At 43.6% G+C, this 244,369-nt stretch overlaps 5 protein-coding genes across 10 annotated transcripts; 2 read left to right on the top strand and 3 right to left on the bottom strand.

Annotated features, from left to right (window-relative positions):
• Positions 1–6,803: 6,803 nt before the first annotated feature.
• Positions 6,804–56,538, bottom strand: SUGP2 (SURP and G-patch domain containing 2). Of its 4 annotated transcripts, none has more exons than XM_070944131.1 (11): positions 56,179–56,538; positions 51,107–51,243; positions 45,961–47,466; positions 45,090–45,207; positions 42,067–42,515; positions 36,043–36,154; positions 34,591–35,084; positions 27,297–27,361; positions 21,859–22,001; positions 9,685–9,802; positions 6,804–7,059 (listed from the first exon to the last, which is right to left on the bottom strand). In XM_070944131.1, exons 2-10 carry the CDS (start codon positions 51,228–51,230, stop codon positions 9,685–9,687), a joined length of 3,129 nt encoding a protein of 1,042 aa, XP_070800232.1. In that variant the 5' UTR covers positions 51,231–51,243; positions 56,179–56,538; the 3' UTR covers positions 6,804–7,059. The 4 variants fall into 4 exon arrangements, with proteins under 4 accessions (XP_070800232.1, XP_070800242.1, XP_070800249.1 ...); XM_070944141.1 differs by having other exon boundaries at positions 21,859–21,995; XM_070944148.1 differs by having other exon boundaries at positions 51,119–51,243.
• Positions 56,320–76,392, top strand: ARMC6 (armadillo repeat containing 6). Of its 3 annotated transcripts, XM_070944167.1 has the most exons (9): positions 56,389–56,402; positions 57,212–57,253; positions 64,366–64,492; positions 65,062–65,144; positions 65,916–66,486; positions 68,157–68,302; positions 69,654–69,785; positions 70,843–70,980; positions 75,110–76,392. In XM_070944167.1, the coding sequence occupies exons 3-9, from the start codon at positions 64,372–64,374 to the stop codon at positions 75,320–75,322; spliced, it is 1,404 nt and encodes a 467-aa protein (XP_070800268.1). In that variant the 5' UTR covers positions 56,389–56,402; positions 57,212–57,253; positions 64,366–64,371; the 3' UTR covers positions 75,323–76,392. The 3 variants fall into 3 exon arrangements, with proteins under 3 accessions (XP_070800286.1, XP_070800268.1, XP_070800279.1); XM_070944185.1 differs by lacking the exon at positions 57,212–57,253 and having other exon boundaries at positions 56,320–56,402; XM_070944178.1 differs by lacking the exon at positions 56,389–56,402 and having other exon boundaries at positions 57,174–57,245.
• Positions 76,393–82,234: 5,842 nt separating this feature from the next.
• LOC139311994 (uncharacterized) lies at positions 82,235–101,877 on the bottom strand. The gene is made up of 7 exons (XM_070936513.1): positions 101,820–101,877; positions 97,888–97,969; positions 95,366–95,530; positions 91,035–91,190; positions 88,588–88,761; positions 87,454–88,257; positions 82,235–82,534 (listed from the first exon to the last, which is right to left on the bottom strand). Exons 5-7 carry the CDS (start codon positions 88,708–88,710, stop codon positions 82,235–82,237), a joined length of 1,227 nt encoding a protein of 408 aa, XP_070792614.1. The 5' UTR covers positions 88,711–88,761; positions 91,035–91,190; positions 95,366–95,530; positions 97,888–97,969; positions 101,820–101,877.
• Positions 101,878–103,680: 1,803 nt separating this feature from the next.
• Positions 103,681–148,524, top strand: SLC25A42 (solute carrier family 25 member 42). The gene is made up of 9 exons (XM_070931827.1): positions 103,681–103,730; positions 126,661–126,862; positions 131,766–131,891; positions 135,551–135,662; positions 139,433–139,458; positions 141,668–141,834; positions 142,508–142,624; positions 145,486–145,637; positions 147,540–148,524. Exons 3-9 carry the CDS (start codon positions 131,805–131,807, stop codon positions 147,863–147,865), a joined length of 987 nt encoding a protein of 328 aa, XP_070787928.1. The 5' UTR covers positions 103,681–103,730; positions 126,661–126,862; positions 131,766–131,804; the 3' UTR covers positions 147,866–148,524.
• A 2,987-nt stretch (positions 148,525–151,511) lies between these two features.
• TMEM161A (transmembrane protein 161A) lies at positions 151,512–175,186 on the bottom strand. The gene is made up of 12 exons (XM_070944119.1): positions 175,079–175,186; positions 171,096–171,199; positions 168,755–168,835; positions 165,988–166,088; positions 164,243–164,399; positions 163,320–163,471; positions 163,157–163,217; positions 161,991–162,134; positions 159,348–159,461; positions 158,184–158,358; positions 155,541–155,637; positions 151,512–152,860 (listed from the first exon to the last, which is right to left on the bottom strand). Exons 1-12 carry the CDS (start codon positions 175,079–175,081, stop codon positions 152,583–152,585), a joined length of 1,467 nt encoding a protein of 488 aa, XP_070800220.1. The 5' UTR covers positions 175,082–175,186; the 3' UTR covers positions 151,512–152,582.
• Between the last annotated feature and the right edge of the window lie 69,183 nt (positions 175,187–244,369).

Here is a 244,369-nt window from a genome sequence, read left to right as displayed (position 1 = left end):
ATGCACTTCAGAGGACACACACACACGGCACTTATTTCGCCCCCTGTCAAACGTCAACCTCTCTCTGCCTTCCTCTGCCCGGTTATAGCACCCCAGAAGACCCCCACCCCCGGCGTTTATTTCTCCCCCGTCAGACACCAACTTTCCCTCAGCCTCCTTTCTCGCGCACCCTGCTACCCTCAAAAGAGACCGTTGAGGCGAGGGTTTAAATACCTCCGCAGGCCCCTCCCCTTTATTTTAGCCACGCCCACCCAGCGTCTTGTCGGCGCAGAGAAGGGGGTTCTCCCGAAGAACCACGTGACCTTCCTTCTCTGAGCAAGAGGTCTTCAAACTTGGCCGCTTTAAGACTTGTGGACTTCAACTCCCAGAATTCTCCAGCCAGCTATGCTCGCTGGAGAATTCTGGGAGTTGAAGTCCACAAGTCTTAAAGCGGCCAAGTTTGAGGACCCTTTGGCTTTTTTTTCTTCACGAAGAGCGAGCGAGAGTTTTCTGCCTCTGTTGCTGTTTAACGACCGCCAGGATTTTTGCAACCCGGATCAGGTGGCCCAAAACCCATAAAATAACCTAGTTGACGACTACGAGGAAGTAATGTGGGTTTTTTAAAAAAATAAATAAAGAGGGTTATTTTATTTGGGTGCCCCCCCCCCCATCACTGGAGGCTTTTAAAGAGACTGGACGGCCACCTGTCTGAAATGGTAGAGGATCTCCGGCTTGAGCAGGGGGTTGGACTAGAAGACCTCCAAGGTCCCTTCCAGCTCTGTGATTTTGTTCACATTCAACAAGTGTTTTCAACAAGTTCAAAGGCATCCTGCAAGAGATGCTGCAACCAGCATCACCGTTAATCAGTGGAACGACTTGCCTCCAGAAGTTGTAAATGCTCCAACACTGGAAGTTTTTAAGAAGAGATTGGATAACCGTTTGTCCGAAATGGTATAGGGTTTCCTGCCTAAGCAGGGGGTTGGACTAGAAGACCTCCAAGGTCCCTTCCAACTCTGTTATTCTATTCTATTCCAAATGGAAGAAAACCCCTACTGTCCTTTGGGTTCTGTTGTTTTGAAATGTAAAATGCGAGTAGTAAAGAATGTGCAGGAATCAACTTTTTTTAAAAAAAATCCCGATCATGATTCTTTTCATATATAAATATTGAGATTATATTGTACAGAATAGCACACAAGTGTATTTTCAAGTACTTCTGGATTAATGGATAAGATCTGTAAACGCCTGAAATTTTCCTCTTTTCATTATTAAGAATGACATAAGCACTTTATTGTTTATATAAATTATATCAAAAAGGGAAGAATTATGGATGGGAAGAATTTCCCTTAGCAAATATTTAAGGATTGTATGGATGATAATACCATAAATCCCTTAAATATTTTGCAAAAGGAAATGATGGTGACAATAAAATAAATATACATAACTGCAAGTGTGGCATTGCCTCTCTTCAATTATTTTGGAAAAAGAAATCCTTTGCTGAAACAGACTAAAACTAGATTAAATATTGAAGTGTCTAGCTTCTAGATCTTATTTAAAAGACAGTTGTACCATGGAAAGTAATTTGTTGTTGTTGTTGTGGGCTTCTCTCCAGCAATGTTGCTTCACAGAGAGACCTGGCGGCACATAATCACTAATGTATTTGAGATCTTTGGACAAATATGCCATTAATGAGGGGAAAGCTTTTGGGATTTGTATGTTCTTCAGTTCTGAACTGAGGTAAAACAATGTTCTATAAAGTTCCTTGATGAAGGATATCCAGTGGCTGTTCCCTTGCTTGGGTTGAACAAAAGGCCTGTGGGATGATTGAACTATTAAGTTTAGGACCTGGTTATTTACGGGACCGCCTACTACCACAAACAGCCTCCCACCGGCCGGTACGCTCTCATAGAGAGGGGGTCCTCCGGGTGCCGTCAGCCAAGCAGTGTCGACTGGCGGCCTCCAGGGGGAGGGCCTTCTCTGTGGGGGCACCCACTATCTGGAACGAGCTCCCCCCGGAGATACGGAGGATCCCAGATCTGCGCACTTTCCGCCGTGCTCTTAAGACCCTCTTATTCCAGCAAGCCGGCCTGGCCTAATTTTTCTCCCCTTCCTTTTAAATTTTTAAACTGAAATTTTAATTTGTTTTAAATTATTGGGATTTTAATTGTCGTGGGCTAAATTATTTAATTTGGTTTTAAATTGTTTCTAACTTTTGTATTTCTGTATTTTATCCTGTGCCTGTTCACCACCCTGAGTCCTTCGGGAGTAGGGCGATATACAAATTTAATAAAACAAACAAACAAACAAGCTCAAGGAATATAAATCAAATATGTGTGGCTGTCAGGCTGCGAGAGCCATCCATGGATCCTTATCCAGACACACACTGGGGTCACTCAGCTGCACCCACAAATGTCCTGGCTGATGAGAAATGCTTTGTATTAGGGAAGAAGAGTGACGCCTTCATATATAAAACCAGCGTAATCTTAGCTTCATAGAAAGGTGGTGGACATGAGTGGCAACCAGTTTGACCACTGTCTGTTCTCATATCCGCATTTTGAAACTTTCCCTCATACTAGGACATATTTTCTATAAGGAAAAGCTATATTTGATATTTTTTCTCAACCAGGAAGGTAAATGGGGGAGAGGACTATGAACCGTATAGGATTACTTCCAGATATCTTCTGCCTGAATCAGAGCAGAATGGGGCCATGCCTCATCTTCCCTGCCACCCCTCAAGGAATACGGTGTGCAAAGCTAAGATGTGATTGAACACCCAAGGCAGGGGAAGACCTTCTCTTCCATGTCTGCTGCTGGAGCGACGGCTTCTCAGTGATATATAGCATTCTGCAGTTTGTCAAAAGTCAACCGACCCTGGTGGAACACCATGGGGCCACCTAAAAGAGGTCAACTCAAGGAAAAACATCCTTCACGGGGTATGAAATTGCTATGGAACCCACTTTGGCAACAAGATTGTCACAATTTAGACATTTCAAAATAGAATCAGTGAAATCACAGCAACGATAGATTAGTTGAACTGTATCTCATCTCTGAGTTTCATTTGTTGGGGAACATGAATGAGATTCTGCGCTTGTTTTGACTTACATCTTAGCTTTATTTTGATCAACACAAAATCCGGTATACACAGTACTGCTCCTTGTATTTTCCCTACAACCACAGCCCTGTGAGATGGGTTGGGCTAGAAGAGTGATGGTTCTCAGGGAAAGTAAAGAACTATATGGAGCTTTATTATTGCATAACAATAGCACTTAAGACTTATATACTGCTCCATAGTGCTTTGCAGCACTCTAGACCGCTTACAATGTCATCATATTGCCCCCAACATCTGGGTCTTCGTTTTATCGACTTCGGAAGGATGGAAGGCTGAATTAACCTCATCAGGATCAAACTTCAGGCTGTGACCAGAGTTACCTTGCAATACTGCATTCTAACCACTGCACCACGAGGGCTCATTACATTTCATCTGCGTTAGGTGGAATTCAGATTCATGTCTTGTTGGACTGCATCAATTGGGCTTTGAGGTGAACAACCAAGGCCAGAGTCATGGTTCATCCACATATAATAGCGTCTTCTGAGTGTATATAACAAGTCAAGCAATTATTGATTTTCAACTGTCTGGATATTTGGGAAAGCAGCAGCTCTTTGGATTTGAAATGTTTGTTACTTGTCTTTGGTCAAAATATAATATTTATAGGGAACATCTTGCTCCTAATGACTGAACCCACACAGGTATCTGCCCCTCTTACACAGAAAAACCCACTGACAGGAAACATCCATTCATTCGTTCATTCCCCACCTTTATTATTTTTACAAATAACTCCAGGCTGTGAACATGAGAGCCTCAATGGCACAGTGGTTAGAGTGCAATACCGCTGACCGCCAGCTGCCTGCAATTTGGCAGTTCGAATCTCACCAGGCTCAAGGTTGACTCAGCCTTCCATCCTTCCGAGGTCGGTAAAATGAGGACCCAAATTGTCGGGGGCAATAGGCTGACTCTGTAAACCGCTTAGAGAGAGCTGTACAGCAGTATATAAGTCTAAGTGCTATTGCTATAGCCAATACTTCCTCTTCTTTTCCCCCCACATATTCCAAGTTTCCATAGCAGAAGTAACTGAAAAGATGTAGAAAGTGAAATCAGTTTGCAAAATTGTCCACTGACCTGGAAGAGGTTCTGAGGCAGATGATGATGGGGAGGATGGTCCCTTGATGGTTACCTTCTGGGAGCTTAGATTAGGTCACGGCACCCTTAGAACCCACAGTTCTGAGACTTACTGTTGTATGTGATGAGCAAGTTCCAGTATTAAACCAGGGAACTCTAAGGCCCATTTTCAAAATTTCACCTTGCATGACATACATACGTTGGAAAAGTAATTTTGTTCAGAAGACCATTTAAGAAACCAAAGTCATATTATCAATAATTAAGGAATTTGTTCCACTTTTAAGTAATCAGAAAAAGGCAGTTGTTTAAAAGAATGTGGCAATTTCTGTCTTTTTTCCTTGACTGGAAGCACATTGGTTCTAAAACATTGTGCACCTGTACTTCTAGCAACATGCTGCAGTCAGTTCTCATGTGTATCAGATGGCACATATAATGCAGTAGACGTGCTGGATATGCTGAATTTAAAACACACAAGTGAACACTCTGTTCCAAGGTGACTCCGATTAAGCACATAAATCTTAGCTTGTCTCAGCAGGCCTTTCTTAATCTAGGAGAGCAGTATTTCACAGAAAGGCCCAAAACAAGAACATAAAGGCAGTGGTCAAGATAGAAATATATAACATCTCCGTGCTTCTGCTATACGTCCTTGTCTTATTCTTACAACCCTATTAATCTATATATGAACTTCATGTTGCAAGAGAAACAAACCAAGCTCCCAAGTTCAGATGATCCCCTAAGAAGATAGATAGATAGATAGATAGATAGATAGATAGATAGATAGATAGATAGATAGATAGATAATTTTATTTCTATACCGTCCCTCTCCTGAAGGACTCGGGGCGGTGCACAGCCAAGTAAAAAACACAATACAAATCCCAATTAAATTTAAAAATTATTAAAATTATTACATTTACGGCCAAGATTCGTTAAAACCCAAAAATTTAAATCTCCGAATTTAAGGGTCTTGAGGGTACAGCGAAAAACTCGGAGGTCAGAGATTGTGCGTATTTCCGGGGGCAGTTTGTTCCAAAGGGCAGGAGCTCCCACAGAGAAGGCTCTCCCCTGGGTGTCGCCAGCCAACATAGTTTGGCCGACGGTACCCTGAGGAGTCCCTCTCTGAGGGAGCGAACCGGTCGGTGGGAGGCTATCGGTGGCAGAAGGCGGTCTCGTAAGTACCCAGGTCCTGAGCCATGGAGCGCTTTAAAGGTGGTAACCAACACCTTGAATCGCACCCGGAAGACCACTGGGAGCCAGTGCAGCTCGCGCAGGAGAGGTGTTACATGAGCGCAACGAGTTGCACCCAAGAAGTCACCTTGAGCCACTTAACATGCTAGTTGTATGTGAGATGAATACGCTTAACCACGGTTAGGATTAACCCAGTTGACACTGAGTCACAAATTAAGTACCCAGATAATGTAGTGTGTTATTGAGTTTAAGGACCGAGCTGTTCAGGTTGTTCGCTGCACCCCCAGCCCACTAGACACAATTAGAGCAGCCTCTAACAGCAGCAGTGATATATGAGTGTACCATGTAGGTTTACAAATCTAATCCTCCAGTGTCATTAATTACTGCGTTTAATCATCTGCCTCCTATGCATGGCATTTATAAGATTGGTTGTGCTAACCGGTTCTCTAAGAAACTTTATGAACTAATCCATCAAAGTAATAAATGTGAGGTTTTTTTGAGGAGAGCCACACGAGTGTGAACTACTCAATCTATTTGTTTAGCTACTATCAATTTTAATAGAGTATGAGCGAAGTCTGAAATAGATATCCAGAAAGGAAGAAAAGCTGCATGATTAGTATATTCCTTCTCTGGAAGAAGGATCGGAGACATGCTCTTCAAAGACATCCTTAGTACCATACAAGGTCAGATCAGCTTCATCTAAGAAACCCCACCAGATACATCTTGTTGCTGCTCTGTCTTCTTAAATAGTAAATGTGACCCACTTTTTCCCCAAACATACCTTCCCTTCATAAGAAAAGCACTTACCGTATAAGACACACTTCCCCCCCCCCAAAAAAGGGTGAAAATTTGGGTGCCTCTTACACACCAAATGTAGCCAAAAACGTGAGGCACGGAAGAGGCATGGTCTATGGCAATCCCTGCAGCCTGGAACAGGGGTATTCCAGAAGGCCCATCCACCGGCCAATCAGCTGCTCGTGCTGAATCAGGCTGCAATATTGTGCTGAAGCTGACCTGGCTGTTCACTATTTGCTGCAAGGACTATTTGTCAGAGTTTCAGCAGCAAGCAAAACACAAGCAGAGGAGAGGAGTTTCAGTTTCAGTTTTAGTTTCAGAGATCAGCACAGCATGCAGCTTTAGAACAATTGACCTAAGCCACATCCAGGCTCCTTGCTGTCTCCTTCCTTGTTACTCACACAGCAAATACTGTTTCAGTTTCCAAACAGTCTCACACACTGACAGGACGCTAGCCAGATGAATACCGATGGATGCTGGTAGGCAGAGGCAGAATTTTTTTTCTCTTATTTTCCTCCCCCAAAACTAAGATGCATCTTATACTCCGGAGCGTCTTATACTCCAAAAAATACGGTATTTGCAGTAACTATCCCACATTTGTAGAATAAATCAAGACGCAAGAATTGAAACAAAGCTGGCTTTTTCTACTGATTTTTTTTTTATTGTAGACCTTGATAAAAGGATTACATGCCATTAAGATATTTGAAAAGAAATGTTAAGATCAATTGTTGGCTAACAATTTGCTATTCATTACCGGTCAATACTGATAAGTTTCACAAAGAAGAAAAGAAAAAAATATCTGACCGAGGACTTCAAAAATGCAACATTCCAAACATAAATTGACACAGAAGAGAGACACCCCCGAGTGACGGGAGTGAAAAAGGTTCTTGGATGCTTCTGATCTTCGTATCAGAGAGCCTGGAAAACTAGAATAATAGAAAAGGTAGTGAACTGACACAGATCGAAACTGAATTTTTTTTTAACTGTTTTTATTTTTTTGCAAATGCATTCAAGTGTTTTGCTGGTAGATGTTGCCTGCTAAAAAGCAGGTTTGAAAACAGATAAACAAAAAAAACAAAAAACAAAAAAACGAAGCTTTGTAAGAAACCCAAATATCCAACATAGGATCGATTGAAAAGCAACACTTTAGAAGCACCAGTGCTGCTGCTGTATCGTTTTTGTCCCATATCAAATCTTCATACAAGGAAGACTGATTAGAATCGCAATAATCTGGGAGGGTTGGAGGTAAATGTTTTCCTCCTTGTCGCCAACCCAAGTAAGAGAGTTCATATTTTAAAATGTTCAAGCCTTCATTATATACTCGGGCAGCTCTGAAGCAAGCTGAAATCAGCAGGGTCACCCCCATCAAAACTGAGTTCAAAGAAACCATCATTTTCCCTGTCTGGAGATTTTATAAAGCCTTCAGTTGATGCCCCCCCAAGAAATGACAGTTCAGTTTTGGCCCACAAAGGGCATAGAAAAACTGGATTGAGAAAGTGCCCCCCCGCCCAAGTGTAAATTCATCTCAATGGTGGCAAATTCTGAAGTTGAGAGAGAAAATGCTTCTAAGCAACTTGAAAGAATAGGAAAGTTGACCATTAAACAAAACATAATTTTTTAAAAAAATATGATGGTTTAGCCCAATAGAAGTTGCACATCTAGAGTATTTCAAGCTTGCAGATCAAACTAGTTGTTTTGATAGTAGGCAAACATAGGCAATGATCTGCTATGTACAGGAAAGAGAAACCAACAGCCCTAAAAATAAGGAGCTAGAACAGAAAAAAGATATCAGGATGGTGTCTAGGCTTCAAAGCAGTGTCCATTTGATAGGGTTGGATCCCAAAAGCCTGAAGGATGGGAATTACTTAGAATTCTTCAAGAATTCAAATGCACTTGCAAATCTTTTGATTCAAGCAACAAAGCAGCTGGTTTGTATCAATGGCTTCTGAACATCTTAGAAAGTGATGAAACAGGTGATTAGTTGCTTGCTAGCATGATCTTCAAAGCTTTTATTCTGCGCCATGATTTTATTTGGCATTTCCTGGAGCTCTAAAGCTTGTCTCAAGAAAGCAGCTAGGAGAATACCAAACAAGGTACCGCAATATATGCTATCACAAGTTTTTTTTAAATGAAAACAGGTGTGGGGGAATCATGCATATTTCAAACCCCACCCCAAAATGGAATGTGGTGGGAAAAGAAACTTCCATGGCTCTGAGAATTGAAATACAAAAAAACAAAAAAAAAAAGTAATACCAACAAGATGAAGACATCTTCTGGAGACAATCATAGAAAAACTGAAAGACTGGACAAATTTGATGGCAAACATGCTACCTGGAACTCCAGGTGATATGAATTAAGAGGTATGATTAATCTGCAAGAATTCTAAATTCTAATCAGGATGCTGTGGATAATCAGTTTTTAAGCTGGATTTTACACAGAAGAGTCTTTATGGTACAAGATGTTATTTGATTAAATAACATAAAGTCTTTGTCATATTTATGGCTGCTTTGGTAGACTCAAGGAAAAAAGATGTTACCTTGAAGAGGTCCAATCGCCACCTTCAACAAACTGTAATCATATTTATTTAACAGGATATAAAATAGACAAGCAAATTCCAAACAGTTTTATCTCCTAACATACAAAGAGAACTTCCTGAGAATACCCAGGTACCATCATGAAAGTTAAGAAAAGACAATCCAAGAATGTGAACAAAAGACATTCAGGCTGGCTTAAATACTACACATATTTGGGGAGGAGGGCTGAGACACAGATTGTTGGTAAAGGTCCCCAAAACGAAATTTATGCTAAGATAATGGTTTGGTCTGCCATTGAATTTTTCATAAGCAACTTCCCGGACCCCAGAACTGATGAAAACAGCACAATTTGCCAAATTTAATTTTACTCCCAGAGGCAATGCATTACCAGGAGTTCATATTAAAAATGGTGAAATTGTTATGCTGACCTTGAGGGGAAAAAAATGGAGGGATTTCACCTATTCAGACTAGGTTTAATCCAGTCTACTTTGTTCAAAATAAATATAGTGGGCTTCTCCTACTAGGTCCCAATAGGAAGTATTGGCCCACAATTCTGACCATAAATTAGCCAGCGGGGACATTATCTATGCCAATTGAGGTTGCTAGGAATTACAGCTTCAAACGTTTGAAGGGGATTTGATTGGGGAGATCGTTCTAAATTGTTGCTTAGCCATAGGTGATTTTTGATGAAAAGGAGAACTGCTTCTGCTTCTGAAGACCAGGTATCTTCTCTTAGGATACTGGAGGTGTTTAATTTGACAACTTTTTACATGCTGGGAGGGAACCGGGAAAGATCCAAAATTGAAAGCAATTTCTTGCAAGACCAAACAGCAATAAAGGCATCCTAGCCATCAGAACATAATATCAGTAATGTCACTCTGGATTTTCAATATGAACCAACAATGTGAAAAGTAGACAATCTCTGTGGATTATTATTATTATTATTATTATTATTATTATTATTGACTCTTGCAACAATTTCAAATGAAAACAGCTGGCTCCATTTTACACACCTACCTATTTATTGGCTCTTTTCATATAGTACATCTGGATCATTCTCTGACGGAACGTAGCAAAGGTATCTTCTTTGTTCTTCCCTGCAACACCCAGGCCCTCCCCTGCTGAGGTAGAGCCCCTATGGGAGGCAAAAAACAAAATTAAAGTAAATATAGAGATAGCTCAATTTCTTTACTGTCCACTCCAATGACAAAGTGCAGGATGAATAAAGTGTGTGTGTGTGTGTGTGTGTGTGTGTGTGTGTGTGTGTGTGTGAGAAACCTAGCTGCCAAACTTTCAAAAAGATAATCAAGTTTGAAGTTGTTGATCTGTGAGTTATTGGGAGCCTAAAATCAACTGCGGTGTCAAATCTCAGAGGCTTGCAAAAAGTACCCGATCACCTTCCCAAAGGAACTGAGCCTGCTATAGTTATTTAGAAGACCTGTTAGAAGGCATTAACTTTCACTAGTTAAGCAGTATCCCGGATTGCTAATCTGTAAGACTTTCGTTCCCAGAAAAATAATCTCCTGTCCTCCTCTTTCTCCCCAAGGAGCCGAGTGACGCGAATAAGATTCTCAAGGAAGGTTTAGCAAAGAAAGAAGCTAGAGAATCCTCCAGTAAACTTCGTGATCAAACAGGGATTAGAACTTGGCGGCTCTTCCCGAGGTCTAAAGCAACCACTTATCCGCTACCAAGCAAACAGAAGATATTCATGGTTACAAAAAACAGAAGGAGCTGCCACGAAGGCCAGGAAAAAGGAATGGCCTTCCCGGCTTGTTTCCATGGGCGTCACTCAGTGGAATTAAAGGTCTTCTACCATTGAAAATAATGAACCTCAAAGATGTAGATAACTCTTTTAACGATGATCAGCAATATGCTCTCTTCATTTTCCTTTTATTCTTCCGCCTTCTCCAAAATGAGCAGCAAATGCACTGTTAAGGCTCTGGTGCAAAGCAATTTGCTGGATGCCTGTTTTTATAAAGCAGTATATGAACCTCGGCAAAAGATTTTTTGAATGCGATGCTTTTTTTAGGTTTGCAACTTGGAAAAAAATGTTCTGAGTTACATGCAAAATATATAAACAAATGAGTAAAATTAATTTGGAATAGAAGCAATGAGAGTGATGCCTTTTTAAAAAAACAACAACAGTCCTGTATAAGCTATGTAGAAGGAGAAGAGAAGACCAAAGTCAAATTGGTTGAGATATAAATGAGATATAAAGAGTAAGGGTTTCCTCTCAATACCCTTGAGATTAACTTTTCTCTTAGAACAATATTTCCAAATGTGTAGATCATGGTGAAATAAACGGCCAACTTGTAAAAGCAAGATTCAAGGCTTTTATATTAATTATTCTGATATGGGAAGGCCAGATCCTGAAGATGAAACTCAAAATACTGTGGCCACCTAATGAGAAGGAAGGACTCACTGGAGAAGAGCCTAATGCTGAAAGATGGAGGGCAAAAGAAGAATGGGACGGCAGAGAACGAGGTGGCTGGATGGAGTCACTGAAGCAGTCGGCGTGAGGTTAAATGGATTCTGGGGGATGGTAGAGGACAGAAAGGCCTGGAGGAACGTTGTCCATGGGGTCACGATGGGTCGGACACGACTTTGCAACTAACAACAACAATAATCCTCATATGGAAAAATCATTTGGATCTATTTTGGCTCTGTCATCAAATATTAATCAACCATGTATCTAATAAGGCACCTAATAAGGCACCTTCCAATAGGGGAAGCCTATTATAATTGATGGGAAGGGGGCAGGAAGATATAGGTGTTGTATTCTTATTAAGAATTCCCAGTGGCATCTTCTGGGCCAACTGTAGAGATTTTATCAATCCAGAGATATTTTTAAATTATACGCTGCCCAGAGTTCCCCCCCCCCGTTCCAAAATACAATAAATAAATACAGGTAGTCCTCGATTTACAACAGTTCATTTAGTGACTGTTCGAAGTTACAACGGCACTGAAAAAAGCGATTTATGACCATTGCAGCATCCTCATGGTCACGTGATTTACATTCAGATGCTTGACAACTGATTCACATTTATGACAGCGGAGTCATGTGATCCCCTTTTGCAACCTTCTGACAAGCAAAGTCAATGGGGAAGCTAGATTCACTTAACAACCATGTTACTAATTTAAGAACTGCAGCGATTCACTTAACAAATGTGGTGAGAAAAAGTCGTAAAATGGGGCAAAACTCACTTAACAGATTTCTCATTTAGCAATTTTGGGCTCCATTGTGGTCGTATGTTGAAGACTACTTGTATTGGGTGTGAACAGTAACAGACTATTTGGGGGTCATTTTGTCTTTGCAATATTCAATTCGGCATTATTATTATTTTTTGGTACTGCTATAAAGCTCTGGGATTCTGACCTGTGTCTTACGCATGGTTGGCGGTTACATAAAGGGATCAGTTCACATGGATGAATGGTCCATTAGGATTGAAGCAGTTTTGATATTTAAAGGACTCGCAGAGTAGGAGGACAAAATAGAAAAGCTCAGGTACATGATCTGACCTTCAGAAAGCTGAAACAATCCTAGTCCACTTATTGAGAAACAACTGTGCCAAATTTCATATGGGAAGAGGTAAGCACTGCACAAATCAAAGAGAGATTTCAGATAAACTAATTCTTATCATCACGAGCCTTTTGGATTGTGAGATAGAAGGTCTGCTGCCTATAGACTGTTCTTCTACTCAGTCCTATCTCCATCTTTGATGCAATCCAAGCAGATGGAAAACGAAGAATTAGAAGCTCCTGACTGATTAGATTTCCCGAACGCCATCACTCTGCTAAACAAATAATTCCCTCAACACTGTCAAACTAATTACTACGTCTGCATTACTATTAAATCTTCTCATCGTTCCTATCACCCATCTCCTCCTATCTGACTGTATGACTGTAACCTTGTGCTGGTATCCTTAAGATTTACATTGACTGTTTCCTAATATGATTTGACAGCTTATTTGTTCCCTATGACTACCATTAAGTATTGTACCTTATGATTCTTGACAAATGTATCTTTTCTTTTATGTACGCCATGAGCATATGTACCAAAGACAATCACATTTGGCCAATAAAGAATTCAATTCAATTCAATTCTGCACTGGCTCCCGGTGGTCTTCCGGGTGCGCTTCAAGGTTTTGGTTACCACCTTTAGAGTGCTCCATGGCTTAGGACCTGGCTACTTACGGGACCGCCTACTACCACAAACAGCCTCCCACCGGCCGCTACGCTCTCATAGAGAGGGGCTCCTCCAGGTGCCGTCAGCCAAACAATGTCAAATGGCGGCCCCTAGGGGGAGGGCCTTCTCTGTGAGGGCACCTACTATCTGGAACGAGCTCCCCCCGGAGATACGGAGGATCCCGGATCTGCGCACTTTCCGCCGTGCTTTGAAGACACTCCTATTCCAGCAGGCCGGTCTGGCCTAATTTTTTTCCTCTTCTTTTAAATTTTTAAACTCAAATTTTAATTCGTTTTAAATTATTGGGAGTTTTAAATTGTCTTGGGCAAAAATTATTTAATTGGGTTTTAATCATGTTTTAACTTTTGTATTTATGTGTTTTATTTTGTGCCTGTTCACCGCCCTGAGTCCTTCGGTAGTAGGGCGGTATACAAATTTAATAAAATGAAAATAAAATGAAAAATGAAATGAAATTCAATTCAATTCTCTCTGGTCAAGAGAGAGCAAGAATAAAAAATGGTTCGATCTGGTTTGAATAAAAAAAAGCCAGAGCAGCATAGGAAGATATGGAATACTTCCAAATCATTTTGAGAAAGCTGCTCAGAAAGGATGCATTGAAGTAGGTCAGCATCTTAAGAAACAGAAAACATGCAATTGATTCCTTGTGTTGAGCACTGCCATCCTGAGACCACGGCTGCAATGCAATTTTTTCCTAGACACCCCTAATGGCGAAGAACATGAAAACTGGCCTCATTTAACTAGTGGCTGAGGCTCCCTGCTCTAACTTATAATATAGAAATTAATAAAACGTTGCCAATATTTGGGTGGTGGTGATTAATGCAATGTGGGATCAAAGGTGTTTTTTCAAGAGGCAACTGGACCTTCTGGTTTTTCTTTGAAGACGTTTCGCTTCTCATCCAAAGAAGCTTCTTCCGTTCTAAGTATCTCTCCTTCCATTTTCTCCTTCCACATCCTTCCATTCCCCACCATCCAGTCAAAGCTGAAGAAGCTTCTTGGATGAGAAGCGAAATGTCTTCAAAGAAAAACTAGAAAGTCTTCAAAAAAGCATCTTTGGGACAACGGTGACCTGGATAACTGAGAATCTCCATAGACATGGGATCAAAAGGCAGCTCAGATGAAAGCAAAAGGTATCCAGATTTAAAACTATGGTGTTCTGTGCCTTGGGAATGATGGTAAATTGGAAAAGATTCAGCAGCGATTAGTCCTCCTGACTCTCTGTACTGGAAGATTACTAAAGTAGGAGACAAAAGGGAAAAATACAAAAGGGAAATGGGCAATTCTGCCATGGAACAAAACAACCCAGCTCCTCTGTCTAGTGCTCAATTATCGCATCATGGCATACAATAGCAATACTTTCTTTTACAGAGATTATTTAGAAGGCACTGAACCCACTTCAGCACAAAGAGAAAGACTGGTAGGGAAGTCAGACATGGTTCAGAAAGTTTTGTCAGTGATCTTGTTGCTGAGGGATCTTGGGGTTACTGTAATCTGAAGGACAGAGTTTGTAAACAACTAGTTTCTGACAATAACAGGCACTGCCTCTGCTCTAGAATCTGGGAAAACAGGGAAGGAGATGAATTAAATCTAGCAACTTTTTGCATTCAGAATAGATTACTGCAGTATGGCTGGCTGGGGAATTCTGGGAGTTGAAGTCCACAAGTCTTAAAGTTGCTAAGGTTGGAGACGGCCTACTCTACTGTATAGTTGTGGATGCCCAGTTAAACCTACTCAATTACCACACACCAATACAGATACTGTATTTTTCAGAGTATAAGACGCACTGGACTATAAAATGTACCTAAATTTAGAAGAGGAAAACAACAACAAAATTTTTGGCCTACCATTTTTTTGGGCCTTTTTCAGTCTTTTTTTGGCCTGTTTCTGGGGCTTTTTTTGGCCCATTTTCGAGGCTTTTTTGGCCCTTTTGGGGGGCTTTTTTCAGCCAATTTTTGAGGCTTTTGGGGCCCATTTTAGGGGCTTTTTTGGCCTGTTTTTGAGGCTTTTTTTCAGCCCATTTTTTCAGAAAAAACAGGCCAAAAACAGGCAGAAAAGCCACCAAAACAGGCCAAAAAAAAAGCCTAAAAAATGGGCCAAAAAAGGCCTGAAAAAGTCTGAAAAAAGGCCCGAAAACAAGGCATGTGGAGGCCAAAAAATGGCTGGTGGGTGGGCGGGGCTTCAGCAATATTCGGTCTATAAGAAGCACAGACATTTTTGCCCCCTTTTGGGAGGCAAAAAAGTGTGTCTTTTAGTCTGAAAAATACGGTAGTCCTTCACTTATAACAGTTCGTTTAGTGACAGTTACAAGTTACAAGTTAAGACCGTATTTCACAGTTAAGACCGTTACAGTGATCAAAATTCAGACCCTGGGCAACTGACTCATATTTGTGACAGTTGCAGTGTACCGGGGTCATATGATCCCCTTTTGCAAACTTCTGACAAAGAAAGTCAATGAGGAAGCCTGATTCACTTAACAACCGTGTTCCTAATTTAACAACTGCAGCGATTCACTTAATAACTGTGGCAAGAAAGGTTGTAAAAGTTACTTGACAAATGTCTCTCTTAACAACAGCAATTGTGGACGTAAATCGAGGACTACCTGTACATCCTTAATTCATCCAGCCCAACAATGTCCTGACAGGCTGACAGCAGTTTTTCTGGATGTCTTTTTAACCACTCTTGATATTTTTTAAACTGGAATATAAGAATTCAGGCCTGTGTGTGGAAAGCAGAGGCAATCTATTAATGCCCTGATGAGCTTATGGTCATCTACTTCTCATTGAAAATCCCTATCTCAATCCTTAGCATTTCCAGAAATAAACTGTAAAGGCTCTGAGAAAGCAAGATTTACAGATGTTTAATCAGAAAGGCTGAGCGCCAAAGAATTGAGGCCTTTGAACTATGGTGCTGGAGAAAACTCCTGCGAGTCTCTTGAACTGCAAAGCGATCAAACCGGTCAGTCTTAGAGGAGATCAACCCTGACTGCTCTTTCGAAGGCCAGATCCTGAAGATGAAACTCAAATACTTTGGCCACCTAATGAGAAGGAAGGACTCACTGGAGAAAAGCCTAATGCTGGGAACTATTAAGGGCAAAAGAAGAAGGGGACGGCAGAGAATGAGGGGGCTGGATGGAGTCACTGAAGCAGTAAATGGTGAAGTGAGCTTAAATGGACTCCAGAGGATGGTAGAGGACAGAAAGGCCTGGAGGAACGTTGTCCATGGGGTCGTGATGGGTCGGACATGACTTCACAACTAACAATCACTAGTTGTTGCTGGGTTCTAAATCCAGGCCAAGATTACACCAGAAATAATAGAAATTAAGAGTCCATCATCATCTGGAGAGATACAGGACCTCTCATCTTTCCAATAAACAACTAGTTAGATGAACCAATGCTCTAATGTGTTGTAAGGCAGTTATTTATATTTCAGTTACAAATTCTTGCTATAAAATTGGAAGTTACTGTGGGCTGACACCGAGACTTTGTATGTGGTGAGCAGAAGCTACAGTATACGGCTCGGGATTAAATTACTATTTTCAAAAGGATTGAAGGAAGGAGGAGGAGTCAGATACTTCTTTCTCATTTATTCGGAAGACAGATTAAAAATGCTTTCAAGGTAATGGAAAGTTAAAGAAAAACCCAAGAACATATTAGCATCAGGTAAGGCAAGGGAAAAGATGGCAGGAATCGGATACATTATGAAGGAAGACTGGGCAACTTCAAAGACACTCTTATGAGAGTTGAGGAACTGCAATCCTTCAGATCAGGGGTGGGGTTCAAAATTTTTAGCAAGGGGTTCTCTGCCTGGTTGCTGGGTGAGCATGGCCATGGTGGGCGTGGCCTAGTTGGCCTCCTGCACCACAGTGGCGGGGGGGGGGGCGGGCATTTTTATCCTCCCCGGGCTCCAGAGGCTTTCCTCTAGCCTCCGGGAGGACGAATATGGCCTCCCCAGGCTCCAGAGACCCTCTGGAGGCCGGAAACTTTCCTGAACTTCCAGTAGGCCTGTTTTTCGCCCTCCCCAAGCCTCCACGCGCGCCCTGCACTTACCTGCATCCAAAACGGGCCCCGTGGGGACTCCTGGGAGGGGCAGGTGGATGGGCGGGGCCAGCCAGGAGTGGGATTTGGGGGTTCTTCAAACTGCACAGAATCTTAGGTAGAGGTTCTCCCAAACCCCTGCGAACCCCCAGCAGCCCACCCCTGCTTCAGATACCAAATACAACATCCTTTACCATGGAGATACTGTACTTGAGCTAGAGTACAATAATATTCAACCCAAGGACATTAGATTGGCTTCAAGAGCATACGGGAGAGAGAAAATGGGGAATTACAGAAATGCTTCTTCACAAAACGACCAGCACTGAGGCAATAAATGCCACTTTCACCTCAAGCACATTTCCAAAGGAAGTAAACCCTTGAGTTTAGCGCAAGTACATTATTACCATGACCTCTAGAGTTCATGCTGATGTAATAAGAATCACATTGTTAAAATAGACCAGAAAGCCTATAATCTAATCTCCTATTCAAATAATGACTATTTGATGATGCAAATGGAACAAGAGTACAATAGGACCTTGGATTTCTGGGAAATGGTTCTCAGAAGACTGCGGCCTCTGATAGTTCCCAAGTCAAGCGTGTGCTATGGTTTTCTCAGTTTGTTTTAAAGAATCAGAGGCAGAGACCAATAACCCAGAAAAAGCTATCTTGCTACTTGCTAATCTCAACACACGTGCACATACAAAGGTAATGTGTTCAGACAGGGATGTGAACCTGTGTCTATATATAAAATATATAATTCAATAATTTATGTACGCTAACCAGAATGTTTGAAGATGGTTCCTGGGATAGACAGTTTAGCTTGGCCAGTTTAGAGGGAAAACGCTAGGAACGCTCAGGCACATAACTAAACACTGTTGTTTAGTTATGTGCCTGAGGATTTTGCTTTGTAGTAGCGGACTGTTAGACCAAGAGGGAAAACTGGGAAGACCTACAAGGATGAAAGTGCTAAGTGGTGATGTTTGTGCTGGAAAAATGTCTTGGGGGGGAGGGGCAGGATGTTGGGAGTAAATGGACGGCTCAGATTGGTAGGAACAGACCAAGGCATGGCTGGCTGGGGAATTCTGGGAGTTGAAATACACACATCCTAAAAGTTGCCAAGGTTGGGAAACTCAGCAATAGACAATGATGGAGATCTGTCAAAGAGCTGAAACAGGAGTTGCCGGAATCCTTGTTTGTGGTGTTTTTTTAGGCAGAGGGCTGCAAAAGATCAGTAACGAACACGATGGCCAGAGCATGTGGAAACAAGTGAGGCAACAGTCTATGAAGTTCAGGTCTGTGCTCATGAACTCATGGTCTCTGGCCAGGTATGTGAAAGAAATGGCAACAGAACCAGAGATCTGAGAAGGGAGGGAAGGAGTGGCTTGCCCAGGCTAATGGCTGAGAAAATGATAAAAGCCATGCTGAACAATCTCTGGAGAATAGATCAAGGTCGCTAGAAGCCATGGTGGAGCTGAAGGGTCTGGAAGAATCAGAATCAGATTGCCAAGGATTTATGGATCTTGTTCATAAGGTAAGAAATATGTCTTTGAGCCCTCAGCAGTTAGCACTCATTAGCTTGGGAAGGGCCTTTGGGAGATGGTGGATGTGGTAGATAGATAAGAATAGGGATCCTGAATTTAGTTAGAAAGTGGGGGGGGGGGGTTCCTTCGGTGCTCTTTGAGCTGCTTTGTTTTCTTCCAGACGTTTCATTACCCAACTAGGTAACATCATCAGTTACACAAAGGAGTGGGGGCTGGCTTCCATTATATATACTAGCGGCTTGCCCTGTCAGTGTGGGTGGGAGTGGTCTTAGCGGTTCCTTATTAGGAAGTGGATTTCGTATACTGTATACTAATTTATGTGTGAAAGGTGAGATTGACTGGCCAGCAGGTATAAACTGGAGTGTTTGATGTCCAGCTAGAGATGCAGGAATGCCCCGTGCATAGTGGCGGACGCTGGCAAGAGGTGCATATGGCAAGGATAGGTAGAAAATGGGTTCATATTCGCTCTCTGGGAGTGAGGTTGAAGCAGAGAAGATACAGCAGTGGCATGGAGGAGGTTAATGCACAAGAAGGAGAACCTCCACACCAGCGCAGGTCCTTCTAGGCCAGCTGTCCCAGCCCTGGGTGGCTGAATAGTCACGTTCCTTGTCTCAATCATCAGGTCTGTGTGTGGAATAAGACTTGACACGGAATTAGATGAACGGAGTTTGGAGTTACAAACCTGGCACATATGATTGAGATTTGGGTGGGCACCGTGGGGAGCCCTGTGGGACATCTATCCCTTTGGGTTTCAGTAGCGCAGCAGCCATGATGTACAGCTTGGGAAGGAAGGGTGGGCATTACTGTACGCAAAACCATTGGAATTACTGGGAAATGCTGGAGGCAGGCTGTTGCAGATGCCGGTGCATAAAATTAAAAATATCAGCTGGGGCTACGGAGTCCCCACGGGCTTGTCTGAAGTACAGCGGTCCTGACATACATAAGAGGGCACACACTGGATCAGTGACTTTGCTGATGTTGATTGACATCCTGGTCATTACTATTGCAGAGTACTGCATGCTCAGTGTGTGGCTACCTTTGAAGATAAAGTGCTGATTGTTATCTATAAAGCCCTATATCTGTGATGGCGAACATGCGAGCCGACGCCCAGGTCAGCTCCACCGCGCATGCCTGCACGCCTCCCGCCAGCCAGCTGGTTTTCAGGTCTCTGCCGGGAGACGTGCACACATCTTCGTGAGAAGGGCGGTATATAAATCCAAATAAACCTTAAACATGCACAGGGGTGGGGCTGCGGCGCCCCCTGTGCACCCCATTTTTGGTTCTAGGCGGCTTCAGGGAGGCCTGCTAGCATCAAAAGGGTGTGTGTGTGTGGGGGGGGGGTGCGGCACCCCTCCTATACCCTGTATTTGGGTCCAGGAGGCTTCAGGGAGGCGTGCCAGCACCAAAATGGGGATTGTGTGCGCATGTGTGTGTGTGTGGGGGGTCGCACGCACATACCCGAGGTGGGGGGGGAGCACGGTGGGGGGAGTCACACGCGCATGCGCGGGGCCTGTGGGTGGGCATTGCATTATGGGTGTCGGCGTGCATCCACGCTTTCGGCACCCAAGGGGAAAAAGGTTTGTCATCACTGCCCTATATGATGCAACATGGGGATGTATCAGAAACTACCTCATCAAACATGATTCTGCCCATCCAACTTGATCATCTAGAAGTCTGCCGAGGGTGCTACTTCAAGTGTGGTAAGAGGCTACATGAATAAGAACTGGATATCTAACAGGTCTACCTTTTCTAGGTAAACTCTGTTCATTCAGCAAGGTCAAGCTGGAGGGCTTGCTGCAAAGTCCTGACACCCCCCCCCCCCCCGAGAGCAGTAACTTCCCTACTAGCATTTTGGAAGTCTACTAAAACTAGATCTTCCAGAGATCCTTTAGGGGTATGGACTGTCTTCTGAGGATACAGATAATAAATATAGCTCCAAGGTTTGGTGGAGATACATTGCGATGTTGGTTGGGATGCATTTACTTTTATTATCGTTGTATTTGTCGCCTTGCTTTTTTTTTTTTTTAACTGAACCGTGGGACGTTCATTACTCCGAGTCTTACAGATTGGCGCAATAGGCACACAAAAATAAAAATCGGCTGGTCTGGATGGCAGATCTTTTCAGCAATAGTTTCCATACTGTGGAATGCACCACCGCAAGACGTATTTGTCCTAAACCCTCATTCCAGAAGGCCATTAAGGACTTATTCCAATCTATCATTGGCCTTTAATAAAATTGAAGATGGCCACTGGTTTAGCGGAATAAATGTTTTACCAGTAGCAGGATATGTTTTTTTTATTTCCTCCTGTGCTTAAGGCGATGTGCAAATATTTAAAATAAAGGAATAAGTAAATAAATAATCTTATTCTACATTCAAAGAGTTGTGATTCAGGCAAAATAGCCTCTGGCCCAGTGATGCGAACCTTTTAGACACTGAGTGCCCAAACTGCGCGCACGCTAAAACTGAAAGGTGAGCAAGCGCATGCACGGACATGTACAAATGAGCGTGGACACGCGTGCATGTGTGGACATGCGTGCATGCGCAGCAGAGACCCGTAGACCAGCTTGCCAGTGGGAGGCAGGGCATCCCAATACCGGTAGCATGGCAAGAGATAAGATCTTTTTCTTTCATGAGCTTCTGTTTCATTGTTTGCAGGGAAACAACCTCACAAAAGAGACGCCACAGAGATCTGATCTGAGGCGATGGTGCACATGCCAGGAGAAAGGGCTCTGCGTGCTACCTCTGGCACGTGTGCCACAGGTTCGCCATCACAGCTCTGGCCTATCCTTCTATGCACACAAAACAAGCATTTTTGCCGTTGTTGTTTTAATGTGTTGGGTTTTATAGTTTAAATGTTGTTAGAGCCACCCAGAGTAGATCAGAAGATGGGAAATGATATAAATGTAGTAAGTAAGTAAATATTTTCTGAGCTGAAATAAATCAATCCCTTTGGAACATTCTAGATGTTGCACTGTATAGAACAACAGGGATGCAAAATAAATCTTTGTTTTCTCCTTTTTTGCATTAGGCTACAGTACACAAATAGAAGGGTGGTATTCCATGCTTGGTGCTATCCTATCACCAATCACAGAAAAATTGGATAAGGGGATGATATATATATATTTTAAATTGTACAGGCAGATAGCAAAATATATATTCAGTTCCTTCCACTATTTGTGGGTGGAAATTTAATTAAGACAATCAAAATTCCCTTTATCCTGAGCTTGGGAGAGAAACTCCAAAGAAGCCTGGAATTTGTTGCATCTCGAGTTACAATAGCCATTGAAGCAGCAACAAATGTAAAAGCTTAAAATTAATACTAGGGAATAAGTGGAAACTGGGCATTTGGAAAAGAGTCAAATCCAAATGCGTGAGTGCTTAAATGCTTCTCTTGCCCCCTTTATACATACACGTCGACAGGTTCCTGGATGCCTTTGCCATGTAACCCGAGGCCACGCCCTTCTTGCCAACCCATTTTTTGAAGTATTTGGAAGCCAATGTTCTTCTCATTTAGTCTCTTATTATAGAATTCCAAATCCTTTGTTTTCTGTTGCTGACAAATAAAAATAAGATTCAACAGAGGGGAACATAATAAGGAGATGTTAAACACAACCATAAGCAGAGATCCCCAATGTTTGGGGGAGGGGGGAAATTGGGACATTTTAAAATCATATGACAGATGGCGAGACAAGATGGCTGACGTGATCTTTACATATTCATCAAATCGGCCACCAATGGTTGTAGTCCATCCTAAAACATAAACTTACCTCAGGATAAATCTGCAATGATGCTCTTTACATCCTTTCCCTTTAGCCTCCCTAGAAACTCACCGTACAGGTACTCCTCGACTTACGACCAGTCACTTAGCGACCATTCAAATTTACAACTGATCTCTCCAAGGCTACTTATCAAAGTTTTTGATGGCCCATCCTGCATGGTCACGTGATCACATTTTTGGCACTCAGCAACAGGCCTGCATTTATAGCCACTTGCAATGACTTGCGGTCGTGTTACCATGATTTACAATGTTTTTTTGCTGGAAACCAGTGTTTACTTTTGATGACCGGCAAAAAACAAACAAACCCCTATTGCAGACAATGGATTCACTTAACTGTAATGATTCACTTAGTGGCCACCGCAAAAAAGGTCGTAAAATCACACGGTGATCTGCTTAACGACCAGCATGACTTGCAACTGTAATTCCAGGCTCAATTACCGTCATAAATCGAGGACGACCTGTACACAAGTTCCAGATTTTCTGTCTATTTTGGGGGCAGGTGGGCATATTTAGAAACAAAGCTCCAAAATTCCAGCCATTCTTCATTTTTTTAATCTTCTAAAAAAATAAATCTTAAGAACAATGTAGGGATGTACAAAATTCTGAAACTGACCATTCTGGAGAATAAGGAATGGACCAATATTCCACTTGATCAAGATGAACTTTGGTTTTAGGGTTCAGAGAATTTACTTTTGCAAAACTACTCAAACCACTCCCAAAATCGAGGGAAATAGAAAATTCCCTGGAACATTCCATTTCCTGATCAATGAATTTTCTACATCTTTAGGAACAACTCTAGGATATGCTTGGAAATCATGATTATTCTACAAGTTAGTGCTTTGTGCTGTAACAGCTTCTTTTTGTTTAAATTTTCTTTAAAAAATAGATTTGGAGGGCCATGTCAGTGGTCAGAGGAGGCAATTAGAAATTGCTGCTTGGAACGAGAGGGTAAAGATGACCCTGGGTTGAAGTATATACCTCTGCAAACTCTTTGCTTGTGGATTCCAGCGACACACACCTACACCCCAGGTTCTCCAAGGGATCTCTAAATGACAAAGAGGCAGAAGAGATGCAAAGAGCATCACTGAGGCAGACGAAAAGCAACTTTGACCAGCACAGGAAAGAGCCTGCCTTAAGGACTACCTTGTGTCAATAACATTGATGAAATGTTAACTAAAATTTCTCCGCTTTTATTGTGTTTGCTGAATGCTAGCTGGTGGCCTTGTTCAGGGTGATGTAGTCCCTCTGAGGGCAAGAAAAAGCCAGGAGAGCATCTGGAGAGGTGCTGTGAGGAGTACTTTCAGCATCTGGCAGATAAAGTGGCTTGGATTCACTCCGAGTTGAATTCCGGCTATGTACGTCCTAGGGGGTCGAGTGAGACACAGGCTTATTTGGTTACCCACCATGAGTTAGAGACAGTCCTAAAGAAGTGGACAAGGTCCTTGGGGATGTCAATGCGATCACCCATCCTCGAGATCTATGCTACTCCGAGCCGATTAGGTCCTCCAAGGAGTGGTTGTGGGAGTGGTAAGTGCCTCCTTGAGAGAGGGGTTGGTTCTGCCGATTCTAAAGAAGTGATCTGCCTTCCCCCTCAGGAGGTCATCACTGGATCCAAAAGAGCTGGGCAATTTTCATCCTGTCTCCAACCTTCCTTTTTAGGAAAGGCTGTTGAGAAAGCCTGTAGCTCCAGAAGGAACGTTCAAGCCGGGCTACAGTATTGAGAAGATATTGGTTGCACATTGATGACAAGCTTGGGAGGCATCCATCCTGGCCCTCCTTCCTCTCTCAATGGCTTTCAACCCCTTTGACCGCAGTATTCTTCTGCACTACCTCAGGGACCTGGAAGTCAGACTCAGGTGCTGCAGAGTTTTCTCCTTCTCTCTCCAGGTCCATTCTAAAGGACAGGGGGTAGCCAGGAAAGCCTTTGTACAATATCAGCTTATGCATCTGCAGTGCCTGTGCCTGGATCAGCCTTTCAGAACTTAAGCCACCGATTGGCTGAACTGTTCCAATACACGCCACATGTGGCTGCTTGAAGAAGCCTTTATGGCATGGGTCCAGGGAGTCATCTTGCCCCAGTGGGATTAACTCACCACCCCTTGCTCCAGTGGGAGGGGCTTTCTGCAGACCCCATTGGTTAAGAAATTTCGGCTGGCGGGGTTGATGACAAGAGCCTTTTCTGTTGTGGCCCCCACCTTGTGGAACGTTCTACTATCGGGGGCGAGATCTGCTCCCACCATGGCCTCTCGGAGAGGCCTTAAACCTGGTTTTGTTGGTTGGCTTGGGGGTCCCAATGAGGGCACTCCTTGCTGGAGATGGTGGATGGATAAGATGATGACCTCACCCCTGTGCAATTCATCTCCTTGGTCAGCTCTTATGTAATTTAAGCCACCTTAGTGGTGAGGTAGGCGACATATAAATTTAATAAACAAGTAAGAATATTCAGAAACTGTCATTTGACTAGAATGCAGAGGTACAGGTAGTTATTGGTACGCTATAGTAGTAGGCTCATGTAACATGACTTCATAAGCTGCATTAGCTTTCGATAAGCTTCTGGAAAAAATTCAGTATTTTTATTTACAAAGGTCTACTTAGCATAGGTAGTCCTCGACTTACGATCACAAATGGGGCTCAAGAATTTCTGTTGTTAAGCAAAGCAATTGGTAAGTGAGTTGTGTCTGATTTTACGACCTTTTTTTACTATGGTTGTTAAGCGAGTCACCGTAGTTGTTGAGGTGAATCGCATGGTCATTAAACAGATCCAGCTTCCCCCATTGACTTTGCTTGTTAGAAGCAGTCTGGGAAGGTTGCAAGTGGTGATCACACGATTCCAGGGAATGTTGCAATCGTCGTAAATAAAGGCCGGTTGCCAAGCAGCCGGATTTCTATCACACGCCCAAGGGGATGCTGCAGCAGTCATTAAGCATGAGGACCAGTTGCAAGTAACTTTTTTTCATTGCTATTGTAACTTCGAATGGTCACTAAATGAATAGCTGTAAATTGAAGACTGGATTATCTCTGGTCCCTTCCCCGAAACAATGTTGTCTGATGGAATTTCAGAGGGATGCCTTCTCTGCTGCCGTGTCTCTATTGAGCTTCTCCTTGAAGTTTGGCTGGTCTTAACCTGGTTAGTTTTTAGAAAGCTTCAAAAACTTGGCTTTCTCCCAGGTGTGAGGGTTAGGAAGTGAAGAAAATGTCTGATGGCCCTCAACTATATGCTATGCTATTTTATTTTATTTTTTTGCTTTGCTCCTGCTGATACTGTTTACTTTTAATTGTAATATGTTGTGGCCCATCAGCAGCCTGTGCAGTTAGTAGCTGATTCCGACAGCGAGGAGGCTGGTGTGGTGCTGCGCCAGCAGCCTGTGCAGCAGGCGCTCGAGTCAGACAATGAAGAGGCTGGAGAAGATGTGGTGCCAGAGGTGGGGATTCAGCCAGGGCCTTCAGAACCTCCCATAAGTGAAGAGGAAGAGCCTCTTCTTGCTGCATGAGCGCGCAGAGCTATTAAAAGGCAGGAGTGGCACCTCAGGAGGAGGTCTCCGCGAGAGTAAGGCTTAGGGCTAATTGGTCACTCCCCTAGCCTATTTAAGGAAGGACAACAACTGATGCAATTTGCAGGAAACAACTTCGTTCATATTCCTTCGCGTCTTGATTCCAGAAACGTTTGATTCGGCTCATTTCTCTCTTGTCAGTTTTCCTACAAATTGCTTCTGGGCATTCTGCCAACCACAGTAAGATTACGGTTATCTGAAATACTGTGCCTCAGAATTGAGTTATTATTCTTTGGATTCTTGTCGGCTTTAATGAAGTTAAATTAACAGCCCTTGTTCAGAAAAGACTGATTTAAATTGTACTTATGTTCGACAACTACTAAGAAAGCTCATTAGTAGTCCTTAATTAGTAAACTAAGATTTGTACAGACTTTGTGTGTGCTGCGTTCTTTGGGGTGCGTAGCTGGGGCAGAACATAATGTGGGTTTTCCTTTGATTTTATTGATGTATGCTACCCAGAGTTGCTATTGCATGAATTGGGCAATCATATAAATCTTAACTAAACGAATTAAAGAGATAACTAAGTTCCCCATCTTAGTGCTCGTGACTTAATACTCCCGGGTTGGATTACTGTAATGCTCTCTACATGGGGCAACCCTTGTAGCTACAACTGGTATAAATTGCAGTGGTATGGACAGTTCTATAGTTCTGTAGACCCCTCGGGTGGCACATGTGATGCCACTGTTACGGGAGCTGCACTGGTTGCCAGTTTGCTTCTGGGTCCAATTCAAAGTGTTGGTCATTATCATTAAAACCCTTTGTTGAACAGGTCCTGGGTATCTGAGGAACTGCCTTATCCTGATAGGACTAACCTGCCCTACTCATTCCAGCGGAAAGTGCCTATTTCAGATCCCGTCAAGCCAAAGAATTTCGGCTGGCAGAGCCTTTGAAAAGAGCCTTTCCTGTTATGGCCCCCGCTCTCTGGAATATTCTCCCATCGGAGGTGAGATCCGCCTCCACTTTCCAGCCCCTTATCATGGGGATGCTGCAAAAGTCATCACTGTGAAAAAAAGTCATAACTTTTTTCAGTGTTGTTGTAACTTTGAACAATGAACCTGTTGTAAGTCGGAGACTACCTGTAGACTTATAACCACTTGTTTAGCACCTGTTCAAGGTTACAACGGCATTGTAACTGGGATGCTGTGATAGTTGTAAGTGCAAGCATTGGTTGCATGTCACTTTTTTCAGTGCCATTGTAACTGCATTGTGGTACGAATAAATGGATTCGCTTAAGAACCATGGGTGTGTCTCATTTAACAACTGTCCTGCTTAGCAAAAGAAATTCTGGTCCCAACTGCAGTCGTAAGTCAAGGACTACTTCTATGCAGAAGACATTCCAGCATGCAAATTCTAATTTGTGACCCAATACGGTACTGTGTAGACAGCTGAAGTTAAATACAAGCACAGGTGACAGAGTAGCAACAAAGATTAAAAAGAAGAATATTCTGTTTTGCATTACTTGGAGAAAAGTTATGATATAAAAACCTCAAGTCTTAAAAGAGAATCATTTTTGCCTCACCTTCTTATTTTTATATGCAGGATAGCCACGAGGTCGGTCATAAGAGATACGCACCGGATCATGTACTAAAAAGCAAAATTAGAGGCTAAAATCAATCCTAGTTCAAATAAATACTGTCACGTAATTGCACTTTGGGGCTTTACAGCAGGAATCCATATAGATCAGTACTGCAGCGTCCGGAGAGATGCTTTCAGGAAGCCCAGGCAGACTATGATGGAAACAGTTCTCCCTGGTCTCCAGCATCAGAGGCGGATGGCCTCCAAACAAGGTATCATTAGATTAACAATAGGAAGTGCTGAAGCACTGGATCAGCCTCAATTTACAATGTAATTGAGGATCCTGTTTTTCGTCACTGAAATATAATTCTGCTTTCAGGAACCCTAGGAAGAGGATGGAAGCCAGGAGGACGGGGAAGTTCCTGTCTCGGAAATCTGCTCGTGTTTCATATTTGATACCAGCCGCGTTCTTTGGACAGGGGAGGGGAGGGGAGGTTTCTGTGGCTTGGTTACCGGCAAGACTCTGTTGCCATTAAGCAGTGCTACCCTGCGGAAGAGGTAGTTGAGCTGGCTGCAGGGTGGCATCCCTGCCCTCAGTCTGATTGCTGAGGTGGTGCAGGACTTCAAACAACCCAGAAAAATGGCTGCGACAGCCACCAGAAATTTACCTCAGCCGAGAGCCTAACACATTTGAGAGATCACTTACTACAAGGGTGTCAAACTCGATTTCGTTGAGGGCCGCATCAGGGTTGTGTTTGACCTCGGGGGGGGGGGCATGGCCGGGGTAAGCGTGTCGGGGGCACCTGTGTTGGCCAAGTGCTAAGGCAGGACTTCCCTCAGACCCTTCCTCGCTCTCATTATAATCTTCCTTCTCTTCTTTTTCCTTCCTTCTTCATTCTCCTTTCATCTTCCTTCCCCTCTTTCCTTCTTTTTTTTTTGTCTTTCCTCTTTCCCTTTCTCCTTTCCTATCCCTTCTTGGATGCTCAAATGCAAAAGGGGAAATATTTCTCCTTTTGTTTTGTTTTTAGTTTATTTTGCTAGCTCTCTGCCAATGAAAACAGGACTCGGGGTGGGGAGGGCACACACACGGCCCTCCCAAGCCCCATTTTCGCTGGCAGAGGCACTGCGGGCCAATCCTTTGCTGTTTCCAGGGCAGCCCCGCGGACCAGATGTGGCCGGCGGGCTTTGAGTTTGACACTTACTAGATCTGTTTTTCTTCTTGGGACAGAGGCAACATGACCTGAAAGGGCAGCACGTATTAGTCTGAAGTGACTATATGCAATGTGGACTCCAATAAAGGAGAATACAGATAGTCCTCGACTTACGACCATAATTGAACCCATCATGCCTGTTGCTAACCAAGACATTTGTTAAGTGAGTTTTGCCCCATTCTATGACTTTTCTTGCCACAGTTGTTAAGTGGATCAGTGAAGTTGTTAACATAGTAACACAATGGTTAAATGGATCTGGCTTCCCCACTGACTTTGCTTGTCAGAAGGTCTCAAAAGGGGATCACATGACCTTGGGACACTGCAGCCGTCATAAATATGAGTCAGCTGCCAAGCCTCTGAATTTTGATCACGTGACCATGGGGAGGCTGCAACAGTTGTAAGCACGAAAAACAGTCATAAGTCAGTTTTTTTAAAGTGCCGCTGTAACTTTGGAACGGTCACTAAATGAACCGCTGTAAGTCGAGGACTACCTGTATTTGTAGTTCAGGGATGAAATGAGGGGTCCTTGGTGCTCTCAGAGCTTGGTTGTTTTCTTGCAGGCGTTTCATTACCCAAACTAGCGTCAAGTACCAGGGAAATCAGGAAATCCAGGCAGTTCAAATGTGTATAAAGATTTATTGTAAGCTTAAGCTCTCTACAAGAATCTGAACCACTAACGGTCAAGGGAAATTAGCGGGAGAACAGAAAGGAATTCAAGGTGGGCTGAATTTAGAACTCTTGTGGGTGCGAAGGGACTCACGACTGATGACACTTTTGACCCCTCCCTTGGGCTCAGCCCTGTCATCTCCTATAACCAGGTTATATCACTAGCACTGATGAGGTTATCTAGTTTGGGTAGTGAAATTTCTGCAAGGAAACAACCAAGCTCAGAGAGCAAAAACCAAGGACCCCTCAATGTGGGCTTCCTGGTGCTAAGTCAGCTAAAGTTTCGCAATCATCACAAATCAATATGGTGAAGACTCACAGGCAACACATACCCTCAAATAAGGCTGGATCCATATATAAATATTACCAGATCGGCTATAATGGCTACATTTGCAGGACATACTATGTTTGATTATTTTTTTAAATATAGCATTTAAACATATATTTTTTTGCCTTCGCTATTTTTGCAAATCCAAAGCCTATTTGGACAATTCGGTGAATTTAATGGATTGCGTTTGCTCAATTAGCTGTGTTGTGCAAAACCAGTCTGAATATAGCACAAAATCAGTCAGAACTGCCAACTGCAATTAACTGCACCATTTGCTAGCTGTTTTCCAATGCTTCTGACACCTGTCTCATCTTCAACAAGAGAGATGGAGGCTAAGCGCAGCCCTGCAAAAAATATGTGGAAAAATGTTTTATAAGCCCTGAGATTTGGAGAGAAGGGCACATTTTACTGCAGAACCGAACCAATGGATGAACAAGCAATACGCTGTTAGGAACCTCACTGTACAAATTTCCTGTCTCTCACACCCATGTCGCAATTAGGAATTCCAGAAGAATTTCAAGGATTTTCCTCTTTCTTCTGCCTGACACCAGCACGGACTGGTACGTTCGCAATGAAATTAGAAAGCATGCAGCTCATGATTTAAAAGAAACTGGGTTTACACACTGAGTGTCAGCACTTCAACCTGCATTTACTCTAGTGCTGACATAAGAAGGAGAAGAGGGGGCAGCTGGCAAGAGGACGCTTGACTTCTCACCTACTTATTTTCCCTGAAGATAATATCCCCTAGGAGATGAGATGGGAGGGGGGACATTCCTGGGAGCTGAAATAGTAGATATGGGGAGAGTGATTTGGAAGATGGCCAATGAGACGCAGAGAATTGGGGAACGGAAAGGGAAGGTTTGGGGTCAGGAAGTCAGTGTTGGCTATGCCACAATCGGGGACAGATTGTCATGCTTAATAAAATGAAAGATTTCGTCAAAGACTATTCATTTGGAAATGCAATTTATTTTATTTGAGATGACATCGAAACCTGACACTGAGTAAGCCACAAAATTGGTTGCTAAGTTTAGACCGTGGGCCCAAAGGCCCAAACCATTCGCAAGGCACCAGTATAAGAGAATATTTGTGAGCCCAGGGTTGAACGGTGGCATCCTTGGTGATCTCTGAGCTTGATTTTTTTCTTTCAGACGTTTCATTATCCGATTAGGTAACGTTGTTGGTGCTAGCAAACCCTGCCTCCCCCAACTTCTTAGCACTGATCATGTTGTCTAGCTAGTGTCAGGGTTCCAAGTACCGTACTTTATGGAGTATAAGACACACTTTTTCACCCCCTAAAAGAGGGTGGAAATGTTGGTGCATCTTATACACCGAATACAGCCATTTTTAGGCTCCTGAAATCCCACCCCGCACGTCCCGTTTTAGCCAAATCAGGCCCATTTTTCGCAAAAACGGGATGCACAGAGGGTTTGGGAGGTCTGCAGAGTGCTCCTGCGGGCTGGGGAGGGCAAAAGCATGACGCGTGGGAGGTTTGGGAAGCCAAAATGGGGTCTGTTTTCCGCAAAAAAGGGATGCGCAGAAGGTTTGGGAGGCCTGCAGAGTCCTCCTGGGGGCTGGGGAAGGCAAAAAGTTTTTTTTTTCTTGTTTACCTCTTCAAAATGTTGGTGCGTCTTATACTACACTGTGTTTTATAGTCTGAAAAATATGGTAATAACCCAGTGGTGGGTTACTCCCGGTTTGCACCGGTTTGGGAGAACTGGTAGTAAAAAATTTTTGTCGGTCGCAGAACTGGTAGTAATGGCTGGCTGGCCACGCCCCCGAACCGGTCCTCCGGTTGCCGCTCACTCGCCCCATCCGCCCCATCCGCCATGTTCGTTGGCGCCTTGTTCTTCCCGCATACGCATCCCACTGCTTTGCAAGTCCAATGGGATGCGCATGCGCGAAGAACATGGGGGCGACAGCAGCAGCTTTTCCCATGGCTGCAAAGCTTGCCAGCTCGGGCGGCCCGCTTCCCGCCTGCCAACAGCTCCTGAATCCACCACCATTGCAGCTGCGGTGTGGGGGGGATGGGGCGTTCAACTTGCTGGGCCGCTGGCTCCACCCTCCCAGCCGCCACTGCCCTCTCCTGCCGAGGCTGCCGCTACCGTCTCCTGCCGCCACTGCCTTTCTTCCGGAGGCGCGTGGAAGATCTAGAAGGTAAGGTCGATGCTGGCGGCAGAGGGAGGGAGACCCACTGTGCTCGGCTGAAGATCCACCTCGGGGGGATATAGTGAGGCTCACTCACCTTTTGGGCCTGCCGTGCTCAGCTTCAGGAGATGTCACGTGGCTACAAATGGGGGCAGCCTGGTAAGCTTCACAGCAGCCGCATGCTACAAAGCTTGCTGGGCTGGGCTGGGCAGCCCCCTTTTCGCTTGCCAGCGATTCCTGAAGCAGCCCCTTTTGCAGCAGTGGTGGGGACGGTGTGGGGGCAGCTTCGCCCTCTCCGCCGCCACTGCCCTCTCCTGCCGAGGCCGTCGCTACCGTCTCCTGCCACCACCGCCTTTCCTCCAGAGGCGTGTGGAAGATCTAGAAGATAAGGTTGATGCTGGCGACAGAGGGAGGGAGACCCGCTGTGCTCGGCCGAAGAGCCGCCTCAGGGGGACATAGTGAGGTTCACTCGCCTTTTGGGCCTGCCGCACTCGGCTTCGGGGGACGTCACGTGGCTACAAAGCTTTCCGGGCTGGGCAGCCCCCTTTTCGCTGGCCAGCGGCTCCTGAAGCAGCCCCTTTTGCAGCAGCGGTGGGGGTGAGATGGGATGGGGGCAGCCTGGTAAGCTTCACAGCAGCCGCATGCTACAAAGCTTGCTGGGCTGGACAGACCCCTTTTAGGGTCCTGAAGCAGCCCCTTTTGCAGCAGCGGTGGGGACGGTGTGGAGGCAGCTTCGCCCTCCCTGCCGCCATTGAGGCGGCCGCTACCATCTCCTGCCGCCACTGCCTTTCCTCCAGAGGCGCGTGGAAGATCTAAAAGTTAAGGTCGATGCTGGCGGCAGGAGGAGGGAGACCCGCTGTGCTCGGCCGAAGAGCCGCCTCAGGAGGACATAGTGAGGGCTCACTTGCCTTTTGGCCCTGCTGCGCTCGGCTTCAGGGGATGTCACGTGGCTACAAAGCTTGCCGGGCTGGGCAGCCCTCTTTTTGCTGGCTAGTGGCTCCTGAAGCAGCTCCTTTTGCAGCAGCGGTGGGGGTGGGACGGGATGGGAGCAGCCCGGTAAGCTTCACAGCAGCCACATGCTACAAGCTTGCTGGGCTGGCCAGCACTCTTTTTGCTGGCCAGCGGCTTCTGAAGCAGCCCCTTTTGCAGCAGCGGTGGGGACGGGGGAGCAGTTTCGCCCTCCCCGCCATTATTGTCTCCTGCTGAGGCCGCTGCTACCGTCTCCTGCTGCCACCGCCACCACTGCCCCTCAGCCCTAGTTCAGTGGCTGCAGCATCTCCCCAAAGGGCCCGCCACTTTCCGCCTTTCCTTAGGAAGCGCATGGAAGATCTACCTTGCCCACATTGGCGGCGGAGGGAGGGAGACCCGCTGTGCTCAGCCGAAAAGCCAAGGGGACATGGCGAGGGTCACTCGCCTTTTGGGCCTCGCGGCCTCAGCCTTGGGCGTCGCAACACTTTCTTCCTTCTCCCGCCGCTGCTGCTCCTCTGGAGCTCGCCAGATCACTTCGTCCCAGACTAGGTGTCTGTTTGAGAGATGTTTGTGTGTGTGTATGTGTGTGTGTGTGAGAGAGAGAGAGAGAGAGAAGAAAGAAAAAGACAAAGGAAGAGAAAGAAAGAGGAAGGGGTGTGTGTGAGAGAGAGAGAAAAGAGAGAGATACAAGAAAGAAAGAAAGAAAGAAAGGAAGGAAGGAAGAAAGAGAGAGAGAGAGGGAGAGAGAGAGATGAAAAAGAAAAAGAAAGGAAGGAAGGGAGAGAGAGAGAGAGAAAACTGTGCTATTATTTTTAATTGTCCCATTATTTATCATGTGTTAATATTTTACACTATCCCTGTAGGGAATAAGGTAATTCAAAAATAAAATAGTAATGAAGGAAATAGTAATAAACTTGTTATTCTATTGTATAATATATGTTATGCTGCTATAAAAGTATTTTCCTTTTAAGCATTTATTTGTTAAGCATTTATAATACATGTACCTATGTAAAACATATGTATGAAATAAATTGTATCCTTCCTGCATTAAGATCTAAATCCTTCATAAATCCTTTTTCTTTCTTAAATGCCACCCCCTTTCCCCAGGAATTCCCCAGGAACTCAAACTATAAGAACAATCCACACACCTTTTGTGCAGTTAATAGGGGACCAATCAGTGGCCAATTAGGAAGACAAAAGGAAGGAATTTGTCTGTTGCAGCGGGATGTAGATCTAAGTTAGGGTATATTACTGAGTTTTACAATGTAGTTAGATTATATGCTTTGTGGAAATTTCTTTCCATGCCTATGGTGATATGCTTGGAGAAGAACATGTGGGTATTAATTGTCTTGTTCTTTGGCATAGGAGAGGGGCCTGCTGAGGGTGCACGGAGACATTCCTTAAAACTGAGAGAAACTTGTTTTGCCTTCTGGTGCTTCGGAAAATACATTGCCCCCCTCCCTTCTTTCTGGCAGCTCCTTAAAAGCCTGTTGCCTATCACACTCTTGGGCAAAGCACGTGAGCCATTTCCTCCTTTCAGTGGTCTATGAAAGTGCATCTACAGTATGTAGATAATAAAGTTGAAAAAAGGGGAACAACATTTTTACAGAACTATAGATACCTTGAGGCTGGGTGTGACAAGGAATGGCTGGGAGGGGAGGGGCCAGGTGAGGCACTCCTTAACATGAGTGACATTGAGTTGGCCACGCCCACCGTCACATGACCACCAAGCCACGCCCACAGTCACATGACCACCAAGCCACGCCAACCAACCAAGCCACGCCCACAGAACCGGTAGTAAAAAAATTTGGAACCCACCGCTGTAATAACCCCAGCTGGATAATGATACGTCTGTATGAACCGAGCTCATAACCCTAACCCTAACCAAGGACCTCACACTTACAGTTTGGCACAATATGGGAACAAGGTCAAAGACACTATAGCCTAGCAGTAGCACACAAAACACTTTCCCAGCTCACCTGTTGGTTCATCGATGAGACACACTCTCTTTGATGCTGGGATCAAGCCCACTTTCAGGGATTTGCTACTCATTCTCTTGCGCCCGAAGGGGGCGCCGTGCGTGGTTGCCTGTGCCGGTCCCTCTGAAAGGGCACCCGCGGCTGTGCTGCTGGTCTCTCCTTCTTCTTCAGCTGCCTCTAAATGCTCTATTTTCATAAGCCCCTCTTCCAACATGGCTTCTTCTGGCTCCTCGGTTGGCCCTGTAGCTTCCTCCTCTTCATCTCCCTCTTCATCTTCCATTTCAGCTTGGGGAGCGTCTTCTTCCTCGTCCTCTTCCTCGTCTTCTTCCTCCTCCTCCTCTTCCTCCAGGTTTCCCCATTCGCTTTCCTTTGGTTCCGACCTTTCATGGAGGTCACCAGATTCCTGCCCACCACTGAAGCTGATAGAGGGGCATAATTCATGGACTTTCATGCGATAAAACTTGAAGGCAGAACTCTCTGGATCCTGCAGAAATCTGTTGGGGGAGGGGGGGAGGGTTAGGACAGTGTTATTTATTATTAGAAGTTCATTTCACTTTTCCTCCAAGAAAAATGGAATGAACTTGGGGGGGAAGGCAGACAAAGCAGCCTTCTTCCTCATAGAATTTTCTTCTTAAAACTCTTAAATTAGGCTTGATAAAGCGTGCTAAATCTGCAGTTTGCAGGTATATGAGGCCCTCGATTCTAATCTGCAGCCCCCAGATGGGGTGGAAACCAAGCAGCCAAATTTCAGCAAATCGTCTACTGCAAGCTGTTGCCCTGTCTGCACCAAACTGATCAGCTTTGCAAAAAATTGTTTCAGCTTCCTCCCTCGAGTAACTTATGACCCAACGGTTTAAAAATGGATGGCCTCATATCAAAGAGAATTGTATTTACTACTTTTGTAAATACAGGGAGCAGTGGTGGCGCAGTGGTTAGAATGCAGAATTGCAGGCTAAATCTGCCCACTGCCAGCTGCCTGCAGTTTGGCAGTTTGAATCTCACCAGGCTCAAGGTTGACTCAGCCTTCCATCCTTCCGAGATGGGTAAAATGAGGATCCAGATTGTTGGGGGCAATAGGCTGACTCTGTAAACCGCTTAGAGAGGGCTGTAAAGCACTGTGAAGTAGTATATAAGTCTAAGTGCTATTGCTATAGTGTGGTGGCAATACAACTGATCAGCAAATTAAATCCCACCTCTATGTTCATCAAATAAGAAGTGGTCCTAGGCAAACGACTTGCTCTCCACCTCAGTTTCCCCTTCCCAGTCTGAAAAATGAGACAGCGATCAATCCTTTTGCAAGTGTCTTGCAAAGGATTTCAGCAAAAACAGCAAGTACCTCTGGATTCTCTAAACTATTATTGAATAATTTCAAAGTATTTCTCTTACCCATTTGCATTTTTCATTGACAAGCAAGACGGAGGGGGAGGGGGGGATAAACAACGAAGGACTCACAATAGGTCTGGATTATCGGCACTGTTATCAATGCTGAACTGCTCGATTTCCGGTCCAACTTCAGCAACAAATTCAGCCAGCTTCTGAGCGGTTACCATGACTTTAGGGTCCACTGAAAGGCAAGAGAAAGAAACCATCCAGAAAAGTTTTTCTTTGCAAGAAAACAGTACATGTAGAGGCACTGTCAACAGTGTCTTATTTTGAATGTCAGCAAAAGGCAAAATGAATAAATCACATTCATCTGTTTTTAATCGTTACTCCCTGATATAAAAAATGCCAAAGACTGAGTTTGAGAAAACCTGCGTAAAGAACCTCTGCTGTACTACTCAGCTGTGACTCTTCCTTCATCAGGATCTTGTCCTCGTGGTGCAACCGAAACAATCTGGAACTGAACACACTCAAAACACCACCAAAGAAATGGTGGTGGACTTTAGGAGAAACCCTCCCATACTACCACCTCTTACAATACTAGACAGCACAGTATCAACAGTAGAACCTAGAACCTTTCTAGGTTCTATCATATCGCAAGATCTAAAATGGACACCTAACATCAAAAACCTCATCAAAAAAGCACAAGAAAGAATGTTCTTTCTGCGCCAACCTGGAAAGCTCAAACTGCCCAAGGAACTGCTGATCCAGTTCTACAGAGGAATTATTGAGTCTGTCATCTGCACCTCGATAACTGTCTGCTTTGGCTCTGCAACCCAACAAGACAGACCCAGACTTCAGAGGATAATTAGAACGGCAGAAAAAACAATCAATACCAACCAACCTGCCTTCCACTGAGGACCTGTATACTGCAGGAGTCAAAAAGAGGGCTGTGAAAGTATTTACAGATCCCTCGCATCCTGGACATAAACTGTTTCAACTCCTACTCTCAAAACAATGCTATAGAGCCCTGCACACCAGAACAACTAGACACAAGAACAGTTTTTTCCCGAACGCCATCACTCTGCTAAACAAATAATTCCCTCAACACTGTCAAACTAGTTATTAAGTCTGCATTACTATTAATCTTCTCATCGTTCCTATCACCCATCTCCTCCAACTTATGACTGTATGACTGTAACTTTGTTGCTTGTATCCTTATGATTTATATTGTTTCCTAGTATGATTTGATTGTTTATTTGTACCCTATGACTATCATTGTTGTGCCTTATGATTCTTGACGAATGTATCTTGTCCTTTTATGTACGCTGAGAGCATATACATCAAAGACAAATTCCTTGTGTGTCCAATCACGCTTGGGCAATAAAGAATTCAATTCAATTCAATTCAATTCAATTCCATTCCATTCCATTCCATTCCATCCCATTCCTATTCCGCACTTAGTGCAAGGCTATTGGGGGAAAAATATTTCTCCGAGATTCAGTGGCTCCCCATTTCCACAATATGTGGAGAAATGTGATTCAAATGGTGCACCAATAATGTAAATGTAAATTTCTAAAGAACAGATTAACAATTATGTTGAGATGATTGAGAATGAGAGCCAATTAGAATCTAATGGTTCTAAAAAAAAATTATGTTAAATGCACAGCTGCACCAGAAAACGTGGACTGCATTTCCACCAGACACCAAGCTGTGAAGGGGTTTGGTATGCAGTACCACTGTAGTCTATTTATTACCCGATCAATCAAACCGTAATCTTAACTACAATCTATTACTATGGCTATCATCCCTTCAGTATGTTTTGGTACATCATTCAAACCCTGATCTACCATCTGATTGCTTACTGCAGCCAGATGTGTTTTGGACAAAAAGGGCAAACAGCTGATCATCTGCAATTGTGATCGCCACACTTCCTACTCTTTTTTGCATCTTCTGTGGGCATGTAGTGGGTTAATCACAATCATGAAAGTGGAGGAGATTCATCTGTCACTCACTCTATGCCTGGCAACTTCAGCCTGACTGGTTTTGTCTCAATTTCTTCAAGTTGAAAGGAAAAAAAAATGGAGGTACATAACACAACTGTGTACAAGTGGTCCATGACTTATGACTGTAAGTGAGCCCGGAGTTATCATTGTAAATCACTGCAGTTGTTAAAGCATTTCACCATGTGACCCGACCTGATTTTACGACATAGTTTGTGGCAGTCATTAAGGGAATCCCTTTTACCAAATGGATGTTTGTGCCGGAAGCTGCAAGTAAACCAGCAAAACCAGCAAAAAATGGAAAAAAAATCAGTCAGATGATCATGGGATGCTGCAAAGGTGAGCTGGTTGCCAAGCCCTCAAAATGTGATTGCATGACTGTGACATGTGTGTGTGTGTGTGTGTGTGTGTGTGTGTGTGTGTGTGTGTAGGAGGTATCCTAACTTGAAATCAGGTTGTAATAGCGTTTTGGGGGGTCCATTGTCACTTTGAATAGTCACTGACTGACTGGTCACGAGTCAAGGACAGTTAGAAATTTCCTGACAGTTCGAACAATTAACCAGTGGAACAACTTGCCTCCAGAAGTTGTGAATGCTCCAACACTGGAGGTTTTTAAGAAGAGATTGGATAACCATTTGTCTGAAGTGGTGTAGGGTTTCCTGCCTAAGCAGGGGGTTGGACTAGAAGACCTCCAAGGTCCCTTCCAACTCTGCTATTCTATTCTATTCTCTTCTCTTCTCTTCTCTTCTCTTCTCTTCTCTTCTCTTCTATGCTATTCTATTCTATGCTATGCTATGCTATGCTATGCTATGCTATGCTATGCTATGCTATGCTATGCTATGCTATGCTATGCTATGCTATTCTATTCTATTCTATTCTATTCTATTCTATTCTGTGTTTACTAGAAGAAAATGTGGGCATAACATGATCATCTGAAGCGGAGTCAGCAGGCAGTCAGCAGGCTATTCTCTTGAGCACAGTCAATCCTGAAAGAAGCTCCGTGACATGGAACAAGTGAGCAAAGTCACTGCAGAGTGATTCAACTGACAGCAGTAGGAAGTATGAAAATTAATTAGACACGACATTAACATTTCTACTTCAGATGAATAGTGGAGTAGCGATTTAGGAAATGTTCTGTATAATTGGTTTTGAAGATATATTATTATTTGTGGATTATCAGTTGACAGGAAAAAAAGTACAGAATGCTGGCTGGCCTTTAGCCACTCCCTTCATTGGTTCAGACCTGGCCTACCTGATGATTTCCTGAAAGCATTCTTAGTAACTTAAGAACACTGGCAGCTTCACTCTTACATTTAGTACCGCTGGATATTCCACCTCGCTCTTGTGCTCTTGTGAACATTGTGGATTTTTTTTTTTTATATTTTTAACATTTTATATTTTAAATTACTAACATTACAAACAACATATACAATATTTCACCCTGTGCTATACATAAGAAAGGAAGATTTGGTTCTTCGGATATATCCTCATGATCGCCAAAATCCACGTTCTCGGGGTACAGGTACCAAAGCATCCAATTTTCCCAGCGCATAGTCCACAAATGGTTTCCAAATTTTCCAGAAAATATCTTCTTTATAGTCACCATTTCTAATTTTAATATCACATGTCATTTTATCATTTAAAGCTAATTTCCACATTTCACAATACCATTCTTTATTCTAAAATTCACATCTAATTTCCAATATCTGGCTATTATAATTCTACCCATTATAATCATAATTCTAATCAATTCTTTCTCATATTTTGTTGGTTCTATTTCCTTAATTATCAACAGTAATATAGTTTCTGGTCTCAATATTATTGCTTTCCCCATCATTTCAAATATCATTTCCTCCAACTGTTGCCAATACTCTGGTTTCTCTTCAGATCATATAAATCTTTCGCCTTTAACATTGTGGATTTTCAATATTGGAGTCACCTATGTGTGAGTTGGGTGGCCATATGTTTAATAAATAATAAATAAATACGGCCCTTTTTTAGTGGGCAAGTTAATTTTATGTGACCTGGTATCAGGGTGGATAAAAATCAATGGTTTTTAAAAAATCAGATGTTTTAAATTTTAAATAGGATTTTTTTTTTAATTTAAATCAAATTTGTTTTAATATAATGCTTTTGGAGTAAAAATCTAACTAAAGATAGTTTTCTATTTAAGATGCATTAATAATTTAGTTTATTCAGCATGAAATGGAACTTAGTTATGTAGCATGAGGCTGTATATTCTGCAATATTTATGTTTTTTGTAAGCTCATTCAATGAATCCAAGCTCTGCAAGCTGAGATAACATGCACTGCGCTGATGCATTCACTCAATTTCACAGTAACCATGAGATAAATCATAAAACAAAGTTCAGGAATATTCCTTTATCTTATTGTTTTGCAAATCTATGTACACTACAAACTGTGTGATTGTTTGAAGAGAAATGCATCTGTACCACCAGGCTCTAAATTGAGGAGGAAGGGCAAGCAGTAAAAATGAAAGTGAAAACTTCTAAGCAGCTTATAAATATAATATTAGCACTAATACCTAGCTGGATGTGTTTCCTCTTGGGAAGAGATCACTGGCTGAACATTATAACGTACAATATTATCATAATTTATCATTCAAGCCGTAGGTGAATGATATCTTAACAACCATGCTACTAACGTAGCAACTGCAATGATTCACTTAACAACTGTGGCAATGAAAGGTCGTAAAATGGGGCAAAATGTCTCATTTAGCAACAAATAATTGGGGCTCCACTGAGGTCATAAATTGAGGGCTACCTGTATTTCACTATCAGAGCAATAGTGAACTGCTATGCTGAATGCATTTGCCCTACTGGCTCTGTAGGCATTCTTCAAAGGGCTCTACTTACCGTGTTTCCCCGAAAATAAGACCCTGTCTTATATTTTTTTGAACCCTGAAATAAGCGCTTGGCCTTATTGCCATGTGCTCAAAAGCCCGATTGGGCTTATTATCAGTGGATGTCTTATTTTGGGGGAAACAGGGTAACTATGCTGTCCTTTTACCCAGTGGAGCTGTAGATGCTGCCCAAGAAAGCTGTGCAAACCTTTGCTGAGGCAATAAAACACTTGACCAACAGCCCAGCACTTCACACCACCTTAAGTGGAGAATCCACACAGGAGCAAATGTTCCAGCCGTGTTCCCTTGGGTTGCTCTGCTTTGCAGGGTCAGTGAGAGGCACGATTTCCCTCCACTGCCTGTCAAGAGGACACATCAAACTGCTGGAGCACAAGCCTGATACGGGATCCTTGAATGGCTTGAGAGGGAAGCCATTGATTTATTTTATATGCATTCACTATTTAAGAGGCCCACTCAGCATGTGACCTCAAGCCATGAAATGCAAGCAAAATTAATATCAGCAACAACGACGACGACGATAAAAAGGCATCCTACTAAGGCACATCCCCTCGAAAAACAAGCTCCCTAAACATCCCAGCCTGCAAAACAGCGGACGTTTCCAATTCCTCATGGGAGGCCATCGCCATTGATGTTAAGCGGGATTTCTAGGGTTATGTTCTACAAAGCAGGGGTCCCCAACCTTGGCAACTTTAAGACTTGTGGACTTCAACTATCAGCTATCATGAAAATACTTCTGTTGACAGAACTACCATCAGCTGGAGGAGAATGAAGATGGTCTAGGCCAGGAGTCTTATGAAGTGAATGCTGCAGTCATTAAATGAACATATTTTCTTCAGTGGGTGTTTTTTTGCTGGAAACTGGAAGGAAATGTGGGAAACCGGTTAAAAAACACTGACAATTTTTAGCCATGTGACCATGGAAAGTCGCAAATGGCCATTAATGCAAGAATTCTATTTCATAATTTTCTCACATTAAAGATGACAATTTGTAAGAACTTCCGAAGGCCTTGGGATCACGCTGAAAGCTGCTGGCAACTACACATAACCCTGAGACCCCTGTATGCACTAGACAGAAAAATCACTTAAATCAGTGTTTCTCAACCTTGGCCGCATGAAGATGTGTGGCCTTCAAATCCCAGAATTCTTAGCTGGCTGGGGGAATTCTGGGATTTGAAGTCCACACATCTTCAAGCAGCCAAGATGTGAGAAACATTGACTGAAATTGTTTGTGGCATTTCTTAAGAGCATTGCTCCTCTTTGGTTTCACCTACCATCAGGGAATTGGCTCATCAAAGACGGGGAATTTTCGGAAAGCCCCAGCAAGTCCGTTTCTCTTGAAGTTTCTTTTAGAGACAGCGCCTCTGCCTCATCACCACTGGATTTGTCACTTTTGGGACTGGACATCGGTGTGCATGTTGTCTGCTGCTTCAGCACCGACCCGGCAGATAAGAGTGTCTGGGTCCCAGTTGTGGATTTCTTGCCTCTTCTACCCCTCGTAGCCCTTTGCAGGATCCCTGGCCTTCTCCTCTGAAAGAGCTTCTTCTTGATCCTTGCTACTTTCCTCCTGTACAAAAGAATCCTCACAGCTTCTGAGATTTGCCGCTCGGAGGTCTTCTTCTCTTTGGTTTCTTCTTCCTTGGCTGCAGACATCAGCCTCTCTGTCTCATTCAGCTTCAGCTTGTAATACTTGTATTCGAGGCTTTCCTCCTCAAGGAGAAACCTGTTTTATGAGATGATGGAAAAATACTCAAACAAAGCTGCAAAATCTTCTCCAAATTCCCACCCCGCCAACCGGACCTTTTGCCTCTCCTTTCTGCCCCCTTCCCCTTCTGTCCCTCCTGTTGCAAACACTTTCCCTCATTGCTCTTTGCTGTTCCTGCTTCCCTCACTTATATATGGAAAGAAAACTCTCACCGGTCCTCCAAAGGCTCATCCAGCAATAGCACTTAGATTTATATACCGCTTGAGCGCTTTACAGCCCTCTCAATGGTTTAGAGCAGTGATGGCTAACCTTTTTGCCATCACGTGCCAGGAGAGAGGTGGCGGGGGAGGGTCACGCATGCACGTGCCCATGCACATGAGCACACAACCCCACCCACCCCCGCTCCTGGCACATGATGGCCTGGTAGGCCCATTTTTCTTTCTTACCTGGTTCCACATCCTCTCTCTGCATCTGGGAAGGGCGAAAACAGCCTTTCCCACTCCCTTGGAGGCCCTACGGAGGCCGAAAGGGCCCATTTCCCGACTCCCGGTGGGACAGGAAGTGACATTTTTTGCTGTCTCCAGCCTCCAGAACCTCTCTAGGAGTCTCTGGAGGCTGGAGACAGGAAAAAAATGTCACTTCCTGTCCCACCGGGAGTCGGGAAATGGGCCCTTTCAGCCTCCGTAGGGCCTCCAAGGGAGTGGGAAAGGCTGTTTTCGCCCTTCCCAGATGCAGAGAGAGGATTTGGAGCCAGGTAAGAAAAAAAAAAAACGGGCCTCCCTCCCCCGGCCCTCCAGAGGCAGGAAACACCCTGTTTCCCTACTTCTGGTGGGCCCAGAAGGCCCGAAAATCAGCTGGCCGGCGCACGCATGCACCCCAGAGCTGAGCTGACGTGCCCACTAATATGGCTCCGCGTGCCACCTGTGGCACGTGTGCCATAGGTTCGCCATCACGGGTTTAGAGTGTCACCCTATTGCACCCAACAATCTGGGTCCTCATTTTACCAACTTCGGAAGGATGGAAGGCTGAGTCAACCTTGAGCTGGTCAGAATCAAAACTGCTGGCAGTGTACAGTGAGTTAACTTGCAATACTGCATTCTAAGCACTGCGCCACCACAACTTTTTCATCTAAGGCAGGGGTGTCAAACTCAAAGCCTGTGGGCCGGATCCACGGGGCTGGCCTGAAAACAGCAAAGGACCGGCCTGCGGTGCCTCTGGTGGCAAAAATGGAGCTGGGGGGGGGGGTTGTGTGCTCCTGCAGCTCTCTGCTAGCAAAAATGGGATGTGGGGGGGGGGAAAGGAAGGAAGGAAGGGAGGGAGGGAGATTATGAGAGTGAAGGAGGGTCTCAGGGAAGTCCTACATTAGCACTTGACCACCACAGGTGCCCCTGACATGAGTCCCATGTCACGCCCACCATGGCCATGCCACCCCCGGCCATGGGCACCCCCCACCCCTCCAAGGTCAAACACAACCCTGATGCGGCCCTCAATGAAATCGAGTTTGACACCCCTGATCTAAGGGTCTTCATAATCAAGCATGGACTCCTCTGCTATCTCAAAACTGTGGAGTCCTTGGTGCTCTCTGAGCTGGATTGTTTTCTTACAGATGTTTTATAACAAACTAGGTAACACCAACAGTTACCTCGCACAAAAGTAGCTGAGATACCATGAAAACAAATTGGTTCTATCTGAAACCTACTGAGAATGCCCCATTTCTTGCAAGGCACATGGGCATGAATAAAACCTATTTTGCGGTAGCCTCCATTTTAAGGAGCTCCCTCTCCTTGGAGATATCAGTGGCTTCAATTCTTCTTACTTTTCACAAACAAGGGAAAACAGTATAATTCACAATTCCAATCAGAATTTGTAACTTCCCAAAAGAGAAATTTGCCACTTGAGACAGAGAACAACTCCTTCAACTACTCGGGTCTGTAGACACATCAACTAGCCTTCCCCAAGAGGACACTTTTTTTTTTTTTAAGAAATCACCCTTGGTGATCAGGGACTTCATCTCCCTGAAGCCAGTTTCCTTAACAGTGCAGGCAGCACCCAGAATAAGAACGTTAGACTTAAGAAAGAGAAACAACCTATGCACAACATGCTGACCCATACTGTGTAAAAGGGTAAACCACCAGTTGTGGCTTAGCATTTGTCTGAATGCAGATGAGTAGTTAACAGCGATTAATCCTCCAAGAAAATGCTATCAGATGTAGACATGGTCACAAAGCAGAGTCATTCTTCAGCAATGACTTCATTGTTCCCCAACTACAGCATTTTCATTGGGTGACTACAAAAATCAGTGTTTCTCAACCTTGGCCAACTTTTAAGATCTATGTACTTCACATCCTATAATTTCCCAATCAGCAAGTTGAAAACTACGCCTTCGGGTTCTAAGTTCCAGCTCTATTTATTTGCTTATTTAAGCATACTCACATATCAGTGGGTTCCTGAATAGAACAGGGCATCTTAAACCAGCCATTTATTTTCTAACTTACCTTGTAGAATACCACAAAGACATGATAAAATTGGAGCTAGATATTGCCTCCAAGCACTTTGAAGGGTCCAAAGACAAGAAACAAGTGAGATAAATACCAATACTCCGGGTTGTGTTTCAGTTCAGCCTTCTCTTTCCCTGTTAACACGCCAGAGACCATCGCATTCACTAGCTTTTCAATCGCCTCAACGACTTTCCTATCAGCACGTTGTGGGGCTATGCAAACAAAAAACAAGTTCCAAACAAGGAAGGAAGAAAAAAATAAATAAAAGTTACAATAACGATTTGAAATGGCAACTTGATTGTCTTCCTGCTAATAAAATGTGCTCATTGCGATTCTCAATGGTAAGCGAGCAAGGCTGTTTTTATGTATTCCATTTAATTCTGTATCATAAAATGGGTGGGTTATGAGTGCACAGAAGAGTTTGACTTTGTGCCACAGGTCATAGCCTCAATATATATAATGCTTATCATTTGTACTTACAGAGACTCAAAAAACTTTACTTAGAATGTTCCCTGACTAATCTTTTTAGTCTTTTTAAAAAAAATAATCCAGCTATTTATACATTCTTCAGTACAGACTCCTGGATAGCACAGTACGTTTAAGTAAGTTAAGAGAAGTCTCCATGTAATCATATTTGGAACTGGGGGGGGGGAGGATATTCCTCAACAATAAGTTTATTTTGTCACATTTTTTTAGACCTCCCCTTATGTTTACTCAGCTAACCTACTTCCCAGTACACCGAGATTATCAGCTACTTCCCAGCACACAGTGGTAGTGTATTTCTGAGGTTTTCTGAGAAGATGAGTTTTAATTTCCACTCATTCTGAAATAGGCTTTGTTCCTCAACCTACTGTATTTTCACAGAGATAAAATTAAAGGCAGAACATCATTCCTAATTGCTCATATACCAAAAAGATCTCCTTAACACTAAATTTTAAGTGTGATTTACATGACATTTCACTGACCCTGAGCTGGAGGAATGACAGCTGGTCTCTTTAACTGCATCTGGCAGCCACTTTTCTCCAACCAATTTTGCAAGGTTTCTATATATTCTTTCCCAAACAAGGCAGAGGTATCAAAATTGGGAAACAAGGTAGGAGGAGGGGCCGAATCTTGGACGCTGAGGGCCTCAAGGATTTTTTCCTGCCTGAAAGCAGAGGCCAGAGCGAATGTTTGCCCCAGGAGGGCCAAGGATTTTCGGCAGAGGGACATCGTAGTCTGAAAAGCGGTGGCCATCTTCCCTGAATTACTGAAGCTGTTAGTTTTGATTCTGAGCTCATAGGCATTACAGGCCATCAGCAGAGGCGTAGTGCTCCTGAGCAGGTAGTCCTGGAGCCGCATCATATACCGGTCGAAAGGCTTAATGACCTCAAAAAAACTATTCTTGGTCACCATCACCCTTTTCTCCAACAGCAGATTCAGAAACTGGCTGTCCACTTTAGGGGTTCTCAGAGCTGGGTGTTGCAGCGTCTTGACGCTGTTCATACAGAAATCTTGGTGCTCGGTTTTCAGCAAGCACTTAAACGAGGCCAGCATTTTGGCACAGGTCTCCGTCTCTAACGTGAAGAGCAAACGGAAAAGTTCTGCGTACTCCGGGTCGTTCTTAATTTCATAGAACCCAGCCCATTTGATTATTTCAACCCCAAAATTTGCAAAAATATCAGAAGAATCTAGAAGGCCCAAGTCTGGCTCTTTGATCCGGATGTACCCTGTAGGTTTCAGAGTTCCCTCTTGCAGCAGTAGTCCCTTCGGAGTGGCCAGAGCCGGCCTTTGGCTTTGCTGGGGGTGAGGAGAAGTTATCGTTCTTTGCTTGGTGAGACCTAGAGGATTTAACAGAAGATCATCTGCTGGGGACAAAGCTTTAGTGGCCCATTTCTTGAGATGAGCAGCCAACTCCTCCTTACTTCTGACCAGGCCTCTAGTTGCCATCCCATGTTTCACTTGGAGAGCTCTTCCCCTCCCAGCATTCAAAGTGGAGCTGAATTCTCCCTCGGTCTCGAGACCCTGATCCAGATCATAATTCTGACTACATGCAGTCCTATAATTCTCTTCCAGAAGCCGTGCTGATCTGAAGTCCCCTAACAGTTCTGATGAATCATAGTCAGTCTCACGGCGTCTGGAAGTGTCTCGAATAGGAGTGTGGCTATATTTTTGTTCCCGTGAGGCAGCCTTATCATAGTCCCGATCTCGGGAAGATGGACCAGCATAATCTCTTTCCACGGCAGACGGATTTCTATAGTCTTGTTCGTATGAAGACAGCTGGCTGTAGTCCTGAGTCCGTGAGGAGAGTTTGGTGCTACTTTTGGAAAAGTAATCCTCCTCCTCCGTGATGTGGGTGCTGGACCTATAGGAAGGCAGCGAATATTCATTTCTAGTATCTTTCCTCCAGTCACCCCGCATGAACTTCCCACCATCTTGAAATTCTTCCTCCTCCTCGTTGTACTGGGTCCGTGTGACTGGCCGCGAGTGAACTGCATGAAGAAACAAAAGACAGCCGCTGTTCACAGAGTTACTGAACTTTAATACAACCACCCTATTTGGAAGAGTTGAAAAAGGATGAGCCACCACATCATGCAGCTCTGTATTCTACTGGAACATTAAATATTACCCAATGAAGGTAAAACCACCTGTTTAATAAATCAGGATACTTTATGACTAAGCAAAAAAGTCTACTCAGATCTATGTCTTCCGTAACAGCTGCGGGTGGCTGAAATTGAACATTTTTTGTTGTTTTCACTTTCACACATTTCACTGATGAGCCTTTTTGACAAATGGAAAGAGTTATTACACCAAAGTCTCACTGAATTCCATAGAGTTACCTGGAGTCACATTCAATTCCTGGGAACCTCAGGGACTATTCCATATAGCTTTGCTGGCAACAATAAATATTACTTAGGCTGCCACTTGCTAAAGTCACTGCTTAAATTATCCTTAATTGGTTCCTTGTCTGCTTCTAAATTCTGTGCAAATGTTGGTTTTCTTTCAATGCCTTTCATCACCTTTCCTCTTCCATAAGGTTCAAAAGCAGTGTTTCTCAAACCATGGCAACTTTAAGATGCATGGACTTCAACTCCCAAAATTCCCCAGCCAGCATACTGGCTGGATCATTCTGGGAGTTGAAATCCACATCTTAAAAGGTTACACTGGTCTAGACTGATCCCCAGTTGCCTAACTCTGTCATCTCATATTCCCCAAAGTTCTTATTTATTAAATTTATATGCCACCCATCTCCCTTCCAAGGTGACTCTGAGAGGCTTACAAGTTATAAAGCAAGTAAAAAAATAATTAAAATATGGAAACATTAACTACACAGATTACAATATCATTAAAAACTGTACTAAAACTGAAACTAAGAAGCCAAGAGACTGACGGGAACGGGGAAGAGGTCTTCTTACCCCATCAGCCACCTTGGGTGCTGAGCGTCCCCTCAGGCTCCCAGACTAACCAGCAAAGCTGATTTTAATACCCTTCTGGAAAGCAAAAACGAAGGGGGCAGTTCTCATCTCCACTGGCAGAGTGTTCCACATGGATGGGGTTCTTATAGGGGTGGTTTGTCACTGCTTTTTTCCTAGGGTGATTTTTTTTTTCTTTCCTAACTAGCCCCATTCTACCACTAACCAAGCCCAAGCGCCTTCTCTGAGTCTTTTGCATCTGAAATTGCCTCCAAAATACCTCCACCCAACACTTCCCCTTATTTCTCAAAATGCATGCTTTCTTTAAAAAATGTGGGCATGTTTCCCAATTACCAAAAAAAATCAGATTAGGCTATTGCACACATGCTTCCATCTCCCCCTTCTTGTTGTTTCCATGAAGCCTCTTGAGGTAAATATCTTCGGAATTTATATTTTCTTGGGGGGGGGGTAATTAAAATAGGAAACACACTGAGGAAGAGGTTTTTTAAAAAATTCTACAGTAGGCTATGTTGAATGGCTTCAAAGGGAGATAACAGATTAAAAGACAGATCCTTCTTCACAGTCCTTACTCAACTTCGGAAAATGACAGCTGGCTTGAAGTTATTTTGTATATATACAACAGCTAAGCAGAGTTTAAGGAAGGTTTAAAAAAAAAGGGCAAAAGAACAGCAAAGAAAAGCCACAGTAAAAGCCACAATCTGAGTTGAGATTGAGTTGCATACAATGTAAGTAAGCATCACCATTGCATGACAGTGAAACAGTGCTATACAAAAACGTAAAAGCAGCATCACTTCATCAGATAAAAAAAACCTGAATTCCGTTGCTACTGGGGAATAATCATTTCACAAAGCCTTGAAGACATGGTTTTGTCAACAGGGGACATGGGAGTGTGGGTGGAGCCAGTGCAGCGGCTGTGCTGATTGTCTTGGTGAATGAGATTACCGCTGTATTATGTAATTACCTGTGTTTCCCCGAAAATAAGACCGTCTTATATATTTTTTTGAACCTTGAAATAAGCTCTTGGCCTTATTGCCATGCACTCAAAAGCTCAATTGGGCTTATTATCAGGGGATGTCTTATTTTGGGGGAAACAGGGTACTATTTTTAATACAGCTTTCTAGTTCTTAAATTGTTGAATTTATTTTGTTTGTAAACTGGCCAGAGTCTCTTTCTCTCATACGCACATTTTTCTCTCTCTTTCTGTATTTGTGCATGTAAGATCGACAGCTGTATAAATCTGAATAAATAAGATGCCTATGAAAATGCACAATCAGGAGGAGAGCAAGATCACACTTTTACTCAAAGTCCCAAATACGTGGCAATAGTTGATTTATAAAGATTGGAAAGGTCTACTTCCAATCCCATCAGTCAAAGAACTCCAACTATCAGGACCCAGAAGAAGAGCCTTCTCTGCTGCAATGCTCACCCCTTGGAATATCTTACCTCTAAGGCAGGGGTGTCAAACTCAAGGCCCTGGGGGCCGAATCTGGCCCATAGGGCCTCCCTGGAAACAGCAAGGACCGGCCTGTGGCGCTTCTGCCAGCGAAAATGCATGCGCCCCGCCCGAGCTCTGGTTTCGCTGGCAGAGGGTTGCAGGAGGCCAAGGCAGCCGAAAACGGAGCTCGGGAGCCCACTTCTGCCGGCAAGCACTCAGGCCACCACAGGCGCCCCCGACACGAGTGATGTCGAGCTGGCCACGCCCATCCTGGCCACACCCACACCAGCCCTCCGAGGTCAAACAAAACCCTGATGCGGCCTTCAATGAAAATCGAGTTTGACACCCCTGCTCTAAGGTAAAACCTGCCCCCACCCTCCTATCTTTCCACAAGAGCCTAAAAGACCTGACTCTGCCAGTTGGCCTGGAGACCAGATGAAGGAATTCTATACTGGAGGTGGCTGTTAAATTGGTGGCAGACTCCGCCTCCCTCCCCCTTGCGCTCTGCTCTCCACCTCTTCCATCTTTTTGGTTTTTGTAAAAAAAATATTTTTATTATTTACATATAAGTATATCAAACAGTGTGACCATCCTGGTGTTTCATCTGCCATGAAAATCAAAATAAAAGACAAATAACATATATGTTACTTACACAGTGCTAGTCTTGTACAATTATTTTTGACCAACGTATTCATTCTAATACATATGTAATATCTCATTCCGGGTCTACTTAGCCTAATTTTTTCGTGTTTCAACTCCCACTTCGTGCTTCCAGGCATTGATAAAATCTGTTCCATGTGTCATAATATTCTTTGTTTTTTAATTCTAACGTTAATCTATCCATCACTGCGCATACTAGTATTTCCTTATTATCTCCTTTTCTGAAAGGGTGTTTTCACATTTCCATTGCTGTGCATATACCATTCTTGCTGCCGTCAGGATGTATAGTATTAGGTATATTGACCCTTTGCTATAGCCACCTGTTATAATGCCTAATAGAAATAATTCTGGCTTAAATTCTATTTTGTCCTCCCTTCCTTGCTTTTGGAGATTTTATATTTTACACGTGTCCATTTTTTTGGTTATCATATCAATGTGTTCTCATTGTGTTCCTTTTTCATTATTTATTTTATGGTTGTATTATTTTACTTCGGTTCTGTTTCCACTCCTTTTATTTTCTTCCTTTTTATTATTGTAAGCCCTCTAGAGTAGTCCCATGAGGAGTTAGGCGGCAAATAAATTTAGCAAATAAATAATTTGTACCATCAGTGCTACCTCTAAGTTGATGAAGCGCCTCATCGATTGGATCACTTCGGTCCAGATATCGTTTTGCCTTGACCTGCATGATTGCATCGAAAGACTCCCGTGTCAACCGTTGGGAGGCCATCTTGACTCTGGAACTAAAAGTGAGGAAAGTTAAGAATATGCGTTCACCAGTGACATCTCTTTATCCTATAGCTTTCACAAAAGACAGATCTAAGTAAGATTTCTAAATCATCAGCCATTCAAGTTCAGACTTGCTTAAATTCAGCAGAGCTGTTTTTTATGTGGGAAGAATCAACCACATGGAATAAAAAGTAAGAGTTGTAGGAGCTCTGGTTTACACTGAATAAACAATCTAGCTTAGAGCGAACTCTAAATCTAAATTCAGTAACATTGCTCTTGACTGCATCAAGATCATTAGAGGAAGATTAGAGGAAGAAAACATGTAGAAAGGCATTTAATTTCCCCCCCAAAATCCCAGTGCAACCAAATTAATTATTTTCTCACAAGAATTGTGAATATATGTTATACATGTGGTTCTGTGGGAAGCCTCAGTTTTTAACCCACCTCGATCATGCTAAATATAACGTCATTGTCGTATGATTGATGATGCCATTATATGTAGCATGATCAATGTGGGTTACAAACTGAGGCTTCCCACAGAACCAATTCTGTCAGGACCATAACACTACAGGATATTAAACAAGCATATAAATTGCAGAAATCCAAAATAATAACCCATCAATAACATTAATATTTGAATATGTGACCATCAAATAATAAATGGTTAAACATTTAGCACATTTAATTCAATCAGAAACAGACACATAAAACAAGTTCAGAGAAGTGGGAACATATCAAGAACCAATTTACTTTACACGATGTTTCATTACAGGCAAGACAGAAAGAGGAAAGAGATTCTTGCCACTACAAAGAAAGGGAGGAAAAATGAGGCTTCTTGCCACAGCAAAGGAGAGAAATTTCTAATGTGCAGATCAACTCAATGTACTTCTTGGCTTTCTGAAATCATGATTCTTCCATGATTTCGTCCCCAGTTCTTGGGGACTCAGACCAAGTCAAAGAAGAACCACTGGCACTCTGCTCCTTTTTCTGATTTTGAGCCCGGATGATCAACTAAGAACCACCTTGGTGTAGTGATGAAGGCACCAGGCTAGAAACTGGGAGACTGTGAGTTCTAGCCCTGCCTTAGGCACAAAGCCAGCTGGGTGACCTGGGGCCAGTACTTCTCTCAGTACCTCAGCATTGAAAAGAGAGGATATATCATACCCTCATGTATGAAAACAATGACTAACAATGACTAACAAAGAGGGTCAAATGTCATATTATTTTCAAGGATATAAATAATAAGAGTTCAATTATTAATTAATGGCTTTTCCTATGGCCATGAACAAGGTATTCCAACTAAAAATGACATTTACCATTACTTTTAACAGACACGCTATATATCATATATATCATGGGTATTTTGAATCTTTGATTAGTTTAGGTGTCAGATTAGCAATTACAATTATATTGTATTTTGAATCCTGACCATGCAAAAGTCATTTGTGAATGTGGACGTTTTCATGCAGCCCCTTTTGAGAGTCCTAGGTCACCACATCATTTTCTTGCATCCTTTCTTTCAGTATTTCAGAAAGGCGTTTTTATTTAGACTTGAGTACAATGCCGTTGAAATTTAATCGATCCACAGAAGTACCGGCTTTTGTCAAAATTCAGAGAAAGTGAACAGGGAAAGTGAGATTTCTCATTTTTTTGCAATTTCAAGTTCATTCCCTTTGCTAAAAAAAATATTCTCACCGGCAAAGTTACCCCCACAACAAATGTTAGGTCTCTTTTCAGAGAAAGTGCACAGGGACTGAGGACAAGTCCCTTCCAGGCAAACTGTTCAAAAACAGTTTACATGGAGGGGACAGTCCTCCATGTAAACTGTCTAATTTAGAATCTTGTTCAAAAAGATTCTAAATTAGTCTTCAGCAATGTTACCAAGAAACTAAAGAAGAAATTTAAGAAAGAATGAATAAGCATGCTAGAAGTGATGAGGGTTATATACGGTACATCCAACCGATGCTAGGTTGGAGGGGAGGAGCATCTGCAATATAATAGAAAGCTTTCTTTAAAAAGCCATATCCTTAAACATTTTCCTCTCAGATCGACACCCGTGTTAGGTCCAATGGTGAGAGGAAAACATTGGCGGGCGCTGAGAAGAACCACAAAGCCAGACAAATGTTAAATACAAATAGTCCTCAACTTACAACCACAACTGAGGCCAAAATTTCTGTGGTTAAGTGAGACATTTGTTAAGTGAGAAGTATGCCCCATTTTACCACCTTTCACGCCGCCGTTAAGTGAATCGCTAGAGTTGATAAAGTTAGCAACCCGGTTGTTAAGTGAATCCGGCTTCCCCACTGACTTTGTTTGTGAGAAGGTCGCAAAAGGGGGATCACACGATCGGTCGTAAATATGAACCAGTTGCCAAGTGTCTGCATTTTGATTACTTGACCCATGGGGATGCTGCAAAGGTGGTTAAGCATGAAACGCGGTCATAAGTCCTATTTTTTTTCCAGTGCCTTTGTAGCTTTGAACAGTCACTAAACGAATGGCTGCAAGCTGAGGACTTCCTGTGTAGGATAATTTTCGGCCCCTTTAAGAACAACTGAATTCCCCACGAACAGACTCTACCTTTTTTAAAAAAAAAAATATTTATCCTTCCAAACTAACCACCGACTGAAAGACTTGTAAAAGAGCATTTTCTGAAAAATCCTCCCAAAGGCAGAGAGAGGAGCAGAAGGCCAGGCCAGGCTGGGTTTTCTTTTGTTTTTTCTTCTTGGTCGGTTGATAATCCTGTATGAGGAGATACCATTTCCTCACCCTCCCTGTAGCACTTTAAGTCGATATTTATTAAGAAGCAGGGTTCCTAGAAAAGAGGCTTTTCCCTTAAACAGATTTTATTGAGTCCCATCTGAAATTTAAAATTGATTAAACTTTATAATTATAACATCAATGCCAGGAATTCTTTTTTCCCAAAGCTATAAAATTCAGCAATGTAGAGAATATACAAGACAATGACAGTTAGGTTCAAATCCCACCGCATCCCAAATTCTACATTAAATGCCATTACTTTAAATTTTACAGTAAATTTCTTCAGTTTAATTATTAAAGTAAAAAAAAAAAGCATTCTGGGACTGATAATGCTGCTAATAATAATGTCACTTCAGACAGAGGAAAAAATGATTTTTAAAACTTACAATTGTCTTTTAAGATTCAAAATGGAGGAGGAAACTGTGAAAGAAACAATGGGCCAAAAATTTTGGATATAATAGATTTGGAATATTGGGAAAAAATATGGGAGAAAAATTATAAATTAACGATGTCGGCATCATATAAAGAGAATATTCATAAAATGTTTTATCATTGGCAAGGTTAGCCAAAATAGATCGCCAAAGTGTTGGCGATGTAACCACCAACAAGGGACATTCTATCACATGTGGTGAACCTGCTGGAAAGCCCAGAAATATTGGATGAAAATTAAAAAATGGTTAGAAGAAATCACACAATAAAAAATTGAGATGAAGCCAGATTTGTTCTTATTGGGTATTATATAAAAGGAAATGTAAACAAAAGGGCTCAATATATTATATTCCATATGACAACAGCAGCAAGAATCTTATTTGCCCAGAATTGGAAACAAAAAAACATGCCAACAAACACAATGATAATTAAAAAAAAAAGTCCTCGATTGTGAGGAAATGGATAAATTAACCATGGAGCTTAAAGACAGAGAGGAATCACAGTGTATTACAAGAGTTGGAATATGTGGCTTGAAACGAGATGTAAAATTGATGCATAAAGATGAGACAGAAAGCACGTTACATTGAAAATTATATATATATATATTTATAAATGGAAGGTTGACTCAGCCTTCCATCCTTCCGAGATAAGTAAAATGGGGACCCAGATTGTGGGGGCAATAAACTGACTTTGTATAAAAAAGAACACCGCTGGGGGGGGGGGCGAAAGCCCTACTAAACAGGTATATACAAAAGTATGAAGGCTATTGCTTAACGCAATGTAAGCCGCCCTGAGTCTCTGGAGAAGGGCGGCATATAAATCGAATCAATCAATAAATAAATACGATAAAACCTGTTAAAGGATAAAAGGAATATGTAAATACATATAGATATACGAAATAATACGAATACGAATAATCCCAGATCTTCGCACTTTACGTGCCCTGAAGACCTTTCTGTTTCAACAAGCAGGGCTAGCATAAACATCTAAATTCTATGCCAAGGTCTCAGCAGATACACTAAGTTGACTCAATTTATTATTTACTGTTTATTAAAAAAAATTATTATATGTATATAATAATATAAATCTTATTCTGTTCACCGCCCTGAGTCCTTCAGGAGAAGGGCGGTATAGAAATTCAATAAATAATAATAATAATAATAATAATAATAATAATAATAATAATAATAATAATAATAATATACTACATATATGAAGAATAGATTAAATTGTTGTTAATGGAGAACAAAAATATAGTAAAAGATACTATATATTTAGAATTGGATTTTTTTATTGGCCAAGTGTGATTGGACACACAAGGAATTTGTCTTTGGTGCATATGCTCTCAGTGTACATAAAAGAAAAGATACGTTCGTCAAGAATCAGAAGGTACAACACTTAATGATAGTCATAGAGGTACAAATAAGCAATCCGGGAATTGCTCTCTATAGATTTAAAGATGTACATAATGTATAAAACGATAGGCCATAGATTGGAATTGTGAGATTTGGAATTGTTGCCGATGGCTGAAAGCTGTAAAGATAGAAATTGTGCTTTTAAAACTAAAAAAAGGTTGAATAAAGAACTAATTTCTGAGAATTAATTTCAGAATTTAAAGATAAGAGATCTCCAATGGGGTTCTTTGGAAAGGGGGGGGTGGGGGTGGGGGGGAGAAAAATAAGAAGGCTTTTTCTGCCATTTCCTCCTCAAAGCTCCGATTTCAGCTGTTGCTTTAAACCGCCCCCCCCCCCCCAACAGCTTACCAAGCGACGGGGAAGTAGAGAAGCAGCCTCGTCTAACCTCCGTCTAGCATAAAGCAACCTCCATTAACCAGCCGCCGGTTCCTTCTGCGCACGCGCCGAGCGCCCTCTACCCTCGCGCGGCCTGGCCTCCTCCTCCTCCTCCTCGCGCGCCGGAGCTGCTTCTTCTCTGCTGCGGCGTCGGGTTTGCACTTTCTCTTTTGCACGCGGAGATAGCATCGATCAAGGTTTGTTCTAACTCGCCCGGGCCCTTTTTTATTTTAAAAAAATATAAAAATAAACTCCCCCTTCCTTCTTCAATTCAGGCTCGACTTCGTGCGCACGCGCGAAACAAGAGGCGCTCGTTAATGGCTGCGAAGTGACGCTCTCTCTCTCTCTCTCCAATAAACGCATGCGCAAAAAAGGCTTCGAGAGTTAAGACGCCGCTCCCATGCGCATGCGCCAAAGCACTGACCGGAGGGGAAAATTTTTTGTTCCGAGAAACTCCGTGGGTGGGAAAAATAAGGTAATCTTTCATTAAAAAAAAAAATCAAGTCATCTTCCTCAGCCCGTTTTAAAAAAGAAATTGGAGCCGATGCTTTCCAACGTGCAAACACAGTTATTTCGTCAATTTTAACAACTTTAAGCCCATCATATCTGGCTTGCAAAAATTGGGACAACCACTAGGTGGCAGCAAAGAGAAAGAGAGAGATGCTCGCTGTCTCCTAAAGGTCCACCGGTTTGGGGTTTTTTTTATTATTATTTTTTACAGTTCAGTTCTGAGAGGCCTCCATTAACGTCCGTCCCCACCTTCCTTTAAAATCCCTGGGGGTGTGGTGTGGAAGGAAACGTGCTGAGCGTACGCATGCGTAGTTCAAATTCCCCTTTCCCTGCGCTGCCATTGGCGAAATCGCTTTTTTTTTCCTTGCACCACGTGGCCTAAATTGTACGGTGGCGAGCTGCGGCCAAAAAGAACGCGCCTCCGCAATTGCTGCACTTAACGCGTCTTTTTTTTTTTCCCCCCCCGGACCGGTGGCTTTTGGTTCCCTGGCATCAGCGCCGGGTTTGTGGCGAGCAAGGACGAGGGGCAGGTAAGCAGGTAAGCGAGGCTGGAGGATGAGGGGTCTCCTTTGCTATTCCTCCGAGAGAACCCTAACGGGAAGGAATACCGTAACGTTTGCAGGCGTGCTTGGGCAGGGTTCTTTATTCCAGTCGGAATGGTGATAAGCCACAGGCTTAACGTCAAAAAACGAGGAAAGGGTGGATGCTGTTTGCATGCCTTGTATTATTTCGCTTCTTCTTTTTCCCTACCAGCCTCGAGGGCGGCTGACCTTGAGGTACCATACCACATCTACAGTAGGTGGTCCTCGATTTACGACCCCAAGGGAGCCCACCCCACACCCCCCAATTTAGCCACCCTGAGTCTTCGGAGACGGGCGGCATATAAATCGAATTAATTAAATTGAACTGAATTAATTAAATTAATATACTAAGTGAGAAATGGGTTAAGTGAGTTTTTGCCTCACTTTGCGACCTTTCTGGTCCTGGTTGTTAAGTGAATCACTTGCGGTTGTTAAGTTAGTAACGCAGTTTTGGTTTTTTTTATTTGATTTATATGCCGCCCTTCTCCGGAGACTCAGAGCGGCTTACAATGTGTTAAGCAATAGCCTTCATACTTTTGTATATTTATACAAAGTCAGCTTATTGCCCCCACAAACTGGGTCCTCATTTTACCTACCTTAGAAAGGATGGAAGGCTGAGTCAACCTTGAGTTGTTAAGTGAATCCAGCTATCCCATTGACTAGGTCACAAAGGGGAGGGGGAATCACATGACCTGCGGGACACTGCAACCGTCATTATTATTATTATTATTATTATTATTATTATTATTATTATTTAAATTTCAATTTAAATTTATATACCGCCCTACTCCTGAAGGACTCAGGGCGGTGAACAGCCAAGAGATAAAATACACATAGTACAAACGTTAAAAAACCATTTAAAAATACATTAAATACTTTGGCCCACAAACAAATTTAAAACACCCCAATTTATAAAACAAATTTAAAACAATTTAAAAGGGAGGTTAGGCCAGACCAGCCTGCTGGAATAAGAATGTTTTGAGGGCACGGCGGAAAGTGCGCAAATCCGGGATCCTCCGTATCTCCGGATGTGAACCGGTTGTCATCCAAATGTAAATCGCGTCACCGAAAGGGATGCTGCAACGGTTGTAAGTGTGAAAAATGGTTGTGAGTCACTTTTTTCAATGCCGCTGTAACTTTGAACTGTCACTAAATGAATTGTTCTAAGTCGAGGGCTACCTGTACATCCCTTTTTTATTTTTGAAAACCTAATTCGGCTCCTTCCCATCCCTCCTTATCTTCCCTAACAACCTCAGAGTCTTCTATGTTTTGAACCCTCCACTGAATCTTAAAAAAGATCCTGGGCCACAGAGTGATTTGTAGTGTATGTAAACTTCATAATTTGATTTTTGTAAGCCTGTGTGGTCAAGGATTAATCAGCATTGTATGTGAGATTTCTGACAGCTAGCAGTAGGATGAAAATAAAAGTATCGTTCGTTTACCAACACAACGTTTGGATTAGGGGAAAAAAAACACTACAGCTATTTAGGCAAATCATGGAGAGAACCTGTGTTGGTTGCTAAAAGTCGATACCGACTTGATGGTACATGATCAGTTTAGATTAAACATTCCTTTGGAGGCGATACAAATCTAAATTCTAACAAATAGGAGACCACAAACTTTTATTGCTTAGTAATTATCTTTGGAATCAAATCTTCACTCAGATAAGACTTAGGAAGGGTCTCAGTAGCAATATTAGAAGATGTGATGCTTGCTTTTCCTCTAGCAAAAACATTTGCCTAACGTTCAGGAAATTAACAGCTGGGATGTATATTTTTGCAGTTTCCCATTCATTCCTGCATTTTGTTGTATTTTAAATATTGCAAGGAACCACAGTGGTTTCATTTAATAAGCAGAGGCTAATATTTCAAATATGTGCCCCCATTATTGCAAAGTAGGTATTTTTATGACATTATGACATTCCATAGCATATCTCCAGTTCTAGAGGCTCGCCAACACTCTGCAACAGTCTTTTCTGGAGCTGCAGTGAGGAGTGAGAAGTAAGGTGAACCTGAGCTGATTTGCAAAGCCACGATCAAACACAATACCTACTTTTTAGAATATCTGTTTTTCATGTTACATTTACTTAATATCAGAATAACAGTTGGAAGGGATCTTGGAGGTATTCTAGTCTAATTTCCTGCTCAAGTAGGGAATGGTTATCTAATCTCTTCTTAAAAACTGTATAAAATAAATATCCAGTACACAGAGGAGAACTGAGTGTGAACACAACAAGAGCAGTTTTAAAAAATAATGTCAGGGTGGTATATTGACAGCTTGTCATTTAGCTACTATATTCTGAGGGATGACCTTGTCTTTCTGAGCATGTCAGTGGCGCACAGTGAATTTCAGAAGCATTTAATTCCATTCATGAAGGTTGATTCCCAAATATTTATAAGTAGCTTAATTTATCTGGGTCATCTTTGCAAATAGATAAATGTGGATTGCTGTGATCTGTAAAAAAAATAAGCATATATCTTTGGGGCAAATGTCTTATGAGGATTACAGCCTAGCTTATCAGATACATGAAATGTCTTGCTATAAGTGTGTATGTGTGAATGGAAAAAAGAATAATAAAAAGTGAGGTCAGAGAAATGAAATGCAGTAAGGCAAACAATAATAGCTGCATTATTAATAGTGGCTATTTGCAAAGGCAGGCGATGGTGGTAATGCTTACATCCTTGCGTGAGTAGACTACAGCATTTCCCATAGCTTATAGTAAAAATGTAAAGAATAACACATGTAATATTGGTTTCTGTGGTATGTGACTGCTTTTCCTTAAAGCATATGTATGCAACAAGATCAGGACAGAAGTACTTAATTCACAGTATTCATAAGTGCAATGCAGATCTGAAGTCCAGAAAATGTGTGGGGGCAGCAAAATTAGAAGTGAATCATAAAGGTCTTGTTTGGTATTTCTTCAGCATTACAGCAAGCAGTATACATTTGAACAGCAGCCTATGGATGGATTACAATTTTTCATTGTAATCTGTAGTATAAACGGATGTCTTTCCTTGACTGTGTTATAAATCATGGTTGCGCTGAAATACAGATCATTTAGCGATGCTAGTAGCATAGTGGATGTTAAGCCATATTTGGGGAGGAAATTTCCAGGATGGTCCTTCTCACAGGGATAACCACCTTGGGCATTCTGCCAAACCCACTTTTGGCATAGCTTAGCCTGTTTCTCTTGCACCTTCTTTTTTTTTGTGGGGAGGCTATTCTGGAGAAAAGCATCTTTGTGTTTCCGCGAAAGAAAATCCATTCCCTGTTGCCAGAGGTCAGCGTTGAAATGCAGAGGTGCTTTGCTTCCTTGCATCAGCTGAGATCAGTGCTCTCCCAAGCATGATCCTGTCTCCTCCGTTCAAATGAAAGATCAGCTGCTCTGGGCTTTCTCCTTCTCAGCCTTTTTCCCAACTAGCAGCCATTAAATCAAACTGCAGCAAAAAGATAAGGTGAGGAACCCAAACTTGTTTCCTTTCCAGCTCTTCCATTGTATTATTATTTTTTATTTTATTTTGAATTTGATTTATATGCCGCCCTTCTCTGGAGACTCAGGGCGGCTTACAGTGCGTTAAGCAACAGCCTTCATATTTTTGTATATTTATACAAAGCCCCCACAAACCGGGTCCTCAATTTACCTACCTTAGAAAGGATGGAAGGCTGAGTCAACCTTGAGCCTGGTGAGATTCGAACTTACAGTAATTGCAGACAGCTGGTGTTAATCACAATGCTATCAGTCTGCTGAGCCACCATTTAACTTTCAGAAGTGTTTATTTTATATTTCTCTGTCCCCAGCCCCTTTTTACTGAGCTCGTGTCTTCTTTTTTTTCCAGATTGAAAACCAGTGGGAAAAAAAAAATCAATTTTTTATTGATCATACGCTGGGCCTTCGCTGCTTCTAGAACTGTCTTCTTCAAGTAGAATCTGCCTATCCTGTACACACGGCTGGAAAGGCATATTTTGATCCCCTGCCCAGAGGTTTAAGACTAGATGGGGTTGAGGATGATGTCATGTTCTCTCCCTTTCTCTCTCCCCCCTCATCCCTCTTATGGAAATCACCTCTATAGAAGGTGTTATCGTTGTGCCCATGTAACACCTCTCCTGCGTGAGCTGCACTGGCTCCCGGTGGTCTTCCAGGTGCGATTCAAGGTGTTAGTCACCTTTAAAGCGCTCCATGGCTTAGGACCTGAGTACCTACGAGACCGTCTTTTGCCACCAGTAGGCTCCCACCGACCAGTTCGTTCTCACAGAGAGGGACTACTCAGGGTACCGTCAGTCAAATTATGCCGACTGGCGACTCCCAGGGGGAGGGCCTTCTCTGTGGGGGCTCCAACCCTTTGGAATGAACTGCCCCCGGAGATACGGAATATCCCTGATCTCCGTGCTTTCCGCCGTGCCCTCAAGACCCTGATGTTCCAACAGGCGGGGCTAAACATATAAACATGTGAATGATTTTTTAAAATGTTATCTAATTCTGGGTTTTATTTAATTGGCCAAACTAAGTAATAATTTTAATTAGCAATTTTATGATGTTTGTGTGTCTATATTTTTCTTGGCCTTGAGTCCTACGGGAGAAAGGTGGTATAGAAATATAATAAATAAATAAATATATATATATAGAAGGTGAGCCAGGTTAGTCTGTGATGGCAAAAAATCTGGAGTCTGGTGCCACCTTTTCTGACCAATACCTTTTATTAAAAGTCATGCTTTTGTGAACAGCATCTCAGTTCCTTCGGATGCATTGGCTAGTTAGGGTAGAATCTCTGATGAAACAGTACAAATACAAAAAAAAAAAAAAAACCCCAGTAGAAAATAATTGCTCTAACAGCAGAAGAGCAGCATGGGGGGAAGAAGAATCTGGCGGCTGATTTTCCTGGGTGTTGTGTAACCTTTTCCCCTTCTCTTGTCGCTTTCAACTGAAGGTAGCAGAGATTGGGCTTTAAAACCCACCAGGTGAAAACAGATGGCTCGACAGCGAGTATATATAAATTCCTCTTACATCTGGACATACGTATCTCTGCTCATGTAGGATGCTTTACCAGGCTAGATCGTCATTCGTCGTCATTTTAGCCATTGTCTATTCACTGCAAGATGAAGGACTCTTCCGTAGGTTTCCAACTGAGTTTTCTTTTGCCGATTGGGCCTCCAATATTTGCTGATGTCATCGATCCATCTTGTTTTCGGTTTCTTTCGTGGACGCTTTTTATCAAGTGGGATCCATTCTATGACTGCCTTGGTCCACCTGCCATCAGTCCTTCTTGCTATGTGACCGGCCCATTTCCATTATTTTGCTCTTTTGATGGCATCCTATATTTTTGTTTGTTCTCTAATCCATGTGCAGGTCTTTCTATCTTGTCTTGTGTTGCCGAGCATGTATCTTTCCATGGCTCCTTGCGCCACTCGTAGCTTTTGTATCGAATGTGAGGTTAGTGTCCATGTTTGCGTGGCATACATTAGAGCATACAATGATCGAAAACTTCTCAGGCATAAGGGGGAAGGTTGTTCTTGAAAATTACACTTAACTTGCCAAATGCCTGCCAACCATATTTAATACGCCATTCAGTTTCCTTTTTTGTATCACCTTCGATTGAGATCTGTTGGCTAAAGTATATATAGTAATCTACTACGTCTAGTTCTTCTCCAAATATAAAAATTCCAGGCTAGATAAAGACCTGGAAGATACATTCCTAGCATGGTAATTTAGGCTAGTACTAACCCTTTTTTTTTATTTTTTGTTTATGGCTTTGTCTATTATGTGTATCCAAAAAAAAAGGGTTAATTCAGTAACCAGTAAGTTGTGTGAATTTATGTGCTGTCAGATTAGGTGGTAGACATAGTTTTGGAGACAATGAGACACCAAGGGAGGAACACTGTGGAAATGTTATAGTTGGGGAAGATGTTCAGTTTCCATACTTGAAAAAAAATGAGAAAGATTTTTATTAATTTATTAGGAAAATATAAATGGCCTCTCAATTCACGGTAATCATAAGATTGCCTATAGGCCATCTAGTCCAGTATCTTCCCACCCATCATAGTTTCCAGTAGCTAAAATATGGATTATGGACTAGCACTGATGATGTTACCTAATTTGGGTAATGAGATGTCTGCAAGAAAGCAAGCTTAGAGAGTACCAAGGACCTTGGGTATGGATTCTGTCTGTTCCCTTCTGTTGCGCCCAACAGCCGAGCTATGACCCTGTATCTGGAATTTCTATTATTCTAGAGTTGCTAATACCTGCAATAAATATGTTCTGATTTCTAAAAGGATAGGGCCATTGCCTTAACTTGTGGTGAGGAATTCCAATAATTCATTATGATTTGTATAAAAATAAGGTTTGTTTTCTTCCTGCAGCATTGCATGGCCTTGAATTTTGGCTTTTGGGAGAGAGGGGAGTAATTATCCATACTTCTCTGCTCCTACTTTCCTGGCTTAATTTACTTTATTATGCCAGGTTTCCTTTTACTTTTTAACAAATTATGTTGTTGTTAGTTGCGAAGTTGTGTCCGACCCATCATGACCCCATAGACAATTTTCCTCCAGGCCTTCCTGTCCTCTACCATCCCCCGGAGACCATTTAAGTTCACGTCAACTGCTTCAGTGACTCCAGCCAGCCACCTCATTCTCTGTCGTCCCCTTCTTCTTTTGCCCTCAATCGTTCCCAGCATTAGGTTCTTCTCCAATGAGTCCTTCCTTCTCATTAAGTGGCCAAAGTATTTGAGTTTCATCTTCAGGATCTGGCCTTCTAAACTAGTCAGGGTTGATTTCCTCTAGGACTGACCGGATTGATCGTCTTGCAGTCCAAGGACTCGCAGGAGTCTTCTCCAACACTAGAGTTCAAAGGCCTCAATTCTTTGTCACTCAGCCTTTCTTATGGTCCAACTTTCACAGCCATACATTGCAACTGGGAAGACCATAGCCTTGACTATATGCACTTTTGTTGGCAGAGTGATGTCTCTGCTTGTTAGTATGCTGTCTAACTTTGTCACAGGTTTCCTCCCTATGGCAAAGTTAGACAATTTAAATTATACCTCTATATAAAATATCTAGCTAACTTTCTTGTCTGCAGGCCAACATGACAGCCAAGCGGATTTCCCAAGAGACATTTGATGATGTGGTACAGGAAAATATCATTGAGTTTGGAATGGAGCCGGAAGAGGCATTGAATGAAGCCATCCAGCAGTTTGAATCTCAAGGTATGGTATGAAGGGGATGGGAATATTGACCTACATGGAATGTCATCTTTTTAGACATAGGCAGTTTAGTTCCAGCAGTCACTTGACTTCCCAAGAAAATTGGTGTGGCTTTTGGCAATCAGGAAAAATAATCCCCAGTATGAAAATGATCTGAATTTTTATTCTTAAAATAAGTATTGTTAAAATAGTCTCAGTATATCAATATGTTATTGTGTGAATACAGTATGGCCATTCCCCAACAGCTGGAATAATTTGAGCACCATCTTACAAAAGTCATTTGCCTTGTCCATATAGTCACCCCAAAAAGAAAATAAGTTACTACAGTAATTGATAATACCAAATATCTTAATTGTCAAGAAATTCCTCAGTGAACTTTTTTTAGGTGGTGGACAAGTTTTCCTAATTTAAAAAAAGCTTTTGCCCATCATGGTCAGTCTTCAGCACAGCTTTGATCAGATTGGGATCTTGGCTAGCTTATGGGACCTAAAATCCAGTGCAATTAGAGGGGCACAATAGGAGAATTGCTCTGGAAATATTCAGGCTGATACATCATTTTCTCTCTCCTTTAGGTGTAGATTTAAGTAATATAGTAAAGGAGGTACCCAATCCAGCTTCAGAGAATGGTCAAGAACTGAAGCACATGGTTTTACAGGTGAGTCAGATGATGCTCTTCAGGAAAGGGCTAGGCCAGGGATTGTCCATCAGAACCAATACATAGATGTAATTAGCTCACCTTCCTATTTCCAGGTAGCTCTAGGGACTCATAAATGTAGCACTGTGGATACAGTTTTTCCTTCACTTATTGCTTGCTCATTGGAAGCTAAATGTCTGTGGAGATTTTCAGTCATTCAGGTCATGGCTGTCCCAAAGGTGCTTTTTTCAGGAGGCAACTGGAGTTTCTGGGAAAGAAACCAGAAAGTCCAGTTGCCTCTTGAAAAAAGCACCTTTGGGACTTGTTGGAAGCTAGATCTTGGTATAAATTGCCTTAAAATGTAGAAGGTCTGTGAGCTAGCCTTCTTTAACCTGATATCCTACGTTGCTTATATATTTATTAAAAATATTCACAAGTACCTTTTTTCAGACAGACCTCATAAAGTTGTTTGCGTAAGATCAGTAAAATAATAAGCAACAATATCTAGAGTTTTAAAAAAGGGCATATAATGGAACATTTTAAAAGCTGCTTTAGAAATCCTAGGGTTTAAAGGAAAACGGAGGAGCATTGTGGTGAGAAAGTATGCAAAACATGGAGAGAAAAGAGGCAAATGAACAGAAGGGACTGAAGCCGCTGCCATCTGTGCATCCTCCAATTCTGGAAAGGATTTTAGATGTTTTTCCGAATGACTGCAGAATCGAAGAGGAGGAAGATGCAGTGCAGAGAATAAGGCAAGATTCCACTCTCTTTTTTCCCCTTTGTCTTCTATAGATATTGGACTGTCTCCAGAAAGCCGTCATCGATGCGGATTCGAGCAAGGTGGATGAATCTTTGGTGAACTTTGCCAAGCAGTGCAGGCAGGAGCTGTCGATCCGTTACCTCGCTGCCCAGAAAGGTGCCTATCCTGCGGTCCTGGCTGCTTGTCGGCTGGCATCGGAAGAACGATGCTCCCTTTTAAAAGCCCTCCAAGCTCTTTCTGCCCTCTTGGATGGCCAACCTGACCTCCTCGATGTGCCCGGGCAGGAGCTGTTGCTGCGAGTGCTGCAGGAGAGCCGAGATGACGCTGACCTCACTTTAGCTGGAGTCCGTTGCATCCGATATGCTTGCCTGAAACATGAGCAGAATCGTCAGGATCTTGTGAAAGGGGGCATCCTTACCCTACTATCTGAGGCTATAGTCCGGCATGGGGACCGGGCAGATGTGGTCCGGGAGGCCTGTTCAGGGCTCCGCATCATGACCTTTGATGATGACATCCGGGTGCCCTTTGGCCATGCCCATGACCATGCCAGGATGATTGTGACTGAGCATAACGGCTTGGGAATCCTGATAGAGGCAGCCAAAGGTAAAAACATATCCCTGCTGACACGCTCTCTCTCTCTCTCCCTCTCTCTGTTTCTTTATGCTCCAGGACAGGGACGTCAATTGCATAATACAGACCCACTATTTCTCTTTCTGTGTGATTTTCCCCCCTCCCCCTTAAATGTGCTGTAATCTCCAGCTGTGGTGGGAGGAGAAGGGAGGAAGCTGGCAAAGCTAAGAGCCCTTGCAGAGACGCAGACCTGACTCTTCCCCCACCCACCCACTCCCGACAAATTCCTGAAGCCCTTATCTGGCTGCCTCCAAGAGAAGGCAGCAATCCGGTGAGATTCTTGTTAAATAGGTTAGCAGCAAAAAAAGAGGTAACTCTGATCATGTCACGGTGTCGTTCTGGTTCCTTGGCACCTGACATTAAACTGCTTTTTGCAAGTTGCTGAGCGGACAAAGACCCCTCGCTGTCGCCCCCCCCCCCCAAGCCATGAGAAATTTTATTAGTTGGGCACATTTAGCTTTCTATCTCCATATTGTTTGACAGATCTATGCCACCATTTCGTTTCATTTTTCATTTCATTTATTGGATTTGTATACCGCCCTACTCCCGAAGGACTCAGGGCGGTGAACAGCCACAGAATAAAACACATAAATACAAAATTTAAAAACAGAATAAAACCGAATTAAACAATTTGGCCGAGACAATTTAAAACACCCAATAATTTAAAAAACAAATTAAAATTTACATTTTAAAGGGGAAAGATTTAGGCCAGGACGGCTTGATGGAATAAAAAAGTCTTGAGAGCGCGACGGAAGGTGCGCATATCCGGGATCCTCCGTATCTCTGGGGGGAGCTCATTCCAGATAGTAGGTGCCCCCACAGAGAAGGCTCTCCCCCTGGGGGCCACCAGTCGGCATTGTTTGGCCGACGGCACCCGGAGGAGCCCCTCTCTATGAGAGTGTACTGGCCGGTGGGAGGCTATTGGTGGTAGCAGGCGGTCCCGTAAATAAATTCATATCGTAAACTTAATTCATATCAGTTTTTTTAATGCTACCACTTGTTTTCATGTAGCTAAAACCATGGGTGCTAAAAAAGCATGACTTTTATTTGTATTTGTTAATGAGCACTTCAGGGATCCGGATTCTGAAGCCCTTCTCATGCACCATGCTTTATTGTCACTTCTGTGGTACTATACAGATAGTCCTCAGCATATGACTGCTCACCCAGTGACTGTGCAGAGTTCTGATGGGGCTACGTAACGACCTGGATTTGAAGTTCTGATGGGTCATGACCCTCTTCCCCCTTGCAGTCCGTGACTGAACATTGGGCACTTGGCAACACAACCGCATTTATGGCTGTTTGCAACATCCTGCGATCATGTGACCATGTGTTACAACAGTTTTGCCACAAACGACCGTTTGCTTCTGGTTTTTGGCAAAACCTCACCCATAGTGAAAACTATTGGTTTTGCTTAACAACTGCAGGATTTGCTTAATGACTGCCACTTTAGAACCATCACAAATGCTTAATAACAACTACAAAAAAACCATTCTGAATCAGGTCGGTTACTTGTCCAACTCTTTTTATAAAACAGTCACAACTTAAACCACGATGGACATGCTCTATTATTACCATAAATTGAGGACTACCTGTACTGCACAGGCAACCGTACTGATGCTTTGTCTTTTTTCTCACCTCCTCAGCCTTCACTGATGACTGTAGTGTTTTGAGTGAAATTTGTGCCACTCTGGCTCGCTTGTCAGTTCGGAATGAATTTTGCCAGGAGATCATGGACCTTGGAGGCTTAAACTTCATAGTGGCACTGTTGGCAGACTGCATTGACCACCAGGTACTAAGATAGCAATAAACACCATGACTGCAACAGATTATTTCCTTCCTTTAGCCCAGCATAGTGAACACTAATGGTCAGTACAGTAGTTATCCATGTCTTCAAACAGAGGAGGATCCTTCATACCTCATGCTGCTTAATAAACTATGCTTATGACTCAGGAACGAGTGATGTCATGGTTTTCAAGGCCCGTAACTGTCAGCAATCACCCCCTTCAGCAAGGCTGAAACCATTTAGATAAACTCACAAGAAAAGCCATAAATCAAGAATGAATAATGCATACTGAACAAAATTTGCCCTAACCAAAAGAATCTTCGCAACTGTAGTTAATCTCAAAAGGTGCTTTTTCAAGAGGCAACTGGACTTCCTTGTTTTTCATTGAAGATGTTTCGCTTCTCATTCAAGAAGCTTCTTCACTTCCGAAGCACTGAACTAAAGAAGCTTCTGGGACGAGAAGCGAAACGTCTTCAGTGAAAAACAAGGAGGTCCAGGTGCCTTTTGAAAAAGCACCTTTGGGACAACCATGATCTGGATGACTGAGAATCTCCATAGGCAACTGTAGTCAATCTAGAACAAGTTCATTTTAAAGAGAATAGGTTCAAGCTCTGGTGCATTTACCTTTTCATTTTGCCCTACCTAAAGGACAACTTGACTAACTGACTAGTTTCCATCTCTTTATTTTTGAAATGATCCAACTTGTCTTTGTTGGTCTGCCATATTTTCTGTCTGTTTTGGAAGTGGTGAGGGGAATAAAGAATATTGGCCGAGGTTACCTCTGGTATAAAAGTCATTTATACCAGGAGCCTGGATAGCTCAACAGACTAAAAGCCTGTTATTAACATTCAGCTATCTGCAATTATTGCAAGTTCGAATCTCCCCAGGCTCAAGGTTGACTCAGCCTTCCATCCTTTCTAAAGTAGGTAAATTGAGGACCCAGTTTGTGGGGGCAATAAGCTGACTTTGTATAAATATACAAAAGTATGAAGGCTATTGCTTAACGCATTGTAAGCCGCCCTGAGTCTCCGGAGAAGGGCGGCATATAAATCTAATTAAAAAAAAAAAAATAGGGGCAGGGAGTTCTCATGTGTGTCCCACAAGTTGCACATCTGACTTTATATAAACAGGAATAATTTATAGATAGCTTTTTCAGTGATAGTAATAAAGGACTATCCACATTCTTGATTGTTCTGTTGAGTATTTCACTTTTATCAGAGACTGAAGGTGGAGGGAGGGATCTTGCGATGGCTTTTATCTATTGCAAATCTGTAGCTCTTGGTTTATTTTCTTTTTTAAACTCTCATACATATTCTGGGTTCCTTAGGACTCTTTCTCATTCTGTTACAAATTGTAGGAACTGGTGAAACAGGTGCTCAGTGCCATCCGGGCCATTGCAGGCAACGATGATGTAAAAGATGCCATTGTCAATGCAGGAGGGACTGATCTCATTATTTTGGCCATGAGTCGCCATCTTGGCAACCCACAGGTAGGTTGAGAACATGGGAGTGTTTGTACCTGGAGAAAGTAGCTCTCTTTTAGGTGGTCTAATTAGCTGCTGCTAGATCTGTTCCCTTACTTGGCATCTCTGCTAGTGTTGGTAGGAGGCTTTGCTTGCATACATCCAAACTAGACTGTGTTGCTTCTTTGTTTCATGTAATATATGTGGGTGTATACATATTTATTTATTTATTTATTTTGTCATGTTTATGTAGTGTATATTGGAGGTGGCAACCTTTTGAGAGCTGTATGCAACGGATTTTCATTTTAATGCCGATTAGTGTACATTCAAAGCAGGAGGGTGGATTTGATTTAAATCGAGTTGATTTAAATCACGATTTAAATCATGATTTAAATCACTAGTAAAAAGGCTTGATTTAAATCAACTCAATTTAAATCATAATTTTTAAAGAGCAACTGTCATCTCTGCTACTCCTTTGACCCACTGTTGACTCACCGATAGTCCCAGTGTTGCAGAATATACAGCCTCATGCTACATAACTAAGCTCCATTTCATGCTGAATAAACTAAATTATTTGTTTATCTTAAATAGAAAACTATCTTACGATAGATTTTTACCCCAAAAGTTTTTTATTAAAATAAATTCAATAAAAATAAAAAAAATCCGATTTAAATCAAAAAAATCAGATTTAAATAAAAAAAACTGATTTTTTTTTTAAAAAAAATCATTGATTTTTATCCACCCTGATTCAAAGTGACAAAGTTATTATTCTATTCTCTATTTCTATTTCTATTTCACTCTACTCTACTCTACTCTACTCTACTCTACTCTACTCTACTCTATTGCCATAAAGTTCATCTGCTGAAAAACTAACAGGAGCAACTCAGAAGTTTTGTGAGTTAAAGTCCACAAGTCATAGAAGGGCCATAGTACCCCACCCATAGTTTAGGGCCATCCCAGCTTGTTTCTATCCATGGTTTAAAAGGTCCTGGCTTAGCATGGGTGTGAGCTCAGACATTGAATATTTCAGTATTTGGAAGCTGGGTAGGATTTTACTAATGGCTCTACTTGTTCTTACTGTTAGGTGTGTGAACAGAGTTGTGCAGCATTGTGTATGCTAGCATTGCGCAAGCCAGAGAACTGCCGAGTCATCATGGAAGGCGGGGGAGCCTTGGCAGCTTTGCAGGCCATGAAGACGCACCCCAGAGAAGTTGCCGTGCAGGTGATGTCATTGTTCTTCTATTGGGACCACAGCTCCTTTCATGCTTTTCAGCCAGTCCATTAAGATAGATAGATAGATAGATAGATAGATAGATAGATAGATAGATAGATAGATAGATAGATAGATAGATGATAGATACATAGATAGATACATAGATAGATACATAGATAGATACATAGACAAACAGATTGATTGATTTTTCTTTTCTAGATAATTGCAAGACCTCTGTCCTTCCCCTGCCAATTTTACTGGAATTTTTTTTCTCTTCAAAACCAATGTGTCAATCTATTTTTAATTTTTTTTTTTTTAAATTATTTGCTGGGCTTATATTCTGAAGTCTTGGAGGCCTTGTTCTGTCAGTAAGATTTAATATATAAATACTTACTGTTGCCTGGAAACAAAATAAGAACTCTATTTAAATGAACCCCCGGACTGCAAGAAAACAATTCTGAGCATACCCATTTGAAACTTGTGGGAAAAATCAAGTTTAATAACATTTGAAAACCCATCGGGGACTGCATTATATATCGAAGAAGATTGATAAAAATTCAGAGTACTGTAAGTTTACTTGAAGATGGGCAGTCTAGAAATATGAAATATAAATGAATGAATTAAGTGTTCAGATTGTGACTAGTACATGGAATGGAATGGAATGGAATGGAATGGAATGGAATGGAATGGAATGGAATGGAATGGAATGGAATGGAATGGAATGGAATAGAAGAATAGAATAGAATAGAATAGAATAGAATAGAATAGAATAGAATAGAATTCTTGATTGGACACACAAGGAATTTGTCTTTGGTTCATATGCTCTCAGTGTACATAAAGAAAAATAAAATACATTCATCAAGAATCATAAGATACAACAGTGATAGTCATAGGTTACTATAAGCAATCAAATCATACTAGGAAACAAATAAAACAATATAAATTGTAAAGATACAAGCAACATGGTTATAAGCGAGAAGAAATAGGTACTAGGAAGGATGAGAATAATAATATTAATACAGTCTTAGTAAATAATTTGACAGTATTGTAGGAATTAGTTGATTAATGATATGATGGCATTATTTGTGATACCAAAGCAGTACTGTACCTACTCTAAGGAAATATAAAATATATTAAAAAGGTAAATGGTGTATCTTGCAACCCTTCAAAAAAGCATCACAAAAGATCTTACAGGGAAATTAATTTCAGCCAATGTGATGGTCGAATATATGAATATCATTTAAAAAGTGTTTCCCAACCTGGGCAACTTTTAAGACATGCATTTTCAACTCCTAGGATTCCTGAATTTCCCACTCTCAAAATTCCATGGATGGCTGGAGAATTTTGGGAGTTGAAATCGGTATGTCTTAAAAGTTACCAAGATTGAGAAACACTGACTTAATTTGTTGTAATATGGGGCCCCTCCTGCCAGTTTATATAGTTAAGAGATGGACGAAACAAAGGGAGATGGATTTGGGCAGTGTGGATAAAAGAATAGATCTAAGAGAAGCTGGCAGTCTAATCCCAGGGTAGCCTCTGTGAAGGTGATAGACCAGTGATGGCTAACCTTTTTGCTGTCGCGTGCCAAAAGCGGAGGGAGCGCGGAAGATTCACGTGTACGCGTGCCCATACTCAATACCCCTCTGCGCCCTGCCCTCCCACGCATGCGCATGTGCTTCCCCCCACTTTTGGCAGGCGATGGCCCGGTAGGCCCATTTTTCACCAGAGGCTTTCTTGGAGCTTGGGAAGGGTGAAAACGGCCTTCCCCACCTCCCCAGAGGCCCTCTGGAGGCCAGACACAGTCCGTTTCTCCAGCTGGCGTGCGCATGCATGATGGAACTGAGCTAGGGCAACACTTGCGTGCCCACAGATATGGCTCCGCGTGCCACCTGTGGCACTGGTGCCATAGGTTCGCCATCATGGTGATAGACTGATAAATATATTAAAGAAAGTTAACTTGAACTGTAATAGTAAGGGAACTTGTATACAACTCTTTAAACGTTATTTAATGAAAGCTAGAATTCTAGTAAGGGATTGTACTGTTCTGTATCTTCTCTAAATTCCACCAAGTCATGTCACATCATACACAAGAAATAATGGAGGAAAAGAAAAATCCATAGCAGGAAAGAGTTTTGTGGCAGCAGCAAAACCAATAGATCCTTTAGAGCAGGGGTCCCCAAACTTGGCAATTTGAAGACTTGTGAACTTCAACTCCCAGAATTCCTCAGCCAGCCATATTGGCTGGAGAATTCTGAGAGTTGAAGTCTACAAGTTTGTTTGTTTTTTTAATTTGATTTATATGCCGCCCTTCTCTGAAGACTCAGGGCGGCTTACAATGCATTAAGCAATAGCCTTCATACTTTTGTATATTTATACAAAGTCACAAACTGGGTCCTCAATTTACCTACCTTAGAAAGGATGGAAGGCTGAGTCAACCTTGAGCCTGGTGAGATTCGAACTTGCAGTAATTGCAGGCAGCTGAATGTTAATAACAGGCTATTAGCCAGCTGCGCCACCAGGCCCCTATTGCCAAGCTTTAGTGGATCTCTAGATTAATAAAAATTAATAAGTGGATTAATAAAATTAGTAAGTGGAACAACTTGCCTGCAGAAGTTGTGAATGCCCCAACACTGGAAATTTTTAAGAAGATGTTGGATAACCATTTGTCTGAAGTGGTGTACGGTTTCCTGCCTGGGCAGGGGGTTGGACTAGAAGTCCTCCAAGGTCCCTTCCAACTCTGTTATTCTATTCTATTCTGTTAAGAGGGTTAGACTTTAATGTTGAAGCATAAAAGAAAAGGAGCCCCAAACAGAAATTATACAACAGGTCATTGCAAGAATTCTGCTATTAGACATATAGAGGGTTTAAACTTTTTTTTTTTTAGGGTGGGAAGTGATTTGGAGAATCAGAGGAGTGGAGTGCAGAAAAAAAGCAGGGCTAGACAAGAGTCTACAGCTAGATTCCCAGGTGACTTGCAGTCCATTATCAAGGCCTGAGCAGTGACAGCACATATTTGACCTTGTAACTACATGGACACAACCATGCCATTTTCTTGGCAATAATACAGAACATGTTTGCCATGGAAACATCCTTTGGCCTTCTGGCTGTAATAATATACATTGATTGACTGTCCTGAACTTAACTTGGAGAACATCAAGCTGAAAAGATCCTAGCGGGGGGGGAAAAGGCTAATCTTGGAGGAAAACCTCTACCCTGTTATAAAATTTATTTTATTTTTATCCCACCTTTATTACCGGTATTTCTTACAAACAACTCAAGGTGGCAATCATACTTTATTTATTTATTTATTTATTTATTTATTTATTTATTTATTTATTTGTTTGTTTGTTTATTTATTATTTTATTTCTATACCGCCCCTCTCCCGGAGGACTCAGGGCGGTGTACAGCCTGATTAAAAGCACAAAGACAGACAGAATTTGAAATAAATTAAAATTATTAAATGATAGGCTCAATTTAAAACCCCAAATTTAAAATCCCATTTTTAAAACCCAATTAAAATCTTTACCTTGATAGCCCAGCCTGGCGGAACAACAAGGTTTTGAGGGTACAGCGAAATACACGGAGATCAGAGATTTATGCTTATGCTCTTTCCTTCTCCTATTTTCCCCACGACGACATCCCTGTGAGATGGGGTTGGGCTGAGAGAGAGGGGGGGGACTTGGGCTCAAATCACCTAGCCGACGTTCATGCCTAAAGTAGAACTAGAATTCACGAACCTCTGGTGATTGGCCCACAGTCACCTGGCCAGCTTTCATGCCCAAGGCAGGATTAGAACACACAGCCTCCTAGTGATTGGCCCAAAATCACCCAGCCAGCTTTCATGCCTATAGTGAGACTAGAACTCACATCCTCCTAGTGATTGGCCCAAAATCACCCAGCCAGCTTTCATGCCTAAGGCAGGATTAGAACACACAGCCTCCTCATGGCTAGCCCAAAGTCACTCAGCTGGTTTTCATGTTTCAGGTGGGACTAGAACTCACGACCTCCCAGTTTCTAGCCTGGTGCCTTAGCCAGGAGACCAAACTGGCTTTCTAAAAAAATAAAGCTTATTATAAGACTCGATTAGTCCTGGATGATCACATCTGTCTTTTTCCTCCTCCTCCCTTTTCTCTCCAGAAGCAAGCTTGCATGCTGATTCGCAACTTGGTCTCGCATACTCAGGACTTCTCCCAGCCCATCCTGGAGATGGGAGCTGAGGACTTGATCACCGAAGCTCGGGCTGCCCACCGGGACTGTGATGACGTGGCCAAAGCTGCCTTGAGAGACCTGGGCTGCAAGGTGGAGCTGCGGGAACTCTGGACTGGCCAGAAAGGAAGCCTGGCGCGTTGAAGTCTCAAACCCCTCCATTTGGGCAGCACCTGTGGATGCGGAGTAGGAGAGGGAAGCAAAAAGATTGGAATAAATCCAGACTGAGCAGTTGAGAGGGGAAACGAGTGTATTGATGCTTCTGGAGTTGGATAGGACTTGGTTGCTGCAGCAGGAGCAACCCGTACTCCATACTCTCTTGCGTTCAGCTTCTTGGCCCAGGCTCCCTTTCTGCTGTGTTTTGTTGGTAGCGTCCATGAAGCGGCCCTTCTCTCAAAAAAAAAAACCAAACAGGGTGGCAGTGCTGTGCCAACGATGCCGCCGTGCAGCAATGCTGCCATGCTCAAGAAAGGGAGACGCTTGCGGTGCGTGTACGAAACTCTAGCGTCTGTACAAATTGTCTCAAAAGATTTTAGCAACAAAAGAGAGGGTGGAAGAGCAGGTGGTGGGACCCACGTTTTGCTAATGTCTCTGAACACTTCCCTCTCCTGCCCTGCAGGATTCTGTTACTCAACTAGGCCTTCGTTACTATGACAACCGTTAAGCTTACCAGCTTCCTGCTGTAATGCTTCCATTTGCTTGAATGTGCTGCCTAAAGTCCTGATCTACTTTTTATCCTCAGCCATTCCAGTTGTTTCCACGTGTTGTCATGCTGTTCAACCAGTGCGTGCATGCCTTTTTATTTTTCTCTTTAATTGTTCCCTCCCTGCCCTCAATTTTTTTTTTTTAATAATAGTAAAAGTGTCACCTGGTAGGGGCAAAAGAGAGGTTGAATAGTGTGGGATCCTAGCATTGTGCACTTCATAAATATCTGTACTCCTTTTGAATATGTATTTAAATCAGATTTCTAGCCCACGAGGGCTGTGGTTGGTGTGCGCTCCAAGAGGTCCGAAAAGAATGACCTTTTTTTTAAAAAAAATATTTTCTTTTCCTTTTTCTGCCTTCCTCTCCCTGTGATTATTAAAATCCAGGATGAATTAGTTCTCCAAAATGGGCCTGTTTAAATAAACTAGTGTAATTTATGCAAATGGAAATGTTTTAACTTTCCTTGATGTAATTTGGGTTGCCTGTGCAAAAATTGCCAGATATGTTATATAAAAATATACATGACCCTATTTGTAGCCAGGTTGCTTCTATCATGACCTAGCTTTTGTTTGTTTTCTTTTGCTCATAAACTACTAGAGTGATATACTGTACATATACTTCATTCTGGACATTATTTAACCAGACAGACGGGTGAAATGATTGTTATAGCCCAATGTTGCAAACTCCCAACAGTGATTTCCTAGATTCTCAAGCAAGGTCTTCCCTATTCTCTGATCCTCATGAATTAGTGATATTCAGGATCAATCACTTCTGCAAGGAAAGAATGACTATCACATTGAATTATATTCCTTTTCCTAAAGATCATCATCTTCCCAGTGCTTCTAATCGAAGGCCTGATTTAAACAGGAAAGCATCTTTCATCAGCTGTAACTAGGTCAATATTGTTTATTGTGGCAGTTCATTTTCTACCAGTGGCTCTTTGCCTGATCCCCTTAACTGGAGGCTCCAGGGCTTCGACATGGAGATTTCCTGTAATCCTTTTTCTGAAATGAGGCCTGCAGGAATCAGTATGTAAGCATAGAGCTGGTCCTTGTCTTATGACGAGTCACTTAGCAACTGTTCAAAATGACAACTGACCTGCAAAACGGGAGCTATGACTGGTTCTGAAGTTTTAATAGGTTTTTTTTTGGGGGGGGGGGGGTGTTTGAGGTCAAATGACCATACTTTGTGCACTCAACAACACAACATTTATGGGTATTTGCAGTGTTCTCTGGTCACATGACTGCATTTTATGACAGTTTTGTTGAAAACTGGAAGCAACCTCCAGTTTTCAACAAAACCACACCATAGTGACCGATTGCTTAAAACAAGCATGCTGTTTTATGACCACCACAAAAAAAGGTTATAAAATCAGGTTGATGGACCAACCCAATATGCGAGTGTCACAACATATGCCCATAATGGGCAGGCTCCATTTGGGTCATATGTCGAGGACTGCCTGTAGTTAATTGCACAAGGTCTGCTAGCATCATTCAAGTATGTAATTTATCTTTCTTTTCATCCTTAAAGTAAAGGAATTGGCTCCAGTTTTGATATACCAGAGCATATGAAGGTACAGGTAATCCTCGATTTACAAGAGTTTGTTTAGTAACCATTCAAAGTTTCAACAGCACTGAAAAAAGGGACTTATGACCATTTTTCACACTTATGATTGTTGCAGCTTATTGATGGTCAAGTGGTTAAAATTCAGATGCCTGGCAGCTGACTCATATTTATGAAGGTTGCAGTGTCCCGGAGTCATGATCCTCTTTTGCAACCTTCTGACAAGCAAAGTCAACAGGGAAGCCAGATTCACTTTAACAACCATATTACTAATTTAACAACTGCAGTGATTCACTTAACAACTGTGGCAAAAAAAGGTCATAAAACGGGCCAAAATTCACTTAGTCTCACTTTGCAACAGAAATTTTGGGCTGAATTGTGGACTACCTATAATGCAAAACAATCGAGTGGGTCAAGATTCTAGTTCTTTTCCTTTCCCGTGGCTGATAATGCTAACCTGCTTCTAGGAAGAGCCTTTAGCAAATTTTGATGATTCCAAAGGGATATATTTGTCATCTTTGAATGGGGAGTGTCTAATTCTGGAATTTTGGGTTTATTATGGACACTTACAAAGGCATTTCCCTACATAAAGGGCAGGGGACATGGCTAATCCCAAATTGCCCTTTTACCAGAAGGCAAATTTATGAAGTGCTTGCTGGCGTTTCATCTATTCCACTTCTCTAGTTGCACATGATCTCTACCATCATATCTTTATGCTTTCTCCCGGCAAGGGCAAATGGTTGAGTTGCATCTCCCAATCTTTTTTTTTAATTACCTGAGAAGGCCTGTAGGACCCATATGCTGTCTTGTTCATAAAGGTAACATGGAAACTGGGGATTCGTAGCATTTTCAGAGGAAGAAGTTCTTTGATCACGCCTTGTGGGCATCCGATGAGAAAGTCTAGCTATAGGTTGTATAGACTGCAGGACATACTTCAGATGATAAAAAGATTGGGCAGGTCAGTCCTAGAAAGATATAAAACCAACCTTTTTCTCCATTAGGAAGATACATAAAAGGCTTTCCAGATGTTCTTGGCCTTATTAAATGTTATCACTGGAATTACTGGGGCATTCTGTAAAAATTGGTTCAGCAGGTAACTGCCTTCTGATTGAGAACCCCAGATGTTGTCTATCTGGGAAGCAGGGGTGGGCTTCAAAAATTTTAGCAAGGCATTCTCTGCCTGGTTGCTGGGTGGGCGTGGCCATGATGGGCATGGCCTAGTCGGCCTCCTGCACCACAATTGGTGTGGGGAGTGTTTTTGCCCTCCCCAGGCTCTGGAGGCTTTCCTTGAGCCTCCAGGAGGGCCAAAACAGGCTCCCCAGGCTCCAGAGGCCCTCTGGAGCCCAGAAATGGGCCCGTTTCCGAACTTCTGGTAGGCCCATTTTTACCCTCCCCGAGCCTCCGCGCATATAGCAGGGGGTCAAACTCATTGCCTGGGGGCCGGAACTGGAAATAGTGAAGAACCAGCCCGCAGTGCCTCTGCCAATGAAAACGGGGCTCGGGAGGACTCCGTGTGGCCCTCCCAAGCTCCGTTTTTGCTGGCAGAGGGTTGCAGGAGGCTATCACAGCCGAAAAGAGCTCGGGAGCCTATTTTCACTGGCAGAGTACCTGGGCCACCACAGGCGCCCCCCCGACACGAATGATGTTGAGCTGGCCTTGCTTACCCTGGCCATGCCCACCCCAGGCCCCCAAGGTCAAACACAACCCTGATGGGGCCCTCAGTGAAATTGAGTTTGACACTCCTGACATATAGGTAAAGAATTATTTCTGAGCCATGAATAGTCCTTTCTTAGACATGAAATATGGTAGGTTGTGCTGAAAGCTGGATTTGAAAGGCAATTGAAAAAAAGAGCCTTGATAGTACAGGGGTTTAGTGCACCCTGTTATTAACACAGCTGCCTGCAATTTCTGCTGGTTCGAATCTCTCCAAGGCTCAAGGTTGACTCAGCCTTCCATCCTTTCTAAGGTAGGTGAAATGAGGACCCAGTTTGTGGGGGCAATAAGCTGACTTTGTATAAAATATACAAAAGAATGAAGGCTATTGCTTAACGCATTGTAAGCCGCCCTGAGTCTCCGGAGAAGGGCAGCATATAAATCAAATTAAAAAATAAATAAATTGAAGGGTAGTGGTTGTGTAATCTTAGAAAAACTTTTGGTTTACAGAGTTTTCCCATATGTACTCTAAATTAGCCTCTCCTCTTCAAATCTATATTTTTCACAGCCCTAATCCTAGCAAGCACCATCTTAAAACAGAGCTCTCTTGTAAGAGGAAGAGGGGGGATTTTTAAAAAAAATAATGTAGCATGCAATGCAGTTTTGATAAACATTTCTCTAAAGAATGTTTCCATAAATGCTACCCAACTGTTCATGGTCCTATCAAGTCAATTAACCTATTTCTTAATGTGATTCATCTAGCTTAGCTCCCTCCAGACATTGCAAAAGGCCATCCATCACTGCCAAAAAGTGAAATATTCAAGAAAATTAGCTTAAAATGCTTCCCACGGGAATTTTCAGACTTCGCCTGGCTTCTCTTCAATCCCTTTCTCTTGGTAAAAGTTCCTTTTGAAATGCCACTTCTTTCAAGAGTCATGCTTCCCTGAGAAGACAGCTGAGGCAGGTCCTTACACTCTGGCTGCACCAGCAAAAGAAACCCTTGAAATTAATCACAATTGGGAGGGCACCAGGTTCTGGCAGTCTGTATTAACGGATGGACTGCTGAAGTCTGAATAACTTCCAATAAATATCAGTTTGCTGCCTTTGATCCTTAAACCTAGAAAGGACAAATCTGGTACATGATGCTGTACATATTTTGCTATGCCTTCAAAGAAACCAAAACCCACCATTTCAAAGTAGCACCTTTTGTACTTTGATGGGGTTCCTCAGCCTGAAAAGGGCAAGATCCTCTCTTCTTCCTGTAGCCCACAGCAGAGGTGGGTTTTAGCAGGTTCTGACCAGGGGTGGGTTCTATTTTTTTTTACTACCAGTTCTGTGGGCATGGCTTATTTTGTGGGCATGGTTTGATGGTCATGTGACAATTATTTAGGATTTAGCAGAGGTACTGGTCTACCAGGCTTTTAACTGCTTGCAGAGCTGTACCAGTCTACCTATTTGTTCTTGGAGCGTTCCGGTCTACCCATTTGTTTTTGGAGGCACCGGTTTACTCATTTGTTTTTGGAGGCACCTGTCTACAACCACACTGCCTTTTAACACTGATCAGCTGTAAGGCAGCCCTTTGAAGCCCCGCAGCAAGAGTTTAAACTGTTTTTTTCCTTCTAGCCGCTCCGCTGGGACTCGGGAGGCAGCGAATATATTGGGGGTGGGGCCAAATAAAAGGTAAGAATAACATGGGGGGCGGGACGGCCCAGCTCCCGAACAAAGAGAACCGGTTCGGTGACGTCATATTGTCACCACTACCGAACTGGGCCAAACCGGGAGGAATCCACCACTGGTTCTGACCAGTTCTGGAGAACTGATAGCGAAAAGTTTGAGTAGTTTGGGGAACCTGTAAATACCAGCTCTGACTGGCCCGGTCCCTATCTATTCTCTGCCTTCCGAGTCCCAGCTGATCGGGAGGAAATGGGAATTTTGCAGTAACCTTCCCCTGGAGTGGGGTGGGAATGGATATTTTACAGTATCCTTCCCCTGCCATGCCCACCATGCCACACCCACCAAGCCATGCCATGCCCACCAAGCCACACCCACAGAACCAGTAGTAAAAAAATTTGAAACCCACCACTGGCCCATGGGTGTCAAAACTAGCACCGTCACGTTGGCATCATGTGATGTTTCGTGATGTTTTTTCCCTTTGCGGAGCTGGATGGCCGTGGCCTGCACATGACACATCCGGACCACAGGCCGCCAGTTTGACACCCCTGCTGTAGTCCAATGTATCTCAACATCACCAAGTTTAAGATGTGTGGACTTCAACTCCCAGAATTCAAATCCTAGAGACATCTGCTGGTATGTTGTCTACTACCAGAAACATATCAATAATGACTTATTTTTAACCCAACAACACAGCCAAGAAGGTGGCTTCATTCTGGCAGTTTAAAGTTCGAACTAGATACGGAAGAAGAAGCACTCCCAGAATTTCCCAACTAGACTCTTCCTGTAGCCCAGTGTTTCTCAACCTCAGTTTAATATGTGTGGATTTCAACTCCCAGAATTCCTCAGACAGATTTTTTTTTTCCACATGGTTGGCTGAGGAATTCTGGGAGTTGAAGTCCACAGATCTTAAACTTGCTGAGGTTGAGTAACATTGTTTTAATCTGTGGAAATCCTTAAATCATCCAGACTAGGGGTCTCCCACCTTGGCAACTTTAAGACTTGTGGACTTCAACTCCCAGAGTTCAAGTCTGGGAGTTGAAGTCCACAAGTCTTAAAGTTGCCAAGGTTGGAGACCCCTGATCTAGACCACAGTTGTCTCAAAAGTGCTTTTTCAAAAGGCAATTGAACTGTTTTTTCCTTGAGGAATCTCTAATGAGCTTCCGATGAAGCTTCTTGAAAAAAACAATTCAGTTGCCTTTTGAAAAAACACCTTTGAGATTGCTATAGCCTATTTGCCTTGTGGGGCAGCATAACAATTAAGTAGCCAGGTCGCTCCACCCAACACCCAACCTTCAGTGCCTTCATCACAGGGACAGCAAATATATTCCACTTTTTCCACTCTCCCTCTCTCTTTTTGGCACAAAAGAGGAAAGCAGAAGTTTTTAATGGAAACCATCAGTTTCTGAAAAATATTTCACATCCCCCAAGGAGTTGACTCTCCCCAGAGATGGATGACCAATATCACGGTGGCCTGGGGTGAATGCGGCTACTGCGTTGAGTGAGCCACAGTCTTAGCCGAGAGGTCAGCGACTGCCTGCTGCCTCCTATTTCCGTTTCACCGCTGGTACTAGGCTGCGGTTGCGCCGATGGTGGTCTCTTGAAGATATTCCAGACCCAGGAGACGATGGTGTGGAAGCTGAGACGGGAGGAGGAGGTGTGGGGCGTTTCAGAACTCGGGGGAGACTCAGCTGCTATGGTGGAGGCCACAGCAGGAGGCAGCTGCCGAGGGCTGGGGCTTTTTTTGTCTTTTGTAGGTCGGACCTGCAAGACAACGAAAAATCCACTTTCAATATCCGTCCATTAAAATCACGAATCTGTCTTCTGCTCCATCCATGGCATTTCTTGGCAAGACTGTGTCTCCAACCTCGATTGTGTGGTGTCCACCAGCTTTGAGCCCAGATGAAATGGGTGGGACACAGCCTCAGAATGGATGGCCGCCTCACCAGTTGTTCTGTGGTGGGGATATAAGAAAAAGACCAGGGGTGGGTTCTAAATTTTTTTACTACTGGTTCTGTGGGTGTGGCTTATTTTGTGGGTGTGGCTTGGTGGGGGGGATAATGTGACTGGGTGGGCGTGGCCAACTTTTTTTTTTTTTTTACTTTTAAAAGCATTTTTTCGAAGAGGTTGTAGAAAAAATGCTCTTAAAAGTAAAAAAAAAAGCCTCTGATAAGGTGGGTGGGGTAAGCGAGCGGCGACCGGGTCAGGGACCGGTTCAGGGGCGTGGCCAGCCAATGTTATTACCGGTTCTCTGAACTACTACAAATTTTTACTACCGGTTCTTGTGAACCGGTGCGAACCGGGAGCAACCCACCATTGACAAAGACCTCAAGGTCATCCACCCAAATTCTACAAATGTGCTGTGAAGGAAACTCTACATTACTGTTGATACCCAGCCAGGGAAACTAGATGCTTCATCAGCTGACAGAACCCACTGGCGAGACACACGGTATGTTATGAAGCCTGCACCAACTTTGAAGACAGATGCCACCAAAAAACTGATGGAAAACTATGAGTGGCATCACAGAATAACACTCGTTGCTATTGTAACAATGGCTTTCCAGAGTTAGACTCTCCACTTCCACAGCTACTTCTGTGTTCACGGATGAACTACACAACAGTGGGTTTTCTTCAAAGACTATCTGTTACACCTCTCCACTGAAACCTCCTTCCAACTTTCTCCTCAAGCGAGTGGTTATGGGTGCAACTCGTTATGCCCACGTGACACCCCTCCTGCGCGAGCTGCACTGGCTCCCAGTGGTCTTCCAGGTGCGATTCAAGATGTTGGTCACCACCTTTAAAGCGCTCCATGACATAGGACCTGGGTAACTTGGAGACCGACTTCTGCCACCAATAGCCTCCCACCGGCCAGTCCGCTCCCACAGAGAGGGTCTCCTCAGGGTGCCATCGGCCAAGTTATGTCGGCTGGCGACACCCAGGGGGAGGGCCTTCTCTTGGGAGCCCCTGCCCTTTGGAATGAACTGCCCCCAGAAATGCGTAAGATCTCCAACCTCCGTGTATTTCACTGTGCCCTCAAAACCCTACTGTTCCGCCAGGCCGGGCTATCAATGTAATGATTTTAAATTGGGTGTTTTAAATTTTTGGGGTTTTAAATCTGAGCCGAAATTATTTAATAATTTTAATTATTTTTAATTGATTGATGTCTGTCTTTGTGCTTTTAATAGGCTGTACACCGCCCTGAGTCCTTCGGGAGAAGGGCGGTATAGAAATAAAATTATTCTCATTCTTATTCTATTCAAGGAATTCCGGAAAAGGGCAACTCCATGAAAGAATTGTGAAGCTAGTTGGATGTTCTGGGTCTAGCAGTACATCCAACTAAGCTTCATAATTCCTTGGTAGAGTTGAACATGACCGAAGGGATAACATCATCATCACTAATTGGATGTTCTGGGTCTAGAGATAGCAATATAAAGTTTCTCAACAGATCCTGAATGAAACAAAAGCAAAAACTGATCCTTTACAGGTGGGATGAGGAAATGAACGTTTTTCTTAGCTGTCTTCTAAATAAATAAATGTATGACTCAGGGCAAGCTACAATTAAAAGTAAGACAGGATTATTACACTAAGCAAAAAAGAACTATACATCTAGAAAACAGACTATATAATAGAACGGGGGAAAAAAAACCCTCAATATTTATCCTAGCCAAGACCTGGGAAAAGAGCCTGGTCTTCAAAGATTTTCACAATGTTATCAGGACAACACCAAGCTGGCAAGAATAGCCAACACTCCAGAACAGGGATGTCAAACTCGTGTCGTCACAGCATCATCACGTGACATATCGCCAACTTTTTCCTCCTTCGCTAAACCAGGCGTGGGTGTGGCCAGCATGTGATGCATCCGGCCCGTGGGCAGCGAGTTTGACAGCCCTGCTCCAGAAGATAGGCTTAAGATACAGAAGCATCTTGACAGATTTGAACATTGGGTGCTTTCTAACAAAATGAAATTCAGTGATGAAAAAAGTTCTACATTTAGGCAAGAAAAACCAAACGCACAGGTATAGTATAGGTCCGTGATGCGAACCTATGGCACGCGTGCCACAGGTGGCACGCGGAGCCATATTAGTGGACACGCCAGCTCAGCTCTGGGGCGCATGCGCGCGCCGGCCAGCTGATTTTCGGGCCTTCTGGGCCCACCAGAAGTAGGGAAAAAGGCTGTTTCCTGCCTCTGGAGGGCCTGGGAGCGGGGTGGGGAAGGCCCGTTTTTCTTTCTTCCCTGGTTCCAGATCCTCTCTGTGTATCTGGGAAGGGCGAAAACAGCTTTTCCCACTCCCTTGGAGGCCGTATGGAGGTTGAAAGGGCCCATTTCCTGACTCCGGGTGGGACAGGAAGTGAGGTTTTTTCCTGTTCCCCAGCCTCCAGAGAGGCTCCTAGAGACTCCTAGAGAGGCTCTGGAGGCTGGGGACAGCAAAAAATGTCACTTCCTGTCCCACCGAGAGTTGGGGAATGGGCCCTTTCAGCCTCCGTAGGGCCTCCAAGGGAGTGGGAAAGGCTGTTTTCGCCCTTCCCAGATGCAGAGAGAGGATGTGGAACCAGGTAAGAAAGAAAAACGGGCCTACCAGGCCATCATGTGCCAGGAGCGGGAGGGAGGGAGGTGGAGGGCGGGGGTGGGTGGGGTTGTGTGCTCATGTGCATGGGCACATGCGCACGCGACCCTCCCCCGCCGCCCCCTCTCCTGGCACACGATGGTAAAAAGGTTAGCCATCACTGGTATAGGTGGTACCTGGCTCAATAGTAGTAACTGTGAGAGGGATCTTGGAGTCCTAGTGGACAATCACTTAAATAGGAGCCAGCCGTGTGCTGCAGCTGCCAAAAAAGCCAAAGCAGTCCTAGGCTGAATTAACAGAAGGATAGACTCAAGATCACATGAAGTGCTAATACCACTTTATAATGCCTTGGTAAGGCCATACTTGGAATACTGCATCCAGTTTTAGTCACCACAATAAAAATAAGATGTTGAGACTCTGCAAAGAGTGCAGAGAAGAGTAACAAAGATGATTAGGGAAATGGAGGCTGAAATATATGACGAACGGTTGCAGGAATTGGCTGTGTCTAGTCCACTGAAAAGGACTAGGGGTGACATGATTGCAGTGTTCCAATATTTGAGTGGCTGCCACAAAGAAGAAGGGGTCAACTTATTTTCCAAGGAGCACCTGAAGGCAGGACAAGAAGCAATGGATGGAAACTAATCAAGGAGAGAACCAACCTAGAAATAAGGAGAAATGTCCTGATTAACACCAGCTGTCTGTAATTACTGTAAGTTCGAATCTCACCAGGCTCAAGGTCGACTCAGCCTTCCATCCTTTCTAAGGTGGGTAAAATGAGGACCCAGTTTGTGGGGGCAATAAGCTGACTTTGTATAAATATACTAAAAGTATGAAGGCTATTGCTTAACGCATTGTAAGCCGCCCTGAGTCCCCGGAGAAGGGCGGCATATAAATCAAATTAAAAAAACAAAACAAAACTATTAATCAGTGGAACGACTTGCCTCCAGAAGTTGTGGGTGCTCCAACACTGGAGGTTTTTAAGAAGAGATTTGACAACCATTTGTCTGAAATGGAATGGGGCAATGATGGCAAACCTTTTCGGCACCAAGTGCCGAAAAGGGAACGCACGTGCGAAAATGGAGGAGCTGCCCAGGGCGCATGCGCGTGCCCAAAAATAAACTTCCGGTTTCAGCTACTGAACTTCCGGGTTTTTTTTTTTTAATTTGATTTATATGCCGCCCTTCTCCGGAGACTCAGGGCGGCTTACAATGCGCTAAGCAATAGCCTTCATCCTTTTTTGTATATTTTTACAAAGTCAGCTTATTGCCCCCACAAACTGGGTCCTCAATTTACCTACCTTAGAAAGGATGGAAGGTTGAGTCAACCTTGAGCCTTGGCGAGATTCGAACCTGCAGTAATTGCAGGCAGCTGGTCTTAATAACCAGCTTAATAACAGGGTGCCTTAAACCACTGTACTACCAAGCTGAAACCTACCAAGGTTTCAGCTACTCTTCTGGGTTTCTGGCGCAGATGCGCACACGACGATCAGTTGGCCAGTGCACATGCTCACGCAGGAAAACGGAAGACCAGCTCTTCTAGTTTCTGGCACTGCCGCATGCAAAAAGGCCAGCTGATCTTTGCACATGCACAGCAGAAACCTGGAAGAGGAACGGGCAATGCCACGCGTGCCAGGCGACAGGGCTCCACGGGCCACTTCGGGCACGCATGCCATAGGTTCGCCATCACGGGTATAGGGCCTCCTGCTTGTGCATGGGGTTGGACTAGAAGACCTCCAAGGTCCCTTCCAACTCTGTTAATCTGTTAAATGCCAGGCATCAATTAAACTTACTAGACCCCCTTCCAGAATCTCTACGTTTTTGTTTGTTTTTTTTTAATTTGATTTATATGCCGCCCTTCTCCGGAGACTCAGGGCGGCTTACAATGCGCTAAGCAATAGTCTTCATTCTTTTGTATATTTATACAAAGTCAGCTTATTGCCCCCACAACTGGGTCCTCAATTTACCTATCTTAGAAAGGATGGAAGGCTGAGTCAACCTTGAGCCTTGGCGAGATTCGAACCTGCAGTAATTGCAGGCAGCTGTTCTTAATAACAGGGTGCTTTAGACCACTGTACTACCAAGGCTCCACTATGTTTGGCTCCCTGGGGTTCATACGGACCTGGCTATTCTCCCCTGATTGCTCTGTGCGATAGCAGCGGATTCCTGGAGATCCCGCCTTGGCCTCTGGACTCGGGGGCAGTGAGCGCTGGTCTTGGAGCAGTGGCTTTAGTTCCATAACAGTGGCCTGCTCCTTCTCATCTGCTTGGCCGCTTCTGTGCTTCCGTTTCTGGGGAGATTTCCTGCTGATGTTGGCTGTGGGCAGCAGGAGGTTGTTCCGTGGTATTGAGGCTGGTGGCTCTTTGGAGGTTTTGAGCCTTGCACTCGACTTGTATGGGGAGCTCCCTGGGGTGCGGGGCTTCAGAATTCCCTCTGGTTCCTTCCGAGCGCTACCTGACTCTTGGTCGCTGCTGGATGGCCTCAAACGCCTCCCTCCAGGTCCTTCCAGCTTTCTCCCACCAGATCCAGGCCTGGAGCCCCCAGTTGGTTGACCGTGGGGAGAATCCTGGAGAGCCACTGATACCTTAAGCTCTTTGAAGTTATTATTAAGTTCCACTACTTTTTTGTCTCTGCCGATAGCTTCTTCCTCCAGACACCCATCACATTGGACACTGGCATCGCAGGGACTTCCTTTCTGCTCCCTGAGGTCACTCGTGTTGGAAGGCTGGTACCGGGGGAACTCCACATACGTTCGATAGCAGGGATAATAGCCGGTGGAAGCACTGGATTCTTTTAAAAGGGCTTCCTCATCACACAGATAGTAGCCCTCGTGGTCCACGGAACTGCTGTCCAAGCAGCTGGACTTGGAAAGATTGGCGTTTGTCAGGAGTTTTCCATCAGATTCAAAACTATCTAACAAAGATACCTGAAAGAAAGACACCTTGTTTTAAATAAATATTATTTGACTCGGACCATTGTAACTTCATCTGACTTTGGGTAGGTCAGCTAAATTGGAAATTGTTGGCATGGGAATAAATAATTATTTGCCCTTTGATTTGAATAGGTTTACAGGTCCAACATGCAAACTAAGGCACCTTAGAAGTACAGGCAATTCTGAACTTACGACCATGGAGCCCAACATTTCTGTTGCTAAGTGAAACATGGGCTGAGTGCATGTTACCTAGCGTGTTCATATTAGTAATCACTGCTGACATCTTGTAGCTGAGAAGTCCATAAACAGGGATATGTTTCTTACCTCATTCACTCTGGTCTCCAGATGTTCTTCAGTATTGTCCCCAGGTGGAGGCCAAAGCCCTTCCTGAACATCACAGGTTGAATGTTTCGCAAATAGCCCTTGGCTGTTAAGATCCTCCAGCATGCTACTAGAGTCATCCTGGTGAGATGCCTCTTCCTCCTCCTTCTCCTGTAGCTGCAGGACGAATAATACTTTTTAAAAAAATAAATACTATACAGGCAGTCTCAACTTACAACAGTTTATTTAGAGCAGGGGTGTCAAACTCGATTTCACTGAGGGCCGCATCAGGGTTATGTTTGATTTTGGAGGGCCTGGGGTGGAGGGTGGGTAGGTGGGCATGGACATCGTTGTGGTCATGGTCATGGTGCGCATGGCCAGAGTGGGCGTTTGACTCAATATGTGCTTTTTCCCTTATCTTCTTTCTTCACACAGTACACCCCGGCCTCCAGAAGCACTCTGCTGGCCAAAAATGGGCCATATGGAGGCCCTGTACGGCCTATGCACAGTCCACTTTCGGCCTCCCTGGCCTCCAGAAGCACTCTGCTAGCCAAAAACGCCCCCCAGGAGGCCCCCACATGGCCCATTTTCGGCCTCCCCGGCCTCCAGCAGCACTCTGCCTGCCAAAAATGGGCCACACGGAGGCCCCAGAAGGCCTCCGTGCAACCCTTTTTTAGCTGGCAGAGTGCTCCTGGAGGCTGGGGTGGCTGAAAACAGGCCGCACAGGGGCCCCCCATGGGCTGTTTCAGCTGGCAGAGGCACTGCAGCCTGGTCCTTCGAAATTTCCAGGCCGGCCCTGCGGGCCAGATTTAAGCACCTTGAGTTTGACACCTCTGATTTAGAGACTGTTCAGAGTTACAACGGCACTGAAAAAAAGTGACTTATGACCATTTTTCACACTTAGGATCATTATAGCAACCCCATGGTCACATGATTTACATCTGGATGCCTGACAACTGATTCATATTTATGACGGTTGCAATGTCCCCGGGATCCCCTTTTGCGACCTTCTGACAAGCAAAGTCAACAGGGAAGCCAGATTCACAACCATGTTACTAATATAACAACTGCCATGATTGACTTAACAAATGTGGCAAGAAAAGTCGTAAAATGGGGCAAAACTCACTTAACAAATTTCTCACTTAGCAATGAAAAATCTGGGCTCAATTACAGTCGTAAGTCGAGAACTACATGTATGGAGAACATTCAGGAATAGAAGTGATTAAGATACCACCAGGATAGTCTCATGATCCTAACCTTGGGAACAACCCCACCAAATCAGGTCAAAGGTTCCCCTACCCTATTTTCTCACTTCCAACCTGAGCTGTTCAGATGCTTCTGAGCTCAGCTAGACAGGAAAAAATAGTGATCTCTTTCCTGTGTTCTATGACTTCAGCATTTACTAATTTCAAGAGACTGTTCTCATGCACGAATGGTCTACTTTTGTTCTCATAAGATAGCCTCAGAAGGTGCTTTATCTGACCAAAAAGTCCATGTAGCACTTGCTTTTATTTGATTCTGATAATAGGTAATCAGTTGATCAAAGGGAAACCTCAAAACCAAGCTTGAAGGAACAAGTTCTCTTCTAATTAGACCTATGATAGTATCTCATGAGCTTGGAAGCCACCCTTAACTGTCGTGACACATAGTTCTTGGTAAAACAAGAAAGCCATAAACGTCTCTATCTTGACTTTTTTGACCCCTACCACTCTGGACATTCTCAAGGGTCAAGTGCAGGGGTGAAATGCTATTGGTTCGGACCGGTTCTCCCGAACCGGTAATAAAAAATGCTACTGGTTCGGGCAAACCAGTATTTTCGATGATCAGCTGGGCGACGATCAGCTGTGACGTGAGATTTATATTAGCTAGAATTGTCAGATTTCCTTCTTTCTAGCTAATCTAAATCACATGGCACAGCAGATTCCACCACCCCCTTGCTGTTCTACTTACCTTTGCAGACTTGGAAGGCTTCAAAATGTTCCTTTTTTAGCGCTGCCCAGTATTTTTGATGATCAGCTGGGCGACGATCAGCTGTGACGTGAGATTTATATTAGCTAGAATCGTCGGATTTCCTGCTTTCTAGCTAATCTAAATTGCATGACACAGCGGATCCCCCCCACCCCCACTGTTCTTTGCAGACTCGGAAGGCTTCAAAATGTTCCTTTTTTAGCGCTGCGCGGGTGCACCTAAACCATGCATGCGCGCAAAGTGCGCGCTCGGTACCAGACTCACAGAACCGGTAGCAGACTTCAGAGGATTTCACCGCTGGTCAAGTGACATCATGCATATCATGACAACATTGTTTACATTATACAAAGAGTGTACTTTGCCTGATGGTATTATGATGACAGACATTTATGATGACAGACATTTATGATGTCTGTCATCATAGTTTCTGCTGGACACTTAAGTCCACTCCCCCCCCCCCGCAAGAAAGAGCTGTCACTTACCCATCTAAAATCAAGCAAATTGGTATATTGTGATTTCTGTTGCTCTTGAGTTCCTTCCTGTTCTTCCTTCTGATAACTACTGGGCACTTGCTCTGTCTCTTTGTCTTTGCCAACATACACCTCTTCATTGTGGGGAATTCCTTCAGAAGTCAATTGCTGGTAGACACGGGGGGATAAAAAAAATAAAAAAGAGAAAATAAGAATAGAGAAAAAAAATTTAAAAAATAAAGAAAGAACAACACTGTTAGGAAATGGCTATTGTCTAACTAGTTGGTCAGGCAATATATAAACTATCAATACATGTTTGTCAAAAGGTATTATATTGCTTTAAGACTGTATTGCATTATCCTGTATTCTGATTGGCTAAGCTCTATAGCCAATGTACTTAAGGGGAAGCCTGAATCATGGCTTGTGAACACTACACCATTTTATCTGCTTATTTGCTGTTACTCTCTACCTGTTCTCTCTGTATGATCGTTGTTTGATCATTGCTACTTGTTGTTTTCTACTATTTATTGAATGTTTTAATACTGAACTTGTTCCTGTTTGAAACTCAAGAAGAACTGTTTTATTGTGTAATGACAACAACTGGTAAGAAGACTTTGTACTTGGAATATCCCTGAATTGATATTTTAAGTATCGCCTTATCTGTGTATGACTTGGATTGTTATTGGACTTTGCTTTACTTTTTTCTAAAAAGTAAAAGACTACCACAACTCAGTGTGTCAGTATATTAACTGTGTTTATTCACTCTCAGCCGCTTTCATGTGCATACTCAAGGGGTACTCTGCTCAATAACCCATAACATCGGTTATGAGCCAAGAATATCCTTAACAAACACATTTATGAATGTGTGAAATTATAAGTAATTTTCCCTGAGTACAGTATGTATGTATGTAGATATGTATGTATGTATGTATGTTTATATATGTACAGGTAGTCCTTAACTTACAGTTGAGCCCAAAATTTATGTTGCTAAGTGAGACAGTTGTTAAGTGAGTTTTGTCCCATTTTACTACCTTTCTTGCCACATTTGTTAAGTGAATCATGGCAGCTGTTAAGTTAGTAACATGGTCATTAAGTGAATCTGGGTTCCCCATTGACTTTCCATGTTAGAAGGTTGCCAAGGATCATCACATGACTCTGAGAAATTTCAACCATCATAAATACCTGCCAGTTGCCAAGTGTCCGAATTTTGATCACATGACCATAGGGATGCTACAACGGTCATAAGTATGAAAAATGGTCATAAGTCAATTTTTTCAGTGCCGTTGTAACTTTGGACCATCACTAAATGAACTGTTGTAAGTTGAGGACTACTTGTATTCCATTTCTGCCCTGCCACAATCCCAATGATTCTCAGTAGCTCACTGTACAGGGCTATATGGAGCAGGGGTTAGAGTGAAGTACTGCAGGCTACTTCTGCTGATCATCGGCTGCCAGCAGTTTGGCAGATCGAATCCCACCAGGCTCAAGGTTGACTCAGCTTTCCATCCTTCCGAGGTGGGTAAAATGAGGACCCAGATTGTTGGGGACAATATGCTGTCTCTGTAACCCGCTTAGAGAGGGCTGTAAAGCACTGTGAAGCGGTATATAAGTCTAAGTGCTATTGCTATATAAAGAAAAATTAAAACAAAAATTAATTTTTGTTAAATGTTAATTTAACAAGATTAACAAAATGTTAATTTTGTTAAATTACCATTTAACAAAAATGTTAAAACCAATTAGAAAATTTGCAAGAATGATAGCAAACAAAAAAGCCACCGATCAATTGTGGCTTTAGTTGTATATTTGTGTGTCGACTATTTTGATAGTCAGATGTCTCTGTCTTGCCTGCTCCTCCAGCACAGCCAGCACAAGAGGTTCAGAAACTCTGGATTTGATTAACTGCTCGGTTCTGATTAATGGCTACACTTCCCAAAGCCAACAAAATATGGCTACGATTAACTACGGTAGGCTTGCCAACAAACTGTGACTTAAGTTTGACAAACACTCCAATTACACCGATGGAGAATTGATAGTGGCAATGACTTGCCAGATAGAAGGATCCAAATTTGAGGAAATCCACGTTTTATACTGTGATGATTACATGTGGTCCAGTGGTGGGATTCAACATTTTTTACTACCAGTTCTGCGGGCGTGACTTGGTGGGTGTGGCTTGGTGGGCATGGCAGGGAAAGGATACTGTAAAATCTATGTTCCCACCCCATGTTCTGCCCCAGCTACGGACCCCAAAGAACGCAGCACACACAAACTCTATACAAAGCTTATTTTACTCAAATAATCCAATCTTTATCAACCAAAGGCTGTTAATAAACTGTCTTAACAGCCTACCAGAATTCTAAGATAAGGTAATCACAGTCTTACTAGAGTTGGCAGAAAGCCCAGAAGCAATTTTGCAGAGAATCCAAAGGAGAGTGAACTAAAGTTGTTCCCTACAACTTGCTGCAATCGGCATTCCTCCTTAAATAGGCTAAGGGAATGGCCAATTAGCCCCAAGCCTTACTCTCGAGGAGACCTCCTCCTGAGGAGCCACTCCTGCCTTTTGGCAGTTCTGCGCGCCTCTGCATTGAGAAGAGGCTCCTCCTCTTCGTCCTCTTCACTTAAAGGAGCTTCTGGAGGTTCTGAAGGCCCTGGCTGAATCCCTGCCTCTGGCACCACATCTTCTCCAGCCTCCTCACTGTCCGACTTGAGCGCCAGCTGCACAGGCTGCTGGTGCAGTACACCAGCCTCCTCGTTGTCGGAATCAGCTATAATCTGCACAGGCCGCTGATGGGCCACAACACCCCACTCCAGGGGAAGGATACTGCAAAATCCCCATTTCCTCCCGATCAGCTGGGACTCGGAAGGCAGAGGACAGGGGCGGGGCCAGTCAGAGGTGGTATTTACCGGTTCTCCGAACTACTCAAAATTTCCACTACTGGTTCTCCAGAACTGGTCAGAACCTGCTGAATCCCACCTCTGATGCTGTCCTTGAGATACGTGATTATCATGAGTCAGTGCTTAATGCAGAGTTCAGCATGCAGCTCTATTCCACCAAAGCTCTTAAATACTAGCTGCATTCCACAGAACATGCTAAACTACTGTTCATTTATTCTTCATGGCTTACTTACAATGAGCAACCAACCTTTTGTCTTAGGGTGTTTATTGAATCCTAGAAAATACCATTGCATAGAAATTAAGAGAGATTTGGCATGTCGATAGATCTTTGGCTTCATCCTACAAGATAGTTCTTGACTTACGACAGTTCATTTAGTGACCATTCAAAGTTGCAACGGGACTGAAAAAAGTGACTTATGACCATTTTTCACACTTACGACCTGTTCACAATGTTGCTAAGTGAGACATTTGTTAAGTGAATTTCCCCCTTTTACGTTTGTTAAGTGAATCATGGCAGTTGTTAGGTTAGGAATAGGGGTTGTGAAGTGAGTCCGGCTTCCCCATTAACTTTGTTTGTCAGAAGGTGGCAAAAGGTGATAACATGACCCTGGGACACTGCAACCATCATAAATATGAACCAGCGTCTGAAGTTTGATTACATGACCATGTGTTGTGGTCCACCAGCAGCCTACAGAGTTGACAGCGGAGTCGGACAGCGGAGGAGGCTGGAGAGGAACATGGGCCAGTCCTGGAGTCTGGGGAGGGCTCTGTGTTGGAGGCAGAGATGGGGCCAGGGCCATCTGGGAGTGATGTACAGACTCCGGAGCCTCCAGAATTGGATAGCAGAGAGGCAGAGGAACAGGAGGAGCCTGTTCCTAGTGCGCGCATGTGCAGAGCTGCCACAAGGCACAAACAGTTAAAACAAAAGGGACGACTCAGGAGTAAGGCCTGGAGATGATTGGCCCCTCCCATAAGGCTTAAAAGAGAATCAAAGGCACGTGGGGCCTTTGCAGGAAAGCAACGTTGTTAATTCTGTTCCCAGTTGGCATCTCTGTTTGATTCTGGACTCCATGTGGCTTTGCCAAGTAGGTCTTTGGCAGAGTGTCAAAGGAGATAAAGGTTGGTGATTATCCCAAAGGACTTCTCCCAAAGGACTTTTTGCAACTAATTGGGACTCAGCTGTGAATGAACGTAATTCACAATAATGTTGCAATAAAAGAGGTTTTTGGGACTACTTGTGTGTTTTAATGACTCAGTGAACCTAGGTCACAACACCATGGAGATGCTGCAAGGGTCTTATGTGTGAAAAGCGGTCATAATTTTTTTTCGGTGCCGTTGTAAGTTTGAACAGTCACTAAACAAACTGTTGTAAGTCGAGGACTACCTGCATTCCCCTCAAAGTGGCTGCCTATGCAGCTCCATCCCCCTGTGATCCTTGTCCTCTGCTGTACCTCCTTGAGTTCTCCAGAATCCACCAAATTTTCACTGTCATGAGATATGTTATCAAAGCTCAAGAGGCTTGCAGACTTGATGTCTCTTTGGGGGATGTAATGCTTCTTTCCAGACAGATTTTTTCTACACGCTTCCTCGGAATCGCCGATATACGTTTCAGGAAACTGTGGGGAAGATACAGAGGAAAAGGCTATGTCAGCAGCATCCTAAAGATTATGTTCACAGAATCTTTGAATGACATTTGGGATCTGATTCTACCGTTGCTAGTGATCCGTGATCAGGAAAATTTGAGAGGTCGCTAGGCATTTGGGAGAAAACTGAAAATGGGATTTGTTAGTTCTTCAGCACATTAATCAGAGGTGAAATGCTCCCGGTTCGGACCGGATCGCCTGATCCGGTAGCGATGGTGGCGGGTGGTTCGGAGAACCGGTAGCAAAAATCCCTGCGCCCCCCCCCCCCTTACCATGTCCAGCTGAGCCGCACGATCATCAGAGGTTTTTTTTTTTTTTTTACTTTTAAAAGCATTTTTTCTACAACCTCTTCCGACGAAAAATGCTTTTAAAAGTAAAAAAAAAAAAAGCCTCTGATGATCGGGCAGCTCAACTGGGATCGTCAGAGGCTTTTCAAAGCATTTTTTTCTGCAACCTCTTGGCCGAAGAGGTGGTAAAAAAAATGCTTTGAAAAGTTGGCCACGCCTACCTAGTCACATTACACCCCCCCCACCAAGCCACGCCCACAGAACTGGTAGTAACAAATTTTACATTTCACCCCTGACATTAATCTTATGTGGAAACAAGAGTTTTTACTTGATCTGCTTCAGACATTAAAAGGCATTCCATACAGGTAGTCCTCGACTTACAACAGTTCATTTAGTGACCGCTCAAAGTTACAACATCATTGAAAAAAGTGAGTTATGGGCCATTTTTCACGCTTACGACCATTGCAGCAGTCCCATGGTCCCATGATCAAAATTCAGATGCTTGGCAACTGGCATGTATTTATGACGGTTACAGGGTCCCGGGGTCATGTGATCCCCTGTTGTGAGTTCTGACAAGCAAAGTCAATGGGAAAACCAGATTCACTTAACAACCGTGATACTAACTTAACAACTGGAGTGATTCACTGAACAACTGTGTCAAGAAAGGTCGTAATAAGGGCAAAACTCACTTAACAAATGTCTCGCTTAACAACATTAATTTTGAGCTCAACTGTGGTTGCACATGATCCATCTTTAAGGTGGAACTCAATGCCTTTCTTTTTCAGAGGAAAAAAATTATTCTAAAGCCTTCCAGTCCTGAATTGGAAATCTGAAGTTTCAGGATGTAGTCCTACATCCACTCACCTTCCATTCAGTGGTGGAATTCAATTTTTTTTACTATGGGTTCTGTGGGTGTGACTTGGTGGGCATGACTTGGTAGGCTTGACAGGGGAAGGATACTGCAAAATCCCCATTCCCTCCCCACTCCTGGGAGAAAGATATTGCAAAATCTCCATTCCCACCCCACTCTGGGGCCAGCCAGAGGTGGTATTTGCCAGTTCTCCAAACTACTCAAAATTTCCGCTACCGGCTCTCCAGAACCTGTCAGAACCTGCTGAATTTCACCCCTGCTTCCATTAAATTAAATAAAGGGGCATGCATAAGCACACCAATGTCCCTTTTATTTGTATCCATCTTATTTATTCATAATTATGTCTATACTTATATCTGTTATCTAATACATGCTTGATGAAATAAATAAATAAAAGAAAGAAAAGGAGGAGCTTGGATAGCTCAACAGACACGGGCACTGTAATTTAACACCAGCTGTCTGCAATTAAAGTAAGATCGAATCTCGCCAGGCTCAAGGTTGACTCAGCCTTCCATCCTTTCTAAGGTAGATAAATTGAGGACCCAGTTTGTGGAGGCAATAAACTGACTTTGTATAAATATACAAAAGGATGAAGGCTATTGCTTAACGCATTGTAAGCCGCCCTGATTCTCCGGAGAAGGGCGGCATATAAATAAAATTAAAAAAAAAAAGGAATAAAAGAAATAAATTTAAGGAAGGTAGCACCTAGACAATGACACTGTTAAATCAACAAGATGGAAGATGGCAGAGAAGAAAAGATAGGGAGTCTACAAATCTAGTCTGGCTTCAGCTGGGCTTGGGATCAAGGCCAAACAAATTAGGTGGAGCTTCGAGAAGAGTTTTGAAAGGAGAAAGGGAACAACTTTCAATTACGTTTGCAAAAAGATATTTCCTTACCAATTTCCCAGCCATAATTTTCTACACAATCCCTGGATTTTTCCTAGCGTTTTTGAAATGATATGATTACTTCTCTTCTTTGTCTTTTGTGGCGGGATTCGTTTGCTTGTTTCACCCCCTTTCCATGGGATCCCCACTGTTAGATTCTGGCCCATCAAAGCCAAGCCACCACCTACTGTTGACTTAGGCTGGGCTCCCAACTGAAGAGTGAGACAAAGTTCTAGATTGGTGTCACAGACAGGCTCTAGATTGATTCACTAGCCAAGAATCCATACCTGGTGGAGTCACCATAGAAACCTGCATAGCCAGCAGAGATGGAAAGCCTTCATATTTCTTCAATATCTTTTCCAGTTGCACCTGAACAGGACACAAGTGTATCACAATAGAATAGAATAGAATAGAATAGAATAGAATAGAATAGAATAGAATAGAATAGAATAGAATAGAATAGAATAGCAATAGCACTTAGACCTATATATTGCTTTATAGTGCTTTTACAGGCCTCTCTAAGTGGCTTAGAATCAACATATTGCCCCCAACAATCTGGGTCCTCATTTTACCCACCTCGGAAGGATGGAAGGCTGAGTCAACCTTGAGCCAGTGAGATTTGAACTGCCGAACTGCGGCTAGCAGTCAGCTGAAGTAGCCTGCAGTGCTGCACTCTAACCACTGTACCACCTCGGTGAATAGAATAGAATAGAATAGAATAGAATAGAATAGAATAGAATAGAATAGAATAGAATAGAATAGAATAGAATAGAATACAATACAATACAATACAATACAATACAATTCCCATGGTCATATTTATGATGGTTGCAGGGTCTTGGTATCATATGATCACCTTTTGCAACCTTCTGATAAGCAAAGTCAATGGGGAAGCCAGATTCAGTTAACAACCGTGTTGTTATAACAACTGCAGTGATTCACTTAACAACTGTGGCAAGAAAGGTCATAAAATGGGATAAACTCATTTAACAAATGTCTCACTTAGCAAGAGAGATTTGGGAATAGAATAGAATAGAATAGAATAGAATAGAATAGAATAGAATAGAATAGAATAGAATAGAATAGAATAGAATAGTATAGTATAAAATAGGAATAGGAATAGGAATAGGAATAGGAATAGGAATAGGAATAGAATAGAATTAACCTTTATTGTCATTTTCCTTTATACATAATGGCATACATTAAACTGAAATTCTGATGCATCACTCTCAAAACACATCTATGTATATTAATCACAGTCCATCTTGAATATATAGTGGAAAAGAGAGTCTTGAGAATTTACAAGGTTGATACTATAGATAGTCCTCAACTTACAACCATAACTAAGTCCAAAATTTATGTTGCTAAGCGAGACATTTGTTAAGTGAGTTTTTGCCCCATTTTACGACCTTTCTTGCCACCATTGTTAATCTGTTATTGAATCACTGCAGTGATTAATAAGGGAGGGAACCCAAATGTCTGCAGTGATAAGGCAAGATAGGGACTGGCAGTGGGGATACCACAGTTCATGTTGGTCTAACTTTCTGCCAACTCAAGAATGGGTGGAGGGCACCAACTGGCAATCAGGAAACGGCGTCAATAACGGGTAATGGTTCTAATAATAGCTGTCTTTCTTAGTCTGGTGCATTCCAGGAACATTTGGACGATAACGTCAGAATTCCTAGTCAGCAATCTCAACAGATCTGAGAAAGACTGAGTTATATAGCTCAGTTGCAAATCTAAGCACTTATCTAGAATTGAAGGAATAATGGAGGAGAGTTATTTCAGATCTTGTTTTAGTGAACTAATTGCTCTTATCGTTTGTAGAGATTCCATTCACATTCTGTTCTGTGATATAATGCAGGTAGTTCTCATTTAGCGACTACTATTGAGATTAGTAGTCTTGGTCACTGAGTGGAAAAATCACGTGACTACAACTGTGTTTATGGTTTTACTCCAGTTTCCATTTTTCCCCACTCCTCCATCCTAACTCAAGGCGGCAGACATATCTAACACACCTTCCTCCTCCTGTTTTCTCCACAACAACCCTCTGAGTTGAATGGGGCTGAGAGAGAGAGAGTGGTTGAAAAAATTCCATATGCTGTGTTTTGCTCATGTCTTTTTTTAAAATTATTTATACATTTTTCTGTTATTATACAAAAGTGCTTAGTCAACAGTGTATTGTCTGAGTCCATTTACATTTACAAAATAATAATAGTCATGTTAGTAATAATAGTCATAATAGTCATAGTAATAGTAATGCTTGCTTATATGTAGTAATCATCTTTTACTTTTACATAACAATAATCTTGTATCTTCTAATTTCTACCTCTTGTTTTGCTCATGTCTTCATTACCTTTCCTTCTGATAAATTCACAGTTTAGCATGTTAGGTAATCCCAACAAATTGCGCTTTTCTCAATAATCCAGGGTTGAAGAAATCATGTTTGGCCCAACTTGTGTCAAAGCAACCTGTGATTCCCAGGGCACAGCATGTATAAACATAACTTATTCAATCGACCCAATTTGATGGGGTTGCATGACACACATAATTATACATTTATGGTATATAATAATATATTTATCCAGGCAGAGCTATGCTCAGTACTCCCTGCTCCAATTCTTCCTGCACAAGGATTGTGAAATAGTTTGGATGGAGAGGGTGACTGATCCAAAATCATCCAGTGATATTCCATAGCTAAGGGTGAGCTGGAAATCGGTTTTCCTTGATGTTAAACCAGCACCCCTATCATCACATCCTCCTGGCCCTTTGGCCATTTAGGACAGGGACTGTCGTAAAATCATCCAGGAAACTGACCAAGCCTCCATGTCTCCAATCATAGGCCAACATCTTAATCATTAAACATACAAAATGAGCTAAGTTAATGTAATGTAGCATTCAGGGAATCCATTGGTTTAAGGTCCAATGTATTGTGTAATCCTAAATAACTGACTTGCTTGAGTAAAAGCAAAGGTCATTCAAGCATGGGAAAACATGTTACACATTTATTTATTTATTATTTATTTGTTTTATTTTATTTCTATAGCCAGCCATCTCAGTCAATGACGCTGGGTGGCTTACAATTCAAAAACTACATTACAATTAAAAATACTAAAAACGTTTTAAACATTAAAAACATCCAGATTAAATATGCACAGGGGCAGGATACTTGACCAGTTAGCAATATAACCGAGAAAATGGGGCCCTTAACACATTCAGTACCCCAGACACAGGAAGATAGGCAGGGTTTTAAGGGCCTTACAAAAGGCTAAAAGGGTTGGGATGATTGTAATCTCCGAAGGGAGAATGTTTAATAACAGATTAACAGATTAAAAGGGTTGGAAGGGACCTTGTAGGTCATCTAGTCCAACCCGCCGGCCAAGCAGGAGACTCTACACCATTTCTGACAGATGGCAGTCCAGTGTCTTCTTAAAAGCTTCCAGTGATGAAGCTCCCATAACTTCTAAAGGCAACTTCTGTTCCATTGGTTGATTGTTCTGACTGGCAGAACCGGTTCGGTGATGTCATATCGTCACCGCTACCGGCTCGGGAGAACCGGGCCGAACCGGGAGGAACCCACCACTGAAGGGCATGATACTCTGAAACTACTACGGGTAATTTTCAATTTATAATCATTCATTTAATGATCTTTTGAAGTTATGACAGCACTGAGAAAAAGTGACTTGCAATTGGTCCTCGAACTTGGAATTGTTGTAGCATCCCTATAGTCATATGATCCAAACTTGTGTGTGCTTGACAACATGTGGGTGCTTATGGCTCAGTTATTTCTGTGAGTTAATGGATAATAATTTGCCAGGATTATTTGTTAGTCACAATTTACTGGTTTATCAGTTCTTGGTTACAGGAAGGTGTTTGTAAGCACCTACCAGTGGTGAAATGTAAAATTTGTTACTACCGGTTCTGTGGGTGTGGCTTGGGGAGGTGGGTGGGTGTGGCCAACTTTTTTTTTTTTAACTTTTAAAAGCATCTTTTCGGCTGAAGAGGTTGTAGAAAAAATGCTTTTAAAAGTAAAAAAAAAAAAAGCCTCTGATGATCGCGCGGCTCAGCTGGGCATGGGGGGGGCAGGGATTTTTGCTACTGGTTCTCCAAACCACCCGCTGCCATCGCTACCGGAGATCTGGTCCAAACCGGGAGCATTTCACGCCTGACCTACACAATATCCTGTGACACCAGTGAAAATATCTACACTTTGATTTACCTCTTTTTCAGTTGCCTTTAATAATTTCAAGCATCAGGATCCATCGATTCTCCCCTCAATCCATAATAGCTTTATTAGTGTTTCCTGTCATCAGCCCGTTTTTCTACATCTATAATGAATTATTAATTCTTGTGGTTCAGGGAGCAGCATCCACACCCAGTCAGAATAATCCTGCGGTAATGTGAAACACAAGATGATGTTATCACAATATTTCTAATCTTATACATTTGTGTAACGATTTCTGATACAATTTTGTACAGCACCACATTGGTATGGTTTTAATGTCACCATGAAAATAACAGCCTTGACAATATATTGCCAGTGTGTTGCCTTTGCATTTCGTTATTGTGTCTGGACTGCCTCTGATTTTTCCAAACATCAGGATGTTCTCTAATGACTCATGCCTGCACATTATGCATCCAAAATATTTAAGATTGAGGTTTTATATTAATGCTTCCAACTATTTTATCTTGTATTGAATGACTATTGGTCTAAGATATTCTCAACAATTTTGTCTACCACAACAATTCAAAGACATCATTTTTTTAAAATTCAGCCAGATGGTCCAGCATTTACAGGAATATATTAACACAGAGTGAGATGGAGGGCATATACATCTAATAAATACATAAATAGTACCATTGCACACAATTTTGTGTAGATTTACGGGCTATTGTGAGTTCTAGTTCACTCCTAAACATAAAAGCCAGCAGAGACTTTGGACTAGTCTCTCTTCTCTCTCTCTCCCTCCCTCCCTCCCTTCCCCCTCTCTCTCCCTCCCTCTCTCCCTCACTCTCCCTCCCTCCCTCTCTCTCTCCAACCTACCTCACAGGATTGTTATTGTGGAGAAATAACAGGGCAGGAGTTTGTATGCCATCTTGTAGCCACTAAAAATAAAGGCAGGGTAAAAAGCTAATCAATAAATGGCCTTGACAATATCACAAATGTGTGTGTGTGTATGTATGTATGTATGTATGTCTATGTATGTATATATATGTGTGTGTGTGTGTGTGTGTGTGTGTATATATATATGTAGATCCAATTTTACGCGGGAGAAAACCCGAATAACCAAAGACCTACATACAAAACACACACACACACATATATATGCTTTCTTCTTTTATCGTAGGTTTTGTGTGTATTTTTTTTCAACCGGGTATTTTCCTACGTAATCCAGTTTGCAGCCATAGCTCAGTGAAATCACATCACACACACATATATATGCATATATATGGTGTCATATCTAATTACAAATGTATACTATTTTATTAGTGATACTCAATTATTGGGCAAGATATGGATTTACTTTGTAAAATGCCTAGTGAAATTATTTATCATGCCACACTATATTCTGATGTTAAGTGTTTTCGTAATGAGTACCAACGCATTAATAACGTCAAATAAAGCTTAAACAATGCATAAATTAACCCAATACTTAATTCATTAATATATGTGTGAGTGTATACACACACAGATTTAAATTGGAGTGATAAAAGACATAACAAGACAAAATACCAGACATCTAATTTACGCACCTCCCATCTTCCTGTAGGCGTGGCCTCCCATCACCAAACCCCGCCCACCCCGGTTGAGCACCTTCCTCCAGGACTGCTCTGAGCCTTCTTTCCCTACCCGCCCGCATCAGTTTTCTCTATCGCTATTGGCGAGAGCAGCAGCCAATCACGCAAACCGAAGCTCCCTCCTCCTCTGCGATGACCTTCCTCCTTCCCCTTAGTTTTCGCCTCGCTCCTCGCTCCTCGCCCCCCTCCCTCCTCCGCCTCTTTTTGAAACGGGCCGCGCTGATTGGCCAAGAGGAGAGCATAAGGGGCGTGTCCCGGAGGGACGAGGCTAGACGAGGCTAGACGACAGTGGCGACAGCAGCTGGAAGAGCAAGCGCACCTGAAGGGAGGGGTGAGTGCGCATGTGCGATATGCAGTTGCTCCCCTTTCCTCCAAAATAAATAAATAAATAAATAAATAAATGAGAGGGGGGGTCGTCTGAGTGTTTCTCCCCAGTTTAGGGACAAGTTTGGAGAGGTGATATTAAGGCAAGTGGGAAGGGAAGTTTTTAAAGTCATTCTCATTCTACAGAAATGGGGGACTTCAAGACTGCTAAGCTGTGCCTGGGGGTGGAGGGGGGGAGGCATGTAACTTAAAAGCCAAATCCCCCACCCCACCCCGTCTTGATGTGACAGTGGCTAATTTGTACTCTCCTAAAAGGGAAGGGAAACCTTCAGACTTACTTGGATCAGATGAGAGAGAATAAAGGCTAATTTCCCTGCTTCCCAAAGAGACTAGGGGTGAAAATAAAGGCTGAATTGCCCTCCCCCACCCCTTGACAAGGAGGGGACTATAGAGGGATCATCACCTCCCCCCTTGGATTTAAAGGGGGGCTCAAATTCTTCTCTTCCTTCTCTTTAGAGGAGGAGGGGTCCAAAAGATATGGAGGGGGAGAAAAGCAAAATGTACCCCTTGGTTCTAATATGCCGGTGGTTTTAATTCAAATATTGCTTCATCTGATAGCATGGCGGAGAGCTTTTGAGTTTCTCCCTTCTTCGTATTTACCAGTTAGAGAAAGGGTTAATAGTCACTCCTCTGCCTTGAGAGAGGAAGGGGGTCAAGGCTGAAGGCGAGTTGCTCCCCTCTTTTTCCTCCTCTTGAGTTGAGTTGGGGAAGGGGGCTTGAATTTATGGTTTCTAAACTTGTGTGTTTTGCTGTATGTGTTGTTGAAAGTTGACCTTTGTGTCTGCAACAAGCCACTTTCCTTATGCCCCACATTCCCATCCAGGATAGAGAGTTCAATCTAAACAATATATAACTAAATTAGGGGGACAATTATCCTGTATCTTCTTTCACACACACCCAAAAAATAAGGCAGAGAAGGAATGAACTTGTTGAACTGCAGTGCAATAGATAACTTCCCCTCTTTCCTTCTTGACTTAGTATACTTGATTTGAAAGGTGGGGGGATGACAACAAATGTTTAAAATGTGGGGTCCTTCCCACCTCTTTCCCTTCTTAATGGGGCTTTGTGTGGGGGTTAAGAATTAAAAGGGTTTCTATTGTCTTGTTCCTTTGGCTAAAAAAACAGTGGAGGCTGCAGGTTAGCTCCTCCCTTAGTTGAAGGGATAGAGAGTTGAAAAGCTTAAATCTGACCACATTCATTTGAGAAGGAGATGAAGGATCAAATTTTAATTCCCCATTCTTTGTGGTTGGGAAAAGCTTAAGGTTAATTGACCTCTTGTTTAGAAGAACAGCTGGAAGATTGAGTTGGGAAAGATGGTTAATCTTCCTGTCATTTTTTTAAAAGCACCCGCTCCAAACATTTGAGGATAAAGAAAGTACCCCAATCCCTAAATAGAGAAATCTGCACTAACCCTGCTTCCCACCGTCCTGTCCGCTCCCATAGGGTTGCTCTCCTCAGGGTACCGTAGACCAGGCAATGCCATCTGGCGACGCCCAGGGATAGGGCGTTCTCCATGGGCGCCCCTACCCTCTGGAACGAACTACCCACCGAGCTCCGGACAGCCCCGGATCTCCACTCCTTCCGTTGAGGCCTGAAGACTTGGTTATTCCAATGAATGGGCTGATTCTGATCCTAGGGTTTTTATTATTTATTATTTTAATGAGGACCCAGTTGTGGGGGCAATAAGCTGACTTTGTATAAAATATACAAAAGAATGAAGGCTATTGCTTAACGCATTGTAAGCCGCCCTGAGTCTCCGGAGAAGGGCGGCATATAAATCAAATTAAAAAAAAAAAAATCTGGTTTTAGTGCGGTTTTATTATTGTATGTTTTTAACCTGTGTTCGCCGCCCTGAGTCCTTCGGGAGAAGGGGGGCATATAAATTCTGTAAAATAAATAAATAAATAAATAATAACACACTGTATAGCACTTTCAACATAGTTTTAAGAAAGTGATTGTTGAAGTACATACAATTAAAACAACTGCTTTTGCAAGTTTTGGTGGAATCCTATTATATTGGCTTTCTTTTTCAGTGTTGCAATTCACCACCACTCCTAAAATCCATATTAGTATACCCCCCTCAGTGGAGAATTAGTCTATCCTTCAGTGGTATTTTGTGAACAGAAGTATTCTTATCTGTAGCTTCCCTTCTCTCTGGTTTTTTTTTTTTCCCTCAGAAGAGTTCAGTATTTCATTTTTTGAATCGATCATCTGAAGTTAGGGTGAATAAGAGTAGCTAGCTTGATCACAGTGAGCCTCAGAGGTGATTACATCATGCTGACTTTTTTTTTTATTGAAATTATTTTTGGATGAATTATTGTCATAACGATTGGAAGAAGCGAATAGTGAATAAAGTTGTCCCAGTTATCTCAGAATAGTGAGAAAGAGGCTTGGGGCTCTCCTAAACCTGTTGATAGGGGAATCTTGACTTGACAAACCAAGAATGAAGCCTAAAAATTTGGAATACGTTTTTCCTTCTCTCTATGTCTCTCCCCTTCCCTCCATCCATGTGAAACCGTTTGAATTTTCTGTTTTTAAGGCAGGAAAAGATACCGTGTATTCAGTTGGTGAAACATCGGTTTTTGTTTGTACAGGTTTGCTCTTAGTAACTCTGGTATCCTCCCTTCCTTCTGTCAAAGATAAAATTTACACCAATCGGAGCCTGCAGGACTAGAATAGAAAGACCAATGGTTATTTAGTGAAAATTGGTTTTTTGGCTGCTGAAAAGAACGGCAAAGAATACATGAATAGAGCAGCAGCAGCCCTGGTGTTCTTTGTAAAACTTTCTTTTAGCTAGGGCCGTTAGCTCCCATTGGTAATGCTGAGAGTTATGGCCAACCATAAAAAACAGCTGCATGAGTGGCCACTTGTATAAAACAGGGGTCTCCAACCTTGACAAAGCTGGCTGAGGAATTCTGGGAGTTGAAGTCCATAAGTCTTAAAGTTGCCAAGGTTAGAGACCCCTGGTATAAAGCACCTTCCTGTATTTCAGAAAAGAGGTTAGGGTACAACGGAGCTTAGTAAAATGGGGCTGCAACAAATCAAATTTAGGGAAAATTTCCTCCTTTCCCATCTCCCTCTTCAGGCTATCTTGCATTGGCCTAGACATTTTTCTTCTTTTCTGTCACAGTGTGACAGGGGTGTGTATGTATGTACTTTCTTAAGCATAGAGAAGATAAGGAATGCTATTCCCTCTATTGTTGGAGATAAAGCTGGTAGCTGAATCAGCTGATGAAGCTCTGGTGTTACGACTTTGACTTTAGTTGGCATGTGATAAAAGTCTAACTTGCTAGGTTTAGGGGTTGACACACACAAATGCAATTTTTATTTTCTGCAGAGATCCTTGTGTTTAATTTTCAGATTGTTGTTGGTGATTTGACTGTCAAGGAAGTCTTCATGACTGACATTGATATAAGCCTCAGTCAACAATGCTTGAAAACAATATGTTTTAATTAGCTACAGAGGTTTAAAACCTTCTGGGAAACTTTTCTGTTGTCGTGTGCATTTTGGTTGCATGGTTTAGATTTTCAATACTGAGAATCTGCAGATGTTTTAAAAATTATTCCTACATGGGTAACATTCTGAAACATTGTTTTCCTCTTGTACAATGTTTTATATCTCTCCCGTAATTGTATTCAGTAGAAACAGGTTATTTTAAAGGCTTTGATTTTCACAGAGGTGGTGTAGTCAGACCTGACTAAACTCTTAGTCTTCTTGAATTGTTCATGGGACAAACAGAGAGCAAAATATGCTTAGTTGCACGATGATGAACTCCATTTTTGAACAGTGTTTTGAATTAATTTGCCTTTCACATCTGAATTATAAGTTCACTTGTTGAGCCGCATTGCAACATTCCACTAATTCTACTACTGGTAGTCCTCGACTTACCACCGTTCATTTAGTGACCATTCAAAGTTGCAATCCGACTGAAAAAAGTGACTTGTGACCCATTTTTCACACTTACGACTGTTGCAGCATCCCCGTGGCCGTGTGATCAAAATTCAGATGCTTGGCAACTGGCTCGCATGGGGTCATGTGATCAGCTTTTGCAAATTTCTGAGAAGTCAAGGGGAAAACCAGATTCACTTAACCATGTCCCTAACTGCGGTGATGCACTTAGTAAATGTGGTAAGAAAGGCCGTAAAATGGGACAAGATTCATTTAACAAATGTTTTACTTAGCAACAGAATTGTTTGGCTCAATTGTGGTCATAAGTCGAGGACTACCTGTATTGCTTGTTGTGGGAAATCCAGATCTTGAGCATTCCCAGCCAATTTCTATCTAGTCAGAAAAGAAAATCCCATTATTTCTCTAATAATTAGCTCACTGATAATTTAAAACAGTTCCTTTTAATAATTTAAACAATACAGCCAAACAACTAATAGAGGTAGATGCAAGTGTTTTGTATTGACTCACCAGTATTACAATAACAGTATTACAATAACAGGGTTAAAATCAGCCTCAAATATAAGATCTAGCAAGAGCATTAATTAAGCCTTAGTTAAATCACTGATAATTGCCAATCCATTTGATGTACAGATAGTCCTTGATTTACAACTACAATTGAGCTCAAAATTTCTGTTGCCAAGTGAGAAGGACATTTAGTGAATTTTGCCCCATTTTATGACCCTTTTTGCCACAGTTCTTAAGTGAATCACTACAATTGTAAAGTTAGCAACACGGTTGTTAAGTGAATGTGGCTTCCCCATTGACTTTGCTTGTCAGAAGGTTGCAAAAAAGGATCACGTGACGCTGGGACACTGCAACCGTCATAAATATGTGTCAGTTGCCAAGTGTCTTAATTTTGATCAGGTGACCATGGGGATGTTGCAATGGTCATGTGAAAAACAGTCATAAGTCACATTTTTCAGTTCCTTTCTAACTTTGAATGGTCACTAAATTAACTGTGGTTAGTTGTGGACTACCTGTACTGTCTAGCTTTCCCGTTGTAAACCGCAGTGATGAAAAGCGGATTCTGATAAACATCCAGAGGGTATAAGTTGCACTTCTGATGAACTGACTGACAGGAACTATATATAGGAATTTACACTTATCTTTTCTAGGAATTGCAGCTATTGAAAAGGCTTACTTCTCCCCTTTTCAGTTCATTCTCAGTTTTCTTTATTACCATTTTGGCTTGTCTGGTTTAGGCATTGATTTCGTAACCATACCAGGTTAATTCTTTTTGTGTTCCTGACTTCAGGAAGGTTTATTTATCTTTCCTGTTTTCTAGGTGCGACTGTTCTGTGCCTTTTCATTGCTTTCAGTTGTTGATTCTCTGGGAGCGATTTCTACATACCTCTTCCCAAAACTTTCAAAAGATTCGAATGTCAAACAAACTGTTCTTGTCCTGAAAGTTTATATAGCTGTTGTGGAAGCAAAGGTTATTTCCACACTGAGAGGTGAAATGGAAAAGTTTTCTCAACTAGCAAAAATTTGGGTTGGGGTGGGAAAAGAGATGCCAACTGGAGCATTTAGCAGCTGGACTCTCTGCAAGAATTCCAGCATGTAAGAAAAAAAAAAATTACAGATCGTATTGAATATTTACCAGAATGTGTAACTAATGTTGAAAATGAGCTTGCAAAAATTACTCATCTACAGAAATATTTACCAGCTCAGGCCTGCATCCCCTTCTAAGCGGAATGAAGGCAGGACACTCTTCTTCCAAGGTAGTATGCTATCCGCAAAAAAGCAAAGTGCTGCAGTTTGGTCTAGTGCAGAGCTGTCAAACTCAAGGCCTGCGGGCCGCATCTGGCCCTTGGGGTGCTTAGATCTGGCCCGTGGGGCCACACTGGAGACAGCAAAGGACCAGCCCGCAGTGCCCCTGCCAGCAAAAATGGAGCTCAGGAGGGCCGCGTGCAGCCCTCCTGAGCTCCATTTTCGCTAGCAGAGGGTTGCAGGAGGCCGTCACAGCCGAAAATGGAGCTCGGGAGCCCAATTTCAATGGCAAAATGCTCAGGCCACCACAGGCATTCCCGACACGAGTGACGTTGAGCTGGCCATGCCTACCCTGGCCATGCCGACCCCGGCCCCTGAAGTCAAACACAACGCTGATGTGGCCCTCAATGAAATCGAGTTTGACACTCCTGGTCTAGTGGTTAAGACACCAGGCTAAAAAGTGGGAGACTGTGAGTTCAAGTCCTGCCTTAGCCATGAAAACCAGTTGGGTGACTTTGGGCCAATCATCGGGAGACTTGGACTTCTAGTCCTGCCTTGGGCATAAAAGGCGCTGGATGATTTTAGGCCAATCATTCTAGGAAAAATGAGAGTTCTAGGCTTGCCTTAGGCACGAAAGCTTCTTGAGAGATTATGCGCCAGTCCTTCTCTCTCAGCCCAACCCACCTCCACAGGGTTGTTGTTCTAGGGAAAATAGGAGAAGGAAGGTGTGTGGGATATATTCACCACCTTGTAAAAATAATAAAGGTGGGACATAAATAATTTGGTACTTCATTTATTCATGTGCTTGGATTTCTTTATTCCTGTGTTGATATTTATCTGAGTTCCCACCCATCTTCATGTTGTGTAACTCCTATGTAACCAGGTTAAAACCAAGACTGGGGTTACTAGATACTGGGCAGAGCAAATCTCCTCAGGTGAATTTGAATTCTGATTTTTTTTTTAAAAAAAAGAAAACTTTGGGACAGTTGCAGTGCTGTGGAGAACCAGCAATAACATGAACAGTAAAAATCTGAGAACAATAACGTGTTTGCTTAAGGAATGGGGTGAATAAACTTTGATTCTAAAGCAGGGTGTTTCATCCTTGGCAATTGTAAATCTGAAAGTTGCCAAGGTTGAGGAATATTGTTCTAAACCAAGAGTGTCAAACTCGATTTCATTGAGGGCCGCATCAGGGTTGTGTTTGACCTCGGGAGGGCCCAGGGTGGACTTGGCCAGCTCGACCTCACTTGTGTTGGGTGCGCATGTGATAGCCTTAGTGCTGTACCAGCGAAAACGGGCTCCCGAGCTCCATTTTCGGCTTTGACGGCCTCCTGCAACCCTCTGCTAGTTAAAACGGAGCTCAGGAGGGCTGTGCACGGCCCTCCAGAGCTCCATTTTCGCTGGCAGAGGCGCCGTGGGCTTGTCCTTCACTGTCTCCAGTGTGGCCCCGCAGGCCAGATCTAAATACCCCACGGGCCAGATCTGGCCTGCAGGCCTTGAGTTTGACAGCCCTGTACTAGACCAAACTGGAGCACATTTTTGTGAATAACATACTCCTCGTGGCCCGAGCAGTCTGCCAGAGAAAACGGGCTCCCAAGCTCCATTTTTGGCTGCGACGGCTTCCTGCAACTCTGCCGGTGAAAATAGAGGAGCTCTGTTTTCGCTGATAGAGGCACCGCAGGCCGGTCCTCTGCTGTTTCCAGGGTGGCCCCACGGGCCAGATCTAAGCACCCCGCGGGCCAAATCCTGCCCCCCGGCCTTGAGTTTGACACCCCTGTTCTAAACCAAGCTTTAGATCCTTGGGGCGACCCTCAATTAGTGCCGTCTTCCACTGATTAGGAATTCTGTGAGTTTAAATATCATTCTTTCCTCCCAATTCTCCCCCCCCCACAATTACTTCCCCACGGAGTAATTAATTAGACTAAGAGTTAGTGCATGACCCGTGCTCACTTAATGAACTTCCAGAGCTAAGGGTAGACCTTAACTTGGTCCTAATCCAGTCCTTCAATATTTACCAATCCCCTGGCATTCTCTTCAACGTAATGGTTTACATATGGCATTTTAAAAGATGGATAAAATTGTTGGAATTTTGAATTCATTCTCATAGGGCAGGGGTGGGGAAACCTATGGCCTTTTTATGACTTGTGGACTTCAACGCTCAGGATTCCTGAGCTAGCCATGTTGGCTGATGAATTCTGGGAGTTGAAGTCCACAAGTCATAAAGGGGCCATAGTTCCCCACCTCTGTCATAGGGATGTGCCCCTAAATATCAATAGTGTGCTGGAAGAATACTGAATGGTTAGCAGAACGTCCCAGTGGTGGAATTCAATTTTTTTTTTCTGCCTGTTCTGTGGGCGTGGCTTGGTGGGCGTGGCAGGGGAAGGATACTACAAAATCTCCATTCCCACCCCACTCCAGGGGAAGGATATTGCAAAATCCCCATTCCTTCCCCACTCCTGGGGGAAGGATATTGCAAAATCTCCATTCCCACCCCACTCTGGGACCAGCCAGAGGTGGCATTTGCTGGTTCTCCGAACCACTCAAAATTTCCGCTACCAGTTCTCCAGAACCTGTCAGATCCTGCTGGATTTCACCCCTGGAACGTCCCATTATAAAGATAACACGTCTTGGATACAGACTACTGTAGGCCCTGAACGCTAACAGACTTTCATTGCATTTGAAGTTGAAGTAGTATATTAAGACCTTTATAAGAATAGAAAAGCTTTTCTTTTATCTAAACCTCATTTTAAAGAGAGGGACTCACAAGAGAGAGTGTGAAGGATAGGATAGTCGTCTTTTGTTTTTTAAACACATTCATTTATAGTAGTGAAAAACAATACAGGAAGTGTGTAAAGACCCTTCTCCTTTTTTTTTTTTCACTAATTTGCTTTCAGGTCAAACAACTCAACAGATGCAAAGCGAGGATGCAGTCTCCCACAAAACATGCATTTTCCCTTGAGGTACAAGCACTCCTTGACTTACAACCACTATTGAGCCCAAAATTTCTGTTGCTAAGCGCGACAGTTGCTAAGTGAGTTTTGCCCCGTTTTAATACCTTTCTTGCCACGGTTGTTAAGTGAAGCACTGCAGTTGTTAAGTTAGCAACACAGTTGTTTGAAGTGAATCTGTCTTCCCCGTTGAGTTTGCTGGTCAAAAGTTCGTAAAAGGGGATCACATATACCCCGGACACGGCAACCGTCATAAATATAAGTCAGTTGCCAAGCATCTGAATTTTGACCATGTGACCATGGGGATGCTACAGCGGTCATAAGTGTGAAAAACAGTCATAAGTCACTTTCTTCAGTGCCGTTGTAACTTCAAACAGTTATTAAACGAACGGTTGTAAGTCCAGGGCTACCTATATTTGAAAAATATTTGAAACCCCCCCCCCCCCAAAAAAAAAGATGAAAATTTATTCTTTCTCATTCTAAAGTATAGGATTCAGAACAGGGATCCCAAGTTATAGAAATTGATGGTTTGAAAAAAACAGGAAGAGCATGTTGGCAGTGGAACCAATGAATCATAGAGAGTGGGCTTACTTTCACTGGAAGTATTCAGGCGAAGGGTAGAACCATCTGCTAAGGATTCTTGAATTTGGGTTACTCATCTGAGCAATGTATTGGATTCAAAGTTTAGATCGGTGGCTTTCAAACTGGCAAGTTTAAAGTATGTGGACTTCAACTACCAGAATTCCCCACATTGGGGAATTCCCCATGTTGGGGAATTCTGAGACTTGAAGTCCACATATTCTAAAGTTGCCAAATTTGAAAAAAAACAACAACACTGGCCTAAATGGCTCTTTTCAATTCTAGGTTGCTGGATTTACTCAAACCTGAGCTGTAGTATAGACCGAAAGATTGTGATGTCAGAGCCTGCGGGCTGTTAGGTATAAAGCAATATCTATTTATGATTGCAGAAACGTTCTTTTTTTCTTGAAAATCTGAGATAGCATGAAGTTCACCAGGATTTTATGGCAATCTACGGCAGTGTTTTTCAATCTCGGGAACGTTAAGATCAGTGGTGGGTTGCTACCGGTTCGCACCGGATCAGGGGAACCGATAGCGGCGGCGGCAGGAGGCTCCGCCCACTCGCCCGGACATCTCTGCACATGCGCGGAAGTGTTGCGTGCGAGCGCGTTGTCCACGAGCGAACCGGTAGCGACGGGATTTGAAACTCACTACTGGTTAAGATGCATGCGCGTGCCCTAAAATGAACTTCCAGTTTCAGCCAGCTACTCTTCTGGGTTTCTGGCGCGCATGCAGGCACGACGATCAGCTGGCTGGCACGCATGCTCATGTAGGAAAACGAAAGACCAGCTGTTCCAGTTTCCAGCATTGCCGCATGCAAAAAGGCCAGCTGATCATCACACGCGCATGCGCACCAGAAACCCAGAAGAGGGACAGGCGACGCCATGCGTGCTAGGCGACATGGCTCCGCGTGCCACTTCAGGCACATGTGTGCCATAGGTTCGCCATCACGGATCCATAGTAAATTGGTAGGTTTTCTGCAACTAGTAGCGAAATATAAATAACCTTTCCTCTTTGGTGTTCTGAGTTGATTTGGAGAACGTGTCAGGCCATTCTGTTTCTGTGCTCAATTTTATCCTAGAATCTATGTCTCAGCTGGCAGGTGTAATCTGTCTTCTGCAAGTCTTGTCATTTGCCGTTATCAGATCGATGCATAAATATGAGATTGTAATAAGGTGTTGCTTTTGCTCTGCACTGTGCTTTTTAGAAGAGCATTTAGAGGCAGTCCCTGTGCAGTGTGGTAGCCTAGTGATGAAAGTTCACTATGAAAGGTTGAGAGTTCAATCCTAGGTAGTGAGAGACCTTTATCTCCTAGAGCACAGACAAAAAACATCTGCTGAGAACTCCGAGTAGGCATCAGGAAGGGCATCCAGACAGTAAAGACTCAGCTCCATCCAGTTGCCCTGACTGTACCCCAAATAGGGACTACAGGGAGTTTTTATTTATTTAGAGGCAGTCCCTAATATGATGCTCACAATGGTTTGTGTAGATGGGAATCATTCATTGAATGGTTTCTGGGGTGTAGTTTGGCTGTACTGTTAGGAGTTTACAGGTAGTCCTTGACTTAAGACTGGTTACTTAGCGACTGCTTGAAGTTTCAACAGACACCAAAAATATACTTACGACGGAGATTCGAAGTTCCAGTGACTGTGTGTCACCCATGGCGCATTCATTAATTCTATTCTGGGCACTGAGCAACAATTACAACTGTTTGCAGTGTCCCATGGTCACACAACCAAAAATTACAACATTTTTTTGCCAGAAACTGTTTACTTCTGGTTTCCAGCAAAAAATGCCCATTGCAGATAATGGGTTTGCTTAACATCCGTGGCATTCGTTTTACCGCCATGTTCACTTAATAACTGCTGCAAAAATTGTTGTAAAATCAGGTGTGGTCACATGATGACCCGCTTAATGACCCCTTATAATGTCATATAACCTTAATGACTTATAACCTTAACTCCAGGCTCAATTATGGTTATAAGTCGAGGACTATTGTGTTTAGTGCTGGGCTCTTTTTTTGATAAAGTAAAAAATTTTAGCAAAACAAGGAAGAAACATTCCACAAACCTATAGTTTTTTTTTTTTTTTTTAAATTTTATTTTTAAAATCCATAGTTTTAAGTAACATTAGAAGACTTTCGGGGTAAGAACTTTAACTGTCAAAGCATGAAAACATGTTCAGGCAAAACTCTTCAATATCTCTCTTACTGCAGCTTCTTCATCCCTGTGATCCTTCCCCAGTATCCTTTTTACCATTGCATTATTTTATAGCAGAATATTTTGTTGCCCTTTGTCTCTGGTTTGTATATTTGTGAAATATGGTATTAGCAAATCGAAGGTGAATTATCCAGGTCAGGTGAGTTGCATTTCAGTTAACCTGCCGAACAAGTTTGAAAACAAACAAATCTTTTTCTCTGAGTGATGACAAGTGTCATCACTCAGAGAAAAAGATTTGTTTGTGGTGTATCTCTTCCCCTTCCCTGCTAGCCTGGAATTGTCTGAGGTAACTTGCCTACGGACGGCCTTCCCCCCCCCTCCAGTTATACAAGACTCTGTTTCAACCTGTTGTATCTTCACCTATGACAGGAAGCCATGATTTTCTCTTACTGGAAGCCATATTCTTCTATACTAATGGCAAATCATGTATTAGTGTGATAAACAATCCATTGTAATAATTGCCTTGGACAGTGATGGCGAACCTTTTCGACACTGGGTGCTGAAAAGGTGCAGAAATATCGCGCGCATGTGCTCGTCGGGGCCACACTCCAGGAAAGCCAAACCTCGGGTTCTAGTGTGCATGCGCGGCCAATGATCAGCTGGCCGACATGCATGCACAGGCCGGGTTTCAGCACTGCCGTGTGCGCGAATGGATCACGCTCCAGAAAAGCCAAACCTCTGGGGTCTAGTGTGCATGCGCACCCGACAATCAGCTAGCAGACGTACATGCGCACACTGGTTTTCGGCACTGCCGCGCGCGTGAAGGACAGCTGATCATCGCACACGCATGTGTGCCAGAAACCCAGAAGATAAACAGGCAAGGCCATGTGTGCTGAGCGACATGGCTTCGCGTGCCACTTTGGGCACGCGTGCCATAGATTCGCCATCACGGGCCTAGGATGAATTATTTCAGAAGAGCTATGGTACTTATCATTTTTAGACTGTTGATTTTGGCCAGAAATCAAAAAGAATGGCTTTCTATTGGATCGCTCACAGGTGATCGATCAATATTCAGTCAGTGTTCATCAATACTCACTTCATGAATATTTTAAAGTTACAGTAGGACCAGTAGGGCCTGGTGGCTCAGCAGACTAAAAGCATTGTGATTAACACCAGCTGCCTGCAATTACTGTAAGTTAGAATCTCGCCAAGGCTCAAGGTTGACTCAGCCTTCCATCCTTTCTAAGGTAGGTAAATTGAGGACCCAGTTTGTGGGGGCAATAAGCTGACTTTGTATAAATATACAAAAGAATGAAGGCTATTGCTTAACGCATTGTAAGCCGCCCTGAGTCTCCGGAGAAGGGCGGCATATAAATCAAATTTTTTTTTTTAAAAAAAAGTAACTTTACAACTGGTCCTCGCATCGAAGACCATCGCAGCGTCCTGCAGTCATGTGATTACCATTTGCATGTTGTAGGCTTTACAAGCTAAATCAAGCAAGCTGAGTCCATGGAAAAGCCAGAAGCAAAATTGAAAAGTTGTGGTCATGTGACGTTTGGCTTAACAATCACATCGCATGGCAACAGAGTTGTTGGTCCCAGTTGTTAAGTGAGGACTACCTGTATTTGTCTTTCCATTCAGGATTAAGTTATACAGGTAGTCCACGATTTACAACAGTTAATGACCGTTGCAGTATCCCCATAAGTTATATGGTCAAAATTCAGACACTTGGCAGGTATTTATGACGGTCACAGTGTCCTGGGATTGTGGGATTCTCCCTTTGCAACCTTCTGACAAGCAAAGTCAACGGGGAAGCCAGATTGCCTTAAAAACCATGCTACTAACTTTACAATTGCAGGGATTCACTTAACCACTGTGGCAAGAAAGGTCATACAATGGGGCAAAACTCACTTAACAAATGTCTCACTTAACAACAGAAATGTTGGGCTCAATCGTGGTCATAAGTCGAGGACTACCTGCAGTATAGTTTATACAATCAGCAAATCACCAGATGCACAGTGTAACACCTTATGTCTCTCCAGATTGTGGAACAGCAAGTCTTCCATCTGCTGCTTCCCTTATTTCTGAGTTTTGGACGTACATACAAGGGAAAATAGAAAATTTGGGGGTCGCTAAAATATGTATGTATGTATTATGCATGTATGCATATATGTTAAATTTTAGCAGTGAATTAAAAGTAATAATGTTAATTAGCTTACAGTTGCAAGAAAAAGTATGTGAACCCCTTGGGATTATGTGGAGTTTTGCATGAATTGGTCATAAAATGTGCTCTGAACTTCATCTAAGTCACAACAATAGAAAAACACAGTCTGCTTAAAATAATACTACACAAACATTAGAAGTTGCCATGGTTTAATTGAACATAACATGTAAACATTCACAGTGCACGGAGGAAAAAGTATGTGAGCCCCTAGCCTAATGACTTCTCCAAGAGCTAATTGGAGCCAGGAGTGAGCCAACCTTGACTCCAATCAGTGTGATGACATTGGATGTGTTGCTGACAGCTGTCCTGCCCTTTAAAAACACACACCTGTTTTGGGTTTACTCGTTTCAAGAAGCACTGTCTGATGTGAACCATGCCTCGCAGAAAAGAGCTCGACCTACGATCAAGAATTGTTGACTTGCATGAAGCTGGAAAGGGTTACAAAAGTATCTCCAAAAGCCTTGATGTTCATGTGTCCATGGTAAGACACTGTCTACAAATGGAGAAAGTTTAGCACTGTTGCTACTCTCCCTAGGCGTGCTCGTCCTGTAAAAATGACTGCAAGAGCACAGCGCAGAATGCTTCATGAGGTAAAGAAGAATCCTACAGTGTCAGCTAAAGACCTACAGAAATCTCTGGCACATGCTAACATTTTTGTTGACACATCTACAATAAGGAAAACATTAAACAAGAATGGAGTCCATGGGAGGACACCACGGAGGAAGCCATTGCTGTCCAAAAAAAATATAGCACGTTTGAAGTTTGCAAAAGAGCACCTGGATGTTCCACAGCACTACTGGCAAAATATACTGTGGACAGATGAAACCAAAATTGAGTTGTTTGTGAAGAACACACAACACTATGTGTGGAGAAAAAAAGGCACAGCACACCAACATCAAAACCTCATCCCCACTGTAAAACATGGCGGAGGGAGCACCATGGTTTGGGGCTGCTTTGCTGCCTCAGGGCCTGGACGGATTGTTGTCATTGATGGGAAAATGAATTCCAGAGTTTATCAAGACATTTTGCAGGAAAACCTACGACCATCTGTCCGCCAACTGAAGCTCCGCAGAGGATGGGTGATGCAACAGGACAATGACCCAAAGCATACAAGTAATTCAACAAAAAAATGGCTTCAACAGCACAGAATACGCCTTCTGGAGTGGCCCAGTCAGAGTCCTGACCTCAACCCGATTGAAATGCTGTGGCATGACCTTAAGAGAGCGATTCACACCAGACATCCCAAGAATATTGCTACACTTGAAACAGTTTTGTGAAGAGGAGTGGTCCAAAATTACTCCAGATTGTTGTGCAGGTCTGATCTGCAACTACAGGAAACATTTGGTTGAGGTTATTGCTGCCAAAGGAGGGTCAACCAGTTATTAAGTCTAAAGGTTCACATACTTTTTCCTCCCTGCACTGTGAATGTTTACATGTTATGTTCAATTAAACCATGGCAACATCTAATGTTTGTGTAGTATTATTTTAAGCAGATTGTGTTTTTCTATTGTTGTGACTTAGATGAAGATCAGAGCACATTTTATGACCAATTCATGCAAAACTCCACGTAATCCCAAAGGGGTTCACATACTTTTTCTTTCAACTGTAGCTTTGGGTTCTCCAACCACTTTTATGTGGCTTGTACAAGTAGTCCTTGACTTGTGACTATAACCTGGAATTTCTATCGTAAGTCATGATGATCAAGTCAAGGCAGCCACGTAACTGGACCTGATTTCATTAATTCTTTTGTAGTGGCTACTAAGAGAACATTGCGGTTTTTAAGCGAATGCTGATGTTATTAAGCAAATCAATGTAACTGAGTGTCTTTTGACGGAAATTGGCTGAAAAGTCATAAATCAGTTATAAAAGCGAGCTGGTTGTCAAGCACCCGAAATGCAATCATATGATCTTGGGGGCCTGTGTAGCCATCGGAGCTCCAGAATCAGGTCATAAGTAGCTTTTGATGCATGTGTTGTAACTTTGAATGGTCACTAGGCGAGGTCTATGTGTACCTGCTTTTTCAAATTCAACTATTTGGAGTAATTCTTAACCCAGTAAGAGTTGCACACCTCTGTTTACAACTCTTACTGTTTACACCCAGTAAGAGCTGCACACCTCTGTTTCTGAGGAAAGCAAATCTTTCCCGGAATGTTTTGTAAGTCCTGCCACTGAATATTTATCCCTTTTGCAGATGTAGCAATTTCTTGAGGACTGGTAACTTCAGAGAATTATTCGCCGTGGCTACTTCTTGTGGCTTTTCCTCTGCAACCGAGTCCCTATATCCAGGATGGTGAACCTATGGCATACGTGCCACAGGTGGCACATGGAACCATATCTGTGGGCACACGAGCGTTGCCCTAGCTCAGCTCCAGCGCGCATGCGCGCACTGGCCAGCTGATTTTCAGGCCTTGGGGAAGGCCGTTTTCTCCCTCCCCAGGCTCCTAGAAAGGCTCTGGAGCCTGGGGAGGGCAAAAAACATCATTTTCTGTTCCACCGGAAGTTGGGAAACAGGCCATTTCTGGCCTCCGGAGGGAATCCGGGAGGGTGGGGAAGGCTGTTTTCGCCCTCCCCAGCCTCCTAAAAAGGCTCTGCAGCCTTGGGCGGGCCCACCGTGCCAAAAGCAGGTGGAGCACAGGGGGGGTCGTGCACGCATGCGCAGGGGGGTGAGGCGCATTGAATTGTGGATGTGGGCACACGTGTGCGCGACCCCTCCGCACTCCCCTCGCTTTTGGCACGTGACGGCAAAAAGGTTCACCATCACTGCCCTATATACATACCTAAGAAGAATATACCGAATTAAAAGTGAAGGAATTAGAAGTAGAAGATGATGTGTTGCTTTATGAATTTGCAATGGAGGCATGATGATTGATTTGATTTTTGTTAAAAAAATGGATCTGGAAACAAGCCAAGTCCGTTTTGCCAGCAGGTTGATAAGGCCACTTGGGTGGTAAGATCAGATTTGCTGTGAAATACATTTAATTTTTCTCTTCCTCTGTTTTTTTTTTTGTTTGTTTGTTTTAATTCTTTTAATTGCCTTTGCATGTTATGATCTATATGCTATTTCCTAAGAATACTTACAAACAGTCCCAAAATGTAGGCCATTTAACAGATGAAGCTGAGCAAAGGAAATATGGTTTTTATGTGCGCCAATAGGCAAGAAAACCTTTGCAGTAAAATCAGCACATCAAAATCTGAACAGAACTAATTCTACTGAGGCTCTTCCTCGTGGCCACATTAATCTGTTTTCCTTATGTCCTCTGCAATTTCAGGCAGCCTGTTTATTATCTCAATTTACATGGCAGCCCATCTCAAATTCATAACTCTGGGCTACTAACAATGTTTAAAGACACTTTTGTATTTAAACCTTCCGTTCAGTCGAATGTTTGATTCTCAGAGGCTGCCCGGAGAAGTAAGTCCCTGCAGTTTTCTTGGCAAAGCTTTTCAGAAGTGGTTTGTCACTGTTTCCTCTTTAGGGCTGAGAGAAAGTGACTGGGCCATGGCAAGGGTGAAATGTAAAATTTGTTACTACCGGTTCTGTGGGCGTGGCTTGGTGGGGGTGGGTGGGTAATGTGACTGGGTGGGCGTGGCCAACTTTTTTTTTTTTTTAACTTTTCAAAGTTAAACTTTTCAGCCTTCCATCCTTCCGAGGTAGGTAAATTGAGGACCCAGATTGTGGGGGCAATAAGCTGACTTTGTAGAAACACCGCTTATGGGGGGGCCCAAAAGCCCTAATAAGCAGGTATATGCAAAAAGAATGAAGGCTATTGCTATAAGTGCATTGTAAGCCGCCCTGAGTCTTCAGAGAAGGGCGGCATATAAATTGAACAAACAAACAAACAAACAAATAAATAAATAAAGCATTTTTTCAGATCCCAGCTGAGTTGCCTGATCAGCAGAGAGGTATAGGTATTAGGTAATCCCCTAATCGTCTTTGTTGCTCTTCTCTGCACTCTTTCTAGAGTCTCAATATATTTTTTATAACATGGCAATCAAAACTGAATGCAGTATTACAAGTGTGGTTTTACCAAGGCATTATAAAGCGGTCTTAACACTTCATGTGATCTTGATTCTATACCTCTGTTAATGCAGCCTAGGACTGCGTTGGCTTTTTTGGGAGCTGCAGCACATTGCTGGCTCATATTTATGTGATTGTCCACTAGGACTCCAAGATCCCTCTCACAGTTACTACTATTGAGCCAGGTAACACCTATACTCTACCTGTGCATTTGGTTTTTCTTGCCTAAATGCATGGGTGGGCTGCTGGGGGTTCGCAGGGGTTCGGGAGAACCTCTAGCTAAGATTCTGTGCAGTTCGGAGAACCCTCAAATCCCACTCCTGGCTGGCCCCTCCTACCCCACTCTGCCCCTCCCAGGAGTTCCTACCCAGCCCGTTTTAGATGCAGGTAAGTGCAGGGCGCGTGAGGAGGCTTGGGGAGGGCAAAAAACGGGCCTGCCAGAAGTTCGGGAAGGCCTCCAGAGGGCCTCTGGGGCCTGGGGAGTGTGTTTTTGCTCTCCCAGAGGCTCAAGGAAAGCCTCCAGAGCCTGGGGAGGGCAATAATGCTCCCCTCCCGCCGTGGTGCAGGAGCCAACTAGGCCATGCCCACCCAGCAACCAGGCAGAGAACCCCTTGCTAAAATTTTTGAAGCCCACCCCTGCCTAAATGTAGAACCTTACTTTTTTCACCACTGAATTTCATTTTGTTAGATAATGCCCAATGTTCAAGTCTGTCAAGATCCTTCTGTACCTTGGGCCTATGTTCTGGACAAACAAGAAAAAGTGAGAAGGAAACTCAAGATTGCCCCAACTTGATTCTCTTTGGTATAAGAAAGAGGGAAGAGGAAACACTGTCAGTTTTCCTGATATTTTTGGTGGCCAGGCCTTCCTGACCTGGCCTGCTTGGAAGGTCTGACACTGGATGACTTTATCGACAAATTGTTGGGCAGAAATATCTCAGCTGTTTTCCTGGTAGGGCATTCTTTATCCTAAACAAGACAGCTGGTTGACAGCCAACTAACTCAGGTTAGAGAAATAAGAGTCAAATGACAATAAATATTGTCATTTGACAGTAAATAGTGTCACTCCATTGATTTTGGATCTGGATCTTTGAAACAAAACTCAAAACGTTTTCCATTTTCAGCATCTGATGCCGCTGCTTTTTTTCTTCAAGAAATAGCAAGAGATAATAACTTATGTTGTCAGCTTTCAGGAATGCATTGGACGTTTAAATAACACTAATGGCAGCCTTGGAAGGAAGTGTCAGAATTCAACAGCAACTTGACAAAATGGAATGAAACAGCTAATTCTTTATATATTAAGATGTTCATTGTATAATGAAAGGCTTGATGACAACAGGATGGCTGCAAAACTATATTTTTGTGCCAGCATCTTCCAGAAGGCCTCTTTTGTAATAGTAGATAGAAAAATCAGAATGAGAATTGGAAATTACCTGGTTGTAAACCAAAGTGAATATCTACTGCAGTCCATATATTTGTGGACTTCAAATCGCAGAATTCCCCAGCCATGCTCCTAGCAAGTCCTTACAATTAGTCCTGGACTTATAACCGTTTGTTTAATGGTGGTTCAGAGTTGCAGCAAAAAAAATTAAATTACAACCTGTCCTTGCAAATATGACTCGTACACCCCCTACGGTCACTTGATCCCAGTTCAAGCCCTTGGCAACCAGCTTGCACTTACAACCGGTTGCAGCCTTCTCCCAGTGGTCATGTGATCATGATTTGCAACCTTCCCAACTGGTTTTCCTGCAAAATATATCAATTGAGAAAGCTGGTTTCGCTTAACAACGACACGGTTCACTTAATGAGTGTAGTGAATTGCTTTACGACCGTGGTAAAATGGAATAAAATTGGATTGTCGACTTACGACCACACTGGCTTAAGGCAGAAATTCCGATTCCAATTGTGGTCATAAGTCGAGACTATCTGTACATCTTAAAGTTGCCAAGTTTGAAAAACACTGAATTAAGGAGTACTGTTATGGTATATAGATAGTCCTCAACTTACAACAGTTCATTTAGTGACCATTCAAGGTTACAACGGCACTGAAAAAAGTGACTTATGACCGTTTCTCATAGTGACGACTTTAGTCATAGTCATGTGATTGAAATTCAGATGTTTGGCAACTGGTTCATATTTATGACGTTTGCTGTGTCCCCAGAGTCATATAATCTTATCTTATCTAGATCCGTTCCAGACAGGTTTCAGGTCTGGGCACAGCACGGAAACGGCATTGGTCGCGTTGGTTGATGATCTCTGGAGGGCTCGGGACAGGGGTTGCTCCTCTGTTCTGGTCCTGTTAGATCTCTCAGCGGCTTTTGATACCATCGACCATGATATCATGCTGCACCGGCTGGAAGAGTTGGGGGTGGGAGGCACCGTTTTGCGGTGGTTATCCTCCTTTCTCTCCGACCGGTCGCAGTTTGTGTTGGCAGGGGGGCAGAGGTCGACCTCGAGGCCTCTCATCTGTGGAGTGCCGCAGGGATCGGTCCTCTCACCCCTCCTGTTCAACATTTATGTGAAGCCGCTGGGCGAGATCATCCGTGACTTCGGGGTGAGATACCACCAGTACGCTGATGACACCCAGCTGTACATCTCCATCCCAGGCCACCCCAACGATGCCCTTGAAGTGATGTCTCAGTGCCTGGAGGCTGTGCGGATCTGGATGGGGAGGAACAGGCTCAAGCTCAACCCTTCCAAGACTGAGTGGCTGTGGCTCCCGGCATCCCGATATAGTCAGTTGACTCCATCACTGACTATTGGGGGCGAGTCTTTGGCCCCCACAGAAAGGGCTCGCAATCTGGGAGTCCTCCTGGATACGCAGCTGTCCTTGGAGGAACATCTGACGGCTGTAACCAGGGGGACCTTTTATCAGGTTCGCCTGATTCGCCAGTTGCGGCCCTTTCTTGATCGGGATTCCCTGTGCACAGTCACTCATGCCCTCGTCACCTCTCGCCTTGACTACTGCAACACTCTCTACATGGGGCTCCCCTTGAAGGGCACCCGGAGGCTCCAGCTGGTCCAGAACGCAGCAGCGCGGGTAGTGACGGGAGCAGCATGGCGCTCCCATGTAACACCGCTCCTGTGCGAGCTGCACTGGCTCCCGGTGGTCTTCCAGGTGCGCTTCAAGATGTTGGTTATCACCTTTAAAGCGCTCCATGGCATAGGGCCTAGCTATCTTCGAGACTGCCTGCTGCTACCGACGACCTCCCATCGACCCGTGCGCTCCCACAGAGAGGGCCTCCTCAGGGTGCCATCAGCCAAACAATGTAGGCTGGTGACCCCCAGGGGGAGGGCCTTCTCTGTGGGGGCACCTACCCTCTGGAATCAATTGCCCCCAGAGATAAGGAGAATCCAAGACCTCAGTGCCTTCCGCCGTGCCCTTAAAACCCACTTTTTCCAGCAAGCTGGCTTAAGAAGAAATTTTTAAATTTTTTAAATGTTTTAATTGGTTTGTGATTTTTAAATTTTTGGGCCAAATTTATATATATTTTAATTGTTCTTAATATTTGTATTTCATGTTCTTAATTCTGGCTGTGCACCACCCTGAGTCCTTAGGGAGAAGGGCGGTATATAAATTGAAAAATAAATAAATAAATAAATAAATAAATAAATAAATAAATAAATAAATAAATAAATAATCACTTTTTGAGACCTTCTGACAAGCAAAGTCAATGGGGAAGCCAGATTCACTCCACTACTGTGTTACTAACTTAACAACTACAGTGGTTCACTTAACAACTGTGGCGAGACAGGTCATAAAATGGGGGAACGCTCACTTAACAAATGCCTCATTTAACAACAGAAATTTTGGGCTCAATTGTGGTCGTAAGTTGAGGACTACCTGTATTTGTCCTGCTTATGGTCTTCCCTGTGGCCCCACCCCACACATGCTCACGCGGACCCCCGCATGAACCCACCCCCTGTGCATACACACATGGCCTTCTCATGTGCCCCGCCCCATGCATGCACATGCAACCCCTCCACATTCACCCCGTCCTCCGCGCATGCGCGGCAGAGACCTGAAGACCAGCGGGCGGGCGGCATACACAGATGCGTGGCAGAGCTGAGCTGGGGCGACGGCTCACGTGCCCACAGAGCGGGCTCTGCGTGTCACCTGTGGCACGCAAGCCATAGGTTCGCCACCACGGCCCTATACCAGTGGTGGGTTGCTCCCGGTTCAGCCCGGTTCGGCCGAGCCGGTAGCGGTGACGCTATTATGTCACCGAACCGGTTCTCTTCCTTCGGGAGCTGGGCCCTCCCGCCCCCGCGCTATTCCGACCTTATATTTCCTCTTTTTTCGCCCAGCTGAGAGGTGCAGCAGAGCGGATTGCCACACCTCATCTGGGCAGATTCGCAACGTGCTTGCGCAGAGTGCAAGTTTGGTGCGCAGGTGAGCGAAGCGAGCATGAGTGCAGTGATCGCATGCAAAGCGCGTGACCGAAAAGGCAATTGCGCGCAAAGCACGTGCACAAAGAGAACCGGTAGTAAAGCCGGTTAGAACCCACCCCTGCCCTATATCATTTCAGACAAATGACTATCCAGTCTCTTCTTCAAAACCTCCAATGATGAAGCACCCACAACCTCTGAAGGCAATCTCTTCCACTGGTTAATTGTCATCCCTGTTAGGAATTATCCTTAATTCCAGGTTGCTTCTCTCCTGCATTAGTCTCCATCCATTGTTTCTTGTCCTGTCCTCTCTGGTGCTTTGGAAAATAAGTTGACCCCCTCCTCTTTGTGGCAACCTCTCAAATACTGGAATACTGCTATCATGTCCCATCCCTCCTAGTCCTTCTTTTCTCTAGACTGGCCAAACTTCCAAATTATTTTCGTGTGCAAAACCTGAGAATGAAAGTCCTATTTTGTCTGATAGGAGCCTGGATAGCTCAACAGACAGAGCTCTGTAATTTAACATCAGCTGTCTGCAATTAAAGTAAGATCGAATCTTGCCAGGCTCAAGGTTGACTCAGCCTTCCATCCTTTCTAAGGTAGGTGAAATGAGGACCCAGATTGTGGGAGCAATAAGCTGACTTTTATAAATATACAAAAGTATGAAGGCTATTGCTTAACGCACTGTAAGCCGCCCTGAGTCTCCGGAGAAGGGCGGCATATAAATCAAATTAAAATAAAATAAAAAATAAATAAAATTCGGCAGAGTTTGGGTGCGTACGAAGAGAATACCAAAAATATACAATTTAAAGGAAGGGCTGTTAAGACACCACTATTTAAACAGCCCCCTCCCACCCTTCCTCTGAAGTTTAATTGCAGCTGCCTTCTTGGGTTACTTTATTTTTTAGGTCAGGAGTGCTTGCCTAATCTCACTGGGACAGGCCGACGTAGACAAACAGCTTCTATAATCTCCACTTGGACTGGCCCAGCTTCAAGTAACAAGAGCCGCTTTGTTGATTTGTCAAACCACTGAGCGATTTACGAGCGGTTCCGCTTTGGAGAAGTTGGTTGAAAAACCTCTCAGTACAAAGCTGCATTCAAGCAAGGAAGGTATGTTTATTTTATTTTATTTTATTTTTAAAAAAATTCCTATGCTTGCTTTCACATTTTGTTTCTTCAGCTTGAATTATTGGGAGGTGTCTGTCTTCTGGGATAGGAAGGAATCATTAATGTATGATACAGGTAGTCCTCGACTTATGACCACAATCCAGCCCAAAAGCATTTATTTTGCTTAATAAGCAAGACATTTGTTAAGTGAGTTTTGCCCCATTTTATGACCTTTCTCACCGCAGTTGTTAAGTGAATCCCCTGCAGTTGTTAAGTTAGTAACACGGTCGTGAAGTAAATCTGGCTTCCCCCATTGACTTCGTTTGTCAGAAAGTCACTAAAGGTAAATCACATTATCTCGGGACACTGCAACCGTCTTAATTAGGAGTAATTTGCCAAGTCTCTGAATTTTGATCATGTGACCGTGGGGATCACGGTCACATGACCGTGCGACAGTCATAAGTCGGAAAATTGGTCATAAGTCACTTTTTTCCGATGACGTAACTTTGCATGGCCATTAATTAAAATGTTGTAAATCTAGGACTTTCTGTATGCATTAAATTATTATTTGACAAATGTCTTTATTTATTTATTTATTTATTTATTTATTTATTTATTTATTTATTTATTTATTTATTTATTTATTTATTAAATTTATATACCACCCTATTCCTGAGGGACTCAGGGCGGTGAACAGCGAACGATAAAAATACATGTAATACAAACGTTAAATATATATATCCTGCCTGTTATGGAGTAAACAGTACAGGGGAAATAAATTAACAGCAAACAATTTAAAAGCCAGTGGGGCTGGTCTTTCATTTCTGAGGGGCATTCAATTCTCACCCAAATTTCTCTTCTTCCCTTGGCAGAGGTTGATTTAAAGCAGGGGTCTCCAACCTTGGCAACTTTAAGACTTGCGGACTTCAACTCCCAGAATTCCTCAGCCAGCTTTGCTGGCTGAGGAACTCTGGGAGTTGAAGTCCGCAAGTCTTAAAGTTGCCATGGTTGGAGACCACTGCTTTAAAGGGCTTTGTTTTGGTAGATCGGGTAGCATTTCTAGTGCCTGGTTTAGGAGGAAGACCTGTTGAGGTAAGTGTGTGTAGCTAGTCCTCAACATACAAATAGTGATTGTTCGAAGTAACAACAGCATTGAAAAAGTGACTTACAACCATTATTCACACTTACAACCATTGTAGCATCCCCATGGTCGCCTGATCAAAATTTAGATATTTGGTAACTGGTTCATATGCAATATAGTCGCTATGTCCCAGGCAGGGGTGGGTTCTAAATTTTTTTACTACCAGTTCTGTGGGTGTGGCTTATTTTGTGGGCGTGGCTTGATGGTCATGTGACAATTCTTTAGGATTTAGCAGAGGTACTGGTCTACCAGGCTTTTAACTGCTTGCAGAACTGTACCGGTCTACTCATTTATTTTTGCAGGCACTGGTCTACTCATTTATTTTTGCAGGCACCAGTCTACCACCACACTGCCTTTTACCACTGATCAGCTGTAGGACGGCCTTTTGAAGCCCCGCGGCAAGAGTTTAAACAGTTTTTCCCCTTCTAGCTGATCAGCTGGGACTCGGGAGGCAGCAATAGATTGGGGGCGGGGCCAAATAAAAGGTAAGAATAATGCAGGGGGGGCAGGAGGGCCCAGCTCCCGAACAAAGAGAACCGGTTCGGTGATGTCATATTGTCACTGCTACCGGCTCGACCGAACCAGGCCGAACCGGGAGGAACCCACTATTGGTCCCGGGGTCATGTGATCCCTTTTTGCGACCTTCTGACAAGCAAAGTCAATGCAGAAGCCAGATTCACTTCACAACCGTGTGACTAACTTTACAACTGCAGGGGTTCGCTTAACAATTGTGGCGAGAAAGGTCGTAAAATGGGGCAAAACTCACCTAACAACTGTCTCGCGTAGCAACGGACATTTTGGGCACCGTTCTGGTCATAAGTCAAGGACTACCTGTAGCATTTTGCTCCTTAGGGCAGAGAGAATTCTTTGATAACCTTAAAAATGGTTAGAAATTTCCCTTGGCTTTCCATATCCTTTCCTTGAAGATTAGATGCAGGCATCAAATGCAGGCAGTGTTTCAGTATCTCAGGGGCTGCCACAAAGAAGAGGGAGTCAGGCTGTTCTTCAAAGCACCTGAGGGCAGGACGAGAAGCAATGGGTGGAAACTAATCAAGGAGAGAAGCAACCTAGAACTAAGGAGAAATTTCCTGACAGTCAGAACAATTAACCAGTGGAACAACTCGCCTCCAGAAGTTGTGAATGCTCCAACACTGGAAGTTTTTAAGAAGATGTTGGATAACCATTTGTCTGAAGTGGTGTAGGTGTAAGTGGTGCCTGGGCAGGGGGTTGGACTAGAAGACCTCCAAGGCCCCTTCCAACTCTGTTATTCTATTCTAATTATTATGTTTTGGACACATTATCTGAAGTTTCTAATGCTGGGAAAGGTAGAAGGAAAAAGAAGAAGAAGCGCAAGGTGAATGGACTCGGTTACCATGGTGATGGGTAGGCCCTTGGAAGACCTGAAGGAGCAGGTTGTCCTGGAGAAAAATCTATCTTTATGGATCCAGCACCAACGTAATAGTTATGAATGTGGGAACTGTTGGTTATGAATGAGGGAATACACTGCAGAGGTGTCAAACTCTATTTCATTGAGGGCCGCATCAGGGCTGTGTTTGACCTCAGGGTGTGTGTGTGGCTGCTGGGGGCATGGCCAGGGTGGGCGTGGCCAGCTCGACGTCACTCGTGGCAGGGGCGCCTGTGGCGGTCCAAGCGCTTTGCCAGCGAAAACGGGCTCCCAAGCTCTGTTTTCGGCTGCGACGGCCTCCTGCAATCCTCTGCCAGCAAAAATGGAGCTCGGGAGGGGCACATGTGGTCCTCCCAAGCTCCATATTCACTGGCACAGACACCTTGCACTGGTTCTTCACTGTTTTCGGGGCGGCCCTGTGGGCCACATCTAAACACCCCACAGGCCGGATCCGGTCCACAGGCCTTGAGTTTGACACCCCTGGAATACAGGTAGTCCTTGACTTACAACCATTTAGCGACCATTTGAAGCTCCATCCGAAATGAAAAAAGTGGCTTAAAACCAGTCCTCACACTTGTAAGCCTCATAGCATCCACACAATTACATCATCAAAATGTGGGTGCTTGGCATGTCAAGGCTCCGACTTATCAGCCCAAGTAAATCAGAACTCCGAGGCTTTCATTTTCCTCAAAGAATTCCTTTATTGGGCACATCGTCTCAGCACACTTAGTGTAAAATCAACTCTGACTCTTTCCCGTGGTTTCAGCATAATTCAAACCAGCAACAACCAGCGGTGAAATGCTCCCGGTTCAGACCGGATCGCCCGATCTGGTAGCGATGGCGGCGGGTGGCTCGGAGAACCAGTAGCAAAAATCCCTGTGCACCCGCCCCCCCACATTGCCCAGCTAAGCCGCACGATCATCAGAGGCTTTTTTTTTTTTACTTTTAAAAGCATTTTTTCTACAACCTCTTCCGATGAAAAAATGCTTTTAAAAGTAAAAAAAAAAAAAAGCCTCTGATGATCGCACGGCTCAGCTGGGATCGTCAGAGGCTTTTCAAAGCATTTTTTTCTGCAACCTCTTCGGCCAAAGAGGTGGTTAAAAAAAATGCTTTGAAAAGCCTCTGACGATCCCAGCTGAGTTCCTTGATCGGCACAGAGGCATTTTTTAAAGAGCATCTCTGACGATCCCAGCTGAGTTCCCTGATCGCCAGAGGCTTTTCAAAGCATTAGAAAAAATGCTTTGAAAAGTTTTAAAAAATTTAAAAAGTTGGCCACGCCCAACCAGTCACATTACCCCACCACCACCAAGCCACGCCCACAGAACCGGTAGTAACAAACTTTACATTTCACCCCTGGCAACAACCCTTCCCCCCAAGTGTCACTTGTCACATTGGGCAGTTAGCTTGGTTGGCTATGTTTTTTTTTTCCTTATCTTTGAACTTCCTAACAGATTCCTACCAGACATTTCTCCCTTGCCCTGCCTTATGGAGGAAGGCGTAAAGGAACATTTGTAATCTGACAGCTGTTCATTCCAAATCCCTCATAGCCAGAAATAAACTAGAATGAAAAAAAGGGATACAGAAGAAGGGATAATTCTCCAGTCAAATTCCTTGTTGCAAAACAAGTTACAAGTACAGAAGTGAATGGTCGAAAAATAACTACCTAACCTGAGGTGTGCTAGGTTGCATCCATGATTATGTAAAGTTCTCCTTAAATTTACATTACAGGTAGTCCTCGACTTACAACAGTTCATTTAGTGACCATTCAAAATTACACTACACCGAATAAAGTGTTTTTCACGCTTACAACCGTTGCAGTGTGCTGTCATCAAAATCCGGACACTTGGCAACTGACTCCTATTTATGACGGTTGCAATGTCCCAAGGTCATGTGATTCCCTTTTACGACCCTCTAACCAGCAAACTGAACGGGGAAGCCAGATTCACTTAACAACCATGTGACTAACCGAACCACCGCAGCGCTTCACCTAACAACTGTGGCAAGGAACCGTGGGACAAAACTCATTTAACAATCGTCTCACTTAGCAACAGCAATTTGGGGCTCAATTGTGGCTGTAAACTGAAGACTACCTGTATGGTTTTAGTGTATTGTTTTTCTTTTGTTTTTAATTGTTACCACTCAGACATCCATTTGGGTTACTATACAAATTTAATAAATATTGTGCTTTTTTAGGGTGGGGGGAAACAGACCGGAGGGCTAACAGTGCAAATAAGCAGCTGGAGGAGACAGTGAAAAATGGAGCAATTGAAACAGATCAGTCAGATTGGGTTTTTTTTAAAAGTTTCATATTTTGAAAAATGAATGTTAATGTTTTCTTTCTTTTCTCTTCTTCTTCCCAGGAGGCTCAGTTCTCTTCCTAGCTAGCTTCTGAGCTTGGTATGGATAATGGTAGAGCGGTGGAAGGTCAAGTAGGCTTAAAACAGAATGATGCGGAGATCAGAGTCCATGGACGTATTCTTCCAGAGGTGAGCAGTTTGTGTCTTGCTGTGTCATAACAGTAGTTGGCTGTGAAACAAGACAATGCAGCTAATCCTCGATTTACAACAATTTGTTCGGTAACTGTTCGAAGTTACAGTGACACTGAAAACATGACTTAGACCCATGATGGCAAATCTATAGCACGTGTGCCCGAAATGGCACACAGCATCATCTCGCCTGGCACATGTGGCGGCACCCGTTCCTCTTCTGGGTTTCTGGCGTGCATGCACGCACGATGTTCAGCTGGCGTTTGTGCTTGCATCAGAACTGGCCTTCCATTTTCCGGCGTGAGCACGTGCGCTGGCCAGCCAACTGATTGGCGCGAGTGCCTGCATGGCAGTAACCTGAAGACTTGCTGGCTAGTGTGCATGCACACACCAGAAACCAAAGTACATTTTCCAGCATGCGCTTTGCCACCTGATCGGTGCATATGAATGCGCAGCAGTAATCTGAAGACTTGCCGGGAGTAAAGAATAAGAAACCGCAGTTACGAAGAAGAAACCTGAAGAAACTGCAACAGAGGTGTGATATTCAGCAGGTTCTGACCAGTTCTGGAGAACTGGTAGCAGAAATTTTGAGTAGTTCGGAGAACCCGTAAATATCACCTCTGACTGGCCCAGTGGTGGGTTCCTCCCGGTTCGGCCAAACCGGTAGCGGTGACAATATGACGTCACCGAACCGGTTCTCTTTGTTCGGGAGCTGGGCCCTCCCGCCCCCCCCTCCCCGCGTTATTCTTACCTTTTATTTGGCCCCGCCCCCAATCTATTGCTGCCTCCCGAGTCCCAGCTGATCGGCTAGAAGGAAAAAAACTATTTAAACTCTTGCTGTGGGGCTTCAAAGGGCCGCCCTACAGCTGATCAGTGTTAAAATGCCAATGAGTAGACCGGTGCCTCCAAAAACAAATGAGTAGACTGGTACAGTTCTGCAAGCAGTTGAAAGCCTGGTAGACCAGTACCTCTGCTAAATCCTAAAGAATTGTCACATGACCATCAAGCCATGACCACAAAATAAGCCACGCCCACATAACCGGTAGTAAAAAAATTGAGAACCCACCCCTGGACTGCCCCCCCCCCCATCTATTCTCTGCCTCCCAAGTCCCAGCTGATCAGGAGGAAATGGGGATTTTGCAGTAACCTTCCCCCTAGAGTGGGGTGGGAATGAAGATTTTTACAATATCCTTCCCCTGCCATGCCCAGCAAGCCATGCCCACAGAACTGGTAGTAAAAGTTTTTGAATCCCACCACTGAATTGCAAGTACATTCTCTGTTGCGCGCACACCTCCTGTTCCTGGTCTTGGCTCAGACAAGCACGCACAGTGCTCCCTTTTCGGCACTCGGTGCCGAAAAGGTTTGCCATCACTGACTTAAGACTGTTTTTCACACTTACGACCACTGCAGCATCCCCATGGTCACCTGATCAAAATTTCAGACCCTTGGCAATTGAATCATGTTTATTTATTTATTTATTTATTATATTTATTTATTATATTTCTATACCGCCTTTCTCCCGTAGGACTCAAGGCGGTGTACAGTCAAGAAAAATATAGACACACAAACATCATAAGATTGCTAATTAAAATTATTACTTAGTTTATGACGGTTGCAGTGCTCCAGGATCTTGTGATCCACCTTTTGCGACCTTCTGACAAGCAAAGTCAATGGGGAAAGCCAGATTCACTTCACAATGGTGTTAGTAACCTAGCAACTTCAGCGATTCGCTGGGAAAGGCAAGTTGTCAAATATGGCAAAACTCATTTAACAAATGTCTCACTTAGCAACAGAAATTATGCGCTTAATTGTGATTGTGCATTCAAGGATTACTTGTAAAAAAGTCAAATGAGCAACAAGCTTAAAAGTAGCAGCAAAATAACTTTTTTTAGAAAAAAACGTCAGTATTTCTCCCTTAATACTATATGCAGGGTTTATTACCATTGCTTAACAGACAGCACATAAAGAAACAGGTGTTTTATGCAATTTATGCCTTGGGAAATAAACGTTTCAGTGCTTTCATTACTGAAAAGGCTTTGTGGAAATTAATAGTGTTGACATCCAAAAGGCAGCATTGCAACATGGAACACGGCTCCTGAACAAAGAGACTACCAAAGCCAAAGCTCCTATACAGGTAGTCCTCGACTTATGACCACAATTGAGCCCAACATTTCTGTGGTTAAGTGAGTTTTGCCCCCATTTTATGACCTTTCTTGCCACAGTTGTTAAGTGAATCACTGCAGTTGATAAGTTAGTAACATAGTTATTAAATGAATCTGGCTTCCCCACTGACTTTACTTGTTGGAAGGTTATAAAATGTGAACACGGGACCTGGGGACACTGCAACCGTCATAAATATGAATCAGTTACCAAGTATCTACATTTTTATCATGTGACCCATAGGGACGCTTCATTGGTCCTAAGTACGAAAAACAATCATAAGTGGCTTTTTTTCAGTGCCATTGTAATTTTCAATGGTCATTAAATGAACTGTTGTAAGTCAAGGCCTACCTGTATGTCCTCTTCTCTTGTTCCTCTCTTATGAATTGAATCTCATGGGAACAAGTTGGAATCTGACACTTACTCTACATCGGGGTCTCCAACAAGGGTGAAATGCTCCTGGTTTGGACCGCCCGATCTGGTAGAGATGGCGGCAGGTGGTTCGGAGAACCGGTAGCAAAAATCCCTGCGCGCCCCCCCCCCCACCATGCCCAGCTGAGCCACATGATCATCAGAGGCTTTTTTTTAAACTTTTAAAAGCATTTTTTCTACAACCTCTTCCGACAAAAAAAATGCTTTTAAAAGTAAAAAAAAAAGCCTCTGATGATTGTGCGGCTCAGCTGGGATCATCAGAGGCTTTTCAAAGCACTTTTTTCTGCAACCTCTTGTCCGAAGAGGTGGTAAAAAAAATGCTTTGAAAAGCCTCTGATGATCCCAGCTGAGTTGCCTGATCGGCAGAGGCTTTTCAAAGCATTAGAAAAAATGCTTTGAAAAGTGTTTTTTTTTAAAAAAGTTGACCATGCCCACCCAGTCACATTTCCCACCACCACCACCAAGCCACGCCCACAGAACCGGTAGTAACAAATTTTACATTTCACCCCTGGTCTCCAACCTTGGCAACTTTAAGACTTGTGGCCTTCCAATTCCCAGAATTCCCCAGCCAGCATAGCTGACTAAGGAATTCTGGGAGTTGAAGTCCACAAGTCTTAAAGTTGCCAAGTTTGGAGACCCCTGTTCTATATGAATGACTCTCTGAGTTTGTTCTGGCTTTTTTTTGTTGTTGTTGTTGTGCATCCCAATCCTGCTGAAGACCCAGACTCAGGTCAGTTGAAGACTTACTGGCTGCATTCATGTCATATGCAAAGCTTGTTTGGGTTATCCTTGATTAGGTATTTTGTGGCTTAGCATGCTGAGCAAAACTTGCCTGTGTCATTATAATTCATTAATCCAGTGGGAAGTCTTTGTGTAAATGATTAAGTATCCCCCATTAGAAAATATTGCATGAAGTTCTCTTACCAGCGTAAAACCAAAGGAAACCTATCACTTATTTCCATTTTAAAAAATTGTCTACCATTGCTTATGAGAGAAGAAGCCCCTGCTGCTATTTTTTTCTGTTGCATGATTCGATCTCTTAAAAATGTTCTGCTTTTTGTTTCCAGAGTCCTGAAGAGAGAAAAAGTGTGATCAACTCCTTGGTGTCTGGGGCATTGGCTGGCGCTGTGGCCAAAACAGCCGTGGCACCGTTGGACAGGACGAAAATCATTTTCCAAGGTAGGCATGAGAGTAGGGGGGAGAAATGGGGGAGTCTCCCTATCTTTCTCACTTATGGAAGCAATCCTAGTTTCTGTTGTGACCCAGGCCCAAGTAGTTGTATTAAATATAAACAGTTCGAAAACAAACAGACTTTATTAGAACAGCTGAGAATTAACTCATTCTCATTCAGCATAGTCCAAACTAAATTAAAGCAAATTCTTCAAAACACCATTTCCTCAGTTTATCACCGACCTTGGGATAATTAGGCAAACTGCCAAAGGCGTTTCTTGGCAAAAGTTCAGAAGCAGAAGACGCCGACAAGAAATGAATACAGTGAAACAAGAAGCAATTCTCTCAGCGTTGTTTTCCGGCAAAGAGGCCAAGAGCTGTTGCTGGTCTTTTAAGCCTTATGGGAGGGGCCAATCATCTCTTGGCCTTACTTCCGAGTCGTCCTCTCTGCTTTATCTGCTCCTGCCTTCTGGCAGCTCTTCTCATACGTGCACTAGGAACAGGCTCCTCCTGTTCCTCTGCCTCTCTACTGTCAGCCTCTGGAGGCTCCGAAGTCCACACATCACTCCCCGATGGCCCTGGCCCCATCTCTGACTCCGACACAGAGCCCTCATCCGGGCCTTCCCCAGCCTCCAGGACTGGCCCCTGTTCTTCCTCAGTCTCATTGCTGTCCGACTCCGCTGCCAGCTCCGCAGGCTGCTGGTGGACCACAACAGTTTCCTCTAGATCAGGGGTGTCAAACTTAAGGCCCGGTGGCCAGATCTGGCTTGTGGGGTGCTTAGATATGGCCCGCAGGACCGCCCTGAAAACAGTGAAGGACCGGCCTGTGGTGCCTCTGCCAGCAAAAATGGAGCTTGGGAGGCTTTCACGGGCAGAGGGTTGCAGGAGGCCGTCGCAACCGAAAACAGAGCTCAGGAGCCCATTTTCGCTGGCAAAGTGCTCAGGCCACCACAGGCGCCCCCGACATGAGTGACGTCGAGCTGGCCACACCCACCCTGGCCCCCGAGATTAAACACAACCCTGATGCAGCCCTCAATTAAATCAAGTTTGACACCCCTGCTCTAGGTCAGTGTTTTTCAAATTTGACAACTTTAAGATGTGTGGACTTCAACTCCCATAATTCCCTAGCCATCATGCTTGCTGGGGAATTCTGGGAGTTGAAGTCCACACATCTTAAGGTTGCCAAGTTTGAAAAACACTGATGTAGATGGATGGACTTCAGTTCCCAGAATTCTCAGTGGTAGTCTGGTGGTTGAGGAATTCTGGAGATTTGGAATCTGTAGATCTGCACGGACCCAAATTTGGACAAACAACCACATTTATTCCTGGCTTGTCATTGCTCTAACCAGCTTGGAAGCCAGATTTGACTGCTGCCTCTGAAGTCTGGCTTGATAATGAAACTAAATGGCAGGATTTGGAAAGACTGCATGCTTTTCTTTTTTTATTTTTTTAAAATCCTGGCTAATTTGTAATTAGTTTGTTCAACCATCTTTGCAGAAGGCCTTTGACAAGCCAGGAATAAGAAGATTTGAGGTGTAATGGTTTGTGGAAGCAAGGCCAGCATATTCTTTAAAAGCATTTAGATTCTTCATTCAAATGCTTGAGAGCCGAGGTGGGGAACCATGGCCCCTTTGGTCCACCCTGTAGACTTCAACTCCCAGAATTCCCGAGCCAGCATGGTTCCCCTGCATTAGAGCATATCTAATAATGTTGCTTCCTGTTATTTTGGACATGCGGTGATAGTTTATAATTCACAGCAGGGATGGGTTCTACTTACCTTTATTACTGGTTCGCATCACATCGCACATGCGCAGATCACCTACGATGATGTCCGGGTCAGTGGGTGGAGCCTCCCGCCGGTTCTACTACCGTGTCCGAACCGGGGGCAACTCACCCCTGTTTCACAGTCTTCTTTGGATCCACTTCTTTGGTTTCTTTTTTCTAATATTTAAAACTTTCTTTCCTATACCTTAAATTGATTATTCGCTAGCCTGCATTGTGGGATGGTACAGAAGGAGTAAAGACCACTTCTTATATCATCCTTTTAGGGATTTGAAGAATGTTCTCTTAAGACTAAATGTTCTCACTTCCTTCAATCTATTTGCAGGACTTGGTTTTTGATCTCTTCTATTCTCTCAATCTGTTCTAGTTGTCTGACTCCTCCTTAAAATATGGAAACCAGAGTTGGACATACTGTTTGAGATGGGATTCTGATTAATGTGGAACAGAGACAAATTTGAATTCCTCCCGTCATTGATAAGCATGTCCCTCCATCTTCTCATCTTGGCTCGTAATAAAGAAGTTGAAGAGCACAGGGCTAAGGATTGGGTCTTATTGCAGCCTACACCAATGTTTCTTAGTGTTCTGTCCCCAACCACACGGACACACACCAACAGACGTTCAAGAGTTAAAAGACCAAACCAGCCGGCAAAATCCTTTTCCTTAAGATAACGGAACTTGGCAATAGCCTAGTGGCTGCCTGCCAAGAGTTTATTATTTACGAAGAGGAGAGATAATTTCTCCCCACTTCTGATACATCAAAAGAAACAGCTCAATAATTACGGAGTTAATCAAGTCCAGAGATAATCCAGCTAAGTCTTATAGCAAAAGTCCGGCAATGCAGAATGGCGTGGAAGCTTTCAGGTTTGTTCGTCACAAGGTTTGACTGGCCACCACACTCCCTTTTATATCCTGTGGGGTGTGGTCCAGTGACTCAGCCTAATCTCAGGCACGCCTTTTCTTCTGTTGCGCGCACTTATCTCTGCGATGCTGGCGTGGATCCAGCCAAGACTCATTACTCTCATCACTGTCCACCTGTGGCTGCGTGGACGTGCTTGGCCCCGGCCCTATCTCTTGCCCTTTGGCGGACACCGAAGGCATTGCCAGAGAGGAGGGTCCTGGAGAGGGAGGCCTTGCCAACTCCTCTTCTTCACTCTCGGAGTCTTCTCCTGCCGATGACACAGGCTCAGGTAACGGAGCCACAACACTTAGCCTTGGTAACTTTAAGATGTGTGGACTTCAGTTCACAGGTGGGCTCCTGGGGGTTCGGCAGGGTTCGGGCAATCCTCTAGCCAAGGATTGCCGGAGTTTGGGGAACCCTCAAATGCCACCCCTGGCTGTCCATACCCACCCCACCTTGCCCCTCCCAGGAGTCTCCATGCGGCCCGTTCATCATTCCAAGTAAGTGCAGGGGCCGTGTGGAGGGTCTGGGAGGGCAAAAAACAGGCCTAACGGAGGTTCTGGAAGTCCGGAAACGGGCCTATTTCTGGCCTCTGGACCCCAGAGAAAGCTGTTTTTGCCCCCCTGGAGGCTCGAGGAAAGCCTCCAGAGCCTGGGGAGGGTGAAAAAACGTCATCACTACCCCGCCATAGTGCAGGCGGCTGACTAAGCCACGCCCACCATGGCCACACCTACCCAGCAACGGGGCAGCGAACCCGTTGCTAAAGGATCTGAAGCCCACCCCTGCTTCAATTCCCAGAATTCCCCAGCCAGCATTCTGGGAGTTGAACTCCACACGTGTTAAAAGTTGTCAAGGTTGAGAAACACTGGCCTACACCATCCCTCCCTCCAGGCTAATGCGGTCCTGTTCAGACATTAGATGCCAATTCGCAAAGGCAGCCGAGATGGTTCTCTTCCTTGGTTGGGGTGTCCCAAACCAGAGACTGCCTGAGTGCAAAGATGCTGGTTTGTGGCATGGATTAGTCTGCCCATAGATTTCTTAGTTGCAGTGCTGATGTGTGTCTGACTTCTTTTTTTTTTCTCTCTCTCTCTCTTTTCAGTGTCGTCGAATAGATTTTCTGCTAAGGTAAAGTGAAACATCCTTCTCTTTTCTAAACTTCATTGCAGATTGAGGGAAGGATTTAATCTCACTGAATTGCTCCCATGGGTTGCTCTCACCTTTATTATTATTATTATTATTATTATTATTATTATTATTATTATTATTATTATTATTATTATTATTTATTCTATTTATATCCCGCCCTTCTCCTAGTGGACTCAGGGCGGTGCACAGCCAGAACTAAAACACACATCAATACAAAATTTAAAATTATTAAAAGAATTAAATAACTGTGGCCCAAAAATTTAAAACATTGAAAACTAGAACCCATTTGACAATTTAAAAAGCTAAAAAAGACTAAAAAAAAGGGGGGGGGGGTTTCACGCCAGCCCTGCTTGATGGAAAAGAAAAGTTTTCAGGGCACGGCGAAAGACCCGGAGATCCGATATCCTTCGTATCTCCGGGGGCAAATCGTTCCAGAGGGCAGGAGCTGCCACAGAGAAGGCCCTCCCCCTGGGGGTCGCCAGCCGACACTGCCTGGCTGACGGCACCCTGAGGAGTCCCTCTCTGTGGGAGTGTACTGGTCGGTGGGAGGTTATCGGCGGCAGAAGGCGGTCCTGCAAATACCCAGGTCCCATGCCATGGAGCGCTTTAAAGGTGGTGACCAACACCTTGAAGCGCACCCGAAAGACCACTGGAAGACCACCTTAACACCCCTCTCCTTTGCCCCTCCTTCTAATCTCTTAAGAGCCAATGAAAATTAGTCAAAACAGAACTACTTTTAAACGGTAGGCGCATGGATGTGCCGTGGTGGCGCAGTGGTTAGAATGCAGTCCTGCAGGCTACTTCTGCTGACTGCCGGCTGCCAGCAGTTTGGCAGTTCGAGTCTGACCGGCTCAAGGTTGACTCAGCCTTCCATCCTTCCGAGGTGGGTAAAATGAGGACCAGGATTGTTGGAGGGCCAGAGGCTGACTCTGTAAATTGCTTAGAGAAGGCTGTAAAAGCACTATGAAGCGGTATATAAGTCTAAGTGCTATTGCTATGTGCCAATTGAAGTAAAATCCTGGGGCAAAATTCCAGCAAAAGAATAGACATTCAAAGAGGAACTCAAGCCTCATAAGGAGGCTGTGTAGCTGGTTGCTAACTCCAACACAGAGGAAAAGTAGTCTTTGTTCTGTGTAAGGAGGCAGATAGTTGGGTGTGCCATTGACTTATCCTATAGTAGCATCTGAGGGGTCTTTGAGGCAAAAATCTTTCCTTCTCGCTTAGTTGCCCCTCCTCCATCAAAAGAAAGGAACCCAATGGTTCCCAATATTTCTGCTGGACTCTGGCACTGGGTTCTACTCTCCTGTTTTACACGCTCTCTCTCTCTCTCTCTCTCCCCACTGTGGTTTAAAGGAATACTTATTGTCAGATATTTCTTCTTCTTCTTCTCCTCTTCCTCCTCCTCCTTCTCCTTCTCCTCCTCCTTCTCCTCCTCCTCCTTCTTGTCCTCCTCCTCCTTCTTCTTTTTCTCGTCCTCCTTCTCCTCCTCCTTCTCCTCCTCCTCCTTCTCCTCCTCCTCCTCCTTCTCCTCCTCCTCCTCCTCCTTCTTCTCCTCTTCCTCCTCCTCCTCCTTCTTTTTCTTGTCCTCCTTCTCCTCCTCCTTCTTCTCCTCCTCTTCTTCCTTCTTCTCCTCTTCCTTTTTCTTTGCCTTCTTCTCCTCTTCCTCCTCCTCCTCCTCCTGCTTCTTTTTCTTGTCCTCCTCCTCCTCCTCCTCCTCTTCCTCCTTCTCCTCCTCCTCTCCTCCTCCTCCTCCTCCTCCTCCTCCTCCTCCTCCTCCTCCTCCTCCTCCTCCTCCTCCTCCCTCTTCTTGAGAACTGTGGGCAAGAAGTAGAGCAGAGACATATTCTTTCTGGAGCAAATTACTTCTGAAAGGTCCCTCAGTCTTGGCATCTGCGTTTCTGGGTTTACCATGGTCTCAACAGTCTTGTTGCGGTTTCTGCATCATCTGGGGGCCTCACATGTATTACCATCAATGAAAGAAAGGCAGATACCAACCCATTCTGTGGGAAGCTTGCTTGGGATCAACAGGAACATTTTGAGGGGACACCCATGAGTTTGTAATCTGAAAACGCCCTACATCCTGCCTGCCCTAGCCCCAACCTTCCCTCTCCAAATTCCCTCATAAAAAGTTCACAGCTCTTCTGTCTTTCAACTGTGTCGCACCTAATCCAGCCCCTCTTCTACCTAGGAGGCCTACCGGCTGATCTATCGTACCTACCTCAGGGAAGGCTTCTTCAGCCTATGGCGAGGCAACTCGGCCACCATGGTTCGGGTGATCCCCTACGCTGCCATCCAGTTCTCCGCGCATGAGCAATATAAGCACCTTTTGGGCAGCTACTATGGCTTCCAGGGAAAGTAAGTTGCTATGGAGCCTCAGTCTGACTCAGTCTCGGCCCTTAAAAGTCTCGACCTGAGCATGTGGGGAAGACACTGTCAGGGGCCAGAAGCCAGGAACCAGGAGAATTTTCAAAAGAGTTCAGATTTACTTCATGCTTCCTATACACAAGAATCTGAACTCCTCGCAAGGCAAATTTGTGCCAGATAACCGTCAACAGGACTTCAGAGGGGGATGGACTTGGGTCGTTGTGGTTTATAAATCTTGATTCATTGCTTAGCCTGATGTAGGAATCCTGCCAACTGTACTTTTGTGGCAAGGGAACACAGCCAGAGTTTTGGAATGAACAGTGTTCAGTTTGGAAGCTTTTTTGCCCAGTCTGAGAGATGTTTAGGATCTACCGTGTTTCCCCCAAAATAAAACCGGGTCTTGTTTTAATTTTTGCTCCAAAATAATACGTTAGGGCTTATTTTCTGGTTAGGTCTTATTTTGGGGAAAATACAGTACTAAATGCATCCATCTGGCTGACAATCTTAACGGGGGCTTATTTTTTGGGGGGTAGGGCTTATATTATGAGCAGCCTGAAAAGTCATGCTAGGACTTATTTTCCGGTTGGGTGCTATTTTCGGGAAAACAGGATAGCTAGCCAACAACCAAAGAAATTCTCCTTTTCAAATATTACTTTTGTTTTAGAGCGCTCACCCCTCTGCCCAGATTTGTCGCAGGCTCTCTGGCAGGGATCACAGCTGCCATGTTGACATACCCCCTGGACCTGGTCCGTGCCCGTATGGCAGTAACACCGAAGGAAATGTAAGTAGTTAGGCAGGGACATGTGAGGTGTATTCTTTAACTATTATTGTTCCTGAAAACCTACATAGTGACAGGTTGGCGCACAAACCCTCATCCAAATGAAGACTTGCTTTGATCACTCTCGAAGCCAAGAAAGTTTTGCCAAAGTTATGACAAAAATCCTTCCACTCCAGGATTGTAATTGGTTCAATAACGCATTAATCCATAAAATGGTTTGCTTGTGCATAGTTTACTTTTGGCGAACCCATAAAATATCTTGGGGATCTACTAATCACAGTGACCAAAAAAAAAAAAAAATTGACAAGACTGTAGTGGAATGTAATCTGGATTCCCAGGAGGGGGGGATAAGGGATGCTTTTGTGGTTTACCACAATCCCCCACCTCTTGTGAGAGTACGCACAAAAGATTCAGCCTGCCCCAATATAAACGAAGATGACAAACATGGCCAACACATTTAAATTCCCCACCCTTGGGAGACTCCCTAAAATAGCGGTACATATCCTGGGACAGCCATAGATCCTTAGGACTTTCTCTGTCAACCGTCCCATTGGCATATGCAGAAAAAGAAGATCACTGTGATGGTGAACCTATGGCACGCGTGCCACAGGTGGCACACAGAGACCTCTCTGCGGGCACGCCAGCCATCGCCCCAGTCCAGCTCCACCGCGCTTGCCCACCAGGGGTGGGTTCTAAATTTTTTTACTACCGGTTCTGTGGGCGTGGCTTATTTTGTGGGTGTGGCTTGATGGTCATGTGACAATTCTTTAGGATTTAGCAGAGGTACTGTTCTACCAGGCTTTTAACTTCTTGCAGAGCTGTACCGGTCTACCCATTTGTTTTTGGAGGCACTAGTCTACCCATTTGTTTTTGGAGGCACTGGTCTACTCATTTGTTTTTGGAGGCACTGGTCTTCTCATTTGTTTTTGGAGGCACTGGTCTACTCATTTGTTATTGGAGGCACTGGTCTACTCATTTGTTTTTGGAAGCACCGGGTCTACTCATTTGTTTTTGGAGGCACTGGTCCACTCATTTGTTTTTGGAGGCACTGGTCTACTCATTTGTTATCGGAGGCACTAGTCTACTCATTTGTTTTTGGAGACACCGGTCTACCCATTTGTTTTTCGAGTGCCCTGGTCTACCACCACACTGCCTTTTAACACTGATCAGCTGTAGGGCAGCCCTTTGAAGCCCCGCGGCAAGAGTTTAAACAGTTTTTTTCCTTCTAGCTGATCAGCTGGGACTTGGGAGGCAGCGAATAGATTGAGGGCGGGGCCAAATAAAAGGTAAGAATAACAGGGGGGCAGGAGGGCCCACCTCCCGAACAAAGAGAACCGGTTCGGTGATGTCATATCATCACAGCTACCGTCTCGGCCAAACCAGGCTGAACCGGGAGGAACCCACCACTGATGGCCATGCTCCTCCCGCCGGCTAGCTGGTCTTTGGGTCTCTGCCGCGGATGCAGGGGGGATGGAGCGCATGCGTGGGGGTGCTCGCATTGTATTTTGGGGGAAGGTGCGCGTGCATGTATCCCCCTGTGCCTCATTTTGGGCCTGGAAGGCCTCCTGCACCAACCTGGAAGCCAAACGGGGCACAGGAATGCCGCGCAAGGCCCCCCCACGCTCCGATTTGGGCCTGGAAAGCCTCCTGAACCAACCAAAAATTGGCGGGGGGGGCACATGTGCGGGGTCACTCGCCTTGTATTTTGGGAGTTCCGGTATGCGCATTCGCGTGAGCGGGCGCGCGCTTTGGGCACTTGGCACCAAAAAGGTTAACCATCCCTGTCCTAGGATATTATTTTATCAAGGGTATAACTTTACTGATAGATCCATATAGGCACACTAGAAAGCAAAGCCAGCCCTGACTTTTAGTGAGAAAAACTGCATAGATAAAATCCCCCTTTTCCCCCCTGGGCCACCCACCGTCCAGTGTGTCCACTAATCCAGTGCCATCTCTTTGGGAAACAGCAGGGGTGAAATGTAAAATTTGTTACTACCGGTTCTGTGGGCGTGGCTTGGTGGGGGTGGTGGAGGTAATGTGATGGTGGGCGTGGCCAACTTTTTTTTTAATTTAACTTTTCAAAGCATTTTTTCTAATGCTTTGAAAAGCCTCTGCCGATCAGGCAACTCAGCTGGGATCGTCGGAGACTTTTCAAAGTATTTTTTTAACCACTTCTTCGGCCAAGAGGTTGCAGAAAAAAATGCTTTGAAAAGCCTCTGACGATCACAGTTGAGCCGCGCGATCATCAGAGGCTTTTTTTTTTAACTTTTAAAAGCATTTTTTCAGAAGAGGTTGTAGAAAAAATACTTTGAAAAGTAAAAAAAAAAAAAAGCCTCTGAGGATCGTGCGGCTCAGCTGGGCATGGTGGTGGTGGTGGGGAGCTCAGGGATTTTTGCTACCGGTTTCCCCAAACCACCCGCCGCCATCACTACCGGACCGGGAGCATTTCACCCCTGGGAAACAGTCTGCTTGGCTCAAAAGTTTCTCATCGTTTGACCTTGAATTGTCGAGATTGTCCCAGGCCATAGACGGTGCACATGAATTCCTTAATTCCTTCCCATACATCCCAATCATTCCTTCCCCACCCTCCCTTGTTTCTGTTGTCTGGCTGTAAGTATAAGTATAAGTATAATTTTATTTCTATACCACCCTTCTCCCGCAGGACTCAGGGCGGTGTACAGCCTATTTAAAAACATAAGACAAACATGAATTAAAAATTAAAAATTATTAAATAAAATTCGGCTCAAGCGAAAGTGCAGAGCGAGTCGGCCTTGACATTCTCCCTGCAAACTTCTACCTAACTTTTGTTTGATGTTGTCAGGATTCTAGTCCACAATGCAACCTATTCCATTTTTCCTTGGCAGGTACAGCAACATAATTCACGTATTTATGCGGATATCTCACGAGGAAGGATTGAAGACCCTGTACAGGGGCTTCTCACCTACCATTTTAGGGGTGATCCCTTATGCTGGATTGAGCTTCTTCACTTATGAGACACTGAAGAAGCTGCATGCAGGTAAGGACAATCAAGCCGATACTAATATATGCACGTATTCCTCAACTTGCAACCGTTTGTTTTAGTGTCCATTCAAAATTAACAACAGCACTGGAAAAAAATTGACTTACAACAGGTCTTTGCACTTATGGCCATCCCAGCATCCCCATAAACATGAAAACATAGTGAAGTATGCAAACCAGCATTTGCATTTCCTGCGTCGGATGAGGACAGCACATCTTTCTCCTTCTGTCCTGGCCATTTTTTACAGAGGCACGATTGAGAGCGTGTTTACAAACTGTTTGGTGGCAACAGTGCCTCAGATAGAAAGTCCATACAGAGAGTGGTGAAGACAGCGGAGATTATAGGAAGATCGCTTTCCATTGTTCAGGATACTCTTATAAACGCTATGTGCTTAGAGCTCAAAGCATTGTTAGAGACCCCACACACACCCTTCATGGTCTGTTTCTTTTGCTCCCCTCTGGGAGGAGGTTTCGAAGTATTTCTAGCAGGACTACCAGATTCTGTAACTTTGTTCCTTAGGCCATCCGTCTGGTAAACTCGCAAGATTCATTTTTCTTGCCATGTATATGCATATATCTGAACTAGACTGTGTTGTTTCTCTGTGTCATATAATAATATATGTGGCTATATGCATAATTTTGTATTTATGTATTTTGTCATGTTTATGTAGTGTATATTGGAGGTGGTGATCGTTTGAGAACTTTCATTTTAATGCATGCCAATTAGTATACATTCAAAGTGAAGATAAAGTTATTCTAAGATCTAAGATAAGAACATGTGATCAAAATTTGGACACTTGGCAACCGGTTCATATTTATGACAGTTGCCGTGTCCTGGGCAAAAAAATCACTTTTTGTAACCTTCTGACAAGCAAAGTCAATGGGAAAACCACATTCACTTAACACCTATAACACTAACCTAACAACAACAGAGGCAAGAAAGGTCGTAAAATGGGGCAAAATTCGCTTAACAAATGTCTCATTTAACAACATAAATTTTGGGTTCACCAGAAGTTGGCAAACAAGCCGTTTCTGGCCTCCGTAGGGCCTCCGGGGGGGGGGAGGCCATTTCCGCCCTCCCCAGACTCCTAGAAAGGCTCTGGAGCCTAGTGGGAAAAACTGGCCTACCGGGCCATTGCGTGCCAGGAGCGTGGGGGGGTGGGGTGGGAAGAGCATGGGGGGGTTGCGTGCACATGTGAGGGGGTGGGGTGCATAGAATTATGGGTGTGGGCACACGCACGCGTGACCCACCCCCGCTTCTGGCACGCGATGGCAAAAAGGTTAGCCATCACTGCACTAAACCAAGCTGGCTCTTTATTTCTGGAGAAGCACATTATAAGGCAGTGATGGCAAATCTTTTCGGCACCAAGTGCCACAAAAGAAGCGCATGCACGAAAATGGAGGAGCTGCCCAGGGCGCATGTGCATTCCCGAAAATAAACTTCCGGTTTCAGCTACTGAACTTCCGGTTTCAGCCAGCTACTCTTCTGGCACGCGTGCGCACGCGACAATCAGCTGGACGGCGCGCATGCTCACGTAGGAGAATGGAAAACCAGCTCTTCTAGTTTCTAGCACTGCCACATGCAAAAAGGCCAGCTGATTTTTGCACATGCACACCAGAAACCTGGGAGAGGAACGGGCAACACCACACGTGCGAGGCGACAGGGCTCCGTGTGCCACTTCGGGCACGTGTGCCATAGGTTCGCCATCACAGGTTTAGTGGTTAAGACACTAATCTGGAAACTATAGGAGACTGTGAGTTCTAGTCCTGCCTTAGGTACGACAGACAGACAGACAGACAGACAGACAGACAGACAGACAGACAGACAAAGACAAGCATCTGTTTGTTGTCTTTCTAAGCATCTCCACCCTGCCTCCTTTTCTTTCTGTCTCTTCTCCAGATCACAGCGGGAGGAGAGAACCCTACCCCTTGGAAAGGCTTGTGTTTGGGGCTTGTGCAGGCCTGATCGGGCAGTCGGCCTCTTACCCTCTGGACGTGGTCCGTCGACGGATGCAGACCGCAGGGGCGCTGGGCTACTCCTACGGGTCTATCTTCCTCACCATGAGGGACATCATTCGGGAAGAGGGACTCGTCCGAGGCTTGTACAAAGGGCTCAGCATGAACTGGGTCAAGGGTCCCATCGCCGTGGGCATCAGTTTCACCACCTTTGATCTCATGCAGATTCTCCTCCGAAAATGGGGACACAGCATGGACGTGCAGAGGTAACGCCAACCCTGCCGCCCAGGGGTTTCTTGCGGAGTGGGAGTGACCACCACGGTGGCGCCAGTCAGTGCTGACGAACGAGGATGGACAAATCCTCCTTTTTTTTTTAAACCCCCTTCCCTTGATCCCAGATGAGATTCTCACGGTAGATCTGAATGTGACCTCGGAGAATTTGGTTTCAGACACACAGATTCCTCTAACTGCGGCCATCTCCCCTCCGGTTTCCAGATAACGAATGTGCAAAGAAATAATAGTAGAAATCAGTGCAGGATTTTCATTGTTTTTACGATGTGATCTACATACCCCGGAATTCTCTGAATAGGGGAGAAAAGGGGCCTCTTTCACTGCTAGCCTCATAATTGGAGGCAGCAGCTGATGTGGTTTTATCTGTGTCAAACATTTCCCCCCCGCCAAACTCTTCCCATTCCCCTTTTATTTTATTTTTTAAAATTTGTCCACAACTCTCCTCGCCTATCATTTACCTCTTTGAAGTGCAGTGCCAGATTGGGGTGGGAATATTTTTCCATAGAGTTGACTTAAAAAAGAAGGACGCTTCCTCTGGCATTTTTTTGGGTTGCTGGAAACCAGGAGATCTTAAATCGACAGCGTTTCAGGTTGTTACTTTCCAGAGCAGCATTTAAAATAAAGGATTTTGTGTTTTATTTTGTTTTTCAAAGAAAAAAAAAAAGCAGCAAGAACAACAACTACTACTACTACCAGATAGTTTTTTTCCCTTTTCCATTGGAGATGATTCTGGGGAAAACATTATCAGTGCACAGTGTTAACTGGAAACTCTTGCCGTCTTGATATGCTATCCGTTTTCATTTCTTCAGTATTATCCATATTATTTCCGCAGTAGGAAAAGTGTAGAGAATGGATGTCATAAGTGTTTGTTTGGTTGATTGGAAGGAACGTGAAGGGATTATGAGCACCTGAGAATCTCCTCTTCCTATTTAATATTAACTTGTTGGGTTCTCAGATTGAATGAAGAGCCCTCTGGCTCTTTTTTCTCTAGACCCTCCCCTGCTTTGTGCGTTTTTAAGATCTTGCTCGCTTGAAATTGGAGGAAACACACCTGTTGGCAAAACCGGCAGTCTCATGTTGTAGCCTCCTTCCTAAATAATATAATTTCACTACTTATTTTCCTTTTTCCTCCTTCCCTTTGCTGCTGCTTGTCAGAGTGGAGAATACCATTGTGCCATGTTAGGCAAGCTTCCTTTGGCAGCTTATATATTTCCTGCATTTAGGTCTCTCTGGATAGTTTTTTGCTGCTTTTTGCTCTTTTTCTCTTTGCCTGTTTTCTCCTTCATTCAACTTCATTCACTTTGATTAGGGGTGGGGGAGGATAGCAACAGATTACCCCGATGTGATTCTCAAGTCCTTCCCTTCTGGCTTGGGGAACTGTGGCCCTTTTATGACTTGCGGACTTCATCTCCTAGAATTCCTGAGCCAGCATTGCTCGGCTCAGCATGGCTGGCTCAGGTATTCTGGGAGTTGAAGCCCACAAGTCATAAAAGGGCCATAGTTTCCCATTCCTGAGCTAAAGGAAGAAAGAAGGAATGGTGTATGTTACAGGAAAAAATCTGTGTCTGTGGCAAGGCTAAAAGACACTCGCTTGTGAACTGACATGGATCCTTCCCCACATTTTGTACAACAGGCTGGAAACTGACTCTGGCATTTTGTGGGCCACAAAATATTTTGTGGCAATCTACACTACGCCTCTCCACACACACACACAGCATCCTAATTGTTCTTTATATGATCCTGGAAATTCTACAACTTCCCCTTGTTTGATTCTTTGCAACCTCGCTAATCGAATTGATTTCTGCAGAGGGGCTCAGAATCTAACGGAAGCTTTTGCTGTCGTAAAGCGTTTTCTGCAATTGAGATGCTGTAAGTGCCCACCCCCAGAAAGCATATTTTTTAAGAAGCAGAATCCAGAATGTGATGCGTAGGTGTTGTGCAGACAAAACATGTTGACCGTGAAGGAAGATATGTGATGAGCAGCCTCAAGGTTGCTTAGCTGCCAACGTGCACAAGTCAAATCACAAATCAATAAATGTGAAAGATGTCTCAAATTGAGACTTATTAAATATGAAATATGAAACTCAGCTCTTAGAAGAAGGCTTTTCTCCCGGTTTTAGAATTTTTTAGATTCCCTTCCCTCCCCACCCCGTCCACTGCTTAAGCTTGGTTGCCAATCTAGCTTGTGTTTTTTTTTTTAAACCTGCTTTATATACTTAATATTGCACCATTTACCTTATGGTCTTGCATAGATCCTCTTGGCCAGAAATGTTAGACACTATCACAAAACATCCCCTGGTCATTGTAATCAAATCAAATTCATTGGGGGTGTATTGGACATTTAGCTGGGGGAACCTGTTATAATGGTGATTTGTGGGGAGCTAACATGGGTCTCCCTTTTGTTCCCCAATATTAACTCAGCTGGAGAACTTTACCAAGGCAAGTTCCGTGTGTTTTTCTCTTGTCTGCACATTCCTAAGGTAGAGAGTGAAAATTTGGCCAACTTTAAGTCCTGTGGACTTCAACTCCCAGAATTCCCATGGCTGGTTGAGGAATTCTGGGAGCTGAAGTCCACAAAACTTAAAAAAGTTGCCAAATTTGAGGATCCCCGGCCTAGAGCAGAAGTGGTGAACGAAGGCCCCTTTATGACTTTTGGACTTCAACTCCCAGAACGCCTGAATTCTGCAAATTGAAGTCCGCAAATCATAAAAGGGCCATCATTTCCCCACCCTTGGTCTAGAGTCGTTTTTCAAACCCGGCAACTCTAAAATGCTTGGACTTCAACTCTCAGAATTCTCCAGCCAGCATGCTGGAGTCCACACATCTTAAAATCGCCCAGTTTGAAAAACACCGCTCTAGAGTAAGAAGAGTTCAAGGGCAGGTTGGCCTTCCCTACTTGGAACCTAGCCAGGGTTTTCCTTGGTCTAATAATAATAATTCGAAAAGGTCAATACAAGCCGGGCGGCCCTAAACGGCACCTTTCCTGTCGCTGCCAACCTTCTTGAGCTGAGCAAGGTGATTTTTTTAGCAAACCCTCAATGCTGTTTTTCCAGGGTAACAGGTCAGTTAGTTGACTGGTGTCTTTGCTGTAATTTGAATGTGCCTTTAAAAGGTGCTGCGTTGGCCTCCAAACACAACAGGAGTGTTCTTGTAGGACAAGGGGAACTATTTTTTTGACAAGTAAATCAGTGGGGAAACAGGATCCCTTTCCTTGCAGGGGTTCCTAGCTTTTTACCCTTACCGAGCTCTTCTCCAGGGATTGTCTGGAGAAGCCACCCTTGATGTAGAAAAATCTGTGGTGCGTTCCAGGCAGGGCTGTTCCTCGTAGCTTTGTGCAAACAGAGTATACGATTGCAAAGCCACCCACAACACGTTTCCCCTGAGAGGGTTGTGGGCCCACAAGCAGTGTTTTGAAGGAAAGTGAGCTAGCCACTCAAGTATTTGGCACCACCGCACAGTCAAGTATTATAAAGGGTGACTTTGGAGAGCTACCCCAGCCTTGGGGGAACGACGGCGTTAATATGGCGCGACGCATTTGTGTAGAATGTTGAACGCAACGGCCTCAGCTGACGAGAGGTTCTCCTCTGCATTGTGGCTTTTTATCTGGCCAACGATACTTTTGTTTTATATAGATGTTTATAGTGACAAAATTATAAAGGTCTGTGCCAAGGGAGGAGGTATATTTAATAATAAAAATGAATTATCCAGTTCGTGGTGTATGCCGTGTCTTTCTTTTTTGTCTAATTGTATAGAATTAGACGGCATTATTAATACAAGTATCCCCAAACCTTTTTGATGACCCTGGCTATTAAAAGAATAACAGAGTTGGATGGGACCTTAGAGGTCTTCTAGTCCAACCCTCTGCTCAAGCAGGAAACCCTATATCCGTGATGGCTAACCTTTTTGCCGTCGCATGTCAAAAGCGGCGGGGGAGCGGGGGGAGTCGTGGGTACGTGTGCCCACATCCATAATTCAATGCGCCCCATCCTTCCGCGCATGCACACGTGACCCCCCCACTTCCCCCTGCTTTTGGCACGCGATGGCACGGTAGGCCCGTTTTTTCCCCCTCCCCAGGCTCCAGAGGCTTTCTAAGAGTCTGGGGAGGGCAAAAACAGCCTTCCCCCAACTCCCCGGAGGCCTTCAGGAGGCCAGAAACAGCCAGTTTCCCAACTTCCGGTGGGACCGGAAGGCCTAGAAATTAGTTGGCCGGTGCGCACATACGCACTGGAGCTGAGCTAGGGCAACACTCGCGTGCCCACCAATATGGCTCCGCGTGGTGCTTTTTTTTTTAAAAAAAAAAAATCTAAACCCTGGAAAAAAAATGGCTAAGCAAAGGAGACGTGAAAGGTAATGCCATTGTCCAAATTTCAACCTTGCTCCTGAATGTTTTTAAGCCATTAAGAACTGGAAAAAAAATTTTTTTTAATCAAAGCTGATCAGAACACTCCTTTTTTAACCTCTTTTGGGATAGTGTGCAAGATGTGTATCCAGTACACTGTGATTGGTCTAAAAAAAAAAAAAAACAGTACTTGAATCCGGCTGGTTTCTTCTCAGAGATGTCACAAGAAAGTCTTTCCTCAAGGATGACAACCCGGCTATCAAATTGCAAACCCTCAAGAGAAATCCATATTCTGGCACTTAAACACACTCTGGACCCAAAATGTCTCACTCCGAGAGCCAAAGGAGAGCTTCTCACTTAGGACACAGCCAAGTGCTGATGGAAATAGAGGCCAAAGAAGACGGAAACGACTTGGCAGGCCGCAATCCACCAGACGTAGAAAGAGAACAGCCCCCGGTAGAAAAGAGGAGTGAAGACGGTGCCCAAGGCACTAAGAGATGCGGTGATCTGTTCTACTGCGGCCTGGATATCTTCTTTCCCAGAGTCCTCGGAGGGGGCGGCCTGGCGAACCGGAATGGCATCAGGCGCTGGAGATGTTAGTGCAGGCTCAGGATAAAGGCCCCAGGAATATTCACCTTTTGGGGAGAGAAAGGAATAGGGGAGAGGTTACATGCACCAAAATTCTTTTATCAACCTGGTATATTTATTTATTTATTTATTGGTTCGATTTATATGCCGCCCTTTTCCAGAGACTCAGGGCGGCTTACAATGCGTTAAGCAATAGCCTTCATACTTTTGTATATACCTGCTCAGTAGGGCTTTCGCCCCCCCCCCCCCAGCGGTGTTCTTTTTTATACAAAGTCAGTTTATTGCCCCCACAATCCGGGTCCTCATTTTACCTACCTTGGAAGGATGGAAGGCTGAGTCAACCTTGAGCCTGGTGAGATTTGAACTTGCAATAATTGCAGGCAACTGGTGTTACTTAACAGTGCTTTAGTCTACTGCGCCACCAAGGCTCATACATATATATATATATATATATATATATGTTTTCTCAGGTTTTCGCGGGTGTTTGTATGTAGGTCTTTGGTTATTCGGGTCTTCTCCCACGTAAAATTGGAAGTGTCTTGGCGACGTTTCGACGAAGTCTCATTCGTCATCTTCAGGCTGGTGTTCTCGGCTTCGTGCTTCCAGGAGCAATGTGTGTGATCACAGCTGTTTCTTCTGGAAACAGCTCCTGGAAGCACGAAGCCGAGAACACCAGCCTGAAGATGACGAATGAGACTTCGTCGAAACGTCGCCAAGACACTTCCAATTTTACGTGGGAGAAGACCCGAATAACCAAAGACCTACATATATATATATATATATATATATATATATATATATATATATATGTGTGTGTGTGTGTGTGTGTGTGTGTGTGTGTGTGTGTCTTTGGTTATTCGGGTTTTCTCCCGCGTAAAATTGGAGGTTTCTTGGCAACGTTTCGACGAAGTCTCATTCGTCATCTTCAGGCTGGTGTCTTCGGCTTTGTGCTTCTAGGAGCAATGTGTGTGATCACAGCTGTTTCTTCCTTTTAACTGCCAGTGGGGGTGTGAACTGATTGGGTGGGAGCTTGGCTGTGTTCTGATTGGGTGGAGGTGTGTTCTGATTGGTTGGGGGTTTGGCTGTGCTCTGATTGGATGGGGGGTTGGCTGTGTTCTGATTGGATGGGTGGGTGTTCTGTTTAGGTGGGGGCTTGGTTGTGCTCGGGTTAGTCTGAGTAGCAGGGGGATTTGAGCTGGTGAGCTGTGTTGCTGTTGTTTGGCTTCGTGTTCGTGGCCGTGCTATCTCTTCATGGTGGCCGTGCTATCTCTTCATAGCACGGCCACGAACACGAAGCCAAACAACAGCAACACAGCTCACCAGCTCAAATCCCCCTGCTACTCAGACTAACCCGAGCACAACCAAGCCCCCATCTAAACAGAACACCCACCCATCCAATCAGAACACAGCCAACCCCCCATCCAATCACCCAAACCTGGTCTTTGGGTGTTATGTGAATTTCGTTGTATGGGTATACTGTGTATACACGTACAATGACAATAAAGTTATTATTATCCGCTATGCCGCGCGAATCAGCTGAGAGGATAAAGGTATGTAAAGTGCGCAGGGTCGGGCGGATGGGCCCCCCTGATTGTCGGAGTGAACCGGTTCACTCCCAGCTGATCGTTGAAGCTACCGGTACACCTGAACTGGTCCGAACCGGCTGAATCCCACCCCTGTATAAACACATATAAAAAATCCAGGTGCACCCTTCCTTTGGATAAAGTTGAAAGCGATGCATTTTTATTTAGCTTAACCAATGTTCAACTAATGAGGCAGCATAAAAGCAAAATTATTTAAATGACACATTTTGGGAGGGAAAATTACAGAGGGAAATAGGGAGTTCTTAATTTACAACCATAATTGAGACCAGAACTTCTGTTGCTAAGCGAGGCAGTTAGTTCAGTTTGTTGCTCCCAATTTTATCACCTTTTTTGCTACGGTTGTTCAGTGAAACACTACAACTGTTAAGGGAAGTATGTGGTAATTAAATGAATTGGACTTTCCCCCAGGGGTGAAATCCAACAGGTTCTGACAGGTTCTGGAGAACCGGTAGCGGAAATTTTGAGTAGTTTGGAGAACCGGAAGCGAAAATTTTGAGTAGTTCGGAGAACCGGCAAATGCCACCTCTGGCTGGCCCCAGAATGGGGTGGGAATGGAGATTTTGCAATATCCTTCCCCTGGAATGGGGTGGGAATGGAGATTTTTCAGTAACCCTCCTCTGGAGTGAGCTGAATGGAGATTTTGCAGTATCCTTCCCCTGCCATGCCCACCATGCCACGCCCACCAAGCCACGCCCATAGAACCGGTAGTAAAAAAATTTGGATTTCACCACTGCTTTCCCCAATGACTTCGTTTGGACCCAGCCCATACAAGTGGTGGGTGAGCGGGAACCAGTGGTGGGTTGCCCCCGGTTCGGACCGGTTCACAAGAACCGGTAGTAAAACCAGTGGGAGGCTCCACCCACTGACCCGGATGTCATCAGAAGTGATCTGTGCATGCACGGGCCTGATGCGAACTGGTAGTAAAGGTAAGTAGAACCCACCCCTGGCGGGCAGACGGGCACAGCTCCATCAAGTGATGGGCACTTTGCACAAGCGGTGGGCACACAGATATGCACACACACCTGCTCACACACAACCATCCCTTAGCACTCCCTCACTAGTCTACCAAGCCGGAAAGGTTGGGGGACCGCTGCTCTCAACACTTGACTGAAGAATACTTTACCAAGAGTTTTGAGGATGAGGGTGCAGTGCAGGGTGAGAAAGATTGGCGCCAGGTATTGGAGGCTGACCACTGTTACATAGCAGTAGATTCTGGTGATCTGGAAATAAAATAAAAATTAAAAAAAAAGGAACAATGAAGAATGAGAATTGAGATCTGGTCATCTAAAGTCTTAAGTAGCAACCCAGATACAGGTAGCCCTCCACTTATGATCAAAACTGAGCCCAAAAATTTCCGTTGCTCAGCAAGACAGTTGCTAAGTGAGTTTTGCTCCATTTTACGACCTTTCTTGCCACAGTTGTTAAATGAATCACTGCAGCTATTTATTTATTCATTCATTCATTCATTCATTCATTCATTCATTCATTCATTCATTCATTTATTTATCATTCATTCATTCATTCATTCATTCATTCATTCATTCATTCAATTTATATGCCGCCCTTCTCCGGAGACTCAGGGCGGCTTACAATGTGTTAAGCAATAGTCTTCATACTTTTGTAAATTTATACAAAGTCAGCTTATTGCCCCCACAAGCCGGGTCCTCATTTTACCTACCTCGAAAGGATGGAAGGCTGAGTCAACCTTGAGCCTGGTGAGATTTGAACTTGCAGTAATTGCAGGCAGCTGGTGCTACTTTAACAACACTTTAGTCTGCTGCACTACCAAGGCTCTTTATGGCTGTTGTACTATCCCCGTGAGCACCTGATCAAAATTTGGAGGCTTGGCCACTGGCATGTATTTATGACAGTTATAAACATTTATGCATTGATGTATTAAGTATTTATGACATTTATAAACAGAAGCATGGAATCAAAATCACGTGAAGTACCCTGTTTCCCCAAAAATAAGCCTCCCCCTGAAAATAAGCCCCCCCAAATATTTAAACGCAGAGCTGGAAATCAGGTAAGATGGCAAGAGGAGCCCCATCTTGCTCCATGCGGCCCAAAATAATAAGATCTCCCCGAAAAAAAGGCCAAGCGCTTATTTCGGGGTTCAAAAAAATATAAGACAGGGTCTTATTTTTGGGGAAACACGGTATTAGTACCGCTTTATAAAACCTTAGTAAGGCCACATCTGGAATACGGCATCCAGTTTTGGTCACATTACAAAAAAGACGTTGAGGCTTTGGAAAAAGTGCAAAGAAGAGCAACTAGGATGATTAAAGGTCTGCGGACTAAAACCTATGAAGAATGGTGGCAGGATTTGGGTATGGCTAGTTTAGAGAAAAGATAGACTAAAGGGTGACATGATAGCAGTATTCCAGTGTTAGAGGGGCTGCCACAAAGAAGAGGGAGGGTTAACTTATTTTCCAAAGCACCAAGAAGAGCCTTGGTGGCGCAGCAGACTAAAGTGCTGTTAAGTAACACCAGCTGCCTGCAATTACTGCAAGTTCAAATCTCACCAGGCTCAAGGTTGACTCAGCCTTCCATCCTTCCGAGGTAGGTAAAACGAGGACCCGGATTGTGGGGGCAATAAGCTGACTTTGTATAAAAAAGAACCCCGCTTAGGGGGGGCCTGAAAGCCCTACTAAGCAGGTATATACAAAAGTATGAAGGCTATTGCTTAACGCATTGTAAGCCGCCCTGAGTCTCCGGAGAAGGGCGGCATATAAATCGAACCAATAAACAATAAACCAATAATAAAGAACAAGGGATGGACAAGGAACAAGAGATGGAAACTAATCAAGATGAAAAGCAACATGGAATTAAGGAGAAACTTCCTAACACTGAGGAGAATTAACCAGGGGAAGGCCATTTTCGCCCTCCCCAGGCTCCTAGGAAGCCTCTGGAGCCTGCAGAGGGCGAAAAACGGGCCTACCGCGCCCACCTGGCCATCATGTGCCAAAAGCGTGAGGAGCATGGGGGGGTTGCACGCGCATGCGCAGGATGCATTGAATTATGAGTGTGGACACATGCGCGATCCCCGTCGTTCCCCCCGCTTTTGGCATGCAATGGCAAAAAGGTTACCCATCACTGCTATAGGGGGGGTCTCCTGCCCGAGCAGAGGGTTTGACTAGAAAACCTCCAAGGTCCCTTCCAGTTCTATTCTGATTGATTGATTGATTGATTGATAGATAAGATTATGGTTGCAGTGTCCCAGGGTCATGTAATCACCCTTTGCAACTTTCTGACAAGCAAAGTCAATGGGGAAGCCAGATTCACTGAACAACTGTGTTACTAACTTAACAAGCCTTGGTAGTACAGGGGTTTAAGGCACCCTGTCATTAAGCTTATTAAGACCAGCTGCCTGCAATTACTGCAGGGTTCGAATCTCGCCAGGCTCAAGGCTGACTCAGCCTTCCATCCTTTCTAAGGTAGGTGAAATGAGGACCCAGTTTGTGGGGGCAATAAGCTGACTTTGTATAAATATACAAAAGGATGAAGGCTATTGCTTAACGCATTGTAAGCCGCCCTGAGTCTTCGGAGAAGGGCGGCATATAAATCAAAATAAAAAAAAAAAACAACTGCAGCGATTCGCTTAACAACTGTGGCAAGAAAGGGCGTAAAATGGGGCAACACTCACTTAACAACGATGTTGTTGAACAACGGAAATTTTGGACTCAATTGTGGTCATAAGTTGTGGACTACCTGTAAATGGTTTGCTTCACCTTGCCCTGTTTGCTGTGAACCATCTTGGGCCTACCTTCCGCTGAATCTCCAGCACGGTGATCCGGCCGGCCTCCCGTTTCATTTGCTCCACCCAACGCTCAGCCAGATTCAGATACGCCTGGAGATGGTAGCGGATGACAGCCAGGCGTAGCACACAGAACGCTACAATCGTCCACAGGCGTACAGAATTGTAGGTGGTGTCTGACATGCTGTCACAAAGAGGAAGGGAATCCATTAGCTCTCTTGAGGAGGAGGAAGGACGTCTTTCAATTGCTGAGCTGCCAAGCAACAGCCTGAGAATCTAGGACTTGATTCCCAACCTCTACTAAGCCTCATGGATGCAGGGATGCTAAAAGGAATGCCAACCCCCCCAAAAATTAAGCAGAAATTACTTGAATTATTTATTTATTTATTTAATTTTATTTATTTGTCAAGCACGTATTAGATAATATATATATAAGCATGAATTGAATACATAAAATGAATACAATTAAAGGGAACATTAGGACAGGGATGGTCGGCATGTTGGTGCTCTTATGCACGCCCCTTACAGACCTCTTAGGAATGGGGTGAAGTCAACAGTAGCCAGCCTAAGGTTAAAATTTTGGGGGTTTGGGGATGAAATCACAGATTCAGATAGTGCATTCCAGGCATTGACCACTCTGTTGCTGAAGTCATATTTTCTGCAATCGGGTTTCACTTTAAGTTTGTATCTATTGTGTGCTCATGTATTGTTGTGGTTGAAGCTGAAGTAGGTAGGACAGGTAGGACATTGTAGCAGATAATTTTATAAGCTATGCTTTGGTCATATCGATGGCAGCTTAGTTCTAAATTTTCTAAGCCCCAAATTTCAAGTCTGGTGGCATAAGGTATTTTGTTGCAAGCGGAGGAGTAGAGGACTCTTCTTGTGAAATATTTCTGGACACGTTCAATTATATTAATGTCTGATATGCAGTGCGGGTTCCAGACAAATGAGCTGTATTTGAGAATTGGTCTAGCAAATGTTTTGTATGCTCTGGTTAGTAGTGTAATATTACCGGAGAAGAAGCTACGCAAGATTAGGTTTACAACCTTTAATGCCTTTTTGGCAATGTTGTTACAGTGGGCTTTGGCACTTAGATTATAGCTCAAAAGGAAACATTTAAAAAAAAAAGGGAAATCACAGCCGGAATGCAACTCCCCCCCCCCACTAACTTACATCTGGACCTTCTCCTTGCCCATGGGGGCCTGCAGCAGGAGGTCTCGCGAAATGGGCTTGATCCACATCAGAACCACGATCACGGGAGCAAGAAAACTGGCATGCAGAAGGAGTCTGTGGGATGGGAAGAGGGAGGTTTGTTCTGTGTTAGGCTGATTCTCCAGACTTTGAGGGCCTGGAAACGTGTATCTGGCAACACCCACCCACCTACCCCCAACACACACACACACAAATAAGCTTTTAAGTAAGGATTAACAGTGTCCAAAGGGCAGGGTCAAAAAAATCAAGCTCCACAAAGGTGTGATCAAAATTCCACCTGGTTTTTATGTGCATCTCATTAAAAAAATTGGAGCATCGGACTGTATTTATATCTATATATCTACTTATATCTACCTATATTTACCTACCTACCAATCTATATCTCTATCCATCCATCCATTCTATCTATCATCTCTCTCTCTCTCCATCCATCCATCCATCCATCCATCCATCCACCCATCATCTTATAGTCATTCATTCATTCATTCAGTCTGTCTATCAATCATCTTATTTATCTACCTACCATTTTAATAATTTTCAACCATATAAAATACAGCTTTTACTGGTTGAAGGATCACCTTTGTCCTTTGAACAATATGGTGCAGCCCAACTGATTCAACTTGCATTTCCCTTCCCTTCCCTTCCCACATCCTGCTCATATATTCCTGGCTGGGGAGTTCTGGGAATTGAAGTCCATATATCCTAAGGTTGCTAAGGCTGAGAAACACTGTCCTACAACAACTGCTCCACCTAAAAAAATAGCTTTTTCTGGTGCTGTTACACAATTAATCAATGTCTGGCCATTCCCCACCCTAGAAGGCATGAGCTCTCTCTCCCTAAGGATCTTGCAAGTTTTGTATGCATTTACAATACAGATAGTCCTTGATTTACGACCACAGTTGGGACCGGAACTTCCATTGCTAGGTGAGATGGCCCATTTTAAATCCATTTTTGCCACGGTTGCTAAGTGAATCACCGCAGTTATTACGTGACTCATGCAGTTGTTAAGCGAAGCTGGCTTCTCTTACTGACTTTCCTTTGTCATAAACAAATGATGATCACATGAACACAGGAAGCTGCAACCATCATAAATACATTCCTATTGCCAGGCGCCTGAATTCTGATCATGGGACTGTGGGGTGCTGCGATAGTCACAAGAGCCTTGGTACTACAGTGGTTTAAAGCACCCTGTTATTAACACAGCTGCCTGCAATTTACTGCTGGTTCGAATCTCTCCAAGGCTCAAGGTTGACTCAGCCTTCCATCCTTTCTAAGGTAGGTTAAATGAGGACCCAGTTTGTGGGGGCAATAAGCTGACTTTGTATAAAATATACAAAAGTATGAAGGCTATTGCTGAGCACATTGTAAGCCGCCCTGAGTCTCCGGAGAAGGGCGGCATATAAATCAAATTAAAAAAAAAAAAAAAAAAACAAGTGCAAGGACCGGTGTAAGTCACTTTTTTCAATGCTTTGAACAATTTTGGCCGATTTTGGTAACTTTGAACAATTGCTAAACCAATGGTTGTAAGTCAAGGACTAACTTATAAACAAATCAAATTCAAGGGAAATATGTCAGATCTATTTTGAAGTTCTGTAGATATTCTGAAGTATCATGCTCCTTTCTTGATTTTACCTTCTAATGTTATTTCTGGAACCGTGTCTATGAATCACTGCCTAAATCTCTCACCTATCAATTGTTCTAATTAAGTTGATTCCACATCATAAGGACACTTAGGCCCCTATGTTTTAGAAGAAAGTGAGGTAGGTCTTTCTTCAATTCTCAGGACTTATGGGGCTCTTTCTAGGTTCTATCATATTTCAAGACCTAAAATGGACACTTAACATCAAAAACATCATCAAAAAAGTGCAACAAAGAATGTTCTTTCTGCGCCAACCCAGGAAGCTCAAACTGCCCAAAGAGCTGCTGATACAGTTCCTCTGATACAGAGGAATTATTGAGTCTGTCATCTGCATCTCTATAACTGTCTGGTTTGGTTCTGCAACCCAACAAGACAGACACAGACTTCAGAGGATAATTAGAACTGCAGAAAAAAAACAATTACTACCAATCTAACTTCCATTGAGGACCTGTATACTGCACGAGTCAAAAAGAGGGCTGTAAAAATATTTACAGACCCCTCGCATCCTGGACATAAACTGTTTCAATTTCTACCCTCAAAACGATGCTTTAGAGCACTGCACTATACAACTAGACACAAGAACAGTTTATTCCCCAAATGCCATCACTCTGCTAAACAAATAATTCCCTCAACACTGTCAAACTATTCACTAAGTCTGCATTACTATTAATCTTATCATCATTTCTATCACCCATCACTTCCCACTTATGACTGTATGACTGTAACTTTGTTGCTGGTATCCTTATGATTTATATTGTTTCCTAGTATGATTTGAATGCTTATTTCTACCCTAGGACTATCATTAAGTCTTGTACCTTATGATTCTTGATGAACTATCTTTTCTTTTTATGTACACTGAGAGCATATGAACCAAAGACAAATTCCTTGTGTGTCCAATCACACTTGGCCAATAAAGATTTCTATTCTATTCTATTTTAGGGCTAAGCAATAAGCTTGAACGTAACTGGATCTTTGGCTGGTTGGCCACCATCTTGAGCGCATCCAACTGAGTCTGGGCCAGCCGTAGGCCTGGGAAAGTCAAGCAGGCACCAATGAACGAACAGAGGCCCACGAGGCCCACTTTAATTCCGAGTTTTGTCACCGGGATCCTGGAGGGAAGAAACAAATGCCCCATAAGCCAACCGTGAACCCTGGGCAGAAACCTTCAAAGTTTTTTTTCAGAGGAGAGGAGTTTTTGGTGTTAAGTGAAGGGAGGCAATCAGTTTGCTTACACCTTGGCCGAACTGGTCAGAGCCAGTTTGGTGTAGTGGTTAAGAAGCTGACCTAGAAACCAGGAGACTGTGAGTTCTAGTCCTGCCTTAGGTGTAAAACCAGCTGGGTGACTTGGAGCCAATTACCAGGAGATGGTGAATTCTAGTCCGCCTTAGGCATGAAAGCTGGTTGGGTGATTTGGGGCCAGGGGTGGGCTGCTGGGGGTTCACAGGGGTTCGGGAGAACCTCTAACTAAGATTCTGTCCAGTTCGGAGAACCCCCAAATCCCACTCCTGGCTGGCCCCACCCACCCCACCCCACCCTTCCCAGGAGTCCCCATGCGGCCCATTTTGGATGCAGGTAAGTGAAGGGCACACGTGGAGGCTCGGGGAGGGTGAAAAACGGGCCTACCAAAAGTTTGGGAAGGGCTCCGGAGCCTGGGAGGCTGTTTTCGCCCTCCTGGAGGCTCGAGGAAAGCCTCCGGAGTCCGTGGAGAGCAAAAACGCCCATCCGCCATGGTGCAGGAGGCCAAGTAGGCCACGCCCAACATGGCCACGCCCACCCAGCAACCGGGCAGAGAACCCCTTGCTAAAATTTTTGAAGCCCACCCCTGCTTGGGGCCCAACCCACCTCACAAGGTTGTTGTGGGGAAAAAAGAGGAGAAAGAAGCAGTCTTATGAAGGTTCTCTGCCTTGAGTTTCTTATAAAGTAATAGAAATCAAATAAATAAAAGCCTATTTTAAAAATGGAATGACATCCTTATTTCCTTATTTATTATTGTCTTTAGAGCCCGACTTTCTCCTGAGGGTTCAAACCCAACACCATAACTACTGGGGTGGGGGGTGATTCCTGCTGCCAATAGCAGCAAAAGTTGGATCTAAATTAGAAGAGGATCAAAAGTCAATAAGCAAAAACTTACATCCATTCCCATCCTTGGTCCATGAAGAAGACCTCCAAATTGTTATGGACGCTGGTTAGTCCTGGACAGGGGAGAGAGCTGATCAAGGGAGTGCAAAGGGCTTAATTTGGCCAGCCAAGGTGGCAAGGGTGCCCAGCTATGGCCCATGCCCGAGGTCACTCACCTGCATTGAGCCCAAATTCGAGGTAATCTTCCCTGACCACCAAAACCACCATTGCGATCAGAAGGAAGAGGAAGGCGAAGGAGAGGCAGACAGAACGCTCCCCTCCCTCCTTGGAGCGGAAATAATGACGCATCACCATAACAAAAATTTTGCTGAAGCTGGTGCTAAGGGCATAACATCAACCATTCTGGACCAATGGTCTTTTCTCAAGAGGCAACTGGATTTGCTTTTTCTTTGAAGATGTTTCGCTTCTCATCCAAGAAGCTTCACCACCTCTATTCACAACAAAGCTGAAGAAGCTTTCCGGATGAGAAGCGAAACATCTTCAGAGAAAAACCAGAAAGTCCAGTTGCCTCTTGTAAAAGGACCTTGGGGACAACCATGACCTAGATGACTGAGAATCTCCACAGACATCAACCATTCTGCTTCCAGTCTTTGAAAAGGAAAAGACCGTATTTTAAAATTTGTACAGGTAGTCCTGGAATTACGACATTCAGGTCATTTAGTGACTGAAGTTTCAACGGCACTGAAAAAAGGGACTTATAACTGTTTTTCACACTTACGACCTTAGCAGCCTCCCCACGGTCACATGATCAAAATGAAGATGCTTGACAACTGACTCAGTTTATGACGGTTAGAGTGTTCCGGGGTCATGTAATCACTAGTGCAACCTTCTGACAAACAAAATCAAGGGGGGAAGCCAGATTCACTTAACAACCGTGTTACTAACTGAACAACTGACATGATTCACTTAACAGCTGTGGAAAGAAAGATCATAAAATGGGTCGCAAAATTAGCTGAATAACTATCTTGCTTAGGAACAGAAATTTTGGGCTCGATTGTGGTCGTAATCGAGGGTTACCTGTATGGTATAAAGGTGGATGCAAAAGGGAAGGGTGAAGGTCCCTGGTTGCAAAGGATACACGGAGAATATGGCTGTCAGAAGGCACCAGAGGATTCCAATGTTGGTCTCTTTCTGGGGATCAACGAGGCAATAGTAACCTTCAGTGAAAAGGTAGACCAGGGTGGAATATCCTGCAAAGTCCACATACCACTGATATTCCAGGAAATAGCATAGAACTAAAAAGAAAACAAAAATGCTTAGCATCCCATCTCAGCTTTGATCTAGTTCAGTGATGGCTAATCTTTTTGCCATTGCGTGCCGGGGGGTGGGTGGGTGTCACGCGCGTGCACGTGCCCACACCCATAATTCTATGCGCCCCGCCCCCACGCATGCAACCCCCCTCCACGCTCTGCATGCTCCTGGCACACAATGGCACGGTAGGCCCATTTTTTGCTCTCTCCAGCCTCCAGAGCCTTTCTAGGAGTCTGGGGAGGGCAAAAATGGCCTTCCACACCCACTTGGAGGTCCTCTGGAGGCCGGAAACGGCCCATTTGCCAACTTCCGGTGGGACCGGAAGGTCTGTTTTTGCTCTCCTCAACATCCAGAGATCCACTTGAGGTTGGAAAAGGGACTGTTTCCGGCCTCCAGAGGGCCTCCGGCGGGTGGGGAAGGCCGTTTTCACCCACCCCAGACTTCTAGAAAGGCTCTGGAAGAGCAAAAAACAGGCCTTCCTCACCAGCCCCTGAGGCCCTCCGGAGGCAGGAAACAGTCTGTTTCCCTACTTCTGGTGGGCCCAGAAGGCCCGAAAATCAGCTGGCCTTGGGCTCGCATTCCCACCGATATGGCTACGCATGCCACCTGTGGCATGCGTGCCATAGGTTCGCCATCACGGATCTAGTTCAACGCTGTACAGGTAGTCCTTGATTTACAACAGTTCATTTAGTGATCGTTCAAAGTTACACCACCGACAAAGGTGACTTATGACCATTTTTCACAGTTACAATCTTTGTACCATCCCCCATGGTCACGTGATCAAAATTTGGAGGCCTGGCAACTGACTCATATTTATGACGGTCGCAGTCATGTGGGTCATGTGATCCTCTTTGTCGACCTTCTGAAAAGCAAAGTCAATGGGGAAGCCAGATTAATTTAAGAGCCGTGTTCCTAATTTATCAACTGCAGTGGTTCACTTAACAACTGTGGCAAGCAAGGTCGTAAAATGGGGCAAAACTCACTTAACAAATGTCTCCTTTAACAACAGAAATTGAGGCTCAATTGTGATCGTAAATCGAGGACTTACCCTTTCGTTTCCCCCAAATTAAAATCAGAAGTATAATTCTTAGTGGTGCAGGTGGACTTTTTGACTTACAACCGTTCTTTAATTAACCGTTCAAAGTTATAATAGCATGGAAAAAAGGACTTATGACACACTTACGACCTTTGTAGCATCCCTGTGGTCACATGATCAAAATTCAGAGGCTTGGCAACTGATTCATATCTATGACTGCACTGTCCCAGGGTCATGTAATCCCCTTTTGCATCCTTCTGACTAGCAAAGTCAATGGGGAAGCCAGATTCATTTAACAACGGTGTTTACTAACTTAACAACTGAAGTGATTCACTTTAACAACTGTGGCAAGAAAGGTCATAAAATGGGGCAAAATCCACTTAACAACTGTCTTGCTTAGCAATGGAAATTTTGCTGCCGTAAGAGAGTGCACTCTGTGTTTCTGAATTTGGAGCATCCTTATGAGATGACGGCCTTCCTGGATCACTCCGTATGATAAACATGTAGCTAAGAAAGTCCAACTTCCACATATTTACCCAGAGCATCCACTGTCCGTATAGGACTACTCTCCAGTTGCAGATCAATATCTCGGGGAACGGTCGAAGGTTTCCCATCGGTCACCCCATTGATCCTCCTGCTGCAAAGAAACAACCAACATCCCTGGTTACTGCTTAACTTGGTTTAGGCTTGGTGTAACTGGAAAATAGATCAAGTTCCCCCATCAAGCATTTTCTCTAAAAAAAGGTGCTATCTGCAAACCTTCCACTCTCCGATTGCCAAATGCTTATCCATCTGAGAGAACAAAAACCATTATTATTTCTACCCGGGTCTTTAGCATTTTTTATTGAGATTTAGAGTATTGTAAAATACAAAATAGAAAAGTAAATAGAAGAACAGTGAGGGGGGAGGGGAAAGGGGGAGGAGAAGTGAGGAAAGAGAGGGGGAGAAAAAAAGAAAAAGAAGCATTGACTTCCGACTCTCTCAGTTACAGTAAAACGGGGGTGTCAAACTCAAGGCCCCGGGGCCGGATCCGGCCCGTGAAATAGTTAGATCTGGCCCATGGAGCCTCCCTGGAAACAGTGAAGGACTGATCCGCGGTGCTTCTGCCAGCAAAAACGGGCTCCCGAGCTCCGTTTTCTCTGGCAGAGGGTTGCAGGAGGCCAAAAATGGTGCTTAGGAGCCCATTTTCACTGACAGAGCGCTTGAGCCACCACAGGCGCCCCCGACATGAGTGATGTTGAGCTGGCCACGCCCACCCTGGCCATGCCCTCAGGTCAAACACAACCCTGATGCGGCCCTCAATGAAATCGAGTTTGACACCCGTGCAGTAAAATAAGGCATTAACATAAATCACAACTTTTTGCTTTTCCATAAGGGTATGAACAAGCCATATCAATCTAATCTAAAAAAAAACAAAGTCAGAGTTTCATTCTTTTTCACATCGAGCACGAAGTTCAGAAGCAGTCTCCGTGTGGAAACAAAAGTACTTATGTTCTTTTTTTTAATCAAAGTACTCAGTTTTGCCGTTTCAGCCAACTCCATCAACTTCTGCAACCATTCTTCCATGCCAGGAATCGAAGTGTCCTTCCATTTTTGTGCATACAATAGTTTTGCTGCTGTCAACATATATAGCGTGATGGCGAACCTGTGGCACGCGTGCCAGAGGTGGCACACAACACCCTCTCTGATGGCACACAAGCTGTCACCTCAGTTCAGCTCCGCTGTGCATGCGCTTGTGCCTTCTGCCGGCCAGCTGGTCTCCAGGTCTCTGCAGTGCATGCGCGGGGGTGGGGCGCATGCACAGGGCATGCATGCGCAGGGCCGCATGCACATTGCATTTTGGAGGTTCAGACGTGCATACACGTGCTTTGAACACTCAGTCCGGAAAAGGTTAGCCATCACTGATATATAGTAACAAAGTTCCAAATTTTTTGTCTAGTTCTTTTTCCATTAAACCCCAAAACGAAAAGTTCTGATTTCATTTATTTATTTATTTATTTATTTATTTATTTATTTATTTATTTATTTATTTATTTATTTATTTATTTATTTATTTAATATACCGCCCTTCTCCCAAAGGGATTCAGGGCTGTGTACTGCCAACATAAAACACACAAATATAAAATTTAAAAACAGTTTAAAAATATTAAATAGTTTGGCCCATATCTAATTAAAACTATCCGATTTAAATGTTTAAAAAATTAAGAATTGACAATTAATAAATTTAAAAAATTAGGCCAGCCCGGCTTGTTGAAATAAAAGCATCTTGAGGGCCCGGCGGAAGGTGCATAAGTCGGGAATCCTCCACATCTCAGGGGGCAATTCGTTCCAGAAGGCAGGAGCCCTCCATTCATCTCCATTTTCAAAATTTTCTGTATTCTGTAGCCCAGTGTTTCTCAACCTTGATAACTTTTAAGATATGTGGACTTCAACTCCCAGAATTTCCCTGAAATTCAGTGACTGAATTTCTTGTATTTTTTTCCCCAGCCGTTAGTTAGGGATACACAAGAAGCTACTTAATTCAAGGTCACTCTTTCCTTATAGAGATACTGCAGAAGTTGCAACAACTTACAAAGCTTCATGATGGCAATGTATGTAACACAGTGGAAAAGTCCAACGATGGAGAATGTGGATTCTCCATTCACTTAAGTTTTAAAAAGAGACTGGGTATAGCATCTCTTACAAATGGTTTCCATGGTTTTCCTGCACAGGGCAGAAGGTTGGACCAGAGGATCTTTGTGGTTCTCTCCAATATCACAACTCTATGATATTATGTACTACCTTAATTTTAATTGAACAATCTAGGACAGTGTTTCTCAACCTTGGCAACTTGAAGATATGCGGACTTCAACTCCCAGAATTCCTTCTGGGAGTTGAAGTCTGCATATCTTAACCAGTGGTGGGATTCAAATAATTTAACAACGGGTTCTCTGCCCTAATGATAGGCTGGGTGGGCGTGGCCATGGTGGGCGTGGCCAGGGGTGTGTGACAGGAAGCACTCTGTCTCCTGCACCCGCCTGGTAGCAAAAACAGGCCGCCAGGGGAGGGGGATGCGCCAACCTCCCCCCCGTGCCCCATTTTGGGCCTAGTAGGCCTCCCTGAAGCCTCCTGGGAGCCAAAATGGGTGCATGGGGACTCCTGGAAGGGGAGGGGCGGGCTCAGCCAACAATTTAACTACTGATTCGCCCGAACTGGCCTGAACCGGCTGAATCCCACCATTAATCTTAATGTTGCCAAGTAAAAAAACACTGCTTTAGCCAATTTACGTGCCAAGATGATCGGCCTTTTGCTAATGGGACTTACCTGTCCCGCTTACTCTTTGGCTTCTGCTTCCCTGCCAGAGCAAGTAGCTCCTCTTCTGAAGGATGTTTGTAGCGGTGCAAGCTAGCAAAATATAAAACACCAGTTTGAAGCCACATAGAAAGGAAAAACAAGCTGCCATAGATACAGAACCTGTTTGTTAGTCAGTTGGTCATTATTTCATCTCTTTATGTTTTTCTGTTGAAAACCGGGAGACAGTGTCTGTGTGGCAGGGAATTTTTTTTAATTTTTATTTGTTCAGTTATTAATTTTATATGCCACCCATCTTACTATCAAGCGACTCTGACAAAAATAAGGCGCTCCCTCCTGTGAAAAGTTAGGAGATGTTTGTTTAAGACATTCTGTAGGTCAGTTTACAAAATTCAGGATTTGCATAGAACGTGAGGTATCAGAAGCCATGGTGGCGCAGTGGTTAGATTAGAATGCAGTATTGCAGGCTGACTCTGCCCACAGTCAGGAGTTTGATGCTGACCGGCTCAAGGTTGGCTTAGTCTTCCAGTCCTTCTGAGGTCGTAAAATGAGGACCAAGATTGTTGGGGACAATATGCTGACTCAGTAAACCGCTCAGAGACTCCTGTAAAGCAGGAGTGAAATCCAGCAGGTTCTGACAGGTTCTGGAGAACTGGTAGCGGAAATTTTGAGTAGTTCGGAAAACCGGTTAATACCACCTCTGGCTGGCCCAGAATGGGGTGGGAATGGAGATTTTGCAATATCCTTCCCCCAGGAGTGGGCAGGGAATGGGGATTTTGCAGTATCCTTCCCCTGGAGTGGGGAGGGAATGGAGATTTTTCAGCATCCTTCCCCTGCCACGCCCACCAGGCCACACCACGCCCACCAAGCCATGCCCACAGAACCGGTAGTTTAAAAATTTGGATTTCACCACTGCTATAAACCACTATGGAGCAGTCTAAGTGCTCTTTCAGTCTAAGTGTTCTTGCTCTTGTTATCAAGAAATTTCTTTTAAATTCTGGGCCCCAGTTGGAATTCTGAAAAAAAAAAGGTGTCACAGGGCTTGATGATATTATTTTTAGATTCTTTTAATTTGCAATACTGGAAGCTCTTGCTTCAAGCATCATTTTTCCTTCCAAGAGTGCATCTGTCTCCTGAAAACAGACCTCTAAAGTTATTCTTGAAGGATAAAGATGTTCTGGGGTTGGGTAATGCTCAGAGGTGAGTTTCACGGATTTTTACCACGCTTGCTTCGTGTGTGCGTGTGCCTTCCGCGCATGTGCCCGGCCTTGAAAACGTGGTTAAATAGGACAGCATAGCACCAGGGTGGATGGGACCACCTGCAATCTCTGTTACCGGTCTGTCTGAACCGATACGAACCGGCTGAATACGTGAGAATGACTTTGGGAGTCAGAAGAAAAGTCAGGTCACAGTCCTGAACCCTACTGGAAAACGGATATACTAATAAAACAAACAAATGTAAGCTTATGCACTAAATGATCTTGGAAGGGGAAACAGGGAAGCCATTTCAATCATTTCCCCAAATATTTAGGGACTGGCCACATTCACTGAGGCAGCTAATTTGCGATGGTGCCCATAAGATGCTCTTAGAATTCCAAATCAGTCCCTCCACAGCCAGAGAAGCAAAAAAAAGCATTTCTGCTTTTAAGCAAAGCTTTCTCCGATTCACAGCACAGGGTTTTTTTTTTTAAGTTGCAAAAAAAAAAAAAACCTCGACTTTTCAGGACATCTGCAGGAGGGCTCAAAAATGTCAAAGTAGCAATCACAACTCTGCAATGAAAACACCACCCCTTTTGAATGAGTCACATGTACAATCATCACCATCATCATCTTTTAATGACCCCCTTATCCCTTGTGGAGTGGAGTCTGGGCAACTGAACGGAGCTAGCAGAGTGTTTTAATGGCCGGATGCCCTTCCTGTCGCCAATGCGGAGTTTTGTTCGGCAGATATATTCTCAGTGTGCCCAGAGAGAGAAATATCTGCCTCTACTTAGGATCGAACTCACAGCCTCCTGATTGTGAGGCAAGAGTTCCACTTTTAGGCCACCGCACCAATGAGTCACATGTACAATGCATGTTCAAAAAAGGAAGGCCTTCAATTGCTCGGTTGTCAACTCAACTTGTTTGACACACATAGACCCTCTCTGGACCATCCCTGTTCCAGTCTTTGTTGCAAATTTGAGAGGCCATTTTCTTCTCCTAAGGTTGCAGCAAGACGGGATTCGTTGAAGGCTTGCTGAAGAAAATCTGGTGTGCCAGGCTCAAAGAAGGAGCCCCTTTTTGCCTTCCACAGAACAAGCTATGTTTGCTACTACAGAGCGACACGACTGTCTCGTCACAAAGGATGAGGTACCTTCCATTGCAAAGGAGCCATCGAGCGAAGGACCAGTGGGGTGCCATCTTCTGAAAGACGCTGGCTACGAACAAGGAGAACACAAGCTGAATCCCCATCAATGCCTGCCAAGAAGAAAGAGACACATCAGCTCATCAATGCCACAGGCTTCTAACTCCAGCAAGCATGGCTCATAAATTTCTCTTCCATCCAAGAGAAAACAGCCATTTTTCCCAATTATCTCAAGTGAAGAACTTTGGTTTCTCCATCCTATCAACCCTCCAGATCAGGGTTTCCCCAGCTAGGATGTATGCATTTCAAATGTTTTTATGTGTATGTACGGGTTTGAAATAGTGTTTCTCAATAGTGTTAAAGATGTGTGGACTTCAACTCCCAGAATCCCCACACAGGAGGTGTGGAACTCAAATGCTGGCTGAGGAATTCTGGGAATTGAAGTCCACACACCTTTGAGAGGCCAAGATTGAGAAACACTGCTCTAGATGCATCAAAATGCATCTCAGTTCATCGCAGGCTGGGGATGATGGGATCTACAGCCCTGCATATGGAGGCTCAAAAGGAAGTACACAGCAAATATAATGGAGCCTTTTTAATTTTTATGTGGAAAGGAGGAGAGAGAGAGAGAGAGGGAGGGGGAGGGGGAGGGAGAGAGAGAGGGGGGGAGGGAGTGCACTAACTCCATCTTATTCTCTTTTCTGATTTTCAAAAAGGTAATATTGTTACCCAACTGTTACTCAGCATCAGAACGAGTTGATGATATTTATTCTTACACTGATGATGTTACCTAGTTGGGTCATTAAATGTCTACAAGCAAACAACCAAGCTCAGAGAGCACCAGGGACTCCACAATGATTTATTATTTTCCAACAAAATGTGCCTTTTAATTCTGTTTGGAGACATGTCTCATCCATTTTATTTGCTTCCTTTTTGCACATTTTTCACAACCCCACACCCCCGGTCAAATACAAGGAGGCATTGCATTGCTTCAGGGTTGAGCTACAATGTAGACATTTGATAGGGTAGCAAAATGTTGTGATGCCAAACCCTGGTCTATTTTTAAAAGCAGGACACTGATCCGAGAAGAACTTCAGAAAGCATTAGGGGCAGAACTAGCCGAGGAGAAAGAGATGGAAGAAACTGAGGGAAGGCTGTTACCTCAGCCCCATCACTGAGCAACAGAATACATTTCTTCTCAAAAGTATTAATTTCCATTTTTCCTTCTCTTTTTTCTGACACCAGAAGAGGCAGCAGACCTGTCTACCACCCGCCAGCACCCTCACCAGTTCAGTAAAAAAAAGTATGTGGGGGAAAAAATTGTCTTATTTCAAGAAATAAGCAGCAACAAGCAAGGTGATAATCCCCAATGCTGAGCTGAGGAAAAAGATTGGATGCTTCCCTTAAAAGGCTCATTGAGCAGCATTTCTAGATGTCAGATTTTCAAACTTGATTTCACACCTGTCCATGGAAATACAGGTAGTGCTCGACTTATAACAGTTCGCTTAGTGACTGTTTGAAGTTACAACAGCACTGAAAAAAGTGACTTATGATCATTATTCACACTTATGATCATTGCATCATCCCTATGGTCACATTGACATTTGATTTACATTTGGATGCTTGACAGCTGACTCACATTTATGACGGTTGCAATGTCCTTGGGTCATGTAATCCCCTTTTGCGACCTTCTGACAAGCAGAGTCAATGGCGAAGCCAGATTCACTGAACAACCATGTTACTAACTTAACAACTGAAGGGATTCACTTAACAACTGTGGCAAGAAAAGTTGTAAAAGGGGACAAAACTCACATAACTGTCTCATTTAGCAACAGAAATTTTGGGCTCAATTGTTGTAAGTCGAGGACTGCCTGTACTGTGTCCAGTCATTTGTTAATTAGAATTGTGAATAAAGGTAGTCCTCAATTTATAAGTATAATTGAGCCCGGAATTATGGTCGTAAGCTGTGCCAGTTGTTAAATGAATCATCACAACACCAACTCAATTTTATGGCTTTTTTTGTGGTGATCATTAAGAAATCCATGGTCATTAAGCAAACCCATTGTCTGCAATTGGCATTTTTTTGCTGGAAATAAGATAAAAAGGCTGCTTTCTGGCAAAAAGCATAATAAATCACGGCCAAATGACTGTGGGAAGCTGCAAATGACCGTAAATGATGTCCAGTTGCTAAGTTCCCAAAATGTAATCATTTGATCACAGGGGCCGGCCATCAGAACGTCAAATTCAGGTTGTAAGTGCCTTTCATGGAGTTCATCTTAACTTCCAATGGTTGCTAGGCAATCGGACATAAATAAAAGACTACATGTCGGTAACTTCCTATTATGCAAATACATTTCTTTGGGCCTTTTCAGTCCACACAGGATCTTATATTTGTAGACATACAAATGCAAGGCAAGAATTCAAACCTGCCACCATTTGCTCAAAAAAGCATGATTCAAAGTAACAAGAAGCCATGGATGGGTTCGTACGATGCATGATTCCTTCCTCCATTTCACACATTTGTGTTTCAAACCATGTTGGCCAAGGGATGCTACTTGGGTGCATAGGCACAAGGTTTGTTTAAAAACAAACAAACAAACAAACAAACAAGAAAGGATATTATTTCCATGCAGCAAAATATTGCCTGCTCCTCTTGGTGAGATTGTATGGTGGAATTGTTAAGGGCAGGGGTGAAATGCTCCTGGTTTGGACCGGATCGGGCGATCCAGTAGCGCTTGTGGCAGGTGGTTCGGAGAATAGGTAGCAATGGTGGCGCGAGGCTCCGCCCACCCGCCCGGGTGTCGTTACTTCCTGGTTTTAACCTGCTGTGTTTTTTACCCTCTGCACATGCGCAGAAGGTTGTACACTTCCAAACCGGTAAGGAAGGTAAGTAGATTTCACCCCTGGTTAAGAGTTTTGATTTGTATGCCACTGGTCCAACGTCTTGTGAGAAAAGGATCAGGAAGCCACCAAATAAGTATCAGTTAAGAGCTGACACATGAAAAAGTCTGAGTTAGTACAAATTATCGGTCCTTTTGCTGTGTTACGCCTAGTGCCGCATAACGGGGTGAGCTCCCGTTACTTGTCCCAGCTTCTGCCAACCTAGCAGTTCGAAAGCACGTAAAAAATGCAAGAAGAAAAATAGGGACCACCTTTGGTGGGAAGGTAACAGCATTCCGTGCGCCTTTGGTGTTGAGTCAGGCCAGCCACATGAGCATGGAGACATCTTCGGACAGCGCTGGCTCTTCGGCTTTGAAACGGAGATGAGCACTGCCCCCTAGAGTCGGGAACGACTAGCACATATGTGCGAGGGGAACCTTTACCTCTACCCAGAGGTCTTCAAACTTGGCAGCTTTAAGACTTGTGGACTTCAACTCCCAGAATCCTCCAGCCAGCATAGCTGGCTGGAGAATTCTGGGAGTTGAAATCCACAAGTCTTAAAGCTGCCAAGTTTGAAAACCTCTGCCTTTACCTATCAGTCCTTTGTGAGCAAAAATCACAGCCCAGTGCCAGTGCACTTCTTCCCTACATAAAAGATCAGTTCCAAGAATCTCAGACACCGGGTGATAGTAAAACAAAGGGTTTTACTACAAACACACACACACACACACACACACACACACACACACCTTTGTCAATCCAAATAGGTATCTCGGCTTAAACCAGCTAATTATCATACTGTAAAGTGTAAACCAATGTTTTCATCTGCTGTTTATGCTCCATTTCAAGGTAGCCTGCTCCTGACCATGGAAGCTCGATTTAATGCGTCACGATTACCCCAAAGCTTAAGACGTGCGCAGCCGTCTCCTCTAATCAAATTCAATTCGCCTTTAGAAACATTCAAAGTTCTCCATCCATTTCTATGTCAAAGCAAAATACCTGTAAGGAAAGGACACTAAAATAGCATCTTCCCCCACCCGTAATCCTCTTGAAAGGGAGAGGAAGCAGTTTAGCGAAAGCAAATAAAAGCATAATTAAAATTAAAGGCTCACCATTGTATTGGAGGATCACGATCCGGAAAAATAAAAAAAATAAAAAAAATAAATTCAAAGACCGGGCAAAAAAAGAGAAAGTCAAATACAGCGTGCCTTTCCTTCTAATCCCGTAGCCAAAAGGAGGCGTGAAATCCTCTGGACCAATCAAAAGCCGCACCAGCCCACGATCGTCAACCAATGGCAAAAGAAGGAGGCAGGCGGTGATTTCCCTTTTCTTTCCTTGGTGAGAATTCAAGGTCCACCTGCTTCCGCTTTTCAGCTGCCTACCCGCCGCGTTGCATCTTGGGATATGTAGTCTCATCCTCGTTAGCGGTGTAAGATTACTGTGCAGCAATGTTACAAAAATGCTTGTTTTTCCTCTGCAAAATCGCTTATGTTTATATAGCAGCAGCAACTATTCTTTTCTTCATCTCTCTCACATATTCTTGTAGGGAAAAGTTATTTATGCTTTGGGCTTGGGCACCAGCGTGAGGAAAAATTAATATTGATATGTGAATATATGCATGTGCATTTACATAAATGAATCGGATCTAGCTATGGATTTGTTCAGGAAGCCAGTGTGAATGGAACATAATGAAACAGGTAACTCTAGGTCAGCTAATGAGTCTCAATCTTATGTGCGTTGTATGATTATGCAGTGCATTCTTTCCATATATCTTTATTGCTACTATTAATGCATTTTATGCCGTGCGCTAAATAAATAAATAAACTGAATATATATTGAAGGCAGCTGGGGAGGGTAGAAGGTAAATTGAGACCTGGGGGAAGAAATATCAATAACCTGGATTATGCTGATTTTATTATTCTGATAGCTGGAAGTTCACTGGAAGTTCTACAAATGAAAGTCAAGGAACCAATGAAACAATGGGACTAAAATTAATTGTAAAAGAAGATCAAGTGAATGACCACTGGTAAAACAACCAGCCTCAGAAATACAATGAAGATATCAGAGTGGTGAATAGTTTCTGCCTTTTAGGATCAACCACCAACAATGACGGAACAACAGTCAAGAAATATGTACCCGACAAGCAATTGATGGGGCAGCTCTGAAGATCCTGGAAAAAAATAATCAGATGCTGTGATATGTCTTTCCCTATAAAGATAGGAATCAATAAAGGACAATATTTGTAGCTCAGGGTTGAAATGAGGGGTCCTTGGTGCCTTGTCTGTCTGAGTGGATGGGGGCGGTCTTAGAGATACTTTGGTTGGGCTGTTTACTGATGGCTCTTTGGCAGTTTCTTGATTGAGGTATATATAGATAGGAATCATGTAAGCCATGGTCCTCCGTGTGACTTTCCATGGAAGCAAAATTTGGACTTTGAAGAAGTACGTAGGATAGGAAGAATATTGATGTTTTTGAACTTTTGTGTTGGAGAAGGCACCTGAGAATAACAGAGACAGCCAAGAAAATGGACAAATGGATAATCAAACAAATCTATCCAGAGTTCTCACTCGAAGCACCAATAAACACATTGTATTAAAAGGCATCCACTTTCATAAACTGTATTTGATGAAGTGAGTTATAATTCACCAATTTTAATAAAACGTGTTAATCAGAAAGGGAGCTACCAGACCTTCTGACACATGACTTACAGTAAGCAAGACACATGTTTGTTTATTTTAGAAGTATGATATTTACATCAACAAGATCTGCTTTGGGTGAATTTAACTCAATGACTGATTAATTTGTGAAGAGCCCAGTTCCTGTCATTTTTATAAAATGGCTTTGCAATTTCCTGCAGCATCAAACATTATAAATGATGGACAAGACCACGATAGACAAATCAGACATGTACTTAATTTATACATTTACAAAAAATGTGTTGATAATAGCTGCTAGCACAGATGGCCTTTTTTAAAAAAAAGCTCTCCCTAATATTTCCAATTCTTTCTCCTCCATTCTCAGTTTTCCACCGACTCTCTTGTGGCATTCTGACAAGCCGCGGAGTTGTGTCCAAATGAGTCAGCCTCTGGCTGGGATATCCTTGGTTTGAACTGATGGGGAGAGATGTAGGGTTGCCATGGATACCAGTAATGGGAGGTCCTTGCCAATCTTCACCACTAGATGGAGCTTTAATCTTTTTGCTGAGAAATAGAGTTGTGTGCAGTGCACCTTAAAAAATATGAGAAGGGGGAGAAGAAAAATGATTGCATAACTACATGCCAACCTCCAGGTATTTAACTGGGATACTCTCAGATGTACAAAAACTATAGATCTCTTGAAATGAACTAAAATGAAATTTTAATATACTTATATTATCCACATCTTTTAATATCAGAATGGTAAACAATAAAGTTTCTGGTCTAAAAAGTGGATGGACAACTGTAGGTTGAGAATTGAGGTAGGTAAATGTACAATATCTAGTTCCACATTCTTTTCATATTTCAGCAAAGAACGCTGGCCAATAATAGATTTGGGACTAATAAAAAGGATTTTTTAAAATCAAATAATTAATTTACATGTTAAAAAGTGTACTGATAAATGTGTTTTTTTTTTTTAAAGAATTGTGTCAAATGTCTACAGACAAGGCCTGTTAGCTATGAAAACCAAATTAAAAAGGTAATGATAGAACACCTTGTCTCCATCAAAACTTCTCAGCCTAAATGGACACATTCAGGCAGGTTCCATGGCAACAGGATACAAATAGTTTCCTAGGTACTAGGATTTTCTTTGTAACTTCCCAGGGATCTCCTGGTGGTGTTTTATTCAAGTACCAACAAGGTTTGAACCTGTTTCGCTTCCTAGTCCAGTCTGAAATGAAAACTAAATAGAACCTCCATTTTCAGAAGCAGCATGTCATTGAAAATCAATTACTGCATCCAAGAAAAGGCCTGAACAAATGTCTTGTTTAGATAGATAGATGATAGATAGATAGATAGATAGATAGATAGATAGATAGATAGATAGATAGATGATGGATGGATAGATAGATGATAGATAGATGATGGATGGATGGATGGATGGATGGATAGGTAGGTAGGTAGATAGGTAGATAGGTAGATAGATGATAGATGGATGGATGGATGGATGGGGGGATGGATAGATAGATGATAGATAGATAGATGATAGATAGATGATGGATGGATGGATAGGTAGGTAGGTAGGTAGGTAGGTAGGTAGGTAGATAGATAGATAGATAGATAGATAGATAGATAGATAGATAGATGGAGAAAAAGTAAGGTTCTACATTTAGGCAAAAAAAATGCACAGGTACAGTGTATGTGGTACCTTGCTCAACAGTAGTAACTGTGAGAGGGATCTTGGAGTCCTAGTGGACAACCATTTAAATATGACCCAGCAGTGTGCAGCAGCTGCCAAAAAAGCCAACAAAGTTCTAGGCTGCATAAACAGAGGGATAGAATCAAGATCACGTGAAGTGTTAAATACCACTTTATAATGTCTTGGTAAGGCCACACTTGGAATATTGCATTCAGTTTTGGTCACCACGATGTAAAAAAGATATTGAGACTCTGGAAAGAGTGCAGAGAAGAGCAACAAAGATGACCAGGGGACTGGAGGCTAAAACATATGAAGAACGGTTGCAGGAACTGGATATGTTTAGTTTAATGAAAAGAAGGACTAGGGGAGATATGATAGCAGTCTTCCAATATCTCAGGGGCTGCCACAAACAAAGCACCTGAGGGTAGGGCAAGAAGCAATGGATGGAAACCAATCAAGGAGAGAAGCAATTTAGAACTAAGGAGAATTTTCCTGACAATTAGAACAATTAATCAGTGGAACAACTTGCCTCAAGAATAGAATAGAATAGAATAGAATAGAATAGAATAGAATAGAATAGAATAGAATAGAATAGAATAGAATAGAATAGAATTTTTTATTGGCCAAGTGTGATTGGACACACAAGGAATTTTTCTTGGTACATATGCTCTCAGAATACATAAAAGAAAAGATATGTTCATCAAGAATCATAAGGTACAACATTCTTAATGATAGTCATAGGGTACAAATGATACAAGCAACAAAATTACAGTCATACTGTCATAAGTGGAAGGAGATGGGTGGTTGAAGGAATTATTTGTTTAGCAGGCTGATGGCATTCGGGGAAAAACTGTTCTTGTGTCTAGTTGTTCTGGTGTGCAGTGCTCTATAGCGTCGTTTTGAGGGTAGGAATTGAAACAGTTTATGACCAGGATGCGAGGGGTCTGTGGATATTTTCACAGCCCTCTTTTTGACTTGTGCAGTATACAGGTCCTCAGTGGAAGTTAGATTGGTAGCAATTGTTTTTTTCTGCAGTTCTAATTATCCTCTGAAGTCTGTGTCTGTCTTGTTGGGTTGCAGAGCCAAACCAGACAGTTATAGAGGTGCAGATGACAGACTCAATCATTCCTCTGTAGAACTGTATCAGCAGCTCCTTGGGCAGTTTGAGCTTTCTGAGTTGGCACAGAAAGAACATTCTTTGTTGTGCTTTTTTGATGACATTTTTGATGTTAACTGCCCATTTTAGAACTTGCGATAAGGTAGAACCTAGAAATTTGAAGATCTCTACTGTTGATACTGTGTTGTCTAGTATTGTGAGAGGTGGAAGTATGGAAGAGTTTCTCCTAAAGTCTACCACCATTTCTACGGTTTTGAGTGTGTTCAGTTCCAGATTGTTCTGGTCGCACCACGAGGCTAGTTGTTCAACCTCCCGTCTGTATGCAAATTCATCATTGTCTCGAATGAGACCGATCACTGTTGTGTCATCTGCAAACTTCAGTAGTTTAACAGATGGATGGTTAGAGATGGAGTCATTAGTATACAGAGAGAAGAAAAGTGGGGAGAGCACACAGCCTTGGGGGGGGGGCTGTGCTAATTGTACAGGTATCTGATGCGATTCTGCTTAGCCTCACCTGCTGCTTCCTGTTTGTTAGGAGTTGTGAATGCTCCAACACTGGATGTTTTTAAGAAGATGTTGGATAACCATTTGTCTGAAGTGGTGTAGGGTTTCCTGCCTAAGCAGGGGGTTGGACTAGAAGACCTCCAAGGTCCCTTCCAGCTCTGCTATTCTATTCTATTCTATTCTATTCTATTCTATTCTATTCTATTCTATTCTATTCTATTCTATTCTATTCTATTCTATTCTATTCTAAATGATAGATAGATGACAGATGATAAGATAGATTTGTGTATGTGTGTGTGTGAAAGTGATGGTTTTACACATATGTAAGTGATGTGGTTTTTTTTTTTTTCTACAGTCAACACAGCTTTTTCCCAGACTTCTCTGGTGCCTCTAACAGCTTTTAGTCTCTGGGAGCTGGGCTGATGGGATTTGGTGTCCCTGGAACTAATCAGAAGGACTTGAGAAACTCCGTCAGTCCTAGACAGTGTCGAATTTTCATTTCATAGACGACAAAAAGCAGAAGATGAATGTGAGTCTTTCCCTTTCTTTCTCCCGTCTCTGCCTCTCCCCACCAGACCTTCTCTGGGCACAGACCCCAAAGCACCCCTTTTCCAAACTGTGCCTGAAATCTCTCCTCCCCGCCCCCTTTAAACTCCCCTCCCCATTTTTCTCCTGACTGGGTCATAAATTAACTTCAGCATCCAACAGTGCTAGATTCGAAGCAGTACCTTCCCCACTCCGTGGGGTCTCTGTTTTTAAAAGGGAGCTGGAGGAGACGGGACATATATAAAATCTCCTTCCTTCTTTGCCCTTTTGAGAAAAATATCTGTAAAATATGGAGAATCTCGGCTTGTAAAGGGTGGCAGAACCAGAGAAGAGGATGGAGCTATCTAGAGCTGACTGTGAATGCAACCCTGCTCTTAAGCCCAAGTGTTCATTTCTAGCCCAGCAGTTCCAAAACTTTAGTTAGTTGGCAAACATTGTCTGCTAAATTAAAAAAAAACAAAAAAACTTGGGAACCCCTGCAGAGACCAACTTTTGAAATTCCTTCCTCCCCATTTCCCAGCAGGGAAAAAAGTAGGGTCCCCCCAGTGGTGGAATTCAAGTTTTTTTACTACCGGTTCTGTGGGCGTGGCTTGGTGGGCGTGGTGTGGCTTGGTGGGCATGGTAGGGGAAGGATACTGCAAAATCTCCATTCCCACCCCACTCCAGGAGAAGGATACTGTAAAATCTCCATTCCCTCCCCACTCCAGGGGAAGGATACTGCAAAATCCCCATTCCCTCCCCACTCCTGGGGGAAGGATATTGCAAAATCTCCATTCCCACCCCACTCTGGGGCCAGCCAGAGGTGGTATTTGCCGGTTCTCTGAACTACTCAAAATTTCCGCTACCGGTTCGTCAGAACCTGCTGGATTTCACCCCTAGTCCCACCCCTTTCTTGTCACATGTTGGGTCTATGCATGTGTGCATGTGTGTGCTTTCTTCCCAAAGAGTAATCAAGATGGGGTACAGGAATCCATATATGTGCTTCAGCTCATGCTGGATTGGTGCTTATGCATTCTAGAAAACAAGGATGCCATCTTTACTTTTTTGACACTCCTGGCTGTCCAGAAAGCTGCATGGATGCAACCATCCAGCAGGAGGGAAAATCCACCCTTTGCTGCCTGATTGATACAGCCGTCGTTCAGGGATAACAAAGCCATTCCCCAGCCGGAGAAACTACTACAGGTAGTCCTCAACATAGAATAGAATAGAATACAATTCTTTATTGGCCAAGTGTGATTGGACACACAAGGGATTTGTCTTGGTGCATACGCTCTCAGTGTACATAAAAGAAAAGATACGTTCGTCAAGAATCATAAGGTACAACCCTTAATGATAGTCATAGGGAAACAGTCAATACTTACGACCACAATGGAGCCCAAAACTACCCTTGCTAAGCAAGACACGTTAAGTGAGTTTTGCCCCCATTTTACGTCCTCTCTTGTCCCAGTCGTTAAGGAAATCACTCCAGTTGTTAAGTTAGTAACACTGTTGTTAAATGAATCTGGCTTGGCTCCTTGGGTTTGCTTATCAGAAGCTTGCAAAACATGACCCTGGGACACTGTAACCGTCATAAATAGGAGTCAGTTGCCAAGCGTGTGAAATTTGTTCATGTGACCATGGGGATGCTGCAAAGGTCGTAAGTGTGAAAAACAGACATAAGTCCTGTTTTTCAGTGCCGTTGAAAATTCGAATTGTCACTAAATGAGGTCGTTTTGTTTTTTTTTAATTTGATTTATATGCCGCTCTTCTCCGGAGACTAAGGGCGGCTTACAGTGCGCTAAGCAATAGCCTTCATCCTTTTGTATATTTATACAAAGTCAGCTTATTGCCCCCACAATCCAGGTCTTCATTTTACCTACCTTAGAAAGGATGGAAGGCTGAGTCAACCTTGAGCCTGGCAAGATTCGAACCTGCAGTAATTGCAGGCAGCTGGTCTTATTAACAGGGTGCTTTAGACCACTGTACTACCAAAGCTCTCGTTAAGTTATTAACAGGCTTCAGAGGTGGGTTTCAGCAGGTTCTGACCAGTTCTGGAGAACCGGTAGCGAAAATTTTGAGTAGTTCAGAGAACCGGTAGTAAAAATTCTGACTGGCCCCTCCCTCATCTGTTCTCTGACTCCCAAGTCCCAGCTGATCGGGAGGAAATGGTGATTTTGCAGTAACCTTCCCTGGATTGGGGAGGGAATGGGGATTTTACAGTATCCTTCCCCTGCCATGCCCACCAAGCCACACCCAGCAAGCCATCCACTCCCACCAAACCACACCCACAGAACCGGTAGTAAAAAAATTTGAAACCCACCACTGAGATTCAAATCTCACCAGGCTCAAGGTTGACTCAGCCTTCCATCCTTTTGAGGTAGGTAAATTGAGGACCCGGATTGTGGGGGCAATAAGCCAGCTTTGTATAGAACAACACTGCTTGGGGGGGGGCGAAAGCCCTAATAAGCAGGTATATACATAAAAGTATGCAGGCTATTGCTATAAAGCATTGTAAGCCGCCCTGAGTCTACGGAGAAGGGCGGCATATAAATTGGACTAATAAATTCCTACAGTCACATGATCAAAATTTGGGCGCACCTTTGCAATCTTCCCAGAGAAGCAAAATCAATAGGGAAGCCGGATTCACTTAATGACCTCCTGATTCACTTAACGATTGCAATGATTCGCTTAATGACTGTAGGGAAAAAGACTAAAATTGAGTATGACTCATTTAACGGCTAACTACCTTTCTTTGCAACAGAAATTCTGTAAATGTACCGTACTTGTTAAAAAGCTGCTTGGCAAAGAATCTGGTTATCCTCCTCTATAGAAGGATCAATAAAGGAGAATAGAGATAGTCCTCAACTTACAACAGTTCACTGAGTGACCGTTCAAAGTTACAACGGCACTGAAAAAAGTGACATGACCATTTTTCACACTTATGACCTTTGTATCATCCCCATCAAAATCCAGATGTTTGGCAACGGGTTTGCATTTATGACGATTAGGATCATGGGATCACCTTTTGTGACCTTCCCAATCAGGAACCCAGATTCACTTAATAACTGGGCTACTGATTTAACAACTGCAGTGATTCACTTAACAACTGTGACAAGAAATGTCGTAAAATGGGGCAAAACTCACTTAATAAATGTCTCATTAACAACAGGACTTTTGGGCTCGTAAATCCAGGACTACCTGTGTTTGTAGTTCAGGTTTGAAATGAGGGATCCTTGGTGCTCTATGAATTTGGTTGTTTTATTGAAGAAATATACTTGGTATAGAACAGTGATGGCTAACCTTTTTCTCTTCGTGTGCCAAAACCGCGCACATGGGCCGGCACCCATAATGCAATGCGCCCCCACCCCGTACATGCGTGCATAAACTCCCCACGCCCCCCGTGCATGCGCACGTGACTCCCCTGCCCCCATTTTGGGCCTAGTAGGTCTCCCTACAACCTCCTGGGCCCAAAAATGGGCTTGGGGGGGCACACCACAGATTCCCATATCCCGTTTTGGGCCTAGTAGGCCTCCCTGCAGCCTTCTGGGCCCAAAAACGGGCCGTGGGGTGTATGTCACACACCCCCACACCCCATTTTGGGCCTAGTAGGCCTCCCTGCAGCCTCCTGGGCCCAAAAACAGGCCGTGGGGGGGCACTGCACCCCCCCCGCGTTCCCCCACATTTGCCCCGCCCCCCCACGCATCCTGAAAATCAGCTGGCCGGCAGGAGGCACTCGCGCACATGTGTGGTGGAGCTGAGCTGGGCAACAGCTCACTTGCCCGCAGAGGGCTCTGCGTGCGAGCCATGGCACGCATGCCACAGGTTCGCCATCACGGATATAGAAATATACCAAGATTACTGTTAGTGACAGGTCAAGGCTTTACTGGGAGTAAATGGGCTGCCAGGGAAACTACTGTTGAAGCAAGAAAGGTGAACTGAAGCGCTTAAGTACCAGAATTCATGTTGACAACTGCAGGACAACTTTAGGGAACAATAAATCGATGGAGAAACAGGGCTTTATCGGTGTGTGATGCCGCAAGTTTTCTTTCCAATTCCTGTTGAAATTTCAAAACGTTTCGGATTATTGCGGGGACCAAACTCCAGCTGGTGCCAAATCTGGTGTGGAAGTATCTGAACTCTTGAGCCCTTTCTCCCTCTCTGGGTGTGTTTAAAAAGGCTTGAAGGCAGATGATGTGAAAAGCCCATTCAAACGGCCTGCCCTAGGATGCGGGGAAACAAGGGCTAATCTCCAGTCTGAGAGCAGAGGCAGCCAGGAGAAGGGAGGGGGGGCTGGCTGCGTGCGAGAGAGAGAGAGAGAGAGAGACGAGAAGACCTTTGCACCACCGCCCTGAAGTCCAGCTAAATCTTTAAGTCGCTTGTAAGATCTCTTTGCATTTTATACTATATTAGGGATCTTGTATGGCTGACTGCTCTTTCGCTGGGTGGTCCGCAGACAGAGTTAAAGATGGATTAACTCCAGTGATGGCCGGGCTTTGTATGTGGCCAGCCAGCCAAAAGAGAAGAAGCTGTAACCCCATTTTTCCCCCCAGTCTCCCCCTTGAAATGTCTCAGAAACTATCTCCCTCCCGTCGCTCAGCTTCTCCTTCCATGGTTCTGAATATCCTGTAATGCTCGGCCTTTTAAGAAACGTTGCCTAAAGCTTGGGAAATTGCAGCCCAAAGAAATCCATGATGTATCTTATAAGATCAGACCGAGCCTTTAGAGTCCCAGCTAGTCAGAGAGACTCTGGAATGATTAAATTATAAGTGAAGACAACTGACCAGTGGAATGACTTGCCTTCAGATGTTGTGGGTGCTTCATCACTGGAGGTTTTTAAGAAGAGAATGGACAGTTGTTTGTCTGAAATGGCGTAGGACTGTAATGGCGAACCTATGGCACATGTGCTGGAAGTGGCACGCAGAGCCATCTCTCCGGGCACGCGAGCCGTCGCCCATTGCGCTTTTTTTTTTTTTATTTGATTTATATGCCGCCCTTCTCCAGAGACTCAGGGCAGCTTACAATGCATTATGCAATAGCCTTCATACTTTTGTATATTTTATACAAAGTCAGCTTATTGCCCCCACAAACTGGGTCCTCATTTAACCTACCTTAGAAAGGATAGAAGGCTGAGTCAACCTTGAGCCTGGTGAGATTCGAACTTACAGTAATTGCAGACAGCTGGTGTTAATCACAATGCTTTTAGTCTGCTGAGCCACCAGGCCCATTACTTCCGGGTTCCAGCGCGCCAGCCAGCTGGTCTTCACACGCTCAGGACAGAGGTGGATTTCAGCAGGTTCTGACCAGTTCTGGAGAACCGGTAGCAGAAATTTTGAGTACTTCGAAGAACCAGTAGTAAAAATTATGACTGGCCCCATCACCATCTATTCTCTGCCTCCCAAGTCCCAGCTGATCAGGAGGAAATGGGGATTTTGCAGTAATCTTCCCCTAGATTGGGGAGGGAATGGAGATTTTACAGTAGTCTTCCCCTGCCACGCCCACCAAGCCACACCCACAGAACTGATAGTAAAAATTTTTGAAACCCACCACTGGCTCAGGAGTGCCGGAAACCGGAAGAGCAGCCGCCTGGTACACATGTGCGTGCCGAGAAGATGATCTTCCGGTTTCCGGCATGCGCCTGCGCACTGGCCACCTGGTCTTCCGGTTTCTGGCACACGTGCACGTGTGAAGACCAGCTGGCTGGAAACCGGAAGCTCATTTTTCAGGTGCATGCATGCACACCGGACGGCTGCTCTTCTGGTTTCTGACATGCGCATGCATACCGGCCAGCTGGTTTTCATGTGTGCATGCATGCCACAAACAGGAAAACCATGTAGCCGGTGCACATGCATGTGCTGGGAACCAGAAGATCATCTTCCTGGCATGCGCAGGTACACCAGGCGGCTGCTCTTCCAGTTTCTGGCATGCACACGCGCTCGCGGCACTCAGTGCCAAAAAGGTTCGCCAGCAGTGGCATAGGATCTCCTGCTTGAGCAGGGGGCTGGACTAGAAGACCTCCAAGACTTCTTCCAGCTCTATTCTGATTCAGTTGATATTCAGGTAGGTAGCCTGCCCCAACCATAGAGGCTCCATTTAGTTCTGCTTGTAGTTGCTGTCTGGTGTTGTTGTTTTTTTAAGGAAAGCAGTACAGCTAATCCTCCAAATTCATTGAGTCATTGGCCCCCACGGAGAGGGCTCGTAACTTGGGCGTCCTCCTGGATGCACGGCTGTCTTTAGAAGAGCTGTGGCCAGGGGGGCTTTTTATCAGGTTCGCCTGATACGCCAGTTGCGCCCCTTTCTGGATCGTGACTCCTTATGCACGGTCACTCATGTCCTCGTTACTTCCCCCCTGGACTACTGTAATGCTCTCTACATGGGGCTCCCCTTGAGGAGCACCCGGAGGCTCCAACTGGTCCAGAATGCAGCCGCGCGGGTGATTATGGGGGCGACATGGCGCTCCCATGTAACACCTCTCCTGCGCGAGCTGCACTGGCTTCCGGTGGTCTTCCGGGTGCGCTTCAAGGTATTGGTTCTCATCTTTAAAGCGCTTAGGCTTTAAAGCCCTTGGCTTAGGGTCTGGGTATCTACGAGACCACCTTCTGCCACCGATAACCTCCCAGAGAGGATCTCCTCAGGGTGCCGTCGGTCAAGCAATGTCGACTGGCGACCCCCAGGGGGAGAGCCTTCTCTGTGGGGGCACCCGCCCTCTGGAACGAGCTACCCCCAGGGATACGACTGATCCCGGACCTCCGTACTTTCCGTTGGGCTCTGAAGACTTTTCTATTTCAGCAAGCCGGGCTGGCTTAAAATTTTTTAATTGGTTAATTTTATGGGTAAGGGGTTTTAAATTGTGGGAGCCAAATTGATTTAATTATTTTTAAATTATTTTAATCTTCATATTGTATGTATTTTAATCTTGGCTGTTCACCGCCCTGAGTCCTTCGGGAGAAGGGCGGTATAAAAATTTAATAAATGAAATGAAATGAAATGAAATTGCTGCCCTTTTTCTGGTCTCCATTTGAGCTGTGAGAACAAATGGGTAAAAAAAAAAATATCGAAATCCAAACACAATCCTTTAGCAAAATTATTATTTGGTTCCCACAAGTGATTATTGTCGATTGCCAGTCGTTTGAGAAGCAAGCACTGCCCTCCGGACCTCTCTGAGTTACTTTCCTTCTGATTTATAAATATACGCAAAACGAGATTTTTTTTTTTTTTTTTTTAAAAATCCAACTTCTTTTTTATTTGTTTGTTTGGATGTCTGTTACAAAGAACACTATTATAATATTTCCACCTGACTTGTTCCACCAACTTTTTTTTTAAAAAAAGAGTTAATAAGATTAGCAGCTTCAACGGGAAGGTTTCAGTGCTTAAAGAAAAGGAAAAAAAAGAAGAATTTTTTTCACAACACTTTAAATAAAAAGCACACTTCAAAAGGTGAAATTATAGTGGAGTACCATCAGAGGTGGGCTTCAAAATTTTTAGCAAGGGGTTATCTGCCTGGTTGCTGGGTGGGCGTGGCCATGGTGGCTGTGGCCTAGTCGGCCTCCATGGTGGTGGTGGGGGGGCGTTTTTTCCCCTCCCCAGGCTCCGGAAGTTTTCCTGGAGCCTCCGGGAGGGCAAAAACAGCCTCCCCAGGCTCCAGAGGCCCTCTGGAGGCTGGAAACGGACTTCCTGAACTTCTGGTACTTCCGGTAAGCCCGTTTTTTGCCCTCCCTGAGCCTCCGTGCATGCCCTGCACTTACCTGCATCCAAAACAGGCTGCGTGGGGACTCCTGGGAGGGGCAGAGCCGGGTGGGTGGAGCCAGCCAGGAGTGGGATTTGGGGGGTTCTCTGAACTGCACAGAATCTTAACTAGAGGTTCTCCCGAACCCCTGCGAACCCCCAGCAAGCCAACTCTGATTACCAGCATATCCTAGGATGATTTACCCAAATGTCAGTCCCATCAAATTCAACAAATGTTGCCATCCTGTTGGCCCTAGGAAAGGTGCCTTCTCTGTGGTAGCCCTGCCCTGTGATCCCCCTTCCTTTTGAGATTCAGCAGGTCCCGCTGGAAGGCTGTAAAGTGACATCTCTTCCTCCAAACGTTGGGATAGGGTGAAACTGGAGTTGGAAGATACAAGCAGTCCTTGTTTAGTGACCACAGTTGGGACCTTTAAGGCTTTAACCTTTACAAGCTGAGATTCAAAGAAAGGAAGTGAGAAGCGGAAATAAAGTAAAGAAGAGTAACCAAGATGATTAGGGGACTGGAGGCTGAAACATATGAAGAACGGTTGCAAGAATTGGGTATGTCTAGTTTAATGAAAAGAAGGACTTGGGGTGACGTGATAGCAGTGTTCCAATATTTGAGGAGATGTCACAAAGATGAGGGGATCAACCTATTTTTTTTTTATTTGATTTATATGCCTACCTTCTCCGGAGACTCAGGGCGGCTTACAATGCGTTAAGCAATAGCCTTCATCCTTTTGTATATTTATACAAAGTCAGCTTATTGCCCCCACAACTGGGTCCTCAATTTACCTACCTTAGAAAGGATGGAAGGCTGAGTCAACCTTGAGCCTTGGCGAGATTCGAACCTGCAGTAATTGCAGGCAGCTGGTCTTAATAACCAGCTTAATAACAGGGTGCCTTAGACCACTGTACTACCAAGGCTCTTTTCCAAAGCACCCGAGGGCAGGACAAGAAGCAATGGGTGGAAAGTAATCAAAGAGAGAAGCAATCTAGAACTACCATGTTTCTCCGAAAATAAGACCCTGTCTTATATTTTTTGAACCCCGAAATAAGCACTTGGCCTTATTTTCAGGGAGGTCTTATTATTTTGGGGTGCGTGGAGCAAGATGGGGCTCCTCTTGCCGTCTTACCTGATTTCCAGCTCTGTGTTTAAATATTTTCGGGGACGGCTTATTTTCGGGGGAGGCTTATTTTAGTGCATGCGCTCAAAAGCCCGATTGGGTTTATTATCAGGGGATGTCTTATTTTAGGGGAAACAGGGTAAGGAAAAATTTCCTGGCAGAGCAATTAATCGTGGAACCTTCAGAAGTTGTGGGTGCTCCAAAACTGGAGGTTTTTAAGAAGAGATTTGACAACCATTTGTCTGAAATAGTATAGGGCAGGGGTGAAATCCAGCAGGTTCTGACAGATTCTGGAGAACCGGTAGTGGAAATTTTGAGCAGTTCGGAGAACCGGCAAATACCACTTCTGGCTGGTCCCAGAGTGGGGTAGGAATGGAGATTTTGCAATATCCTTCTCCCAGGAGTGGGGAGGGAATGGGGATTTTGCAGTATCCTTTCCCTGGAATGGGGTGGAAATAGAGATTTTGCAGTATCCTTCCCCTGGAATGGAGTGGAAATGGAGATTTTTGCACTATCCTTCTCCTGCCACACCCACCAAGCCACGCCCACCAAGCCACACCACGCCCACCAAGACACACCACGCCCACCAAGCCACGCCCACCGAACCGATAGTAAAAAAATTTGAATTTCACTACTGGTATAATGCCTCCTGCTTGTGCATAGGGTTGAACTAGAAGACCTCCCAAGGACTTCTGGTATTCTGTTAAATGTTATTCCCAAAGCAGTGGCAAAATGTTCCTGCTATCCCTTAGGGCTAGTGTTTCTCAACCTTGGCCACTTTAAGAGGAATGGATTTTAAGTCCCAGAATTCCCCAGTCAACCACGATGGCTTGGGAATTCTCGGAGTTGCCAATAATGAGAAACACCATACAAGATTCAAGACTAAATTTGAAAAAAAAACATAATTGCGGTGTTAATATAACATGTTCTATCCTCCACTCAAATAAACCTTATCATGGTTTAACCTGATGGGCTGGTTCACATCACATGCTGGCACAGTGGCTCAGCTCCTAACGTGCTGCCCTAAAAACTCCCCCATTCAATTTTAATTTGGTTTAGCACTTGGCACAAACTCCGCTTCAAGGACAGAAAACAAAAAGAGAGCTGGTGGTGCAACATGCTGACTTGCTAGTTTGCCTCTCTGTAGGAGAAATTGGGATCTCCGATTCAGCTTGACTGCTCTCAACCTCCCGTGTCCATCTTCACCATAAAAACGATGGCAGAAGCACTGGAAATATGCTTCCAGAAAGAAGGTAACAGCAGCGAAATCCTGGAGAAAGATTTGCAGGGCCGTTCCCTCTTGAATCTCTTGACTTGTAACCTGTGGATGACAAAAGAGAAGATTTAGTGCCTCTCCCATAGACCGTAATGGTGAAAGGGGAGCATCATTTCTAAATGCTGTGGCATAATCATAGGCTAATCCATGCCAGCACTGATACTAGATTATTAGGCCAAAAGGTGGACTCACTTAGCCTCTCCGTGAGGCAGATTGGCAGCAAAATTGGGAAAGGAGCAAAATTTGCTAAGACGAACAAACAGCATGCTGTATAATTTATTGTTGTTTATTGTAACTGTCATCGTAACAGAGATTGGTCCTTGCGGGTTGTTGTTGTTTGTGCTTCCCAGTTGACACCTTGAGTAGGAAGGACACAGCCTGCTCTTCTAATCGTTGTGGCTGGCCCTGAGCAAGGAGGAAGGTATTGAGGCAGAGGTGGGTTTCAGCAGGTTCTGACCAGTTCTGGAGAACCGGTAGCGGATATTTTGAGTAGTTCGGAGAACCGGTAGTGGAAATTTTGAGTAGTTTGGAGAACCGGTAGTAAAAATTCTGACTGGCCCCACCCCCATCTATTCTCTGCCTCCCAAGTCCCAGCTGATTGGGGAGGGAATGGAGATTTTGCAGTATCCTTCCCCCAGAGTGGGGTGGGAATGGAGATTTTACAGTATCCTTCCCCTGCCACACTCACCAAACCACGCCCACCAAGCCATGCCATGCCCACAGAACCGGTAAAAATTTTTGAAATCCACCACTGGATTGAGGACAAAGATAGATGTCACACTGGAACTGTAATCTCAGGTGCTGGGAACATACACAGCGATACCAATGTTTCTCAACCTTGGCAGTTGTGGACTTCAACTCCCAGAATTCCCTAGCTAACTTTGCTGCCTAGGGAATTCTGGGAGTTGAAGTCCAGGCATCTTAAAGTAGCCTAGGTTGGGAAACCCTGCCATATTGGGATGGCAGTGAATTCTGAAGCTAAACTAGTTTAATAATATCCATTTTTACCATTCTACCAAACACAGTGTCAAGTCCCACACAGTTGGGACAAGACCAAGGAAGCAAGAGTAGACGGATTTCTGGGATAAATAACAACTTTGCAAAACTGTAGCAGGAATTTTCTCATGGAGCTAATCCAAACAGAGTTTCTCTGAAATGCTACTCTCCAGGTTTCTTCCCATCTGGTCTGAGTTTGCCATTTATGAGATCAGCAGTCAAAATGGCAGCTGTGGCCATATGATTAAAGCCCCACCCCTTATTTATAATGCATGCAAAAGGGGTGGGGTTTCAGTGACATGGGCACTGCCTCCATCTTGACTTTTTTGACACACTCCCTTTCCAGCCTCCCCACTGTTTCCCACGCACAATGTGGCATAAGCAGATAAACTGAGCCCTCAAGGGTGCCATCTGGGCCTGGAAATTTTGAGTCCAGCCTGCAGAGAAAACTAATATTTTTGAACAAATGGGGGAAAATTCTGTTGACTATTGCTGGGAAGTAATCACATTGACTCTATTTGAATTTATTTATTAGATTTTCATACAGCCTTTATGACTTTATTGATAACTCGAGGCAGAAAAAAATACAGAATACTCCTTCCTCCTTTTTCCCCACAAAAACTCTGTGAGGTACTTTGGGCTGAGAGTCGCCTAGGAGAGTCCTTTAGTGATTGGCCGAAAGTCACGCCGCCAGCTTTCATGCCTAAACTGAGATGAGATTCATCGCATGAAATAAAATTTAGCATTCTGTAACCCTGAACCAAGCATGATCAAGTATGGCCCTTTGCCTGACAAACTGTAATTAGACGGCTGCACTCCCAACTGTGGCAAGGAAGATGGTAAAAAAAGGAAAGGGTGGGGGGAGTCACTAAACAGCTTTCTTGCTTAGCAACAAAAATTGGGGGCTCAATGAAACTGCATCTACATGGAAGGAAATATGCAATGGGGTACCCCAAGGCTCTATCTTAGGCCCAGGACTCTAATATCTTCATGGATTATTTAGATAAGGGGATAGATGGGGAACTCATCAAATTTGCAGACGACACCAAATTCGCAGGAATAGACAACACCCCAGAAGACAGGTTTAAGATACAGAACGATCTTGACAGACTTGAACATTGGGCGCTATCTAACAAAACAGGGACGCCCTCCGTACGGTCACTCAGGCTCTCATTATCTCTCGGTTAGATTACTGCAATGCCCTCTACATGGGGCTGCCCTTGGGGTGTACCTGGAGGCTCCAACTGGTCCAGAATCTGGCCACACGTAGTTACGGGTGCGTCCCACTATTCCCATATTACACCATTATTGCGCGAGCTGCACTGGCTGCCGGTGGTCCTCCGGATTTGCTTCAAGGTGCTGGTACTCACATATAAAGCCCTTCATGGCATGGGCCCGGGGTATTTGCAGGATCATCTTCTACCAGCCTCCCATCACCCAGTGCGCTCACATAGGGCTGCCCTCCTCCGGGCCCCCTCAGCTAGACAGTGTCGGCTGGCGGTCCCCAGGATGAGGGCGTTCTCTGTGGCCGCACCGACCCTCTGGAATGGGTTGCCTACCAAGCTCCGGACGGCCCCCGACCTCTGCACCTTCCGCGCCGACCTAAAGACATGGCTCTTCCACCAACTTCCCTGATCTGCCACGGATTTTAATTTGGGTTTTTGGGAATTTTTAATTTGGTTTTAATACTATTTAATTTTTACTTATTGTCGGGTTTTCTATTGTTGTGAGCCGCCCCAAGTCCTACGGGAGAAGGGCGGCATATAAATCTGACTGACTGACTGACTGACTGACTGACTGACTGACTGACTGACTGACTGACTGACTAAATAAATAAATAAATAAATAAATAAATAAATAAATAAATAAATAAATAAATAAATAAATAAATAAAATGAAATTCAATGGTGAAAAAAATAAGGTTCTACATTTAGGCAAAAAAAACCCCAAATGCACAGGTATAGTATAGTAGTAACTGTGAGAGGGATCTTGGAGTCCTATTGGACAATCATTTAAATAGGAGCCAGCCGTGTGCTGCAGCTGCCAAAAAAGCCAACACAGTTCTGGGCTGCATTAACAGAGGGATAAAATCAAGATCACGTGAAGTGTTAATACCACTTTATAATGCCTTGGTAAGGCCACACTTGGAATACTACATTCAGTTTTGGTCACCATGAATGTAAAAAAGATGTTGAGACTCTAGAAAGAATGAAGAGAAGAGCAACAAAGATGATTAGGGGACTGGAGGCTAAAACATATAAACACCTGTTGTTGGAATTGGATATCTCTAGTTTAATGAAAAGAAGGATTAGGGGAGACATGATAGCAATGTTCCGATATTTCAGGGGTTGCCTCAAAGAAAAGGGAGTCAAGCTATTCTCCAAAGCACCTGAGAGTAGGACAAGAAGCAATGGGTGGAAACTAATCAAGGAGAGAAACAACCTAAAACTAAGGAGAAATTTCCGGACAGTTAGAACAATTTATCAGTGGAACAACTTGCCTCCAGAAGTTGTGAATGCTCCAACACTGGAAGTTTTTAAGAAAACATTGGATAACCATTTGTCTGAAGTGGTGTAGGGTTTCCTGCATAAGCAGGGGGTTGGACTAGAAGACCTCCAAGGTCCCTTCCAACTCTGTTATCCTGTATTCTGTAATTGTGGTCGTAAATTATTTTTTTTTAATCTTTTTTGAATTTTTAAACAAACCTACATAAAAACATAAAGCCATCTTCAATTACACACAGTGCGTCGGTTGGTTACAAGTTTTTGGTCTTTTTTTGTGGTTGTAGATTGAGGACTACCTGGAATTTGCTCAAACTGTCCAGCCCAGCAAGTGGCAGTGCCTTCCGTTCCTACTGAAAGGGAGAAAATCTGGATATTCCTTTGCAAATGCCCAGCCCACCTTCTCCTCCGCCATCCCAAAGGGCCCAGCCCAGCCTGAGACCTCATTTGCATATTTGCGGCAGGTGGAGGGCCCATCTGCCCCAAGGCGGCCTTGCAGGCAAATTAGCAGCCCCTCCCTTTCAGATGTGCATTTAAATGGCCAAGAAGATCTGCAAGCACATGGCTGACAGCAGGCTGGAATTAGAAAGGCCTGTCTGTCTAGGAAGGGGGTGCATGTCTAGATCTCCAGCCCCACCCCTCAATTTATGCTAATTGATGGGAAAGAGATGTCTGTTGTCTGAAAAAGTCGTCCCCAAGTGGCTCACTGTGGCTGGGGAAGCGGAAGGCAATGCAGGCAGCCGAATTGAGGAAGGGGTGAGACAGGCTGCAGACAGCTGAAGCTTTTGGAAAGTCTTGGCCATCTATCTTTCTTGCACCTAGATAGTCCTCGACCTACGACACACCCGAGGCCAGAATTTCCGTTGCTAAGCAAGGTGGTTGTTAAGTGAATTAGCCCAGGAGTGGGATTCAAAATTTTTAGCAAGGGTTTCTCTGCCCTATTGCTGGGTGGGCGTGGGGATGGTGGGTGTGGCCTAGTCACCATGGTGGGGGAGCGTTTTTGCCCTCCCTGGGCTCCAGAGGCTTTTCTTGAGCCTCCGGGAGGCGAAAACAGCCTCCCCAGGCTCCGGAGGCCCTCTGGAGGCCAGAAATGGGCCAGGTTCCAGCCTTCCCGAATTTCCAGTAGGTCTGTTTTTTGCCCTCCCTGAGCCTCTGTGTGCGCCCTGCGCTTACCTGCATCCAAAACGGGCCATGTGGGGACTCCTGGGAGGGGCAGGGCCAGCCAGGAGTGGGATTTGGGGGTTCTCCGAACTGCACAGAATCTTAGCTAGAGGTTCTCCTGAACCCCCAGCAGCCGATCCCTGAATCAGCCCAATATTTATAACTTTTCTTGCCAGGATTGTTAAACGAATCACTGTCATCGTTAAGGGAATCTCGAGGTCATTAAGTGAATCCAGATTTCCCACCTGCCTTTGCTTGTTGAAAGCCAGCTGGGAAGGTCACAAATGATCATCATGTGACTGCAAGAACCATCGTAAATACATGCCAGTTGCCAAGCGCCCACATTTTCATCATGTGACCGTGGGGAAGCTGTGACAATTGAGGAGTGTGAGGAGCGTAAGTGTGAGAAACGGTCATAAGTCACTTTTTTCAGTGGTGGCGTAACTTCAAATAGTCACTAAATGAATGGTTGTAAGTCGAGGACTGCATGTAGTTAGAAAATTCAATGGAGCAGCCAGAGAGGACAGTGAGAAGCACCGGAGAAGATTAGGGGGAGAGGAAATTCTAAGAATTACAGTACAGTTAGAATTTGACTTACAACCAGTGGTGAAATCCAATTTTTTTTACTACCGGTTCTGTGGGCGTGGCTTGGTGGGTGTGGCGTGGCTTGGTGGGCGTGGCAGGGGAAGGATACTGCAAAATCCCCATTCCCTCCCCACTCCTGGGAGAAGGATATTGCAAAATCTCCATTCCCACCCCACTCAGGCCAGTCAGAGGTGGTCTTTGCCAGTTCTCCGAACTACTCAAAATTTCCACTACTGGTTCTCCGAACTGCTCAAAATTTCTGCTACCCGGTTCTCCAGAACCTGTCAGAACCTGCTGGATTTCACCCCTGCTTACAACCATTTGTTTAATGACCGTTCCAATTTACAACAGCCCTGAAAAAAGTGACTTATGACCAGTCTTCACACTTATGACTGTTGCAAAATTCCTCGCAGTCAGGTGATCATACTTTGGTGCTTGTCAACCGGCATGAATTGATGAAGGTTTCAGCACCCCCGGGTTCCTGGGATTGTCATTTGCAACCTTCTCAGGTAGCTTCTAACATGCAGAATCGAAGAAGGATGCCAGATTTGCTTAACGACCCGCATGATTCACTTAACAACTTCAGTGATTTGCTTAAAAACCATGGCAAAATACTCGTAAAATGGGACATGACCCCATTAACAACTGTCACGTTGAGTTCAGTTGTGGTTGTAAGCTGAGGATTAACTCATGTAGTCCTCGACGTACGACCACAATTGAGCCCCATGGTTTTGTTGCCAAGCAAGACAGTTGTCCAGTGAGTTTTGCCCCATTTTACAAGCATTTCACCATGGTTGTTAAGCAAATCACTGAAGTTGTTAAGTGAATCATGCAGTCGTTAAGCAAATCTGGCTTCCTCCTTTGACCCTGTTTGTCAGAAGGTCAGGAAAGGGGATCATATGACTCTGGAACACGGCAACTGTCATAAATACGAGACAGTTGCCAAGCATCTGAATTTTGATCACGTGACCATGGGGATGCCACAACCGTTGTAATTGTTCTTATAAAAAGTCACTTTTTTCAGGACCAGTGTAATTTCAAACGGTCACTAAATGAACGGCTGTAAGTCAAGGACTACCTGTATTGTGACACTTCCTATCAGGTAGATGACTTGAGCCAGCTCTTGTAGCAAATTGCTGGCTCTTGACATCTATCCCCCCCTCAGCAAAAAAATCCGACCGTTTCCTGCAGAAACGATGGGAAGGCAAGATTTTTGTTCTCAAGGCAGACCTGTTAATAAGCAACCGTTACAATATAGATTTTGCAGACGGAATAGAACAGAATTCTGGGGTGTTTGGGGGTTCTCATTTCTCTTGGGTTGTTCCTTTTTGTTCTCCTTCAAGGTTTGCCGCACAGAAAGAAACCTTTTGCCCCGCCAAACTCGAAAAAGGCCAACGAGGCAGCCGCGGGAAAGCAAGTGAAAGAGCGAGACGGGAGGTGATGGAGAGTCCATAAATATTATATTGTTACTTCTCTGAATTGTAAAGTTGTCTCAGCTAATGGCCCGAGTTAGACAAAGCCTGCCCTGAGCTCTCCGGCTGCGGCCAGACAGTCCAGCTGTTCCAAACGGCTGTGAGAACGGAGGAAGAGAAAAGAGAAAGGCTCCAACGTTCAAGGTCAGAGGTAACTCAGTTCCCCATAAATTATTCAAACGGGCTCCTCCGTTGGTGCCATAAAACCAATGATGTTAACTTGGATCGTTTGGGGGCAAATATTTTGATTAGGATTGTCAAGGAAAAAAAGACCCCGTTTCTTGGAAAAAGATCCGGAGTTGGCACAAAATATTCCTCCTCCTCCTCCTCCTCCTCCTCCTCCTCCTCCTCCTCCTCCTCCTCCTCCTCTTTCCTGGTCTCTTTCTCCTCTGCCATATCTTTCTCCTCTTAGCATTTAAGCATTTAGACTTATAATATTGTTACTTTCCCCTCCCTTCTCCTTCTCCTCTTCTTCCTTCTCCTCCTTCTCCTCCTCTTTACTGATCTCTTTCTCTGACGAATAGAATAGAATAGAATAGAATAGAATAGAATAGAATAGAATAGAATAGAATAGCAGAGTTGGAAGGGACCTTGGAGGTCTTCTAGTCCAACCCCCTGCTTATGCAGGAAACCCTATACCGCTTCAGACAAATGGTTATCCAACATCTTCCTAAAAACCTCCAGTGTTGGAGCATTCACAACTTCTGGAGGCAAGTTGTTCCACTGATTCATTGTTCTAACTGTCAGGAAATTTCTCCTTAGTTCTAGGTTGCTTCTCTCCTTGATTAGTTTCCACCCTCTGCTTCTTGTCCTATTCTCAGATGCTCTGGAGAATAGCTTGACTCCCTCTTCTTTGTGGCAGCCCCTGAGATTTTGGAACACTGCTATCATGTCACCCCTGATCCTTCTTTCTCCTCTTATTATATTGTTACTTCCTCTCCCCCCCCTTCCACCTCTCCTCCTTCCTGGTCTCCTTCTCCTTCTCTCCTCCTCCTCAGAAGACTGAGTTCTAATCCTACCTTAGACACAGAATCCAGCTAGAAGAAACAACCAACAAGCCACTTAGAAAACGTAGCCAAGAAAACTAATAATCTATCAATAAAACGGAGACCTGTTGGTGTCTGTTTCCTGACCTGGCCTTCCTTAAAAAACTGATAGCTACATAAGTACTTTCTCCAAGGCTGTTGCTGTATTCCTCTACTAGTCCGTTCTGTACTGTTGTGGCTCCGTTACCTGAGCCTGTGTCATCGGCAGGAGAGGACTCCGAGAGTGAAGGAGAGGAGTTGGCAAGGCCTCCCTCTCCCGGACCCTCCTCTCTGGCAATGCCTTCGGTGTCCGCCGAAGGGCAAGAGATAGGGCCGGGGCCAAGCACGACCACGCAGCCACAGGTGGACAGTGATGAGAGTAATGAGTCTTGGCTGGATCCATGCCAGCGTCACAGAGATAAGCGCGCGCAACAGAAGAAAAGGCGTGCCCGAGATTAGGCTGAGTCACTGGACCACACCCCACAGGGTATAAAAGGGAGCGTGGTGGCCAGTCAAGCTTTGTGACGAACAAAGCTGAAAGCTTCCACGCCATTCTGCATTGCCAGACTTTTGCTATAGACTTTGCTGGATTATCTTTGGACTTGAATTACTCTGTAATTATTGAACATTTTACTTTGATGTACCAGAAGCGGAGAGAAGTTATCTCTTCCCTTCGTAAGTAATAAACTCTTGGCAGGCAGCCACGAGGTTGCTGCCAAGTTCCGTTATCATAAGGAAAAGGATTTTGTTGGCTGGTTTGGTCTTTAACTCTTGGACGTCTGTTGGTGTGTGTGCGTGTGGGACGGGGACAGAACATGTACCTTCTGTTTATGTCCCTGTGTTGTTTTTTCATTTGTTATTCATTGAGGGCCCCAGTTCCATTTATCCCTAGAGCCGACCATTGTATCCAGGGCAAACCGGTAGTGGCGACCTGCGGGTGGGGGTGGGCCTACCCCCCCGCCCCGCCTCCGGCACTATGCCATCCTATTTAGCCACGTTTTCTAAGCTGCATGCATGCGTGCAATGTGTACATAAAATGCATAACAAAATGGGAAATACACATGTGAAAATCCCATTGGGATTCAATGAACATTTTCCTTTAACAGACACCTTTTCCTGCCGTCAGATCATTAAACTAAGAGTTTACTTTTATTTAAGTTAATTTACAATATTCTGTACCTTGCCAAGAGCTTAAGGGCAGTGGTGGGTTTCAATTTTTTTTACTATCAGTTCTGTGGGTGTGGCTTGGTGGGTGTGGCATGGCTTGGTGTGCGTGGCAGGGGAAGGATACTGTAAAATCTCCATTCCCTCCCCAATCCAGGGGAAGGTTACTGCAAAATTCCCATTTCCTCCTGATCAGCTGGGACTCAGGAGGCAGAGAATAGATGGGGGTGGGGCCAGTCAGAATTTTTACTACCGGTTCTCTGAACTACTCAAAATTTCCGCTACCGGTTCTCCAGAACTGGTCAGAACCTGCTGAAACCCACCTCTGCTTAAGGGGTGTTCCATAAACTCTCTCCCCCCACACACAGTTTCCTCTTCAGAACTATTCTGTGAAGTAAATTGGATTAAGAGTGGCTGGCCAAAGTCATCCAATAAGCCTAATTGCAATTTCACTTAGACTTACATACCACTTCGTAGTGCTTTACAGCCCTCTCTAAGCAGTTTACAGAGTCAGCCTATTGCCCCCAACAATCCAGGTCCTCATTTTACTGACCTCAGAAAGATGGAAGGCTGAGTCAACTTTCAGCCAGTCAGGATCAAACTGCTGTCAATTGGTAGAGTTAGCCTGCAATACTGCATTCTAACGACTGCATCACCACGGATGTTATCCTATGCATAAGCTTGGTTTCAGTAGAGGACTGAGGACTCTGAGATTTTTAAGATGGTTAGATGCCCATGGCAGAGCACAGATATTTAACTCTACCGATGAATAAATAAGGGTGTAAAGTAGGCAAATCCAGAAAATACCCTGGGAGAACTGGACAAACAATTCTCTATTGCTGGAGTGAATGAATGAATGAGTGAGTGAGTGAAGTCTGCCTAGGAATAAATAAAAATGTAGGCAAGATTGGGAAAGGCAGAAAATACCCTGGAAGAACTGGACAAACAGTTCTGTACCATTGCAATGAATGAATGAATGAATGAATGTATGAATGAATGAATGAATGAATGAATGAACGAACAAACGATATCAAGGAATAAATAAGAGTGTAAGCAATATTGTGAAATCTAGAAAAACACCCTGGAAGAAATGGACAAACAATTCTGTACTAATGCACTGAATGAATGAATGAATGAATGAATGAATGAATGAATGAATGAAGTCTACATTAGCATGTCCCTCGGAATTTCATTTAACTGGATGGAGACATTTCCTTTTCATCTGAGGAAGCTGGAAACTTTCAGCTAGCATTTCAAAATTAAAAGAGATGATGGAGGAGAAATGTTATTCATCTGCAACTGGTGTGAAGGTGCTCAAATGGCCTTTCTGACGGCAACAGAAGACTAGCCCAAATCCGCTTTCATAAATTGGCCATTTGGGACTTAGCCCCTCCCCAGCGCACTAGGAGCATATATTGAAAAGAGAACAAAATTAAGCTTTACATATTAAAGAAAATTCTGGATCCAAATGCACCGAACCTGGGGAAACATTGTTTGCAAAAATAAAAATAAAAATAGAAATAGGCATGCATGAGAATGCCTTCGTGCAACAAATCCTCCTTGAATTTACACCCTGATGCAGAAATCAGGAGGGGAATTGAACTTGCAACATTGGGCTTGTGAGAAACGGAACAAAAGGATGAAATGGATCAATTCAACCGACCCACCCCCAGCCAAGAAAAACACACAATGAGATGGGCGGGGGGGGGGGAGGAGAGGGGAGGGGCAGAGAGAGTGCAATGCACCATTGACTTCAACCAAGCCAGCAACTCATAGGGTGGGTGCTGGTGTAGCCCAAAGAGGAAGATGGACAGCTTAGACAAAGTGATCTAATTCTCGGCAGCCCGAGACGCGGGTTTGGGCCCTTTCTCAGCCAGACACAATAGGGAAGCCCTTTGCCCGCCACTGGAGTGCATTATCCTACTAACTGCAAGCTTCCCTCCCTCCTTCCCCCCACACCCTCCCTTCCCCTTTCAGATAATGGATGCATTAATAAGTGTTTTCCTACAGCCCCGAGATTTTTCCCCAGAGAAAGAAACTTTGTTAGGCAAGAGTTGGGTGAAAATGCCTCCGTTGAGGACCTGTATACTGCACGAAGCAGAAAGAGGGCTGAGAAAATATCTACAGAGTCCAAACCCCTCACATCCTGAACACACAAATCGTTTCAACTTCTCTAATCTGGATGCCTCTATAGGGCACTGCATACCTAAACAGCTGGACACAAAGATAAGGTTTTTTTTTTTTTACCATGCCATCACTCTGCTAAAGACATAACTACCACAGCATTGTATTATGATGCCTAAAGATATTTACCCATGTAGTAGGCTCTGTTGCTATTGTCCTCGTCATCTTCTCATCTTTCTCACCTCCTATTTCCTTCTAGCTTTCCTTCCTATTAGTATCTTTATCCCTTGTTATTTGTATCTTATGATTTATGATTGTATCTTACGATTGATGATCTATGGTTTATCACTTTGTTGTTTGTACGTACAGTGAGAGCTTATGCACGGGGGACAAATTCTTTGTGTGTCCAATCACGCTTGGCCAATAAAGAGTTTTATTCTGTCCTGTCCTGTCCTGTCCTGTCCTGTCCTGTCCTATCCTGTCCTGTCCTGTCCTGTCCTGTCCTGTCCTGTCCTGTCCTATCCTATCCTATCCTATCCTATCCTATCCTATCCTATCCTATCCTATCTCTTATCCAGAGTATAGCCAATATGAGGAGAAACCGACTCTCCTTTCTACGACGTCCTCCTTTTTGCCCTCCGTCCCCAAAGTCTTCTCTTCCCCCAAACTCTGGACTTGCCCCCAAACAGCTATAAATATTCAAAGCACGTGTGGAAGGCTGGGGAGCGAGAAAGAAAGCAAAGGCCCAGCTGGAAACTTTTGTTACTTGCAGAGATTGTTTAGTTTTCTGCCTGAGCATTGTTCAGGCCAAACAGACTCCTGACAAATGGCTGGGGAACGGGTTTTTTTTTTTTTATTTCCAATCTAACCCTCAACCCACCCCAATTCGGGGAGCGGTGTCTACCAACACCCAGGCCTTCTGAATAGCTTCATAGCAGCATACTGCCTGGCTGGGATTCCAAGGGGAATTTTGTGAGAGGTCCGTAGCCAGCTAGGTGAACGATCAAGGGTTTGCGTTCCCACATTCTGTGCTCAGAACTTGGTTTGTTCAATGTTTAGTTCAGAGGTGGGTTTCAGCAGATTCTGACCAGTTCTGGAGAACCGGTAGTGGAAATTTTGAGTAGTTCGGAGAACCGGTAGTAAAAATTCTGACTGGCCCCGCCCCCATCTATTCTCTGCTTCCCGAGTCCCAGATGATTGGGAGGAAATGGGGATTTTGCAGTAACCTTCCTCTGGAGTGGGGAGGAAATGGGGATTTTGCAGTAACCTTCCCCCGGAGTGGAGTGGGAATGGAGATTTTACAGTATCCTTCCCCGCCACACCCTCCAAGCCACGCCCATCAAGCCACACCCACAGAACCGGTAGTAAAAAAATTTGAAACCCACCACTGGTTTAATTGGTTCTGGAATGGATGGGCTGGTGTCCAAACCCAGACTTCCAAGTTACTTTGTGGTTCAATATACAGGAAGTCCTTGACTTATGGCCACAACTGAAGCCAAAATTTCAGTTGCTGAGCGGGACACTTTGTTAAGTGAATTTTGCCCCATTTTGCCACCTTTCTTGCCACAGCCGTTAAGTGGATCCCTGCAGCTGTTAAGTTAGTAACATGGTTGTAAAGGGAATCTGGCTTCCCCATTGACTTTGCCTGTTCCGAAGGTCGCAAAAGGTGATCACGTGACCCTGGGACATCGCAACCATCATAAATATGAGTCAGTTGCCAACTGATCTTGATCGTGTGACCATGGGGATGCCGAAACGATCAAAAGTGTGAAAAGCAGTCATAAGTCACTTTTTTCAGTGCCGTTGTAACTTCGCACGGTCACTATATGTTGTAAGTCGAGGACTACCTGTATTGCTAGGACCCAGAAAAAAAATAGGCCAAGCTTACATATTGTCCAGCTAGGTTCAGATGCATCTGATATCATTTGTTTTCTAGATCCGTTGACATATTAGTGACAGTGGGGGCACTGTTGGGAGAGCTGAATAGCAATAGCAATAGCACTTACACTTACATACCGCTTTACAGTGCTTTTACAGCCCTCTCTAAGTGGTTTACAGAGTCAGCCTATTGCCCCCAACAATTTGGGTCCTCATTTTACCCACCTTGGAAGGATGGAAGGCTGAGTCAATCTTGAACCTGGTGGGATTTGAACTGCCAAATTTGCAGGCAGCCGGCAGTCAGCAGAAGTAGCCTGCAGTACTGCACTCTAGCCACTGTGCCACCACAGCTCATGAAGGTCTAGTTTGAGAGCTATAATTCTGAAGAAAATCTGTGATACAATAGAAGAGAATATTTGTAACTCAGGAATGAACTGTGATGCTCTCTGAGCTTGGCTGTTTTCTTGCCAAGGTCTCATACTAGCACCGATTACGTTACCTAGTTAGGTAATGAAACATCTGCAAAAAAAAAAAAACCTGGCCAAGCTCAGGAAGCACCAGGACTCCAATGATCTATGATCAACGTCTCCTCAGCTTTCAGATGTGTGGATTTCAACTCCCAGAACTCCCCCAGTCAGCAACTGAATTCTGGGAGTTGAAGTCCACACATCTTAAAAGTTGAGGAGGTTGAGAAATGTTGATCTATATAGTTGCTAAGAGTTGATACTGACTTGATGGCTCCTAATCAGTCAGTCAGTCAGTCAGTCAGTCAGTCAGTCAGTCAGTCAGTCTGTCTGTCTGTCTGTCTGTCTGTCTGTCTAGCTATTTAGCTATCTACCTATTTAGCTATCTCTATTATCTGTCTGTCTGTCTGTCTGTCTGTCTGTCTGTCTGTCTGTCTATCTATCTATCTATCTATCTATCATCTATCTATCTATCTTCTATCTAGCTATTTAGCTATCTAGCTATCTATTTAGCTATTATCTATCTATCTATCTATCTATCTATCTATCTATCTATCTATCATCTATCTATCGATCATCTATCTATCACAATGGTGAAATGTAAAATTTGTTACTACCAGTTCTGTGGGCGTGGTTTGGTGGGGGGTAATGTGACTGGGTGGGCGTGCCAACTTTTTTTTTTTTTACTTTTAAAAGCATTTTTTTCTACAACCTTAAGAGGTTGCAGAAAAAATGCTTTTAAAAGCCTCTGATGATCAGGTAACTCAGCTGGGATCGTCAGAGGCTTTTAAAAGCATTTTTTTCTACAAAAATGCTTTTAAAAGCCTCTGACGATCCCAGCTGAGCTGTGCGATCATCAGAGGCTTTTTTTTTTTACTTTTAAAAGCATTTTTTCGGCCGAAGAGGTTGTAGAAAAAATGCTTTTAAAAGTAAAAAAAAAAAAGCCTCTGATGATCGCGCGGCTCAGCTGGGCATGGGCATGGGGGTGGGCAGGGATTTTTGCTACCGGTTCTCCGAACCACCTGCCACCATCGTTACCAGATTGGGCGATCCGGTCCGAACCGGGAGCATTTCACCCTTGATCTATCATCTATTTATCTGTGTTCAGGTTTCTTACCATTTCCATTTTCCTGCCTTGGGCATTCCATAGGAACAGAAAGAAAGATGAGATACAAATCAGCTACAGGCAGTCCCTGACTTACAACAGTTCGTTTAGTGACAGTTCAAAGTTACAGCAGCACTGGAAACAGTGACTTATGACTGATTTTCACACTTATGACCCTTGCAGCATCCCCATGGTCACATGATCAAAATTCAGATGCTTGGCAACTGCCTCATATTTACAACGGTTGCAATATCTTGGAGTCGTATGATCACCTTTTGTGACCTTCTGACAAGCAAAATCAACGGGGAAGCCAGACTCACTTAATGACTGTGTTACGAACTTAACAACTGCAATGATTCACTTGACAACCATAGCAAGAAAGTTGTAAAATGGGACATAGCTCGCTTAACAAATCAATCAATCAGTATAGAGCTGGAAGGGACCTTGGAGGTCTTCTAGTCGAACCCCCTGCTGAAGCTACTTATATCATTTCAGAAAAATGGTTGTCCGATCTCTGTTAAACACCTCCAGTGATGAAGCATCCAAGACTTCTGAGAGCTACTTCTGTCCCACTGGTTAATTGTTCTCACTGTTAGGACATCTCACTTAGTAACATAAACTTTGGGCTCAATTGTGGTTGTAAGTTGAGGGCTACCTGTAATTACAGGTTAACTACTTATACTTATGACTATCACTTCTCCTGGATTTAATCATTTCTCTTTTATGCTTCATGAAAAATAAGACCTGCTTGTTGATCTTGCTCAGAGCATCTTCTCTTAATAAGAATGTGTGAACAGAGTTGGAAGGGATCTTGTAGGTCAACTAGTCCAACCATCCTTCCCCTACTACTAGAAGTAGGAGACCTTACACTGGCAGTCCAGTCTCTTCTTGAAAGCCTCCAGTGATGAGGCTCCCACAACCTCCGAAGGCAACTTCTGTTCCATGGGTTGATTGTTCTCACTGTCAGAAAATTTCTCCTTATTTCTAGGTTGAATCTCTCCTTGATCAGTTTTTTCCAGGGGTGAAATCCAGCAGGTTCTGGAGAACCGGTAGCGGAAATTTTGAGTAGTTCGGAGAACTAGCAATTACCACCTCTGGCTGGTCCCAGGAGTGGGGTGGGAATGGAGATTTTGCAATATCCTGCCTCCAGAAGTGGGGAGGGAATGGGGATTTTGCAGTAACCTTCCCCTGCCACGCCCACAAAGCCACGCCCACAAAGCCACGCCATGCCACGCCCACAAAGCCATGCCCACAGAACTGGTAGTAAAAAAAATTGGATTTCACCACTGGTTTTTCCTAGGTGCCTTCCTTTGCTCTGAAGCAAAGTTCCATCTTTTTGATCAGTCCCAGGCGAAGATGGTTTTATTCCCAGGCTGCTTAAATTAATTTAGTTTAACTTTTTCCATGAACAGTCTTTGCTCCATTTGATTCCCTTGGCCACACCCTGAATTATTTGCCTGTTGTTTTCTCCTAAAAAGGGTTGCTCGTAGAATTGTGTGTCTGTTTGCGTCTTTGATTATGTGTATTTGGACTGGATATAACAGCAAGGCAGAAAGGTGAAAAAGCCATCCTCCTTCCAGGAAGAGTGAGAGGGAGGGAAGAAGGAAGGATAAAAAAGAAGAAAGGAGGAAGAAGGAAGAGAGGAGGGAGAGAGGGAGGAATGGAATGGAATGGAATAGCCAGTCCTCTGGGCCCAGCCTGCTCATGCATTCACCGATTGGATCATTTCAACCAAGTCCAACCTCTGTTCAGCATGCAGGAATCCAGATACAAGCCTTCTACATCTTCTGTCCAAACACACCCAATGAAAGAGAATCCCCCATCTCTCTGGGCAACTCCATTTTCCACGGGAAATTCCTTGCATTTGCTGTTCAGAAAACTACAAACTCCCCCAGTGCTAGCTAAATTTTCCTGCATGCCACTGTTGGAAGAAATCACCATTAAACCATCTTTCCAAGCAGTCTCCATGTTTCCAGTGTCTGTTTCCCCACTTGGAGCAGAACCCAGAAGGATGTTTCTTCCAACACCACAAAAGGAGAAGTGGTTATTTATTTATTTTTAATCTCCGATTTATATCCCGTGAACACAGCAGCAGAGAGAAATCGTATAATCAATACTTTTTTGTTAGTTGCGAAATCATGTCCAACCTATCGTGACCCCATGGACAATGTTCCTCCAGGCCTTCCTGTCCTCTACCATCCTCTGGAGTCCATATAAGCTCACGCTGACTGCTTCAGTGACTCCATCCAGCCACCTCATTCCTGTCGTCCCCTTCTTCTTTTGCCCTCCATCGTTCCCAGCATTAGGCTCTTCTCCAGTGAGTCCTTCCTTTTCATTAGGTGGCCACAGTATTTGAGTTTCATCTTCAGGATCTGGCCTTCTAAAGAGCAGTCAGGGTTGATCTCCTCTAGGACTGACTGGTTTGATCGCCTTGCAGTCCATGGGACTCGCAGGAGTCTCCTCCAGCACCATCCTTCAAAGGCCTCAATTCTTTGGTCCAACTTTCACAGCCACACATTGCAACTGGGAAAACCATAGCCTTGACTAATGCAAATTGTAAATGAAATTTCAGGGACTTTTCTGCCCTGGCTCTATTGCCTATTTTGTAAAAGGTGGTCCTGGACCCTAGTCAGAGACCCACAGGAGTGCTGTAGTGTCAAATGGTCATTCCTGGGGCTAGAGACTCAAACCCTATTAAAGACCAATAAACTGACCTCATTTAAACAAAAGAGTTTGTAAAAACAGCAGGGATGTGTGTTTTATGACGGAGCACAAAACGAACAGAGTCAGGATGAATGTAAAACAGTATTTCCCAACCTTGGCTCCTTTAAGACCCATGGACTTCAACTCCCAGAATTCCTTAGCCAGCAAATAAATTTCCCCATGCTGGCTGGGGACTTCTGGGAGTTACTTCATGTAAATTTCTCCATGCTGGCTGGGGAATTCTGGGAGTTGAAGTCCACCTGTCTTAAAGTTGCCAAGGTTGACAAGCTAATTGTAGATATTTTAAGCCAGTGGACATTCTTCACAAATCCCAGAACTTTTTCCTCTTAATATAGCAATGTCCTAATAATCCCATCTCATTCCATCACTCCAAGTATCCCGAGCCAGACATTAAGGAACTGCCATCTTCTGGATCTGATCTTTTTCTCTTTTCACCTACTAGTGGAACGAATCATGATATTAAACCTGAACATGCTCCATTTTAAGAAATAGCAAATTTCTTTTAGTGATACTGGTCCCATCCTTGCTCTAGCACAGACTAACATACCCAAGAAAAATATTTCTGAACAAGAGAATTCTTGCATGCCAAATAAATGCTTTTTTCACCAAATTCCACCTCTTTCCCAGCCTACTCTTCTTGTCTCTTTTCTGGGGGTGGGTGGGTGAGAGGGGCATCTTTACCTTGACCTTGATGACGACCTGGCCAGACATTGGGGGGGAGGGAGGAGGGGTTTGCAGGCTGCTGGACACTTTTTGGAGGGGTTCAGGCTGTCTCTGTTTCTCCCCCCCCCTTTTTTTTTTCACATTTTGTTTTTGTCCTGCTTCCTTGCCTTGACAAAAGGCGGCGAGGACTGGGAGGGGGAGCTTTGCCAGGCTTAAGCAAATTGACGGTGAAATTAGCGTCACCTCGCCTCTGTGTGCTAAACAAATGCACTCTGAATGAGGACGTGGGCTGGGTATATATTAGCACACGGGGATGACCTCTGTCGAGGGGTGCCTTCGCCACAGCCGCTCCGGCGGGCGTGGGAAAATCGTCCGAGCCTTTTTCACAGCTGTTCTGGCCGGCCAGCCGAGCCAATCGGCAGGCCCTGGACCCCTCTTTTTGGCCTGCTTCCATTGACTCTTTCAATCGCGTCCTTTCTCTCGCTCCCCACCATCTTTCCAAGAAAAAAAAAAGAAAAACCGGCAGCATTGTTCCAACAGGCCCTGGGTTGCATAGAAATCCCGCTCGCCTGGAAAGGATGAGAAGAGTAGTGGTGCCCTCAATCAATTCCCCCTAGGATGCAAGGGGCCGGCCATGGGGGGGGAAGGGTGTGAGCGGAGAAGGGAGCCTGTCCCAGCATCTGAAATGGGGACCCAGCCTGGTGTTTCAGGGAAGGGTGCTCGGCTTCCAAAACAGGCAGTCCTCAACTTATGACACAACTGAGCCCAACGTTTCGGTTCCTAAGCGAGACAGTAAGCTGTCTTGCTCCATTTTGCGACCTTTCTTTGCCACATTTGTAAGTGAATTACTGCAGTTGTTAAGTGAACCATTTGGACATTAAACAAATGGTTTCCTCATTAAACATGGCTTCCTCCATGGCCTTCGCTTGACACAAGCCAGCTTGGAAGTTTACAAAGAAGAGTGGGTCAATCTATTCTCCGAAGCACCTGAGGGAAGGACAAGAAGCAATGGGTGGAAACTAAACAAGGAGAGAAGCAACTTAGAACTAAGGAGAAATTTCCTGTCAGTGAGAACAATTAATCAGTGGAACAACTTGCCTCCATAAGTTGTGAATGCTCCAACACTGGAAGTTTTTAAGAAGATGTTGGATAGCCATTTGTCTGAAGTGGTGTAGGATCTCCTGCCTGAGTAGGGGGTTGGACTAGAAGACCTCTGAGGTCCCTTCCGACTCTGTTATTCTGTTAAATGGTTTTCACATGACCCCCAGGACAGTTCAACTGTCATAAATATATGCCAGTTGCCAAACATCTGAATTTTGACCATGACCATGAGGCCACTGCAACGGTCGTAAGTGTGAAAACAGTCATGTGTCACTTTTTTCAGTGCTGTTGTAACTTTGGTCACTAAATCAATGGTCGTAAATCAAGGGCTATCTGTATGGGGCACTGCTCTAAGATACAGTTCTGTGAGATACAGTACATTCAAGCATTAAGCCAAAGGCTATAATGGAATTTGACTGTCCATCCCCCCCCCACCCCCTGAAAGTTAGCCAGACAAAGGTTTAAGTAAATGTTATTAAATGTTAAGTAAAACTTAAAAAAAAAAAACAAGAGGTGGGATTTTGGATAGGTCAGGAACAGACTCAAGCCAGAGGGAACCAAATGAGGCTGCCATAAAAATACTCAGATAAAAATAAAAGTTAGGTGTTACACCTACCATGTTTCCCCGAAAATAAGACCCTGTCTTATATTTTCTTGAAATCTGAAATAAGCGCTTGGCCTTATTGCCATGTGCTCAAAAGCCTGATTGGGCTTATTATCAGGGGATGTCTTATTTTGGGGGAAACAGGGTGACCAATCATCCTCCTTTAGGGAGGACAGTCCTTCTTTTGTAAGTTCTGTCCTCTCTCGATAAGTGTCCTCCTACATGTCCTCCTTTTCGATATTTGAAGACTAATCTGTAAATCTCCGTATTCGATCGATGCCGATCCGATCCGTTGCGTGTGATGTGACGTATTTGTATTTGACATGACGATTTGTCAAGGCTCGGTACAGTGCGGCGAGATGCGATTATGAGACGCATGCGCTCCGCACAGGAGAATTGTTTTAAGAGAGTGCGCCATGCACAAGTGGCTTTGTTTACTTCTTACCAAAACATGACACCGCACACACGCACGTGTCTTCCTTCTCATTGTAAAAAAAGTTGGTCACCTTACATTTAGCGACCACAAATGAGACCAGCAACATAGTTGTTAAGCAAAAAAGTTACTGAGACATCCTGATTTTAGGATCTGACTTCAGCTTTCTTTTGCTCTATGGACCTGCAAAGGTTGTAAATAGAAAGATTGGTTGGGAATTTACTTTATCATTACCGTTAGACTGCAAACAGTTGCTAAAGGAGGCAGTTGCTAAACGAGGACTAGTACCTATATATTTATTATCCTGTTCAAAGCAGTTTGAGTTAGACTATCAATTGCAATCGCCTTGATGTCTTGCTTGCAGGACTCCAATAAGCTAACTCGTTGGCCACTGGAGTTAAGCAGGCCTTTGGTCTGATCTGGAAAAGCTCTTCTTTCAAAATAGTCCTGCGAGGTAGGCTAAACCAATGCTGGCGACTGTCTCAATATCCCAGGAAGAACTACGATTAGGTGACAGCCCATTTGGTATAGTGGTTAAAGGCACGGGGCTAGAAACTGGGCAATTGTAAATGTTAATTTGGAGCCTCTCCAAATTAAGAAGGCAAGTGCCATCCACCTCTGAACATTTCACTAAGAAAACCCCAGGGACTAGTCACAAAAAACCCAAAACAAAACACTATGGTTAAATAAGAGATTCAAACTTAGATCTGCTCTGTGACTGCAATCATTAACACATTTATTTGGGAAGTCTAATGTTTATTCCACAGTTAGCATCTGCTGATGGATAAAAATATGCTTTACCACGCCGAATAAATAGCAATAAAGCATCAGCCCCAGAATGTCTATCTACTTGCTTTAGGATCGAAAAGGTTTATTTATTTATTTATTTATTTATTTATTTATTTATTTATTTATTTATTTATTTATTTATTATTGAATTTCTATACCGCCCTTCTCCCTGAGGACTCAGGGCGGTGTACAGCCAGAATTAAAAAACATGCAGGACAAATATTAAAAAACAATTAAAAGATATATAAATTTGGCCCAATTAAAACTCACTACCAATTAAAACATTTAAAACATTTAAAAACATTTAAAAATTTCTTCTTAAGCCAGAAAAGGTTTCCTGTTCTTAAAACACAGATGGCACTGTTAAGTGCCTGAATTCTGATCCTATGACTATGGGATGCTACAACAGTTGTAAATGCAAGGATATGCAACTTAATATTTTCAGTGCCATTGTAAAAAAAATAATAATAATAATAATAATAATAATAATAATAATAATAATAATAATAATAATAATAATAATAATTTTATTTCTATTGTAACTTGGTATGGTCATTAAATGAATGGTCATAAGTCAAGGACTATCTGTATTCAGACAGATGGTGGAATACGCATGTTTTCTTGGGATTTAGCATGGCTGACTCAGGAAATTGGGCTGTTAACATCCACATATCTAAGACGTTGCTGAGGTTGAGAATCGTTGATTTAGACAAAAAAATCACTGCACAAGCTTGTGAAATGGCGGTTCTAAGCCCCTCCCCAAATTTTATTTGTTTTTACTAATTGCCAAACGCTAGTTGTGCTGCAGAATCTACTTCAGCTGCAGATCCTACTTTTAAGTAGGGGGTTGGACTAGATGACCTCCAAGGTACAGCAAGCATCTTAAAGTCCTCAGATTCTGATTTCACAGGAATGAGAACATGTAGAAGCAAAATACTGTTGACAGGGGACAGATTTCCTCCCCCCCACCTCCTTTATTAATTTTTCACTCTGCCAGCAATTAGTATTCTGAGATAGGTCACAACTCAGATGAGATGTTAGCCAGCATGGCTAAGAGCCAAAAACAGACCTGCCCACTGAGAAAAGCCTTAAATTCTTATTTAAAGGCTCTCTAGTCCAACCCCCTGCTCAGGTAGGAAACCCTATGCCATTTCAGACAAATAGTTGTCCAATCTCTTCTTGAAAACCTCGAGTGTTACAGTATCCACAATTTCTGGAGGCAACTTGTTCCACTGATTAATTGTTCTAACTCAAGGAAATTTCTCCTTAGTTCTAGGTTGCTTCTCTCCTTGATTAGTTTCCACCCATTGCTTCTTGTCCTGCCCTCAGGTGCTTTGGAGAATAGCTTAACTCCCTCTTCTTTGTGGCAGCCCCTGAGATATTGGAAGACTGCTATCACATCACCCCAAATCCTCCTTTTCATTAAACTAGATATACCCAGTTCCTGCAACCATTCTTCATATGCTTTGGCCTCCAGTCCCCTAATCATCTTTGTTGCTCTTCTCTGCACTCTTTCTAAAGCAGCAGTGTCAAACTGGTGGCCTGTGGGCCGGATGCGTCATGCACAGGCCACATCCACTCCAGCTCTGTGAAGGCAAAAAAGTCACGATAAATCATGTGCAGTGGTGGGTTGCCCCCGATTCGCACCGGTTCTATAGAACCGGTAGTAAAACCAACGGGCGGCCCCGTCCACTGACTCCGATGTCACCAAAATGCTTCTGCGCATGCGCAGAAGAGCGCGCGCGGCCCCGTTATGAACCGGTAGTAAAGGTAAGTGTCAACTTGCAAAGCTTTCAAGTTGCCATGAGCAGGAGGGAGGGAGAACTGATAGAGCTGATTGATTTCCCTAACTGAAGTGCATTCCATACATTCTTCCTGACCGCAATCAGGAGGAGGGTGTTGGATTTCACAGCCAGCCAAAGTGGTTAATTGGAGAATGTGATTTATGACATGGCCAGAGAGGAGGGGAGAGGCAGGGTCATAGGGGAACGTAAATCTACGTGGGATTAGTTCTAACTGCATCCGAATTTTGCAGAAATGGTGCTCCTAATAAATGACTGTATTTCTTTTGAAGTTCGGCTCATGGCTCATGAATTAATTAGGGCATCTTTCGGAAACTTCACAGTAAGTAGAACCCACCCCTGATCATGTGACATCGATGTGACATGGCGAGTTTGACACCCGTGTTCTCGAGTCTCAACATCTTTTTTTACATTGGGGCGACCAAAACCTTATTTATTTTAAGTTATCTGGATTTTCTTCCAGGTGTTTCCTTCCTGGTGGTTTAATAAATAAATAATCAATCAATCAGTCAATGGCGTCTGCAGCCAGACAAGGCTGAGGACAGGGAGCGGAATGGCTGGCGCAGTTTAAATAGGAAGTTCCTGACTTACAAACCTTCATTTAGTGACCATTCAAAGTTACAGTGGCACTGACAAATGTGACTTACCATCAATGCTCCACAGTCACGTGATCAAAATTTGATTGATTGGCATCTGTATTCACAATTGTTGCAATGTCCATAAAATAAATAAATGTCAGAAAGGAATGGACCAAAACTTGCCTTTATAACCTATTTCCAAGCATTTTTTCACCCAGCTTGGAGATAATTGTCTAGAAATTATGGTCTCTATTGCAAGTTTGAGGTAGAGGTTGAGTACGTTTTACTAGGTAGACCATACTGGAAACAAGCTAGATGCAGAGGTGGGTTTCAGCAGGTTCTGACCAGTTCTGGTAGCGGAAATTTTGAGTAGTTCGGAGAACCGGTAGTAAAAATTCTGACTGGCTCCGCTCCCATCTATTCTCTGCCTCCCAAGACCCAGCTGATCGGGAGGAAATGGTGATTCTGCAGTAACCCTCCCCTGGATTGGAGAGGGAATGGAGATTTTACAGTATCCTTCCCCTGGAGTGGGGTGGGAATGGAGATTTTACAGTATCCTTCCCCTGCCATGCCCACCAAACCACACCCACAGAACCGGTAGTAAAAATTTTTGAAACCCACCATTGGCCAGATGGGCTAATTCTACCTTATAGGTATTCCTTGACTTACAACCATTTGTTTAGTGACTGTTTGAGGTTACAACGGCACTGAAAAAATGGATTTATGAACATTTTTCACACTTACGACCACTGCAGCATCCCCATGGTCACATGATGAAAATTCGGATGCTTGGCAACTGGCAGTGACACAGTTGCAGTGTCCCAAGGTCATGTGATCAGTTTTTGTGACCTTCTGACAAGACAAGCAAGGACAACGGGGAAGCCACTTAGTAGACCTGTTAATAATTTAACAACTGCAGTGACTCAATTAACAACTGTGCCAAAAAAAAGGTCATAAAATGGGGCAAAACTCACTTAACAACTGTCTCACTCAGCAACAGAAATGTTGGGCTCAAACATTTTGGGGGAAAGTCAAAATAATGTCCACCTCCCCAGATTCAAGCTCTGCCCCTTTTATGTGCATTGATGCACCTAAAAGAAGCAAAGCTTCCATTGGGAAAGGAGTGGACGCCATCTTGATTTTTTTTGACCCCAATCAGGGATGCCCTGCCCACAGAACTCACCTGGAGATGTTGCCCTCTTGTGTGTGTAAGCAACACGATTGCCTCTTTTCCTCCTTTCCAGTTATCTCTATCTATCCACACAACCGCCATGCATTCAGGCTATCAAGCCACAAATATTTGATTAACCAGCCAAGCTTCTCACAGTGCTAGGCATTAGGAGAAATGTCCTGAGAGTGATAACAATTAATCAGTGGAACATGTTGCCTTCAGAGGTTGTGGGTGCTCCATCACTTGTCTGAAATTGTATATGGTCTCCTGCTTGAGCAGGGGTTGGACTAGAAGACCTCCAAGGTCCCTTCCAACTCTGTTATTTTGGTTTTTATCTCAACTCTGGATTTTAGGAATATTTTTGTCTTTACTGTTTTATGTTCTTTCACTTGTGTTTTTGAGAACCTGTTTGGTATAGTGGTAAAAGGCATCAGGGTAGGAACTGGGAAAACGTGAGGTCCTTTCCAACTGATAGATCTGGAGTGTCAAACTCGATTTCATTGAGGGCTGCATCAGGGATGTATTAGACCTCGGAGGGGTGGGGGGGTGGCCAGGGTGGGCATGGCCAGCTCGATGTCACTCCTATTGGGGGTAACTGTGGTGGCCCAAGCACTCTGCCAGTGAAAACGGACTCCTGAGCTCCGTTTTTGGCTACCACAGCCTCCTGCAACCCTTTGCCAGTGAAAATGGAGCTCCCTCCCGAGCTCCATTTTCATTGGTTGAGGGTTGCAGGAGGCCGTGGTAGCCAAAAACGAAGCTCAGGAGTCCGTTTTCACTGGCAGAAGCACCACGGGCTGGTCCTTCGTTGTTTCCAGGGTGGCCCCGCTGGCCAGTTCTAAGTACTCCATGGGCAGGATCCAGCCCCCAAGTCTTGAGTTTGACACCCCTGTGCTAGATTATACAGATCTGAACTCAAACCTCGGTGAGAAAAATGCCTGAAGAAATCCGACAGCTCCAGGCTAACTTCCACCGCTTTAAGACAGGGGTTTGGCATTCCTTACTATTCACACTCCCTTCTGCCACATTTCCTGATGAAGATGGCCATTTGCAGGGCCGACTTCCTGTTGAAGAAAGTGCATTCAGCTTACAATGTCCCAGCCCTCATTTCTTTTTTTTCACAGTATGCATCAGAGCATTGAAGTGAGGGTCTAATACACAAGCTATCATACATGATAGCTGGAAGCCATTAGCCACCATAGGCCATTGAGCAAACAGCAGTTGGTTCCTATTGATACAACAAAGCTGGCATATACCAAATATTTTCAAATATATTCAAAGTCCCGCAGAGCAATTACATTCTACCCTAAAGGACAATAATTGAAGCTTGGTTAGTCTTGAAATTCTAAGCAGAGTCAGACCTGGTTAAGGTTTGGATGGGAGACAACCAGGAAACTGTAGGCCAGTGATGGCTAACCTTTTTGCAAAGCAAAGCAAAAGGCTCAAGGAAAATAATGGGCTACAGTACAGTCACACCCTGATCCCAGATTACAAAATACAGTATGTCAGGAAGAAAATGTAAAACAAGAGATGAGAATTTTATTGTTTCTTTAAAAAAATACCAAAATTATAATTGCATTCTACATAGGACAGAAAGTGCTTCATTTTTTTTAAAATTGCAAATTTCATATAGTGAGCCATTTGTGGGTTAGTTTCCAGTTCTTATTGTCAGGCTCAACCAAACATTTTTTTAAAAAATTGTTTACAATTTTTCTCAAGGTACACAATTTGGGCAAATAATTAGCAGCATGGTGATTAATTTTGTTTATTATTATTTATATGAATATTAACAATTTGGCAGTGCTCTTTTTCACATAGAAATGTGTACATGTTTTTGGAGATTCACCGGGAGATATAGAGAATACATATTTTTTTAAATGAGAATCGGGAAGACGACTTTCCTGCCTTGATCTAAAAATGCTAAATTAAATAAGTTTGAATTCAAAAGCGAGTTTGAATTTTCTCTCTAATTTGGGAGGGTGTGAGTTATCCACTGGGGGAGTTGTGCCCTGCCTTTTAAAAGATTTAAAAATCTTCATATTTTAAACCAAATTTGTGATGGTAAATTAAAGCTGTCATTTCTCTCTCTGTGTGTTTCTGCCCTTTGTCGTCAGAATAACCACTCTGGCTGAATTTCACCAAAAAAATAGGGAAGAATTTGAATCTTAGCACTCTGGATAAGACCGACAATTTGCAGAGTTCCTAATGGGCGTTAAAATAACTTGAAAATATTCCAATGCAGGAGAAATCAATAATGCAATAATACGTAAAGTAAATCAGGAGAGGAAACACCATTGAAATAAATTTAATAAATAAAAATGTATGTATTGAATATGTCCTTTGGGGATGCTCAGTTGGAATATATCTTGCTTTCTGTCATTAGCACCTCTACCCCCACAAATAAATGATCCAATAGCTAAATACGATGTCCAATCCTGAACATTTCTGTTAAAGAAATGTCATGTTTTCTGGGGTTTCTTTCTGGGCAAGTGAGCACAAGAATAAAAACTTAATCAAACACAAAGGAGCAATTAGCATGTCTGTTCTTGCCAAACATGAATTCCTGCCTGGTTAGAACTAGAAGAGAAGGGCTGATTATTTTGGACATATTTGTTGTTGGTTGCCTTTTGCAAAGCTCAAAATCTCAAAAAAAGAAGTTCTCCATTAAAGGTACAGCGAGTGTCAAAGCACTAATGCTCTGGTCTGCTTGAACAAATGAGGGTGCTTTTTTAAAGAGAGATACAAAAATTTTTTAGAAGAGTTTGCAATGCGGAGCAGAACACTGCACCTTGAAGAAAGGCAGATGAGAGAAACAGAGGTGGGTTTCAGCAGGTTCTCACCAGTTCTGACCAGTAATGGAAATTTTGAGTAGTTCAGAGAACCGGTAAATACCACCTCTGACTGGCCCCGCCCCCATCTATTCTCTGCCACTCGAGTCCCAGCTGATCGGGAGGAAATGGGGATTTTGCAGTAACCTTCCCCTGAAGTGGGGTGGGAATGGAGATTTTACAGTATCCTTCCCCTGGAGTGGAGTGGGAATGGTGATTTTACAGTATCCTTCCCCTGCCACACCCACCAAGCCACGCCCACCAAGCCATGCCACACCCACCAAGCCACACCCACAGAACCGGTAGTAAAAAATTTTGAAACCCACCACTGGAGAGAAAGCATTTTTCTTTCAACTAGAAAACCGATCAATCAAAAAGGCAACTTCAATTTTTTTTAAAAAAAATATATTATATTAATTAATTAATTAAATTATACATTTGGATTCCTGCCTCCCTATTTTGCACGTACTGTACATATCTAGATATATTATGTTTACTTTTGCAGCAAAAGAGAGAAAGGTAGAATTATGTTGGAAGAGAAGCAGTCTAAACACAGGCTACGAAGTCTGTATGGGAAATGGAGAGCCAAGGATGCAAGTGAAATTTATTTGCACTTCAAATTAACTACTAATTTATTTAGGAAATAGGCAGCTATTAGTCAATATGGTTATATATTTGGGACAGGTGAATCTGTCAAGATTGGTTTCTCACTTTTTCATGTCTACTTGCCAATGTTGGTTTCCCTCAGTGTTTTACCTTCTCCATTTATACATTCAATTTATCCATTTACTGTAGTAAGCTAAGAATTTTAATAAGTTTGTCCTAAAGTTTATAGTCACTTTTGTGCACCTTTTTCCAAAGGTAATTTTCAGAGCAATTTTCCCTAAAGTGCTGCGCATATTTATACATGACTACCGGTATGTGTGGTGGAACGTGGATTTTTTTCTAATATACATTTAAAAAATTTGTGAACTGCACTGCGAATTTGGGAGGACGAATTTTGTCCATGTATTAGTTTGGATGTATGAAGTTAGATCGACTTGTATTTAAACTCCATTAAATACTGCATGAAGAATCTGAAACAGACTCTCTGTACATATATCCTGGTGTTTCCCCTTCATATCCTGTTTACGGGCTTCCTAGGGCTAAAAAGATTGCTAATGATCAAAGTAGGATACTAGATTGACGGGTTCTTGGTGCTCTCTGAGCTTGGTTTGCTTTCTTGCAGACATTTCATTATCCAAATGAAGGACCCCCTCATTTCAACCCTGAGCTATAAAAATTCTCCTTTATGACTTCCTTTTTTTTAAACAATATGCCTCATTTCCAAGAGAATGTCAGGCAGGCTGAAACCTTTTCCTGAGCTTTGTCCGAAGGCTGGTTCTGGATTCATAGAAAGCTTGCAGCATTTCCAAAGCAGGAAAAGTCTAAACTAGATTAGAAACACTGATTCCCACAGCAATGAGAATTTTTTGCTGGCTGGATTATGGTGTAAGGTAGCTCATTGACTGACTGACTGATTGATTGATTGAAAACATTTATATATTATTAGTTAGTTGATAGCAGCACCTTCCCATTGCTTCCAATATACAGATAATTGTCAACTTACAACCACAACTGAGCCCAAAATGTCTGTTGCTAAAAGTGAGAGAGTTGTTGTGAATTTTGCCTCATTTAGAGACCTTTCTTGACACAGTTGTTAAATGAATCACTGCAGTTGTTAAGTTAGTAGTGCGGTTGTTAAGTGACTCTAGCTTCCCCACTGACTTTGCTTGTCAGAAGGTTGCAAAAGCTGATCCCGTGACATTGGAACTGTCATAAGTATGAGTCAGTTGCCTGGCGTCTAAATTTTGATCACATGAACATGGAGAAGTTCCAACAGTCATAAGTGTGAAAAACAGTCATAAGTCACTTTTTTTCAGTGCCTTTGCAACTTTGAATGGTCACTAAATGAACCATTGTAAATCCAAGACTACCTGTAATCTGAATTTGGTTAATCTAGTAGTGAGTGACTTGTTCTGTTTCAGGGCAAATGAATTCCCAACAATTTTCTCTAGCAACCCAGTTCAAAGGCAACAATTTTCCTTTGTTCAGCTTTTCACAGCCATTTTTAACAACTAGGAAAGGAAAAACTCTTAGCCTACCCCTACCCATGCTGGCTGGGGAATCCTGGGAGTTGAAGTCCACAAGCCTTAAAGTTGCCAAGATTGGACACCTCTGGTCTATTGTCTCTGCACTTTAATATTTTCTCGATATCTATCCTAGTCTTCTTGCCAAGTTGCAGACAACTCTATACTTCATGGCTGCACTCACCATCTCCGTTAATTCTTGAGCAATTATTTATTCGAAAGCAATGTGCTTATTTAGCTATTTATGAGGTAGAAGATGTTCATTCTGTGGGTTAAAGCATTCAGATCAGCTCTCCAAAGTTAGAAAGGGAAAGTTGGAAGGAGTAAGAAGTGTATTGCATTTGAAATTCCAACCATCGTTATTTTTCCTGCCACTACTAAGAGGGTTTCAAACAATTGCCAACTCCTTTTCCTCAATTGCTCCTAAATATTCATGAAATGTCTTTTCTAACTCATTCTTGCTAGCTGTGTGGGAACGCACATGTGCTTAACACATCTAAAATATAGTATGTAGAAGAAAGTTTTCAAATCCAATACACAGAAAAGAAACGTTTTTTCAGCTCATATCTGAATCCTGAAAAGCCTCCACATCTCAGCCCCAAATGTATATTTTATATTCCACTATATTTATATAACTAACTATAAAAACTGTATTTTCCAGGAAAAAATATTTAACATGTAAAGGGTCCCAAGCCTCAATCATTAAAACCTGGGATTTCTAGGGGAAAAAATGCTAAATTCCAAGACTGGAATATATTTCTAGGTTGTTCTTTAAAGAAAATCTTACAAATGGATTTAATTCTCTGGAAAAGTGTGTGATGCCAAGGTACAAAACCTATTTTCTAACAGAGAAATGAAGGACATTTGTGGAACTAAGACCTTAACCGTGCAATTTCTTGTAAGATGCTTTTCCTGACTCATCGCCTTCTTGCAGAAGACATCAAACTTTTCCCTCCTTCCCTCAGCCTAAAAGTAACTGCTTAACAAACCTATGCTTCTAGTCCCTAAGAAAATATTATCCAAGTTCACAAAGCTGTAGATGAAGATGTGAGGAAGTTATACTCTTTGCATAAAATGATGATAATAGTGATGAATATTCCAGTTTGGTTAGGAATTACCAGAACAATAAGAGCAAACAAAGAATGTCAGCAAAATGCAACAAAACAAAACACCGATTTATCCATTCTGAAACATCCGTATGGAAATTCTACCTTGAAGTAGTGAAATGCTAAATTCCAATACAAAACAAATGCTATACATTTTAGAAAATGCAAACACAATTCTGCTTAATTAGATTCTTGCTCCTTGTTGGATGGATTCATCACCAGTTTACCCTTTCATTCAGCGTCATTCAGGCTTTCAAGTTGTTCACTGCCCTTGCAAACATGTCTTGCCAAGCTTAAGGACTAGGAACTTAAAAAAAAATGGTTTCAAGATTAAGAAGATCTCACTCCAAGGGCTATATCAAAATGCCCACTGTTCCCTATTGTTTTGATAATGAACATACTGGTTTTACGCTGTATAAATGAATAAAGTGGCAAATCCACAAAACACTCTGGCCTTCCTTAACTCAAATGGTTGAAGGATGTTTGGAGACCAACCTATCCCAGGTTTAGCTCTGAGATGCTGCACTTTGGCAGAATTGTAAGATTGTTATTTTGCAACGAGCAGGCTGTCAGTAGAGACAAAGCCAACCGAAATCAGAATAACCCTACATCACATCCCGTTTCCCGCAGTAGCCAGCTACTTTCACTTGCCTTCATCAACTAAACTTGGATATTGACTGCTCCCAAGACTAGCTGGGGAATTCTGGGAGTTGAAGCCCACCCATCTTAAAATTGCTGAGGTGGAGAAACACTGTTTTACAAGCTATGGGGGGGGGGATTTCTTCTTGGCTGGGATATGACTTCAGCCCTTTCCCTGTTGCAGAATAACAAACTTCTCGGTGTATTTTTGAGCCACTGGAAAACCTGAAATGAGTTGCTCCACTCGCTTAGCCTATGTTCTCGTTTAGTATCAGCCCCCCCCCCCACCGGTTTTCCCTATAGACTGCAAAGATTTTGCCTTCTTGGCGTGGGTGTCCTCGGAGATTATAGGAATAAGCAGGGAAAAAAACCCACGTTATTCCTGGCCCAGCTAAAGATAACCTAAACCGCTCTCGTTCTTGCACTGAAGATGAATGTCATGGGAACATGGGAGAAATAAGTGGGGTCAGTGTGTAATTGTGTCATGATTAAGCGCACATTAATGCATGGGTCTTTGACACATAAGCCAAAACCTTGACTATCGAGCTAAGTCATCCGCCCACCTCCAATAATGTAGAAGATTACGGATTTTTGAAGTTAGAACACGGACTGCAGTTCAGCGTGGAAGAACAAAACTAGGAATTTGAGGTCATGAATATGTAAAGTTGAATGATTTAACATCAAGGAATAGTACTATGGATTTTTGCTCATAAGAAAAATAAAATATCTGTGCTGAGACCTGCCTGCCCTCGATTTTCGCTCTGGATAGTGAGATGGGTAGCATCTACATTTAATAAATAAAATAAGAGCCTTGGTAGTACAGTGGTCCAAAGCACCCTGTTATTAAGAACAGCTGCCTGCAATTACTGCAGGTTCGAATCTCGCCAGGCTCAAGGTTGACTCAGCCTTCCATCCTTTCTAAGGTAGGTAAATTGAGGACCCAGTTGTGGGGGCAATAAGCTGACTTTGTATAAATATACAAAAGAATGAAGGCTATTGCTTAGCGCATTGTAAGCCGCCCTGAGTCTCCAGAGAAGGGTGGCATATAAATCAAATAAAAAAATAAAAAAATAAAATAAAATAAAATAAAATAAAATAAAAACCTAAGTGTCATTATACCTTGTTGTTAAAATCTGGACAACACTAGATAGCAGCTAAAGGCTTGTATTTTGGTGGTCATTGAATTTTTGCAGTCCAGATACAGTAGGGAAGCCCTCAGCATCTCCAATCTGATGCTCTCCAAGGATTGTAGGCAATTGTCTAGAATCCCAGGTGGAGAAGGATCTTGCCCAACTTAAGATCCTTTCAAGGAAAGCTGTTTGGGGATTCAGCCTGAGGCTGTCTGGTTAGAAGAAGCAGACTGACCTATGGTTCCTTCGGGTGGCTCTATGAAGTTGCCATGTGCTAGGAGGAAACATTGGTCTCTCTGGCCCAGGGGTACTTCAGGGGCCTGCCTATTCTCCATGGAGAACTCCATCTGGTTGATGAGAAACAGCCCAACCTACAAAAAAAAGACCTATTAAATATAAATGGCTCGATAAGAGTTATGAAGCCAGACCTGTCCAATATTAGGTTTTATAGGCCATCAAGAAAGCATCAATTTATGGGACAATATTATTGCTAGAATGAAGTGGGTGAGAAAGTAAGAAATGAGGAACCAGCCATCCCTAGTCAGTAACTCACCAATGGACTGTTGGAGAACTCCAGCAAGAGATACCCATACGTGACTGAAGATAGTTTCCACTGGAAATGCCACCGTTGACCCTACAGTTGTGAATACATCAAGGCCTGTGCATTCTCTCTCTCTCTTTCTTGTGGGCTTCTCAAATCCCACAAACCCCAAAATCATGGAGAAGCTACGATCCTCCTGTGAATTTTGAATCCATCCTTGGCAACCACAAATTGCAGGCAAGCAGCATTGTCGTGACTGCCTCCACGAATCTGTACTTGATTTCTAATTCAGAAGGATACGGCTTAAGTGATTTATTTGCTAAGAAAATATTAGTTTGGGTTTTTTAAAAGATTGTGTTGTGGTTTTTACCCCCCCAGAGATTGGAAAAACAATTGGAAAAGATTCCAAAATCGATCAAGAAAGAAAGATGGTTTTGAATTTAGTAAGGTAAAAAAAATGTGACCGAAAAGAAAATTGAAAGGGATTTTATGGAGGTATCATCACCTTCCTAGCTTGAGCCAAATCTTGTCCAATTTTCATCTGCAAAGAAAAAAAGTCTAAAGCAATTTTCAAAGCTTCCTCTAGTGTCTAGGAAGTTATTCACAAGGCAATATGAAGATTTTTGGGACAAGATTTCAGCAGCCTTGACAACTTTCTTCATAAACAGAATAGAAAAAACTATTAACATTAAGAAAAAACTGAATATGAAAAATTATAAAATTGAACAATTTTATAACCGTCTAAATATAAACTATCTCAGCAGGTGGCTGAATGCCCAGACTTTAAAAATCGGCCTTCAATTCTGGCACGTTCCAATGATCTTATAGCCCTCGGGTTGAAGAAAACAAAAAGCAGCAACTTAAACAGGCATTTCAAATATTAATGGCAAGTAACTCACAGATCTGGCCAGGTCAAAGATGTGAACATTTCACTTCACTAATGAATAGTATCTGTGTAGGGTATTATTATTATTATTATTATTATTATTATTATTATTATTATTATTATTATTATTATTATTATTATTATGCTCAGATCTTCATAAATGGGATAGGTGAGAAGACCAGATTTAAAAGAATAATCACAATCAGAAGCAAAAAAAGATTCCTCTATGATCCCTAGGAAGCTGGTCTGGAGATGGATCCAGATAAGTGTTTTCAGGTAGCATCGTTGTGGCAGCTGAATCTAATGCTTCCACCACCTTTCCCCACCAGCCTGCATGCATTGCACACGTATGCACACAAACGCACGGAGTAAATCCCTTGTGAAATCACATTGGGCTTTCTCTGCCAGCAAGGAACGAAATAACCTTCCGTTTTGGTCTCCCCTTCACAGGATCTGCCAACCTTGCTGAAGGAGGAAGAGAGCGAAGGAAACATGGCAACTGGGAAGACAATCAGCCGAAGAGCGGGGCGGTTTATACATTCGGTTCTCTAGCTTTATGATATCAGATACACTCATACAGCTAGATAACCAAAGAGAAAAACCGGCCCTGTGGACCGTAGGCCTCCTTACACACTCCCGCGGTACCTTTCGCACAATAGAGAGGGGCACCTACGCGCACACTCCTCACTAAGTCGCTGGGATGGGGGTGTTTTCAGGTCTGAGAACCGAGAAGGGTGGCTGAGAAATAAACAATTAAGAAAAAACAACAATCTCCCAGGGCATTTTATTCCAGGGTTGGCACAAATGCCAAGGACATCAGAAGGCACACAATGCCCTGGCCATCTGAATTAGTAGAGGCTTGTTGGCTGAAAAGGACTGGCTCTAAAAAATGCACACGAGCTGGGCCAGCTGCCCCATTTTTTTGCATATTTCTCCTGACCCACATCTCAAAAAAAATAGAAACAAATATTACCCCCACTGTTGCTTTATTCTCGATTGCAGGTACCCCTTTGCATCCCTTTATGGTTATTTCGTAATCCCTTTCCATATCATGTCTTCGATTAATTCTTGATGCTGAGTCATGACATTCAGAGCATGCTTTCCTCTTCAGTGGATCACCCAGATGCCAGATCTCACTCCTTCATCTCCTCTTCCTCCTCCTTCTCCTTCTCAGATATTTTTATAGGATGGTCTTTTATTGGAGGTAGGATGGAAGGGAAAGAATTCGCCCCTGAGAAACGGTCAGACTTTTAATTTGTGACGCATCTCCATCAACAAGAACGGGTTTTATACCCTTTCATAATTTTGCATTCTCCCTTTCTTCACATTGTTTATTCTTGGTCGCTACGCCTAACCTCATTTTTTTTTTTGTTTTTGCAAAATTTTATTTTCATTTGGGTAGATTTAAGCAATCCAGTCTGGTGACCGTAAGCAATAAATTATAAGGGAGATTTTCTTTTCCTGGTATCTCAGATGGTCTACCTAACTCTTTCCTAGGGAGGGTTTGTGAAAGGAGGAGAATTAAATGCTGCATTCTAAGGATATTCTAGTTGAAATATTCATTCGTTCGGTCAGATATGAGAGGTGGGTGTCCCGTGCTTCTATCCCAGATTGATGGATGAAACTTCTCTCTTAGTCCCCAGGAGAAAATGATTTGAATTGCACAAGAATATGTGCACAACATGTTTGCCATGATTTGGCAAACCACAATGGCCTATGTAAATAGATTTTTTAAGCTGTAACAGGAAATGGGCTGGCCTCAATGCCAGTGGTGGTTTGTTGAATGGGAAACAAACAAACAAACAAACAAACATAAAATTGAAACGAATTTTCAGAAGGTACTCCGCTAAAGATCTAAGTGTTCTCAAGGGTGCACATTAAACACTGAAGTTTTCCATTGGATGTTTTTTTTAAAAAAAAAACCAGGATCCACTGAAAGACATTTCCAAATTGGAGGGGGGGGTTTGTATAAAAAAAATCACAACTCTTCCTGCTTTTAAAAGGAGCTACAGAATAAGTTATTCTCTCAATTGGTTCAGCAGCCACCATATCGGAGAGAGCCTTCACCGAGGTAGATCATTCAACTGGAAAATGTTAGAATTTTTTTCCTTCTTCCAATAAATACACCACACCACCCCTTTTAATGTACCCAGCATTGCTAGTTCTGCCATTCTCCCTTTCTGCAGTTTATCGAAATAGCCAACCTGCTAACTTTTAATAAAAAGCAAACTACATTCCCAAATATATATAATTAAGAATATTCAGACATTTATCCTTCGTTTTCCATAGAAACAAACTTTCAGAGTTCAGACACAGAGAGGCGCATATCCAAAACTGGATAGGAAAAAAATTGGAACTGACACTTTACGTTGTCAACAAACTTCTAATAAAAAACAGGGCAGTTGTGTGCATTTATATATATTTAAAAATGTATTATTCCGGCAAAATGTGGCTCTAGAAATCTAAGCAGATGGCTAGCATTTTAGAACGTGTTTGCTGAATTAATCAACTTTACAAATATATAGTTTGCGTTTCTTGCACGAGGTTCAAACTATGACAAGAAAAAGGAAATTTTAAAGAAACAAATATAATCTCTCTATTAGGACAGGCAATCACGCTTCAGTTATTCTCTTTCTTTTAAAACTAACTTCCGGTTAAAATTTCACCAACACAAGGATCAACTCCTTTCTTCCTTTGTAAAGTCACTTATTCCAATCCTCCAAAATATATATAAGACAAGCTTATTCAATGTAGCTTTAAAAAAAAAAAAAACCTCTACTTACTCGCTTTTGTGCTTCTCCTCTGTTTTCCAAAGTGAAGATTTTTTGGGTGGGGAACAAAAACCAAATTATTTAAATAGAGCACTTTTTTCCCCCCAGCTTTCCAAACAGGAGCAAAAGGAAGAGGAGAGAGAGGAAAGAGGCAAAAGTAGAAATATTGAAAGATGATAAAGAAAACTTTGCTAACTTTCTCTCTCTTTTTTTTCTTTTTTTTTTCTTTTTTTTGGAATATAAGAGTTAGCACCGGAGGTCAAGCGCTCCAGTCCCTAAATGACTGCAAGTTTTCCACCAGCTCTTCTCTAAACATGATTGATTCAAACGGCTTCGTTCGGAATAAGGAGGGGGGGGGAAGGGGGCCGACTTCAGCCTGGGAAAAAAAGAGGGTGTGATGGGGGCAGCAGTATTGAAATAAAGGGACAATGCCAGACTGGGACAAGACGGCAGCCTTTCTATGCGGGACAGCCAGACAGGGTCAGAGGTCACCTCCCAAAGCCACTGATGATGTCACTGCCATGTGGGGATAGCTATCGTGACACGGGTGAACAGGTTTCCATGGAATTGGTCCAAGTTAGAGGTCTGGGTTAGCCCCCCCCCCAATTCTACCCATAGAATAAGACTGCTCCCTCCCTCCCCACACCTATCCATCCATTCCCTTCTTTTCTATCCAAACTTGGATTTCCCTCGCTTTTAAAGCCGATTTCCAGGAAGAAATTCTGTTTAGAAGGCAAGCAGTATCAGCAATGAAGGAATTACAAGGCTTTTAACTTGTTTATTGGTTTAATTTATTTATTCGTATCCCGCTTTATTGTTTTTCCAAAAAAAAATCAAGGTGGAGAATGTATCTTCCTCCTCCTATTTTCCCAATAACAACAACCCTGTAAGTGAGTTGGGCTGAGAAAGAGGGACTGGCCCAAGGTCACTCATCTGGTTTTCCTGCCTAAAGCGGGATTAGAACTCTCCGTCTCTTGGTGATTGGCACAAAGTCACCCAGCTGGCTTTCATGCCTAAGGCGGGACTAGAACTCATAGTCTCTTGGTGATAGGTCCAAAGTCACCTAGCTAACTTTCGTGCATAAGGCGGGACTAGAACTCTCAGTCTCTTGGTGATTGGCCCAAAGTCACCCAACTGGCTTTCACGCCTAAGGCGGGACTAGAACTCATAGTCTCTTGGTGATAGGTCCAAAGTCACCTAGCTAACTTTCGTGCATAAGGCGGGACTAGAACTCTCAGTCACTTGGTGATTGGCCCAAAGTCACCCAGCTGGCTTTCACGCCTAAGGTGGGACTAGAACTCATAGTCTCTTGGTGATAGGTCCAAAGTCACCTAGCTAACTTTCGTGCATAAGGCGGGACTAGAACTCTCAGTCACTTGGTGATTGGCCCAAAGTCACCCAGCTGGCTTTCACGCCTAAGGTGGGACTAGAACTCATAGTCTCTTGGTGATAGGTCCAAAGTCACCTAGCTAACTTTCGTGCATAAGGCGGGACTAGAACTCTCAGTCACTTGGTGATTGGCCCAAAGTCACCCAGCTGGCTTTCACGCCTAAGGTGGGACTAGAACTCATAGTCTCTTGGTGATAGGTCCAAAGTCACCTAGCTAACTTTCGTGCATAAGGCGGGACTAGAACTCTCAGTCACTTGGTGATTGGCCCAAAGTCACCCAGCTGGCTTTCACGCCTAAGGTGGGACTAGAACTCATAGTCTCTTGGTGATAGGTCCAAAGTCACCTAGCTAACTTTCGTGCATAAGGCGGGACTAGAACTCTCAGTCTCTTGGTGATTGGCCCAAAGTCACCCAGCTGGCTTTCACACCTAAGGTGGGACTAGAACTCATAGTCTCTTGGTGATAGGTCCAGAGTCACCTAGCTAACTTTCGTGCATAAGGCGGGACTAGAACTCTCAGTCTCTTGGTGATTGGCCCAAAGTCACCCAACTGGCTTTCACGCCTAAGGCGGGACTAGAACTCATAGTCTCTTGGTGATAGGTCCAAAGTCACCTAGCTAACTTTCATGCATAAGGCGGGACTAGAACTCTCAGTCTCTTGGTGATTGGCCCAAAGTCATCCAGCTGGCTTTCACGCCTAAGGCGGGACTAGAACTCTCAGTCTCTTGGTGATTGGCCCAAAGTCACCCAGCTGGTTTTTATGTCTAAGGCAGGACTAGAACTCACAGTCCCCCAGTTTCTAGCCTGGTGCCTTAACAACTAGACTAAACTGTCCATTAAGGGTTACCAGAGATATCAACGTATCTACAGCTGGCCCTCGACTTACAACCATTTGTTTAGTGACCGTTCAAAGTTACAACAGCACGCGATTGTGATCAGTCCTTGCACTTATGACTGCTGCAGCATCCCCATGATCACATGATCAAAATCCGTGTGCTTGCCAACTGCCATATATTTACAAGGGGTTGCAGCATCCTGGGGTCATGTGATCACCGTTTGCGACCTTCCCAGCCTGCTTCTGACAAGCAAGCAAGGTCAATGAGGGAAAACAGATTCGCTTAACAACCACATGAGTCACTTAACAACAGCCTTGCTTAGCAATAGAAATTTGGTCATAAGTCGGGGACGACCTGTATTCTTTGTTGTTATTGAATTGTGAGCAATTCTGAGACACAACCTGGAGAAGTTCCTGCAGTTTCCTTGGCAAGGTTTTTCGGAAGTAGTTTGCCAATACCTCCTTTCAAGGGCCAAGAGAAAGTGACTGGCCCAAGGTTACCCAGCTGACTTTGGGCCTAAGGCAGGTCTAGAACTCATGGTCTCCCACTTTCTAGCCTTAACCTTAACCCAGGGGTGTCAAACTCAACGGCCAGGGGCCAGATCTGGGCCCTGGGCCTGCCCTGGAAATAACAAAGGATTGGCCCGTGGTGCTTCTGCCAGTGAAAACGGGCTCCTGAGCTCCGTTTTCGGCTGCTGCAGCCGAAAATGGAGCTCAGGAGCCCGTTTTCACTGGCAGAGGGTTGCAGGAGGCTGCAGCAGCCGAAAACGGAGCTCAGGAGCCCGTTTTCAGTGGCAGAGGGTTGCAGGAGGCTGCAGCAGCCGAAAACGGAACTCAGGAGCCCGTTTTCAGTGGCAGAGGGTTGCAGGAGGCTGCAGCAGCCGAAAACGGAGCTCAGGAGCCCGTTTTCACTGGCAGAGGGTTGCAGGAGGCTGCAGCAGCCGAAAACGGAACTCAGGAGCCCGTTTTCATTGGCAGAGGGTTGCAGGAGGCTGCAGCAGGTGAAAACAGAGCTCGGGAGCCCATTTTCACTGGCAGAAGCAATATGGGCCACCACAGGCACCCCCGACAGGAGTGACGTCAAGCTGGCCACGCCCCCCCAGCCCCCCAACCCCACCCCGAGGTCAAACATAACCCTGGTGCGGCCTTCAATGAAGCCGAGTATGATACCCCTGCCTAAACCGTTACACCAAACTGCCTCTTATTCTCTTTTTTAAACTTTGTCCCAAGACTTACAAAGTGCTTTGGGGTTCAGTTTGGATCCCAAAAGCATACAGCGTTCCTTTTAGATCAATAATAGACCGCCTCAATCGCTTTTAGGGACCCATCGGCACCAGAGGATACCCAAGCTGTTTGGGGTTCAAAGATACACTGCTTCTAAATAAGGAGGTTCCCTTGTTAGTAGCATAGCAGTTGCTACCGATAGCCTGGATCGACCCTTTTTGCTACACGGGTTCAGATTGCTCAGCTGAGGATCTCCGATTGGATAACCAGCCTTCCGTAAGCAAACTCACCAGGATGGTATGATTTAAGATTGCTCCATTTCCCCGCCCCGATAGGTCTGCTGTAAATCTGGCAAAATCTGATTTTCAGCTCCCTACTTCCAAGAACATCCGGTTAGGAAAGCACGCAAAAAACAGGACCGAAAAGAACTGTTTGCATTTGCAATTTGTAAGATAGACTGCTCCTGCTCCAGGAAGCTCTCGTTTCACTGGTCAGGGCCAGAGTAGCAAGATAAGCAATATGAATTGGCTTGCTCTTCCAGTCCCACAGAGGACTTAATTTTATTTCCTCCAGCTCCCCAAATCAGCAGCCTCATGCGCTGTTTAACCCTCCTATCTAATCTAGCCCAGGTTACCCTCATTCCTAAATGAAAAGAGACATCAAGTCCAGGTTTTTTTTTCCTTGGATGGAAGCAGAAGAAAATTCTCTAATCCAGGGGTGTCAAACTCAAGGTCCAGGGGCTGAATTCAGCCCATGGGGTGTTTAGATCTGGCCCGTAGGGCCACCCTGGAAACAGCAAAGGACCAGCCCGCAGTGCCTCTGCCAGCAAAAATGGAGCTCGGGAGAGCTGCATGCAGCCCTCCCGAGCTCTGTTTTCGCTGGCACAGAGTTGCAGGAGGCCATCGCAGCTGAAAATTGAGCTCATGAGGGCTTAGGGCAGCACTCCCAACTCCGTTTTCACTGGCAGAGAGTTGCAGGAGGCTATTGCAGCCAAAAACGGAACTCGGGAGCCCGTTTTCGCTGGCAGAGCGCTCGGGCCTCCACAGGTGCCCCCAACACGAGTAACGTCAAGCTGGCCACATCCACCCCGCCCCCCCCCACAAGGTCAAACACAACCCTGATGCGGCCCTCAATGAAATTGGGTTTGTCACCCCTGCTCTAGTCTATTCTGAATGAGGAGCCTCAGCTGCCTTCCTCCAGAAAGCTTTTCAACCCAACTCTGGCTCCCAATATACCCCGACAGCGATATTGTGATGATTTTTATTAAGAATTTATTAAGATGTGGACCGTACTTGCAATGGAAGAAGATCCTTCTCTGGGAAAACCCTTGAATCGGATAGCTTCTTTTAGTAAGAGTTGCATTTAAAAAAAAGCAGAAAACATCCCTACTTGCTTCTCCAAACAGTCACAGATTTGAGGAAGAGCTGAAAAATACAGATTGACTCGTCAATACTCTCTATATAGGAATGCTGGCCTGTATACCGTCTTTCCCCGAAAATAAGACCCTGTCTTATATTTTTTGAACCCCGAAATAAGCGCTTGGCCTTATTTTCGGGGAAGACTTATTATTTTGGGGTGTGTGGAGCAAGATGGGGCTCCTCTTGCTGTCTTACCTGATTTCCAGCTATGCAATTAAATGTTTTCGGGGAGGGCTTATTTTCAAGGGGAGGCTTATTTTAGTGCATGCACTCAAAAGCCCAATTGGGTTTATTATCAGGGGATGTCTTATTTTTGGGGAAACACGGTAGTTAAGAATTAAGCACACAATGTGGAACAGAATAGAGAATGAGAGCACAAAGATTTAACCAGGGAGCAAGAAAGCACACAAATCAACAAGACTTAATCTTACAAAGAGTACATCCCAGTGTTGGTATTCTGCCAGTTCTAACAGGTTCGGTGGAACTGGTAGCGGCAGTGGTGGGAGGCTCCGCCCACCAGCCCATTATAACTCTCACTCTACACATGTGCAGAAGGTCTTGCACGCGCGCTCACATTTGCGAATCGGTAACAAAGGTAAGTGAATAGCATCACTGGTACATCCTCATGCACTATATAAAAATTAGTTCAACTAGTAAGTTAGGATTCACCACAGTTATCAAGACATATAATTTATTTAATAGTCTTAATAACCCAGTAATGGTAACTGCCACTTTCCAACCACAATTCAGATTAGTGGACTGAGAACCAACTGCAAAAAATAAAATTGTTGTAAAAGACATAGAAAGCACATTTTTAAAAAATTAGACTGGAATAAAAGGAGCTGGGAAGAGTACAAGAAATAAGAAGAGAAGTGAATCTCTAATACAACTTCCCGTTATTTGACTTATTGTACACTAACACATTTGATGGAAGGAATTGTTGTTTTTGTTGTTGTTAGTTGCGAAGTCGTGTCTGACCCATCACAACCCCATGGACAACATTCCTCCAAGAATGTTCCTTCCTGTCCTCTACCATCCTCTGGAGTCCATTTAAACTCACGCCGACTGCTTCAGTGACTCCAGCCAACCACCTCGTTCTCTGTCGTCCCCTTCTTCTTTTGCCCTCCATCTTTCCCAGCATTAGGCTCTTCTCCAGTGAGTCCTTCCTTCTCATTAGGTGGCCAAAGTATTCGAGTTTCATCTTCAGGATCTGGCCTTCTAAAGAGCAGTCAGGGTTGATCTCCTCTAGGACTGACCGGTTGGATCGCCTTGCAGTCCAAGGGACTCGCAGGAGTCTTCTCCAGCACCAGAGTTCAAAGGCCTCAATTCTTTGGCGCTCAGCCTTTCTTATGGTCCAACTTTCACAGCCATACATTGCAACTGGGAAAACCATAGCCTTGACTATACACACTTTTATTGGCAGGGTAATGTCTCTGCTTTTTAGTATGCTGTTTAGATTTGCCATGGCTTTCCTCCCCTGGTTCAAGCATCTTTTAATTTCTTGGCTGCGGTCCCCATCTGCGGTGGGGAATGGAAGGAATATAAACTTAAAAAGCAAAAAAATAAAAATAAAAATAAAATAAAATTCTAGCATTGTTTACCTGCTTTTTCCTTGCAAACTTAATCACTCTCCACCAATAGAAATATTGGGGTAATTTGTCACTTGAAAAATGGTTCAATAAGATTTGGTTTCTTGCTGTGCTTGAGAAGGCCTATTATAATCTCCACATGCTTAAAAAGCAAAGTAGGAAATCATGTTTTTTTATTGGGATGGGCAGGATTTTATTGGTTGTATAAATGGCAAAAAAAAAAAGACCTATCAGAATATATGGAAAATTTAAACTCCAACGGGCCTCGTATAAGAATGTAAAAGTTGTTTCAGGTAAGGGCCGTGAAATATAGTGTAAAATGATATAATAATCCCAGACTTAAGCATTGTTTATATGAAAGACAAAAAATGGATAGTGAATGGATAGTGGATATTGCAACATCTAAAGACAGTAGAAGAGAAAGAACTGGAAACAAAATATGAAGAATTTTGCAGATGCTGAACATCTGCGTCTATGAAGATTCTCAATCATTCAGGTCATTGTTGTCCCAAAGATGCTTTTTGAAAAGGCAAATGGACTTTGGTTCAGTTCAAGTGAAGAAGTTTCTTGGCTGAGAGGTGAAAAGTTTTCAAGGAAACACGCCCCCCCCAAAAAAGTCCAATTGCCTTTTGAAAAAGAACCTTTTTGGCCAGAATGACTATGACAAAAGAAAGCAAAGATACTACCAATAGTGTTAGGCATCTTGGGTGCAATCCAGGGGTGAAATGCTCCCGGTTCGGACCAGATCGCCCAATCCGGTAGCGATGGTGGCGGGTGGTTCGGAGAACCGATAGCAAAAATCCCTGCCCCCCCCACCATGCCCAGCTGAGCCGCATGATCATCAGAGGCTTTTTTTTCAACTTTTAAAAGCATTTTTTCTACAACCTCTTCTGACGAAAAAATGCTTTTAAAAGTAAAAAGAAAAAGCCTCTAATGATCGCGCGGCTCAGCTGGGATCATCAGAGTCTTTTCAAAGCATTTTTTTCTGCAACCTCTTGGCCGAAGAGGTGGTAAAAAAAATGCTTTGAAAAGTCTCTGACAATCCCAGTTGAATTGCCTGATCGGCAGAGAGGTATTTTTTAAAAAGCCTCTCTGACGATCCCAGCTGAGTTGCCTGATCGGCAGAGGCTTTTCAAAGCATTAGAAAAAATGCTTTGAAAAGTTAAAAGAAAAAAGTTGGCCACGCCCACCCCAGTCACATTACCCCACCACCACCAAGCCACGCCCACAGAACCGGTAGTAACAAATTTTACATTTCACCCGTGGTGCAATCCCACGAGATCTGGAGCACCACTTGAACACCACCGGCATTGACAAAATCATCAGTCAATTGCAAAAGGCAGCTTTACTTTGAACAGCTTACATCCTGCGACAATTCCTTTAATGTTACTAAAAGACAATTGCCTGCCGATCCCAGGTCCTTGGGAAAGACTCCATAGGTGGATAAAAATGCCAAATCCAGTCTAAACTGGATTTACACTGACACACTGACTGTGTGACCAACCATAATAATTATGTACTTCAAAGCAATACAAAAACAGAACAACACTGTTTTCCCAACTCGTTAATTTATCTATGGCTAGGATTCTCAATATTCTAGCCAAATTCTGACCACCCCTTGAAAGATCTCAGCCGCGGAGATGGTGAGTTCAGAGTATGAAATCAGACATAAATTTCCCATTTAGTTGGGAAAGAAGAAGAAAAATCTAACTATGTGGTCACTGCCAGTCCTGCCTCAACTTGTACCTTTAAACAAGAACGATCCTTGACTCCATTTATTGAGAAAGGTATAATTTTCTAAAAAATTCAAGTGGATTACAATAAAGCAAAGCCAGAACTGAAGTTTGCACGCCAAATCTCTAGGCTAACTTTTCCCCTCTCAGGCACTTCCCATTTCTGGTCTCTCCATCGTCCAATCAATTTCAAAGAAGATGTTTTTGAAACGGTCACTGTGAGTATAGACTGTCTTGGGGCTTCTCATTCTTCTCTCAGGAAATCAACCTTGAGGCGTGTCCCTGAGAGGCACACTTATTTCCATTACTTTCACTTTCCCACCCAAGCCCTCCCTCTCCCCCTTAGCCTCCCGCATCCCTAGAGTTCATGGCAGACTGATGCCAAATGATCACAAACTGCAGGTATGAGGTGACAGTTCCGACAGTCGTCACGAGTTGTAAAAGACTTGATGATGCGTAGTCAATCAATCAAAGAAAATTCCCACCCTGTAACCGCCTCATTGAAAAGTCTTTGGACCAAGCTACCCTGTTTCTCCGAAAATAAGACATACCTTGCTAATAAGCCCAATCGGGCTTTTGAGTGCATGTGCTAAAATAAGCCCCCCCTGAAAATAAGCCCTCCTCAAAAATAAGTCCTTCCCGAAAATATTTAACCGCACGCGCAGCCTGTCCCCGCCATTTCCTTTGGTTAGGGTTAGGGAGACAGAGCTGGAAATCAGGTAAAATGGCAAGAGGAGCCCCGTCTTGCTCCGTGCACCCCAAAATAATAAAACCTCCTTGAAAATAAGGCCAAGCGCTTATTTCAGAGTTCAAAAGAATGTGACAGGGTCTTATTTTTGGGAAAACGTGGTATCTAATGTGGCTTCCAACCATTATATCTTGGCTAATCGTTTTTTTTTAAATAAAGCCTTGGTGGCACAGCAGACTAAAGTGGTGTTAAACAGCACCAGCTGCCTGCAATTACTGCAAGTTCAAATCTCACCAGGCTCAAGGTTGACTCAGCCTTCCATCCTTCCGAGCTAGGTAAAACGAGGACCCGGATTGTGGGGGCAGTAAGATGACTTTGTATAAAAAAGAACACCGCTTGGGGGGGGGGGGCAAAAGCCCTACTAAGCAGGTATATACAAAAAGTATGAAGGCTATTGCTTAACGCATTGTAAGCCGCCCTGAGTCTCCAGAGAAAGGGCAGCATATAAATCGAACCAATAAAAATAAAATAAATAAATAAATGCAAAGGTGGGTTTTGAAAAGACACATCCTTACACACACACCCAGGACACCCAACAAAATGCGAAACCTGTCGAGTGGAAGGCTGATAAATTCTTTTGGTGGGGAAGGTGTTGCACCAATCTAGTTTGCTTAGTCACTCTATTGCGGTGTTTCCCAAACTTGGCAACTTTATGAGGTATGGACTTCAATTCCCAGAATTCCCCAGCCAGCTGGCTTCCCCATTGGTTTCGCTTGTCGGAAGGTTGCAAAAGGAGATCCCATAACCGCAGGACACTGCAACCGTCCTAAATCCCTGCCAGTTGCCAAGCTTTTGATCAAGCGACTAAGGCAGGGGTGGGCAATTGTGGCTCTTTTACAACCTGTGGACAACCTGTGGACTTTTACAACCTGTGGACAACCTGTGGACTTCAACTCCCAGAATTCCTGAGACAGCTTGGCTGTCTCAGGAATTGACAGCTTGGCTGTCTCAGGAATTCTGGGAGTTGAAGTCCACAGGTTGTAAAAGAGCCACAATTGCCCACCCCTGGACTAAGGGGATCCTGAGCAACGGTTGTATAGGTGAAAAACGGTCACAACAAGTCATTTTTTTTCAGTGCCGTTTTAACTTTGAATGGTCACTAAATGAATGATTGTAAATTGAGAACTCCTTATAGTTTCTCTACTCTTTTTCCTCCCTGATTTTCCCACTATCTTCATTTTCTTTTTGTATTTTATATCTCGCTAAACTTAATACAATTATTTTAAAAAGAGCAAAAGTAAAAAAATAATTCAGGATTGTCACCGTGAGTGCAAAGGGAGGGGGAGTTTGCATGAGGCAGGGGCATCCTCACAGGTGTCAAGATAGTGGCCACAACTACACAATAGCAATAGCACTTAGACTTGTATACCGCTTTATAGTGCTTTACCGCCCTCTCTAAGCGCTTTACACAGTCAGCCTCTTGCCCCCAACAATCTGGGTCCTCATTTTACCCACCTCGGAAGGGTGGACGACTGAGTCATTCCTTGAGCTGCCGAACTGCAGCTAGCCATCAGCTGAAGTAGCCTGCAGTGCTGCACTCTAACCACTGTGCCACCTCGGCTACAATCAAAGCCCCACTTAATTTTTTTTTAAGAAGCCGGACTTTGCAGCTACCATTTTGACTTTTTAAAAAAAAAACTCCCTTGCAGAAGCTCCAGATTTTTGATAGCTTCCCCGCCTGCTGCTTAGTTTTTAATCGGCATGATAAAATTAATACGTGATTTTAAAATGTGGCAGGGATTATAGGCGGTGTTGATGGAAAAATCAGTTCAGGAAAAAACGGAATTGTGATTCGATAATACTCTTGACACTTTTTGCAAGAGTGGCATATTACTCTTCGTCCCCAAAAGCGGTGCATTTATGCTATCCGTCTTCAGTGTATAGTCCGAATGTGTGTATAACACGGGTGTCAAACTTGGGGCGTCACGTTGCCGTCACATGATGTTTCGTGATTTTTTCCCCATTCGCAGAGCTGGGTTGGGCGTGACCCACGCGTGACGCATCCGGCCTGCGGCCGCCAGCTTAACACCCCTAGTGTATAGAATTTTACTCATTTGTACATTACAGGTAGTCCTCGACTTACAACCACTATTGAGCCCAACATTTATGTTGCTAAGTGGGACATTGTTAAGTGAGTTTTGCCCCATTTTATGACCTTACTTGCCAGTGTTGTTAAGTGAATCACTGCACATGCTAAGCAATTGTTAAGTGAATTTAGTTTTCCCCTTGACTTTGCTCGTCAGAAGGCTGCAAAAGGTTATTATATGACACTGCAACCGTCATAAATAGAGTCAGTTGCCAAGCATCTGAATTTTGATCACATGACCACGGAGATGCTGCAACGGTCATAAGTGTGAAAAATGGTCATAAGTCACCTTTTTCAGTGCCATTGTAACTTGTCACTAAATGAACTGTCGTAAGTCAAGGACTACCTATACTTCCTTTGGATTTTATGTCTTTTGCCTACAATAGGTAGAAGTCAGTCTCATGATTAAGTTTTTTTCTGGTTTTTAATTCAGCACACACCTTGCACATTTTGCTAATAACATGGTTTGTGTATTCAGAAAATTTAAGGAACCTTTCCATAGAAATTCCCAGGTTTCAGATTCTTTAGAAAAAGAATATCCCCACCCCCTTTTATAAAAGATTTTATTTAACTTAGATAAATATTTACACTCACCCTGTTTAAAGGCAATTTACTTCACAACTCAAAAGTGTTCCTGGGGGAAATAACAGAACCTTACACTAAAGCAGGGGTGTCGAACTCGATTTCATTGAGGGCCACATCAAGGTTGTGTTTGACCGGGGGGGGGGGAGGCGTGGCCAGGGGGCGTGGCCAGCATGCCATCACTCATTGGGGGTGCCTCATTGGCCTGAGTCTTCTGCCACGAAAATGGGCTCCTGGGCCCCGTGTTTGGCCGTGACGGCCTCCTGCAGCCCTCTGCCAGCGAAAATGGAGCTCGGGGGGGGGGGGGCAAGCTCCATTTTCATTGGCAGAGGGCTGCAGGAGGCCATTGTGGCCAAAAACCGGAGCCTGAGATGGCTGCACACGGATCTCCTGAGCTCTGTTTTCACTGGCAAATCCACCGCAGGCCAGTGTGGGCTGGATCTGGCCTCCAGGCCTTGAGTTTGACACCCTTGCTCTAAAGTAAACCCACTGCCCTAAGCAGAATAAGGTTTTCATTTCACCAAGAAAAGTTTTGGGAATGTTAAATCGTTAATTTAAACTCACTGATTTTGATAGCCAAAGACATGGAAATTCACTGAGTTATTTTGGACCAGTTTTTTTTCCCCTTTCTTTCAGCTCCACTTATCCAAGAAGGTTGTTACATGGAAAGAACTGAAAGAGAACGTATCTGGAGTGATTAAGTGATATAAATCTGCCAATGAACAAACAAAGGTCCTTTTAATCTGATTTTTCCATCTGTTTTTTTCCTGGTGGGTAGACATTTAGTGGAGATGCAGCTCTCTGTTCTACGACTACCGAAGAGGCCAGCTCAAAATTCCTGGGACAAATTGCACATTGCAAAATGTGTCACTAATTTGCAAATGAGGGTTTAGCACAGTGCCATTTTCCATTTATTTTTAAAGCAAGAAAAAAAGGTAAGAAGAAAAAAAATGTGTTAAGTTTCTGCTTCACCTAATCTTCCGATTTCATTAAAAAAAAAAAACCTTCTCAATTTCCAGAAAGTGAAGGTGAGGACAGGGGTACAACACCTGATTTAGGGGGAAAAAATGGCCTCTGAAGACCTTGGAAGCTGGAAGAAAAAGAATGAGATGTATTTAACAAAGTAACTTCCTGTGAAGTTCTTGGTGCTCTCTAAACTTGGTTGTTTGCTTATAGCTGCTTGTTTACCCTAAGTAATTAAAAATACCCAAAACAACTACCGTATTTTTTGGAGTATAAAATGCTCCAGACTATAAGACGCACCTACCTTTTTTGGTGAGGAAAACGAGAAAAAGAAATCTGCCTCTGCCTCCCAGCAATTTTGCCTCCTTGCAGCAAACAGTAAACAGCCTGCTTTACTTTCATTTTTGTTTTCAGCATAGCTTGATTAGCACAAGAAAAAAAAATCTGCTCCCAGCAATTTACCTCCTTGCAGCAAGCAGCAGAGGCCCGCGCAGCAATAGGCAATGCCAATCCCTGCAGCCGGAAACAGCTGAGAGTCGGGAGGTCGATCCAATGGACAATCAACTTGTGCTAATTAGGCTGTGCTGAAGCTGAAATGGGCTGTTTCTTCTTGCTTCTTGCTGCAAGGAGGTAAATTGCTGGGAGGCAGAGGCCAAAGGGTGGGGGCCAGTGGGTGGGCGGGGCTACATTCGGTGTATAAGACGCACCCAAATTTTCACCCCCTTTTATGGGGGAAAAAGGTGCGTCCTATACTCCGAAAAATATGGTAGATCACCACTAGAACACCATCAGCATTGACAGAAACACCATCAGTCAATTTCAAAAGGCAGCTACATTCAGAACAGCTTACATCCTGCGATGATGCCTCTAACACCATCAAACATCCTCACCTACCTGTCCCAGGTTCTTCGGAAGGGCTCGATAGGTGGCCAGAAATGGAAAATCCAGTCTAAACATCTGGGAAATCCAGTCTACACATTCATCTAAACATCTTAATAACCTAGGTAATGTAACTAGGTGACATCATTAGTGTGAAGGAGTGTGAGGTTTGCTGGCTGTTTATATACAGTGGCTGGAAGGAGACAATTAAAAACCTAGGAAGGGAACAAAAATACTAGAACACACCCCTTCCAGCAGCCAATATTCAGATAAGCAAGGATTAATACAGGACAAACAACCAGGTGAAAACAATATTCTAATCAAGGTACTACCAAGAAGGAAACTACACCTCCACCAAACCGGCAAGGCAGGCCATTGTGTAAGGTAGTCCTCGACTTACAACAGTTCATTTAATGACCGTCCAAAGTTACAACAGGATTGAAAAAAGTGATTTATGACCATTTTTCACATTTATGACCGTTGCAGCATCCCCATGGTCATGTGGTCAAAATTCAAATGCTTGATGACTGACTCCTATTTATGACCGTTGGAGTCACATGATCCCCTTTTGCGACCTTCTGACAAGCAAACTCAATGGGGAAGTCACATTCACTTAACAACTGTGTTACTTACTTAACTGTAAGTGACTGTACTTAACAACTGTAACTGTAACTGTACTTAACACTGTTAAGTGATTCACTTAACAACTGTGACAAAAAAAAAGTCATAAAATGGGACAAAACTCACTTAACAAATGTTTCACTGAACAACAAAAATGTTGGGCTCAATTGTGGTCATAAGTCGAGGACTACCTGTCTAAACAGCCAGCAAACCCCCACACTCCTTCACACTGATGTTATCTAAACGGGTAATGAAACATTCACAAGCAAACATCCAAGCTCAGAGGCACCATAACTCCACAACCCTAAGCTACTAGGAAGGAAGGAAGGAAGGAAGGAAGGAAGGAAGGAAGGAAGGAAGGAAGGAAGGAAGGAAGGAAGGAAGGAAGGAAGGAAGGAAGGAAGGAAGGAAGGAAGGAAATGAAACAGACTACAAAAACTATGATAGGGATTTCAGATTACAGTAGTAGATTTTTGTTAAACTGTTTTTACAGGCCACTCCAATCATGAACTCCTCTGTATATCCCAGATTCTCTACAGCTGGAAACAATTCAGTACAAAGAAAACAAACTAATAATATGACACAATCGCCGTCTAGCAGCAGGACTGTTCATCAGTAGAACCCAAAAACAAAATGGTACCTTCTTCTAACCAAAGGAACAAGATGATAGACTTCAAAACCTGACAGAATCACCAAGTTTTAATGGTCCTTATAAAAATCTGGAAGGAAAGAGACCAGAGGTGGGTTTCAGCAGGTTCTGACCAGTTCTGGAGAACCGGTAGTGGAAATTTTGAGTAGTTTGGAGAACCGGTAGTAAAAATGCTGACTGGCCCCGCCCCCATCTATTCTCTGCCTCCCAAGTCCCAGCTGAATGGGAGGAAATGGGGATTTTGCAGTATCCTTCCCCTGGAGCGGGGAGGGAATGGAGATTTTACAATATACAGTCTACATCTCAGCTCAGTTAAAGTTGGTCAGGATAAGTGCTTTACAATCAGAATAAATGTGCCCTTTGCACAGGGAAAGAACGTTTTAAATAGAAGATAAGAAAGACAAAAGAGGCACTTGGAGGTTTTTTAAAACCAGTGTTTATATATTCAAAATTCTCCTTCATGGAAAGGTCATGATTCTAACTTATCTTTTTTCTTTTCTTTTTTATAAACCCAGAGTTTAACTGTGCATAAATAAGTTCCAGCAATGCAAAGAAAGGGGGAAGGCAGAAAACAATTAAAAAGATATTTTATTTTATTTATTTATTTTATTTTTCAGATTTCTATACCGCCCTTCTACTTTTGGACTCAGGGCGGTGAACAGCCAAGATAAAAAACATTTATACACAAATGTCATACACATATGACAGATCCTCCTTCCGTAATATTCTGTGCAGAATCCAGAAATCAAACCATAGCAGATACTTTGTCCTTCACCTACTGATTCCAGTCCCTTCCTTTCTGCCCAAAGGCACAATCAGATATTTGAAGTGTCCTATTATTGAACGTCCTATTAACCTCCTCTTACTGTCCATTACTTAACAGAGGGATGGAATCAAGATCACGTGAAGTGTTTAGTACCACTTTATAATGCCTTGGTAAGGCCACACTTGGAATACTGCATTCAGTTTTGGTCTCCATGATGTAAAAAAGATGTGGAGACTCTAGAAAGAGTGCAGAGAAGAGCAACCAAGATGATTAGGCGACTGGAGACTAAAACATATGAAGAACGGTTGCAGGAACTGGGCATGTCTAGTTTAATAAAAAGGACTAGAGGGCAACATTTCCTGACAGCAAGAACAATTATTAATCAGTGGAATGGCTTGCCTTCACTGGAGGCTTTTATGAAGAGACTGGGCAGCCATTTGTCTGAAATGGTATAGGATGGACTGGAAGACCTCCAAGGTCCCTTCCAACTCTGTCCTTGGGTTACCCCTTAATCTCTGCTTAATCTCTACGCTAAACATTCCCAATTACTTCCATCTTTGAAAACCAAGGCCTGAAATCTGCATTTTTTCCCCCTCCCTGCCCATCACTTTTCCTTTTGCGCTGTATTTGGAGAAGAGGTCCCAAAAGGTCAAAATGGCAACCAAGACTGGCCAATCAAAACCTTGCTACTATTGTATGTACAGTAATGATAAAAAGAGGTTGGGCTTTAATTGGGTAGTCGCCATCTTGCATTTCTGGATTGTACCCTACAGTCATCCTTGATTTTGAGAAAATATAGGGAGGAAGGGAAAGAGGGAGGGAGTGAAGGAAGGAAGGAAGGAAGGAACAAAAGAAGGAAGAATGAATGAATGAATGAATGAATGAAAGAATGAAAGAAAGAAAGAAAGAAAGAAAGAAAGAAAGAAAGAAAGAAAGAAAAGGAAGGATGGAAGGAAGAAACAAAAGAAGGAAGGATGAAAGAAAGAAAGGAGGAAAAGGAAGGAAGGAAGGAACAAAAGAAGGAAGGATGAATGAAAGAAAGAATGGAGGAAAAGGAAGGAAGGAAGGAAGGAAGGAAGGAAGGAAGGAAGGAGCTTCCTGGGACAAGAAACTCATAAATTTTTTTCTTTTTTGCCATAAAATAATTTCAGCTTTTTGGGTGGGGGAGTGGAAGAATAAGTATGAATACAACTTCAGCAAGCAAATTCTTTTTTTAAAAATGCTTAATTTCCAGGAACTTTTATTTTTTTATTTATTTTTTATTTTTTATTTGATTTATATGCGCCCTTCTCCGGAGACTCAGGGCGGCTTACAATGTGTTAAGCAATAGCCTTCATACTTTTCTATATTTATACAAAGTCAGCTTATTGCTTCATCAACATTCAGACATATGTCTGTTTTTCTCAGAAGTTGCATTGTTACTGCTATCATAAATGAACCTGGTCAGAGTTAAACAGAAATTTGGTTCCATAATTCCTAGCCAGGACTTCCCCTGACAAGCAACAGTTCACAAGTAGCTCTTAAGGAAGTCTATGGAGAGTCTCAGTCATCCAGGTCATGGTTGTCCCAAAGGTGCTTTTTCAAGAGGCAACTGGACTTTCTGGTTTTTCTTTGAAGACATTTCGCTTCTCATCCAAGAAGCTTCTTCAGCTCTGACTGGATGGTCCTTCCATTCCCCACCATCCGGTCAGAGTTGAAGAAGCTTCTTGGATGAGAAGCGAAACGTCTTCAAAGAAAAACCAGAAAGTCCAGTTGCCTCTTGAAAAAAAGCACCTTTGGGATTCTCAAGGAAGCTTATTATTGCTCTACATATTTAACCCCAAACTCCCAATAATTTATAACCACAAATCTTCAAAACATTTGAAAGGGGTCCTGCAGATTATGCTTCCCGTGCATACATAGACAACACCAGAAGCAGCACAAAAATCAGCCAAGGATAACAGTTCGAA

This window comes from Pituophis catenifer, unplaced genomic scaffold, assembly GCF_029215685.1.
Source record: "Pituophis catenifer annectens isolate HBS135680 unplaced genomic scaffold, rPitCat1.0.hap2 SCAF_1, whole genome shotgun sequence".
NCBI lineage: Eukaryota > Metazoa > Chordata > Lepidosauria > Squamata > Colubridae > Pituophis > Pituophis catenifer.
Note: the sequence above shows the minus strand (reverse complement) of the source record. Positions and strands in the feature narration are given on the sequence as shown.

Excerpts from the sequence above, each read along its gene's own strand:
- SUGP2 (XM_070944131.1), bottom strand. The coding sequence starts at position 51,230 with ATGGCCTCCCAACGGTTGACACGGGAGTCTTTCGATGCAATCATGCAG. Across the intron at positions 47,467-51,106 it reads ACTTAGAGGTAGCACTGATG|TTCACTCGCGGCCAGTCACA; the intron begins GTACAAATTATT and ends TTCTTCATGCAG. Across the intron at positions 42,516-45,089 it reads AAACACAACCCGGAGTATTG|GTTTCTCCTTGAGGAGGAAA; the intron begins GTATTTATCTCA and ends CTCATAAAACAG.
- ARMC6 (XM_070944185.1), top strand. The coding sequence starts at position 64,372 with ATGACAGCCAAGCGGATTTCCCAAGAGACATTTGATGATGTGGTACAG. Across the intron at positions 64,493-65,061 it reads CCAGCAGTTTGAATCTCAAG|GTGTAGATTTAAGTAATATA; the intron begins GTATGGTATGAA and ends TCTCTCCTTTAG. Across the intron at positions 66,487-68,156 it reads CCTGATAGAGGCAGCCAAAG|CCTTCACTGATGACTGTAGT; the intron begins GTAAAAACATAT and ends TCACCTCCTCAG.
- LOC139311994 (XM_070936513.1), bottom strand. The coding sequence starts at position 88,710 with ATGCTGGAGGATCTTAACAGCCAAGGGCTATTTGCGAAACATTCAACC. Across the intron at positions 88,258-88,587 it reads TGGAGACCAGAGTGAATGAG|GTATCTTTGTTAGATAGTTT; the intron begins GTAAGAAACATA and ends TCTTTCTTTCAG. Across the intron at positions 82,535-87,453 it reads AATCAGGGGAGAATAGCCAG|GTCCGACCTACAAAAGACAA; the intron begins GTCCGTATGAAC and ends GTTGTCTTGCAG.
- SLC25A42 (XM_070931827.1), top strand. The coding sequence starts at position 131,805 with ATGGATAATGGTAGAGCGGTGGAAGGTCAAGTAGGCTTAAAACAGAAT. Across the intron at positions 139,459-141,667 it reads CGAATAGATTTTCTGCTAAG|GAGGCCTACCGGCTGATCTA; the intron begins GTAAAGTGAAAC and ends TCTTCTACCTAG. Across the intron at positions 141,835-142,507 it reads TACTATGGCTTCCAGGGAAA|AGCGCTCACCCCTCTGCCCA; the intron begins GTAAGTTGCTAT and ends CTTTTGTTTTAG.
- TMEM161A (XM_070944119.1), bottom strand. Across the intron at positions 163,218-163,319 it reads CGAATTTGGGCTCAATGCAG|GACTAACCAGCGTCCATAAC; the intron begins GTGAGTGACCTC and ends TCCCCTGTCCAG. Across the intron at positions 155,638-158,183 it reads TGCTGGAGATTCAGCGGAAG|ATCACCAGAATCTACTGCTA; the intron begins GTAGGCCCAAGA and ends TTTTATTTCCAG.